At 48.0% G+C, this 215,923-nt stretch overlaps 4 protein-coding genes and 1 non-coding gene across 8 annotated transcripts; 1 reads left to right on the forward strand and 4 right to left on the reverse strand.

Annotated features, from left to right (window-relative positions):
- Positions 1-6,061: 6,061 nt before the first annotated feature.
- PARP6 (poly(ADP-ribose) polymerase family member 6) lies at positions 6,062-61,996 on the reverse strand. 3 transcript variants are annotated; one of them, XM_084816951.1, is made up of 23 exons: positions 61,500-61,996; positions 52,214-52,472; positions 50,488-50,565; positions 49,688-49,782; positions 45,060-45,120; positions 42,968-43,058; positions 42,464-42,530; positions 41,468-41,617; positions 38,525-38,702; positions 37,055-37,108; positions 34,140-34,235; positions 33,887-33,979; positions 32,513-32,638; positions 31,856-31,921; positions 30,520-30,587; positions 29,932-29,980; positions 25,036-25,148; positions 23,065-23,137; positions 21,614-21,683; positions 17,862-17,941; positions 12,927-12,990; positions 7,572-7,656; positions 6,062-6,622 (listed from the first exon to the last, which is right to left on the reverse strand). In XM_084816951.1, exons 2-23 carry the CDS (start codon positions 52,214-52,216, stop codon positions 6,520-6,522), a joined length of 1,863 nt encoding a protein of 620 aa, XP_084673077.1. In that variant the 5' UTR covers positions 52,217-52,472; positions 61,500-61,996; the 3' UTR covers positions 6,062-6,519. The 3 variants fall into 3 exon arrangements, 1 of the variants encoding a protein (XP_084673077.1); XR_014785333.1 differs by lacking the exon at positions 21,614-21,683 and having other exon boundaries at positions 25,036-25,145; XR_014785332.1 differs by lacking the exon at positions 21,614-21,683.
- A 4,094-nt stretch (positions 61,997-66,090) lies between these two features.
- Positions 66,091-82,434, reverse strand: SHF (Src homology 2 domain containing F). 2 transcript variants are annotated; one of them, XM_084816952.1, is made up of 7 exons: positions 82,038-82,434; positions 78,051-78,180; positions 75,288-75,515; positions 74,104-74,310; positions 71,006-71,135; positions 69,166-69,285; positions 66,091-68,183 (listed from the first exon to the last, which is right to left on the reverse strand). In XM_084816952.1, exons 1-7 carry the CDS (start codon positions 82,317-82,319, stop codon positions 67,976-67,978), a joined length of 1,305 nt encoding a protein of 434 aa, XP_084673078.1. In that variant the 5' UTR covers positions 82,320-82,434; the 3' UTR covers positions 66,091-67,975. The 2 variants fall into 2 exon arrangements, with proteins under 2 accessions (XP_084673078.1, XP_084673079.1); XM_084816953.1 differs by lacking the exon at positions 82,038-82,434 and adding an exon at positions 81,472-81,646 and having other exon boundaries at positions 66,098-68,183.
- Positions 82,435-85,646: 3,212 nt separating this feature from the next.
- TRNAH-GUG (transfer RNA histidin (anticodon GUG)) lies at positions 85,647-85,718 on the reverse strand. The gene has a single exon. It is a non-coding gene; the product is annotated as a tRNA-His (tRNA).
- A 16,661-nt stretch (positions 85,719-102,379) lies between these two features.
- On the forward strand, positions 102,380-134,199 carry SLC28A2 (solute carrier family 28 member 2). Its single transcript, XM_084816959.1, has 18 exons — positions 102,380-102,488; positions 103,789-103,899; positions 105,202-105,290; positions 105,744-105,841; positions 107,974-108,163; positions 109,765-109,906; positions 111,104-111,217; positions 111,400-111,477; positions 112,604-112,684; positions 113,479-113,559; positions 114,320-114,445; positions 115,277-115,407; positions 119,813-119,981; positions 122,384-122,581; positions 124,896-124,977; positions 125,278-125,376; positions 126,581-126,695; positions 133,991-134,199. The coding sequence occupies exons 2-18, from the start codon at positions 103,831-103,833 to the stop codon at positions 134,115-134,117; spliced, it is 1,989 nt and encodes a 662-aa protein (XP_084673085.1). The 5' UTR covers positions 102,380-102,488; positions 103,789-103,830; the 3' UTR covers positions 134,118-134,199.
- A 756-nt stretch (positions 134,200-134,955) lies between these two features.
- On the reverse strand, positions 134,956-199,904 carry ALPK3 (alpha kinase 3). The gene is made up of 13 exons (XM_084816954.1): positions 199,597-199,904; positions 188,613-188,734; positions 172,564-172,681; positions 166,069-167,563; positions 153,281-155,123; positions 151,189-151,336; positions 150,110-150,237; positions 147,537-147,572; positions 145,996-146,270; positions 144,161-144,249; positions 142,037-142,257; positions 139,134-139,182; positions 134,956-137,796 (listed from the first exon to the last, which is right to left on the reverse strand). Exons 1-13 carry the CDS (start codon positions 199,758-199,760, stop codon positions 137,466-137,468), a joined length of 5,019 nt encoding a protein of 1,672 aa, XP_084673080.1. The 5' UTR covers positions 199,761-199,904; the 3' UTR covers positions 134,956-137,465.
- Positions 199,905-215,923: the final 16,019 nt, after the last annotated feature.

A 215,923-nucleotide genomic window follows, 5' to 3' on the forward strand; every position in this document is an offset into this window, starting at 1 on the left:
AGCCACAAATAACATTCCTTTCAAGTTTCAAGGACAGAGTATGGATGGGGATGATGGACACTGGGGTCCCTGCAGGGTGCAGTATGGAGGAAGACATCTTGAGCTGCCCAAGACCTGGTTGCTTCCCACTTGCACTACTTAGAGGTGTAAGGTGAGAGAGAAGATGATGGGGCATCTTGCCATCAGCCCTAACCGAACCATGTCCATATCAGGTCTTCCCCAAGGCCCACCATCCCATTGGCTGCTGCTGTCATAGCTACTGCCAGCTCCCATCAAGCACAAATAGCCTACAGCAGCAACTGCCGTCTCTTAAGGGCTACCTTTTTGCTACCATAGTCTGTTGCTACCTTGGAAGGGATGCGTGGGGTGGAGAGACTGTAGGAGTGTTCTGACTGCACCTCTAATGTCAAAGCTGTCTTGCCCTCCCTTCTCACTTGGCCATGCTCCAGTCCTCGCTTCGAAGCTTGCCATCCGTAGTTTCCTGGAATGAAAAATTCTCATGGTGGGTAGGTTTCAAGGAAGAAGTTCTTTGTTTGTGGGGGAGTGTCTCTTTTGTGTATCAGCGCAGCTCCTCTCCTTGGGCATGAGTTTGGGATACCTTTGTTACCCACTGCCTAGTTCCTGGTTGTGATGCTGATTGAGGTGTGTGGGGGGTTAGATTCTTTAAATGGCAGGAAACTTATGTACCCATACAAAATTGTTTTGGAAGTTATGGGGTGGGGGATGTGTCTGATGGGCAATCGTCTTTCATATGAGCCAGACCCCTTCAGTTGCTTCAAAAGGCAGCATTTGGGCTCTGTCTTGGGCTACCAAGACTGTTTGCTCTACACCCAGTGTCAAAAAGAGTGCCTTCCCTTTGCCGCTTACTCACTACAGACATCTGTCACATTTCTGGGGCTTTGGAGCTGATCTCCTGCATCAGAGATTGCCACTCTCCAGAGAACCCTTTCCCTAAATTAGTTACTGGTTGAAACCCAGTTGCCAACTCCTGATGCCTGGTGTTTAAAATAATAAGCATTCTAGGGGCATAGAAAAACAACAACACATGGGGAGTTCTTCTGGCCTGGTGCAGTGGTAGTCTAGCTCTCCATGCTTCTTTTATGGCTTTTCAAAACACACAGGGCTCCAACACAGCTCTGCTACAGATGGGAGAGGAGACCACCTGGCCAAACTGCCCCCAACATCAGAATGGGAAAGAGAGCAACTGACAAATGTCTTTCCATCCTACTGCTCTTGAAGGAACTAGGAGCCATGTCCACATTGAGACCACCATGGGTGATCCATTCTTCATGTTAATCTTTTCACGGTTTCCTCCAGATTCTATCTGGGCAACAAGGAGAAAAATGGGCACTGTGCCCCAGAAAACTGATTCCAGCTGCAGGGGGTCTGTTCTCCAGCCCCTTGGGCTTTGCACTGGCTTTGGGCCTGAAGGATAGGCCAAACATGGCCATAGTCTTTCTTGATAGCCAACGTTACGGTGGGTGTACAAATGATACACACACTGCAAAGAGGGAAAGGTGTTTCTTTTCATGCCTCAGGAATCACAGATGGGTCATCAATGGGTCATCCATCCCAAACGAAGCACCACCAAAAGGCACAAGAAAGAGCCTGATGAGACATGATTCCAATATCCCATGTTCACACAGTGACTTTTCCAAGCCATCACATCCACACACATGGAAAGGTTATGTAGAGGGTCAGTCCTTTGTGGCACTTAATAATTAAAAAACAACAACAATTAAATCAGGTTGCTCTGTTCCATCCCCGCCACAGCCTAAAACTGGTGTTTTGGGCAAGAGGTCAGCAATGACATTTTCCCAAAAATGTTGTACGAGCCTAGCAAAAGCAAAGGGAACAAGACAAATGGGGAAGCTGTTGAGAGGTAAGTATTGCTCAGGAAGACATGGAATATCTAATCAAGAGTTGAGGAGGAAACCCCTTTACACCCCAAATCAAGACCCAAGGCATGTGGAGAAAGGCTATTGGTGACCCTGACTGATGACTCTCCCTTCCTGTTGGCTACTCATCCAAAATCTAAGACCCAAGGAACTCCTTTGCTCTAGAAAGCCCATACTGGCCAGCAAAGCTAGTCAGTCATGTTCATGTAGATTTGGTGTAGAGTGACCCCTTGTGCCCAGCTGAAGGTATTAGGAGGACAAAGATCACTGGCCACTGAGCATTCATTTCCTTTTGCCACCAAGTCCCTATTGGATGGCTATTTGGAGGGGAGCCCTCTCACCAGGCCACCCTCACCCTTCCCAACTGGGCTGTCTGTTTCCATCATTCCAAGAGGAACACCGCCTCCCACGGGTGGGGCGGAGAGCGGTTTTGGCATTCCAGTGGATCACAGTTCTTTTGACTGATCCTTCTTATGATTTCTTGTAGTATAATAAAGACAGGCGAATGGACATTGTTATCTCTGTAGCTCTGTAGTTAATGATATTCTGCTTAGACTGAAATAAAGCACAGTCCAGTGGGGAATTCGCCCAGATTGTTCATGTGTGAGTCTCTTATTCAGAGTCATCCTCCCAACTTCAAGCACTGTTGGGGAGGGGGGGTCACAGAAAATAGCCAGCCCACTTGAATTCTTGCTCTGGTTGTTTATTTTGCTGGGCAAAATGGCAGAGCGAACCCCATAGAGCCTCATTCATGGCTCCACCGTCTCAAAAAAGGGCAGCAGTGCAATGTCAGCCTGTCTATGGCTCAAATCCCATGCACTGCATGTTGAGGCAGCTGTTTGCAGGATCCAGTCCTAAGAATCCTAATGGTGATGCAACAGGCCCCCTTGCGCCTACAGTAGGACTCGTAGGCTGGCACTACTGGACATGTGCTGCTGCTCTGAGCAAACGAAATCGCAGACAGGGCTCCACCTGTTGCATCTGGTTGGGTAGCCCTGCACAACAGCCACAGGGCCCCTTTGCTGGCTTCATGGAAGCGGAGGCTGGTGGTGCCGATTTAGGTAGGGCTGTGATTCCATTCTGGGTTTCAGTCAGAACCATTCAGAACTCTAAAGGAACTATCCAAGGTGCTGCATCCATTTTGGGGGATAGGGTCCAGCACCTTGGATAGCTCCTTTAGAGTTCTGGCTAGTTCTGACTAAAACCCAGAATGAAACCCCAGCCCCACCAAAATTGGAGCCACCAGCCTCCACTGCTTCATGGTACTCTCCTTCTCCACTGCATGACCACTTTTTTATCCCTCTGTGATCATTTGGCTCTGGCATACATGCTGCCAGCCAAACCTCAAAGTAGTGGAGGCAACAGGCATGTCTCAAGAGAGCCCAGAGTCTCTGCTTTGCTTTCTATACATGGATCATAAGAAGCTGCTTTATCCTAATTCAGACCTAGCTCAGTATCGTCTACACCAGGGGTGAGGAACCTCCAGCATGGAGGCCAGCTGTGGCCCAAAGGGATTCCTTTCCAGCTCCCTCCCTGCACAGCAATCGGGCTTGGGAAAAGCCCCCCATTGGAGCCAATGGAAGGCTTTCGAAAAGTCTAATTGCTGCACAAGGTGCAGTTTTGGGTCTGAGGGCTGCAGCAGGGCCTGCCCTACCATTAGGCAGGGTGAAGCAGTCACCTCCGGTGGCAGATGCTGGGAGGCAGCAGCAAGGTGTTCAAGGAGAGAACTCTGTGCCTTGCAGCCTACTCTGCGCCCCCTAAGTTAGCCTGCTGCCTTCAAGTTCAATGGATAAGGCTGCCCCGTAATCAGTGCTGAAGACAGACTCATCTGGCAGTCCAGCCAGCTTTTGGCTGTGGAAAGGGAGGGGGCGCCATCTTGTCCTTTGCCTTACCTGGCAATGCCGGAGATTGAACCCAGGAACTTCTGAACTCAGAGCAAACACTCTTCTACTAAGCTTTGGCCTCTCTCCAATGTTTCTAGTGGAGCGGCTCAAGTCAAGTAGCCGGGCCCCTCTCACTATAGCACCTACCGGCAGACCACTGCAGGCTCTCCAAAGTACACTTCAAGCCAGCTGATTCCAGTTTCAGACTGCCTGGTTTTAAAGCAACTGTTTTTCCTTTGCACAACTTGTCAATCAGTGTTATTATGAGTAATAGTTGTTATTAATAATGGTTAGCATGTATAATTATTAACAATTATATTTATTATCAATAATATTATTACTAATTTTCCACCTCAACTTTAGCCAAAAGATGATTCTGAACTGCCCTGGAGGCAAATACCTGCAAATAAACTGCATATGGTTGGCCTTTGAGAGCTGCTGGGCTTCTGTGTCATGCACGTTGGGAGTGTGCAGGTGAGCAGACGGCACAGTGATGGGAAAGAGGCCCAGCCGGGCTTACTGAATGGGCAAGTCCAGGCTGGTCTCCTGCAGTATCACCCTGTCGTCAGCACAGCCTCCGTGGCAAAGAAAGAGCTGAGACCAAAGCACCAGCTGGTCCTCTTTTCAAAACCACATTGTCCAACTCCAGTCCATTGCGTTCCCTAAACGTGACATGTGGCGTGAGCCCCTGTCGATCAAATAACACTTCAAACCACCCAAAGGTTAATGAATACATCGCAAATGATTCCAGCTCCATTGACTCATGTGCCATTTGCATCAAAGAGAAGGAAGGGCTAGGACCACAGGTGTCCACAGTGGCCTGTGATTTGGAGTGGCCTAGGCATATCAGCTGAGGTCCAGACTGCATGTGATGTAGAACAGGGGGAGGCAACCTGCTGCCTCCAGATGTTTTGGACTACTGCCATCAGCCCCAGAAAGTGGGGCAATGTTCAGTGATGGTGGGAGTTGTAGCCCAAAACATCTGGAGAGCACCAGGTTGCCTATCCCTGATGTAGGAAATCCATGACCAGATCTTCAAGTTGATTTTCTTGTTTTAAGCTTCTAAGGAGCTGTGGTGGTATTGGCTTGGAGTAGCAGTGCTGGGGGATGGGGATTTACCCCTTTCCACACCTGGCCTCACCAGTGTGGCATGGTCAGGCAAATGCCAGGGTCCACGGGGCCTAGGAGGGCCCACCAGGGGTGATGCCAATAGCTGACATCCCCCTTTTCTTTCTTGTTATATTTTTGCTAGGGTAGCAGGTGCACTGTGAAACAGTGCTGCAGTTGAGGCAGGAGTTGCCTGTCACCTTTATTTCTGCAGAAGGCCTTTGCCATTATGCCAGGGCCCAAAGGCATTCTGGGGAGGAGAAGTCAGTGGGCAGCTGCAGCCTTGGGCAGTGCTTTGGTTCACTAGAAAACCAAAGCACTGCCAAGAATAAAACAGAAGAAGGGAGCCCTGCCTGTCGCCACTGGGTAACCTTACTAGGGGAGCACCAGGGGAGTGCTTTGGGGTGGGAGTGGACAAAGGACACCTTGCCCATGGTCCCATCAAACCGAGCACCAGCCCTGCCCCTTTCCCTTCATGCCACTTTCCATCTCTAAGAGAGGGACAGTATCAAAGGAACCTGCCTTCTATTGGATCAGACTATTGGCCCATCTAGACACTCTACAGGGCCTAAGTCAGCACCAGGCATTGTCAAGGGGCTGCCACAATCCACCATTGACAGTGATGCCTCCTGGGTCCTCCACACCAGGCCCCTGGCAGCCAGAGTGGTGGCCACCATTTTGGTTTTCCCAAAATGCAATGCCCCAGAATTTCCATCATTCTCAGCACTTGCTTGCAGACCCCTTGAACTGGAGATGCCAGGGACCGAAATCAGGACCTGCTGCATGCGAAGCTGGTGTTCTACCGCTGAGCTACAGTGGCTCTCTTGCTTTTAACACAGATGACCCCTTTACATATCTGAGGGCATATGTACAAGGACAGGGGGTCTTTCACACAGGCAGCTTGGGAAAGAAGGAGAGTGATTGAGATATAAAATGTGGTCCATCTTAAGTATTGACCCAAAGAGAAGAACTCTCAAGACCCAAAGCTGTGGTCTTCATGAAATTGAGGTTACACCAGAGGTTTGGGAGGGTCAGAGAGTGACTGTGGCACACACAGATAATACACGCATCCCAGGAGAAAGGAGAGCCGCATGGATTGATGTGCCTCCCTCCTGAGCTACACGGAAGAGGGAGGCTTAGCGCCTGCTGCACTCACTCACACACAGAGCCTTTGTGGGCGCATGGGAGCGTCTTCTTTTTTAAAGAGAATTTTAATAAGCTAAAACCATTTGCTCACTCGCACGCTTTTGTTTTTGCCGGGGGGGGGCGGGTGTTGCTCGTTTCCACTGTTAAAAATTTTGTCACTGTAAAGGCGGGAGTGCAAATCCAGCCACCCCAGCTGTTCGCGGGAATTGGTCCTAGTCCACCCCCTCGGAGTGTCTCTGTATACTCTACATCCAGGGGGAGGGGAGAGCTGCTGCCACCCCTCCAGAGGTGCTGTGGGGGCCCTGGCTGGCCAGAAGTGATGCTGGTCGCCCCTTTGCCCCCTCCCCCCATGAGTCTCAGTCTTCAACCAGCCAGGGTGATCATTGCTTCATCTGTAAACCTCCGACGCCTGGCTCCCGTCTGCCCAGGTGGGGGCAGGGGCGGCGCTGGCACGTGCTGAAGGAAGGGGGGGGTCCTCCACCCCCTCAGTTTGTATAGACCTGAGTGCCAATCACACGCATGATCTCCTTCTGGATTTTGGGGTCCTGAGTATTGATGTTGGCATCTCCGACTTGGCCATCTTCATACCTGCAGGGAAAAGAGAAGCCGTGTCAGAGAGAGGGATGCAGGGATTACCTTAAATTCATTCCGTCGGTATTTCGTGGATTGCCAGGCACCTTTCATTCCGTCGTCAGCTCATCTACAGATTCAGATTTTGTTTGCTTCCAGATTTGCGCAAATGCACATTTGCGCAAAATTCACATGTGCGAAAATGCACACATTCTCCCAAAATATGCATTTTCATGCTTTAGCCTATGGGGGAAATGTTAATTTTTCCTGGTTTTTCTAATCTTGTGTATTTTTCTATGACGAACTTTGTGCAAAAATTGGGAAAGTTAGAAAACCAGTCTGCAAGTCCACAGAATTGGCCCAACAGTGGGAAAGCCCAGTGGGAATCCGCTGCAGAATCTGCGGGTTGGATTCATGACAATCCGAACTCATTTGTTTCTGTTGCAGATTTCTCCAACATCCCTAGTCAAATGGCCTCCTTTCTGCATTCCTTTCAAGAAAGGCACCACTCAGGCCTACCCCACTGGGACAGGGATTGACACCAGGGCCAGCATCAAGGGTAGGCATGGGTGGGCAACTGCCAAGGCCCCACACTGCAACAGGGTCCACTGACAAGACTCCCCTGGACCTGCTCCTCCTCTTTACCGTTGCAACCTGCTCACTCGCCAGCCTCTTGCTCTGTCCCAGAAAACGGTGGTGGTGAGAAGGAGGAGCAGTAGATACCAATGCCTGCTTGCTCACTGGCTCTCCATTTGGCAAACAAGCAGGTGATTCATGAGGAAGCGAATAAGGACCAAGAGCAGCTGGTGACAATGGCAAAGAAGGTAGATGCAATGAGAGAGGGAGCCCATTGAGGGAGCCCAAGGGCCCTCATTAAACTGGAGCTGCACTAGTTGGCACTGCACCACTCCGCAGACAGGAGAGCTTTCCCTCCCCCAGTCCATACCCAAGACATGTGGTTACTCACACAAAGAAAAAGCGGGTGCAGACATGGTCCGACACAGGGCAAACCCAGATGTTGCCGTGCTTCTGGAGATCCTTTGACGTGATCACTGCAAGTGAGGAAAGGGTCAGCAACGTTGCAATCAGGACATCACACACACATGCCAGTATCATCCACAAAGCAGGATGGCCAAATGTTTTGGAGCCAGGACCCCAGGATGTGATCCCAGACTTATCCAAGAGATGGATGCCTGCCCTTTAGAAGATGGGAATCTTCCAAAGAACACATCTCACTGAAGAGTTTCACACAGTGCAACTCAGAGTCGGGGATTTTGACCATGATCACCCAGAATGCTTTGCTATCTCAAAGGTTCTCTCTTTCATTGACTGGGCCCTGGCATGGCTATGCCCTCATGACTTTTTGGCAAAGCACAAGGAGCAGTGCCAGCCAAAGATGTTAACTATTTGTTTGAAAGACTGTAGAACTCAGAATCCACAGCCACTCTCAGAACCCTACAGAGCTAGATCCTTGCTTGGACAGTGGCGGGACAGAGGGAAACCTTGCTTCGCAGCAGTACATGTTAAAAGGATCTAGGTGTCTTTGTGGATCACAAGCTGAATATCAGCCAGCAGTGTGATTGTTGTTGTTGTTCAGTCATGTCCGACTCTTCGTGACCCCATGGACCATAGCACGCCAGGCCTTCCTGTCCTGCACTCTCTCCCGCAGCGTGCTCAAGTCCATATTCATTGCATCAGTGATGATATCTAGCCATCTCATCCTCTGCCGTCCCCTTCTCCTTTTGCCTTCAGTCTTTCCCAGCATCAGGGTCTTTTCCAGAGAGTTTTCTCTTCGCATTAGGTGGCCAAAATATTTGAGCTTCAGCTTCAGTATCTGTCCTTCTAATGAGCAGTCAGGGCTGATTTCCTTTAGGATGGACTGATTTGACCTCCTTGCAGTCCAGGGGACTCCTAAGAGTCTTCTCCAGCACCACAGCTCGAAAGCATCAATTCTTCGGCGCTCAGCCTTCCTTATAGCCCAGCTGTCACAGCCATACGTTAATACTGGGAAAACCATAGCTTTGATTATGCGGACCTTTGTCGGCAAGGTGATGTCTCTGCTTCTTACTATGCTGTCTAGGTTTGCCATAGCTTCCCTCCCAAGGAGCAAGCATCTTTTAATTTCATGGCTACAGTCACTGTCTGCGGTGACCTTGGAGCCCAAGAAAATAACATCTGTCACTGCTTCCATTTCTTCCCCTTCCGTATGCCAGGAAGTGATGGGGCCAGATGCCATGATCTTAGTTTTTTTAATGTTGAGTTTCAAACCAGCTTTTGCACTCTCCTCTTTCACCCTCAACAAGAGGCTCTTGAGATCCTCTTCGCTTTCTGCCATTAGGGTGGTATCGTCTGCGTATCTGAGGTTGTTGATAATTCTCCCAGCAATCTTAATTCCGACCTGGGATTCATCCAACCCGGCATTTTTCATGATGTACTCTGCATATAAGTTAAATAAGCAGGGCGACAATATGCAGCCTTGTACTCCTTTCCCAATTTTGAACCACTCGGTTGTTCCATGTCTGGTTCTTACTGTTGCTTCTTGACCCTTGTACAGGTTTCTCAGGAGACAGGTAAGGTGGTCTGGTACTCCCATCTCTTTCAGAATTTGCCACAGTTTGTTGTGATCCACACAATCAAAGGCTTTAGCGTAGTCAATGAAGCAGAAATAGCCGTTTTTCTGGAATTCTCTTGCTTTCTCCATGATCCAGCGAACGTTGGTGATTTGATCTCTAGTTCCTCTGCCTCTTTGAAACCCAGCTTATACTTCCGGTAGTTCTCGGTTCACATACTGCTGAAGCCTAGCTTGTAGGATTTTGAGCATCACCTTGCTGGCATGTGAAATGAGCGCAATTGTACGGTAGTTTGAACACTCTTTGGCGTTGCCCTTCTTTGGAACTGGAATGTAAACTGACCTTTTCCAGTCTTGTGGCCACTGTTGCGTGTTCCAAATTCATTGGCACATTGAGTGCAGCACTTTAACAGCATCATCTTTTAGGATTTTAAATAGCTCAGCTGGAATACTGTCATCTCCGCTAGCTTTGTTGTTACTAATGCTTCCTAAGGCCCACTTGACTTCACTCTCGAGGATGTCCGGCTCAAGTTCAGTGACTGCACTATCATGGCTATCAGGGACATTCTGATCTTTCCTGTATAGTTCTTCTGTGTATTCTTGCCACCTCTTCTTAATCTCATCTGCTTCTATTAGATCCCTGCCTTCTTTGTCCTTTATCATGCCCATCTTTGCACAAAACGTTCCCTTGAGATCTCCAATTTTCTTGAAGAGATCTCTAGTCTTTCCCATTCTGTTGTTTTCCTCGATTTCTTTGCATTGTTCATTTAAGAGGGCCTTCTTGTCTCTCCTTGCTATTCTCTGTAACTCTGCATTCAGTTGGATATATCTTCCCCTTTCTCCCTTGCTTTTCGCTTCCCTTCTTTCCTCAGCTATTTGTAAAGCCTCATCAGACAGCCACTTGGCTTTCTTGCATTTCTTTTTCTTTGGGATGGATTGAGTTGCTGCCTCCTGAACAATGTTACGGACCTCCATCCATAGTTCCTCAGGCACTCTGTCTATCAGGTCTAATCCCTGAAATCTATTCCTCACCTCCACTGTATATTCATAAGGGATATGATTGAAGTCATACCTGAATGGTTTAGTGGTTTTCCCTACGTTCTTCAATTTCAGCCGAAATTTTGCAACAAGAAGCTCATGATCTGAGCCACAGTCAGCTCCAGGTCTTGTTTTGACTGACTGTATAGAGCTTCTCCATCTTTGGCTGCAAAGGACATAATCAATCTGATTTCGATATTGACCATCTGGTGATGTCCATGTGTAGAGTCGCCTCTTGTGCTGTTGGAAAAGAGTGTTTGCTATGATCAGCGTGTTCTCTTGGCAAAACTCTATTAGCCTTTGTCCTGCTTCATTTTGTACACCAAGGCCATGCTTGCCTGTTATCCCGGTTATTTCTTGACTTCCTACTTTACCATTCCAATCCCCTATGATGAAGAGGACATCTTTTTTTGGTGTTAGTTCTAAAAGGTTCATAGAACCAATCAACCTCAGCCTCTTCGGCATCAGTGGTTGGGGCATAGACTTGAATTACTGTGATGTTGAATGGTTTGCCTTGGATTCGTACTGAGATCATTCTATCGTTTTTGAGATTGTACCCCAGTACTTCTTTTCCCACCCTCTTGTTGACTATGAGGGCTACTCCATTTCTTCTAAGGGATTCTTGCCCACAGTAGTAGATATGATGGTCACCTGTATTAAATTCGCCCATGCTTGTCCATTTTAGTTCGCTGATTCCCAAGATGTCGATGTTCAATCTTGCCATCTCATGTTTGACCACCTCCAGCTTACCTTGATTCATTGATCTGACATTCCAGGTTCCTAAACAATATTGTTCTTTACAGCATCGGATTTTCTTTTCACCACCAGACACATCCACAGCTGAGTGTCCTTTCGGCTTTGGCCCAGCCGCTTCACTCTTTCTGGCACTACTTGGAAATTCCCTCTGCTCTTCCCCAGTAGTATATTGTATACTTTCCGACCTAAGGGGCTCATCTTCCGGCGTCATCTCTTTTAGCCTTGAGATACGTTCCATGGGGTTTTCTTGGCAAGAATACTGGAGTGGGTTGCCATTTCCTTCTCCAGTGGACCACATATGTGATAGGGAAGCTTAAAAAGCAAATACTATCTTAGGCTTCATTAACAGAAGCATAGTGTCCACAACATGGGAAGTAATCCTTTCACCCTATTTTGCTTTATCCAGGCTGTATTAGGGTACTGCATCAAGTTTCTGGACATCATATTTTAAGGAGGACATTGACAAATTGGAGCTTGAACAGGGAAGAGCGACCAGGATAGTGAGGGGTCTGGGAACCAAGTCATATGAGGAATGGTCAAAAGAGCTGGGAACGTTTATCCTGGAGAAGAAGATTAAGGGGAGACATGATAGTGCTCTTCAAATATCGGACAGGCTGTCATGCAAAAGATGGAGCAGAGTTGGTCTCTATTCCTCCATAGGGCAATATACTCCAATATGTGGAAGTTGCAGGGAAGCAGATTTTGACGAAGTATTAGGCAAAACTTCCTAACAGCAAGAGCTGTTACGAGTTCTACTTTGCTGGAGGTATTTAAGCAGAGGCTAGATGGGCATCTGTCAGGGATGCTGTAGCTGCAACCTGCACTGCAGAGCCTGCACTGAGCAAGGGGGGTTGGACTAGATGATCTCTGAGGCCCCTTCCAACACTATGATTCGACAGACAACATAGGGCATGTCCAGATGCCTATAATTCCAGAGTGAGGGCTGCTTCTCAGCTTACAGTGGCCAGAATCCAGACTTACATATGAACATAGAAGGCTGCCTCCTACCGTCAGGCCCTTGATCTACCTGGGCAGCCCTCACCCTGGAGAGCCTTTTAACCAGAGATGCCAGGGCTTGAATCTTATACATGCTGACATGTGGCCTGTCACAGAGCTATGGCCCTCACAAGGGAGCTTCAGTTGCTCTGGTCCCAATGGAGGGCAGGCTTCAGTGCTTGATGGATGCGGATGATGCAGCCCACACAAGTTTCCCACCAAAGCGAGTGCTAGAACATGCCAGAATGCAACCTAGGAAGCTGTTTTATACTGAGTCATTGGTCCATCTAGTCCAGTATTGTCAAAACTGACTGGCAGCAGCGCTGCAGGCTTTCAGGCAGGGGTTTTCCCAGCCTTACCAGGAGACGCCAGGGACTAAACCTGGGACCTCCTGCATGCCAAGCATGTGCTTTACCACTGAGCCACGGCCCCTCCATGCAGGGTCGCCCCAATGAAACCAATTGTCAGTGGGTTCAGGACAGACCAGAGGAAGTGTTTCTTCATGCAGTGCATAAATTTAGCCTATTGAATTCACTGCCATAAAATATGAAAGTGGCTACTACATTGGGAGGGCTCCAAGGAAGGATTAAACAAACTCACAGAAGGTGGCTCATAATTAGCCATATTTGCTATATGAAATCTACTACTGAGTATCAGCTGTTGGGGGAAATGGGAAGGCAGCTACTTCCATTTTATCCTGGTTATGATACCCCTAGGGGCATTAAGCTAGCTGTTGTTGGAGATAGACTGCTGGCCTAACTGGGCCTTTGGTTTCATCAGGCAAGGACAACATTATGTTTCAATGACTTCCCCTGGAATACATTCTGTAAACTGGCATTTGCATGGGCGTGGTAGCCAAAATCTGGACCCAGATGGAGTCTAACTGAACAGACCTGGCAAGAAAGGGGGGCTCTGAGGGGGGGAAGAGACACACTGACCTACATGCCCCCCCCCATCACTCACCTTCACAAAGTGCGATGCAGTTCAGGTTGCGACTCTGTAAGAACCTGGACTGGATGGATCGAGTCTGAAAGGAAACCAAAGAACTGGAGTTACGTCCTCTTTCTTTGGGTTAGAGCCGGGCTGAGGTACCTGCGCCCCTCCAGATGTGGTCAGACTCCAACTCCCATTGGCCCCAGCCAGCACAGCCAGTGGTCAGGGAAAATGGGCATTGTAGACCAACAGCATCCGAAGGGCCCCAAGTTCCCCACCCATGGGTTAGAGCATCATTGGATGAATCCATGACAATCAGCTCCATGAGGAACTTATGGGACTGGCCAATCCCAACAAATGTATCTGGACAACAGAGAGAAGAGCTGAGCTCAGAAACCCTTGGCCGATGTCCTCCATGGGCCGCCATACCCTTCTCTCATGACTGCTAGCAGCAGCAGGAGTGGATTGACGTAATTACCCCAAAGCTGCCACAGCCAATCAGTTAATTGCAGGAAACCAGTGTCCCACAGGAGACATCGACCATGTTCCTGCCTCCTTGGATTTCTGATTGTGCACCATACCTAGGAAGCTGCCTGATACCCTTGGTCCATCTAGCCCAGTATTGTTGACACTGACTGGCAGCAGCTCTCCAGGGTTTCTAATGTGGGTCTTTCCCAGCCCAACCTGGAGATGCTGGGAACTGAACCAGGGACCTTCTGAACGTAAAGCAGATGCTCTGCCACTGAGCTACAGCCCTTCTCTTCACCCTGTGAATAAATGTTGTAGATTATCTGCTCCCCGCATGGTCATATGGCTAAGTCGCTACTTCACATACGCAGGTTGCCTGCATTTATCCAGCGTGACACCAAGTGAATTTGGCCCTGGGGAAACAAACTGCTCTTTAAGAGAGACAGTGTGGTGTAGTGGGGACAACCCGGCTTCAAATCCCCACTTGACCATGATGCCCATGTGGTGATGCTGAGCCAGTCACTATCTCTCCGCCTAACCTACCTCACAGGATTGCTGCGAGGATCAAAGGGAGTGGAGGGAAAGAACCATGTATGCCACTGTGAACTTTCTGGAGGAAAGGCAGATGAAAAAGGAAATAAATGTGAAGTAAATGCCTCCTCCAAAATTGCGGCAGGCAGGGGTGAGGGAATTATACAATGAAGAGGATTGGAAAGTGGGGAGGGGGGGAAAGAAACTAATAAATATTGGGTAATATTGGGTAATTCATATTCTGTATTTAAAGAGAGGAATGATCTTCCCCTGCAGTGGCAGGAAGTTCAAATTCCTGCTTATAAGCATAAGGCAAATTCTGCATGTCAATGCAATTGGAAACATTTGTTGTTGTTCAGTCGTTAAGTCGTGTCTGACTCTTTGTGACCCCATGGATCATAGCACACCAGGCCTTCCTGTCCTCCGCTCTCTCCCGGAGTGTGCTCAGGTTCATCTTCATTGCATCGGTGATGCTATCTAGCCATCTCATCCTCTGCCGTCCCCTTCTCCTTTTGCCTTCAATCTTTCCCAGCATCAGGGTCTTTTCCAGGGAGTTTTCTCTTCGCATTAGGTGGCCAAAATATTTGAGCTTCAGCTTCAGTATCTGTCCTTCCAATGAGCACTCAGGGTTGATTGCCTTTAGGATCGACTGATTTGACCTCCTTGCAGTCCAGGGGACTCCTAAGAGTCTTCTCCAGCACCACAGTTCGAAAGCATCGATTCTAAGGCGTTCAGCCTTCCTCATAGTCCAGCTCTCACAGCCATACGTTACTACTGGGAAAACCATAGCTTTGATTATGCAGACCTTTGTCAGCAAGGTGATGTCTCTGCTTCTTACTATGCTGTCTAGGTTTGCCATAGCTTTCCTCCCAAGGAGCAGGCATCTTTTAATTTCATGGCTACAGTCACCGTCTGCGGTGATCATGGAGCCCAAGAAAATAAAATCTGTTACTGCTTCCATTTCTTCCCCTTCTATATGCCAGGAAGTGATGGGGCCAGATGCCATGATCTTCGTTTTTTTAATGTTGAGTTTCAAACCAGCTTTTGCACTCTCCACTTTCACCCTTAACAAGCAGCTCTTGAGATCCTCTTCGCTTTCTGACATTAGGGTGGTATCATCTGCGTATCTGAGGTTGTTGATAATTCTCCCGGCAATCTTAATTCTGACCTGTGATTCATCCAACCCAGTGTTTCTCATGATGTACTCTGCATATAAGTTAAACAAGCAGGGCGACAGTATGCAGGCTTGTCAAAACTGGTTCCCAGTTTTGAACCAATCGGTTGTTCCATGTCTGGTTCTTACTGTTGCTTCTTGACCCTCGTACAGGTTTCTCAGGAGACAGGTAAAGTGGTCTGGTGCTCCCATCTCTTTCAGAATTTGCCACAGTTTGTTGTGATCCACACAATCAAAGGCTTTAGCGTAGTCAATGAAGCAGAAATAGCCGTTTTTCTGGAATTCTCTTGCTTTCTCCATGATCCAGCGAACGTTGGCGATTTGATCTCTAATTCCTCTGCCTCTTCGAAACCTAGCTTGTACTTCCGGTAGTTCTCGGTTCACATACTGCTGAAGCCTAGCTTGTAGGATTTTGAGCATAACCTTGCTGGCATGTGAAATGAGCGCAATTGTACATTGGGATAAGTTATTGACTAGGATGAATCTACCCAATTGGTGCACTGTTAACTAGAAACATCTCAGGATATATGTTTTTGGGGGGTCAGGAGGGCCATTTGGCCTGGGCCTCAAGCTCAAAGTGTGGCTCACATTTATAAACTTCTTAATTTTTCAGCATTTGAGAAGTTTTGCAACTTGTTTTATGCACATCCCGATAGGACCACAATGTGACACTCTCTCAACTTAGAGCTGCAAATTTAAGCAAATAACAGATGGGATTTGGTAAAAGGCATGATTTTTTGTGAATGATTTTGTCATATTAGTTAAGAGTTAAAAATGTTCATAAATATTAATCAAAATATATCGGCTTGGATGGCACAAGAGCTAATTACATAAACAAAACCACTGGTGGGCTGTCGGTTAGTGCAGCAGGGGCTGAGACACTCCTGTGTCCCTGCAACAAAGTCCCAGCTCCCTGCCTGACCTCCAACTGATGCGGTTTTCCCACCTTTTTTTCTGATTACTGCGGCACTCCTGAGTCCACTGACCACTTTAATGCAGAACTCCCTCTTTTATTTTGGAGCAGAGTTGTGCACAAGTGCAAAAGGAGCAGAGCTCTGTGCATGCTCCGGTCTCTGCTCCAAAGGCATCTAGCATCCAGGCAGTCCTTCAGAGAGGGCCTCCCAGCCTGGCTGCCATATTTGGGCATACCAGGTCCTTCCCAGCCAATCAGGGGGACCAAGGATTGAGTGGGGAAATGAGCATCAAAGAGACCGCCTCCAGTCAATCCGAGTGTGCAATTCACAGCTGAAACAGTTTGCCATGCCTACACAGAGGAAGTGATCAGCTGGCTGGCTAAATTGTATTGCTCTCCCTCTTTCCTCCACCACGCAAGCAGGAGTCACTCAGCAGAATCCTTTTTTCTACAGCTAAAGCAAGAGAGAGTAGCTTTTTTGCTTTTTTTCTACTTTGCAATTTGCAGTTGCAGAAGCAACAGTGAGAGTAAGTGTCTGAGACTGTATATGTGGCTGGTGGGTGGATGACTTCAATTAAGTATAAATTCTGTATGGGTGTGTGAGAGGCCTACCAGCTCACTGAATCTACACACCAGAGGAATGAGGAAGGTGGGTTTGACTATTTTAATCTCCTTTGCGAATTGTTTGTTTGTTTTGGATATCTCTCTCTTTCTCTCCCTCCCTCCCTCTCTCTTTAACTGTGTCTGCCAGTCTTCGCAAGTGTGCAGATGCAAAAGTCCACCACTATGAAATTTGCGTAATTTTTCCTTCAGCTTTACTGCCCCGCCATGAAATTTGTGTATATTTACCAATCCCCTTCACTGCTCTGCCTTGAAATTTCGATGTATTTACCTTGACATTTGCAAATATTTACCACTCCCTTTCACTGCTCTGTAACCCACATGCATATCTGACAGCTAACGATGGAGATCAGTGGAGGGAAGCAACAAGTATATGGGCAGCAGCAATCAGTCGGCACCTGCAGGAGAAGGAACTTTTGGGGCAGGAGTAGGTGAAGCAGTCTTTTTAAAAGATGGTATTCGCTAGCAAGGGAAGCGCAGAAGGGGATGACGAAATTGACAAGGACATTGACAGGAGGGGGATATTGGTATGCTGGGCTAAATAGCGGACAGGTGGTCTTGCATAAAACTCCCCCAAAAAACAAAAAATGCAAACACGTTCCCACATTCGTAAGGGCTCAGAAAATTAATTCCATTTGGCGATCTGATGCGGGACACGGGAGAGTTTCCCTCATGAGCTGGCAAGCCCAGCGAACCAATTGCAGGAAGGGTGCTGATGTAGGGACTGAGGAAAGTAGGAGTTCTGCCGCAAAGGCACCTGGATTACTTGCTGGGAACCAGTGGGAGAACTGAGGGAAACTGAGTGGGGGAACAAGCCATGGCAAGCCGCAGAGTCATCTGTCACCTGTCGAGTTAGCAAGCAACCAACCAACCCAGGGTGGCTTATTCTGAGGGTGCCTTTGCATGACAAGTGAACGTGCCCACTAAGCACTCTTTCTGAAGCAGCTCATGTTTTTAGGTTCATCATGGCTCTTTCCCTGGAGTAAGTGGGCAACAACCAAGCAAGGGAATAGGCAACCTGCCCCCCCTCAGATATTTTGGGCTACAACTCCCCTCAGCATGGCCAATGATCAGGGATGATGGGGGTTGTAGTCTAACTCATCTGGAGGGTGCCACATTGCTTACCCCTGGTTTTCAACCATGAAAGATGAACAATCCGGTGCGATACTTGTGAAATTCAGGGGTTGAAGCCTCAGGTTATGCAATGACGTTGAGAGATTTGCAGGACTGCAAATAGCCCCCACACAGACAGAGTTACCTGGGGAATGGTGTTCATTCGGTTATATCTCTGCACCAGCTCATCCTTTGAAGGCATCCGGTGCTGCCCTTTCCCCATCCCTGCATTGAAAATAAAGAGAGTCAGAACAGCAATGACAGCATGCCGGCTGTCAGGAGCACCCTAGCTGCCTCTTACAGTCCCCTCCAATAGCCAACTCAAGACACAGATGCAAAGGATTCTTTCCAAGGCTTTATTCCATTTACAACTTAATGACTCTTTCAGATGCTAATCACCAGCGATTAAGCAAGGAACTGCATTGGGGTAGTTAGCAGAGTAACCTAAGCTCCAGGTAAGGCAGTTGGTCCCTGTTTGAAGGAGGAGGGTGGGAAGACTCTGAACTTAAGGGCTAGGGAGAGATCCTCCCTCTTACCCTTGGGTCCTCGGGACACGACCGTTGTTGTAGCACCAAGCGAGCAGAGCGCCTCCTCTTGGCGCCCTCCATCTGGCGCCGCTCCCTGCATCTGCGCCGAGCGTCCAGCAAGGCCCCCTCCCCCACTCTCTCGCTGCCAGGGTCACTCTCTCTCAGGTATGCAGGCAGGAGGAATCTCTCCCTGCCGCTGTGCCTGTGAGAGATGAGCGAGCTCCTCTCCCACGGGTCATTGCTCTTCCTCAGAATCAGAACTGCTCTGGGGTTCTATGGGCTCAGTTTCCACCCTGACACCGGGCCTTGGTTGGTTCCCTGGCCTGTGAGCAAGGGATGGTTCTACCCATCTGTGGCACAACAGTTTGTGGAGGGTGGGGCAAAGAGAAAACATGATCAATGAGCTCCCAGCAAGAAGCGATGTGTGAAAACAGATGTTTGGGGCAGGACAAAACAGCCGATCAGAGCCAGCGTCAAGGGTAGGAATGGTTGGGCACCTGCTGAGAGCCCACACCCCAGCAGGGTCCCATTGACAAGAGCCCCCTGGAGCTGCTCTTCACCTTCACCTTTGCGACCTGCTTGTTCACCTGCCTCTCGCTCTGGCCCAGACAACAGTGGTGGTGAGGAGGAGGAGCAGGAGATGCCGCTGCCTCCGTGCTCCCTGGCGCTCTGCCTGCCAAGCAAGCAAGTGGTAGCAATGATGAGAAAGAGGAGGAGGTGCAAGAGTGGCTGGTGACGATGGCAACAAGAAAGGAAACACATTGAGGAAGAGGACCCTTTGAGGGTGCCTTGCCCAAAGGCCCTCCAAAACCTGCAGGTGGCACTGCTAGACATAATCTCTCTCTGTGAAGGCTTGGAGGCGATGTGCAACTATGAGCATACACACAAGTTAGGCCCACGGCATGGTCCGAAGACACGCGATGCAGCCACCATGCTGAAGGTGTGTGCCATGCAGTGTCTGGGTGTGGTCTGTGTCTAGATGGGAGAGCACCTGGGGACGCTACCTATGCCACCTTGAGCTCCATCATAGGAGAAAGGAGGAAAATAAAATGTCAAAAATAAATAAAACTGAATAAACAGGCCTTGAGCCTTTTGACACAAACTCTTCCCATCTCTACAGCACACCATTGTATGTTTATGGTAGCTGCACTCCAGTTGGTGAAGGAGGAGAAGTAGTAGTAGTAGTAGCATTGGTGCCTGAGTTTGCTTTTTTCCTCTTCCCTCCCCATCCCTTTTCCCTTTTGTGTCATGTCTATTAGATTCTAAATCTGCAGACAGAGACTGCCTTCTTTTATTGATTGTACGAAAGCTGCTCTGGGAGTCTTTTCAGCTCAAGAGCAGAGTAAAAATAATAACAACAACAACAATGACAACAACAATGACAACAACAGTGACAACAGCAGTTACAACGAATTTTCATTGCCCAGAAGCAAAAACCTCCAGCAAAACTTCAGTGGACTCGCTCAAGAGGCAGCCCAAAATGGACCCTTGACATCTTTCTACCGAACTCCAGCCTCCTCAAATGGGGTATGATCAGTAGAACCTGAAGCTGTCTCATCCTGTTGAGCCTGACCATTAATCTGTCTAGCTCAGTCCTGCCTACTCTGATCGGCAGCAGCTTCCCAAGTTTCTTCCCCCCGCACTCCTATCTAACATCCTTTTTTTAATTGGCGAGCCTGGTGATTGAACCTGGGACCTTCGAAATGCAAAGCACAGGATCTACCACTAAGCTGCCACCCCAGCTCAGATGAAAAGCTCATCAGCATGTCTATTCAGCAGACACGCTCATTTTCAATGAGGCAACGGGAACTGGAGACTGGGGGAGAAGAAAGAAAGCACACTCTGGCTTCGGTCATTAGCCAGGGAACCAAGGGCCATTGGGAGACTGCAGCCCCTGCTTCCCAGGAATAACATCAGGCCAAGGGGGTGACCAACCTGGCTCATCCATCAGCCAGAGAAGGAGTAGTTGCAGGTGGGTTGCTTCCCCCTCCCTGCCAGAAAGAACAGTCAGCTCCAACTGCCTGCAACCCTGAAATGCAGAAGTAAGGGGAAAGGATGCCAAGGTGCTGAACCCTGTCCCCAAAATAGGTCCAGCACCTTGGATAGATCCTTTAGTGTTCTGGCTGGTTCTGACTGAAACCTAGAGTGGATTAACAGCCCCACCACAATCTGAGCCACCAGCCTCTATTGCAAGCAAGGGAAGATCAGCCTGGCTGAAGTGCATTTATAGCTCACCTCCTCGTTCTGGCCTTGAAAAACTGATCTCCCTCGTCTTCCTTTTCCCTCCACTCCTCTTCCCTTGTGTGTCTTGTCTTTTTAATGTGTAAGCCTTAATCTTTTTTTATGCGAGCCGCTTTGGGAGACAATAATTGTCTGAAAAGCGGGATTAAAATACAGCAGATAAATAAATAAACAGGGAATGCAGCCAAAGGATGGAGTCATGGTGGTCTGCCTTCCATCAGAGATGGCAAAAATGGCAGCAGTGTGTGCGCGCGTGCGCTGCTTTAGTCTTACAGCTTTCCATCTCATGTGCAGACACCAGCAATAAACTTGCGTCATCTCTGAGATGATGGACAGCAGAAAACTCTGCATTTCCATGGCCAGACATCAGCAAATCTCCCCTTCTCCCCATGCAGTGGATGGAAATAATTCATGGGGATGGGCAGAACATGGGATGTGCTTGTATCCTGTCAAATGCTGTGAAGAATGCACATGGCTGGCCTGTGCCCCCCCCCCCCACCGAATTTGGATGCAAAGAAGGGAAAGCGAGGCAGATCACCATCACAGTTTTAACCAGCCTGGCTCCGGGCAGTGGCTGGACCTAGCTGAATCCAGACGGTCTGCAGTGCTCTGTGGGTCCACAACAGGGTTCAAAGTAGACAACAGTGGTGTAGTGGGAGCTAGGGCTCACAGGGATGCAGTGCCCGCACTTTTTTATTAGCAGGGCGCTGACATCAGCTGCCACTCCCCCCAGATTTCCTGCTTCCCTCTGAGCTTAGGTGCGGGGGAGATAATATATTGTTCCCTGTTCTAATGCAAAGTATTTTGGGACGGCTTGGTCTGGACTGGGCAAGTAAGAGCCTTTAGCTTTGCCAAAGGTCAGCTGCCTGCATTTTTGGCCTCTCCACAAGGGCGTGGCTATGGGGACTCTCACGATGAGCGTCTACCCTTCCACATTTACCATGACACCACTGGTAAAGACGGATGCCTATAGAAACGGACCTTTCCCTACACCGAAGGTGCGAAATGCCCCAGGAGCACATGGATGCGACACACACAGGGGGAGCGGCTCTTGAATTCAAGGCAAGCATGTCAGCAGGACAAATGGGTGCACTGGCAGATGAAGGGACAAGGACAGAGAGCCGCTTACCTGAATATCCAAACGAAATACTGGAGATGGGGCTCAAATAGATGCCTTTGCCATAGGCTGCTCCATGCAGCTTGCAGAAAAACACCAATGTGAGCCAAAAAAAAAGAAGAAGAACAATCCCCGCCAAAGCACAGGCCAGGGAAGACACAGACCAGCATGGTGGGGGCATCGACAACCCTTGTAGTCTATCATCTGTTCTAACAGTCTGTACTGAATCTTTGGCTTTCCTTTGGCTTGTCTCTCTGGCTAAGACAGGCCGATTCACCTGCCACCAAGATCCACTGAGACCCACCACCTAGACGGATGTGCATAACACCATAACTGTGGGATAAGACTGGGATTTCCTGAAGCAGGAGGCATGCACTGCTAGGATCAAAACGGGGGCGGTGGGATAATGGCTCCTTACATCCCCAGACTCCAGCTTCGGTGGGGAGCCATTGAGGTCATCTGCTCAGAGGAGCTGAAGCAGCAGTCATGGGAGCAGAAACTTGTGCACTGGAGAGAGAACGCCGAAAGAAACATCTGCCCTCTCCCCTCTTTGATGTCGTCACCTTATAGGGGAGGAGAGCTAGGAGCCACATGCTGTCTTTGATACTGGGTGTTTTTAATTTAGCCTTTTAATTCATATAGTATTAATGTTTTTAGCGCTCTTGCTTTTTAAAATTCTTTTGAGGTTTCATTGTTTTAAATGGCTGTACACCACCTTTGATGGCTTTTTAACACATAAGGTGATACATAAGTGTTAATAATAAATATTTCTAGATCTGTTATTACCAGAGCAATATCTTCTCCCTAGAAATGTCTGATGTAGCAGTTCAAGTGTCGGACTAGCAGCGCAGAGATCCAGGTCCAAATCCTCCCTCAGCCATGAAGCTCACTGGTGTGACTTTGGGCCAGCTGCTATCTTCCAGCCTAACCCACCTTGCAGGGTTGTTGTGAGGACAAAATGGGAGGGGGAAGAGAACCATGTATGCCACCTTGAGGAAAGGCGGGATAAACATAAATAAATGAAATCTGGGTTTTAGTAGCCTGAATCGCTTTGAGAGCCACCATGACGGCTGAAAAGTCGTACATACAAATACTATAAAATAAATGCAGAGTTCTGGGATGCGGAGTGGCTCTCCAAAGAGACCCCACTGGGGATGTAATGTGGTTGAGCCATCCTGGGTCACACTGACCCAAAACAAGGAATACCGGCCCTCCAGGGTCACCACATGGGCGCATGCCTGTGTTGTTTACAGCAAGACACCAATGGATCGGGGTAAATGCAGCTGGATGGAAACGGGCTGCAGTCCAATGCGGCCAAGCTGAGTGCGCAAACTCTTCTGAGTGGACCAGGGTATGTGAGTCCTGACTGAGCAGCAGATGTGAGGGAGAAGCCCAGAAAATCCTCCATTGCACAGGACTGATGTGACAAGGGGAGTGGCAGGGGTCTGCATGGGGCCCCTTACCTGCAATTTGGTGTACGATGCATTGACCAGCCCGTTCCGCAGAATGGAGTGCCAGTTCTCAATGTGAGAGCCACTGCAAGGGGAGAGAAAGGTTCAGCTTGCCTGCACTTCTCCCTACCATCGACACGCATGTAAGCATGTGCACACATGCACACACGTACTGTACACACACACCCCAAGCCTGGGAAATGTGAGTAGAGTAGGCTTCCCACTGTAGATATTTGCCCTGCAACTCATAGGGGGCGATGGGGATGGAGACAGTGCACTCACGCTCGCTCTTCCTCCCTCAGCTCTGATTGCGCGGTATATTAGAATGCCTGAGCAGGGCTATAAAACCAGGCTGCTGTAATCAGCCTTGCTATCCCTCATGTTATCTCTCCATGTCCACACTTCATTTCCTAAGACACCACCCACTTGCACACCCCCATCACTTCCACAGTCAGATTCCTGCTTCCCTCTTCTTCCTTTCCCTTCTTCCCCCACCCCTGCTTTGTTTTTATTCTAGCATAGACTACACAACAGCCGTATAGTGATCATCCTTCAAAGCAGAACACATCCTTGTCCCACGTATATTCCCATCATCTGCAAGTTTACCCAAATACCAGTTGATCAGCTACATTTGACAAAACACATACTTTGGATGCAGACCTGCGTTCTTGTCCAATTGAGTTTCATTTCTCATTGGACTCCCACCTTCTTCGTTCTCAATATTTCCTCATAAAACACACTTCCACCTCCTGGAATGGGGATTTTAATTTCCTCTTCCTAAATGCTGAGTTTGCTCAACGCCACCCATAACCAAACCAAATCTGATGCCAAGTTCGAATGCCAAAACAAAAACAAAATAAACCCAAATCAGTGGGATAAATTCACAAAGTGACTTGGTGACCAGGTGCAGAGGTGAAATGGGCAGCGGTCTTGGGACATGGTCCGAGGGCACCCGATGCAGCAACCTTATTGAAGCTAAGCAGGCCTGGTCTGGTCAGTGACTGGATGGGAGATCATGTGGGAACCCCAGGTCCACCACCTTGAGTTCCATGATGAAAGATCGAGATAGTTCATGTAATCCTAGCTCCTAATTGTTATGTAGCCAGAATTGTACCATCCATGAACAGGAGGGAAGTATCAGCAAATGAACAGGAGGGAGGCATCAGCAGGCTTGGAAGAAGCCCACGGCTTACAGAAGTACGAAAACATCTTGGGGTGGGGAGCGAACTAAAAGGAGAAACCACCAGAATCGCCCAGGGAGGACTCAGCATGCTCAATGGCCACAGAAAGCTGCATGTGGAGGGGGGGACATGGAAAACCAGGGGGGAGGGAGAATAAAATTAAGGGGACTACTTACACATTGCCAAAAAAAAAAGAGGAAATAGATAACAGAGGAGGACAAAGATCTGCATAAAGTTTGCATATGCTAACTGGTATATGTAGATGTAAATTTAAAAACAACAGCTGTCATTTTAATAGAAATACTATACATCTCACCACCGTGGGGAAGGCTGTGACCCCGGGACCAACTGCGTACCTGTTCAGTCTGCTGTCCAGGTGCTCACTGCGGATGGGCCACTCCAAGGCCCCTGCTGCTCTCCCTTCTTAGGGTTCTTTACCTTTAAATTGGACTTGGACTGGGCAGCCCTGCAAATAGAGGACTGTCCTCTGACAGCCCTTCAAATAGAGGACTGTCCTCTGTCATGTAGGACATGTGGCCACCCTAAACGGAAAGGCGTATTTCAGAAGAGGGCATGGCTGGCTGGCTGGCTGGCTGGAGCTTTGAACAGGATCACTCCACACCACAACAACTGGTTGGAGGTCACACTTGCGAAGATATTCCCTGTGAAATGGTTCTTTTAAAGCCTCCTGTAGTGACTGATGCAAAGCAGGGCGAAAGCTAGAAAGTACCATTGGAAGGATGGACGCTCTTTTAGCCAGAAGGAAAAGTCAAAAAGACGAAGTGGGGACATCCAGACTTACTGGAAGGCGAAGGTGCTGCCGTACAGCTTCTTGGCCGTTCGGAAGCGTGCCTCCTTGGCGGGAGGGCTGCTCAGCAGGAGGAACTGGTGTGAGGTGTGCATAAATTTCAGCTGCTACCAAGGGAAACAGACCCACATGAAAAGGAAAGGGAAGGGGGGGAGGAACAAGAGGGGAATAAAGGCAGAGAGAGAGAGAGAGAGAGAGAAAGAGGGCCATCATGCAAGGAAGTTGGTCACAGGAAACTTCTGTTTGCCTTTTTCCTGATGATGCTCTTTTCGAAAACAGTCCCATTATTTAGAAAGCTATTCTCATACACTTGTGGTCCACTCATTACGTGGTTCGCACATAATGCTAACCCATGATTTATTTAACCCATGGTTTCTTGCCCTAGCCAGGGTTTGTCTGGCAGACCATGAAACAAACTGTGGTTTGTTTTCTCAATCAGTGGGTTGTTTGTTTCTCTCCTCCTTCACCTGCTCCCTCTCTGTATCCCAAATGCCTTTGCAGTGCTGTAGTACTGGCATGTAGAGTAGCTGGGTTGTTTTTACTGCTCTTGCCTGCCGCCTCTGTAGCCTGTTGAAACAACCCATGAACAAGCCACAATTCTGGGTTCACACATAATGACAACCCATGATTTAAAAAATCCAGAGTTCACAACCCAGCAACAAACCACGGGTTCTCTTTTTGGGTACTTCATGGTTAACAATCCATGGTTTGCTAGTTCGGCCGCATTTACCCACCACAACAACCCCAAATTCAACAATCCATGTCATGGGTTAGTGTTATGCGAGAACCAGGCCAGTGTGAAACAAAGGTTGCATGTATTTGGCATAACAAAAGAAGAGCCCATCTGCTGGATCACACCAAAAGCCCCTCCAGTCCAGCAACCTGCATCCCACTGGATAGCCAGAAGTTTCCAGGATGCTTCCCACAAGTAGGAACAGGAGGGCATGAGCCTCTCCCTGCAGTTCTTCCCCAGCAACTAGTATTCAGAGCAAAGGTATACTGTCTCCAAATGTGGAAGTACCATTTAACAATCATGGCAAATGCCCACCGGTAAAGATTTCCTCCCTGGATGCGTCTGATCCCCTTCGAAAGCCATCTAGGCCAATAACCATCACTACACCACATGGCAGTGAATTCCATGCATTGGTTTTGTATTGAAACCTGAGGTCTTCCATATGTGTTGAACTGCAACTCCCAGCATTCCCAGCCAGCATGGGTGGGAATACTGAGGGTTACAGCCTTACACCTCTGGAGGGGCCCAGGTTGGGGAAGGCTGATGAATTGTGTCAAGTACTTTCTTTTGCCTGCCCATGAAACATTTTCCACCATCAGCTATAACACAAATATCTCCTTGGAAAGTTGTTCTGGCGAGTCTGTTATTTGAGCTCTCAAATGTAGATCATGGAACCAAAACATATTAATGGTTATTTGTTCTCGGCACCATCAAGACAAATGCATGACCTGTATGGTAGCAAAACATGCCGTAGCTGCCCAAGAATTGAGGAATGCTTTGTAATCTGGTGAAATGCCTTCCTGGGAGAGCGATTGGATCTGAACAATGGTCAATATCGAAATCAGATTGATTATGTCCTTTGCAGCCAAAGATGAAGAAGCTCTATACAGTCAGTAAAAACAAGACCTGGAGCTGACTGTGGCTCAGATCATGAGCTTCTTGTTGCAAAATTTCGGCTGAAATTGAAGAACGTAGGGAAAACCACTAAACCATTCAGGTATGACCTAAATCATATCCCTTATGAATATACAGTGCAGGTGAGGAATAGATTTAAGGGATTAGACCTGATAGACAGAGTGCCTGAGGAACTATGGACGGAGGTCCGTAACATTGTTCAGGAGACAGCAACTCAATCCATCCCAAAGAAAAAGAAATGCAAGAAAGCCAAGTGGCTGTCTGATGAGGCTTTACAAGTAGCTGACGAAAGAAGGGAAGCGAAAAGCAAGGGAGAAAGGGGAAGATATATCCAACTGAATGCAGAGTTACAGAGAATCGCAAGGAGAGACAAGAAGGCCTTCTTAAATGAACAATGCAAAGAAATCGAGGAAAACAACAGAATGGGAAAGACGAGAGATCTCTTCAAGAAAATCGGAGATCTCAAGGGAACGTTTTGTGCAAAGACGGGCATGATAAAGGACAAAGAAGACAGGGACCTAACAGAAGCAGATGAGATTAAGAAGAGGTGGAAAGAATACACAGAAGAACTATACAGGAAAGATCGGAATGTCCCTGATAGCCATGATAGTGTGGTCACTGAACTTGAGCCGGACATCCTAGAGAGTGAAGTCAAGTGGGCCTTAGGAAGCATTACTAACAACAAAGCTAGCGGAGATGACAGTCTTCCAGCTGAGCTATTTAAAATCCTAAAAGATGATGCTGTTAAAGTGCTGCACTCAATATGCCAACAAATTTGGAACACTCAACAATGGCCACAACGCTAGAAAAGGTCAGTTTACATTCCAATTCCAAAGAAGGGCAACGCCAAAGAGTGTTCAAGCTACCGCACAATTGCGCTCATTTCACATGCCAGCAAGGTGATGCTCAAAATCCTACAAGCTAGGCTTCAGCAGTATGTGAACCGAGAACTACCGGAAGTACAAGCTGGGTTTCGAAGAGGCAGAGGAACTAGAGATCAAATCGCCAACATTCGCTGGATCATGGAGAAAGCAAGAGAATTCCAGAAAAACGGCTATTTCTGCTTCATTGACTACGCTAAAGCCTTTGATTGTGTGGATCACAACAAACTGTGGCAAATTCTGAAAGAGATGGGAGTACCAGACCACCTTACCTGTCTCCTGAGAAACCTGTACAAGGGTCAAGAAGCAACAGTAAGAACCAGACATAGAACAACCGAGTGGTTCAAAATTGGGAAAGGAGTATGACAAGGCTGCATATTGTCACCCTGCTTATTTAACTTACATGCAGAGTACATCATGAGAAACGCCGGGTTGGATGAATCACAAGTCAGAATTAAGATTGCCGGGAGAATTATCAACAACCTCCGATACGCAGACGATACCACCCTAATGGCAGAAAGCGAAGAGGATCTCAAGAGCCTCTTGTTGAGGGTGAAAGAGGAGAGTGCAAAAGCTGGTTTGAAACTCAACATTAAAAAAATGAAGATCATGGCATCTGGCCCCATCACTTCCTGGCATATAGAAGGGGAAGAAATGGAAGCAGTGACAGATTGTATTTTCTTGGGCTCCATGATCACCAAAGACGGTGACTGTAGCCATGAAATTAAAAGACACTTGTTCCTTGGGAGGAAAGCTATGGCAAACCTAGACAGCATAGTAAGAAGCAGAGACATCACCTTGCCGACAAAGGTCCATCTAATCAAAGCTATGGTTTTCCCAGTAGTATTGTATGGCTGTGAGAGCTGGACTATAAGGAAGGCTGAGCGCCGAAGAATTGATGCTTTCGAACTGCGGTGCTGGAGAAGACTCTTACGAGTCCCCTGGACTGCAAGGAGGTCAAATCAGTCAATCCTAAAGGAAATCAACCCTGAGTGCTCATTGGAAGGACAGATACTGAAGCTGAAGCTCAAATATTTTGGCCACCTAATGCAAAGAGAAAACTCTCTGGAAAAGACCCTGATGCTGGGAAAGACTGAAGGCAAAAGGAGAAGGGGACGGCAGAGGATGAGATGGCTAGATAGCATCACCGATGCAATGAATATGAACTTGAGCACGCTCCAGGAGAGAGCGCAGGACAGGAAGGCCTGGTGTGCTATGGTCCATGGGGTCACGAAGAGTCGGACACAACTGAATGACTGAACAACAACAAAAATCGGTTTTATTCACTAAAATTTAGCGGCACAGAGGCTGCGAGTTTTCTTTGTCATTGTCAAACAGCATGCTGTGCTTTATTTCATTGTATTTTATCAAATATCACTCAAAGGGCCGATGAGTAAACAACAGGCTGCATCAGTAAAAACATGTTTCAGAACCACCCCAATCTACACCCAACAGATCTTGGGAAGACATGCCACTGAATCTGGTGAACCTACACTGCAATCTTAACCATGTTAACTCAGAAAAGCAGGCTTACTCCCAGGTAAATGGGTACAGGATTGCAGCTTAGGTGTACCCAACGTCCCAGCATATAAAATCTATATGTCAGGAGTAGGGATGTCAGATAAATCCGTTTGGAGGGGTGGAGTTCGATGGGTTGCCCTAGGTTCAGCCCCCTGGACTTCGTTCCAGTTTCTGCTGTGGTGCCTGACTCAGTCTGCAGCAAGTCAGGCCAGTTTGCAGATTTTCCAGGCATTTTGCACCTTTTCCTTCTGCAGATTCTGCAAAATGTGCAAAGTTCTGAACTATTCACACAAATTACGGTTGAATGTGCTAATTCAGGCAAATTTGTGCAAATTGCTCAGAAATTTGCACGAATTGCAGACCCTGTGGGGGGGGAGTTCCTGAAGTTCAGGGGGAAGAGCACCCAGCTTGGCTCCCAAACGCAAATCGAGTTGTGCACGCCACGGAACTTGGCCGAGTCAAAAAAGACTTGGGTTTCCCAGTGAGGGACATCCCTACTCAGGAATGGGGAACTGATGGCTTCCCATCAGCCCCAGCCAGCATCCACAGTAGTCAAGGATGATGGAAGCAGCAATATCTGAAGGACCGCAGGTTCCCCACCCCTGCTGTATGTACTCAGAAAGTCACCTTTGGCCAGGTTAGACTGCTGTGCAGCTAGCCCAGTATTGTCTATTCTTGACTGATGGCATTTCTTCAAGGTCTCAAGCTGAGATCTGCTGGAAATGCCAGGGACTGACCCTGGGACTTTCTGCATGAATACGCAGGTGCTCTACCACTGAGCTATTCCCCCCTTCTTAGTGGGACGGCTGTAACTGCGACAAGAAAGGAACGATTGCTTACCCTGCTGAGAGGTAGCTTGACAATGTGAGACCTGTTGCTAGAGATTATCCTAGGAAGGACAGAGAGACAAAGAGTGTTGGAGAAAACATGCTCACTCCACCACTGGTCAATCTGAGGCCTGGCCGAGAAGGCACCAGCCTATGCTATTGGGAGAGCATCCTGACACATGCTGCAGCAGAGCAGAGTACTGGTCGAGCCACAACTGGGGATGTGCAGGGTGTGATCACAACCACGTAGAAAGACCTCCCTTGGCAGGCAGAAATCTGATCGTATCTCAGGGTGGGAAACCATTTAGGAGCTGTGGGAGGTCGCTTGGGGTCAAAATCTCAGAGTGAAGATGAGGGCAACCAACCAGTTCAAAATTTGGTGCCTCCATCCAAACCTCAAAACTCTGAAGTCCAGTCAAAATTTTGTGGGATACACCTCCCTCAAAGAAGGCTTGCTTAGCATCACAGCCACTCGGGACAATGATGTATCCTCACCTGCCCTTCTTATAACTGAGGGGTCTTCTTCTTTTTCCCTCATTGGCACATCCTCACCGAAACCCTCCCAGCAATCCCTGCACAATTATGCCTCCTGCTTCCTTACCATTGCAGCAGAGGATGGGCCAGAGGGTCCAACTTGTCCATTTGTTTCTTGATCTCCAGGTAGGACCCCTGAGGAAAAAGGGGCAGCAGGAGCAGTTACAGCAGCATTAGCAGTACAAAGAAGAAGAAAAGCCTCGTTTGTTTCAGTCCTGCTAGGGACTCACAACAACAATTTATTAAAATGGCCTGATGGGGAGGACAACGGGGCCTCGTTTTCTCCCCCACTCCCCCCTGAAACAGAAGATCTCACTTTAACACTATCTCTGTTCTGTTCTTTGGTAACTCCCTGTCTCTCTTATGCATTTACCATGCCTTAAAACAGACTTCCCCAACCTGGTGCCTTCCAGATGTTTTGAACTTCCACTCCCATCAGCCTCAGCTAGCATGGCCAATGGCCAGGGATAATGGGAGTTGTAGCACAGGTTGTGGAAGATTTCCTTAATATATATGAGGGGTGCAACCATTTTTCATAAGCAAATATGTTGTAGGTCCTAAATTGTCCTCTTGAAAAAGCCCCAAAGCTTACCTTTTTGTGATAGATCACTCTTATCCATTGTCCTTCTTGGTAGCTGCTTTGCTGCCTCTCTCTCTCTCTCTCTGTGTGTGTGTGTGTGTGTGTGTGTGTGTGTGTATTAAAGTGGATTCTTCTTGTTTGCTAAATTATCTAGCCAATGAGGGATCATAGCCAGTGTGATGACATCACAGCATCACACTTTCAATCAGATTTGGCTATGTGTCCATGTCACCAAGGCAAATCAGAGTAAAGGCTATGCTCCCTGCCCTCACTCTGAATGGGTAAACATTAACATGTAATATCACAGAGCAAGAGGGGATTATTTATTTATTTACATCTAAATAGATTCCAGAGCGGTGAACAACAAGAGGTGAAAAGAATGAATAATGATATTAAAATTATTATTTAAAAAACAATGCCAATAAAATGGTGGCTGGTCACCAAGGAAGGTTTCCAGAAAAAGAGCTGTTTTCAGGACATGCTGAAAACAATGCAGTGTTGGCACCTGCCTGACCTCCAGAGGCAGGGAGTTCCATAGGAAGGGAGCCACCACACTGAAGGCTCTTCTCCAGGTGGACTCCAGGTGGGCCATAGGTCCATGTGGAAGAACCAGAAACATGCCCTCTGATGACCTCAGTGATCCAGCAAGTTGGTAAGAGAGAAGGCGCTCTCTCGAGTATCCTGGTCCCAAGATGTTTAGGGCTTTGTACAATGCTATGCATCACTGCTACAGGACGGGTTGAAGCCACCCCAGAAAAAAGTCAGTGGGGGAGGGAACAGACAATGAGAGGGACATGTTTGGAATTAATGTGTTGGTACCTACTTGGGTCATTTCACGGATTGACATTACACTGTCCAGAGCCTTCTGCAACCTTTCATAGTTCTTCTTCTGTGTGTCAAGGGAAAGGGAGAGGATATGCATCAGACACAGAAATACCTCAGTCCTAATTCACTGCACCGTTCCCAGGAAGCCACATGGCCTAAGTGCCATGAAAGTCATAGTGCTCAGAGACACATGCAGGGCCAGCCAGTCTCTTAATATTTTTGGCTGCTGAGTATATTGTGCCTGCAGCTGGAAGCTCAGCTGAGTTGAACAACTTGCATTCACAATGAACCCAGACCAGAAATTGAATTTGGATAAGGATAGAAATAGATATTTTCCCACATCCAGAAAGTGCATACGAAATCAGTGCCAAAATTCATATGCATGTGATTCTGTTCTGCTGGGGAGCCAATGAGGGTCAGGTTGAAGCTTGTGGTGGGGGTTTGTAATGATATGACATCCAATTCCAGCACAGAAATTAACGGGATGTCTCCTGAATCAAAATTTGCCAGAAAATCATCGAAAGGGTAGATGATTTTGTTGCAAATTTTGATTCGGGAGACATCCCTGTCAATTTCCACGCTGGAATTTGAATGTTAAATAGTGACAAAGCCCCCCACAAGCTTCAGAATTTCCCTACTGCTAACTCACACCAACCTTGGGGTTGAAGGCCAGGGTCTTCGGGTCACCAGGGTCCACAACGGAGGGGTAGGGCTCAAAGATGATGCTCTTGCGTGGGGACTCCAAGGCTGCTCGGCACATAGCCACCAGCAGGTCCACTACCTGAAAGAGAGAAGCAACCAATGAGGGGATAGAAAAGGTGATGCCCCATCCCAACACCTCATCTAATCTCCCACCTCCATCCTGGCAGCCCAGCACAGAGGCAACCAAGCATTTATTTTCCATAAAGTAAATTAACTAGAGTCCTGAGGCCCAATAGGACTTGGGGGCATCAATATTAGAATGGATGGATTTCAAGGCCACATTCTCAGGCAGCTGTTCCAATAAGGTTGCTCCTCCCTTCTGAGCATGAGATGGTAAACCCATCTACATATACTTATTATTCCTCTTTCTAAACCAGGGATGTTGAATCTCTTTCAGCTTGAGGACTTCATCCCATTTCGTAGATGCTCTCAGGAGACATACCTCAGCGGGGGGGGGGGGGGAGGCAAAAGGGGCAGAGGCAGAACTACCAAAACAACCAGCATATTTTAGCTTAAAGGTCTTGCTAGGGATGTCATGGGAATCTGGGAAGGGGGTGGAGTCTGGTGGACATCCACCGCTCTGCCCCCCAGTCTCCAGTCCGTGGACACCCACGCTTGCCCGACTTGGCATGTGGCAAGTTGGACCATTTACGTCCGTAGTTTTGCATAAATGGCCACTTTATGGCCGCCATTTGTGGAAATGGGCATTTACAAAAAAGGCCAAGCTGCCATTTTTACACAAAATGGTGGCTCAGTCAGGGTGGGGGTCCAGTGAGCAGCGCACGACCCAGACTAGGGTGAGTTCACCCATCCCTAGCTCTTGCTGCCAGTCACTAAGCCTTAGGAGAGGCATTTCAACCTTTTGGAATGGGGAAAAGATTGCACAAAAGCCAGGAAGCCACCCAATGTTCAGTGGTTGGGGGAAAGGGAATGGGGCAAGGGAAAGGGAAAGGGAAAGGGAGCATGGCCTTCTGGGGAAACTTCCGAGGGCCAGAGTGGGACCCCAGGCAGGTGGGATTTGGCCCCTGGGCCTGGTGTTCTGCACCCCTGTTCTTAACAAACACCCACCTTAGACATCAGCAAGAGTTCACTTTGCATCCTTTGCTGTATTGCACCCAAGTCAAACGTGCACACCCCTAGCAAAAGGTGCAGTCACACTTCATGTGTATGGATAAAGAGTTACACCAGAAGTACTCCAGGCTCTAGAAGTGGAGTTCAAGAATCAGCCCCGGACTACAGACATTCTTGTTTGCATCCCTTGGTCTCATGGTTCTCCTCCCCAGTTTGGGCCCTTGTACATTCCTCCCTCCAGGCTCAGCATGTGTACCTCTGCTCCAGTGGCCACCTCTTCTGCAGCACCAGACATCACACCGAGAGTGTAGAAGGAGAAGACACACAGCTCCCGGGTGCATACAGCTGGCTGGAGGAAGACCAAAACCACACAGCTAGTGAGAGAGGTGCCTGTGCCTCTTGACCTTGGGCACTTATTATCTGTGAAGAAAACCCTTCCCACCAGCCTTTCCCAGTTGTGCTTTCATGCTGATCGACGGAGAGATTGATGCTTAAAAAGGGAGCAGTACCTTCAGCATGGATCCGTTCTGGAAGACGTGCTGTTCATCACACACCACACAGTACTCATTCAGCGTAGGAATTCTCTGCTCTGCGTACTTCATAATCTGAGTGAGAGGGCGAGACCATATCTAGGTCAGAAAAGCCACTTCCTCCTGGTAAGAGCCACAGGTCAGTGGTAGAGCACATGCTTTGCATGCAGAAGGTCTCAGGTTCAATCCCCAGCATTGCCCATTTAAAGGACCTCAGACGGCAGATGTCTTTCCCAGGCATGCTGAGAGCCACCACCGATCAGGTTCAACTAAAGCTGGGCAACTTGCAGTCTCAGCCTAATTTCATGTGGCCTTCAACCTAATTTCAAAAGCTCTCTGTGTGTCATCAGTTCAGTTCTATGGTAAGAGCGAGCTGGGGGGGGGGAGAGAGAGAGAGAGAGAGAGAAGAGTGGCAACATGAGAGAAAAGAGGGTGAAAGAGAGGGGGGTTGGGTGGAAAGAAAAGAGGTACCCCTGCCTGCCCACTTTTAGCACTGGCCCCACCCACTACCATGCGGCCCTCCACAGATTATCCTCAAGGCAGGGATGGGGAATGTGTGGTCCTCCAGATGTTGTTGGACTGCAACTTCCACAACCCTTCACCATTAGCTATGCTAGCTAGGGCTGATGGGAGTTGCAGTTTATCATCATCTAGAGGGAAACATATTCCCTGTATCTGCCCTAAGGGAATGCAGTCCTCAACAGAAAAAAATTTCCCCACCCCGGGCTAAACAATACTGAGCTAAAAGGACCAACTGTCCCACTTTGTATACGGCCACTTCATATGTTCATTTGACATATATCCCTCCACACATCACAACTTTTCATTTACATGTAAATGTAAAGCTCACACCATCAAATGGAGAGCCAGTGTGGTGTAGCGGTTAGAGTGTTGGACTGGGACTCAGGACATCCAGGTTTGAGTCCTCACTTGGCCATGTAGCTCACTGGGTGACTTCGGGCCACTCACTGACTCTCAGCCTACCTTACTTCACACGGTTGTTGGGGGATAAAAATGGAAGAGGAGGAGGACTGTGTAAACCGCCTTGGGTTCCTTACAAGAGGAAAAAAGGCAGGATACAAATGTAATAATTTGTCCATTTCAGGCGGGCTTCAGGCCTGGGCATGGGACAGAAACGGCCTTGGTCGCCTTGGTGGATGATATGAGGAGGGCTCTGGATAGGGGTGAATGCTCCTTCCTTGTTCTCCTCGACCTCCCAGCGGCTTTTGATACCGTTGACCACGGTATCCTCCTGGACCGCCTGGAGGGGTTGGGCATTGGAGACACCATATTGCGGTGGTTCCGGTCCTTCCTCTCCGGCAGGTACCAGAGGGTAGCACTGGGAGAGGAGGTTTCGGACCTGTGGCCACTTACTTGTGGGGTGCCACAGGGTTCCATCCTCTCCCTGATGCTATTTAACATCTATGTGAAGCCGCTGGGGGCTATCATCAGGAGGTTTCATCAATATGCGGATGACACGCAGCTCTACCTCTCATTCAAATCTTCTCCAAGGTTGGCCGTAGAATCCCTGTCCAAATGTTTGGAGACGGTGAGCGGCTGGATGGGGAGGAATAAGCTGAAGCTGAACCCTGACAAGACCGAGGTACTTCTGGTGGGAGACAAGAGGAGGCTGAGGGATGTTGACCTGGTGTTGAATGGGGTACGGCTACCCTTGAAAGACCAGATCCACAGCCTGGGGGTCATGTTGGACTCCCAGCTGTCCATGGAGGCTCAGGTGTCAGCTGTGAGCCGGACAGCGCTGTACCAACTCCATCTGATACGGCGGCTGCACCCCTTCCTTCCCAACCATCTGCTCCCATCGGTACTACATGCCCTCGTCTCCTCTCGTTTAGACTACTGTAATGCGCTCTACATGGGGCTACCCTTGAAGACGGTTCGGAAGCTGCAGCTGGTACAGAACGCGGTGGCTCGCCTAATTAAAGGCAGCCGCTGGCGAGATCACATCACTCCAGTGCTGAAGGAGTTGTACTGGCTTGCAGTTGTTTTCCGGGCTCAAGGTGTTGGTTTTGACCTTTAAAACCCAATATGGTTCCGGCCCAGCCTATCTTAAGGTGCGCCTCCAGCAACACCAGACAGGCCACTTAACAAGATCAGCCTCGGATGGCCTTCTCTCTGTTCCATCAGCCAGGACAGCTAGACTGGTGGGGACGAGGGAGAGGGCCTTCTCTGTGGTGGCCCCCGCTCTGTGGAACTCCCTCCCTAGGGAACTCCGCCATGCCCCCTCTTTAATGAGCTTCCGCCGCACATTAAAAATGTGGTTGTTCAGGCAGGCATTTGGGGTGGGTTAGGGTATTTTTAGAAATATGGTGTTTTTACTGTAGAATTTTATTGTTTTAAACTGTTTTATTACACATTTTGTACATCGCCCAGAGTGGCTGGGTGACTGGCCAGATAGGCGATTAATACATTTAATAAATAAATAAATAAATAATCCGTTGTTTAAGATTTCTTTAATTGGGTGACAGCCTTAACTAACCCCACCTTACAGGGATGTTGTTGTTGTGGGGATTACGACAGAATGTATGTGAAGTGCTTGGAAGAAGAAAGCTCCCAAAATGCGATCAAAATGCAAAGTTATTATTCTGTATGGAGCACCACTGGCTAGTTTGTCCCAGCAACTGCTATGTCAGCTTGCACACCTGTTCTTATCACCCAGCCCACCTTATGCTCAGAGGCACCTTATCTCAGGTACCCTCAACCAAAAAAAAAAAAAAGATTTCACACTAGCTAATGTATCAGTCTTTCACCTCGCTCTAGATCTTCAAGTTGACAGAAGCTGGGCTGAACACAAAGTTACTACAGATCAGTCAAACTACCTTGGTTCACAGATACACTGACTGAAGTAGAACAGATAAGGGGTGAGGGTTACTTACCTGAACGAGAAACCCATATTCCAAGGTGGGAATATTTTTGCAGTGGCCGCCAACCTGCAGAGAGCAGACAAGGGAACAGCCCGGCCACATTACTAGACACCTGTTTGTTCACTGTTTGTAGAACAGATTTCTCCTTTAGATGCATGTATCCAGCAGAAGACCCTGCTGTGCAGACCAGAACTGCCCCCATTACACATCAGAGTAGTCTACAACACGGCGGGCAAAAGGTACATCTCCAGCTATTTTGGTCTTCAGCTCCCAGCATTCCTGACAATTGGCCATGCTGGCAGGGGCTTCTGGGAGTTGAAGTCCACAACATCTGGAGATCTACCTTCTGCCCACCCCTGTACTATGAGAATCTCTCCAAGCAAGACCATTTGGGATTCCTATTCCTTCCAAGATCCTGGCACACAAGACCCTGCTGTTTCTCTAGATCAGGGGTGGGAAACCTGTGGCCCTCCAGTAGGGATGAGGAAGCATTTCATTAGGTTCATTTTTCATAAGAGCCTACCAAAATGTGCACATTTCTCCATAAATGGGATAGCAAGAACTTAAGATTTAAAACAAAGTGTGAGAAAGCGAAACTGACAGATGTGTCTACCCAGGCCAAGGCATTTGAGTGCTTAGCTCTTAAAAGTCCGGGGTTGAATCCTTGTGTGTCCAGCCATGTTTGTGGTGCTGAATTAGGGTTGCCACCTCTCTTTTTCTGACAGGCTCCTCCGCTTTAACAACTACAGGACAGGAAGGGGCAACATGGTCCTCTCCATGCCAGAAAGAGCAGTACCATTTGAATTTGGTCAGTGCCGATGGGGGAGAATTTCATTCAATTCGTTGTTTGCCAAGAACTTATCAAAATGTGTAAATTTCTTCACAAACAGGAGATGTGTTGGAGTACAACTCCCATGATCCGCAGCTGGCATGGCCATTTGTTCTAGAACAAAGAACATTCTTCTCTTTGTTGCACTCTGTTGCTAACGAGAGACCAAAGGTCTTTGATGAACTACAGATGAACGGCAATCCAAATAGATCTGTGTTAAAGCTGAGCTACATGTTCGGCAGCCTCACATGGTGCGGCAATTACTAGATCATTCCCTTTTGGACTACAAATGACAGATCTCATTTGGATGTTGCTGCCAACCAAACACCAAACCAAACACCAGCCTATCTACACACAGAAAACTAGCACGCCAGGCAGAAAGGCTCTATCCCAACGTTCTCCTTGATATGCTAGTTTTCTACTTGCAGGGAGTTTTGTGTTCTGTGTTTTAATACAGAAGACCATTCAAATACGTGATCCTTCCATCTGCAGTCTGAAGTAATACAATGCAACAAAAGCTCCACAGCATGATTCTCCCGATCATCTAGCTCAGCTCTCTAATTTATTGCTAATAGGAAGAAACATGATCAACTGTCCCCAAGAGAAAAACCCACAGCCCAGCCCCAAGGGACAAGGGCAGAGAGGAAACCCACCAGGATGTTGAATGGGGCGACACCTGCCTGGGTGCTGGGGGGGTAGCCAAACACTTCCACTTTAGGGTTCTTCATGGTGCAGGAGATGGAGCGGTTCATGAGGCGATTGACACGCAGCTCTGGGACGCCGAGTTTGCCTTTCAGCATGGAGTCTTGTATGACCGGAAAGCTGGGAGACCTGCAGACACAGACAGACAGATCAGCACCTCATGAAGGCGCTTATCCCTTCTGGACCTGGGAAAGGACAGTCTCAGAACCTTCTCTGGGTGACATTACAGCAGGAGCGGGTTTTTCAAGGTAGGAACAGCCCAGTATGGTGAACTTCCTTGCTCCCATCATCGCTCAGCAAGAATCGCAGAATGCTGGTAAGGGGGAAGCCAAAATCCAGACTTGGGAGCTACTGTCAGGGAGCTCTGGAGAAGCTTGCTAACATTTTCTGTTTATATATATCTACATCTAGATACACGCATATACACACACATATACATCTATACATATTTATACAGGGCCGGTCCTACCATTAGGATGAATGAGACAATGGTTTCAGGCAGCAGATACTGGGGGTGGGGGTGGCAGTGGCAGTCCCCGGCTGTTTCTCCGGATCCCCCGGCCATTGCCCTCTGCTGGAGAAAAGAGCTATGTGTGCCCTAAAGTAGCTGGCTGCCCTTGGGTGCTTTGGGCGGTGGAAGACATTGTCCCGTTGCCAGTGTTGAAGTAACATTCAGCTGCCCAACCAGCTGGCTTCTGCACATGGAATAGGGGAGGCACCATCTTGCCTTTCGCCTCATGCAGCAAAATGCCTTGGGCCAGCCCTGTATTTATTACATTTTTTGCCCCAGCCTTTCTCCAAAGCGGCGTACATGGGCAGTATCCAACAGTAGTCCTGCGTAGGTTAGGCCCATTGACTTCAATGGGTCTACTCTGTGTAGGAGCACCATTGGAGCCCGCCCCATGATTCCTCAGCTTTCCATTTTATCCTCACAACAACCGTGGGAGGTAGGTTAGTTTGAGAACTAGATCAGCCCAAGGTTACACAATACTACCCCTAAGCCCATCTTGGCTGATCAAAACAGATACACTAAATGCACTGTTAATGTAACATATAGTTCAGTAGCAGCGCCCACTTAACTGTCACAAGGCAGATGGAGATATTGGCTAGAAACAGCTGGAAGGCAGCAAGCCACATCTAAACGGGCAGAAAAATGAAGTGTAGAGAGTGAAGCACAAACTTGGGAATGGGGGAAAAGAAAGCAGTTAGCACCCCCAGACCCTATACAGTGGTGTTGAATATCACTCCCTTGACTTCTGATGTTCAGAGGTGAGTGCTGCTGCTTATGTAGCCAAAACCACACCATCCACGCACAAGAGGGAAGTAACAACAGGCTTCAAGGTTTGCAGAAGGACAGAACATCTTTAGAAACAAAACAAAACAAAACAAACGAGTGGGGCAGGGGAGAAACCCAAAGGAGCCCAAGAGGACAGAGCATGCTCAGTGGCTACAGAAGGCTGACTGGCTATTGGGGATTTTTAAAAACGGAAAACCCACCGGAATGGAATGAGGATTTTGGGAGAAGGCATGGCTAACTGGATTGCAGAACGGGAGCACTTCATATTGCAACATTTTGTTGCAGGTCCCCTTGGTAGCATCGGTTAACCGTTGCCTCTCTGCCTGCTGTTCGGATGGATGATTTAGCACACACACACATACAGGACCCTGATCACCATCAGCCTTTTCTGAAGCTACTTTGACCCACAGAGTGGAAGGATGCACAACTCAAAAGGGCCAGCTGACACATGCAGCAGGCTCAAGTAAAAAAAAAGTGTTACCAAGCTGTAGATAGAGGACTGCATGCTGGAATGCAGTCCTGTACAAAAAAAAAAGAAAACTCCCTGCACCTAGAAAAATAGCATGTCATGGAGAGGGCAGTGGACTCTTTTTTATGTAACAGACTAATTTTCTAGGTGTTGGAAGGATTTCTTGTCTGTCTGTCTTTCTTTCGTTTGTACTTGAGGGGCGGCATTTTAAGCAAGCTGAAGTAGCACAGGAAAAGGTTTCCCACTTCAGAACTGGCTTTTACCAAGTTAGACCATTAATCCATCTACCTCAGTATTTCTAGACACTCCACTTTTTCAGATAGGGGCCTTTCCCAGCCCTACCTGCAGCTATTTTGCCCTTGCTTCCCACCTTTATTTATTTGTTTATTTATGATATTTATATACCACTAAATATAATAAAATCCCCCAGCAGTTTACATGTAAATATGAAAATCACATTTAAAATACGGCATTAAAAACAATTCCAAGTACAATCAGATGCAATACAAGGAGCAGTAAGTTGGATTCATTTCATTACAAGCCAGGGAAAGCCTGGGTGAAGGCATGCATTTTCAGGAGACGCTTGAAAGAAGCCACACTTTCTGCCTCCCGAACAGCACGGGGGAGGGTTTTCCAGAGGGTGAGGGCCACTACTGAGAAAACCCACCGTCGAGGTATTACCTGGTGACATTCTGTTAGTTTTGGAACAACCATCAAGATCTCCCCACAATCTTAAAGGCTGGCTGGGTATATATAAGGCAAGGTGGTCTGCTAGATATCCTTTGAGAGCAGTTGCCTCCGTCCATCAAATCTGGGGCCTTCTGCATGCAAAGCATGTGCTCTACCACTGAGCTATCTATGGCCCTATCCCGATGAGAATGGCTCATTTCAGGTCACCTAGTGAGAGAATGGGAGAGGTAGGATTTGAACTCGGGACTTCCCGAGTCATAGCTCAGCCTCTTAGCTGCTACACTACACACCAGGTCTTGATTCCACTGCATGTGTCAACTGGCTCAACAGTTCCACTGTGGGGTGATGCAGCCCCTTTCAAAAGCGGACAGCAAGGGGAAAGGAGACGTGAGGACCAAAACCGCCTTAGGAGGAGATGGGAAAGGAGGGCAACCGTACTTGGGGAGGGGTGAAAAGATGCTGAGACCAGCACGGAATTTCTTGATGGTGCCGCTGGCCTTGAACCAGCTGTGCCGCTTTTCCTGCTGGCTCTTGAGGAAGTCGTTGCTGAGGTGTTTCCATTGCTGGGATGTGAACATTCCCAGGATCCTAGTAGAAAGAGAAAACAAGGACTGGCAGAATCGGATGGCAGGGAAGGCCGCGAGAGAGGCCTTCTGACTCGTCCTGCACCCATTTCCCATCTGGTCCAGCAACATCAGTGGGGAGCAGAAGGAAGGACCAGGAGATCTTGGATCCCGAAGCCCACGAAAGGGCAGTAAACTGAGAAAAGGAAGGGCATCTAAACTCAGAAATTAGTACCTGCCTATCCCTGCAATGAGTTTGTCATTGAGTTTCTTTAACAAAAAAGATCAGTCTCATTGCAAGACATTGAATTTAAATGTGCATACATTTCAATGAATAGCAATGGCCACTATTTCCATCTTGTACAAAATTATATATCTGCCCCACAATGACAGATGCCTGCAGAGCAGGGGTACTGACCCTCTGAGCTCAGGCTGAGAGAGACAAATTCAGTATCAGAGGAGCTCTTGGAAAAGCTGCATTCCAGTGGTGGGTATGGCTGAAGGCAAAGAGGGAGAGGCCAAAAGACAAAAACACACCAATATAGTGTAGCTTAAAGCTCTTACTGCCAGTAAGGAAGCCTTAGGAGATGCATTTCAACCTTTTAGAATGGGGAAGAAATCACACAAAAGCTGGAACACCACCAAACAATTGGTGGTCAGGAAGGAAGCAGGAACCACCTGATGACATGAAGAAGGGGGCATAGCCCTCTGGGAAGCCCCAGAGGGACAGGTGTGGCCCCTAGGCCTGAGTTGTTCTTCACGCAGCACATCAGCCTTCTCCCACCTGGTACCCTCCTGGGACTCTGCATCCCTACTATAGAGCAGTACTACATGGCACCAGATCAAAAAAAAAAAGAGAGGCCTTACTCACTTCTTCAGCTGTAGGCCCAGTCCAAACCCTTCCTTATTGGATGGCTGGAAAACCTCAATAGATGGTTCTGGAGAACAAGACCAGCATAAGTTAGTAATATACACAGAACCCACAGCACACAGCGTGGCCTTCCCCAAATTGGAGGCTTCCTGATGTTTTGGATGACAACTCCCAGCATTCCTGGCAGTTGCTGTGGCTGATGGAAACTGTCCACGTTGGCTGGGGCTGATGGGAGTTAAAGTCCAAAAACCTTGGAAGGGCACAAGGTTGGGGGAAAACTGGCTTAGTGGCTCAGACAAGAGAATCTCTCCAGAGGGCCTAGCCAGGGCAGAAGGAAGGCTCCTGAAAGACGTCTCAGACAGACAGCTTCAGCATTCTGTGCTGTGATAAGCAATCTCAATAAATAAGCTTAATTAGTCTGGCAGCACAAACTGTCTCCCCAGTGGATGTTCACAGCTCTTCCTCCACTCCCCTCCATCACGATCAAGCAAGTGTGCTACTCACCAGGGCCATCCAGGTACTGGGAAAGGGAGAACCGCAGTCGGAGGACAATGGGTTCGGTCCGTAGGACCTTCCAGGCTGTTGCCACCTCCTCCTGCAATGAGAACCGGATCCCCAGAACCCATCAGGGCTGCGCCACAGACATGACAGGGGGCGAGGAGTAGCGAGGGCTAGAAACAGACATTGGTAACATACAGCAGGGGCGGGCAGAAGGTGGCTCAGGATCTACTGGTAAACCTTAGGGTTATTTTTAGTAGATCAGCAAAGGTTATTTGAATAGGGAGACATTTTTCTCCCTCTGCCATAATACTAGAACCCAATGGGTTATCCCATGAAGTTGATTGGTAGGAGATTCAGGAGAGATAAAAGGAAGGACTTCTTCACACAGTGCAGAGTTGAACTATGGAATTCGCTACCACAGGATGTAGTGATGGCCACCAATTTGGATGGCTTTAAAAGGGGGTTGGACAAATTCCTGGAGGAGAAGGCTATCAATGGCTACTAGTCTTGAGGCTATGTGCTACCTCCAATACCAGAGGCAGTGAACCTATGTACATCAGATGCTGGGGAACATGGGCAGGAGGGTGCTGCTGCATTCATGTCTTGCTTGTGAGTTCCTGGACAACAGCTGGTTGGCCACTGTGTGAAGAGAATGCTGGACTAGATGGACCCTTGGTCTGACCCAGCATGGCTCTTCTTATGTTCTTATGTTTCTGACCTTCAATAGTTTAACAGTAGTAAGTAAAAGGGAGAAGATTTTTTCCCATGTTTGACACGGCCTCGCCTTGTGCACATGGTTAGCCTCAGTGTTCCTCACCTGTAAAATGGAATGTTGATTGTTGGCCTTCGACCAGGTCTTTGTGCAGCTCAACTGGCCCCTTGGAGAGTTTTGGGTTAGGCTCCGATCTATAGTAACTCAGGTGTAGATTTGTATTTGCATATACAGTGTATGGCTCTGCTCATGGGGTGCAGTAGTTAATTCTCTCCACCACCCCCTATTTTGCACCAGGCTCTGATTAGTGGACCTTAAAGTTCTAATAAAAAACACAGTTGGTCCCAAAAGCCCAAGGTCTGCCCACGCCTGGCATACAGTCCAACATCACAATGTGCGAGGACCTCAAGCTCCCCCTCCCAAGGAGCCTCCATTTCACCTCTACTACAACTGCCTTAAGGCTTCTCCATACCATAGAGATACAACACCTGAAGTTTCCTTTATGCAAGTTGTTGACTTTGCTCCAGGGCTGGCCTCACCGTGCAGCCGGGTGAAGCGATCTGCTTCAGCCGGCACCACAAAGGGGGTCAGATGAAAGCAAGAACTGGTGTCTGAATGGTGCAGCAAGACTTTTTAAAGTGTTGGCCCTAGCAGAGCAGGGGGGTGGGGGGTGGAGCATATGGACTTCACCTCAGGCAGTTAAGTGTCTGGGGCTGACACTGCTTTGCTCCATACGTATTAGGTGAAAGCACGCAGGAAGGTCCACGCTCCATTATTACTGTGTGAACAAACCCAGAGCAGGAAGGGTCTAGGTGTTCTTGAGTGTGTTTATTAAGAGTCTAATTCTGAGGCTAAATTTTGAGGTTGGGGCTGTAGAATGAACAGTAAGATAGCCACATCATCATCATTGTCATTAATGATAATATTATCATTATTATCATTATTATCATCATTTCTTTTCATCATAGTGCAGAAGAAATGTAAGAGCTTCTTGCTGCTAATCCAAGAGAATGAACATAGGAACATAGGAAGCTGCCTTATACCGAGTCAGACCATTGGCCCATCTAGCCCAGTATTGCTGACACTGACTGGCAGCCGCTCTCCAGGGTTTCAGGCAGGATCCTTTCCTCGCCCTACCTGGAGAAGCTGGGGATCGAACCTGGGACCTTCTGAGTGCAAAGCATGTGCTCTATCACACTGAGCTATGGCCCCTCCCCATGTTAGGAAGGTTCAGAAATGAACCTTCCTAACAGCATCAGAGCTGGAAATCTCTCAGGCTTCTAGGCTTGCAGATATCTGGAAAGAAGGAAACAGGCATACAGGGAGCCCCGTCCCAACCCTCCTCCTCTCATAACAAGCATGCTAATATGTCCTGCAACTTACATCTAGAAAGCCAATGTTGATATGCAGGTCAATATCCACGTCATCGATGGTCCCATATTCCCTGTGAAAGAAAATCAGAGGGTTAGGGAAAGACCTGTGTCAGAAGGAAGAGAAGGAACAAGGGCATAGGGAGGGGGCAGAGGACAGAAGATGTTGCTGGCTAATGGACTGAAAGGATGGCTGATGGCAATGATGCCCCTCTGTTAATTTGCAGAGTCCTCTGGCCCTCCTAACCCTGTTGACGTGGAGTTAAATATGTGGTCAAGTGGTGGCAGCTACTATGAGCATAGCTGCCAAGGTTAACACTGTTATTTCTTTTTATTTTAGCATTTATACCCTGTGCCTCTGTAGGGTCTCCAAGGCAGGTTGGGTTATTCTCCTTGTGCATTAACAGCCACTCCAGGATTGGGTCTGACTCTCTAGAAAGCTGTTTGATCAGCTAGATCAATCCATGGACTGGGACACATACACACACCATCCCTGCTTTTAGGAATATTTCTTTCCCTGGACACTGTTTAGCTTAAAGCAGCAGTGGGAAGAAGGTAGCTCTTCGGGTGACTTGCTATAGATCGGCAGGGATTTCTGATTCCTAATTACTGAACAAGAGCAGCAATGAATTGACTTCCCAATCCTCCCTAAATTATACTGCAGAAATGAAGAAAGCTTAGGGAAGCAGGAGTGGATTTTTGTGCAGAAGGTAGGGAAGGATGAATCTGTCAATTTCAGCTTCTCTCCATTTCTAATTTTTCCAACCTTAAGTTCAATTTGTCCCAAACTCTGAGATTTTTTTTAATTGTATTAAAATTTGTACACATTTTTATCAACATTTCTTCTAATGCATGCATTTTACTCACGTATTTGCTTAATATATATACATTTTTGTGAGCAATTTTCCTAATACACTGCATTTTTAACCTTAGTTTCACTAATATACACATCTTTGTGAGCATTTTCCCCTAACATATTCATTTTTGTGCGTATTTCTTTATTGGAGAACACAATTGAAAAATTTGGAAAAGTGCAAATTTCAAAGGCTGAGTTTCGGTTTGCATATTGGTGCAAAAGTGTGAAATTAGGTAAATTCACAGCAAAATGTGAACTGGGCAGATTTCTTGCCCATCCTTAGTGGAAGGACTGTGAGCGCCATTCAGTTCTGGTACTCAAAACAAATTCCTGGTCTTGGATTCTTTCATTCTTCTAACTGCATATCTTTGGCACCAGGTGCCCATTGGCAGATCTCTGGGTTCTAGTAAAAAAACAAGAAATCCCACAAATCTTAGGTCTGCCCACCACTGGCCTAAAGCACCAACCCAATGCACAGGATCTTCTGCACAAACACAACCCCTGCCATCATTCACTAGTTCTGCCCTCAGCTTCAAGGGGTACGTGCACTACCCAATTCATCTTGGCTTCAGTGCACTGGCTGAAAATCATCTCTGGCTTATCTTTCTGGGCACCGATTTTCTGCTGCTATCATTGATTGCTGTTTCTGCTGCAGAAGCCCGAAGAAGAGATAATTTGCCCCAGGCCACCAGCAGCTCATAAATATATACAGACACACAACTACAGACATGCATACACACGGTCTGTAAAGGACCTCCTGCTCTTTGCAAGAGCAGCTCCAAGCTCCTGAATAGGTTTACATGGCTTTTTCAGTGTAACTATATTTAGATGGAGGAGGCAAGGCGGCAACTCCTGTGAGAGTTTTCTAGGCAGCTTTCCATTAAGTAGCTCGTATGTTTTCCTGAGCGCTCCTATCCCAAAGCAATTCTTGTTCTTTCTGTCTTGATGGGAAGGGATTGTCTGTACAATTGAACAAAGGCAATGGCACAGCATAGAAGCCTGTGCAGCAAGGTATTTTTATGAAGGATGGAGGAAATCTGCAGATACGATCCCTCCCCTCCTGCCACCCCAGGTCCCTATCCTCAGAAAGGCTCGAGGACTGAGACTCTATCTCCAATGCCAGAAGGGAAGCTCACCTTGAAGGATTTGCAGAAAGGAAGGATCATTATATTAATAGTAATATTGTTTATTTATTTGAACATTTCATAGACCCTGTCTTTATCCAAAAGAAGATTTCAGGGTGGTATACAGAAAAATTTGCTACAATCAAAACAGTGTAAAACCTAAACATAAATACAGTAATACTGGGAGGTATAAAAATTATTTCAACAAGCTAAAAAAAATACAAATTTAAATTTAAAATGCTTTGGCAAATGAAAAGGCTGTACCCTGTTCGACCTGGTGTCAGACAGAGTACAAAAGGCTGCAGTGTTTATGGGATGAATAGGTTAGAGTATCTTTTAGGTTAGAGTAAGTTTTTAATTAAGTAAAATGTTCCCAATTCATTGGGGAACAGGTTATGTTAAAATATATATTTTTAAACAGAAGTGCTTATGAAAATGGTAGATGAAAGCACCATCGTAAAAGAGGCATTCCCTCTTCTCTCACACATAGCAGGAAATGCCTCTTCTAAGATGATGGGTGCTACAATATGCATGTGGATCGTCTCAAACAAAGGAAAGACAATGCTTGCTTTAGAAATATTGTTTTTACCTATATCCAAATGTCATTTGGGGACAGGTTATCTGAGAGACCACTTCCCCCTGTATGAACCTGCCCAGAGCCTATGCTCCTTATCTGAGGCCCTGTTATATATCCCATCTCCTGGAGAGGTGAGGCTGGTGGGAAGAAAAGACAGGGTCTCCCAAGGAAGCTAGGTTGGTTCCCTCACTATTGGCCCTTAGATGGCTGGTTTAAAAACAAATCAAAACACCATACCATTCCATGGAGCATTTGCTGAATAATACTGCTCTTTGATGTTAGAAGGTCCCCCGTTTTATTGGCATGTATGAATTTTATTCCTTTTGTGTTTTAGATTTTGTTTTCTTTTGTTTAGAATTACATGTTTTCTTACCCCTACAAAATAGACATATTTCAGAGGGCTAAACACTTATAAAAACAATTAAAGAGAAGAAACCACCATACGAAACAGGATCAAAGCTACAGACAAAAATGCAGAAACATCTGTCAACCTAAAGGCAAGAAAACATCCATTTTACAATTTAACAAGGTCGTTAACAGAGCAATCCTACAGACCCTGCTGGCAGATGCCTCTCTACCCTCTTCTTTGTTGATATTCCACTAGGCGAGTTTTTGAGTCACAGGGACAGGAGCTGGGAGGCTTTAGGAGGCTTTAGGATCCTGTGGATCCTTGGCTCCTCCCCATCCCACCCCCTTCCTCCTCATTTGCACCTTCACACAAGGTCGGAGCTCCGACCTCAGGTGATGAAGCCGCTGTGGTGCTTTCTGTGGTGCTTTCTGTGGTGGCTGCGAAGTCAACAACGTTTTTTTTAAAAATTGCATTCACCCTGCTTCAAAAGCTGTAAACAAACACACACACACAAACTAGGGTGCTAAAATGGTACTGAAAAGCACCCACTTCAAAATATTGGGAGAAGGGAGGAAGACCAAGTCACACTGGGGAAAGGGATGGAGACAACACTGCCCACAGGCTATGACATGTCCACCATGTAATCTCTCTCGTAAGACTAGAATCCGAGTCCATCATGTGAAGCTGATTGGTGGGAGATTCAGGACAGATAAGAGGAAGGACTTCTTCACACAGTGCAGAGTTGAACTATGGAATTTCCTTCCACAGGATGTGGTGATGGCCACCAATTTGGATGGCTTTAAAAGGGGGTTAGATAAATTCCTGGAGGAGAAGGCTGTCAATGGCTACTTATCCTGATGGCTTTATGCTACCTCTTGGATCCAAGGCAGCATGCCTATGTACACCAATTTCTGTGGAACATGACCAAAAGGGTGTTATTGCACTCATGTCCTATTTGTGGGGTTCCCCTTGGGACATCTAGTTGGCCACTGTGTGAACAGAATGCTGGATTATATAGGCCTTTGGTCTGATGTTCTGATGGTAGGTAGCTATGATGAGAAAGAGGATGGGGAGCAATTGCAGGTGGTGACAATGACAGTGAGAAGGTAGATTCACTGAGGGAGGGAGGCCCTTGAGGGTGTCTTGTCCGAGAGCCCTCCAAAACCTGGGACTGCAACCCCTCCCCCACCCTGTGCCTCTATTGCAATGCCAATTTGGATGGCTTTAAAAGGGGATTAGACAAATTCATGGAGAAGGCTACCCATGGCCACTAGTCCTGATGGCTATGTGCTACCTCCAGTACCAGAGGCAGTAGGCCTATGCACACCAGTTGCTGGGGAACATGGGTGGGAAGGTGCTGTTGCACTCGTGTCCTGTTTGTGGGTTTCCTGTGGGCAGCTGGTTGGCCACTGTTTGAACAGAATGCTGGACTAGATGGAGCCTTGGTGTGATCCAGCAGGATTCCCTTATGTTCTTATATATATGGACATAGTGAGATGCCCCCTGCCCCCCAAACAAGCACTAGACATGTGAAATGTGGACAGGCAATTGCAATGCCACTTGTAGCTCACAGCGGATGAACAGCGACTGGTAGCACTTGGAGCCCACCATCTGTAAACACCCACAGACTCCTTAAGAACCCCTTAGATTTCTCATAGCAACACAAAGTCATGAAACCCAACTAGCTTTGGCTCTGAAATCCTAAGTTTGCTCATGTCTAGACCTCAACACTCACCGGACAGACACAGAATTCTCGCTGTACAACTCCTTCACAGCCTCAATGTCTGCATCCAACTGCGGGTGGCGGTACAGGTCCGCCGCACAGGTTCCCTGCAGAATTATTATTATCATTATCATTATTACGCATTGTGTCCCACTATAATAAGCAGACTTGAAGTGACTTATGAACAGAAATACAGAATCCATAATTAATATAACACCAAAATCAGCATAAACCATAATTAGCACAATAATACCAATAAAACAAACCCCATAAAGACATAATCTAAAAACAATACAGTACGAAAAGCGTTCACCCACAATTACATAATCTCCCCACCGCCACCTTTACAGCTTAACATGAACACCATAAGAAAAGCAGCCCAAAATAATTGGGCCATAACTAATGTTCTAACACCTGAACATTGGGGGGGGGGGATATGTCTTTGCCCGGTGCCAAAAGGGTGACAAAATGTACACAGAACTGCTATGGGGATATGCCCAGAGACAGAGAAGGGCTGAATCCTCAGAGGATATTTACTGAGGGCCTCAGCCTGCCCTCACAACAGAACTATATACTACCAAATCTGGTTGGTAGTTTCAATTCAGAAAAGCCCTGTGTTTGAAAGAGCAGTGGAGGTTGGCCTTGGAAAGGTGAAGGGCACATCACAGAATGATAACCCTAACCCCCTGTGCTGTTGCTAATGGACAGGTGCATTCCTACTGCTTGCCCCAAAGCACCACAGGAGATCTAACAGAACCGCACCTGAATGAGCAGTCACTACCACACCATCTTTCCCTCTGGAGGTACCTCACCTGCACTCCGTACAAGAATTCCTCCGACTCATTTTCTCCATCGGAATCATCATCAGTCCAGTACTGGCCTTTGATGTCCTAAAAAGGCAAGAGAAGTGTCAGATGAGGACGTCCCCATGATTGCACAGCTTGATTCGCAGAACTTGATGCTTCACCCAGCATCCCAGGATTCTTTGTTTTCACCCTTTATTTACTTACTTACTTATTTATTATTGTTATAATAATTTATTATTATATTTGTATCCTGCCTTATTGCCTCTTGCAAGGTATCCAAGGCAGCTTACATGATCCTCCTCCTCGTCCCCTCCGTTTTATCCTCACAACAACCCTGTGAGGCAGGTTAGGCTGAGAGCCAGTGACTGGTCCAAAATCACCCAGTGAGCTGAGTGAGGACTAGAACCTGGATCTCCCAAGTCCAGTCTAACACTCTAACCACTACACCACACTAGCTCTCTTTCAGTCTCTGTTGTTTTAAATCTGTTATTGTATTTTAAATCTTTGCATTGCTGCTAGGTTTTATTTTGGTTTTTATTTTTATTTTATACTGTAGTTTTAAATTTTATATTGTCTTTTATCATGTTGTATTTTATGGTTTTAATGGTTGTGAACTGCCTAGAGAGCTTCAGCTATTGGGTGGTATAGAAATGTAATTAATAAATAAGTTGCTAACCCTCAGGGGTGAAGCTAAAAGCTATGTTAAACAATGCTGCTTATCTGTCCTTATGGATGGCATGGGAATGTTAATATGCATTAATAACAGTGCAATCCTATATATGTCCTATTGTGTTCAAAGGAGGTTACTCCCAGGTTAATATGTATAGGGTTGCAGCCTTAATGCATTTCCCCCAAATGTATCCTCCCCTCAAGCTGTTATTCCCCTGTGTTGAATTTTAGACTGTAAGCAACTCAGGGCAGGGACCTGTCTTCTCATTACTCTGTAAAGCACCACTGATGGTGTATAATTATCATACCCTCTATTTCCAAAGATCACTCATGCACAAGAGAGAGGTCCCAGCAGGCTTGAGGGTGCATTGGGGGGGGGGATGGTTTGCAGAAGTACCAAAAAATCATTAGGAAAAGAAACCTAAGGGGAGGACCCAAAATATTCCAATGACGACTGAGTGTGCTCAATGGCTGTAGAATGTGAATTGCTGTTGGGGGTGGAGAGGACAGAAAACTGGTGGGATGGGAAAGGAGTGTCATGGAAAGGGCATGGGTGGCTGGATGGCACCTTGAACAGGAGAGCACTCCACACTGCAACATTTTGTTGCGGGTCAAGTTTGATGATGCTGATAATAACAATAACAATAATAATGCAAGTATTGAACACAGTGGAAGCTGGTGGCTCTGATGTCAGTGGGGCAGTGAATCCGCTCCGGGTTTCAGTCAGAACCAGTCAGAACTCTGGCTCTGCACCTACTGACATCAGAGCCACCAGCCCCAACTGACTGAACTTAGGTGATAGTTATTCAGATTAATTAACCCAAACTAAAGCCATGAGGTGATAGTGCGTGAGCCCTTTATTTCCACATGTCATCCTTCCGCCAAACGTAAGACGGCCACATTTCCAGCTTCCCAGCTCTAACGCCATCTGTGATGTCTGCAGTTTCGACACTTAGCCTGAGCTCCCATCCCACAGCCTCTGTTCCAGTGAAGGTGGCTCAGCCGTCTCCTCTCCAGTAGTCGCTCAGCCGCCCCCGCATCCCATGAGCCTCATCCTGCTCACCATTTGCTTCGTGGTTCACAGGCGCTCCTTCCTCAGGGCTAGGCCTCTCCCCTCCATGCCACCAGCCAGCCTGGAAGCTGCGCGACAGACATCCAGGCAGCGCAAGGCCTTGATGTCAGGGCGGGAGAGTCAGCCTAGGCAGTAGGTTCTTCCGTTGCCCCGGCAACCGAGTCACTGTCCTCAGGAAGGCCGGGAGGAATGGTGGTTGACGTCAGTGCCGTGCAGAGGCCTTCTCATTAACCGCCGGAAACTCTTCCTCCTGAAAAAGGGAAATCCAAGACATTTGGGGTGTTTAAACTAGGGATGGACGAAAGGGACTTACCTGGTCCCGCAGCTTGCTTCGCGGTGGGGGGGAGGCGCTTCGGTTCTCCCCCCGAAGTTCAGGCGAGGGGGGGGAGGCGCCCCGCCTCGCCCGGCCGAAATTCAGGCCGGGGGGGAGGCGCCCCCTCCCTCGCTGCCGAAATTCAGGCCGGGGAGGAGCGCCCCGTCTACCCGGCCGCGAAAAAAAAAAGTAAGTAAAAAAACACACACACACCCCCGTGATAGGCTACGTAATGATTTACGTAGCCTATCACGGCTAGATTTCCAAAGTCAGCCGTGATAGGCTATGTAAATCGTCACGTAGCCTATCATGGGTGACTTTGAAAAAAAAAAAAAGCGCATACGCAAATGCGTATGCTATATAGCAATAGCGTACGCTATTTGCGTTGCCCTTATTTTCGCCGTAGTCTACATAAACCTTTACGTAGACTAGACGTGCCAAACTAAGGAACACAAATGACGGCGCCCATAGGGCGCCGCCATTTGCGTACGCGCTTTTTTTTTTTCAAAGTCACCCGTGATAGGCTACGTGACGATTTACGTAGCCTATCACAGCTGACTTTGGAAATCTAGCCATGATAGGCTACGTAAATCGTTACATAGCCTATCACGGGTGTGGTCTTTTTTTTTACTTTCCTTTTTTATTTTGCAATGGCAGCGGCAGCAGCCGGTCAGAAGACCCGCCAAAATGCCGCTGGGACCCGCCGCCGAGAGGGACATTCGCACGAGGTAAGTCCCATCCTGGGGGGGGGGCGGGGGGCCGGCAGAGAATTTCACCACCAATTTCGGGGGGCCGAATGCATTGGCATTCGGCCTCCCAGAGATTCGTGGAGAAATTCTCCGCCATCCCTAGTTTAAACCGAAACCTATGGTAAATACAGCATACAAGGCGGAGGCACGAGTTCTCCTTCTATGAGAAGCAGCATCGTTCCCTGGCTGTCAATCCAGAAGGAGTTGTTCCTACAGCCCCAACAGCTCCTACTGTTGCTTTCCTCAACCGGGTGCCTTCCACATGTGCTGGACTACAACTCCTATCATCCCCAGCCGCCATGCTTCGATCTCGTGTAGACAAGCATTTATTACAGTAGTAACAATGGAGGGGTGTGTGTGTGTGTGTGTGTGTGTGTGTTTGTAGGGGGTAGGATGTTAACTCCTTTCAGGGTGGGAGATGTTGTCCTCTACTGGCAATTATTAACGTTTTGAGAAGTAACCTGGAAATGTTGAAGGAGAAGGAATGTGGGAGAGAACCATTTTAAATCATATCTATGCTGTGTCCGACTACAACTCCCACCATGCAGAGCCCCAGGTTGGGGAAAGCAGCTCTAAGACACCACCCTTACTAACCTTCTACCGCTTCTCTTACGTTCTCTCTTTGGCCAACCAGTGTGCATATTTTCTAAGAGTTGTGTTTGCACTGGCAATGTATTGCTGCTTTGCTGCTGACATGGCTGCTTGATGTGCCTCTGCTTTTATACTGTTCTCACTTGACCAACAGTGGTTTATTGCCTTATTGCCCTACATGCCTGAAAGAGGAACACAGGAAGCTGCCTTTTACTGAGTCAGACCATTGGCCCATCTATCCCAGTGCTGTTGACACCGACTGGCAGCAGCTTCCCAGGTTTTCAGGCAGGATGTTTTCCAGCCCAACCTGGAGATGCTGGGGACTGAACCAGGGACCTTCTGCATGCAAAGCAGGGGCTCTATCACTGAGCCACAAACCCTCCCTACAAGAACATAAGAAGTGCCCTGCTGGATCACACCAAGGGTCCATCTAGTCCAGCATCCTGTTCACACAGTGGCAACCAGCTGCTCATGAGAAGCCCACAAGCAGGACATGAATAGAACAACACCCTCGTGCCCATGTTCCCCAGCAACAACTGTACATTGGCATACTGTCTCTGATATTGGAGGTAGCATATAGCCATCAGGACTAGTAGCCATTGATAATCTTCTCCTCCAGGAATTTGCCTCACTCCCTTTTAAAGCCACACAAATCAGTGGCCATCACTACGTCTTGTGGTGACGAATTCCATAGTACTACCACAGGGCCGCAACCTATGAGAACATAAGAGCCATGAGGGATCAGGCCAAGGGTCCATCTAGTCCAGCATTCTGTTCACACAGTGGCCAACCAGCTGTCGACCAGGAACCCACATGTCAGGGGGCCCTAGCCGGCCTCTTTCAGTCCACTCCAGTAGCCAACTCCAGACACAGACAAAGGATTCTTTTCAAGGCTTTATTCCATTTACAACTTAATAACTCTATCACCAGCGACTAAGCTATGAACAGCAGAGTAACCTATGCCCCGGGTTGGAAACAGTTGGTCCCCGTTTGAACGAGAATCACTTACAGACCCTGAACTTATGGGCTAGGGAGAGTCCCTCCCCTTTTCCCTTGAGTCCTCTGGACACAACCGTTGCTCGCGCGCCAAACGGGTGCTACGCCTCCTTTCCGCGCCCTCCATAGCTCGTCGCTCTTCGCGTCTGCGTCAAGCATCCAGCCAGCCCTCCTCCCGCGCTCTTTCACTCCCAGGACCGCTATCTATGTCTGGAATGCCGGCAGGAGGAATCTCTGCCAGGTGCAGGGCCTGGGAGGGATGAGCGCGCTCCTCTCCCACGGACGACTGTTCCTCCTCAGATTCAGAACTGCTCTGAGGTTCTATGGGCTCAGTGTCCACTCTGACACCACAAGCAGGACACGAGTGCAACAGCACCCTCCCACTCAAGTTCCCCAGCAACTGGTGTACATAGGCATATTGCCTCTGATACTTGAGGTAGCACACAGCCATCAGGACTAGAAGCTTTGAGAGCCTTATCCTTCATGAATTTGGTTTAACCCCCTTTTAAAGCCATACAAATTGGTAGCCATTACTACATTTTGTGGTAGCGAATTCCATAGTTTAACTATGTGCTGTGCTTAGGACTTCCTTTTATCTGTCCTGAACTTCCCACCGATCAGCTTCATGGGAAGCTGACAACCTGATGTATAGCACAATCCTCTACTCTGAAGTAAGCCCCACTGAGTTCAGCTAAAAGCTGCAACTTTCTCCAACATGGTGGGCCCTCCAGATATTTTGAACTACAACTCCCAACATCCCTAACCATTGGCCATCTTGGCTAGGGCTGATGCGAATTGTAGTCTAAAACATCTGTAGGGCACCAGATTGGGGAAGGCTGCAGGTAGTGTGTATAGAATTGCAGTATCTACAACCAAAGGAAAGTGGTTTTCTATCACCTGGAAAGGGACTTCCATTTTAAAGGTGCCATTCTTTCCAGCCACTAAGCAATACTACACAATTTGACTTCAATTGACCTTTTTGTCTAGTGCCGGAATTAAACTCCAGCCTTGCTAAAATAAAGACTGTCTCTTTCTTTATTGATTTGATTTGTACCCTGCCTTTCTACCAAGAAAATGGCACTCAAGGTGGCTTTCAATCATAGGTAAATAAAAACTTGATTAAAACAGTAATAAAACAAATACATTAAAGCACAATTAAAAACACAACAATAATAGAATTTTTAAAAAGCACCCAACCCAACAGACCTGCTTACATGCCAGAGGTCTGCTTGAATAAAAACGCTGTTGCCTGCCAGCAAAAGGCCAGCAGAGAGAGAGCCAGGCTAGCCTTCCTCGCAGGGAGTTCCATAGCCTGGGAGGCCTGCCCAGAGAGCTTTGGCTATGTGGTGGTATAGAAATATAATAAATGATGAATGAAAGGAGAAGCTACCAAGAAGGCCCTCTCTCATATTGCCACCAAACATGCCTCTAAAGAGGGTATTAATAAAAGCAGGGCCTCTCCCAAAGATCTTAAGACCCGAGCAGGCTCATATGGGAGAAGGCGGCCTTTGAGGTAGCCCAGTTCCAAGCCATACAGGGCGTTATAGATCATAACCAGCGCATTGAATTGTGTCTGGAGACAGACCAGTAGCCAGTAACAAGGGAGTCACGTGCTCCCGATAATCAGCTCCAGTCAACAGTCCGGCTGCAGCATTTTGGAACAGCTGAAGTTTCTGAACAGTTTTCAAGGCAGCCCCACAGAGAGCACATTACAGTAGTCCAAAAGGGAAGTAACTAAGGCACCTGTGACCATGTGTGCGACGTGTGACTTCTGCTCTCTGCCTAGTTAGGAATCTCTGTGTTTCACCCAAAGCAAGAGAAGGATTTATTTATTCATTCATTCATTCATTCATTTCATTTCTAAACCGCCCAATAGCCGAAGCTCTCTGAGCAGTTCACAAACATTAAAACCAAAGAGAACACAATAAAACAATATAAAACATAAAAAACACAGTATAACAATACAACCAGAATAAAACCTAGCAGCAACGCAGAAATTTAAAACACATATTTAAAACAGCAAAGCTAAAAGTCTAAAGAGCTAAAATGCTAAAATGCCTGGGAAAATAAAAAGGTCTTCACCTGGCGCCGAAAGGAATACAATGTAGGTGCCAGGCGAACCTCACTAGGGAGCTCATTCCAGAGCCGGGATGCCACAACAGAAAAGGCCCTCCTCCTAGTAGCCACCCGCCTCACTTCCTTTGGCAGGGGCTCACAGAGAAGGGCTGCTGAGGATGATCTTAAGGTCCGGGCAGGCACATATGGGAGGAGGCAACCCTTCAGATAACCTGGCCCCAAGCTGTAAAGGGCTTTGAATGTTAACACCAGCACTTTGAATCGGGCCCAGAAATGGACTGGCAGCCAGTGCAGCTGGAAAAGTACTGGCATAATATGAGCTCGTTGGCCAATCCCTGTTAACAATCTTGCTGCCCTATTTTGAACCAGCTGAAGTTTCCAGACCATTTTCAAAGGCAGCCCCACGTATAACACATTGCAGTAATCCAGAAGAGAAGTTATCAGAGTATGGACAACTGTAGCTGGGCTATCTCTGTCCAGATAAGGGAGTCGTTGGTATACCAGCCTAAGCTGATAAAAAGTGCTCCATGCCACTGAGATCACCTGTGCCTCAAGTGACAGTTCTGGATCCAAGGGCACCCCCAAACTGCAAACCTGATCCTTTAGGGGGAGTGCAGCCCCCTCCAGAACAGGTTGAATATCACCTAGCCAGGCAGAGGAACCACCAACTAACAGTACTTCCATCTTGTCTGGATTGAGCTTCAGTTTATTGGCCCTCATCCAGTCCATTACCATGCCCAGGCACTGATGCAGAACAGCCACTGCCTCACCTGGGTTTGATGAGAAAGAGAGGTAGAGCTGGGTGTCATCTGCATATTGATGGCACCTCAGCCCACACCTCCAGATAACCTCCCCCAGCGGTTTCATGTAGATGTTAAACAGCATGGGGGATAAAATAGAGCCCTGTGGAACCCCATGGCATAATTGCCACAGCACAGAGCAATAATCCCCCAGCACCACCTTCTGGAGTCGGCCATCCAAGTAGGAGCGGAACCACTGCAGTGCCGTGCCTCCAACTCCCAACCCAGACAACCTATCCAGAAGGCTACCATGGTCAATGGTATTGAAAGCCGCTGACAGCTGGTTAACAGCTGGGCCTTTGCATTTTCAGAAAACAGGGTCATCCATTGCTTCTTTGTGCCAAGATCCTAGGTATAACCTGGTACCTGTAGTACCTAGCAATGACTGATTAATTCAGTCCCCAGTCTCAATCTTGAGACTTGGTCTAAACTGCAAACATCACGGCCACAACACCTGGACTATTTTTAAAAAAAACTTTTGAAAGTTTTTTTTTAATCACCTAGCCTGATGAAGAGTTCTAGAGAACTTGAAAGCTTACACACTCTTTGGCTGCTCCTAAAAAAACCGTTGCCTGACTGTGGATTTTGAAGTTTCTGCTCATAGATCAGCATGGCTATCTTTGTTCTCTATGAGCAGTTGAGTGTTGCTACATCTGTCTTCCCTGGGCAGAAACAGCTGCATAAACTGCCTTTTCTAAACAAGACAACATTCTCCACATTAGGGTGCACTCCTATGCAGCTTTGGACAGAAGAAAGCTCTACAACTCCCAGCATTCCTCAGGAAGCCAAGCTGGCTGGGGAATGCTGGGAGTTGTAGGACTTTTTTCTGTCTAAACATGCACAGGATTGCACCTTTAGACAATGCAGGACAATATGGTAGCCTTTCCCAACCTGGGTCCCTCCCAATGTGTTGGACTACAGCTCCCATTGATAGCTATGTTGGCTGGGGATGATGGGAATTGTGGCCCAAGACTTCTGGAAGTCGCCTGGTTGGGCGAGGCTGCAACATGGGAAATGTCTTTTCCTCTCAGCTTACAGAGAAAGCATGGAGGAGACGCAGCATTTAATCCTCCCGACCCCAACAAAGAAACTGATCTTATTAGCCAGTTCCTATCAAAATAAACGCACTGGGCTTCCTCACACCAGCTCTAATCTAGGAATCCTGTGTACATGGTGGGACAGCAGCAGCAGACTGGAAACTCTGCAAACAGTATTTAGGGAGGTGCAGATGGTGCATCCGCACGGGGTGCACCCCTGACGGTATTGCTTGAAGCAAACCTGCTTAGAGAGGCTTCCCAGGCAGCCTCAATCTTTACCCCAGTTCTGGGGTCCATTCTTGCATAGTTTAGCCCTCAGGCAGGGTTCTTTCCCAATCGTGCCAGGAGATGTCAGAGATCTAACCCGGGACCTTCTGCATGCAAAGCAGGTGCTCTACCAATGAGCTATGGTGTAGTGGGGATGACACAGGTTTTTTTTTATTATTATTATATCTGCATTCTATTCCTCTCCCTGGATTGAGGCACATGTTGGAATGGGCATCCCAGGTTTTCTTTAGCCTCTTGCAACCTGCACAGGAGTCTTCCTCACTATGTGAATTGCTGGTAGAGAGAGAAAACCTTGTGTGCTATTGCCAATGAACTCAGTGAGAAGGAGCAGAGATCTGGAGGTGGGAGGACAGAAACAAAGGTGAAAGAGAGAGAGAGAGAGAGAGAGAGAGACTTAGAGATGAGGGGGGAAAGAGAGCAGACAGCCCTATGGAGCAGAGAGAGAAAGGGGGAGGTAACATGGGCTGGAGAGAGGCCAGTGGGGCTGAGAAACGATGATGCAAACAGAACTATAACATAAAGAGCATGTAAAGAGTGAATACAGGTAACAGAGCTGATAGTACAAAGAGAGAGGAGAGAGTGCTATGGGCCAATGGGGATTGCTGTGATATGTGGGCTGCCTTTGAAGCCCGTTAGAAGTTACAAATAGTGCAGAATGCAGCTGCAAAAATTTTAACTGGGACACATGGTCAAGTTTTAAAAGGGCTTTGCCAGCTTCCTGTCTGCTTCCAAGTCTAACTCAACTCCTTTTATAGTGTTTAACAGCTTGGGGCTCCCCATCTTCTCCCCATCAACCCGCCCATGCCCTTTATAGGTCATCTGCTGTGGCCCTTCACCAAGTGCTGGCAATGACAGGGAAAGTGTTTTTGTCTGCAGGTTCTTATTGTTTTTGTATTGTACTGTTTTTATCTCTTAAGATTTGTAAACCAGCCTGGAACCATTTGAGATGAAGGGCCTGTTTTAAAACATGTTTCAAATAATAAATAAAATAAAAAGGAGGAAAATCGGGAGGGTAAGCTGAGGGGTAAGGGAACAACAACAAAAAAGTGTTGTTCGGAGTAACAGAGATGCAGCTGGAGAGAGAAGGCAGAAAGCAAAGAGAAGGCAGTGTATGCCAGCCAGGTGCCATGCAGATGTGTTGGACAACAACTTCTATCATCCCAGCCAGCATGACCATTGGGTATGCTGCTGGGGATGATGGGATGTGTAGTCCAACATATATGGAGGGCGCCAGATTGGGGAAGACTGTTGTATGCTATATGCGGTACAGAGAGAAACAGAGATGGAGACCAGGTTTGCACAACACAACAAGCCACAGTAAGCCAGGCACCTGCAGGTGCCTGGCATGACACAACAGCCCCCGCGGCTAAATTAAGCCATGGTGGGCTGTCGTGTCATGCCAACCAGCCCAGAGAGAGAGCACCATGGGACACAAAAGAGAGAAAGAAAAGGGCTTAATTGAGAACTGATTATAACAGGGTCGGCCCAAGTCATTTTGTTGTCTGAGGCTGAGCACCAAATGGCACTCCCTACCACACAAATCAAGGTGCACAGCACCAAAAAGCCAGTCAACTTATTTTGGCACCTGAGGCAGAAAAGCTCACACACTCTTCTTCCCTTCCCTGGCAATAATCAATGAAATATCTAACAAGTTGCTGCCCTTACAGGGCACCCTAAACCAGCATCACTGAGGCAAATGCCTCTCTCTGCCTAACACTTGGGCCAGCCCTTTCAACATAAAATGGTCAGGTTAGAATTTTGCAAAACTGCTTTTCTCTGGTTACCATAGTGACCTATGGAAGTAACAGTAGAAAAAAATGTCAAAGTAGCCCTCAGCAGCGATTTGGAGTCATCTACCCAGTGCTGGGCACGATCCATGAGGAGAAGTCGGAGCAGTAAAGGCCCATAAGAGCCACCTGTTGTTGGCTGCCACTGAAAACCTTCTGGTCTCAGTCTCGGCCTTGTTTCTTTGCCATCCTGCAGCTTACCCTCGGGGAAATGCAACAATCCTACGGGGGATCTTGGGGCCTCAAGTAAACAGAAGGTCTCTCCCCTCTCTCTCACGCACACATGCACACACTCACAGAGAGAGCGAGAGAGAGCGAGCGAGCGCACAACTAGGTAGAAGAGGCCCTGAGAAGCTTGCCCGAATATGCTAAACGTATGTGCATGGATATGCATGCAATAGGCACACTCCTTTGTGGAATCTTTACAAAGACAGATTTTGTCCCGAGCCCAATGCAGCTAATCCCAATGCAGCGACCTCTGGGAAGAAAGGGAAGCATCTAGGTGTGTGTTGGGGTGGGGGGGTGTCAGGGTCCTCGCCGCCCTGCTTCTCTTCTCCCACCTTTGCCCGTATGGGTATCCACAACTGCAAGGCGCCTGTCAAATCCATGCAACCCCCCCACCCCCGTTCGTCATACTCACGGCTGCTGCCGCCGCTGCTGCGGAAGGCCCCGTGAGGGTGGGTGGCGGCGCGCTCAAGGGGCAGACGGCGACAGGGAGACAGCGCCGACAGGAGCGGGGAGCCCTGCGCACGAAATCAGCGAGCGGCCCTCGGCTGCGCCAGGAAGCGGACCAAAAAGAGCATCCCACGCAGGCTGGCTGGGAGAAAACAAAAGGCTTGGCGGCTCCGGCGGCTCCTGCTGGCTTTGTTGTTCTCATAAAGGAGCCACTGTGGCCCAGATGCTTGTGCTCATGCTCAGTGCTGCTCCGGGCCGGAGTCATGTGACGCTCCACTGTGGCAAGCAGAGTGGGCTGGCGAGAGGGCTGCCGGGGAAGAGGCAGCCATGCGCGGGGATGCCCGCACGCCGGCGGCGCATGAGTCGCTCGCCGTCCGTCCGGTGAGACCGCAGCCCTTTGGGCGGCCCGGCAATCGCACCCGGCAGCGCAGGCGGCACAGGCGCGCGTCTCCCAGAGAGGAGGGAAACGGGCGTGGCACAGCAGCATGGGTTCCATGCGCACGTGAAAACGGGCCATCGGTTAACTCGGCGTCCTAACCGCTAGCAAACGTTTGGAAGGGCTGCTTCCAAACAGCGCGTGGCGCGCCAAAGCGAGAAACCTCCGAATCCGGTCTTTCGAAAGGACCTGGAAGCTGGGAAGCCTTTGAAAGTGTGGAGAATACATCTCTAAATTGGGGCGACGACAGTCTGTAGTGTAACTACGAGCTCCCTGTCGCTCCCCGTGAACAGAATGTTCTTTGTTGTTGTTCAGTCGTTCAGTCGTGTCCGACTCTTCGTGACCCCATGGACCATCGCACGCCAGGCCTTCCTGTCCTGCGCTCTCTCCCGGAGCGTGCTCAAGTTCATATTCATTGCATCCGTGATGCTATCTAGCCATCTCATCCTCTGCCGTCCCCTTCTCCTTTTGCCTTCAGTCTTTCCCAGCATCAGGGTCTTTTCCAGGGAGTTTTCTCTTCGCATTAGGTGGCCAAAATATTTGAGCTTCAGCTTCAGACATCTGCTTATTCACACGCACGCCAGTTTGAAACTCCCATTCGGTTCTGGACTATTCCTTTGGCTTTTAGGAAATGCTTGTTTCCTAGACCAAAGTGACCTTAATTCAGTCCCTCACCCAGACACCAGTATGTGTCATTCCCAGCTGATGTATTTCATGCAACTAATTCCTACTGAGCAACTAATTCCAGGTATGTTATTCTATTTTATTGTTTTGCAGTCAGTAGGCCCTAAATGAAAGATACTGCTACTATATTCCAAGGTGTCATTTTTATTTTAGGCAAAAACAAAAAGCTTGGAAGCCCAATGCTATGCTTATTGACATTATTCATCCATCCATCCATCGCTTCATTCATTTATTTATACGATGGTGTCAAAGTGCATGGTGCTTTATAGAATAACAAAAAAAGGTCCTTGCCCTGAGGAGCTTACAGTGTAAAAATCAGTACATGGAGCGAAGAGAGGGGAGAATAAACAGGGAAGGAATGTGTATTCATTTCAGTTACACGTACTTAAGCTCAGTTTCCAGGGGGCCCCTTGCAAAGTGGGCCGTTACCAGAACTGCTCCCCGTGTCTTCATTCACATGTTTACACAGACTTACATGTACACAAAGGACACTAAACCAGTAATATCTCTTACAGAGGCAGATTATGCACTGTGGTAGACTAAACTGGGGATATCAACTCAAGAACACTTACACAGCATAAGAGTTAAGAATGCAAGTTTCATTTTACCACAAATATTTATAGAAAGGAGTAATGGATTAGTATCTCATCCCCTCTTAGCGCTGGACTGTAGGATGGCCACTTATGAATAGCCAAAAGGGAGGTTAAAAGAGGATGCTGATTTGCATAGCATTTGCATTTGCATATGCTAATGTATATGTATATCTGCAGATTTAGATATAATTCTTATAATTTAAATAGAAATACAGTGCATCTCACCATAGTGCAGGTGACCAGGTGCCCTGTGTCTGCTGCCCAGGTGCGTACTTCGGATGAGCAACAGTTTTTATGGCTCTTTCTCTTTAAACCAGCACTGGACAGGCCAGCCCTTCAAATAGAGGATAAGGGGATGATCTTCTATAAAAGAAGACACATAGCCACCTGACTGGACCAGCAGACCATTCCTAGTAATGGTGACAGGGTGAAAAAAGGCCAAGGCCGGCAGGCACTGAGGTATGGTTCCCCAAGCAAGGAGTAGAGAGTTTGGGAAATGGTGAGGCAGTCTTTGGAAGCCTGTGTGCAATGGGGAAAACTCAGATTTCAATGGCGCAGTGTGAGCCTCACGAGAGGCAGAATGGGGACACAGAGAGAGGCACACATAGAGAGAGGGGACATAGAGAGAGGCTACCCCCCAAAAAAAACCCCATATGCAGCAGTTTATGCTCTTTGCATTCAGCTGAACAGCTTTACAGAGAGGTTAACTCAGCCAATGAATTGGCTAAGATGTCTTTCATTGGGCAATAGCCACAGTTGTAGCCGAGGCATATTGCAGGGTTCCATGGGAGCAAGGAAGATCCCTGTGCGATTAAGCATTGAGGAACATATTCTTACACAACCAGGGAGGGAGAGAAACTTCGTGTGCCTGTGCCAGCAGCCCCGTGGCCAATGCACAGAATGATTCACTTCTGAAAATGCCCCCACCTCTTTTCGCAAGAAGCAACGGCGGGCTCCCAAACACTTAACAGCTGTTCCTCAGCCCCCACATAGCAGTGGGTAGGCTGCCAAGTCGTGACAGGTACTGGCTGCTGGGCTACACGGGATGTGTCAATGGGAGTTTCCTCCCCAAGCAGAACACCCAGTGCGCCTGCAGAATTGAGGAAGAATTCTGAGCACGTGGGAGCGCTAACATGCCTGCTGCCAGGAACCGGAACGCTCCAAAGGGCGGCATCCCTACCCTGCGTGAGGAATGGCTAAAGCAGCCTTCCCCAATCTGCCCCCCCCCCAGGAGTTGGACTACAAGTGTCATCATTCCTGAGCCATCTGACCCCTTAAAAAAGGCACACACTTGAAGACATGCCTTGAAAGTAAACATAAGAATTACAAATAGAAACGGCAACAAAATGTTGCAGCGTATCCTCGCCACCTAACAGGAGTGCTCTTTTTCAGGGTTCCTGCCTGTCAGCCAAGCCCTCCTTTAGACTACAGGCTGTTAGAGGATCAACCAGGGCATCCTGCTCTTCCTCCACTCCCCACCAAAGTTCTGTTTTTCTTTCCCAATTGGCCATCAGGATACATGGCTACTGAACGTGCTTAGTAGCTTTATTGAGCTGTTTGGGGGTGGGGAGTTGCTGCCTTAAGAGTTTTTTTTTAAAAAATTGGGTACTTCTACAAACCTCAGGGTTCCCTTTACATATGGGTTCCTCCACGCGACACACCCTTGTTTCTCAGTGGCTGGGTTCATACAACATGCTAACCCACACTCAGTGGTTGAGTGTGGGTTGTTGAACCGTGGGTTGTCATGTTGTCTGAATGCAGCGTTGTTTTCTGCAGGGTGGCTTGTTAAGTATGCAGTGTGGCTTGTTAGCCACCCTGAACAATCCAACAACAAACCGTGGGTTCTCAAGGTGGCTTGTTCAAGAAAAATAAGCCACACTGCATGCTTAACAAGCCACCCTGCAGAAAACATGCTGCATTCAGACAACATGATAACCCACAGTAAAACAACCCACAGTTCAACAACAACGCACACTCAACCCCTGAGTGTGGGTTAGTGTGTTGTGTGAACCCAGTCAGTGACTACACTCCTGTTGGCACTTACTACCCAAGTTCGCTATTAGAGGGAATGACTTCCTGGTAGCCAAAGACTGCATTATAATGTGTGCCGAAACCCTGGGAGACCGATGGGCAAGCAGCAGCAATAACCGGTCAGCATATAGGTATGTGTAAAGGCACAGAGGAGGAAGCAGGGCTCAGGCCCAAGCAGGAGATGCTGCCACCCTGTATGTGGCACGCAGCTCAACTTTGAATGTGGCTAGGGTGAAGTCCCATTGTCCACTTGTTCCGCATTTCAGCACATATCTGTAGCGATGCAACCAAGGGTGCAAACAAAACACACTGCCTCACTGGGCTTCTTTGCACAAATCCAGAATGACACGCTTGCCAATTAATCCAGAACAATAACAAAGAATCAGACCTATCTCTTCCCTGCTGCATGTCCCCCCGCCCCCTGATATGGGATGCCGCTGTTTCAGGAATAAAAACTGAATTGTACATCAGTAAGTGAAGGAAAAGACTGTTAATTCACTCTCAACACTACAAAAATAAAACCCAATCTAGCCTGCAATCTTGGAGTTCGGGGGTGGGAGATTGCAAACCTAAACCTCAGAGGTGCATGTTTACTGGCGACACTGAAGAATGTAAGAATATAAGTTGATTTTTCATTGGAATTTGACCCCTGCCAGGTTAAATCGTATTTATGTAACTAATAGGTTCACACGCTGGCAATATACAGCTGGACAGGCTCATTTTCTCCCTATGTGGTGGATATGTTCCATATTGTAACATATTGTAGCCCAGAGATATTGGCTACAAGTGGTTAGTATTATTTCACAGATATTGGGTTTTGATGTGCAGTTGTCACCTTTATTGGTTCTTTTTAATTTAACTTGAATTTACTATAACAACTCTTAAAAAGACATTGATTATAAATTTGTTACTGGCAGCTGAAATAGCATGGGCTAGAAATGGGAAGAAAAATCATCCACCTACAATACAAAAATGATTGATGAAATGCTTGGAAATAGCAGAAATGGATAAGCTATCTGAAAGTATACATAGAAGGATGGGAAATCAACAAATAATTTGTACTGAGGACAAATGGAACAATTGTATTATTTATTTGAACATAGTTGGCAACATAATAGGTTAGGCAGAAATCTTTTTTTTTTTGTCGTAGAACAATTTTGTTTCCTTTCTTTTGTATCACCTTGTGTTAAAAGCATCATTAAAATTAATTAAAAATAAAAATAAAAAATGTAGCAGCAATCAAGGTTTTCCATTTAATGTATTTTGCATTTGTTTGAGGAAATTAGAAACAACAGATGACCCGACTCATACCAAATGTGGGTTTCACAATGCATCCTGGGTAATTTCATAACAAGGGTCCTGACACATGCAAATACTCCCGTCATTGGAACATAGGAAGCTGCCTTATAAGAGGCCAGACTCTTTCTCCATCTGGTCTAGCACTGTCTACTCCAACTGGCAGATCTCAGAGGTCTCCAGACCTCACATCACTTGCTATCTGAACTTTTCGACAAGATGCCAGAGAATGAACCCAGGGCCATCTGCGTGCCTAGCAGGTGCTCTCTACCCCTGAGCTATGGTCTCTCCATCTTTCTTATAACTGTCTCCAATTATTTTTAGCCTTCTTGGTTCACTGAATCTCTGCCTGGATAGCAGCTGATGGGATCCTCCAGGGGTCTTTCGGAAACGTCTGCTTCCCAATTCGCAGCAGCGAGATGATGGGCAGATACTCAGGACAGCTGGCTGCTATGCAGTCCGCTTGCACTCCTCAGGGAGGCTGCCTGGATTTGGCACATGCAGTAAAGCCACGAGAGATGTCACCAACTCCATTCCCACAGTTGAGGGGAAGGGTAGATCCTGCTGTACGGTGGCCCATCAAATCCACCCACCTGTGTGAAGGCGTCAGCCTCAATTAACTCCTGCAGGGTCGCTCAATCCCCTTACAGGAAACTGTCAGGCCCTCTTGGCAGGGTATAAAGTTGCAGCAGATGGAGGTCAAGATAAGAGAGTAAGAAAGAAACTGGAAAAGTAGCTGGATGAGGAAATAACATTCCCCAAGCAAGTTGCGAAACTGAGAGGAGTTTGGCGGTTGGTTTGCATACTTGCATGTTCACTCTCTTGATCTCTCATGCCTTGACGTCTCTCCATGAAATGCATGAATGGTGTCGGTTGAAAAACACCATGTTTGACACGGCATCGGATGACGACGTACAAGTTCAGTCTGGGAAGCCTCAAGTCGCACATGCTGCGATCAACAGACGAAATTTATGTAGGTAGGAACTGGGCCTGAATGAGGCCCTGTCAAGTATGACTAAGCACTCAGGGGTTGGACTCTGCAATGCCCAAGGGGCTGTGTGGTTTTGCAATTCCAAGCCCTCCGAGAACTGATCCCCTCCTCCTTTCGGGGGGCGGGTGTAACTGACACAAACAGGACTCCCTGGAGTCCAACATGCAAAGTAAGGTTGTTCCTGCAAATACAGAGCAGAGGGTAGAACTGTTCTAGGACTTAATGATCCCAGACTCCCTTCCATGTTGACTGCCTACCACTTCCAAGCTCATCAGGCCTCGGACCCCTCCTCTCTTGGTCCGTGCAAGCAACTGCAGTCTGGAGGCCCCAAAATGTTCTGTGCTCGCCTGGCATGCTCATGTGTGCTTCCCAGACCAGCTAGACCTGTCCAGAGTCCCCCCCTCTGAAAGTCACTGCTCAGCCGCAAGGCAATTAGAGGGTTGCGTGGTGACCGGGTAGAGCAAGGACATGTGCTCCGCCCCCTGGATGGGCAGCCTGTGGCTGGCGTAGTGGTGGATGATCTCAGGGACATTGTCAAAGGGTGGGCTGTGCTGGCCCAGGACGAACTTGTGGTCTTCTGTCTGCAGGAGTTTCATGTGGAGGAAACCCTGGCTGCTCCTAAGGGAAGGAAGCGGAGGAAGACAGTGACAAGGATTCCAAGCCCTCCCGCGGAGCAGAGAAGCAACAGAAACTGGCTTGATGTCAGGGTGGAAACTGAGCTGATAGAACCCCAGAGCAGTTCTGATTCTGAGGAGGATCAGCAATCCGTGGGAGAGGACCCACCTCATCCCATACAGGGACAGCAGCTGGCAGAGATTCCTCCTGCCGGCATTCCTGAGATAGATGGTGACCCTGGCAGTGAGAAAGTGCGGGGGGGAGGCTTGCTAGACGCTCGACGCAGCGCAGGGAGCGACACGCGATGGAGGGCGCGGAAAGGAGGCGTAGCGCCCATTTGGCGCGCAAGCAATGGCCACGTCCCGTGGACCCAAGGGAAAGAGGGAGGATCTCTCCCTAGCCCATAAGTTCAGGGTCTGTCCTTCAAAAGGGGACCAACTGCCTACCTGGAGCATAGGCTACTCTGCTGTTCATTGCTTAGTCGCTGGTGATAGCATCTGAGTCATTAAGTTGTAAAAAGGATTAAAGCCTTGAAAATAATCCTTTCGGCTATGTCTTGAGTTGGCTATTGGAGGGGACTGAAAGGGGCCACTAGGGCGCTCCTGACACTTAGCAATCCACAAGTTCTTTATTTAGTTAATAGCCACCGCTTCACACCTAAAGCGACTACAGAGGCTGGGAGTTGCCCTCTGGGCCCAAGTAATAAAATAGAGCTTTTGTGAAGATTGCTACTGAAAGAGGACAGTTGCCTTTCAACTACTGAATGGCTCTTTCACCATGCTCCACAAGCTTCTTCTGGGCTCCTCCCTTCAGGGAAGGTCCCCTTGACTCAACTTCTGACGGGCCACCACTCTGGCGGAACACCTCCCACCTCCTCTCTGCTTCGCCCACTTAACTCGGCGGCGAGCTCTGGCATCTGTCAATGCCAGTCCTTCATCAGCCAAGAATAACATGATGCATACAGAATTGCCTTGTGTTCACTCACTTGAGAGAGAGGGAGAAGGCATCATGGCTGCTCTCACTGTTCCGTACCAGGTAACTGGCTTCTCTACAAAGCCGCAGCAGCCCCTCGGCGTCTACCCGACTCAAGGTCCCATGATACCACCTGTAGACAAGGGAGGAAATAATTCAGTCATACCTCTATAGTACCGCTTCAGCGGCATTCAGCTGGAGAAGCGGGATCTTAATCCAATTAAAATAATAATTAGCCCACGTCTCTATGCACCAAGGCACCCCTTTTCTGCAGACAGCCATGTGTACTATATGCCCCTAAAGGCTTTCAGCCTAGAGTGGGTGTCAACTTTGATGCTTTGCAAAGCTTCCAGGGAAGACTTCGGCATAAATTTGCTGATGTAGAGTTTGTCGGTAAGTTTGATTCGAAGTGTTTAGGACTCAGTTGGAACCAAGGTTCTCTCTCCTTCCATACATGTTAAATCACAGCAAAGCCAAGAAGGTGGTGCAATCACCAATTATTCTTGCTGTATATAATTGTTCTTAGGTTGTATACGTTTGGACTTTGCATAGAAATGTCACATATTATACATCTTGGCTGGCATGGCCTTTTGGCCCGTTTACAGTTTTTTTCTCTCTAGATGAGGAAGGCATTCCAACAGGCTGCAGCAGAAGGAGAGAAAGGACAGAAGGCTATTTCATCAGCACTGCTGAGAGACCAGTTGTCTTTCACTCCGCTTCTCCCTCATCTGTCACTTAGCAGTAGCCATACCATCAGACTCCCTGAACTGTTTCCATCCCAGCTGTTCATGATAAGAACTGTCAGTGTAAGAGGTGGTGCCTGAGTTTGCTTTCTTCCTTCTCCCTCCCCATTCCTTTTTCCTTTTGTGTCGTGTCTTTCAGATTGTAAGCCTGGGGACAGGGACACTTTAAAAAATGATTTTTAACTGCTCTGGGAGTCTTTTTTTGGCTGAAGAGCTAGGTAATAATACTATAAATAAACAAACAAATAAATGTAGTCAACTGATGATTCATGTGTCTGAGGAAAGGGCTACAGTACACCAAAAGCTTATGCCATAATAAATCAATTAGTTTTAGAAGGTGCCACAGGTCTCTACTCTGTGCTGATTTCACTGCAGGAATTCTTGTTGAACCTCAGATGGCCCAAATCCAACCCACTTGGGATCCCAACCTGGCCCTCTAGGGTTGCCAGAAGGCCACATATCCCTTCCCCCTGGCCATGCCCCCTTTCCCCCAACCCCATTTGGTGTTTTCCCAGCTGATTATTATTATTATTTATATCCCACATTTCTTCCATCGTGGAACTCAAGGTGGCTACATGTGGTTCCCAGGTGGTCTCCTCTCCAAGCACTGACCAGACCCAGACCTGCTTAGCTTCAGCAAGGTGGCTGCCTCATGTGCCTTCAGACCATGCCTGGGACCACTGCATATTTTCCCCTATTCTAAAAGGTTAAAATGCCTCTCCGAAGGCTTAGTTACTGGCAGTAATTAAGCTTTAAAATGTTGGCATTTTGATTCCTGCTCTTTTGCCTTTGACCACTGGAATGCAGCCGCCCTCTCCAAAACTGAAGCTGAAGGAGGTTCAACACCCTGGGCTACAGCTATGGCAACCCAGTAGGCCCAAGAAGTGTTTGGGCTGGATACTGAGTTGGTATCCCTCTCAACAAAAGTGGCCAAAGGACAGTACACAAAGTATTCATGTTCTCAGGGACATGTTCCTATGGTGCATAGCTCAGCTCAAGAGGGTGAGTGACATCCATGGTGTGGCGCTGAGGGTGCCCTAGGAAGAGTGCAACTAGGTGTGTGCAGTGGAGGTCACGGACTCTCCCCTCACCCACTCCCGACCTACTCACGCCTGGCTCTCCAGCGGCAACATGGGATTGACGCGTTCGCCGAAAGCAAGCCCATGCTCTGCGCTCAGCCGGCATGGGCCGCTACTCTTCTCCAGGCAAGATGGCAGCTGGTTCTTCACTGCTTCCTTGCCTTGGGGTGGAAACATATGACTGGGCATGAAATGAGGAACATGCAGTGGTGGGCCCAGAGGTGCAGAACCAGAACAACTTCAAAGGCAGAATAATGGACTAGGGAAGGAGTGCAAGAAACTGGGAGCCTCGAATCATAGCAAGGTGAAGAAAGGTCAGCCAGAAACTCTGAGCTGCCAGTTATGTTAGGAACATAATAAGCTGCCTTACACAGTTAAACCAAGGTCCATCTTGCTCAATATTGTCTATACTTATCGGAAGTTGTAACTTTCCAGTTACAAGTTTTTTCCATTTGAAACTATGAAAAAATATAGTTAGTTTGATACCTTGCTGTATAACTTCAAAAGGTTCCATGATACAGCTTTGAAGGTGTTACCATTGGCTTTGCCACACCCAAAAATGTATAGTTTGAAATGAATTGGATGTAGGCACTGTTACGTTTGTGTGTATCATCAATAACTCCTGGACACAGCACAGGAGTAACATCTCTATAAGATATCTTGCTTGCTTTGTCCTGCACTGATATGCACAGAAACAGCAGAAGCTCCATGGAGGTTCAACATGGAACATACCCAATAGACACCACAAAATAGGCACTGAAGGTGGATGGATGGTGGCCATTTTGGAAAATAGCTTCCACAGATTTTCATTTTATTTATTTATTTATTTATTTTTAATTAATTAATTAATTAATTTCCATACTGCCAAAGTTCTCTGGGTGGTTCACACAAATTAAAACCAAAAAACGCAGGATAAAGCAATATAAAATATGAAAACATTAAAACCACAATATAGCAATACAACCAGAATAAAACCTAGCAGCAATGCAGAGATTTAAAATACAGTTTTAAAACACTAAAGTTAAAGACTAGGAAGCTAAAATGCTAAAATACTGGGAGAATAAAAAGTTCTTCACCTGGAGCCAGAAGGAGTTCAACGTAGGTGCCAGGTGAACCTCTCTAGGGAGCTCATTCCACAGCTGGGGTGCCACAGCAGAAAAGGCCCTCTTCCTGGTAGCCACCTGCCTTACTTCCTTCAGCAGGGACTCACCAAGAAGGACCGCTGAGGATGATCTTAGGGTCTGGACAGGTACATATGGGAGGAGGCGATCCTTCAGAGAACCTGGCTCCAAACCGTTAAGGGCTTTGAATGTTAATACCAGCACTTTGAATCGGGCCTGGAAATGGACTGGCAGCCAGTGCAGCTGCAAAAGTACTGGCATAATATCAGCCCGTTGACCAGTCCCTGTTAACAATCTTGCTGCCCTATTTTGGACTAGCTGAAGTTTATGGACCGTTTTCAAAGGCAGCCCCACGTATAATGCATTGCAGTAATCCAGACGAGAGGTTATCAGAGCATGGACAACTGTAGCTGGGCTATCTCTATCCAGATAAGGGCGTGCTTGGTATACCAACCTGGTCATGACCTCTACCCCCTTTTTCCCCATTCCAAACTATGTCTTCTATGTCATCCACATGGAAGTTGCCATTAGTAAAGACTTTCCAGCAGAAGATGTATTACAAGGACTATAGTGACAGGCGGTGCCTCTGCAGGGTTTCAGACATGGCCTTTCACAGCTCTATCAGGAGATACCAGGGAATTGAACCTGGCACCTTTTGCATGGAAAACACGCACCCTTCCCCTGAGTTCAGCTTATTAGTACAATCCAGAGTGGCTGGGTGACCAGTCAGATGGGCGATTAATAAATTTAATAAATAAAATAAAAATAAATAAATCCTATCCAACAGAGGCTGGTGGCTCCGATGTCAGTGTGGTGGTGAATCTGCCCCAGGTTTCAGACAGAACCAGTCAGAACTCTAAAGGAGCTCTCCAAGCACCTGGTTCTGTCTGAAACCCAGAGTGGATTCACCACCCCAGTGACATCGGAGCCACCAGCCTCCACTGCCATCACCTCTCAGGCCTGCTCTCACTGGGAAGGAGCAGAGCGCCCAAGAAGACACACTCCCACAGGAAGTGCTGCAAACAGGCTGCTTCATTACTTCCTGGCATGAACCAGCACTACGTGAAAGGCTTTAATCTTTATGAGGTCGAGCGCAAAATACAACTAGGAAATCTACAACTCTGCACTGGAAAGATCACAGATTCTGCCCTCTCCCCAATGTACCTATTTTTATGCAAGTTATATCTTCTTTTTCTGGTTACAAAATTTAATTTAAAATATGCTGTTCCCCATTTTTTGTCAGCAGTTAGGATTCCTGGAAGATCAGAGCATGGCATAAAAGGACAAAGAAGTGCAGGAGAAAAGTGATAAAGAGAACATAACAGGACTTACCGTGAGTGAACATGCAAAGGACTGTGCTGTTAAACTGCAATCCCACTGAACACAGTGGGATTTACTTCTGAGTAAAGGCCCATAATGCATAGGAGGCTTACTGCATGCAGGAAATTTACCCCTGGATCAATGGAGGCCCCATCCTAACCCTATCTAGTTTCTCTGGGCCAAACTATACATTATGAATTGTTTTCCTGGGGCGGGGGGGCGGTGGTGCATGTTTAACCTCTTCCTTGCCAGTCACTGATCCACTCAAACCCACACATCTTCATAGCTGCTTTTCTTCTGAAGGGGGAGAAGATATGGGGAATCCTGAGCAGACAAAGAGCCGGCAAAGAAAGGGGTAAACAGCCCCTTCCATTGCTCAGCGCACCCATGACTGCTTTCCATTTAAAATAAATCCAGTAAAACAATCACAGAACTGCACATAATGTGTAGCCCTTGGCCTTTGAGCCAGAAATGCCCACATTTTCAGGTTTTCCCATGCAATCATAAGGACTAGAAGCTTAATCTTTGAAAATGAGACTAAAGCAGAGATAACCGGGATCTTATAATGTCTTGCAATTCATGGCATAGTTGCCACACTGCAAATGCCTAGACCCTCTAGTTATATTATCTCAATGGTGGTAATGCCTGTATTCCCATTCCCAAGCCTGTGTGGTCTGAGGATACCCACCACTGACATCCAGGGAACTGGACGTGGGCGTAGAGTCTGGAAGGCTGGTACTGTTGTTCTGGAGGCTTGGTGGAACGCTTGCAGGTAGGCATCTGGCACTGATGCCCTGGGAGGTGAGTGGTCCCTCGGCATCCAAGTGGTTAGCAGAGCTATCAAGCTGTCCAACAGGCGGTGGCCACGGTAGCTCCTTGATCCCTTCAATCTCAACTGGACGAGTCCCCAGGAGAGAAGAGAAAGAATTCTGGAGGGAGGCTGGCCTGATGTTTTCAGAGAATGGCAGCCTTGAGGGCCAAAGGCTGCCACAGAACGGTGGGTGGGATAGGGTTAAACACCTGCTTCCCAAGGGCCACTCAGATCAATTTGTCAGCATCCCCCCCCCACACACACACACACAACAGTTGCATCAGGAGATCCAAATCATATCTTCTGCATAATGTCTCATTTTGCTCTCAGTCCAATGGAAAGAGAAAAATAAAGCAGATTCTTCCCTCCATCTTATCCCTGCCCAGATCTAATCACCACCTCCCTCCAAAAACACACACACACACACAAACAGAGCTGTGCACCGCTTCGTCCTGAAGCCTGAGCTCCGAGTTCAAGCAGGGCACCTCGGGCCACTTCAGGCCACCTCCGAGGCAAAAGGCAAAGGGGGCATGAAGCCGCACAAAGTGGGTTGGGTTGCTCCAAAGTGCTTCGGCACGCTTTGGTACAATCTGGAAGCCCAGCCCAGTCGCATCACCGCCCAGCTCCCAGCTCCTTACCTGGGCCCTCAGGATGGGTGCCGGCAGCTGTCTTGTTGTTCCAGGGGCGGGGGGAGCCATTTTTAAAATGGCAACTCCCTGTATTTCCCAAAATAGATCCTGCAGATCCAAAAATAGATCCAAAAATAGATTTAAAAAATGGTGACTCCCCGTCAGAACAACAAGACGGCTGCTGGCGCGTGTCCAGAGGACCCAGGTAAGGAGCTGGGGGCTGGGCAGCATGTGGGGGTGGGGGTGAAGCAAGATTCAGATGTCCGAATCCTGCTTCAGCTCAGGAGGTTGAAGCAGGTTGGGGGCCCCCACATCACCCTGAAGCAAATCAGACTCACCTCGGACACCCTGAAGCAGCCTCCGAAGCAGATCGGGGGGCCTATGCACATCCCAAACACAAACCTTCTGCTGATACACCCTTTTGCTGCTTACCTGCAAAGACCCTGGAGATCCGCTCCTTTTTCCACTCCCAGGGCTGGTCGTATTCCTCCGGCGGCCGCTCATCGTCTTCAGGCAGCCACGAGTAGCGACAGTGGACTCCGGGTGGGCCCTGGGGCCCTGGGTCTGCTCCTTTCTCAGGCGCTTCATATGGAACATCGTACAAATGCAGAGGCTTTTGAGCAGCAGCTAATCCTTCCTTGGAACCGTTCTTCTGAATCTCTGGTAGCAGAGAAGCAAAGAGTCCACTTTAAAACTCCTGCCTGGGATTTACTGATTGACTGGTTGGATTTGTACCCCGCCTCTCTACCAAGGAAGGGCCGCTCCAGGCAGCTTACAGTCATAGGTAAATAAATACTTGATTAAAACAATAATAAAAACGAATACATTAAAAAACACACAAAAATAACAAGGTAAAAACAGCATCCAACCCAGCAGACCCACTAACAGCCAAAGGCCTGCTTGAATGAAAACGTATTTGCCTGCCAGCAGAAGGACAGCAGAGAGGGAGCCAACCTAGCCTCCTTCGCAGGGAGTTCCATAGCCTGGGAGAAGCCACCAAGAAGGCCCTCTCTCAAGTTGTTACCTCTGAAGGTGGAGAAAAGGGTCTCCCCTGAACATCTTGAAACCTGGGCAGGCTTGTATGGGGGAAGGTCTTTCAAATAGCTCGGTCTCAAGCCATCTAGGGCTTTATAGATCAGAACCACCACTTTGAATTGTGCCTGGAGACAGACAGGTAGCCAGTGAAGCTGTTGTAACAAGGGAGTCACATACTCCCTGTATCTGGCCCTAGTTAACAGTCTGGTTGCAGCATTCTGGACCAGCTGAAGGTTCCAAATAGTTTTCAAAGGCAGCCCCACGTAGAGCACGTTACAGTAGTCCAAACAGGATGTAACGAAGGCACGTGTAACTGTGACTGGATCGGACATCTCTAGGAATGGGAGCAGTTGGCAGACTAGTCTCCGCTGCGTAAACAGACTCCAGCCATGAATTGTTGGGATCTCATGTGTACAATCAGAAACTACCCTGACCTTTAAATCTGGCTTTTTGTCACCTATCTGAAAAACGCCCAGCCACAAATCACTTTTAACTAACTGTGACAGGCAAAGGCAGCAGCGGCCGTATTTTGACTTTGGTATTTGAAGAGACTGTTTAGTTCAGGGGTGCAGAACCTCTTTCAGACTGAGGAGTCCATTCTAGAGAAGCTCTGGGAGCTGCATTCCAGTGGTGGGCGTGGCCAAAGACAAAATGGGTGGGTCCAGAAGACCAGCATATTTTAGCTTAAAGCTCTTACTGCCAGAAACCAAACCTTAGGAGAAGCTTTTTTTTTTTTTTTTTTTTTGGGGGGGGGAGATGGATGCGCAAAAAAAAAGGAAACCACCAAACAATTAGCAGTCAAGATTTATGTACTTCTAGAATAGTCATGTACTTCTAGAATGCTCTATCTATAATGATCTTAGAGCCCAATATATTCACCCGCTGTTAAAATTGTTGAAGGGAGGAAGGTCATCTCTTGTAAAGGTTTGCTTCCTATTGTCTAATGCTGACAAATACATATCCTTCAGAACATCTAAATGTCTTGTCAATTTTTTACAGATGTGTGTTACGAAGCTTGAAGGCTGTAAGGAAAATTATTCAGTTTCTGAGGGTCTATTAGTAGAGTTTTAAATTGTATAATGATCTCTTTTCCCCTGTAGCTGTGTATAATGGCAATTTGCTAAGATACAAGAAACTCTTCTGGTATGGCAGTCAAGGGAATCCCAGGCCAGATTTGGTTCACAGGCCTATAATTCTGCACCACTGATTTAGCTGGTACATTGAGAGGAGTAGGTAGAGGAGGCAGGTCTAAGCTCTTCCCAGAACAGGAGTGCTTCCGCCCATGTTTATTATTTTCTTTAAAAAAGCATATGCCACCTTTCTGCCAAATAACCTTCAAGGTAACCTTCAAAATACCAAAAATGTCAAACATCATGAGAATACAGCACAGCAGTGCAATCAAAGAGCATACCATTACTGTGGCTTTGTACTTCATATTTACATTAATTTATTGCAGGAGTGGGCAGAGGGTAGAACGGTACCTACTGGTAGATCTCCTAGTGATTTGCAGTGGATCAACAAGGCTTTCCGATTCCCAGTTGTCTTAACAACAGCAACAACTATAACATCCCCTTAAAAAAAAATTAGGCTGCTGAAACAAAGAAAGCTTGGGGGATCCAAAAGTGAATTTTCATCCTGGGCTGAGCATGTGCTCAGAGGAAACCTGTCCTTAATTCCTACAGTGCAATCCTATACATGTCTATTCAAGTAAGCAACACTGCACTGAAAGGGATTTACTCCCCGGTATAGGATAGCAGCCTCGGTGTATGTCTGCTCTCTTGAGCCACAATTTTGTACCTTGCTTTGGTTGGTGGATCTCAAAGTTCTAATAAAAAAATTAAAGTAAATGGATCCTGCAAGGCTAAAGTCTGCCCACCCCTGATTTACAGATATGTAAGTGTCCTGGAAACACAACATATTGATGAGTGGGATATAAATGCATTAAATAATCAGACAAACCAAATGAGAAGCATGGGGAAATGCCAGACAATGAAAGAAAATAACTGATGACAAAGAACAAAATTGCAGTAAATTATCAAACAGAAAAATGCTTGGCTGCGTCGTTGTGCTCCATATTTCAAAGCCTTCACTTTCATGCTGGGGAAAAAGCCCTCATTCCAGATCAGAGAGTTCAGTGACAGAGAAGACTGGCTACCTTACCAGCCAACAATTTCTGTGCTTCGTATGGTTCCATGTAGCCTTCACTTTTCACCCTTTCCTGTTTTCCCGTTTCACTATTAGCTTCTTGTGCGGTGTCAAATGGATCAGCATAGTCCTCTAGAACCATCATCTGAAAGGGAGAAGATGTTACTGGATCAGGAGTACAAAGGTGGAGACAAGTATCCACAAAGTTTGTGAAATATGGATTTCGATTTACCCAGGACCATTCAGTTGATCAAGCTGAGAGGTGTGGGATCTTATGAGGCAGCAAATAACATGCACACAACCAACATAGATGAAAGTAAAGGAGATTTATTGAAATAAAAGAAATAAGCAAAAGTAGAACCTACCCAAAGAGCTGCACTCTCTCTGAGGCTTAAGAGGCTGCACACCTCCTAGGTTCAAACTTAATTACAAAGAAACCTCAAAGAGTTGCATGCTCTCTGAAGCTTAAGAGGTTACACACCTCTCAGGTACAAGCTTAACGCAAAACAAGTCTCAAGAAGCTACACACCTCTTGGTCAAAGCTTACCCAAATATGGTGCATTAAATGACTAAATATACAGTTAGTCCCTGTGTGTTGCTCAGCTCCAGATCGGTCTACACTGCTGAGGCAACGGTGATACAGTGTCAGCCAGGCCCAAGCCTGCTGTCTTATATCCAAACCCAAATAGTTAAGTATGACAGAACAAAGATAACTGAGCCTTATCAAAGCCCCGGACAGTAAAATCCTTTCCCTGAATTCTACCCAACACATACTCACCACACGCTATCAAGTACTTGGCCACAGCACTTAATACATGTCCCGTGGATCAAGGGTACTGTTGGTATGTGCACACACAAATGATCCAGATGCAACCACGCCCCTCCTGAACACTGGAGAGCTTGGGAGTTTTATACCATTTTCCTCCGTTGGGCTCATGAGATCAAAGAGGGGTTCAGTATGTTCTTTGTTGATAATATATCATGTTCCCAATTCCCAGGATTGACGTTGTTACTGACAGACTGACATCTCCTTCTGACTCCCCAACATTTCTCAAGGGTGCTTCTGTGGTCATAACGTGCTGTCCTCCTCTTTCATTGGCCCATTTCCATCTTCTGTAACTGATACTTCAGCACATAACAGAACACCCCCATTTGGCTTTCCCAGAATAAAGCCATTTGTTCTCCATTCACACTTCCCCTTCCTGACTTGGGCTAGAATACTTCATATGCACATGACATGGAATGGTTAAAAGTTAACCTTTTCACATTTCATAATGTTCTCAATGGACACTTAAATGTTTTGGGTTACAGGGTACATTCAGGATGTTTACAATTCATGTTACATTCAGGGTCAAACTTCGCATTCGATTTGGTTCACACCACATTTGTTGCATTTCAAAAGAGGATAAGAGTTCATTGTGGCGTCTGAAGTCTACAAGGTTATCTACTAAGAGCAGGGAGAGAAGTTATAGAGGGAAGCAATCTTCATTGACAAAAATCAAGTAAAGGTGGATTTAAGAAGTGAGAGAAATTAATAAAAGTGGTAAGATATTAAAAGTAAGATATAAACTTAAATATTTAAGGGAAATATATGTGGATGTGAGGAGATCTAGGGAAGACAACATGAAAAAATAGGAAAAATAAAATCACACCGTGTCAAGTTCACCTGGGAATAGGCAAAGGTGATGTGGCAATTTTGTTAAAACTAAGCAGGCCAGAGGCTGCAATTGTACATGCACTGACTTGCAAGGAAATCGCATGGAACTGAGTGGAATTGACTTGTGAGTAAATATGCTTAGGATTGTGCCATGGGTCTGGTCAGTACCTGAATGAGAGACCACCTAGGAACCTAGTGTACACTGCTTGGGGTTCCACAATGTAAGAAAGTTGGGGTATAAATAAATGCAGTGATCTGACATGGTACATGCCCAAAGAGTCCAGGTCCAGGAAATCAATGGTCTCATTTGGATGTAACACTAAAACATCGTATGGCACTAAATGAATGAGCCTAGCCTCCTTCCAGGAGCTCCCAGACAGCTTTTGCTTTTAATTAACCACGGTTTGTTGTTTTAACCAACAAACTGTGATCAACATTAAATTCTTAGTTTAAAACAAGCCAACTTCATGACATTTTATTTATTTATTTATTTAATACTACTTTTACACCACTCAGTGTCCTAAGATCTCTAAGCAGTTCACAATACAAACATGTATAAATACAGTATAAAACCAATATACAAACAGTACAGTTAAGGGGGCAATCTAGCCAGCGGCTAGATGGCCATAGTATATGTCGGTTTCCAGGAACCAACCATGGAGCCCATGCTCCGAGGTCGGTTCCCGGACACCTAACCTTCCCCTCTCATGCTGCCTCACAGGCAGCTCGGAAGGGCTCCATGCTGGGAAGAGGAGCACAGAGCGGCGAAAACAGGGCGTTCTGGGGGGCGTTCCGGGGCGGGGAAGGCGGAAATGCTGGTACAACGCATCCTATGCGTCGTCTGGCAGCCGCTTCCCCCACTCTGCCTTCCTGAGGCTAGACAGCTGACATCGGCTGTCTAGCCACAAATGCAGGGCAGCTGAAGTGCGGAGGGGACGATCCCCTCTGTGCTTCTCCTGCCCTGCATTGGATAGGCGGTCACCTCCGAGTTCGGAGGCGGCCGCCTATCCCCATAGGATTGCACCCTCCATTAGTTAACATTAAGGGTGCAATCCTAGGCATGTTTAGACAGAAAAAAAGTCTTACAACTCCCAGCAGTCCCCAGCCAGCCATGCTGGTGAGTGCTGGGAGTTGCAGGACTTTTTTCTGTCTAAACATGCCTAGGATTGTGCCCTTAAAGACTAACAGCTACCGCAGCATAAATAGACTACTTCATCAGATGCACGAAGCCTTCTCTTCAGTTGGAAGAAAGAAAAGATGGGGGGGGGAGTGGAATTGTAAATAGCTGGACCAAAAGGCCGTGAAATGCAAGACGTACAGTCTGTGACATTTCTCTGCAAAGCTCAAATGCTCACATGAAAAACAATTACCATACACAACAGCAATCAATGGAGATATATACCAAACATCTGGAGAAAAGGAATCTAGTCCTCGAGAGCTTGTGCCAAAATAACACAACACAAGCTTATGCATAAGCCCCATTTAAGTGCGATGGAACGTAACTACTCCCAGGTGAGTGTACACAGGATTGCACCTTAACAGCAACAGTTTGCATGCAAACATCTAGGTATGCAAACATAAGAAGAGCCATGCTGGATCAGCCCAAAGGCCTGCCTAGTCCAGCCTGCTGTTCCCACAGCGGTCAACTAGATGCCCACAAATAGGGCCTGAGTGCAACAGCACCCTCCCGCTCCTGTTCCCCAGCGACTGGTATGCATTGGCATTATCTCTGGAACTGGAGATAATACCTAGTCCTCATGACTAATAGCCATTAATCACCTTATCCTCCATGATTAAGTGTGCACGGGATTGCAGCTTTATAGTGCAACGTCTGGCGCAAACGTCCCGCTGCCTCCCTGCTCCAGTACGCATGCGCAGGATTCCAGCTGAGCGCAATCTTCTGCATGTTTACTCCGACGGATGTCCAGCTGCGCCCAATGGGGCTCACTCCTGAGTAAGGGTGCCTGGGGTTGCAGTCTAAACCTTGTTAGTCTTGTAAGGCAGCCTCCTCCAACGTGGCGCCCTCCAGATGTGTCGGACTACAACGCCCAGAATCCCCCAGCTGCCTGGGGGATTCTGGGCGTTGCAGCCCAACACATCTGGGGGGCGCCACGTTAGGGAAGGCTTTTGTAAGGTGCTGTGAACAGATTCTCTACCCCGCCACCTCTGGAAATGACAGCCACGGTGCTTGCTTCCGAGAAAACGGGTCCACGATGAAGTCGCACTCAAGAGGAGCGACATCATCACCCGCAGCGCCGGCCGCGGCTCGAGCAGGCGTGCCCCCCACCCCACCCCACCCCACCCCACCGGCCCCCAGGACCCGCCGAGGAAGGGGGCGCGCCGACCTTGTCTTGCTGGCCCGGGGAGGCGCCGGCCCGGGGAGGCGCGGCGGGCGCCGCCTCAGCCGCCTCGACCCTGATGAGGCGGCGCCTGGGCGATCGGCAGCGGCGGCCGCCGTCGGCGGGGGCGGCGGCGCCCCCCGAGTAGGGGTCCTCGAAGTCCCGCTCCCTCTGCAGCCGGTAGGCGGCCAGCAAGTCCGGCTTCTCGGGCCCCGCCGTGTAATCCGGCTGCGGCGGCGCGGGCTTGGCGCTGCGGAAGAGCAGGCGGTCGCGGAGCCAGCGCGCCATGCTGCGCCCAGCCGGGCGTGGCGCTGCGCGGCGGCCTGGGCCTGGGCCCGGGCGCCGGCGGCCGAGCGGAGGCGGCGGAGCGGCCCGAGCTCCCCCTGGCTCGCCTGCCGGGCTCAGCCGGCCGGCGCGGAGGCGCTGTGCCCGCCCCTCGCCGCGGCCCCCCGCCTCCGCCTCCGCCTCCGCGCGCCCGCCCGGACGCCACCACGGCCCCCTTCGCTTGCTTCCCTGCGAGCCTGGCGCTCGCCTTGGCGCCGCGGTCGCCGTCCCGGGCCAGACGCCGCGGGCACGTGGGCGCCTTCCGGGCGGCCCGCGGCCTCGCTCGCCCTTCTGCTTGGACCCGCCGCCGCATCTGCTCCGCTTACCCCTCCAAAGGCCCGAGCGCGCGTCTCTGGTCAAAAATACTGCCCGTTAAAAAAAAGTATTTTAACACTTGGGCCGCGTTTTACCCTGGGTCTAGCCTAGAGATTAAATGTAGCGCATGTTTTAGTGAATTTATGGCAACACGGCATTTCCTCCCGATAGTGGGGTTTGTTTCGTGGCTGCTAGGCATGATGGCTATATATTACCCCCAGGATCAGAGGCAGGGTGCCTGGCGATATCAGTTGCTGGAGAACACGAGCAGGAAAGGGCGGCTGTGCTCGTGTCCTTGTGGGTTTCACAAACATCTTATGCGGTTGGCCACTATGGGAACAGAACGCTGGACTAGATCAGCCTTTGGTTTGATCCAGGATGTCTCACTTTCTTAAAGGCATTCATATGGACCCAGCATACCAGAACAACAAACACTTCCCTTCCAGCTGTGTAACAAGGCCTAAGAATGTATAACTGCAACAACTGTATATGGCTTCCTCATTTATCCTCGTGTCCCCTTCCTCCGTTGTTTCACCTGTGCTGAAGCTTAGATTGTAACCACCCCATAGTGGAAGCTCTCCGGGCAGTTTACAAAAATTCAAACATTAAAATACAATATACAAAGTTTAAAAGCTATTTACATAAAACACACAGACCATATACACAAAGACAACATATAACTAAAAACAACTTTGAACAGTCAGTCGTACCCAAAGACAGATCCAGGACTGATGTCCTGTGCTGCCAAATGCCTGAGAGAAGAGGAAGGCCCCAACCATGCAAGTACACCATTAAGGCAGCAGTCCTAGACGCATTTACCTGGAAGCAAGTCTCATTGAACTCAATGGCACTTACTTCTGAGTAGACAGACAAAGGATTACACTATAAAACTCCTGAAAACAGTATAAAAATCAAAGAACTGAAAGACAGCATAGCGTTCCTCTTGGGCCACAGGGGAAAGGAGGAACAACCTGAACAAACTAGCTGGCCAAATCAAAAGCCAAATGGAAAAGGATGCGCTTTACAGGTTGCAACCCGTCCAAAACGACAGCATGGTGGAGGGACTGCCCACCTCCTTGGGGATAGATCCACACCCCACAGCAACTGAAAGGCTTTGCTTCTGGCTTGTCAACCGGAGTGGCTAGACAAAGCTGACTAGCTGACTGAAGGTGGCATGAGGCCAGAGATAGCGTCTGCCCTGGGCAAAGCTGATGAAAAGCATTTGGGGGTCACTGCTTCCACCTTGCCATCCAGAAGCAGGCCTGATGTTAGAACTGGGGCAGAGAACCTGTGTCCCTCCAGATGTTCCTGGACTACAATTCCCATCATGGTTCACCATTGGCCACACTATGTGGGGCTGATGTGAGCCGGACTCCAACAACATCTGGAGGGACACAAGTCCCCCACCCCTGATCTATAGGGATTACACCCAAATTTGAACCTGTGCTGCTTCAGGGGGAGTGCAACTCCATCCAGAACAGGTTGAACACCAACCAATTCCTGGCTCAACAGGACCTCACTGGGTCTGAATTGGTTTGTTTTCCCTCTTCCGATCCAAAACAGCCACCAGAGACACTCCTGGGGATCGGAATATGAAAACCAGAGAGAGTGAGAGCCCATGAGCTCCAGGCTTAAATCTCCAGAAGTAACAATGGTCAGCAAGCCACATGCCTGGAAACTGAGATTGCAACAGTGCGGGCTCTATGTTTCTGGGGGCCCTTGGGCAAGATGCCCTCAATGGGCCCCTTCCCTCAGTGAGTCACCTTTGCACCACCACTGTCACCAGCTGCTCTCGCTCCTCATCCTCTCTGTCATCACTGCTACCATTTGCTTGCTTGGCAGGCAGAAAGCCAGGGAGCCAGCAGGCCGTGGCATCTCCTGCTCCTCCTCACCACCACCGTTGTCTGGGCCAGAGCAAGAGGCAGGAGAGCAAACAGGCTGCAACGCTGAAGAGGATGAGCTACTCCAGGGCACTCTTGTCAGTGGGCCCCTGCTGGGGTGTGGGCTCTAGGCAGGTGCCCAACCATTCCTGCCCTTGATGCTGGCCCTGGTAGCCAACTTCCCCCAACTTCCCCTATTGGGACAAATGCAACTCTATCTGATGAAGTCCAGTTAGCAAGCACGGGGAAATGTGAACGAATTCTGCTTTGCCAGGGGCGGAAGGCTGTTTTTATTATTTTATTATTCCTGTATTTATTTTTCTATTTCTATTGCACCTTTCTTAAAAATTAAAAATAAAGAGCCTCACACACAGGATAGGTAACAGCAATGTTAAAACAATAAAACAGCAAGGAAATATAATACATAAACATATGATTAGTAGTAGTAGTAGTAGTATTAATTATATTTATATACCGACCTATAGCCTAAGCTCTCTGGGCGATTTACAAAAGTTAAAACATTAAAATACAGTATACAAAGTCTGAAGACCATTTACATAAAAGCATACAGACAATATACACAGACAACATATATCTAAAAACAACTTTGAACTGAAACAACTTTTTTTAAAAAAAAATCCAACAATAAAACACAGCTTAAAACACCACCACTTAAAAACAGTATAGAAAAGTAAGCTGATAAAAAGCATTTTGGGGTCACTGTTACCACCATCAATGTTACTTGCCCTGGTAAATTGGGATGGGGCATGGCATAAACTGAAACAAATTAATAATAATCTTAAAGCAGCCTAAATTAAGCCCCATCCTACTGCTACTATACATGAGAATGCAGTCTGTGAAACTTCCCAGTGCTTTCCCCCAATCCTCAAGTTCCTCAACACAACACACACACACACACACACTTGTCCAAAAGTTAAATTAGTAACTTCTGGAGTGTATAGTACCATTGTTTCCTTCACGCAGGCGAAGTGTTTTCCTGTATGTCTGAGCCTATCCTGGTGCTGAGCTTTGAATTTTGGAGCGATACTAAGTTTTTAAAAAATTAAACCCTCTTAGAAAAAACTGCGCCTACTCCTGCCGTGACTCGGATTCGAACCGAGGTTGCTGCGGCCACAACGCAGAGTACTAACCACTATACGATCACGGCGAGCTACTCGGGCTCTGGAAAAAAAACCTGGCAGCTACCCTCTTCATTATTACAGTCACTGACGTCACCTCTCTCAAGCTGTAGTAGGTTCCGCCTTCGGTTCATTCTCCCCTCGCCCTTTCCACGCACGCGCCTTACTGGAGGCTTGGCTCCCACAGTGCGCCTGCGCTCTGGGACAGCGTGTGCTTTTAGGGATGGAACCGTCAAGCGCGGCCACGTAGATCGTAACTGAGTTGCTGTAAAGGCAAAGCGCTCTTGCAAATCCCATCTTAGGTCGCTTGCTTGATTTTCATGCATCTTCTGCCGTTCCGCCTTTGCCTCTCCCCCGTTTCCCCAGAACTCCCTCCTACAAGTTATATGCTTGCAGTAAAATCCCATGGTCTACTCAGAAGTAAGCCCCGTTGAGTTCAATGGGGCTTACTCCCAGGTAAGTGTGTATACTACTGCAGCTTTAGCCTTAATGCTGTCCGGAGCAAATAAGATCCTTGGAACGCAGGTTAGATTTTTCCCTACTATAGACCCATTTAGACCCCCACACTGTATCTCCAGCTCCGGTTAGACAGCCTAACTGCCTGTAAATTCTATGGAAGGTACATAGCTACCAGGGAGACAGGAGCTTCCCTTTTCTATCTCATTTCCCAGTTTAAAAAATAACTAAGGGTGCAATCCTGTGCATGTTTAGACGGCAAAAGTCCTACAACTCCCAGCATGCCCCAGCCAGCCATGCTGGCTGGGGAATGCTGGGAGTTGTAGGACTTTTTTTCCCGTCTAAACCTGCATAGGATTGCACCCTAAATAACCTTAAATAAAATTGAAATCAGGAGAGGCAGGGAACCTGATGGGCTGCAAGAGAAGTGTCCGTGACTTAAAGCCTCTGGCTCATTCTTCCCCAAATGGGGAAGCTCTGTAGAGATACCTCTGAAGACAATGTCATTACTTAACTTGAGGAAAGTTGAATTATGGAACTCCTTGCTACAAGGAAATAGCTGTGGCAAAGAATTTATAATTTTTCAAAGAGGGATTAGAGATCAATATAAAATATATAATGATATCAGCAATTGCCAGCAAATGATGCCAGATTCCACCTCCATCTGTCATGATTTTGAAAGATGGAGGTGGAATTTGGCATATTTGTGGGCCTCAGTCATTTTCAGGAGTCTCAAGCTTTCTACCTGGGGGTAGAAAGTTTGGGAGCCCCCGCTTTAGATCCAAGATGGGCCAGCCCAAGACATTTTTCTGCCTGAGGCAAAGGACAAGATGGCACCCCATTCCATTCCATGTACAAAAGATTAATCTGCCTTCAACACTAATGATGGGACAATGTTCTCCACTGAATGTGAAGGTAGCAGCCTAACTTAGGGGGTCCAAAGTAGCCTACAAGGCATGCAGTTCTCTCCTTGAACACCTTGCTGCTGCCTCCCAGCCTCACCGCCAGCCCTGGGTCCAAGGCACATTTGGGAAAGTGAGTGGGGGGGGAATGAAGACAGCATGAGGTTTTATGGAAAATGGGCAGGAGTGGAGTACAAGCCAAAGGGAGTGGTAGGGATGACTCAGATGGCAGGAATTGCAAGGCATTGTTAAGTTGCCCATTGAGTTTATTTGCAAACTTTTTTCTGGCTTCCAGTTGACCTGCTCCTATGTCTTGGTGCCTGTGGCATTCTTGTTAGGGGCAAGCTAGGGGGATGCACCCCAGTAGCTGAACTGCTGGGAATCAAGATATTCTTAAATGAGCTTGTGGCCCGTCAGCAGCTGTCAAGTCTCAAACAGAAGCAATTGGATGTGATGCCAGAATAGTGCAGAGCAACGAAACAATGGATTTCAGCAAGTGCACCAGGAAAGTCCTAGATCGTGAGGAGAGAGGGAAGGAAGAGGAAACACACTGATGCCCCTGATGTGCACAAAAGCTTTTATGTGGAAATGCCCTGAAACTGGACTTGTCTCTGCGGTGCACATAGGTATGGAACAGTGGCACAGCTGCAGAGTCCAGTCTATTGATGTGGCACATGGATATAGCAAGCTCAGGTGCAAGTTATAATTACCATGAGACTGATCACATTGTCTTTCTTGCTACATAGGTGAGATCTGAAATTAAGGGCGCAGTCTGAGTAGTCAGCGGCTAGACGTAGGGAGCGTATCAGCCCTGCCCTCCACACCTGAAGAAGCAGCGTGGAGCAGGGGAAACGGTGTTCCTCAGGGAGGGGCGGTGAGGTTGGAAGTGCCAGTATGACATTTCCTATGTGTTGTCCGGCCTCCCCACCCTGCACTCCAAGGTCCTGTGGCTAGACAGCCGAAATCGGCTGTCTAGCCGCAAAAGCAGGGCGGCAGGAGCGCGGAGGAGTCACAAAATTGACTGTGGAGACACCCCCCTGGTTGATCATTCACTTTGTCTGTTCAAGCTAGGCATTACCAATGCCCTGGTTCCTGCAAAGGACCCAGGTTTTCCCAACCCTAACCTGAGGCTTAACCCTAATCCTCACATCTTCCCATCCACATAGTACGCTCAGAGACAGTAGGCAAGCTGTCCTGGTGGACGAATTGGCCTGTCTGGCCCAGCAAGGCTTTCCCAAGGCCCCTGTTCCCGCACAGGGACCAAGGTTTTACCAGTCCTAACCCTAACCTGAGGCTTAACCTAAACCTCATGTGAAACTCATTTTAACTCATTTTTTTTCATTTTCAAAGTTTGAAAGATTACAATAAAGGTTTGCTTCAATTAAACTAGTTGAAGGCCTTCGATAGGGTCAATCAAGATTATCTGTGGGCAGTGTTAACGCTAAAGGGAATTCCGCTAGAATTTAGAGAATACCTGTGCATCCTGTACAAAAAAAGTCTGTTACACCGCAAATAAACAGCTGGAAGGGATCAGAGGTCAGAATTAAATCCGGATTGAGACAAGGTTATCCTTTAAATCTTTTGTTATATGTATCAGCAATAGACCCACTGTTAGGCTCCATCCAGCAAGACAGTCAAATTCATGGATTTCCATTAGGATTAACAGCAGAGCAGGAGTCAACCAGAAATGTCTTGGGGACAAAAGAAAATCAAACCATTGGTGGTTAAGACCATAGCACATGCAGATGATGTCTGTGGCATGAAAGGAGGAGACTAAACGGGCGGGGGAACATCTCAAAGAGTACGGCAGGGCTTCAGGGGCAGCGGTAAATCAAAATAAAAGCCAGATTTATTATCTGAAGACTAACGAGAGAACCATCAAAGTTATGACATTACAAGAACCACAGATTAAGGAACAGAGAAGGTCACAACAACAAGAAAAGACAGAGGAATCTGATGAAGGCGAAGATGAGATATCTAATGTTAAGATCCTGGCAGTTACGTTTTCTTTGAAAGACTGGCTGGGAAGAAAACTGGAGTCTGTGAGAAAAAAGAGTGGAGGAAAAATTCAAAAAATGGAAGGGATGTGTATAGAAAAGTAAAATACTTTTATAAGTTTGTGTAACAGCTACCAATAGTTTTAATGGTAGTATATCTGCCTCCCAAAAAAGTGATAGAGTGAACACACACCTTTTTTTTAATGGAGAACTAAAAGCTACCCTTTCTTAACCACAGTAGCATATTTGAAAGTAAGCAAAGGAGGACTGGAACTCCCTTTGATCGATCCCCTCTTTATAGCTGCCTTTGTGAGTAACAGCTTTCACAGGGAGGTTTTGCAGGGGGCAGATGGTGATTAGATCTGTGTATGGTGATACATGGAGAAACATGCAGTGGGGGAAGAAATGGTGGGAAGGGGAACAGACGAAGGGGAACAGACAAACTTTAAATTGACCGAAGTGATGAAGGTTACTTTGCCTAAATATCTCAGGGAAGCCGGGCTTCTTATGCACCTCTGGAAAGCCCCATCCACCTGTTTTAAGAAACAGCAAATGAATATAAGGGATGTGAAAAGGACAATATATACAGAAATTTTGGAAAATAAGAGTTGTAGGCCTTTTCTCTGTCTAAACATGCATAGGATTGCGCCCTTAATCTATTAAAATTTGGAAAGAGCACAGTACACATAAAGAACATCTGTCACAATGTTTAAAATCGAATAATGTAGATCAGAGGTTTTTTAAAAAGATAAAAGGGTACCTTACAGTTTATGCCCCTTCATGGATCACTGCCTTGTTGTGGCGAAGGGGCTTGCGTAACTCAGTGAAGCCATAAGCTATGCCGTGCAGGGCCACCCAAGACGGACAGGTCATGGCAGAGAGTTCTGACAAAATGTGGTCCACTGGAGAAGGAAATGGCAACCCACTCCAGTATTCTTGCCAAGAAAACCCCATGGAACGTATCACAAGGCTAAAAGATATGATGCCGGAAGATGAGCCCCTCAGGTCGGAAGGTGTCCAATATGCTACTGGGGAAGAGCAGAGGGTATTTCCAAGTAGCGCCAGAAAGAGTGAAGCGGCTGGGCCAAACCCGAAAGGACACTCAGCTGTGGATGTGTCTGGCGGTGAAAAGAAAGTCCGATGCTGTAAAGAACAATATTGTTTAGGAACCTGGAATGTCAGATCAATGAATCAAGGTAAGCTGGAGGTGGTCAAACATGAGATGGCAAGATTGAACATCGACATCTTGGGAATCAGCATACTCAAATGGACAGGCATGGGCGAATTTAATTCAGGTGACCATCATATCTACTATTGTGGGCAAGAATCCCTTAGAAGAAATGGAGTAGCACTCATAGTCAACAAAAGGGTGGGAAAAGCAGTACTGGGGTACAATCTTAAAAATGATAGAATGATCTCAGTACGAATCCAAGGCAAACCATTCAACATCACAGTAATTCAAGTCTATGCCCCAACCACTGAGGCCGAAGAAGCTGAGGTTGATCGGTTCTATGAAGACCTACAACACCTTCTAGAACTAACACCAAAAAAAGATGTCCTCTTCATCATAGGGGATTGGAATGCTAAAGTAGGAAGTCAAGAAATCACCGGGATAACAGGCAGGCATGGCCTTGGTGTACAAAATGAAGCAGGACAAAAGCTAATAGAGTTTTGCCAAGAGAACACGCTGATCATAGCAAACACTCTTTTCCAACAGCACAAGAGGCGACTCTACACAGGGACGTCACCAGATGGTCAATATCGAAATCAGATTGATTATGTCCTTTGCAGCCAAAGATGGAGAAGCTCCATACAGTCAGTAAAAACAAGGCCTGGAGCTGACTGTGGCTCAGATCTCAGCTGCTTCTTGCAAAATTTCGGCTTAAATTGAAGAACGTAGGGAAAGCCACTAAACCTTTCAGGTATGACCTAAATCATATCCCTGACGAATATACAGTGGAGGTGAGGAATAGATTTCAGGGATTAGACCTGATAGACAGAGTGCCTGAGGAACTATGGACGGAGGTCCGTAACATTGTTCAGGAGGCAGCAACGAAATCCGTCCCAAAGAAAAAGAAATGCAAGAAAGCCAAGTGGCTGTCTGATGAGGCTTTACAAGTAGCTCACGAAAGAAGGGAAGCGAAAAGCGAAGGAGAAAGGGGAAGATATACCCAACTGAATGCAGAGTTCCAGAGAATAGCAAGGAGAGACAAGAAGGCCTTCTTAAATGAACAATGCAAAGAAATCGAGGAAAACAACAGAATGGGAAAGACTAGAGATCTCTTCAAGAAAATTGGAGATCTCAAGGGAACGTTTTGTGCAAAGACGGGCATGATAAAGGACAAAGAAGGCAGGGACCTAACAGAAGCAGATGAGATTAAGAAGAGGTGGCAAGAATACACAGAAGAACTATACAGGAAAGATCTGAATGTCCCTGATAGCCATGATAATGCGGTCACTGAACTTGAGCCGGACATCCTAGAGAGTGAAGTCAAGTGGGCCTTAGGAAGCATTAGTAACAACAAAGCTAGCGGAGATGACAGTATTCCAGCCGAGCTATTTAAAATCCTAAAAGATGATGCTGTTAAAGTGCTGCATTCAATATGCCAACAAATCTGGAACACTCAACAGTGGCCACAAGACTGGAAAAGGTCAGTTTACATTCCAATTCCAAAGAAGGGCAACGCCAAAGAGTGTTCAAACTACCGCACAATTGCGCTCATTTCACATGCCAGCAAGGTGATGCTCAAAATCCTACAAGCTAGGCTTCAGCAGTATGTGAACCGAGAACTACCAGAAGTACAAGCTGGGTTTAGAAGAGGCAGAGGAACTAGAGATCAAATCGCCAACATTTGCTGCATCATGGAGAAAGCAAGAGAATTCCAGAAAAACGTCTATTTCTGCTTCATTGACTACGCTAAAGCCTTTGATTGTGTGGATCACAACAAACTGTGGCAAATTCTTAAAGTGATGGGAGTACCAGACCACCTTACCTGTCTCCTGAGAAACCTGTACGAGGGTCAAGAAGCAACAGTCAGAACCAGACATGGAACAACCGACTGGTTCAAAATTGGGAAAGGAGTACGACAAGGCTGCATATTGTCACCCTGCTTATTTAACTTATATACAGAGTACATCATGAGAAATGCCGGGTTGGATGAATCAGAGGTCGGAATTAAGATTGCTGGGAGAATTATCAACAACCTCCGATATGCAGATGATACCACCCTAATGGCAGAAAGCAAAGAGGATCTCAAGAGCCTCTTGTTGAGGGTGAAAGAGGAGAGTGCAAAAGCTGGTTTGAAACTCAACATTAAAAAAACGAAGATCATGGCATCTGGCCCCATCACTTCCTGGCATATAGAAGGGGAAGAAATGGAAGCAGTGACAGATTTTACTTTCTTGGGCTCCAAGATCACCGCAGACGGTGACTGTAGCCATGAAATTAAAAGACGCTTGTTCCTTGGGAGGAAAGCTATGGCCAACCTAGACAGCATAGTCAGAAGCAGAGACATCACCTTGCCGACAAAGGTCCGTCTAATCAAAGCTATGGTTTTCCCAGTAGTAATGTATGGCTGTGAGAGCTGGACTATAAGGAAGGCTGAGCGCCGAAGAATTGATGCTTTCGAACTGTGGTGCTGGAGAAGACTCTTAGGAGTCCCCTGGACTGCAAGGAGGTCAAATCAGTCGATCCTAAAGGCAATCAACCCTGAGTGCTCATTGGAAGGACAGATACTGAAGCTGAAGCTCAAATATTTTGGCCACCTAATGCGAAGAGAAAACTCCCTGGAAAAGACCCTGATGCTGGGAAAGACTGAAGGCAAAAGGAGAAGGGGACGGCAGAGGATGAGATGGCTAGATAGCATCACGGATGCAATGAATATGAACTTGAGCACGCTCCGGGAGAGAGCGCAGGACAGGAAGGCCTGGCGTGCTATGGTCCATGGGGTCACGAAGAGTCGGACACGACTGAACGACTGAACAACAACAACAGTTTATGAGACCTGAGATGGAAAATGTGCCATCAAGTTTAGAGTATAGGAATAACTAATCCATGGCAAACAGACTAACGTCAAGAATGCAAAAGACCACTTTGTGTAAATAAGATGAGAACGAGGTTAGGAAGTGTTAAAGAAAAAGACAATTTAAAGCATTACATACAAGATTGCCCATTGGCTAATCTAGTTTGGGAAAAGGTGTCAGATTATTTGATGTGGACTTTTTTGAAAAATCAGACATGGAAAATATTCTGTCCAGTATACAGCCTATACAGGGATTTCAGGGCCCAATGAAGAAAATGAATCAAAATAGGGACAGGATAGGAGGAGTAAGGAAAAAGAGTTTTAGAAAGTGCCACAGACTACACTTCATCTGATAAATCTTTTAGTACTTCTGCTTATAGGAATTCAGTGTAACAAGGAGTTAAAAACTGGGAAGGAAGAAAAGGTGGATACTTCTGTTCAATTTGTAATTAATAGGTTAAAGTCAATAGCGAGATACGAAAAGAATGCCAAGCAATAGATGGCAGAAGTGGTGGAAGCGGTTGTCTGACTGAACGCCGCCTATTACGTGATGTACTAATGTAAAAATTTGCATTTTCAGTGTAGTGTAATAATGTAATGATTTGATACTTTGAAAGGGCTTTTATTATTATTTTGACTGTATAATTTTGTGTTGGACTGATGTGATTTCTATAATTTGAATTATTTCTGTTTTGTTTTGTGTAGTATTTTTTAAAAATAAATAAATAAAATATTCCTAAAACAAATTAATTCCTAACCATAACGTTAGGCAAAACCCTAATACTTATGTGCAACAGAAACATCCCCCAGTCCAAACTGTATCCTCAAAGACAGTTGGCAAGCAGTCTGGGTGGCAGTCTGTCTGGCCAAGCTAGGCTTTACTGAGGCCCTGGTTCCTGCCCGGGGATCCAGGTCTCCCCAACCCTAACCTGAGGCTTAACCCTAACCCTCAAGGACAACTGCAACATCCTCCCTTCCCCACTGTATACTCAAAGACAGCTGGCAAGCCGTCTGGGTGGCCCACTCAGCATTTCTGGCCAAGCTAGGCTTTCCCACGCCCCAGTTCCTGCCCATGGAGCTGGGTCTACCAAACCCCACCTTTACCAAGGCCCGGGTTTCTGCCTGGGGATCTGCATCTCGCCAAACCTAATCCTAACCTGTGGTTTAACCCTCACCCTTATGTGCAACTGAAAAAAGCCCACCATCCATATGATATACTCAAACACAGTAAGCAAGCTTTCCCGAGGAGCGATGCTTGAAAAATCCACTGTGGACTCTTTTTATTAACCCAGGGTGCAGCCACATGAAATCCAGTGGATGCACAAAGGCCCCTGGGAAATCGGCAGGACCACAAGCAGCCCGGATTTTCCCATGGTGGACCCCCTGCTCTGGACCGGATGTTGGGGGGGGGGCATTCACCCATCCCTAGTCCTGAGTCTTCCTTCAGAATATTTGTGATGGCCTTGAAAGAAACCTTGGCCTTGGGCGATGCCAAATTACAGGGGTTCCCATTCTCCCCACTCCTCAACAGCCATCCCTTAGTTTCTGCAAGCTTTCTACTGCTTTTCAGTCTGCATTCTTTTTTCCTCTTTTTTGTCATGAACTGGAACTGGTCTTAAGGTTTGAAGACCACTGGGAACCAATGTGTCACTTGGTGCAGGATAAAGTACTGCGGGGACCATGCAGGGCCTGCAGACCAGCACCATGACCCATGAATTGTGGCATAATTGTGGCGGTGAAGGTTGCTTGATACCTTCACTATAGGCAGTTTTCAATTTTTCCTATGGAAAGGATAGTGACCAGCAGATGGCACCCTTTTTCTTTGGAAAAAACATTTATTCTTAGTCTTGACTGGTTTGAAAGTTTCAGCAAACCTATCACTGGTGATTAATTTTCCAAGAAGAAAAACTACATGGCTGTGCAAGCACTGTCTAAAGGATGCCACTGATATGGCTTTCTGGGTAATATTTAGTGTGTGTATGTGGGGGGGATAATTTTTAGAGGTGCTCATTTCTTCCTATACAATGCAGCTGTCTAGAAAATAAGGAGGATGTCAAATAGAGTTCCCAAATTAAAATACTCTTAATGTTGCCCAATTTATTCTGATGGGTGAATTTGCCATTTCTAAAAAGCTAAGCATTGAGGTGGTGGAGGGAAAGGCGGCAGAGACCCAAAATAGTAATACATGGCCAATAATGAGAAAAAGGTTTCAGGCATTATATCCCCTGACCACTGGATATACCACCTGGACCACCTCTCAAATCTGAGTCAATGCCAGGACTCATTTTGTAATAATATTCGATGCGCTGACTGACTGATTGAATGGCCTCCTTAAGTCAGTAGTGAGCAACCTGAGGTTCTCCAGATGTTTTGCCCTACCACTCCCATCAGGCCTAGCCAGCATAGCCTGAGGGATGATGGGAGCAGTAGGCCAAAACAAATGGAAGGCCACAAGGTGGCTACCACTGCCTTAAGCTCATCCATGTCAAGAGAAGTCGAGGCACCGTCATTATCCTTATTACTTCTCCAGGGAAAGGGATCCCATGAGGAGGATCCCGATTCCTGTTGGGATGGGTAGATTCCAAGAAGAATCTTGGATCACACTCCCAGATTTACTATCTCTAGAAGAGTTACACAAACAAGCCTTTCCAAGCTTTTTCTCCCAAAGTATATGAGGTGTCAGTTGTCAGAATAAATGCTGTGTCCCAGGAGGAGAAATCAACATTCCTACAATTACATATTCTTCCCTCTTTCACAAACACCACAGCTGGAGCTGGTGGATCATTTTCTCTCTCCGGCATTTGGAGCAATAACAATCCTACCCTCCTCAGGAGTATCTCAAACAGTGCTGTGGCCACTATAATGATACAGCCTGCAGCAGTCTATAACTGCCAAGGAGTGAGTCAGGGTAGCATGAGAGGGCATCTCACAATGGTCCCGCCCAACTGAATGCAGGAGCTTGTTCCACATCCCAAGGAAATAAAGTAGTTTTTATACTGAAAAACTTTGCCCCCACCCCCACCCCCCACTGCACACGCAGTGCTGCTTTTTGTACACATTTGCTTCACGAGAAAGCCAGTGTTGATTCCAAAGATGTGCTTGTGTGTTATGACAGTATTTATTGAATCACAAGGTTTGTCTAGGTGTGCTGACAGCATTGCAAACTGTCAGGCAGGAGTCGGAATGGAGAGAGAAAGCAGAAAAGCTCAATTACGAGCTGGGGAAAGAGCAAGATCTAAGGCTGTTAATTAGAGAAACTGTTGCAATGAGAGTTCAAGTCTATGAAAAGCCTCACAGTACTTTTCAGGGCAAGTCTTTAACACTAGGAAAAACAGTTTCCTCATGCTCCTACATAAGGTATTGATTCCTGAGACCTCTGTGTGCAGAATCCCCATCTCCCTGCTGCCTGACTCTTTCTATCATCCTTTGTTTTCTTGCCTTACCTCTCCCAGCACTCCTCATCCTAAAATGGCCTTGTGCTCTTTAACCTTTTACCATTGTCAGCTATTTTATTGATTATTGCCATTCTGTGTTTTAAGAACCCTGAAAACCACTCTGTAATTTTTTTTTTTTTAATTGAAGGGTGATATAAAAATGTCTTAAATAAAATTGACTAGCCTTCTGGCAGCCTTATTTCATAGCAGTCCTGAATTCCTGGTGGTCCCTATTCAATACTTCCCCAGGGCTTCCCCATGTGGCTTAAACACCAACTTAAAACTTATGCACAGTTTCTTCAAAATAAAACATTTTTCATATGTGACATCCTTGTGGATAGCCCCAATATAAGAGTTCTGCTGCATTCTTTCTTATCCCCAGCAGGGACAATGCTAGACCTCAGGTCCAAGACCCAAATCTATTTCCCTGATGGATTATCTAGATCCATTTCAATCTGGCTTCAGGCCTGGTTATGGAACAGAGAATGCTTTGGTCACCTTGGTGAACGATCTATGCCAGGAACTGGACAAGGGGAGTGTGTCCCAGTTAGTTCTGCTGGACCTTTCGACTTTTTATACCATCGACCATTGTATTCTTCTGAGGCATCTGTCTGAGGTGGTACTGGGAGGCACTGTTACATAGTGGTTCCCGTCCTTCTTGGAGAGGCGATCTCAGAAGGTGATGCTGGGGAATTCCTCTTCAACATTGTGGCCATTGGCCTGTGGTGTCCCTCTGGGTTCAATCTTATCCCCCATGCTACTCAACATATACATGAAACCACTGGGAAAGATTGCCCAGAGTTTGGGGGTTCGGTGCCACCAGTATGCTGATGACACCAAACTCTATCTCTCCTTTCCATCTAAATCCAAGGAATCTGTTCCAGTTCTAAATCAGTTGCCTGATGTTCGTAATAGACTGCATGTCCCTGTCCAGATGCCAGTGCTTATAGATAATGTATTTAATTCTCTGGGAAACATGGTTACATTCCACAGACCAAAACAATCTGTCAGTCCTTTCCTTTGTTTGGGAATCAAACAGAGACAAACCTAGACAAAGAGATGACGTGTTTCAGAAAACCCCTTTGTGTCAATTCCCTGGTAAATAAATCCACAAATCACGTGAAGTACTAGTTCCCCTTTACTCAGCACTGGTTAGGCCTCATCTTGAGCACTGTGTCCAGTTCTGGGCGCCACACTTTAAGAAGGATGCAGACAAACTGAAGAGGGTTCAGAGGAGGGCAACGAAGATGATCAGGGGACTGGAAACAAGCCCTATGAAGAGAGACTGAAAGAACTGGGCATGTTTAGCCTTGAGAAGAGAAGACTGAGCGGAGATAGGATAGCGCTCTTCAAGTACTTGAAAGGTTGTCACAGAGAGGAAGGCCAGGATCTCTTCTCGATCATCCCAGAATGCAGGACATGGAATAATGGGCTAAAGTTACCAGAAGCCAGATTCTGGCTGGACATCAGGAAAAACTTCCTGACTGTTAGAGCAATACAACAATGGAACCAATTCCTAGGGAGGTGGTGGGCTCTCCCACACTGGAGGCATTCAAGATGAAGCTGGTCAGCCATCTGTCAGGGATGCTTTGACTTGGATTCCTGCATTGAGCAGGGGGTTGGACTCAATGGTCTTATAGGCCCCTTCCAACCCTACTATTCTATGATTCTATGATTCTATGTGTGTTATACATGTGATTGAAGGTCCTGTTTCTTTTGAGATGTAGAAATTGGACACAGGGAAGATTAGTTTTCAGATCCCCAGGATAATTGGTAGAGAAATATAAAATAGAGTTTTTATCAGTGAGTTTGACAAACCCTTTTACACGGATGCTACCATCACTGATATAGACTATAACATCCCAATAAGGAATTTGTTAACAATTCATATGACAAGTACATTTTATGTCCACATCAATTGATCCAGACAAACAAACAAACAAAATGACTTCAGAGGTTTGTGTGAACACAATAAAAATATCATCGATGTACCACCCATAAAATTTGAAGAATTTATTCGTAAGGATTAATGGAGGCATTCAAAACGATAGAGTATTCTAATGCTCTTTTTCACTTTGATGTACTTGTTTTTACTTAAAACGGTTATTCTGACTCTGTCATCACTATGCAAATGTTATCGCAGCTGATCCTGATTTCATTATATAAAGTCATATGATGGTATTCCTTTCTGGACAAGCCACAGACTACCTCCTACATGCTCATTTGTTCTTTCAGGCTGGGTGCAAGGGTTGACCTGGAATATTTGTGGTAAGATTAAAAATGTTTGTATGACATCATGAAGATGTCATATGACTGTAACCAGTCACAAACTTTAACTGTTTCCCCTGTTACTTGCTGTTTCAGGACAACAGGACTATTTCCCCCCTGAACTGGCATAGTTTTTTGGCAAATAGCTTCACTGAAGCACTTCTGTATTTTTTGAACTTTCAGGTAACCAAAGCATCAGATGAATCTCCCTGATCATCACTGGGCTCTCCATCAGATGGGAAGCTAAAAATTCCCTGAAAATGTACCCATCCTATGGGTAGTTGTGGGTTTCAGCCTCAGGTAAATTCTTTAACTCAGGCATTAGCTAAAACAGAAGGCTTTTGGATCCATAAATTACAATCTGTCTCCTGAGGGCTTAAATGATAAATTGGATCTGTCTATTTTTCTGTAAATAATTTCCTTACATTCATTCCAGCTGTATCACTGGGTGTTCCTCATGTCAATTGGACCTTTTTCATCGTTCTCACCAGTTAATGATAAAAGTAATTTCCATGATAGTTGCTTCAGGTTTCTGAGACAAGTTATCCCTTTATTGCCTTCCTGTTTTGTTTTTTAAATGGAGCATTGTAACTGAGAGGATCAAGTCTGGCTGCCAGTTACAACAGATAAAGAAAATGGAACAATCAATTTGTTATTCTGAAGAAGTACAGAACCGAAATCACATTCCAGAGTTTTTGTCTTGCTACTAGAGTATTTGAGTGTATATACACTACACATACGTTTCAAGTAAAAGGCTTCTACTTTCATTTTTGTGTGCATAATTTTGTTCCTTTGTATATGATACCATTTCCCGGGTCCATTGATTTGCTTGCTGAAGGAGGGAGGGAGCGAAGGACGGAGGGAGCATATAACAGAGAAGCTCCAACTATGACCTATAACTGCAAGCATCTTGATGACTGGCCAGTAGACTGGCTTTCAACTGTATTTTTTGCCCACTCCCCCAATCAGCCCCTAGATATATATAAGGCAGGACCAACCTTGCCACAAAGCAGTTGCTTCTAGCCACTGTTCCCAGCTGGAATGCTGTTGTAACTTGTCCTGCCCCCAATCCCTATTTCTGAAAATGAGTTCTAGAGCAGATTAGTGGTGGTTTGATCTTTTGTTTCAGGTGCAAAAATGTTTGATGTCAGTACAGTTCCAAAGTCTGCCAGTGGAGTGTTGCAGGGGTGTGGTGGCAAAAGGCCCAAGTAAAAGAAGCAGCTTTAGTGGGATACCAACACAGGTCACCATGGCATTCGGAGTAGATTTAGCAGCCTTCCCCAAAGCCAGTAACCTCCAGTTGTGTTGAGCTACAATTCCCAACACCTCCATCTGGCATGACTAATGGCCATGCTGGCTGGGGGATAATGGGAGTTGTAGTGCAACATATCTTGGGGAGCACCAGGTTGGAGACGGCTGGGGTATAGGAGCAGGCTCTTAAGTGATTTCCTCTGCAGCTGCTGTGTTTTCTTTTCTAAAGGTAATGTCAAATCATTTGAAATGAATGTGATAACAGAACTGCCCAGTTCAGTATGACTGAGGAGGCTGCTAATTTGTCTGTGCCTTCCAAGGCTGGTGGTAATGCAGTTGGCAAAAGCAGCACTGGACGGGAGTAAAACTCACCCAGGGAGACTTTAGCATATTGCACTTTCCCTAGGTGAACATTGCAAAGATTAAAGTTTATCTTTATGCTTCTGATAGTACATTCATGTTGTTTCTTATTTCATTGAATGCTTTTTGCCACTTGTTAGGATCTTTTGCAGGCTGAGGTGAAACATTTGTAGCTTACTCTTCAGCCTATAACACAAAGCTAGGTAGAAACGTTAATAAAATAGCGGTAATGAATTATATAAATAAACAAATAGAAAGATAAGAACAGGAGTGGCAGAAAACTACAGCCAGCTAAATCATAGACAGACAACTGAATCTAAAAGTTCTGGGTGAAGAAGGTATTTACTGGGCACTGAAAAGAAAATAGAATCAGCAGGTAGGCCTCTGTGTCGGGGAGAAATTTATTTAGTTCATGCAAATTGAAATGTAATAATCCTTAGAAATTCACACTTCTCCAAATTTTGCAATTCAGTTCCGCAATCAAAAATACATACAAAAATATGCATATTAGGGAAACATACAAATAAAATACATATTTTCTTTAAAACACATTATTCAAAGGGAAATGCATTACATTAGGGGAAATTACTTGCAAAAATGGTTATATTAGGAGAAATTTGCACCGAAATGCATATGAACGTTTGTTCGAACTTACACACACACACACACACACACACACACAAACAACTCAAACTGATGTGGAAAAAAGATGAACCGAACTTACGACTGGAAAAATGAGAAACTGAGAGAAACTGAAATTATCAGATTTGTCCATACCTATGCATGCACATCACACACACACACACACACACACACACACAGTACTTTTCTTCCTCTCCTTTGTTGATTTGACCCAGGGCCCACTGGAATTTCTAAATGGTTGCCCATTTAAAATACTCTTCAGAGATTCACATTGAACTTCTGACACTTTACATTCATGTGCTTTATGTGAAGTATTTTACAATAGCTTTGGAACATTTTTAAACCTCCTATGCTTGTGCTGTTTGATGTGTAACTACCACCAAGCAATGAGCCTACATGTTTGTTGTTGAGCCATCAATGTGCATGGCACTTTACAAAGTACAACAGGCCAAGTGCCTGCCCCAATGCGCTTACAATCTAAAGTAACCCTAGAAAACAGGGAGGGAGAGGGAAGCAGAGGCAGACAAGAAAAAAAATGGGTTAGGGTATTTTTAAATAATGTTTTAATGTATAATTTTACTGTTTTAAATTGTACTGTTGTACAGCGCCCAGAGTGGCTGGGTGACCAGCCAGATGGGCGATTAAGAAATTTAATAAATAATAATAAAAATGCATGTATTGCACTTACATGTACTTATAACAAAAACCTATACATTTTAAATCAAACATAAGTCCAACTATATTCAATGTGGCTTACTCCCCAGTAAGTATGTTTAGGATTGCAGCCTTAGGGTGAAGTGGAATTATGAGGACTAGGGGGTGATACCAAAGGTTTCACAGAAAATGTGGGTTTTGAAGAGGGAGGTAAAGGAAGTAAGAGAGGAGGCGTTACGTGGGTGTTCAGGTTTTTAACTCCATTTAGCCCTTCTCCCCTCCTTCACCCAGTGTGAATGCATCTTGGGCTTCTAGTCTTTTCACTTTTCACCTCTGCATTTCAGGAGCAAGAGGGATTTTGTAGCTCACTGCCAGATGTGCTTCAGATTTGAGCTTTCGCAGACCCAGAACACGTTGCGCAGAAGAGGGCTGCTAACTCTCTCTCATGTGCATCTTGATATCGTTCTACAGGTTAGCAAGTTTTAAAGATAATCCCTTTAGCTGCTCGATAAGGGATTCTGACTCAGAGAAGAGCCGGGGCAGGTGCTGCTGACTCCTATCTGGAGAAATCTGCCTTGCTGTTTTGCGGAAAATGAAGGCACTGCAGTTGGCCGAACGGCTGGAACATGAACAATCCCCAGGTGTGTGCGTGTGTGGGGAGGAGCAGGACTTTCCTGAGTTAGGAGTTCTGCCTCCAGTTCTTTGGACTGTGCTGTTAATTGATAACCGATCCATTGCTTCGCTGAGGCAGGAGCAGATATGAAAGGGAAACCTCTGCGACTCTCTCAGAGCTGGACAGAGCTTGGTTCTGCTGTGAGTTCTTCGCAGGTCTCTCTGGGGTTAGAGCGAGCGATAGCCTTTGGAAGGAGAGCGAGGCCCTGCAGAGCTGTGGAGGGGCTGAGGAAAGGGATCAGGACACCTGGACCAGCGGACCAGTGAGCCAAGATCGAGGGCCAGCTAGTACATTCAAAGTTTGCTGCTTTGAAAGCCTTTCTGAGCAAGGAAGCCTGTGAAGCCTGTATGCAGATTGTCAAGATGAGAAGCCTCTTTTCTTGGAGGGGGAGCATTCAGCGGCCCCAACAGATCGCCATCCAGTACACCTGCCTACTACCGGATGGCACAAGACATCTTGCGCTATCCAGGAGGCACCATAGTGTAAGAATGCAGGATAGCGCCTTCTCTGTAGCAGCATCACGCCTGTGGAACTGTCTCTCAAGAGAGTTAGGCTGGCTATCCAGTTTTAGGTGGTCTTAACTTATTTGTTCCGTATAGCTTTTTAGTGTTTTAAGGGTGCAATACTACCGGGATGGCTGCGTCCGAACTCAATGGTGGCCGATTATCCAAGGCAGGGATCCTCTCCTCCGCATTCTGGCCGCCATGCATTTGCAGCTAGATAGCCGATTTTGGCTGTCTAGCTGGGGCCGTTGGAGCGGGGGGGCGGGGCGGATGGCACATAGGAAAGATCGTAATGACGGTTCCACGGTCTCCTCCTATCCCCGCCCCAGGAACTCCCCCTTTTCACCCACTCCGCATTGCGGTTACAAGCGTGGAAACGGGGAAGAACTGTACTGCCTACAAAGTGGTGGGGGAGGGGGAGTGGCTTCTCAGAACCGAACTCGGAGCCCTGGCTCTGAGCTCAGTTCCTAGAAACCGAAAAATCCTATGGCCATCTAAACACTGTCTAGTGGGCATAGGATTGCTCTCTAAATGTATTAGTTCCATACCTCATTTTTAAGATTCTCTCCTGCTCTTAATACTGATGTTTTTAGAGTTTTTAAATAGTCCTTAAAGTTTTAAAATTATTTTAAAGCTTTCAGATTGTCTTAGGTTTTAATTGTAAGTCACCTTGGAGGTCCCATTTGGGCCAAAAGGTAACTCATCACTAATAAATATATTCACATTAATTCATGAACTCGCAGATTCTTTCTCCAGCTCACACCTTTGTGGCCCATTAATGTCTGCACTCAGATTTGGAACTAGGAGAGCAGGACAGGAGAGAAGAATGAGGTGTGTGTACTGTATGTGTGGTTCTCTTGTGGATTCCCTGGGACTGGGAAGGTGCCAAGGACTTCATAATTCCTTCTGCTAGCTCACCATGCCTCATGTCTTCCAGTTCACTTCAGGGTTTGTGGAATAGCGGCAGAGCACCAGGGAGATGGGAGATACCAAGATTTCGCTGGAAGCTGGTGACAGAGGTTTGGAGAACCCTGCGTTAGAGCTCACGGTAAATCCCCCCTTTCTCATGAGGTCTGCGTAGTGCTGTGCTGAAACCTTCCCTTCCCTTTCACAACCTCTTTGTTGCCCTACAAAAGAGGCAGTGAGTTTTCTGCCTGTTTCATTGGGATGTTGAGAATTTTGGAGAAATTTCTCAGGCTGCTGGGCTTCGGTGCTTACCTTACTGTAAGGAGGTGGTTGGGGGGGTGCTCTTTCTTTTACCATTTCCCCCCTCTTGTGTCCTTACAGCCTCTTTGGCTGCTTGAACTTCTTGGAAAGCCCCCCCCCCCGCGTGGACTTCGCCAGGACTTCCTCCCTTGGGGCTTTGCACTGTTGCTGCCTACAGAGTGCCTGAAAGTGGAGAGAGGCATTTTAGGTTTGGCTTTGTTGTTATGAAAAGTCCTTTTAACTACAAGAACAAGACAAAGAACAAGAACAAGACATTTTTCTCCCTCTCTCATAATACTAGAACCCAATGGGATCATCCCATGAAGCTGATTGGTGGGAGATTCAAGACAGATAGAAGGAAGAGCTTCTTCACATAGCGCAGAGTTGAACTACAGAATTCGCTACCACAAGATGGAGTGACCGACACCAATTTGGATGGCTTTAAATGGGGATCGGACAAATTCATGGAGGAGAAGGCTATCAATGGCTACTATTCCTGATTGCTATATGCTACCTCCAGTGTCAGAGGCAGGATGCTGATGTACACCAGTTGCTGGGGAACATGGTCAGGAGGGTGCTGTTGCACTCATGTCTTGCTTGTGGGTTCCTGGTCCACAGCTGGTTGGCCATGGTGTGAACAGAATGGTGGACTAGATGGACCCTTGGTCTCATCCAGCAGGGCTCTTCTTAGGTTCTTATGTTCTAAAGAAGACAATGACAATGATGACAAAGAAAAGGAAGAGGAAGAACAAGAAGTAGAACCCCTCTCTCAGCTTTCAGGCACTCGGCACTGGAAAGCCCCAAGGGAGGAAGTCCTGGCTAAGTCCTCTATGGAACTTTCCAAGAAGGTCAAGCAGCCAGAGAGGTTGCAGGGACAGAACAGGGTGGGGAGTGGGGGGTGGGGATGGTAAAAGAAAGAGCACACACACTCATCGGCCACTTCCTTACAGTAAGGACTGAAGCCTTGCACCCTGAGAAATTTCTCCAAAATTCTCACCCCTTCCCACAATTTCCTGGTGCAATTTCTTTTTGCCATTACAGAGGCAATATACAGAAAATACAGAGATCAAAAAATTTGGCATGGTATTAGCTCTGCATTTTGCCATTTTCTCAAAGACAACACCTATAACTGTGCCGTTGGCAGGAATCAGAAAGAAATCCTAGGACAGCAGTGCCCCGGCGGCCTTCTGAGGTTCGGGAAGAAAACAAAGAACAAAATACTCATTCCAGGAGGTACAGGAAATGTCTTATCAAGGAAGGTGGTGGGAGATAGTCCCCTCTAGATGCCCCTCCCCATGCCACCTTGGATTTGGAGGGAAGAGGGTTGTCCACACTCTCCATACCTGGCCGAGCATTCCTGGCTTGAATGGGAACCAGGGAAGCCTCCTCATCAGCTGCCTCCTCCCACATTTTAAACCAGAGCTGGGCAACTTGTGGCCCTTGAGATGTTTTGGCCTGCAGCCCCCATCAGCCCTTGCCGGCATAGCCAATGGTGACAGAAGATGGGAGTTGTAGGCATGGGAGTTGTAGGACAAAACATCTGGAGAGCCACAAGAAGTTACCTTTAAAGTATGGATGGGGGACTGGCAGCACACAGGCCAGATGCAGCCCATGGGGCCTCCCCACACAGAGACAGTAAAGCTTCCATTAGTGCAAGATTCATTTTCTGGGTGTGATTCTCCTCAGGATCAAGAGTGTGACTCAGCCGTTTTCTAGGGCGAGGGGCTTTTGCAAGGATCATGCCAAGTTAATACGGGGGATCTTCTTGGGCATCTTGTATGCAGGTGAGACTTTTATATGTATTACATACACACACGGATACTTTTGTGGGAGTGGAGGCAGGATTCCAGCATGCCCTACTAGTGGCAGGAAGTGCAGGAACTCAGTGGCCCAGTTCACACAATCACAGAGGGGGAAATAAGCCATGGTGGCTTATTTCCCCCATAATTAAAACATTACTGAAATACAAATTGCCACAAGAGCTTATGCATATATAACAATATCTAAAAACATATAAAACCTTCCTTATTGCTAGGAATAACATAAAAGTTCATACTTTTATGTCACCTTTAGATTGACACAGGAGACAATCTTTTGCTGAAAAGAATTCTGCAGACTTTTTTCTCTAGTAAGCATGCCATGAACTTATATGTTATTCCTAGGAATAAGGCAGGTTTTATATGCTTTTTAATAATGGTTTATTCCCCCCACCATACATCCCGGTCGTGTGTTGGGGGGGGAGTTGCATAATCACCCTCGCTGGTGCAGCTTGCCAGGTCACGTGAACCTGGTTCAGGAGGCTAGTTACCATGGTTAACAAGCCACCCCAGAAAGACTTGTTAACCATGGCAACAAGCCAGCTCACTGGGTTTGCACGACACAGCAAGCCGCACCAGCAAAGGTAATTATGGAAATCCCCCCCCCCCCCGCCCCAGGCACATGAACAGCACATGCGATGGGGGAAATAAGCCACCATGGCTTATTTCCCCCTCGCTGATCATGCAAACAGACCCACTGTGATAGCTTCTGCATCCACACACATCCATGAGAACAGAACACAGTGCAGTACACAATATATTGGGATCAGCACGACTCCTATCCAATGCACGGTTACTTGGCACCGTTCTGACTGCACAGCTTCAACCTGTCAAGCATGTGGTGCTTTAAGAAAAGACCTTCTGCCAGCTGAAATGCGACCTTTGCCTTTTAATTACAAACGTCAACTATCTTGTAAAGCAATGTTCCCATTTAAGCCACTAGCAGGACATAGGAAACCCATCAAAGGAAAGGAAAGAAGCATATGGCTTCTGCTTGATTCTTTTCCTCCTCCTCTGACTTTCCGCTATCTGTCACAAACAATAGTAAAACTTGAAAGCCTCATTATCACTTCATTCAACTGCAAGAGCAAGGAGGGTTCTGTGCACTACCCTGGTATTCCAGCAGACAACATCACTGCTCCTGCTCTGAAAATGTCTTGGAGCTATGCTCCCCCGAGTTCCCCTTCCACGTTACATCATGTGAGGCGGCAAGCAGAGATGCCTAAGAAGGTGTGATTCTCCCTCTTTCTGCAAATCCCTAGAAATGGCCACATGCCTGTAGATGGAGCATTCAGAGGAATGTTTTGACTAGCCCAATCTTCCCCAAACCAGCACCCTCCAGGGGGCCTGCGAATCCCACCATCCCCAGCTGTTGGCTGGAGTGGTGGGAGTTGTAGTCCAACACATCTGGAGAGTGGAGGGTGGAGGAAGGCTGGGCTAGAGGCACTGCAGAATTATATTTCTCCTCCACATAACCCCTCCAGAAGTCCCCATAGCTGTTCGCCATTGTCCATGTGACTGCAGCTAAATCCTGGATGTGATGGAGTGAGGTTTGGACATTACAGTCTTTTGCCTCAGTGCAAGAGGCTGCAGAGAATAGCGATGGGTATATGAGAATTTTGTTTCTGTTCGCAAATCATGTGAACATGTCCTGTTTGCGCTCCTGAATGCGAATGCGAGCAGAAGCACTTTTTTCTGAGAAATGTTCACAAATTCCCTCATTTGCAATAGGGTTCGAAAAAATGCCCATTTTTAAAAAATGTGGACTTTGAAATGCGCACTTTGAATTTTTTAAAAAATGTATTTTCACGCTTTAGTCAACAGGGGGAAAGTGCACACTTTGGAAAAATAAGCACAGAAATGTGCACTTTTCTATTTGAATGAGCCGAAAACAGGTCGAAAACAGGAGTGAGCCAACACGAGCTTCAAAGTGATTTCCATAGAATTTAGGCAAGCTCAAAAATGGCAGCTTCTCCCATCCATAAGAATGATGTCTCGATAATGGAAGGGAGAAAGGGAAAACCTGCCCTGTGCTGTGGACAATGGACTAGATCCACCAATGCAATTCATGGCCTTGTCTGTCTCCCCTCTCTTTCTAGGCTACGTGGCATACTTCATTGCAGCCTGTTGGCTGAACTTTGACCGAGCCTTAGCTTTGGTTGTTTTAACTGGCCTGGCACTCTGTTTTGTGGCCTATAGCTTGATAAAGAAATGGTGGGGGGCCAAGATTGTCCAGATGCTGAGCCCTTGTGGGGCATGCTGCCGGAGAGCCTGGCCATGGCTGAAATGGTGAGTCTGCTGCACAGACAGGATCTGGCATGCGGATTTGAAGGCCACGTGCATGCAGCTAATATGAATGGTCTCCACCCTGCTGCTGGGTGAGGAGTTGGCTACGGGGAGACAAAAGTTCCTCCCAAACCCACATGGGTTTCTATATGTCTGACTGGGTCAGCAAGTGCCATGCCCATTCTGGCCCCTTTCCCCCCAAAGGAGGCTGGTTGTCTCCCCTACCCCCGTTTGACTCAATTCCAACATCACAGCCAACCATGTTTTGTGCTAACCATAACTGAAAACCCAGACTATGGTTTGAACTTCCAAACACACAGACCAGCCATGGTCTGGACCTGCTTTTCTGCTTTCATCTCCCATCTGCTCAGCACTCCCTTCTCTGGGTACAGTGACCTTTGAAGGCAAAGTGACAGTTATATCTTTGTCAACTGGGACATCATGCCAAACCATTGTTAGCACAAACCATGGTTTGTGAGCCCACTTCAAACCATGGTTTCTGATTCTGGATTGTCAGCCAAGGAAAAACCAGGGTTTGTCAAGTCAAACATTACACTACACCAGGGCTACAGAACCTGATGCCCTGGGATCAAATCCAGTCCTCCTAGAGTCCGAATCTGGCTTCTTTGGGTCCACCAGATGGCTACGCCCCCTTTTCCCCAGACCATCAATTGTTTGACAATTTTCCAGCTGGGGCAGATGGAAGTTGTAGTCCAGAACATTTGGAGGGCACCAGGTCACCTACCCCTGCACTAGACTATAGCTGTAGCTCTCTGTACCCAATTTATCTGCCCTGGAGTTTAATTCCAGAAGAGAGAAAAATCTCCTGTCTGTAGAAGCCTCAAAGCACTTTACAGTCCTACCACAATCTAGCAGTGGAGGCTGGTGGCTCCGATGTCAGTGGGGCAATGAATCCGCTCCAGATTTCAGTCAGAACCAGTCATAACCCATCAGAACTTCATACCTTGAACAGCTCCTTTAGAGTTCTGACTGGTTCTGATTGAAACCTGGAGCAGATTCACCACCCCACTGACATCGGAGCCACCAGCCTCTACTGCATTGTAATGGAGACCAATTCATTCATCCTGTGGCTTCTTCTTCTTCTGCTTCTTCTTCTTCTTCTTCCTCCTCTTCCTCCTCCTCCTCCTCCTCCTCTTCCTCTTCCTCTTCCTCTTCCTCTTCCTCTTCCTCTTCCTTAACTGGAATTAACCTGAGCTTGAGTTCAATGGATGACTGTTCCTCCCTCTTTCATTCAAGTGGGAATATTGTCAATGAGACACTTCTGAGCATCCCTGTGATGTGATTCGCCCTTTGGGGTATTCCTGTGATTCACCTTCCAGCGTTCCTTTAATGCAGCCCTCCCCAAATTGGTGCCCTCCAGATGCTTTGGACAACAACTGCCATCAGCCCCAGCCAGCATGGCCAATCGTCAGGAATGTTTGGAGTGGTTGCCCGCCCCGTTGTCCATATCCCAACCATTGTGCCTTGGCCCCCATCAGGAACCAGAGGAGGAGAGCCTCCCCAACGGACCTCAGGTGCACCTAGCCGAGCGTCTGTGTAGGTTGGTGCCTCTCCGCTATAATGCCAATCTGCTTCCTTCCTAGGGTGTTCTGTGCAATCATTCTGGTTGGCCTGATCACATGGCTGGTTCTCGACATGTCCCAGAGGCGAGAGCAGTTGGTGTCACTGGCTGGCTTCGTTGTGCTGGTGCTGCTGCTCTTTGCCTGCTCCAAACACCATGGGGCTGTAAGTCGCAGTATTTCCTTTGTCTGGACCTTGAGACACGAGAAGAATTAGAAGCACCAGTCTACATCTTCCTCTGCTGCTGCTGTCACCTTGCCCCCCTCTATACCCAATCTATAAAGGCTACAGTCCCACATTGAACCCATTCCATTCCTTCGGAGTAAACGTGCATAGGATTGGGCTGAAATTCTGCTAGAACTCAAGTACTGGGTTTTAAGTCAAACATGCAGAGAGATTGAGGAAGATATGATAGGAACGTTCGGAGAGCCCTTCTGGATCAGACCAAAGGTCTATCTAGTCTCTGTTCCCACAGTGGCCAGCCAGATGCCCATGGGAAGCCAACTTTGGGACATGAGCCCAAGAGCCTCCTCCCACTCATCTTTCCCAGCAACTGGCATACAGATGCATACTGCCTCCGATACTGGAGATAATATAACGCCATCATGAGTGATTGATTATATTTTATATAATGTATTGTAATGGTTTTTAATTTTTGCGAACTGCTCAGAGAGCCTTGGCTGTGGGGTGGTATAAAAATATAATAAATGAATGAATGAAATGAAATGAAATGAAATGAAATGAAATGAAATGAATGATAGCCTTCTCCTCCAGGATGTTGGGCTTAAGATGAATGTATTTGCTCACTTAAGAAATGGACTCTTTCCCTGAGGCCCATTGTATCCTGTCGTATCAGCAGAATTTGAGCTGACTTAAAAAACAAAAACAAAAGAACCCACCAAGTATCTCTTCACAGCCCTATTCATACAGCTGACCACTACTGCCTCCTTGTGAGTTCCAGGGATCAGTGGGCCAGGGCCAGTCCTACCACTAGGCAGGATGAAACAATCGTATCAAGCAGCAGTTGCTGGGAGGCAGCAGGAAAGTGTTGGAGGAGAAACCTGCATGCTATGCAGCCTGCTCTGTGCCTCCTAGGCTACCCTGCTGCCTTCAGGTCCCACCATTAGTACTGAAGACAGATTCCTCTGCCAGTCCAGCTGGCTTTTGTACCTGGAATAGGAAAGGGCACCATTTTGTCCTTTGCCTCAAGCAGCAAAAGGTCTGGGGGAGGGGGGCTGCAATGGGCTATGTTAACCCTGACGTTTCTGCCTCTCCAACCCTGGGCTATTGCTGGCTCTTATGGAATGGCCCTGACTATCTGTACTCACAAAATTGCCTCTGGTGCATGTGCTGGATCTGCAGGTGTCCTGGAGAGCTGTGTTCTGGGGGCTTGGCCTGCAGTTTGTCCTCGGAGTCTTTATCATCCGGACGGAACCTGGATTTCAGGCTTTCGAATGGCTTGGCACACAGATCCAGGTATGGGAGCTTCTTTGATGGCAGAGTGCATGCTTTGCATGCAGAAAGAACTTGAGATTTTGAGATAAAAAAAATGGGATGTGGAAGAAAGCTTTGCCCATCCCTATGTACAGGATCTTGTTCAATACGATCAGGCAAAACCCCGTCCAAACTCATTCTCTCCACCGACTTTTCCCTTGCAGACATTCCTGAGCTACACCACCGCTGGTTCCAGCTTCGTCTTTGGGGACAAATTGATCCAAGAGGCATTCGCCTTCCAGGTCAGCCTTAAGAGGGTGTTTGACCAAAGCATTTCTCTTTGGCCCCATCTTCCTCTTGGTCACCTGTGCCACGGGGCTCTTAAAATGAAAGGCTGACTTTCCATGACATGATTGGAGTAGGATAAGACTCACTTGAGCCACGGCCAGTGGTCTGGGCAAAAGGCCCAGTGACAGCAGCCGGCATGGTAGGGCAAATGCCAGGGCCCGTGGGCCCCAGAGGGCCTACCGTGGCTGATGTGGGCCTCCTGTTTATGTTTTAAAATATTTATGGCCTGGTGCTGTGAAAAGAAGCACCGGGCGAGGCCGCTACAGATGCCATCTTCATTCTCCCCAATACCTCTGCACTCCACCCCCAATGTAGCTGAGCATCAGTGGAAACTAAATCTTGCCTCGATTCTTTTCACAGCACTGGGCCGAGAGAATACTGGGCAGTTGTAGATGCTGTATTTTCAGTGCCACTGCCTGTCTCCACTGCCCTCTGTCCCCTCTACCCTCTGGTAAGCTTTGGGGGCACCTCAAACTGGTGCTGGCCCTGCTAGGCAAGTAACTTGCACTGGATCCAACCCACAGTGGGCCAGAACAGGCCAAGTGGTGGGTAGGGATGTCAAAGATATCCGCAAGGGATTCCAATGAATTCGGATTTCTATTGATCTGATCTGTGGATTTGGCAGCAGAGCGGCTTTTTCCAAGTCATGTGAATTCTGCTGACTTGCGGACTGGTTATTCGCTAGGGGGCGGATTTGCGCCAATGTGCATTAGCACAAATAGAATGAAATTCTGGTTTTAAAACATCCAGTTCTATCAATGAGCAGACAATGGAATGAAAGACACCTGACAATCAGTGAAACACAGATGGAACGGATTTAACAAAACCCATACATCCATACTGGTGGGTACCTAGTCATTGTCTTAACTGCATAGAAGCCCGGGAATATGAAGTCTGTTTCACTTTAACAGCGTTGGCCCCTGGTTACCTCGCAGTGCCCTAAGTTCTCTAACAATCTACATCCTACAATTTACTCTGACATTCTGGGTTGTGCTTCGTGGGCAGCAGCAGCAATATTGGCCCTGTTCTGGCCCCAGACTTGGCTGGCGTTTGCTGCAGACTGTTCTTTTCTGTCTCCAGGCATTGCCCATTATTGTCTTCTTCAGCTGTGTGATGTCTATTCTCTACTACCTGGGTGTCATGCAGTTCGTAATCTTGAAGGTAAAGCTGAGCATGAGGCTCTGGGCACTGGGGGAGATGCTTGTGGGGCCCCGCTGTGCAGCTGAGCGGTGTCATGATCACTGATCTGTTACCATGCAGCTGATCATAAAAGACCTCTGACGAACCATGGGCTCCGAAGCAGAGCTTTTTGGAACAGATGTGTATGGCATTTGGGATGTTTGGGGAAGCCTGGACAGGGCACCCAGAGAGGGCAATGGCTGCGCTTGCTAGTGGGGAGGTGGCAATACTCGGGAAGGGATGAGGCAGTGCAATGGAAATAGTGTTGCTTGGAGGGAGGAGAAGCTGGTATGTGGATGGCAGAGACTGCAGAGGAGGGAGAACCAAGGCTATTGCTGTCATGAAATGCAGCGGGGCTGGGACTGTGGCAGGAAGGCGACATCGGGAGGTGGAGCACGTGGGATGCATTGACCGAGGCTGCTAGGCTGTCTGCTGAAAAGGAAGGCCACAGGAAGCTGCCAAGTCCATCTATTGGTCCATCTAGCTCAGTATTGTCTACAACATGGGTGGGCAACCTCTGGCCCACGAGCCTAATCCAGCCCATGTAGCTTGCCCATCTAGCCCTCAGAGACTTGGGCTCCTTTCTGTGGGACCTTTGGCATGCAAAGCATGGCTCACGATTAAGCTACAGCCCCTGTGGCAGGTTTGGGGTATGGCCGCGTTGCAAGGCTGGCACATGGGTGAGCAGGAGACAAAAATAATTGCCATCTTGCAGGCTGCATGCATGGTGGGGCAGCAAAGGCCTCTGGCTGACAGTCGCTAATTCCTTCCGACAGTTGTCCTGGCTCCTGCAAATCACCATGGGCACAGCGGCCACAGAATCTCTGAGCGTGGTGGGGAATGTATTTGTGGGGATGGTAAGCAGGTATTTTGTGTTGATTTTCCACCAAGCATCCCTGGCGATCCCAACCCTCCCCAGTTTGAGCAAAGACTGACTCTGTTCTTCCTTGGGCATGTTTTTCCAGGGCTATGGTGGGAGATTCAGGAGAGATGAAAGGAAGTCCTTCTTCACAGAGCACATAGTTAAACTATGGAACTCACTACTGCAGGATGTAGTGATGGCCACCAATTTGGATGGGTGTAAAAGAGGGTTGGATGAATTCCTGGAGAAGGCTCTCAATGGCTACTAGTCCTGATGACCATGTGCTACCTCCAATACCGGAGGCAGTGAACCTTTGTACACCAGTTTCTGGGGAACATGGGCGGGAGGGTGCTGTTGCCATGTCCTGCTTGTGGGTTCCTGGTCAACAGCTGGTTGGCCACTGTGTGAACAGAATGCTGGACTAGATGGACCCTTGGTCTGACCCAGCAGGGCTCTTCTTATGTTCCTATGTTCTTCTGTTCTTACGCATTTGTGCTGCACTGGTCAGGGAAGCAAAATCATTCCATGCCCGTCTTTCCCAGCCTGGCGCCCTCCAGATCTTTTAGACTACAACTCCCAGCATTCCTGACCATTGGCCATGCTGGCTGGAGCTCCCGGGAGTTGAAGTCCAAAACATCTGGGCGGCACCAGGCTAGGGAAGGCTGTTTTGTACCCATTTTGCTGGCTATTTCTGGGGGCTGTAAACATGTTGGCAAAACTCTGAAGACAGTTTGACCCTTCCTTTTGCCCTCCAGACAGAAGCGCCACTGCTCATCCGTCCCTACCTGCAGGAGATGACACGGTCAGAGGTTCACGCTGTGATGACCGGCGGTTTCGCCACCATTGCCGGCAGTGTGATGGGAGCTTACATTTCATTTGGGGTGAGTGTTCCATGCAGAGAAAAGAAAACTATCCCATGCAGAGGGGGGAGAGAGAATGAGAGAGAGTCTTCCGGAGGGTAGCATCTTCTCTTGCACACATGATATGGAACTCTCAGTAGCCTGCTGTTCCTTATTTGCAGCATGCTTTCCCAATAAAATAGCTTGCATCCGTCTTGACCAGGATGCCATATTGGCTTTTTCTTCTGTACTGGAACATCCCCCCAGCTTCTGTTAGATGCAGTTGCTCGGATGAATCCCATTTAATCAAAGATGCCAATGAAGTTCTTGGAGCAGTCCAATTCCACAGCATGCCCTTGTGATCCTTGCCCATCTTAGATGGCAATAGGTAATGGAGGAAGTCTAGCTGGTTCACTCAGCTTAGCAGGCAATTTATGGTTGATGGAGAGGCACGTAATGCTTTGAAAGCCAGGCAAAAGCACCACACTAAAGCTAAAACACACTAAAACCTGGGTTGAAGAGAACGTTCCCTTTTCTAGCAAGGAGGCATATACTATGGGTTATGTCCCCCCCCCACTCCGCCCACCCAGTGCAAGGCAGGGAACACATGACCAGGCTTTTAACCTAGTCCCTTCGCAGGCCTTCCTGGGGAAAGTGTTTCAGAACCAGGGTGCCATCAACGAAAAGGCCCTGTCTCTAATCACCACCCATCTCACTTCAGACGGCAAAGGAACCCTGCAGTATTAAATATGCGGCATTTTTAATTATTTGGGGACATAGAATATGCCCACCTTCCCATCATTCCACTATGGTACAATTGAGAGATATAGTTCCAAGTTTGCCCTCCAAACATTACCCTGTATCCTACTGCAGATTGATGCCTCATCCTTGATTGCCGCTTCAGTGATGGCGGCACCTTGCGCCTTGGCCATGGCTAAACTCGTCTACCCAGAAGTGGAAGAGTCCAAGTTCCGGAGCCAGGAGGGTGTGAAAATAGCCTGTGGGTGAGACATGAGATTCATAAGATACCTAAAAGGATCCTGGAAGGGATGCAGGATTAAGTGGGAAGAGATATACTGGAGTATAGAGTGAGTCCTGAGCGAGATGCAGAAGTGGAGGTGGGAGCAACTTTTGAGAAGCCTGGGATCAGAAAGGTCTCACCATAGCTTCCCAAGAACAGACAGAACAGAAACAGAATAAGCTGTGGAAAACAAGTAAATATGAAACAGAGAAAAACAGTGTGGTATAGTGGACAGCATGTTGGATGCAGTGGAGGCTGGAGGCCCCGATGTCAGTGGGCCAGTGAATCCACTCCAGGTTTCAGTCAGAACCAGACAGAACTCTAAAGGAGCTATCCAAGGTGCTGAACCCAATCTCCAATATAGGTTCAGCACCTTGGATAGCTCCTTTAGAGTTCTGGATGGTTCTGACTGAAACCCGGAGCAGATTCACCACCCCACCGACATCAGAGCCACCATCTTCCACTGGTTGGATGGAGACAGAGAAGGCTTGTGTTCAAATCCCTATCCAGCCTAACTTACCTTGTAGGCTTGTTGTGAGGATCTGAGTTTTAGCAGAGCAGAGTATGCACACCCTTGTTTGCAATGCCAACAGTCATCTGTCATGGAACCGCCATGCTCAGAGGCAGTATATCTCTGCATGCCAGATGCTGCAGACGTAGAACAAGGGAGGACTGTTCCTTTTGTGCTTGTAAGCATCCCAGAAGCATTTGGCTGTCCACTGTTGGAAACAAGATATTAGGCTAGATGGTCTGATCCAGCAGAACTCTGCTTATGCCCTTATATCTTTTGGCTGGGCAAGCTTTGCAGCTGCAATGTTCATTTTTTCCTTCTGCTCTAGCACAATCTTCCAGGCTCTGGGAGGCATTTGATCATGATAATCAGAAATCAAGCAGTAAAATCTTGTTTACGGGAGGTCTGGGAGCAAAAGGTTTTGCAAGGGTGCAAGGTCCAACTTGGGTGGGGAGTGGCGGGGGATATTAGTCTATCTTGAGTGTATTAATCAACCACATAAATACAGCTCCACCTTTTTCAGAATTGTGTAGAACGTGGCAGCAGGCCTTAAAAGCAATGTAACGAAACACACCAAAAAGGTATCACAACAGAATAGGAGAGAAATGAAATCCAACAAGTACAGGAGACAAATATATTGATCCTGACAGATTTTGAGCAAATAGTTCTTCATTAGGGCTTGCTCCCAAAGGAGCTATTTACTCTGTTGCAGGAGTTAGTAGATTAATAGCTCCTTTCGGAGCCAATAACTAAAAGTTATAATAGATGCCAGCAATCCCTGTTTCTTTTGACAGCCCCAGATGAAAAGCTATTTTCTTCAGATGTGTTGGGATTAATACAACTAGTATCAAATATCAATACATTTGTCTCCGACACTAGTCAGGTTTCCATTTTATCCTTATGTGGTGGTGTAAAAAACAAATAGGTTGGGTTCTATTTAGTGGTAACAAGGAAATGAATTTCTTCTGCGTTTTTGTTATCTCTATATCTTTAACATTCCTTAGGTCCTGGAAGCTCACAGAACAGTTGTTTTTGTTCTTTACCCTTGTATTTACAAGCTTATATACTTCTGTGTACCAGGGAGCCCCAAGTATGTGGAAATCACTACATTATTTTTGTTTGGCCCTATTTCACCTCCAAGCTGATAGGCACTTAGCCACCCGGGTTTGCGATTATGAAGAATCCCCAGTTTGAAGTGTTATAGGGGGCTCTTTTAACCCAACACAATCACTTTAGAGAAAACAATGTATTAAAAAATTAAAACTTTTACTCTGAAATAACCTAATAAATGGATTTAAGTTAGATTGATAATAAGCAAATTAACACATATAATTACTTTTAAAAATGAAACAACACACTATTACACTCAACCCACTTGTCGCAGTGAGAAATTCCAGGGGTGCAGCACTTACCTGGGTTTGGTTTCACTGGAGGCTTATTGGCATTTTGTAATATTGGCATTTATTGGCAATGCACAATTTAAGGAGATCTACAGGGTGCAGTGGGTGGAGTGGGCTGGGGTGGGCTGGGGGTCCAGAGCAGGCTAACAGGGTCATCTCTGAGGCAGAGACACAAGTTAAACATTCCAACAGATAGCCACATCAGATTTCATGAAAGAGACAGCCAGTTGTCAAGGGCTCCTTGGAGGCCTCTCTCAGTCTAATCCAGTAGCCAAGTCCAGACACAGACAAATGGATTCTTTTCAAAGCTTTATTCCTCTTTTACAACTTAACAACTGTACCGTTAGCAACTAGATATGAGCAGCAGAGTACCTATGCCCTACGTTGGAACAGTTGGTCCCCGTTTGAAAGGAATCACTGGCAGACCCCTGAACTTAAGGGCTAGGGAGAGTCCCTCCCCTTTTCCCTTGGATCCTCTGGGCGCAGCCATTGTTTGCGCGCCAACCGGGCACTACGCCTCCTTTCCGCACCCTCCGTTTGGCGTCGCTCTCTGCGTCGGCGTCACACGTTCATCAAGTCTGCTTCCCGCGCTCTGTCACTCTCAGGACTGCTATCTAAGCTAGGAATGCTGGTGGGAGGAATCTCCGTCAGCTGTTGGCCCTGGGAAGGATGAGTGCGCTCCTCTCCCAGGAGCGACTGCTCTTCCTCAGAATCAGAACTACTCTGGGATTCTATGGGCTCAGTGTCCACCCTGACACCAGCATCCTAAATGCCATCAGCTTACAGAGCACAAATTTCAGTGCTCTCTGTGTGCCTTTCTTTGTCTCTGTCTGACTCAGATTGAAGTCTCTATTGTTCTTTTCACATGCAGACACCTAGATTACAACATCATTAGCCAGGAGTAGAGGGGAGAAATGCATGCGGCCCCCTTTTTATGTATTTCCTAGCTATTCCAAAGACATAAAGAAAATGGTATGACAATTGGTTCCCATGGAAACACATCACATAGCTGGGCTATTAACACACTTCTGTCAGTTCCAAAGCTCTGGCAAGGTATTTCCTCAAAGCAACCCACACCATGGTCCTATTCACAAAACTCTGATAGGAGACCTATAACACTCCTATGACTTTAAATTATAATGTTTACAAATGACCCTTGAAACATGAATGAGAAGAATCCACAGTTCAGTGGGAATTATAAGAACACTCCAGATCTCCTTCTGCACTATTGATTCCTCAAGCAATAGAAGTAAAAAGTATAGGTTTATAACCCCTCTGTTGTATGAGCTAACAATGGTGATGCTATTTCCAGAGGGGTAGAAGATTCACAGTGTCAGGTATAAAGAAATCATTCCTCCTCAGAGATTAAGCCCTCTCTGGATCCATCCCACCCTCAGGTAGACTCTTCCATGATCCCTTCCCAACTGTTGCTTCATCAACATTCCACAATCTTAGCAGCTGCTCATATTATCTGAGATTGTTTAGCTTAGGAAAAAAGGCAAGTAAGGGAGTAGATATAGATTTCAGAGATTTTATAGAATCATAGGGCTGGAAGGGGCCTACAAGACCATTGAGTCCAACCCCCTGCTCAGTGCAGGAAGCCTGATTCCCAGGCAATCTCCCATCCAAGTACTAACCAGGCTTCTGAGATCAGATGAGATCAGGCGCATCCAGCCCTTTGCTCGAATATGATAGAGGTGTACAAAATTATGTGTTGTGTGGAGGAAGTAGATAGGGAGACATGGGGTCATCCCAGGAAGCTGATTGGTGGGAGATCCAGGACAGACAAAAGGAAGTTTTTCTTCATACAGCGCATAAACTATGGAATTTGCTGCTTCAAGATGTAGTGATGGCCACGAATCTGGATGGTGTTACAAGGGGATTGAACAAATTCCTGTAGGAGAAGGCTATCAATGGCTACTAGTCCTGATAGCTATATACTACCTCCAGTATACGAGGCAGTATGCCACTGTATGCCAGTTGCTGGGGAACATGGGTGGGAGGATGCTGTTGCACTCATGTCCTGCCTGTGGGTTTTCCTCAGGCAGCTGGTTGGCTACTGTGGAAAGAGAATGCTGGACTAAATAAGCATTGGATCTGATCCAGCAGGGCTCTTCTTATGTTCATATGTTCTAATGTTTCTACTGCCTTACACTTAAACCCAGACAGACTGTGTTATCCAATCTTCTTGGTTTAGGCCACATCAGTTCTTTGTATTATTATATTGTAGGAAGTTTTTGTAAATATTAAATTACAACAAAATGGGTTTTATCACATAATAGTGAGACTTGCGAGGATTCAGGGGTTGGTAAAGTGCGTGCGGCAGGCGGCATGTGCGTATGTGTGTATGTTTTCAAGTGAATATTGGATGGTGGAGTTTAGAAGGACCCAGAGGAGAGGTTAAGCAGCTGCCCCCTTGCCTAGGAAGGTCATCTCTGGGCCTCTTCACTTCCTTCTCGTTTGGTGTGTTGGCACAGGGAGGAGAAGAATGTTCTGGAAGCAGCTGGCAATGGAGCGGCAGTCTCTGTGGGACTAGTGGCTAACATCGTAGCCAACCTCATCGCCTTCCTGGCTGTGCTCGAGTTCATCAATGCCGCGCTCGCTTGGCTGGGAGGCATGGTCAACCTGCCAGAACTCTCCTTCCAGGTATCACCTGCAAAGCAGCCACCCTGATCGTGCGAGTACACTAGGGTGGTTAAAAGATGCTAAGAGGCAGTGAACTGTGTTACTGGATGACCTGTTCAGAGTATACCCTGCTTAGAGACTTCCAGAGCCTGAAGTGGTTTGGGACCCAATTACTTGAAGGACTCCCTTCACCCATATCAGCCTGCCTGCACTTTTAAGAACAGCAGCGGAGGCCCTTCTCAGTTGCCCACCTTTGAAGGCAGTCAGGTGGGCAAGGACATGAGAGAGGGCCTTTTCCACAGTGGCCCCACACCTCTGGAATGGGTTGCCATCAGGCCACAACATTGCAGGCTTTTAGGAAAGCCCTGAAACCCTTGTTTATTCTGGCCTTGCCCTGACTGTCTCTCTGTGTGTTTATTGTTGTTTCTTAGAAAGCTGGGTTTTTTTTATGAAATTGTAGCTATTTTATTGTTGTACGTCATCTTGGGGCAGCTTCTGCTTTGAAAGATGGCTAAGATGGCTAATAATAATAATAATAATAATGTAATAATAATGTAATAATAATGTAATAGTAATGTAATGTAATAATGATAATAATAATAATAATAATAATGCAATTTAATGTAATAATGATAATAATTTAATTTAATTATAATAATGTGATGATGATCGTGGTGGGGCCCCATTCCAGATGCTCCACCGATCCCTATTTGGCAAGCACAATCCCAATTTTTGTCCCTGTATTTCAGCAATGTTACCTTTTAAAACTTTTGCAAGTGTGCCACATATGCACTGGAGTTCTTCAGGTGTCAGCTTCCCTCCCAATACAAGTAGCAGCTGCAGGTGGGAGGGACTGGGACCATGGTGGGACAAATAATGGAAGTCTCCCTCAGCCCCATGCCATGGTCCATATTGGAATCAGGGGGCCCAAGGCGGCTATTTACTTCTTCTTCTTCTAAGCATTCATGCCACTAATTGCTTGAATAACAACACCAGGTGTAGGTTGTCTCAGACATAGGTGAGTCCACTGCGGATCCACAGTCGCCCAGTGTCATTAGTTCCATTGTGAGATAATTTTTCATATATTTATTTACAGCATTTCTACCCCACCCTTTAGCCAAAAGGCCCCTCAGAGTGGCTTACCAAAGAGGTAGCGTGCCGGGCCCTGCCCTCAGGCTGACAATCTAAACTAAAGACCTGACACACAAGGTCGGGAAGCAGGCGGTGGGGGCTGGTGCCTCCGATGTCAGTGGGGCGGCGAATCTGTTCCAGGTTTCAGTCAGAACCAGTCAGAACTCTAAAGCATCTATCCAAGGCGTGGTTCTGACTGAAGTTCTGACTGGTTCTGACTGAAACCCAGAACAGATTCGCCACCCCACTGACATTGGAGCCCCCAGGAGGCAGGAGAATAAATATAATTACGTTTGTAAAATAAATACAAAAATAAGGCTGTTTGAAATGATGGCGATGGTGCGAGTTTACTGCCTCTCCTGCTCAGGGAACCATTGTTTGTAACAGCCTCTGTGAGGGGAGGAGGGGCCCTGTCCCCGCAGGATGAAGCAGCAGCAGATATAGAAGGTGGAGATGGCACTCGATGGAATAGCCTTTCATTAAAAAATGGCAACCTCTCTTACAGCCCGTTTGCTCACACCCCGTTTCAGTAGCTAGTACAGAAGAAGAGATTGCAAAACAAAAACAAAAACCATGGGGCAGAATCCAACAGAACACTTATGCTCCCTCTGATTCTCTTCCGCCCTGCCGATTCCCTTCCACAGGTGGGTCCCGCCAATTCCATTGCACAAGCAGGACCCCCCGCTCACACAAGGAAGATTTAGCACTTCCTAGAGGAAGCCCTGAAACAAGCAGAAACGCTCATTTCTGGAAGGAGGCAAACCGGTGGAGCTCCGCCAACCTGCCTCCTTCCAGAAATGAGCATCCCCGTTTGTTTCAGGTCACCCTGGAAGCACTACACCACCTTTATGCAGGTGTGGGGGGGGCATTGCACAATGCAATTGGTGGGGCGTAAGACAACCAATGGGGGCGTAAGCGCCCTGTTGGATTCTGCCCATGGATACCGTGTACATCAGATCACATTGGCACAGATTACAATCCCACAGTGTGCAATGAGGGGAACGACACACAACAGAGTGTGTCTGCTTCCATCCATCCAAAGCTCCCTGCCCCCTTTCTCCTGATATTAGTGTGGAGGATTTACTCCAGATCCCTGACAGACTTGGGAAACAGAGCGGGGCCAGAGTAGAGATGACAAGCAAGTTTGTGCAGAAGAAGCAGAGGTGCTCGTGGATGCTATGCATGCCAGTGAGGGTGGGCGGGCAAGGTGGCATGGGAAGGCAGGAGTTGCATTGTGGCTAGTTAGTTGACCACTGGCTTTATTTACAAGCTGTTTTTGTTCTGGCTTCCAGCTGATCTGCTCCTATGTCCTGGTGCCTTTGGCATTCTTGTTAGGGGCAAGCTGGGAGGATGCGCCCCTGGTGGCCGAGCTGCTGGGAATCAAGATCTTCCTCAACGAGTTCGTGGCCTATCAACAACTGTCAACCTACAAACAGATGCGATTGGATGGAAAGCCTGAATGGGTTGGGACACACAAGCAGTGGATTTCGGCAAGTGCACCAGTCGTGAGGAGGAGGAATCACACGGATGCAACTGAGACACGTGTGCACGCGCACAGGCGCACGCACCATCTATTGTGTAGATGCATCCTGACCCCTGTTAAAGCTCCCCCATTGCAACACCGCATGCCTGTTGTGCAGAGAGGTGTGGGACACGGAACAACAAAATGGAAAGTGGTTGTGCGTCAGCATGATTCCTGCGTGCAACAGACCCACGCAATTGCCCTAACACAGCCTTTGGAAACCTTCAGCAGGAAGTGATGAAGCCCTTGCATGGAGAACCAAATGTATGAAAGCCTTGCATCTCCTCAGACCTTTGGCTGCCTCCCAAATCAGGGGTGGGCAATCAGGAAAACCGCAACTACTTTCCCCTGCTATTAGCAACGCCAGGACAGGGATCCTATTCAAGCTTGCTGGGGTGGGGGAGAGGCTTTAGCCTCCCCCTTCCCCAGCAATCCCATCCTGTGTGTACATCTGTCCGTGCACTGCATGCAGCCCTCAGATTTGACAAGGCTGTCCACCCGTTCTGAATGGTCACCAGAACTCCTGATTACCCAGGTCCAAACGGTCTTTATTCCTCAATCAGTAATTGCTTGATCTCAACTTGTCCAAATCTTATTTTCCCCAAGTTTAAAGGAAGATGCCTTATAGCAAGTGAGACTATTTGTCCATCTATCTTGGGATTGTCCACTCTGACTGGTCGCTACTCTCCAGAGCTTCTGGTCTCTTCCCATCACCCATTACCTGCTCCTTCTAACTGGAGGGACCAAGGGTTGAACCTGGGATCTTCTACATGCCAAGTGGGTGCTCTACCGCTGAGTGACGGCCCCTCCCCATAATCACAAGCAGCTCTGTTGCTTCTCAATTCTGGCCTGAGAGCCCCATTAGAGCTCACTTGGGCATTGGCTGCTGCCCATCTCATGTCCCCCTTGGCCCTTCACAGTCTGCTCCATCACCACGTTGTACAGATCCATTCACTCCATCAAGTCAATGCACTGGGAGTTCTCCATTCCACACTCCTTTCCACCACACGTTACTCTTGAGTCCAATGTATAGTAAAACAAGCATGACTTTTATTCAGGAATAAAATAATATCGGTTGGGTGAGGTTTGAGAGGAACCAGGAAGGGCTGTACAGAAACAAACACACACAAATTAGGAAGCCATTTCCATGAAAGCACTTACTTTTCTATTTAAATTCTCACACTGAAGAACTGGCAACCTGTTTGAAGGGTGCCATTTTGCCCAATATTTAGAGATTCCTTGCCATCCTTCCGGGGGTCGTGGAGTGGGAGGGGAGGCCATTTATGAGCCATCTGCAGTACACAGGCACAGGGTCTGTTGCAAAGAGCAAGTGCTGAGCCATGAAATGGATCCAACCTTCAGCAACCCTTACATTTCCATCTGTACAGAAATGCCTTCATATTTCCTGGGAAATCACAGGGCTGTCCCCTCCCCACCCCCACCCCACAAGAGGTTCTGACCAATGGCATCCCCCCTATTTCAAGAATATCCATCCTGCCATTAGGACAGGAATAGGAAATGTGTGGTCCTCCAGATGTTGTTGGACTACAATGCCCCCCATCCCCAACCATTGGCTATGCTGGCTGGGACAGATGATAATTGTAGTCCAACACCATCTGGAGGACCACATGTTTCCCACCCCTGCATTAGGAGGTAGCTAAGCTGTCTGAGTGAAGCAATTAAGGGTGCAATGCTATGTATGTTTAGACGGGAAAAGTCCTGCAATTCCCATGCTGGCTGGGGAATGCTGTGAGTTATAGGGCTTTTTTCTGTCTAAACATGCATAGCATTGCACCCTAAAATGGACAGTTTTGCTAGACTTACTAGAAGCACGGTAGAAGCCTGCCATGTGCAATGCGCTGCTTGCCGGACCGAGGTGAGCTGGCCCTAGCAGCGCCCAAGAACATGACCAGCAAATCAAGATGGAAGATGACTCTTTTCATAAAAGAACTGGGCTGATGGACTTTGGATCACTGTGCATGTGGCATGACAGATCTCAGAAATAAGGTCCAAGACCTTTGATTAGCTAGTGCTGAGTCAGGCCAGCAACTAAGCAGGCCTCACATAGAGCCCAGACTGGTGATATGACACATGGATGTGGCATGTTCATTTGCAACTGGACGCTTATTCTTCTCCCCACCCCTACTCTGTGCAGAATGCCCATGCTTTGTACAAAGCAGTTGCAGCAAGGCAAGGAGAGAAGTCAGATGTCATCTGTGACAAGACTGGGCTGTTTGTACTGTTACCATGGCACTGACTGCATTTTCTCTCTTGTTCCCCAGGTGAGAGCCGAAATCATCACGACCTTTGCTCTGTGTGGATTTGCCAATCTGAGCTCCATCGGGATCATGCTGGGCGGCTTGAGTGAGTTGGCAGGACAAGGAGGCATACAAAGGTTTAGAGGCTGGGAGGAGAGATGAGCTCAGAGGAGATCCCACCATCTCCCCACCATGTCTTGCAAAATAACCTGCCTAGGCAATGGCTGTTCCCCATGCTGCCTTAGCTTCCCAGCTCTGCCTGCCATAGGCCTAGCTATCCCTAACTAGGGCACTGCAGATGCGTGGAGGCTTTGGCCTGATGAGAACATGCCAGGAAAAGCCTGATGCGTCCACTTGATCCATGCCATCCTGCTCACCCAGCTCTATCCTTCTTTTTGGGGTTCAGCGTCCATGGTGCCACAGCGCAAGAGTGAATTTTCCAGCATCGTCCTGCGGGCTTTGTTCACCGGAGCCTGTGTCTCCCTGATCAATGCGTGCCTTGCAGGTACCATCTAAGTGTTTGGGGGTGGGGGGCAGCAAGGGCCACAAGGGCTTGGCTGATCAAGACTGGGAGCCGTAGTAGAGGGGAGTCCTGGGAAAAGAAACAGAGGGGAAGGGGAAACCAACCTATGATGGGGAAGAACGTATCAAAGGGAAGGGAGAAAATAGCTAGATCAGCCTTCCCCAACCCGGTGCCCTCCAGATGTATTAGACTACAACTCCCATCATCCACAGCTGCCCAACCAGTGCTGTTGGGGATGATCGGCACTGTTTTGAGGTGACAAGTACAGTGCCTGTCTAGCATTCCTGTCTGTGAGTATATTTCATTGCACTATAGTTTTAAATGTTGCCAACTTGCCACCAAACCACAAAGATCTTGTTATTTTCACCCAGGTGTTTTGTCTTCATGCATGGCCTTTTATGATGAGTACAGATTTGTATGCATGGCTATGTAAAATGAAAAAAACTAATGGGTGTAAGGGGTGTCAGTCCACCCAGCAAACATGTTTTTGCTGTAGAAAGGTTTCATCCCTTTCTGTAGAGTCTACTCAGTGGTCAGAGCGATAAGCAAAAGCCCTATGAATGCCCCCCTGTTGACCTGACACGGTGGACATTCACTGGGCTCACACAACACAACAAGCCAGAGTACGAGTTGAGCATGGATGTCATTGGTGGCTTGGTGTTGAAATGTGGGTTGTTGTGTTGTGTGAACCCAGATGCACTAACAAACCATGGTTTGTTAGCCATGAACTCACAAAGCAAACCCATGGTTTGTTGTTGGGTTGTGATCTGCGGGTTGTTCGTGGTTAACAAACCATGGTTTGTTAGCACAGCTGGATTCACACAACACAACAACCCATGGTTCAACAACCACCCATGGTTCAACGACAATCCATACTCAACCCACACTCAACTCATACTCAACCTGTTCTCTGGCTTGTTGTGTTGTGTGAACCAGGTCAGTCGCACAGAAAAAGGGGAGGGGAAGGATTCATTCAACATCAAAGAAACTGGATGCCAGATCGATTTGCCATGCAAACAACTCAGCCAGTGGGAGGAGTTACCCCTTCAGTAACAGCATAGCTCCTATATGAGCACCAACCCGAAGACAAGTAACCAGGTGTAACCAGTCCTACATAGCAATCCTTCACCTCCTAGCCTTCAAGAGAGAGTGTCAACCTCTCTCATGACCTCTGCATCCCCCACAGGTATCCTCTATGTACCCCGAGGAGAAGTGACTGATTGTCTGGGCTTCTTCAGCACAACAAACCTCAACTCTACCAGCTATTCTGTCTATGTTTGCTGCAAAGACTTGTTCACCAGGTGAGCATTCCCTGTACAGCTCTTGCAATGCTAATGCTAGCGAAGGGTGTTGCCACCTCTGGCTGGTGGGGGAGTGTGAGCTTTAAAGGACGCCACAGAGCAGAGCTGCTGGAGATGTGCATAGAGGCCTGTGGTGTGTATCGCATCTGGGTCTGTGCTTTTGTATGTTGGAGGAGACAAATATGTCGGGTAGTGCTGTGTTCCTGTGTTTTCATCTCAATGGCCACTTGTCCAGTGTTAGTAGGGGATGCATTACTGTGTAAAATTCACTCCGTCTGTGTTTCATGGATTGTCAGGCGCCTTTTGTTCCGTCGTCCGTTCACAGACGGATGCGATTTTTTTTTTCATTGTGTGGGAAAATGCACAGATAATTTCCTAAGAGATTTCATAACAATTTGCATAATTTACCTTAGTCCGTAACATTTAGCATATTGTCCCCCATTCCATTTAACTTTTCTTCAGCAGAAACTTGTAAATTTTCCTATGAAGAAATAGATGTAAATTCTGGGAAAGAAAGTCCACAGACTCCGTGCAACCTGAAGGGGTCGCTCTGCAGCAGATTCTGCAGGTTGGATTCTCTTAGACATCCAAGTTCATTTTAGTCCATCTCAAATTTCTCCAGCATCCCTAATGACTACTGGACCAATTTGTTAGTATTTAAAAGGGTCAATCTGAATGGATCATTTAAAATGTACATACATACATCTAAATCAGCCTTTCACAACCTCCAGGTGTTTTGAGGTACAACTCCCATAAGCCCCCACCACCATGGTCAATGGTCAGAGATGATGGGAGATGTAGTCCAAAATATCCCTGGGGAGAGCCTGTTTCCATGTGAACACCTCCCAGACTTGGTCTCAACAGTGTTCTCCACTTACTACAACTTTTGTGGCAGGCCTCGCTTTGCCAAACCTCTCCCTTTACAACTTAAGAAAGTGGCAGTGTAATATAGCAGGCCTGAATCCGCCTGCACCTCTGGTTTTCCTTGGCAGCAACCTCAGGTCTGGCCCAAGACATTTTGCTTCCTGAGGAGAACAAGATGGCGCCCACTCCCCTTCCATGTACAAAAGCCAACTGGACTAGCAGATGAATCTTACTTCAATACTGGGGATGGAACATCTTTCTCAACTGCTTCTGAAGGCAGCTGGATAGCTTAAGGGGTGCACAGCAAGCCATGAGGCCCATAGTTCTCTCCCCTAACACTTTCCTGCCACCTCCCAGCATCTGTTGCCTCACTCTGCCTAATGGTAGGGCTGGCCCTGAGCCACCTAGCTAAGCAACAGAGCCTACAGAAGACAGAGTTCAAGCTGTACACAGAGCTGACCATGCAATAAGATGACCACACCAGGAAGGTAAAGCTTTAGTTTTGTCTCAAAGGGGAACAGAGCAGAGAAGCATGCACCATTCTAAGGCTGAACATAGATTCTATGCTGACAGCAGTTCTGGGAGCCCCTTCAACACACACACATGAAGCACAACTGTAAAGAGACACATTTGTTTCACCAGACAGAAGTCAGAAGGGGAAAGTATTATTAGCGCTTGTGTCACTGCCTGCCTTGCACAGAATAGCACCCTGCTTGCAGTTTTGGAGACTTAACAGATTATTTAGTTAGAGACAGGACAGTCTGCAGCATTTGGGACAATTCCCTGTGAAAGCAGGTGCTCTGAGAAGGTTATCGCACATGAGAAAGATGCTTAGACATGGACAATGCAGCACAAGTGCCATGAGAGAACGTGAAAGCCCAGGGAGCAATTCCATCTTCTGCAGTGAGACAAGCATGGAATAAAACCCAGTTTTGCATACATTCGGTGAGATGTATTTGCTTTGAGAGAGTCAAGGAGAAGTGTCTGGCACTAGGGCTGTGCAACTGAGAATGCAGCAGTCTCAATCACTCCAGCAGTATGTGTAAAAGCAAAAGCAAGCCCGCTAGAAACACAGGAAGCTGCCTTAGACTGAGTCAGATCTCTGGTCCATCTAGCCCAGTACTGTTGACACTGACTGGGGGAGGATCTCCAGCGTTTCAGGTAGGGATGTACTGCTTGTGCAAAATCCATTCTGTCTGTGTTTTATGGGATGTTGGGAGCCTTTTGTTCCATCATCCACCCATCAAGAGAATTGGAATTTTTTTGTTTCCAAATTTGCACAAATTCACATTTGCACAAATGTACAATCGTGCACAGGTGGCAATGCACCGATTCCCCCCAAATGTGCATTTTCACACTTTAGCATGTGGGGGAAACGTACATTTTTGGCCATTTTTTTTTTTAAAAATGCATATTTTTCTATGATGAAAGTTGTGCAAAATTCAGGAAAGTTAGAAAATCAGTCCACAAGTCCATGGAATCCACCTGACAGGGGAAAAGCCAGTCCGCTGCAGAATCCATGGGTCAGATTCATGAAAATCCAAACTCCTTCGGTTCCATTGCAGATTTCTCCAACATCCCTAGTTTCAGGCAGGAGTTTTTCCAACCATACTTGGAGATCCCAGGGATCGAACCTGGGACATTCTGCATGCAAAGCAAGTGCTCTACCACACTGAACTACTGCCCCTCTCCAGGGCTCACTAGAGGCCATCAAACTTGTACTGAAAGAAGCAACACTATTGTACATGAGACAGTAGTGATAACGTTGTGGCCGTTTCCCTCAGTCCACAGAAATGGTAGGTGCAGGCTGTGGAATGGGAATCACAGACCAAAGAACAGCATTGCATCACCTGCAGTCTGTGCAACAAAGCTGGTGAGATGACACAAATGCATTTCCAGCTAGAGACCGGGGCCTCCCACTGTGTGATCCCATAAAGTGAATTGTAACCCAATGCTCCTATCAGAAAGACATGGCATACACTGGACACATACCAATCTCAGAGGGATTGGAAGAAGAGCCTCACAAGATGGAAGCCATCTGAGACAAGCCAGCTCCGGTAGACGGGAAAGAGTAGCAATGTGTTATTGGAATGTTGAATTTTCTGGCCAAGTTCTGTCCCCATTTGGGCAGTTACAGAATCAATGTCACAATCTACCAGGCAAGGGGAAGTTGAGCCCCACAGGGAGGTCCACAGCAGCAAACTTTTAGTTTAGTAAAACAAACGATGACTAATGCCCTCATCTTATACTACTATCAGCCAGAACAATGATGGATACTCCAGTGTGAGGTATCTTAGAGAAGCCCTGATGCAGCCCTTTTACAGGATCACCCAACTGCTTGTGGTGAGTAGAGCCCTATCTGAGACTGAACAGGGTTATGCCCAGATACAGACCTCCTGGCCACAGTTTGTGGAGTGTAGCAATTCCATCAACAAGGTCATGAGGCCCAACTGCTATCAGAGCACAACAGACCTCTTGAGACAATAACAACAAAGCCATTTCTGGTTGTTCCAAAGAGATTGCCACTGCTGCTAATGTGGCTACAACACTATGGTGTAGAGATCAAATATCGTCCAGGCTGATGACTGGTGTCAGCAGACATCCTTAGCTGAGCATACACACCCAACAGCAACAAATATGGTGAAGGCGGGAAAGACATTGAATCCATCGATACGTTGTGCTATCTCCCAGTTTCAGCCACCAAGCTCTGCAAAATTGAGGAGGATACTGAAAAAGACATCCAGCTACAGGCAGTCAAGGAAGCAATAGGGAAAGGATGGGCTGAGGGCAAAAGTGAGCACCATCAGGAGCAACCACAACCACATTTCCTCATCCAAGATGAGCTTGGCATGCAGAATGGAATTGTGTTTCCCAGGCAGAGAGCAGTTGTTCCAGCTTCCTTGCATAAGGAAGTCATGCAAAAACAAGAAACATCACACCTGAAACGGTGCGTCCTGGCCAAGTCCTAGCACCCAAGATGCATGAAGTGGTTACACAAGGCAGGCAAGTGATCCGTAGAAACAGAAAACATAATCCGCCAGACACCATACTCAGGGTCATCCCATGGATGAGCAGATAACATCAAGGACAGAAGAAAACAAGACACCCTTGGAAGCTAATTCTAAAGAGAAAGAAGAGGATCCACAGAGGAGAAGGGAGAACTACACACTGAAACCAAGAGTGGGGACTCCCAGTGTGGATGCTTTTAGAGAAGGCCAGAGTACCTCAAAGACTAAGGGTGCAATCCTATGCAGGTTTAGACAGAAAAAAGTCATAAGAACATAAGAAGAACCCTGCTGGATCAGACCAAGGGTCCATCTAGTCCAGCATTCTGTGGCCAACCAGCTGTTGACCAGGAACCCACAAGCAGGGCACAAGCACAACAGCACCTTCCCAGCCATGTTCCCCAGCAACTGGTGTACACAGGCTCACTGCCTCTGGTACTGGCAGTAGCACAAGACTAGTAGCCATTGATAGCCTTTTCTAGCTATGCTGGCTGGGGCATGCTGGGTGTTATAGGACATTTTCCTGTCTAAACCTGCATAGGACTGCACACTAAATCACCTTGCAAGTTTAAAGCCTCCAGTATGGCTCAGTTTTAGGAAATTTGGGGGGGGGGGCGGGTTGGCTGCTTAAAATATTTGAACGTCAGGGTGATGTAACATCTTTCATGCAATGTAAGGCGAAAGTGGATTCCACAGGTGGGGTGGGATTGTCTATGATGTGGACTGACCATCTTTCCAGAATCTGAGGCAGAAAAGGCTCATTTCCATCGCTGGCTGCAGGATCTTTTTAACTAGATATGCCAGAGACTGAACCTAGGATCTTCAGCATGAAAAGCAAGTGCTCTCCCATGGAGGAATAGGCCCTCTGGTTGAAGTATTTCAGCTTAATGCAACGGAATTGCCACCACTGGGAACTGCACAAGCAAGTTGCAGAGGTGTGGGGAATCCTTTGGCTACTGGGCAGTATAGAAATGTAATAAATAAAGAAATAAAAAAAATCCTTGCCTGTACCCATCCAGTTCAAGATCAAGGCATTTTTTAAAATTACAGTTTCAAGTGTTTCAGGGCTCTCCCCTTGGTACTGAAAGCAGGCTCCAGGCTGGACTGAACCCTGATAAAGCCTATTCTCATGGCCAGGCCACAGAAAGTCTCTGCATTTGTTAGCAATGAGCAGAGTTCATCAAATACCTGCAAGGTGCTGTAGGATTCTGTGTTTTGACACTGCAATCTACCATTTGCAGCACTAACAGTAGAACCATGGAAATTGCTAGACACCTTCGCTATAGCATATTTTTTAAATTTCTCTGAAGTTCTTCCCTGTGGAGATGAGCCTGGCCAGCAGAGGGCAATCATGTTCCTTGAAAACCCTTTACTGGGACTCCTCAACTTGGCAATCGGTGACTGGTTTGAGGGATTCAACAAACCTAGAGCTGACGATCCATTTTCCATGATGAAACATTCCACCGGTGGAGGCTGGTGGCTCCGACGTCAGTTGGGTGGCGAATCCACTCCGGGTTTCAGTCTGAACTCTAAAGGAGCTCTCCAAGATACCGAACCCTAGCCCCAAACAGGTCAGTCCAAAATGGATAGCTCCAGGCAGATTCACTGCCCCACCGATGTTGAAGCCACCAGCCTCCACTGCATTCCACGGTTACCTGCCAGGCTCTTTATAAAAAGTGCCACCAACAAGGGCTTTCTAAACAAATTTCTGGTCTTCTTCTTCAGCATTTCACTGGACAATCTGTGTTGTAGGATTTTCTGCTTATTCTGGAGATTCTGTTCCTTCCTTTCTTCCAGTATCATAAACGCCATCCCAGGAATATGGGAGGCCTCAGACAGAGTTTGCAAGTGAAATCATCGTACAAACGGAACAATTTATTTGAGCTGAAGACTTTGGAGTTGATAAAAAGCAGTTGAGGGAGTAGAGGGAACAGATGCAGGGTCATAATGAAGCCAGAACAAAAATGCAGGAAGCCATCTTAAACCAAGCCAGACTGCAGGTCCATTTAGCTCAGAATTGTCTAACACTGAGTAATACCAGCTCTCCAGGGTTTCAGGCAGGAGTCTTTTGTAGATGTAGCTGGAGTGATCAGAGAATGAACCTGAGGACATTCTGCATGCAAAACGTGTGCTCTACCTCTGAGCTACGGCCTCTCCCCCAAATTCCCTTCCTCTTGACTACTGGAAGTGCCATCTGGACCACCCCTAGCTTCTGATCCAACATCAAGAGCAGTTTTATCATTATAACTGATGCTTAGCAGATGACTGGCTGATTGAAGTGGTCTCCTTAAGCGCATCAGTCTGGAAAAGTCAAGGCACTGTTAATCTTGTAAACACTTTGTCCGTTACAAGGATCCCATAAGCAGGGTTCTAAATTCCCGTTCTGACTATACCCATCAGTAGCTTTTAAAGGGAATGTAGAATTGTGCTCACAAGGTTACTCCCCCTGGGAAGGTTACACACACAATCATATATTATATGTTCTCACAGGGATGGCTTTATTTTTAATGTTGGAATCAGCACACTTTTTAAAAGGGGGAAAAAATGAGTTTATTAAGATTCTAGGAGAAGGACACTAAGGCTACAATCCTATACAAATTTACCTGGGAGTAAATCTCTTTTAAATTCAGTGGGACTTACTTCCAAGGAGACATGTATAGGATTGGCTACACAGGTACCAGAATTCATACTGAGGTCAGATGGTGCATGGCACCATAATGACCATGGGTTTTTCTACACAAGGCATTTATTGTGCACTCATCATTCCCTACTCACTGTTGTTCATGCATTCTTTCAAAGACATTGTAACCCTCCAGTTTTGCTCCTGTGTCCAACAAGCACTTTCAGGAAGTTTTTTAGAGCATTTGTGAAAGCGAAAGAATCCACTTTTCACTTGTGTATTTGTGCTATTCCACTATACCACAGCACCACCTAGAGGTTATGTAGCAGAAAATCAGGAAAGGGAACACTCTTCATGTAATGCTCAGATCTCAAACTGTGCCGATGCAACAGATTAACAGCCTTGTGTAGGAAAACTCCATGTAGGTTTCCAGTCCCTCTGACAGCAGGGTTGTGCAAGATCTCTCATACAACTATATTGGTCCTTATTCCAGCACTCCTTATTTAGAACAGCACAATGGACTTCCTGATTCCAGTGTGCAGAATAAGGGTGTTCCTTATTAAAGCTTTCCCTAGGAAAAGCAGGCAAACAGCAGTTGTGCGCATGCAGGAAAACCAGCAGACATGTCTGTGTAACTGGGTGTGTGGATAGGCCAAGGATGCAAAACAGCCACATTGTCAGGTGCCCTTTGTTGGGACAAAGGCTGTGTGCCAGTTTTGTCCCCAAGGAATAGAGGGCCACGCTGATACCAGGAAGAGACAGCAACGTTGCTGCTATCACTTTCTCATGTTTTCTCTCTTTCACAGTACAACCAGCATCAATGGATTGCTTAGTTTTTCTGGAGTTTGGGAAAGTGTGGATTTCAACACTTCAGCCACGTATCTCCTACAGTGCTGTGGCCACTACAATGCCACGGTCTGTGCCAAGCTGTAACTACCAAGGAATCAAGTTGGTGCAACGCAGGATGGGCTCTCACATGAATAATGGAGAAGCAATAAAGTGATTTTTATACTGGAAAAAATGTGCATAGGGATGACTTTACATGTAAAAAAAAAAATTGCAACGAGGATCCTAGGTTGTGGGGCAAAATCTCACCTCCAAACATAAGAGCAAAGGGGAGAAGGCCAGGCCTTTCTGAAGAATGCCAGGGGAGGGGGTCTAAGGGTGCATAATGCCTGCATACAAACCTCCTGGTGTATTTTCAAGCTGCATTGCCCAGGATCACACCCAATGTGACCAGGAGGAGATTCCTTTCTGGGAAGGTAATTTTAACAGCTGGTGTTCACTCATCTCAGTTTTGTGACATAAGAAGAGTGAGAGGGCAGGAAGAGTTTGCTGGCGAGAAGTTCACAGGGGCTTTAGAAGGTGGACTGTCTGGCACTTCAATGTCCTTGCTGAAAGACTCTTCAGTCAAAAATCCTTTTTGCTCTTGGATCTACCAGAAGGGCATGCATTTATTTTCATGGCTTTGTCCACTTTGGTCTCCATGCATTAACTTGTGCTTTCTCTTCCATTAGTGACATGCATCTTAATCATATGTTTACTCAGAGGCAAGTCCCACTGAATTCACTGGGGCGTACTAGCAGGTAAGTGGGTATAGGATTACAGCCTTCGAGTGCAATCCTATCCATGCTTCTCTGGGAATAATAAGCCACAGCGAATTCAGTGGAACTTACTTCCAAGTAAACACACACAGGCTCGCACTAAAAATAAACTAGTGCGCTCATCCATGTTTTTCCAGGGAAGATGCATGCTCTCAGGCTTAGTTTCTGCAGTTTTACTTGGAAATCCATCAGATCTCAAAAAGACATACGCGTGCACACCCAGAAATATAAAAAGCCGTTCTCGGCTGCATCCACAGGTGAAGGACCTCCCTGTTTCCTCTATTTTTAATTCAGCATTTCTTGGGCCACAAAACTAAGTTGCCCCCTTCTTTCTGGTTCCAGAAGATACATCCATCTCTCTCCAGAGAATCCACTATCCTTCTATGCCAGTGTCAGGCAGGAGGGCTCCCCAGCTCCTGCGCAGGAAGGAACCTTGTCTCCAGGATTTGACCCTTCCGTGCCAAGACCACTGCATCAGCAGCAGCTCTGAAGAAGGTTCTATACTCTTGTCACATGGCTCCTGCAACTGTCAAGTGTGAATACAGAGCAGGAATATTTGTGCCGAATTGTCATCAAAACTCTGGAGATGCACAACATGCCAAGTGGCAAAGGAAACCCTGCAAGCTGGAAGGGAAATCAACTGCTGCATCTTTGCTAACTCTGCCCGTTATCGTATCACCCCAGGGCAGGGGGTAGGCAAAACAGTGCCCTCCAGATATTTTGGACCACAGCCCCCATAATCCCCAACCACTGCCTATGCTGGCTGGGGTTAATGGGAATTATAGTCCCAAACACCCGGAAGGCACCAGGCTGCTTTTCCGCTGCCACGAGGCTTCCTCCTTGCTCCTAAACAGATCTCAGACTGCAGTTATGATGATGAAGGGAAAGCAAAGGTATTCTTGACTACGGTGGCAGTTTGAGTAAAGAGCCAGGGCCTAGCGCCTGCCCAGCTCCATGCAGCTCTCCCCAGATTTCAGCCTACGGCAAAAGCCGGCCTTTAGCACCTACATTCTCAGTACTGCTCTGCGGCACCCGTCCTCCACTGCCCCCCTCCATCAAGATCTCCCTGTCCTGGTCACGGAACGCCACGCTACAGGGGAGTCCCAGTCGCAGGCTGCGAGGACACACCACGGGTGTGCGATGCAGGGGAGTTCGGGGAGCAGGCAAGCTATTATGTGTAGGGCAGGGGCGTGTGTGGGGCGGGTGTATTTCAACAGAAAGCAGGGTTCAGTGCCAGCTCCAGGTCTGGGGGGCCCTTGGGCAAGCCACCCTCAGCGTGCCCCTGCCTCAGTGAGTCTACCTGCTCAACACCATCCTCGCCAGCAGCTCTTGCTGATCCCCCTCCTCGTCCTCATCATTGCCACCACCTGCTTGATGGACAGGCAGAGGATGCGGGCAGCGGCCTCTCCTGCTTCTCCCTCTCACCCCCATCGCTGTCTGGGCTGCAGGGAGAGGGGGCAGAGCAAGCAGGCAGCAATGGTGCAGGAGGAGAGGCGCTCTGGGGGGTCTTGTCAGTGGGCCCCTGACCGGGCGTGGGCCCTCAGCAGGTGCCTGGCCGTGCCTGCCCTTCCATGCTTCAGGAGAGGAGTTCTATCCAAGAGGCGGACTGATGGCGGATGCAGCATGACAGCAGAGCAGGGTGTCGCCGTCCAAGCCTCTGAGGGAGGTTACGAACACACGAGACTGAACGATCCATTGGGCCCAGTCCTGTGACTGCTGGCAGCTCCCAGGAACTCCGGCGGGGGTGTTCCCTGGCGCCTGCTCTCCGAACCCTTTCAGCTGGAGGCAACAGGCACCGGGACCTTTTGCCTGCAAAGCTAGTGCTCTACCGCCATGCGACACTGGCGGGAGGGGAAGATGACGACATCTCGCCCCTTGGGGCGCTCAACAACCCCAGCCTTTTTCCAGACGCCTTCCAAACTCATCGGCCATGGAACCACTTGACACTTTAACTGCCCCGAGCGCAGACGAAAGGCAGGCAGCACCACACCCACCCTCCGACGCGCCCCGTCACGAAAGCCGTTTCCCACCAAGCCAGGGGTGCGCGGGGCGGGGGGAGAGTCATCAACTCTTTTCTGCCATGCATTCTCTGGGGTATCAGTAGGGTGAGCGGACTAAAGGGCTAAAGGGGTCTTTGGGGCCGCGACCCACACCGTTAGGGGCAAAGCAGCGCGGGATGGGTCTTTGGTGAGGAACTGCCAAGCCCTGGGAGTCACGTGCGCAAGGCCTTGCGTTGGAGCCAGGCGGAGAGCCGGCCCGCTCGTCCCTCCCGGCATCTGGCCCCCGCCTCCAGCCTCCTTCTGCGGGGAGCGACAGCAGCTGCCCGTGGCACAAGCAGAGCTCCTTCGATCAGCCGCACACGGAGGAGGTGCCACCAAGCCGCACGAGAAGGGCCCAAGCTCTGGCCCCATGTGGACATGCAGCTACCTCTCCTCCACGCGGGGCCGGCCGGGACTGAACCGCTGCTTCCGCACAGTCTTTTGTTCTCCTGATCCCTCCTGGAGCCCCCCAGGGAGCAGCGCACAAGCGCGGCCCTCCGAATCCCGGCTCCCTCAAGCACCACACACAGGCCTCACACGTCGAAGGGGAGGAGCCACGGGAGGCATGGCAGGGGCAGCCGTGTCCCCGCCTCCCCCCGGCACATGCAATGCACATTGGCGAAGGCTCCCTGCGCCCGTTACTGCAGCGGGCCGGCCTTGCCGCTGTCCCCTCCTTTGGGCCTTGACTCGGCCGCATTGTCGGGGCACTTCCGGGCACTCTTGGGGCTCACGGAACCTTTCCTGGAAGCCTGGGGGCTAGTCAGGCCTTTCTTCTGGAGCTGGGGGCTGGACTGGGCCGAGGGGGCCTTCCTGCCCATGTTGGGGCTCCGAGAGCCCTTGCCTTTCGGGGCAGGCTGAGGGATTTCAAGGCTCTTCAGGGCCAGGAGTTCGCAGTATTGGTTACACTGGTGAGAGGTGGCGAATTGGTCTAGCAGGTTGGGGCAACAGCTCTTCTTCAGCCCTTGGTACCTGGGAGGAGAAAGAAGAGGACCGGTCACCAGGGTAATCTCTCCCCTGCCCCACCCTGATTATACATACACCCAGGGCCGGTCCTACCACTGGGCAGAGTGAGGCAGTTGCCTCAGGCGGCAGATGCTGGGAGGTGGCGGCAAGGTGTCGGAGGCGGGAGCTGAGCGCCAAGGGAGGAGAGAGCTTAGCACCCTGTCCCCACTGCTGCCTTCAGGTGCAGTAGAGGACACGGTTCCATTGTCAGTGTTAAAGAAATAGTCCAGCCAGCTTTTGTACATGGAATGGGAGTGGGCACCATTTTGTTCTTCGCCTCAGGCAGCAAAAGTCTTGGGCTGGCCCTGCGTATTCCACCTGCCGAAGCTCCCTCCTACCCTTTCCCCACCTAGTCCCGCATACACCCAAGTCAGGGGAGGAGTACCTCAGGCCTGTGGGCCCAGTCTGGCCCTCTGGGGTTCCCCATTTGGCCATGACCCCTTCCTCGGCCACACCCTCTTTCCTTCCATCACCAATCGTTCGGGGTTTCCCAGCATTTGTGCAGCTTTCCCCCATTCTAAAAGGTTGAAACGTCTCTCCTGAGGCCTAGTTACTGGCAGTAAGGGTGTTCAGCTAAAATATGTTGGTCTTCTGGTGCTGCCCACCACTGGAATGCAGCCCCAAAAAGCTTCTCTGCAACTGAATTCAACCTTTGGGCTGAAAGACGTTCAATGCCCCTAGCCTACATACATAAAGCAAGTGTGTCCCCAGCCTGGATAACGGAGCAGGTCAGCAGAGCACTGGGCTTTCGCCAGCAGACGCTGCTGGCTCCAATGTCAGTGGGTTGGTGGATCTGTTCCTAGTTTCCACCAGAACCAGTCGGAACTCTAAAGGAGCTGTCCAAGGTGCAAAGCCTCCACTGGTCGTTACTGTTGTTTGTCGAGCAGCTGTGGCCAAAGGCTCCACAGCATCTCAATTCCAGGCCCACCCGCATCCAGGTCTTCTACCACAGGCCTCAGATTCCTGAGAGACAGGGAGCAAGTCCCCCACTCCATCGATCGGGAAGCAACCGCAGAAATTAAGAGGCCACGAGGCCCTCTGGGAGCACAAATGTCATCATTGAGCTGCCCCTTGGCAATGGGAGAAGCTGCTGTTGGCAGCACCGGCAGGCGCCCTCTTGGGACAAAGAGCAGCAGGGAGGCAGGGGGGTTTCTTGGGCCTATGGCATGAAGGACAGGGTGAAACCCCCTTCCCTGCACACCACAGTCCTGGTCCTCATTGCCTCAGTTGGCCCTGGCGTGCAGCATCAGGGCCCAGATGGACCCCCCCCCGCCAAGCACGCTTCTTGCGGGATGGTCACTCACCCCTTCGTTTTGGTAGCAATCCTCACGTTGGTGACCTTCCACCCAACACCTGCAAAAAAGGAGCTTGGATGAGGTCACAGAGCAGGTCAGAAATGAGCTAGGCCAGGGGCAACAGGCCACCTTTTTTGGCTGTGGGCCCTTTTGGCAATTTGAGAAACTGTCCTGGGCACCACCACAAAATGGCTGCCATGGGAGGTGTGGCAAAGGACAAGGAACCTGCCCCAAAGGCTGAGCCCAAGGCACAGGTGGGGTCTGAGCCCCAACACACTAAAGAACTCCTGTGAACCCACACTGTTCAGCACCAACAGGACCTTTTTTCACAGCAATCCCAGGTGCCTGTAAGAAAATGTGTTAATTTGAAAAAAAGTGGGAGGGGTAGGGCACCTTGGTGGGCAGAAAGAGAGGTGTTGGGGAGTGGGTACTATGGTGCCTTGTCTACCCCTAAGCTTGGCTGCACCTGCCATTTATTGAGCAAATACGCCAAAGTCCAGGTTCATCACCCTAAACCCATTCTCGACCAATAGCGCTACCGGACCCTTCCCGCATTTGGCTCCTTGTGTAGACCAAGCACATGAAAGGGCAGTGGGACTGCACCAGCCAGCCTTGCCCCTGCCCACTGCACCTTCAGGAGCAGGCGAGAATGCGGCCTACACATGCACAGCCATCAGCGCATAGGAACTGTATGCGCGAACAGGAACTATACTCACACCAAAGTTCCTGGTCAGAAGTACAGGGCCCCATGCATGTCCAGTTGTGCACACACCGAGCCCGTTCTCACCTTTGGCCCGAAGCATGGAGATCAACAGGCAGGCCAGCTAGCACACATGCCCTCCGCGGGCTCATACTATGTGTGGCACTGAGCGCAAGAGGAAAGTTGGAGAGTTCTCATTCCACAGCAAAGACAAGGAAGCCCTAGTGCACAGGATGCAGAGCCACACTGGTGAACGGTTGTACCACCCAGTGGTGCGGCTTGGGGCCAAAGTCCAGGGGGCGGGAATGACCACCCAGACAGTGGCAGGTGATCGGGGCAGCAGAAGCAAACGCCATTTTATTCCTGTAATCATGATGGTGCTATGATTTCACTGAGTTGAAAATGCAACGCTTTTCTGTGAACCACCCAAAGAGCTTCGGGTATGGGGCAGTGTAGAAATACAATAAATGAAATGCCATACGTGAAATGCTCAGAACGTTATTTTTAAAAAATCAGGCTCGGCGAAGAGTTTTGTTGCTGTTCTGACATATTGAGAATGCGGGAGCCGTTGTAGAGCATGGAATGGTGGTTGGGGGCAAAGAAAATGTTAGCTGTGTGCTTCACTGCCCCCCTCGCCCCACCCCCAAAAGGCCATTTAAGTCCAGCGTCTAAAATTACCTAGCTGCACCACTGATTACATACGGGGGCAACGCTGGGAAATCCAAATGTAGCAGTTGAGACCATGTTCCATATGGACTCACCCAGCAGCTGAGATCTTTCTCTCAGGCCCTTTTCCAGTTGCCCTGGCCTCTTCGGAGGCTAGGCGGGTGGGTACCACAGAGAGAATCTTTCTGTGAGTGTGCCCAGGTTAACAAACTCTCTCCCTAGACAGATTCAGCTGGCAACAACTTTATTACCTTTCAGACACCAGGCTGAGGCTCTCCTATTGGCCAGAGCTTTCAACAGAAATTAATCTACTGTAACCACTGCTATTTCTTGTTCATCTTGCAGCTTGGTTTAATTTGTTTTTATGCAGTTATTTTCGTTATTTTACTTTTGCTATTCTTTAGTGTTTTTAACAGAATTTCTGAGCTTACTTAAAGGCTGCACCTTTAAGTAAGGTGGGATAGGAAGGTGGGATAATTAAAACAGTAGGAAGGTGGGATAATTAAAAAACAGTAACGATCACACTTTAAGAAGGATTCAGATAAACTGGGAGTTCAGAGAAGGGCAACAAAGATGATCAGGGGATTAGAAACAAAGCCCTACCAGGAAAGACTGAAGGAACTTTAGAGGAGAAGGCTGAGGGGACATGATAGGCCTTTTCAAGTACCTAAAGCATTGTCATACAGAAGAAGGCCACAGCCTCTTCTCTATCCTCCAAGACTGTACGGCACGAAAGCTGTTTAAGTTACAGGAAGGCAGATTTCTGTAGGAATAACTACCTAACGGTCAGAGCAGTCAGACAGTGGAACCACCTGCCCAGGGAGGTGGTGGGCTCTCCGTCGCTGGAGGGATTCAAGCAGAGACTGGGCAGCCATCTGCCAGGGATGCTTTAAACTGGATTCCTGCACTGAGCAGGGGGTCGGACTCGATGGCCTAAATGGCCTCTTCCAACTCTGTGACTCTATGAATCAGTGTCTCATTCCAGCCTTGGCTACATTCGTCTCGGGATGGCTGATAAGAGACAGAACAGGCCAAGCCTACCCAGCGAAGATGAAGAGCATGTCTGGAAAAGGAAAGTACAGGCCCTTTTATGGGCCAGAGGCAGCGAGCCTATGTGCACCAGTTGCTGGGGAACATGGGTGGGAGGGTGCTGTTGCACTCATGCCCTGCTTGTGGGTCCCTGGTCGACAGCTGGTTGGCCACGGAGTGAACAGAGTGCTGGACTAGATGGACCCTTGGTCTGATCCTACATGGCTCTTCTTATGATTCTGGGGCCACAACCCGATCATCAGACTAGTGAAGCCCTAGTTTCCAAAATTAAATCCTCAGCAGGGTTAACACAGGGCGGCCACCTGAGAGCTGGCCAGCCTCCATATGTGTCGGACTACAACTCCCATCACCCCCAGAAATGGGGATGATAGAAGCTGTCATCCGACACATCTGGGGGGGCGCCAAGTTGAGGAAAGCTGACATAAATAATCCCTCCCCCCTCCCCTGCTACTGGGCTGTCCCAGAAAGTTCAGGGACTGGGGGCAGAGAGCCTCACCTTCCAAGTCTGTCACAAGGATGTTGCCATTCGTCCACTGGTACAGCCAGTGCTGGAAGGTGCAGCATTTCTGCCCAACCTCAGAGTTGCTGGCTGGAGACAAGCTGTTGCCATCTCGCTCTCGCCCGCAGTAGCGCTCAAACCGTCCAGGCAGGTCCTCCTCCATGGTGGCGTAGGGAATATTGTTTGCCGGGCGGTAGATCAGGTAAAGAGGGATTACTCTGTGCGGAAGGAGATGTCCATGCAGTTAGCACAGCGTGGATCGATTCCAAAAGAGATGCTTCGTAAAGGACTATTTTTCCAGCACAAGCGATACGACAGAGCTTACACAGCCGGCCGAGTGCTTGCATGTCTCTCCACGGCTGGTGCCAGGGGTCGGCGTGGCTCACACCCCAGCCGGGGGCCACTGCTGAGCGCCAGCGCAACCGGGCCCTGTGCCTCTTCTATGCTGCTGCCCATTCGCCTCCCTCTCCGAGCACAACAAAAGAAAGGAGAAGGAGCAGCAAATGCCACTTGCCGCGCCCTCTCCTCCTGGGGCGGTGGTGCGGATTGGGCCCAGAGTGAGAGAGAAGGCGAATGGGCAGTAGTGACAGTGGAAGGCGGTAGGCCATTTCCAGAAGGGGGGCATCTTGCCCGTGCCCCCCCACAATCTGGAATCAAAGCTGCACCTCTAGTTTATCATGATCTACAAATTGGGGTGCTGCTTCCAGCGGTGCTTTGCTGATACGCATGCGTGTGGAAGAAGCGAGGACATCTTCATGTCATGGAGTACTTGACCGTGCAGGATTTCCCCCTACACTCAAACCCAGGTAAAAAAATATATCGTGTGTGGATCAGACCTCAGTTTGCTGCTTCTTCCAGAGGGGCAGATGGACAACAACGAATGGCAGGGGGCTGGGGGGTGGCAGGAGTGAAGCCCTGGTTTTAATGCAAGAATCCCTCTTCCTTTAGTCTCAGTGGAGGCTGGTGGCCCCAATGTCCCCGCGGCCGTGAATCCGCTCTGGGTTTCAGTCAGAACCAGTCGCACCTTGGATAGCTCCCTCAGAGTTCTGACTGAAACCCAGAGCAGATTCACCAGCCCACAAACATCGGAGCCACCAGCCTCCACTGTTAGTCCACTGGGGCTGCTGGGGATCTAAAGAAGCCAGCCACATAAACAGACTTTATGACAGCCTTCTGCAACCTGGAGTCCTACAGAGGGGCTGGACTACAATACCCAACATCCCCAGCCAGCACAGCCATATAGCAGATGATGGGGGTTGTAGTCCATCACCTCTGGAAGACCCCAGTTTAGAGAAGGCTGGTGTATGTCAATACCCCAGTGGCCATGCTTCTACCTCTGTGCTATAAGACTGTTTGGATATTTGGTGTGTTCTTACTGAAGTTTAATATAATTCTGTTTTTATTTTTCTCTTTTTTTCTCTTCCTTCTTTTGCTACCCTCCCTTTTTTCTTTTTCTTAGAATACTGTGATGTTGGAAACTGAAGATTCTGATTCTATTGTTGGTTGTGTTTATTTCATTTATAAATAAAAATAAAAATAGTTTAAAAAAACAATACCCCAGTGGCCACTGGATTCCCAGTTAGGAAGCATTAGGTGTGGTACAGGCAGAAGGAGCTTCCTCCAGGGAGACAGGAGATATTCACACTCTGCTCTCCTTCCCTGTCAGGGTGTTGGGGCAGGCTGGCAGGGCTGGCTCCAAGGTTGCAGGGGGCGGCCAGGCAAAATGCACTATGCTAGACTCCTTCTTGTATTGGGGGACCATGATGGGCTTCCCCAGCAGATGGCGGGCAGCAGGGCTCCGAGCACGATTTCCCACAATGCCCCAGTGCAATGCTACACTGGGGGCATTGTGGGAAGTTAAAATGGCAGCTACTGCTTGCCCAAGGATGCCAGATGTTGGCGCCCGCCCTGCAGGTGTACACCACCCTAGGAGCCCTCCCACGTGACAAGGAGAAAGTCCTGTAAGTAGAGGCGGGAACCCTATCTCTGCCTCCTAAGAGATGACTGGTTTGCGAGACTCCTCCCCACCGCCGCCCCCTGCGCTAAGGGCTTGAGAAGACTCAAAGCAGGAGCCCCTCTCCCCCGGAACGTTGTCACCTGAGGTGGAGAGCTGCAACTTACTCAGGCACCAGCCCAAAGGCAGGGATGGCTCGGGCCTCCGCAGCAAAGATCTTGCAGTATTCCCGACTCGAATTCTGGATCTTACACTCCTGCAAGGGACAAACAATCCTCCTTGAACCTGCCTAGCCTGGCAGGTGCAGCAGAGGAGTGGTGCACGAACGTGGCATGGCCATGCACAAAAATATAATGGGGCGGCCAACCTGGGCAGATACAGAGGATGGGTAAGCAAAGGGACCAAGGATGGAACTTCTATTTTACTCGTGGGTAGGGATGTCAGAGAAATCCATTTCCGGGGTGGAGTTTGATGAGTTTTCCTAGGTTTGGCCATCTGGAATTTGTTTTGGTTCCTGCTGTGGTGCCCGAGGTGATCTGCAGCGAGTCGGGCCTGTCTGGGGATTTTTCAGGCATTTTGTGCATTTTTTTTTTTTTGCAGGTGCCACAATTTGCTCAAATTTCAGAGCAATTTGCAAAAATTTGGCCTTAATTTGCACAAACTGATCTGAAATTTGCGCAAATTGTCAGACCTGCAGGGAAAAAATGGGCAACAAAAGGTTCCCGGAATTCAGGGAAAAGTCCAAAGCTCGGGTCACAAACACAAATCGAGCCGTACACACCAAGGAACTCCATCGAATCAAAAAAGAACTGGATTTGCCAACGATGAACATCCCCCCTACCTGTGGGCCATGAAGTCACCACCTAATGCTATTTTTCTACAAGGGGAAGCAAGGCCATGGCAACCTCGCTGGCTTCTGTCCCAACACCCACCCACCACTGCCCATATGGATGCTGCCACATTTCCCACCCCAGACTGGAAAATCAGCACTCCACATTATGAGAATGGTTCTGATGGGTCATTCCAACGAGAGACAGACAGTGTCCTGGAGATGTTGTGCAGAGAACATGAGTGTATCAGTCGGATTACTGGTCCACCTAGGCCAGGACTGTTTACTCCAGGGAGTGGGCAAGTCGTGGCTCCAGGTGACCTCATTTCATAAGCCATCAGTTCAGTTCCCCAGCAAGAGCAATCTGTCCCTCCCCTGGCAGCCCCCTGAGCGAGGAGGAACAAGGAGAAAAAGAAAGAGAGAAGGGAGTGTTAGAAAGAGAGAGAAAAGAGGTGGCAGAAAGAGGGGGGAGGGGTGACCCCATCTAGGAACATAGGAGGCTGCCTTATGCAGTAGAGGCTGCTGGCTCTGACTTCAGTGGGGTTGTGAATCCATTCCAGGTTTCAGTGAGAACCAGGCAGAACCCTAAAGGAGCTATCCAAGGTGCTGAACCCATTTTGGGGCTAGGAGTCAGCACCTTGGATAGCTCCTTTAGAGTTCTGGCTGAAACCTGGAATGGATTCACAGCCCCACCGACATCGGAGCCACCAGCCTCCAATGTTACTGACTCAGACCCTTGGTCCATCTAGCCCAGTATCGTCAACACTGCCTGGCAGCAAAGGCTCTCCAGGGTTTCAGGCAGGAGATTTACCTGCCCCACCTGGAGATGCCAGGGATCAAACCTGGGTCTTTCTGCATGCAAAGCAGCTGCCCTACCACTGAGCCACACCCTACTTTTGACTCTGGCCCCGCCCACCCTTGGCTATGGACCCGCCCAGCACCACCATGTGGCCCCCAAGAGATTACCACTGAAGGAACGCGGCCCTTGCCAGAAAGGAGTTTCCCCAGCCCTGGTCTAGCTTCACTGGTAGCTGCTCAGGACCTCAGGCGAAGGCTGTTTCTGAAATCTGCAGCCTGGTCCATTTTACCTGGAGACGGAATGGGGGACCTTTGGCACCCTAGGCACACCCTCTGCTACATGCCCTTGCAGCAGCCACCTCTCCTTCCACCCACCTGGATGGTGATGTCATAGTTCCTCTCCACCAGCGTGCTCTCGCTGCGCCCACCAAAGGCAATGAGGTTGCGGATCTTGATGATGCCAGTCAGCCCAGACTCAAAGACCGGCTCAAGGCCGTAGATGGCCCGGGCACGGCACGCCTTGCGCAGGAAGCCGGTGCCCACCGCCAGGTCCTCCACCATGATCCGGCCAAAGAGCTTGTCCCCCCAGAAGCCGGAATCTGCCAGGCCTTTGGCAAACACCATGGGCGTCATCTCAATCTCCTCCCCAGCTGCAAGAGAGAGGGAAAAGGCATGGGGGAGAGGGCAAGCTCAAGCAGTGGGAAAAGGCTGAGCAAGGGGGAAGGACACATAACCTTATGGGGTTCCATTCTTGTGGTGGAGACAGGAAGAGAAGAAAGGGCGGGGGGGGGGCAGAAGTAGATCTCCAGAGGTTTGGGAAGTCAACTCCTGCCCCTCAGTTGTAGAATGACCTTCCACTTGAAATGCGCCTGCTGACCTCTTTGAAGGTTTTAAAGCAGGAATTAAAGACTCTATTATTCCAGCAAGCCTTCCCTTTTCAGAAATCTTGTTCCTTTTGCTGACTCTTGTATACCCTTTTTAAGCTGTGTTGTTTTTAAGCTGTGTTGTTTTTATTGTTGGACTTTTTGTTAAATTGTTTTTAGTTCAAAGTTGTCTTTAGTTATATGTTCTTTGTGTATATTGTCTGTGTGCTTTCATGTCAATGGCTTTTAAACTTTGTATATTGCATTTTAATGTTTTAACTTGTGCAAACCGCCCAGAGAGCATCGCTATGGCGTGGTATAGAAATGTAATAAATAAATAAATAAACTGCCCATCTTCTGGACCACTGGCAATGCTGGCAGGGAGCAGCTTCTGGAAGATGGAGACTAAAACATCTGGAGATCTCCCTTTTGCTCGCCCTGGACTTAAGGGGCATGACTTTTGCTGCAGCAACAGAAGGGCGGAGTCGGGGGGGATTCTCTCCCTGGTACACCACCCCAGGTTGGAATTCAGGACAGAACTGGTCCACCTAGTTATTTTGAAGCAGGGGTGGGCATCTTGCAGCCCTCCAGATATTGTTGGACTGCAACTCCCAGCATCCCTCACCACTGGCTATACTGGCTAAGGCTGATGGGAGTTGCAGTCCAGCAACATCTGGATTACCACAAGTGGCCCATCACCCCCATTTTAAAGGGAGGCAACCTAAGTAGTTATTATTATCTTGTGGTCTCTTTTGCTCTCTCTATATACACATACACACTAAAGAAAAGTCACTTGGAGAAAGAGAGCGTAAGGAAGACAGAGGGCCCGAAGCGCCACGTAAAACGGAAATCGACAAAGTGTCTTCCTCCCAGAGTCCTGGCCTCAGCGTGAAAGAGAAGCCCACCTCACTGGCCTCTGCAACCCTCTTTGTGCCAGGCTTTGCATGAGACATCAACCATGCAGGAAGAGCATGTGGGGCTCAGGTGCAGGATGGGGGCCACATTACCTGGAGGGGCACAGACTCACCACGCCATGTCCTGGGCACACTTTACCTTCTATTTCTTCTTTGGAGATAAATCCCGAAAGCACTGAGAAGAGAGAGAGAGACACACATATCACAGATACAGGCTTCCACTTACTGAAAAGAGGATCAGGAATAAGGATGTGCAAATCAGCAAAACTGGAGCACAGCAGGGTTCTCCGAATTCCACCTCAAAGCATGTGCAGATCGCAAGCTTTGTTGTTTTTTCCCCACACAAAAATCAATGCGCATTTTTGTATGCATTTTCCCAAATGTAAGCATCAATTGTGCCCAATTTTTAAAAACTGTACACAATTTTCTCCCACTGCTTAAAGCATTTTTGTGCTCACTTTTCAAAAGTACGCATTTTCCTAAAACATTTTTGTTGTTGTGGCTCTGTGCATCACATCACAAGCTTGGAAATGTATGGACTTCAACCACAGAACGTGATCGGCTCTGGGACGTGTGAACTGGGTAAATTCTGATCAACAACAACAACAAGCATTTTTATACTGTTTTTACTCTTGTATTTCTGTTTACCATTTTTACTGTATTTTATCTTACTATTTTTATGGTATTCCATTTTAGCTTATTGTCCTATTTGTATTTTATTTTATATATATCAAGTTGTGATTGAGCTTATCACTTTTAGCAATAAAGATAATTCCATTCATTGCAAACTGAAATGGATTCCTCATACATCCTTAGTCAGGAAAGAGAAGAACCCTCCATCCAACTTGATCCAAACTTTGCCCATGGGCATGCTCCTTTTTCATGCTGGAAGATCCCCATGCAAGCTAGGGATGTATGAAAGTCACTTACATTTTCACAGGTGTGATTCGTGGGGGGGGGGAGGCGTTTCGTCCCTCCCCCCAGAACCCTCCCTGGCCGGCTCCGCTCCACGGCAGCTCCACAGAGCCGCCGGCCAGGGCTGTCTGCAGCCGGAGTTCCGTCCACAGCCGGGCTGCTGCGGATGCAAATGGCGGCCGCCATAGCGGCCGCCATTTGCGTCCTGCCAGGCTGCTGTGATAGGCTATGTAAGTATTTATGTAGCCTATCATGGTAAAGGCAGCCACGCAAATGGCATAGTGGCCGCCATTTGCGTCCTGCCAAGCTGCCGTGATAGGCTACATAAATACTTACGTAGCCTATCACGGAAAGAGCAGCGGCGCAAACGGCATAGCAGCCACTGTTTGTGTCCCTGCTCTTTGCCGTGATAGGCTATGTAAATACTTACGTCGCCTATCACGGCAGCTTGGCAAGACGCAAATGGCGGCCACAGTAGCCGGCCAAAAGACCAGCCGCCGCTGCCAGAGCCGCCACTGCCAGAGCCCCAGGTAAGTTTCGTTCCGGGGGGATTCTGTGGGGTGGCGGGGGGTGGGAGGCCGTTCCGCCACAGGTTTCGGGGGGCTGAATGTCAGTGCATTCAGCCTCGCTGAAATCCATGGCGGAATTCTCCGCCATCCCTAATGCAAGCCCAGTTTCTTCTCTGCCCCATTTCTGACAAGCTTCTCCGCCAGCCACCTCTGAAGCACATCTGCCTGTGCCCCCGCCAGGCAGGGCTGCGTAGCAAGCAGAGATGTTGTATGCTGCACTCCGTTGCTAAGTTCATGCTCAACGCCCATTCTCCTGTGGCTCTTTTGCAATGCATGGCCACATGGGGAAGTAATGCTCACTTGCACACGTGTATGTGCATGCACCTAACATGTTCCCCACTCTTTGCATTGAATTTTCACACCCTTTGTGAGCAACGTTCCCCACAGAACGGCTGGCTGTTATCAAGCAAGTGCAAAACCACAAGCGCAGGGGTGTCGAACCTCTTTCAGCCCAAGGGCCGAATCCCTCAGCCAGGACAGCTAGACTGGTGGGGATGAGGGAGAGGGCCTTCTCTGTGGTGGCCCCCACTCTGTGGAACTCCCTCCCTAGGGAACTCCACCATGCCCCCTCTTTGATGAGCTTCTGCCCCACACTGAAAACTTGGTAATTCAGGTAGGCATTTGGGGTGGGTTAGGGTATTTTTACATAATGTCTAATGTGTAATTTTACTGTTTTAAATTGTACTGTTGTTCATCGCCCAGAGTGGTGGGGTGACCGGCCAGACGGGTAATAAATTTAATAAATAAATAAAATCCAATTTTGGAAAAGCTCTTGGGGGTTGACTGTGGTGCTGAGATTCTAGTGGTGGGCAAAGGCAAAGGGGTGATTTCCAAAAACACCAGAAGTACTCAAAATACCAACATATTTTAGCTTAAAGCTCTTCCTGCCTTAGGAGAGGCATTTCAACCTTTGAGAATGAGGGGGGGGGAATGCACAAAAGCTGGGAAGCCACCCAAGGATTGGCTGTCTGGGGAAAGGGGGTGGGGCCTGGTGAATGGGGGGTGGCCCCCTGGGTAACTTCGGAGGGCCAGATTTGGCCTGTGAGCCTGAGCGTTTGCACCCCTGCTTTAGCACATGTCAGGAAAAGCGGCCTGACCACACCGACACTACAGTGCATCACGGGCTGAAACCTGGTGCAGACAGAGCCCGGTCCAAGACAGACGGCATCCCCTCTGCTGCACAGGCCTCACGGGTTAAGTGCACCTTCAAGGAGCGGCCGGGTCTCACCTTCAGCACTCAGCAGGAAGTCAGTGGAGTCGGTGCCGTATTCGTTCTGGATGGTGCACTGGTAGACGCCGCTGTCCTTCAGGGAGACTTGCACGATGGCCAGGGCAGCCTGCCCTTCGTCCCCAGAGCTGGAAGAGAGCCCACGAGGAGGTGAGACCAGGGCATGCTACTGGCGTTGCAGGCTGATGGCTCTGATTTCAGTGGGGCTGTGAATCCATTCAGGGTTTCAGTCAGACCAGCCAGAACTCTAAAGGAGCTATCCAAGGTGCTTTCAGCAGGAGCACCTAAAGGAGCACCCTGGGATAGACTTCTGGCTGGTTCTGACTGAAACCCGGGATGAATTCACAGCCCCACCGAAATCAGAGCCACCAGCCTGCACTGACTGATGGGCAAACTGTGCACTTGCCTTCGCGCTCCCAGGGCAGGGAAAGAAGGAGCGGGGCCTGCTCCAGACTGGGGGGGCACACATCTAAACACAGACAAGAGGCTTCTATCCCGGGCTCTTTAATCCTTTACTTCAGTGGGTCATACAGATGCTAATTGTCAGTAACTCACAGTCTACAAAGGAAAAGCCTTCAGGGAGTTCAAGGGGAAGCTACCAAGGCTGAAATCTGCCCACTGTTTGAGAAGAGGCAGGCACGCTATCCTGACTTAAGGGGGACGGAATCTCCCTCCATCTCGCGAGGTCTCTAGGCGCAGCTGTTCCTGCCAGGCCAATCGGGCAGATCGACGCTGTGTCACCAGACTGAGCCAGCAACAGCGGGACTTTCTTGGCTCCCTCCACTCCAGGCCTTGGGTTTCTTAAGACAAGAAGGAATGCAGAACCACACAGGGTAAAGAAGCCCTTTCTCTGGTCGCTGAAAGAGACAGGAACCCAGGAAGCTGCTTTCTATGGAATCAGGCCATTGGTGATGCTGGCTGGCAGCAGCAGGAATATTTCAGCACTACCTGGAGATGCTGGGGATTGAACCTGGGACCTTCGGCGTGCGAAGCCGGCACGCAAACCACGGAGCCACAGCCTCTCCTTCCACTGAGCTACAGCTGCTCCCCACCATACAGGCAGTTTGTGTGCAACTAACCTCCTTTTGGCCTCTGCCACAGGGACCTCATCCTTGCACCAGGTCAGCTTTGAGTCGCTCAAAATATTGAAGAACTGGCACCAGAGCTTCAGGTTTCCGGAGGCATCTGAGAATTGCTCGGCGCGGATCTTGCGGATCACCTGCGGGGCTACAGAAAGGAAGCGGTCGGTGTGGCAGCCGATTCGGGATTCTGCACACCAGCGTGATATGGTGGTTTGGAAGCTGCGGGACCTCAGCCTGCTGTCCTCTGAAATGGGCACACTGTGCATTCTGGGAGGTGAGAGCTGAACTGACAGTAGGGATGCGCAAGGATTTTGTTCAGTCCACATTTTGATGCAAACTAGGAAGCACAGGAACACATGAAGCTGCCTCATACCGAGTCAGACCCTTGGTCCTTCTCATCCAGTACGGTCAACACTGACTGGCAGCAGCTCCCCAGGATTTCAGGCAGGATTGTTTCCTTGCCCTACCAGGAGAAGCTGGGGATCAAACCTGGGACCCTCCACATGCAAAGCAAGTGCTCTGCTACTGAGCCACCGACCGTCCCTTGAACTGGTCTGCAGCTCCCAGACCAAGGCACGGATGGGAAGGCGGCTATCCTTTGGGTTTGGCACTTGGTCAGTTCATCCAATGCAGTTCTCAGCTCAAGCAGTGTACTGACATGCGTATATTAGTATAAACTATGTTGAGAAATGTGTAGTTTGAGCAAAAATACATTTAAAACATTCCATTTAAATACGTTGTGAGAAGCCATGTAGGCGTGAACGTTTGGCCAGCCTCGTCGCCCCACTTGAACATAATTCCAGCACTCCCAAAGGAGGTGGGAGCTGGCTGCCAGGTGCAACTCCTGAGACGGAGCAACAATGGGGAAGATATAAGAACAAGGGAAAGACCCAGGGAGGGAGGAGGAGATAGCAAAGAGCCCTCTTTGTGAAGCCAGACACCATACAGGCAGGTTTTCTGTTGGGGACAGCCATCGAGACAGGAAATATCTTTGAGAAAACCCTAGCCTCTATGACGAGCCAGCTATCTTTTGTGTAGTGCCCAGCTGGGAAAAAATATTTCGCTTTCCCAAAGAACTGAGAGGAACTAAACATCTGAGAGGCATTATTGTCAGCAGCTTATGACATATGTATTTAGATGCAGCTTGGGGTGGATTTTTTTAAACTGCAGATGCACACAGAGATGGGATGGGAATGGGATGGATCTAGGAACAAACGCATGCAAAACTGACATGGGCAGGAAACAGACTAGCCTGCCCATCTCTAACTGGCAGGAAGCTTCACTGGCGGATCAATGAGAGTGCCCTATCCGGCCCCCACTCCTTCCTGTAGCATGGGAAAGCAGGGCAGAAGGGAGAGGGAGCACCACTTTGGCAAAGCCAGCTCCTCCCCCCGGGCCCAGGACAGGGATCCGGAACCCCAAGGAGTGTGCTGGTGAGTCGTCTTTCAGCACCACTGCCTGCCTGCTACTGCCAGTGCCTCTGCCCCCACTGGGGACCCACTCCTGCCCCTAGGAGCAGGGGTAGGCAGTGTGGGGCCTGCACCCCCGGACACCTTTCTTGGTGCCCGCCAAGGTGCCCAAACCCTCCCACTTAAAAAAAAATTAACAATCGGTTTCTTTTGGAGCAGAAAACTGTGGGTTTAAATAGCGTGTTGGGGCCAAGATCTCACCTCTGCCTTGTATTTAGTCTTTGGGGCATGTGACTTGCCCCTTGTGATTTGCCAGGCCTCCTATGGCAGCCATTTTCTGCTGGAGTCCAACACAGCTCTTCAAATTGCCAAATGTGCCCACGGGCCCAAACAGGTTGGCCCACCCCTGCCTTGGCGGCTCTTTCTCCAGTGCCCACCCCCTCCTGGCTCTGACTGGAGAATGCTGTGAGGAGAGGAAAAGGGTGAGGTTGCGCCTAAAGGAAAGGATCAGGCCCTCCCACTTGAGGCAGGGAAACACTGAGGAGACACTGTCAACTTCTCCAGTGGCAGATCCGCTCTGGGAACTCTTCCTCCCCCAGATCCGACTCTCCCTCCCAACCCCTGAGAGGAAAGGCATCTTCAGAGCTTAGGGAAACGCCTGCCTGACCCCTCCTTCTCACCTTTAAATGGGTCATTTGCTTTCCGGGATTCTGCGGCTTCTGGCGCAGCCTCTTCAGGGCTCTCCGGCACCGCCAGGGAACCCTTGGCCATGCTCTGGCTTTCTTCCGCAGGCTCCTCGTACATCTTGGGCACTTCTAACGTTGCCATCTTCCTGACAAGGGTCGGGGAGCGACTCTCCGCGGGAGGAGAAGCTGGGGCTGGGGTCTGCAAGAGAGTGGTGCTCCTGCGGCCTTGCTGTGGGGACACGCTGGGGCTGTCCCTCTTGGCCCACGCCTGGCCGTCCGGGGCCACCCCTTCTGCCTCGTCAGCCTGTTTGGCTTTCGGCAGGAAGATTTTGCGCCGTGCCCCAGACGCCAACTCTTGCGGGGTGGCGCTAGGCAGCGCTGCTGGTGCCTCGCCGGAAATCTCTGGGGACGGATCCGGGTGCCCCACCGGCTCGCCAGAGACTCTTCCCACCACGATGGAGGGCACGCAGGGCAACGGCGTTGCCTCCGGTTCGGCCACCAGGCTCTCTTGGCAAGCCAGCAGCTCCTGGTGGATCATTCCCGTGAGCCTCCTGGAAGTCTTGGGAGTCAGCTGTAGGCTCTCTGCACTTTGGAAGAGTTGGTTGGTTTCGACCCGCTCAAAGATCTTCCTCGACGTCCTGGGGGTCAACCCAGCAATGCCCACCTCGGGCAGGTGCCTCGGAATGGCGGTCAGCAGGCTGCACTCCTCCACAGCTTTTCCTTCCCGCTTGGTGCTGCCTTTGCTTTTCTCCGGTTCTGTGGTCATCTTCAAGAGCAGAAGCAAATAATTCTTCAGGGAGGAGACGAGGTTTTTGTGCTGGGCTGGGTCCACCCCTTGTTCCTCCTCCATGGCGGTCTCAGGCTGGGCCGAGTGCTGGATTAAAGAAGGCTCAGAGGCCATTCTCTCCCTTTCCTTAGCCCTGACCTCTGGCTTCTTGTCAAGAGGGAAAGCCTCCTCCTCCTCCTTTTCCTTGCCCCCTGGAGGAGCTGGGGACTCTTCGCTGACGCAGACCTCCTCGACAGCAGCGCTGGTGACCCGTCGCTTGGGCTCTGAAGGCGCTGACTGAGCTTCCGGACAGGTTTCTATTTCTCTTTTAACATCCCTCAGCAAATGGGCCACAGACTGGTTCCTCTCCATGAGGCCACCTTCGTCTGAAGTAAACAGAGCTGTTTCTTGGGATTTGTGGAGTGCTGGAGGCTCCTCTGAAACACTTTGGTAGGGGACCGGGGCTTCTACAGTGACTTCTGGGAGCAGTAATGGTCTGGCTGTCACAACCAGGGGCCTCTCACCCTCAAGCTCCAAATCCATTTTTAGACCAGGCCTCTTGTCCACCAAGAGCTCAAATGTTTCTTCTTGCTTTCCTGGGCTCACTGCTTCCATCTGAGGGGCAAGTCGATCCAAATGGCCTTTAGATCTAACTTCAAGATTGGCATCCTGAGATGGTGGTCTGGGAGCAGCTAGCTTTTTCCTCCGAGGAGTTGGAACAGGGATGGGTTGGATTTCTTCACCGTCAACACTTCGGGAAGGCTCCCTTGCATCTTCTTTCAAAATCAGGTGTTCCTTCCCAATTGGCGATGTGAGAACAAAGGTTGGAGGATTCTGGGAAGTCAGTGAGGTGTCCTGGTTGTCTTCCTGGCTTAGTACCCCCACGCTTTGCTCTCGGGTCTCTGGGCTGGAACCAGCCCGCTCCTCAGACCGTTGGGTCTCTGTTTCTTCAGGGGCACCTTTCCTTAACACCAAGTAGCCAGCTTCCTCGTTTGTTTCTTCTCTAAGACTTGAATCTGGAGTTTGCAGGTTATAAGTAGCAGGAGAGGCCGGCGTTATGTTTTCCGGAGCCTGGGAACAAATAATACAGGGTTATTGGACAGTTATTAGGAGTGATGAGCCAACTCCCCTCAGCTCAATTCAGAACCAGCTCAGTATTTATGAGCTTCTTCAGAGGACCCTTCAAAAATCCCTTCTCCCCCACCCCCAGGAGTTCTCCCTTGGCTCATAATCTTGGCACACTCTTTTGCTTTTATCTTTCATTAAAAGCAATCTTTTTTTATAAGTGAGTTGTTGTTTTTCCAGCTGTTTCCTCAAAATGTCATCCATATTTTTCATTCATATCCTTGACACAAATCACAGCTCGGGCAAAGCTGGGCTCAGAAACAGCTCAATTCTTAATGCATTCAAACATCACTAATTGGGCAATTTGTATTTTGAACCAGAAACAACAAACAGTCAAAGATTCTCCCTCTTGAAGTGGGGTCTCCCCCACTCCCCACAGAGGTCTTCTCCCTGGAGATGAAAGTGCTCATAGACTAAAGGTGTTCCAAGATGGCGTAGGAATCCTAAAAATTCTGTTTTCTCTGCAACCAAGGCCACTGGGCCCACTAGTGAGTGCCCCGAGCTAGATGTGTGTTAATTTCATTTCATTTCATTTATTGTATTTCTAAACCGCCCCAAAGGCAAAGCTCTCTGGAAGGTTCACAGAAATTAAAAACCATTAAAAATACATTATGCAAGTACAAAACCATTTACATAAAAACATATAAATAGACAGCACACACACAGACAACATGCATCTAAAGCCAATTTGTAAACCATCAATCATAAGACAAATCCAGGGCCTGATTAAAAACTCATGATATGCTACCAAATGCCTGAGAGAAGAGGGCAGATTTAACCTGACACCAAAAACATAACGATATTGGCACCAGGCAGGCCTCATCAGGGAGATCATTCCATAGTTGGGGGGTCCACCACCAAGAAGGCCCTCTCCCTTGTTGCCTAGTAATTTAGCTAGGTTTTGTCAGGATTCCTTTTGACCCCACTGAACCTCAAACGCCGAATCAAACACAGACAAGAGGCTTCAGTCTGCAGCTTTTAATCCATACTTCAAAGGGTCATACAGATGCAAATTCTCAGTGTCTCTCAGCCTACAAGAAAATGCCTTCAGGGGGTTCAAAAGGTAGCTAAGAAAGTTGCCCGCCATTTGAAAGGAAGGCGGCCTCACTAGCCTAACTTAAAGGGTGAGGTGAGGTCTATGTCTCTCTCGTGAGGTTTCTAGGCGCAGCTGTTCACGCAAGGCCAATCAGGTAGACTGCCTAAGTTCCGCCCCAGCCTTCTCCCTCTTTGCTCTGCGCCTGGCATCTATTAATTCAGATTCCTCCAACCCTGCCTCTCCCTGTTCGCTATCTCTCACAGTGGGGGAGTGAAGAAGGACCCTCCTCCAGCAGCTGGACCTTTGAAACCTGAGGAGCCAGCCTAGCCATGTCTGGACTAGCCTGGGAATATACCTCCCCCATGTCTGGTGGTTCTTCTTCAGAATCTGAACTACTATCCCACTCCCTGTGCTCAGAAACACTCCTGACAGGTTTCCTTTTTTGAATGTTTTTACTTTTATTCTTATTTATTTCTATATCACCCAACAGCTGAAGCTTTCTGAGTCAATACATTTCTGATTCCCTTAACGCCAACACATTTCTGATTGGCATTTAACTGGTGCCCTCCAGAAATGTTGGACTTCGACTTCCATCATCCCCCGGCCAGCATGGGAGTTGTCACTGGGGTCCAATGTATTGCACCCAGCCGGGAAAGGCTGCTCTACAGTCAAGGGCCAATTGCATGTCCCTTCCCCTCTCTCTTAATCCCCACACCCAGTTCATAGTTCTCAGCTTCTGCTCTTAACTGCAGTCTCCAACCTGCTTCCTCCCCCCATATTCAAAAAACGTTGAACTAATTGAGAATAAATTACACAAATTAGAATGAATTATGTAAACTGAGAGCCAAGGTAAGGCAGTAAATTGAGCGTCAGTGTGGTGTAGTGGTTACAGTGTCAGACTGGGACTCGGGAGATCCAGTTTCTAGTCCTCACTTGGCCATGAAGCTCGCTGGGTGACTTTGGGCCAGTCACAGACTCTTAGCCTAACCTACCTCCCAGGGTTGTTGTGAGGATAATGTGGAAAGGAAGGGGACCAGGTAAGCTGCCTTGGGTTCCTTGAAGGAGGAAAAAAGGTGGGATATCAATCTAAATAAATAAATAAATAAGGCCCATGATTAATTCCTGGTTGCAGAATATAGACCTTTTTGGTTTTTAAAAAACATAACCTGAATGAAACAGGGCCAGCTTTCCATGTGCAAAGCAAGGCTGTCACTCGAAATCGGAGGCCTCGGACTACCAGGGTGTGTCCTGCAAGTGACAAAAGGCAACCCCTTTGGTTCAAAGGCTAGTGTAATTGCACCAGGAATAGCAGCATGGGCAGCTTCCAAGCAATGCGGACAGGCTGAAGGAAGCATCGAGATCAGGTGGCTGGAAGGACTGACGTCTGGAGAAGATTAAAAGAGCTATATCTGTCCAGCTGGGCAAAGCCAGGGCTGTGGGGAAGGGGAGGGGTCCAGAGACTTGTGGATGTGTGGCAGAGAGACAGTCGTGAAAGCAGAGTCATGTCATCGGTAAGGAAGAAAGAATTAAGGGGAGAAGATAAGAAGGATGTTTGCCCAAGCTCTATGCATCTGAGACCCAGCTAAGTGAGCTCTGGCCAAGAATGAGTGAAGAGATACCACTGCAAAACAGAGCTTCATAGTAGGAATGTTGGAGAAATCTGCAACTCATTCAAATTACTTCAAATTTCTCTAAATCTGACTTGTCGATTCCACAGTTGACAGGATTTTTGTGAGTCATCTGGATTCCATGGACTTGTGAACCAATTTTTCAAAGGATTTATGCTAATTCGCATTAGCACATTTGCACAAGTGCGCATTTACGCTAATACAAATCAGCACAACTGGAACAAAATTCTGGTTAAAAAAAAATCCAGTTCCATCAATGAGCAGAAGACAGAACAAAAGGTGTCTGATAATCCACGAAACACAGACGGAACAGATTTAACTAAATCCATACGTCCCTGCTTGGGGAGCTGCCTTATACCAGGGCAGACTATGAATCCATGCAGCCCAGTGACACCTCCTCCAGCTGTCCCAGTTCCAGAACACTCCAGATGTGTTGGATTCACCTCCCAATAGCAATGCCCTGAAAGGCAGCCTAGAAATATTTCAAATAAAAATAAATAAAATATGCTGGCTAGGGACAATAGGAGTTGTAGTCTGATACATCTAGAGGGCATTAAGTTGGGGAAGGCTGGTCTATAATGGCTGCCAGCAGCTTCCCAGGTTCTTGGGCAGAGAAAAACCTTTCTCATAACCTGTTACCTGACCCTGTGGACTGGAGATGGCTGTCACGCTCTTTCACAATCAACACACTCCAGGAAACAAAGCTTCAGGCCAACACTACTTTATTAGTAGTGTTTCTAGTTTCTTTACAAATGCAGATTCTAGGAAACTCTCAGACTGCAATGAAACAGCTAATCCACACATCTATGAATATCAACAGAGGAGATGAAGTGGAAGTTAGAGAAGTTGCCAGCAGTCTCTGCATGAACTTCTCCGCCAGACTAGCTTTGCAGGGATGCCCCTCCCTTAGGGCGGCTCCTTCCTACATTGGCTTCCACGAGCGGCCAACTTGGCAGAGCATCTGAGCCCTGCCCCTGACTTTTCCCTTTTCACTCTGCGACGGACCCGAGCATCCCTCAAGTCATGCCCCTCACCCTCCTCCTCCAAAACTTGAGTTCTCATGGTGGAGGAATGGGGGAGCAGTTCAGCCTGGGCCATCTGTGTGTCAAGGTCTTGGGAAGAAAGTCTCAACATATCTGGGCTCACTAGGGAACTGCTCTGGCTGTTCCCATTCTGATTCTGAATCTGAGCTGCCAGACATCTCCACATGCTCAGATTCATTCCTGACAATGCCAGGCATTGAACTGGAGACCTTCTGCTTGCACATGCGCTCTGTCACAGACCAACGCCCCTTTCGTCCTTAACATCTCCAGCTAAAAGAAGCAGGCAGCCAAAGAGGGGAAAGGCCCCTGCCCAAGATACCGGAGAGGCACGGCCAGTCAGGGTCAATCAGGGGTGCTGAACCTCTCCCAGCCTGAGGGCCGCATTCCATTTCAGAGAAGCTCTCAGGGGCCGCATTTCAGTGGTGGGTGGGGCCAAAGGCAAAGGGGCAGGCCAGAAGTGCCACTATAGCTGAAAGCTCTTAATCCCAGTAACTCTTCATTTCAAGCCCTTTTAGAATGGGGGAAAACAGTACAAAACCTGGAAAGCCACCCAATGATCAGTGGTTGGTGGAAAGGGGAGTGAGGCCAGGGGAAGGGCACATGGCCATCTGGGGAGCCCCGGAGAGCTTGACAGGGGCTCCAGGAGAGCCAGATGTGGCCCCCAGCCAGAGGATCTGCGCCCCTTTAGTAGAGTTTTCAGCTATGTGTAGTAAAAACATTAAACATTCCCCTAAGCTCAGTGATCCCTCCCTTCATACTTAACAGGAAGAGTCACGGGGCACACAGAGTCCCAGATCAGCCTTCCCGAGCCTGGTGCCCTCCGGATGTTTTGGACTACAACAGCCCCAGACAGCATGGCCAATGGTTAGGAATTCTGGAAGCTGCCGTCTAAAACATCTGGAGGGATTCTGGAAGCTGCTGTCTGAAACATCCGGGGGAATCATGGGAGCTGCTGTCTGAAACATCTGGAAAGGCTGCCCTGGATCACTGTGCATAAGGCACACTGGTGTTCCTATGAGCCACTTCTATGGGGGTCAGGCATTACAGAAAGGAAAAAGACTGCTTCTTCAAGGGTTCTTGCCAAGCCATCGTCATGCGTATCTGTTGCTACACAACACCCCACTCCACCCCCCGCCTTGCTGGAATCTCATAAAACCAGAGAGCAGCTGAACAACCATTCTTTCTGGGACAGTTGTTTGGTCACCCCATTGCTCAAGCCCTCCTGTGAAAGGCGAGGACATGCGGCTGGTCGCATTTTTGTAGTTCTATGAAAGGCCTGACCAACTGGGGGAAAATACAGCTGAAAAGTAAAGCACACCACCTGTGATTCCACCACATCTACCACTTAGTCCTCCCTTGCCTTACTTCAGTGGTGTAGCAGAGCTGGGGCTCACAGGGACGCTGATGTCACCTGCCACCCGCTCTCTGGGGTCCCTCTTCCCTCCGAGCTTAGCTGCAATACTCACAGCAGCTGAAAGGGAAATGCATTTTCCCAGCAACAATATATTGCTCCATGTCGTAGTGCAAAGTGTTTTGTGGGGTCTTGGTCTTGAATGGGCCATTAAGAGCCATCAGCTTCACACACAAAACTGCTCCTGGTGGAGATGAGAACTGCTAGAGCTGCTGTCGTTGGCATGGATCAACGCAGCTGCCTGTGTATTTGGACCCGCCTTGCAGGGGTGTGTGTGCTACGGGGACCATCACGATAAGCACCTGCACTTCCAAATTCACCACTGTATCCCTGCCTTCCTTTTGTCCAGTTTTCAGAATACGATTATTTCATCATGGGCTCATTCTACATAATTCTGGGAAGAATTTAAGCGGTCTAATCTGAGTTGGGCGATACGGGACCACAGGTCCTACTCAATGGCAAGCGGTTGTACTTTGACCGTTCTTTGGTGTCTTTCGGCTCTCTTACTCCATTACTCTGCTGTTCGGTGTGAACTGCAGTCACCGGGGAACACTGCCAGCTTCTCTGGGGTTCTTCTCCCAACATGGATTCATGCTGAAAACGGCGATCCGTGGAAATGATGGCAATCATGCGGCTGCCGGGCTTTGCGCGGATAGCAGCTCTTGCGCCGTGGGGTCAAGCCACAACGCAGCTACGCAGCTGTTCCAGGCTGCTGCAGTCGGAAGCAACAAAGCATCCCGAAGGAGGATCAGATGCGGCTTTGGAGGAGCAGTTTGGGACTCCAACAGTCTGTCGCCCAGCCTTCCCCATCCTGATGCCCTCCAGCTATGTTGGCTGGGGGATGCTGGGAGTTGTTGTCCATCACATCTGGGGAATACCAGGTTGGGGAAGGTTGCCGCAATTAGGTCAGCGACTGCCATCAGCTAATGCACAGTATGCTGCAAAGCGCTAAGCTTGGGGGTCTCCGACATGGTTCCCGTAGGTACCGATGTGTGTATGGGTACTTCTCTTAGCAGCCACCAGGCTTCTCTGCCCCTCCTGATTTTTATTTTATTCAAGAATTTTAAAAAATAAATAAATAATTGGGAGGCTGGCATACTGCAAAGTGAAGTTCTGCCCTCTAGCACTGTCTTTATTTCGGTTCAAAAAAACTTGCTTTCTAGCTCAGGCTCAGACACCAGGGCATCAACAGGCATGCCTGTTCCCGTGATTATCTGAGAGAGCCTCTTCCTTGTCTGAGGCCGAGATGGTTTTGCATCTCCTAAAATGGCGACACACCAAGCAAATTCCAAAAGGACTGCGGTGCCACCCAAGCGCTGAAAGCCACTTCAAGCAGGACTGATAAGTCCCTTCAAAGGGAAGGAAGTCAGTCAGCATGTCCCTGAGCAGAAACAGAGGCTCCCTTTCTAGCCCTGGTCTGCTCTACAAGGCATTGCCAGAAATGCCCAGGCAACAATATATCAATGTGTACAGTTCTCAGGAAAGGGAACGCTGGAAAGTCTTTAGACCAGGGGTGTGGAACCTCAGGTCCATGGGCCAAATCTGTCCTTCCTGGGGCCCCAATATGGCCGTGTCTGCTTTCCCCAGACTACCGATTGTTTGGTGGTTTCCTGTCTTCTGTGCAGACTTTTCCCCATTCGAAAAGGTTGAAAAGCCTCTCCTAAAGCTTAGTTCCTAGCAGTAAGAGTTTTAGTATTTTGGCCCTGCCCCATTTGCCTTTGGCCCTGCCCTCCTCTGCATTCAGCCCCATCCACCACTGGAATGTGCCCCCCCCCCCCCCCGCCCAAGCTTTCCTAAATTGAATTCAGTCCTTGGGCTGAAAGAGGTTTGACACCCATGCATTACACCAACTCCACTGCAGGGCAAAACAGGTATGTCTGACCTTTCACTTACAGAAGACAGCTGAAATTTCAAAAGCTGTTTTTGTTCTGTTTTACACAGGACTATGAATATGCTCAAACAACAGCTGCTTCCACACTAGGGCCCTTTAGCACTGTAGAGGCATTGCTTGTCTGCAACCAGCTGGAAGTACAATTAAAATGATTTTACTCCATGTCATTGCATTATCCAGCAATGGCCATTCCCATGGGCAAGATCACTCTAGAACATTTATTCAGAACTAAGGTCCCCTGCAACTTTGATTGGACACTTCCCCCTGGTGGTTTCTGCCTCTGCTATTGCTTCTTGTTCAGCAGGGATATAGCATTAGTAAATTGCTCTTTAATGGCTCTAAGTTACTATGCACACTGTGGGGAGGGACTTGAATGACTGATTTCCTCTCACTGATTGTTTCCCTCTCCTTTTGTAGCTGTTTTTGCAAAACTGCTTTTCCACAAAAGGAAACCAGTATTAACTCCCTCCCTTGCAGGGAACAAAAGTTGAATAAAGGGCAACTCGATAATGTCAGGTCCCTGCTGAAAAGAAGCAGTTACAAGAGCAGAAGCTACAAGAAGGAAGTTTCTGATTAAAAGCACAGTAACCCTGAAAAGCCTCAAAAGCACTTTGCCACAAATTGCCAAAAGTCAGAGCTGAAAACAATTGAGGGAGGACAATACTGAAAACATTTTACTGCAATGATTTAGCAATGAGGTCAACTGGATTCTCCATAAATAGTGACAGAACAAAGGATGGCAATTCCAGACTAAAGAGCCAATATGAAAAGACAGTCCTGGAGATCAGCTATACCAAATGTTCCTTAGTAGAATACTGTGGGAGGTAGGCTGAAGGAGTGTTATGCTACTCTCTAGAAAATGGTTTAACATTCATCCCAATGCCAACATTTCCAGTAGGTCATTTTAGACCAGGGTTGGGGAACGTGGGGCCCTCCAGATGTTGTTGGACTGCAACTCCCATCAGCCCTACTCAGCATAGCCATGGGGGTTGCTGTCCAACAACATCTGAAGGGCCAGAAAGTCCCCATTCCTGTTTTAGACTGTTGTATACTTTAGATATACTTTTCCTTGGGAGGAAAGCTATGGCAAACCTAGACAGCATAGTCAGAAGCAGAGACATCACCTTGCCGACAAAGGTCCGTCTAATCAAAGCTATGGTTTTCCCAGTAGTAACGTATGGCTGTGAGAGCTGGACTATAAGGAAGGCTGAGCGCCGAAGAATTGATGCTTTCAAACTGTGGTGCTGGAGAAGACTCTTACGAGTCCCCTGGACTGCAAGGAGGTCAAATCAGTCCATCCTAAAGGAAATCAACCCTGACTGCCCATTGGAAGGATAGATACTGAAGCTGAAGCTCAAATATTTTGGCCACCTAATGCGAAGAGAAAACTCTCTGGAAAAGACCCTGATGCTGGGAAAGACTGAAGGCAAAAGGAGAAGGGGATGGCAGAGGATGAGATGGCTAGATAGCATCACTGATGCAATGAATATGGACTTGAGCACGCTCCGGGAGAGAGTGCAGGACAGGAAGGCCTGGCATGCTATGGTCCATGGGGTCACAAAGAGTCAGACACGACTGAACAACTGAACAACAACAATACTTTAGAGCCTCATGTGGCACAGAGTGGTAGGCGGCAGTACTGCAACCGAAACTCTCCCCACGACCTGAGTTCGATCCCAGCGGAAGCCGGGCCTCGGATAGCCAGCTCAGGTCGACTCAGCCCTCCATCCTTCCGAGGTCGGTAAAATGAGTACCCAGCTTGCTGGGGGAAAGGTAGTCACGACTGGGGAAGGCAGTGGCAAACCGCCCCGCTACAGTCTGCCATGAAAATGCCAGCGCAAGCGGCGTCCCTCTAAGGGTCAGTAATGACCTGGTGCCTGCACAGGAGGAACCTTTCCTTTCCTCTTTAAAATGGTGATGTGTGTTCCTTCACTTACTTCAAAATGTGGGGAAAAATCAACCCTGCTGCATTTGAGGGCCCTTCTGCTCATTTACATCTGCCCTAGAGTCCTACCCTAATGGTGCCACTGAACATCTGTTGGATAAATCAGTTTTTTAAACCTCCTTTAAAGATGTGCTAAGCATCACCAGTCAAAGGGTTTCATGGCCAAACTAGATGTGAAGTGGGGCAAATCATACAAATACCTGCAAGTCTCATCTTAAGCAGACAAATAGCAGCTTGCTGGGCAGGGGTGGGAGTTGATTTCAACTAAGGAAGTGGCTTAAACCCCAGTGCCACAGTCCCAATCTGAATTGGGCTGGGGTGGGGAGTGGCATGCCTCCTCTTAACATCTAAAAACAAACAGACATAAAGATCCTATCCACAGATCTCTTGCATCATAGCCAATTTGAAGCTGAAGCGAGGCCATGGAAAACCTTCCTGAGACCTTGGATAGCAGCTACCAGTCAGAGTAGACTAGGGTTGGGAGGACAGAAACCAGAGCTGGATTTCTAGGTGAACTGCAGTGGATCAGGCAAGGGTTGCTGACTTGCTATTGTTAAACAATTGCAACAAAAACACTCCTCGCCCCCCCTCCGCCCACACACACACACACACACACACCCTATATTAGGCTGCTGAAATGAAGAGAGCCTTGGGAAAATTCAGGAGTGGATTTTTGGCATGAAAAGGACTGTGCATTCAGTTCTGGTGCTGAAAACACATTCCTTGCTGAGTGTGTGCTCTGAGGCACCCTGTCCCTCAGTTCTAAATGCGTGTCAGCCAGTGGCATAGCGGAGCCAGGGCTCGCAGGGACCCAGCACTGGCACTTTTTGATCAGTGGGGATGCTGACATCACCTGCCACCCATTCTCAGGCTTCCCTGTTCCCTTTGAGCTTAGCTGCAATGCTCACAGTAGCTGAAAGGGAAATACATCTTCCCAGCAACAATCTATCCCTCCCGGTCATAATATGGATCGATGCAGCTGCCTGAATATTTGGACTCTCCTTGGGAATTCTTATTTTGCACCTGGCTCCATCTGGCAGGCCGGGGGTGGGGGGCTTCCAGTAAAAACTGAAAGTAGATCCCCGCAAGCTTGAAGCCTGTCCATCCCTGGAGTCGATGATATTGGTCTAGATGGGCCAGCGGTCTAACTCAGTATAAGAGAGCCAGCTTTGTATGTTCACATTTCCGCATCAGCCTCCCACTGGGCTCTGGAGTTCTCAGGTGAGGCAGACCTGCATCCTCCGGAAACATGAGCTGGGATCCATCGCCAGCTGCTTGGGCTGGGCGGCCGGCTCTCGGGCCCACTAGAGCCTTATGCTAAGAGAGACCCACCTACGCATACCCACGCGCCCCCGCCCCATGCCTTGGCAAGGATTGTTCGGATGCCAATGCCGTGAGGAGTCCTCGTCAAGCACAAGACCCTCTGTTAGGAAACCCAGCTGAAAGGAGGCAGCTGGCCCCTTTCCTAATGCTGAATTACACGGGAAACGCTCCAGAACAAGCCGTGGAAACAGACACCGACCAAACCGGAGCAGTGAGTGTCAGGAGCAGCTGTGGCCGGGACTGCAGGGGCAACGCGATCACACCTGTGGCAGAGCAGCAGTGGTGCCAACGTAACAGGCCCAGGGACTGACCCCATGCTGCCCCATGAACAAACCCACAGGCTTACTCGCCACCACTTGCCCAACGCACATAGCCCACTTGCATTGCCGGCCACAAACAAAACAAAACAGGTCCAGCTAATACAACAATATGAAGCCAGGGGTCAGCGTTAGCCTGGAACGAGAACACACACCCATGACCCATCCCATTTATTGCTGGTCATGCACATCCTGGCTATAAATAGCAAGCGCAGAGCTTTGGCAGTTGCTGCTTAACTGATTTGGAAACATTTTTGCATGAGGTCAGCCTAACCAAAAAAATAGAGCTTACAGTACCTCGCAAGGCCCCCGGGTGTGCAGCTGCTCTCCCAAGGAGGCCCCCGGCAAATCTCGCCTTGCTTCCTGCCAGTGCCGGGATGTGTTCGCACTCCCAGTCTCCTGGGAAAGGCTCTGGGACTGCCGGGCTGGCTCAGTTTCAGCAGGGAAAGAGTCCAGCAAGTCCGCTTCATGGATTTGCCTGTCAGTCACCCGCCATCCATCATCCTTCGGAAACAGAGGCTGCGGGCCGACGCCAGACTCCAAGGCTCGGCCGGGATGTTGAAAATCCATTTCTATGGCACTTTCATCAGGTGTCTCTGCCATGTTTCCCAACTGTAGGGGAGGCCGCACCTCTGCCACAGGCTCTGAGGCCCACTTAGGATACTGGAATAATGTTGCGTTTGAGTCCCCGGCCGTGTCGATGGTGGCTGTTTTGGCATCTTTTGTCTTGATGGGCTTCTTTTCTGGGGCTTTCTGCTCCACATAGGATTCCTTTTTCCCTTGCTGTGGTTTAGCCCTTCTCAAAGCGAGACCAGTCGCTGGAAGAGTATCTACTGGAACGGAAGCATCTGCGCGTGGCTGGTTCATGTCAGCTCTACCTGCCTTTGCTTCCAGTCCCTTCTGTTCAGTTTCAGGTTTCGCTCCAATATCAAAATACATATCTTTCAGAGAAAAGTACACGTCTGCTTTGGAAGGTGTCGAACGCGGCAGGGACGTGGGGCTTTTGGTAACCTGACTTGGAAGTTTCCTGGGCTCTGCTTCCATGAGTTCCCCATTTGTCGCTATCGGTGATACATTTTTAGATGAAGTGATGGGTCTGGCATCTTTCTGTGCCGAGACATTTCTCCTATGCTGCATCCCATCCTCTTGTCGGGACATATCCCTGCTTGCATTTGGCAGGGCGGTAGCGTTCTCCTCTTTCTTCTTCTTCTTCTTCGCGGAAAACTCCTTGGCTGTGGGCTTGGATTTCATAATCTCCACAGTCTCATAGATATAGGAGAGAAAGCCATTGGTGTCTTCTTCCCCGTTTTCCTCCCCGCTCTGGAGACAAGAGTCCCCATTGGCGGTCACATCCTCCTCCAGCCGTCTTGTTATGAAGTTATTCGAGAACAGGGCGGGGTTGGCGTTTAGCGAAGGTTCTTTGCTCTTGGCCTTCTCGTCCTCACCAAAGCGTGGCTTCCCACCCGGGACGCGCACCTTGGCCGCCTCCTCCTCGTCCCAGAGGGAGGTGCCCGAGTGCAGGCCCACCTCCCCCGTCAGCCGGCGCTTCCGCTGAAACCTGTCCGGGCTCACTCTCCTCAGCAGCTCCATCTCCACGTTCTCCTTCCCTCGCTTCCGGCTCTGCTCGATCTCCCGCAGCTTGGCTTCCGCAGTCCGCTTGAGCTTGGCAAACCACCGCTGGTGGATCCTGTACTCCGTCATGGTTCCGACCTCCAGCACGCCAGAACAGGACACAATGCCCTTGCTGTTTCTGGCCGAGGCCTGGTAAATGGCCGCGTCTTCCTCTTTGCACCTGCGGGCAAAGGGCAACAAAACTGTGAGGAAGCGGGCCGGGGGAGAAGAGTTACCCTGACTTCACTGTTGGTACACAGGAGGCGGGTGAGGAACCTGCAGTCCTCCAGATGCTGTTGGACTGCAGATCCCATCAGCCCCACCCAGCATGGCCACTGCTCAGGAAGTTCTAGTCCAGCAACATCTGGAGGGCCTCAGATTCCCCACCTCTGGTATACACGATTCCTTGCTGAAGTGAAACTGACAAGATCCCCCACCTTGGTGTATAAGATTCTTTGCACAAGTGAAACTGACCAGGGGCTTATCCCCCATTGCCTCCAGATTAGCCAGTTTCAGCTCTTCCTGCCCAGTTCCCTCTTCGCAAGCTGAGCACCACCACCACCCCATTCTCCTGCACATGGGTGCACATCACATAGGATTAAATGTGCAGCCTGTTTACTGATACACTTCTGGCCATAGTTACTAGAGATAATACTCAATACACCTTCAGCTGATTTTATTATACATACACACACACGCATCATGGGTATTGAACCTTGTTCAGCATGAGGGCTGAATACCATTTTGAAGAACCTCTCAGGGGCCACATTCCAGCGGTGGGCAGAGCCAAAGGCAAAAAGGGGTGTGGCAAAAATAGCAGCACATTTTAGCTTAAAACCTCTTACTGCCAGTAACTAAGCCTTTGGGGAGCCATTTAAGACATTTTAGAATGAGGGGGAAATTGCACAAAAGCTAGAAACCACCAAATAACTGGTCATTGGGAGAAAGGGGTATGGCCTTCTGGGAAACTCCAGGAGGGGCTGATTTGAGGTTCTGCACCCCTGACATATATACACATGCTAAGGATCAGCAACTGGGGGGGATTTATTTATTTATTTGATTTATACCCTGACATTCTACCGAAAAATGACACAAAAGGGGGCTTACAAAAACAATTTAAAATAGATTAAAATAAAGCACATTAAACTACAATAAAACATAACAATTACAGAATGTTTATTTATTTACGTTGCCACCTTACCACCTCTCCCTTCACCCCACTCTGTTGGCAAAGTCAAAAGAGGGGTGTAACTGGAGGGGTATTTTCAGCAACAGTTTTGGAGCCTGGGCTCTCTACCCCTCACTTCCAGGAACATAAGAACATAAGAAGAGCGGTGCTGGATCAGACCAAGGGTCCATCTAGTCCAGAATTCTGTTCCCATGGAGGCCACCAACCCACAGGAAACGCACAAGCAAGACATGAGGAAGCTTCCCGGAAATGAAATTCTGCCCTCGGGTTCTGCACCCCCTGCTATACCAGCTCTCGTAATTATCCTGTATTATTATTGCCAGAATTCCATAGCATAAAAAGTAATCAAAAACTGATACACTTTCCAACTTGGGAGTGGGGAAGGCATTTAGCACACCATCATCCAGCCTTTTAAAAATGGAAAACAGTAGAAGAGCTAACCGCACGCCACCCCCATGCACACAATTATATATGAAATTCATGCAGTGCCATTGCCTATAAATGAAGACTTGCTGGATTATCTCATGAAAGCTAATAAAATGAGGCTGGCATGTGGATAAGCCTTAAAATGCTTCCCCCACACTGTCAGTCCCCATCTGCACATTCTTGGAAAGCACCGTGTATAGAAGGCCCCAGGATCATGAGCCTAGAGGGAGGCATTAAATAAACACCAAACCAAGAACCATTTGCTTGTCAGCAGCGCAACTGTGAGGAACCAAACCTTCCCCACCCTCTCTCTCTCTCACATTCTCTCTCTCTCTCTCTCTCTCTCACACACACACACACACTCATCTTCCTAGAAATATCTTTGAACAAAGAACATGGCCAGCCTAGACACCCAAATGTTCATCTCTATACATTCCAGGCTGACTCTCTAGCTTTTTCTGCCCCATAACTCAGCTTCTGGAAAAGAAGTACTGTAGAGATCACCTGGAGGATGCATGGTCAGGTCTTCCCAGGCTAGAGGTGGGTCAGTTTGCATTTCCCTCCCAAGAACCTGCCAGACCCCATAGAAATTATTTGGCTCTGAGATTTTCCTGTCTTCACATGGAAAGTAAAGAGGCAACAGCAGCCTAGCTATGCCAGGAAGTCCCAGGTGTGGGCCTTATCCCATCCCCACCCCACCCCAGCCCCCTGTAAACAGCTTTGGTGAGTTACTCTTAGGATTCTGATAAGCAAGTTTTAATGAGCTAGTCTGAGGTTTCATTTTTATTTTAAAAATTTCTCAAAAGAAATTATTGACTATTTCTCAACCTCACCCTGCTTGGTTCTTTAATAAATATACTGGATTAGAAACTGGAGTTGATTTCATTCACTTACGTAGCCTGGATGCTGGGCCTTACCCATGTGCCAGAATGCTTGGCAAACATGCTAATGAGGTTGTTAAAGCAGTTAAAGAGAGCCACCGTGGCGTAGTGGTTAGAGTGTTGGACTGGGATTGGGTAGGCCCAGGTTCTAGTCCCTGTTCGGCCATGAAGCTCATTGGGTGACTTTGGGCCAGTCACTGACTCTCAGCCTAACCTACTTCACAGGGTTGTTGTGAGGATAAAATGGAGATGAGGGGGAGGATCATGCATGCTGCCTTGGGCTCCTTGGAGGAAAGGCAGGATATAAAAGTAACTAACTAACTAACCAACTAACTAACCAACTAACGAAAGCTTTGAAAAAGCTTCTCCATGTATCAAAGCCTGTGGGGAGCATAAGGAATGTTAAACACATACACACACACACACACACACGGCTGGTGGTGGTGCTATCTCTAAGGAAGAGAGACAAAAAAAGGTGTCTTTCAGTCTGTCCTACCTCGCAGGGTGGAAGTGCAGACAGATGGGCTTGTCACAGCAATTCAAAAGTGAACGCAGCAGCACCCTCTTCTGAGCCTCCAGGGCACTCCTGTGCAGAAGCACTCTCTAAGGACCAAACCAGACCTGAGGGATGCAGTTTACTTCCATGGTTTTTGTCCTGTAAATAGCACTCACCAGAAAGCATGAGCATTCTCAGGACCATGGAGTGGGGTGTGGGGAGGGGAGGGGAAATTTAACTCCTCCTCTCCCTGTCACAGCCCTGACCAAAAATGCCTCTCTGAAGCTGCGATCTGCATTTCTAGGGCAGCCTCTATGGCTGACACTGGTGGCTTCCTTTGAAATGTAAACAGAAGCTTCAGAGATTTTTGTTGGGACCCTGTGAAGGGAGAGAGAAAGTTACGCTTCCCCTTCTGGGCCCCCAGAGTCCTGAGGCCGCTGTTTACATGACCCAAAAAACCATGCATGGTAACTGCATCCAAGCAATTAACCTTAAGTCTGGTGTGGCCCTCAGTATTTGTGTACTGACACGTTGTGGTCACAGAATGAAGGAGCTGCTGCCAGAGCTGCCTTCTGTCCTGCACGGGCAAGGGAAACAGAAGCTTCTCACACCCTTTTTTCAGTAACACGCAGAGCCACACAAAATGTGAAATGGGATGGAGGGGAAGCTGGAAGAAGCCAGAGGGGAGACTTCGGTCAGATGCGGGGGCATAGCTTAGGGGCAGAGCCCCTGCTTTGCATGCAGATGGTCCCAGGTTCGATCTCCGGCATCTCCCGGTAGGGCTGAAAAAACTCCTCCCTAAAACCCTAGAAAGCTGCTGCCAGTCAGTGTCAACAATACTGGGTTAGGTGGACCAGGTCAGACTAAGTATAAGGCAGCTTCCTGTGTTCCTATGAGATGACAGCAAACCAGGTTCTATTCTAAAGGCCTTCCTAGATGATAGGCAAACCCCAATACTTTTTTCTTAGCACTATCCATATCAATGGCACAGTGTCCTATGCAACTGGAGGACAGTGGGGGACAAGACCCAAATAGCCTTGTGGCAGGTGAGGGATCTTCTTGATTTTTATTCGTATAGAAGGAATGTGCATTTTTATTAACTCATTCATTCATTACGGGGTTTTGCTTCATTCATTCATTCATTCACTCATGCATGTATTTATTTATTTATTTATTATTAAATTTATTAATCGCCCATCTGGCTGGTCACCCAGCCACTCTGGGCGATGTACAACATACAATAAAAACAGTTTAAAACAATAAAATTCTACAATAAAAACATTTTCTAAAATACCCTAACCCACCCCAAATGCCTGCCTGAACAGCCACGTTTTTAATGCATGACGGAAGCTCATTAAAGATGAGCTTTATGAATATTTATTCTAAGGTAACTTATATCCTGCCTTTCCACTAATCTATTGATCTATCTGCCATGCTCCAGGCAGCTAACTTCAAGTTGTTGATACAGAGAGGGAACACACAGCCTCTGAACGTTACCCGCCATAAAAACAAAACGCGAAAGACATAACACAACAGCGAGGCATCGCTGTGGGGGAGAGGGAGAGAACAGCCTTGCATGAGCGTGTGCATGTATGTGTAGGAGAGAGAACCTATATCAGCCTTCCTCAACCTGATGCCCTCCAAATGTTTTGGACTACAACTCCCAGCATTCCTGACTCTTAACCATCCTAAATCAAGCTGCTGAAATCAAGAAGGCTAGGAGGGTGGGGAGAAAGAAGAGTCAATTTGTGCATGAAAGGATTTGTGTGCAATCTGGTTCTGGTACTGAAAACAAATCCCTGGGCTGAGAATGTGCACAGAGATACCTTGTTCTGCAGTTTTGTGTCTGCCTGCCTGAGCCACTGTTTTGAACCTGGATCCAAAGTTGGTGGACTTTGGGGTTCTAGCAAAAACGCAGTAAATCACCCAAGGCCGCAGTCTGCCCACTTGTGGACTAGGCTACCAAATTGCAGCCATGATGTGGGTCTGGGAATCTGCACTAGAGCCTTTCCTATGGTGGCTGGAATCACATGTAAGAGTTCCCAGTGGGAGAGGTTTGGAGAGACTGCATATTCCAGGAAGCTAGTATCCCAGGCTCAGCTGAACCATATGTGGACTTCCTCTCCATTCAGACCAACAGCAGTTAGACAACAGGTATCCCCAAGACACACACACCCCTCTTTCCTTACTTGTACAACTGCAGTGTGTGTCGGTTCCCATGACGTAAGATCTCATACTTTGGCAAGCCGCAGTATCTGTCCATCTCTTCGTCGTCTTTGTACCAGGTCACTTCTGGCTGTGGGTAGCCTGATTAGGACATGACACGTTAGTAGTCATTGGGGCACGGGTTTCAATGGAGACATCATTCCGAAGAGCACACAGAAAACCCACCATTCTGCAATTGGCACTGTTTCAGACAAGGCTGCCCTATTCTGCACAATTGTCCTGGTTGCAAAAAAAAAAAGAGGGGGGTGATCTGGGTTGCAGAATTTTTGGAACACTGTTGGACCAACGGACTGACCCATGGTAAGCCAGCTTCTTCTGATACAAGGGGGGGCTAGGGTAGAATGGGTGGGGTGCAAGAAGCAATGTGCGACTGCATAGGATAAGAAGGAAAGGTTCCGAAGGCAAACTAGGAACAGGGCTGAATGCACATGCTCTGTATCCCACCCCAGACCTTTTGAGGATGCTGGCAAGAGCCTCTAGAACATCTGTCACCAATCTGGCACCATCCAGTTGTGCTGGACTACAACTCCCATCTGCCCCAGACAGCATGGCCAATGGGAATTATGGGAGTTGTGGTCCTTTCGTTTAATACAGTTCTCCACTGCCTAATAGCCAAAGCTCTCTGGGCAGTTTAGAAAGATTAAAACTGTAAGAATACAATACAGAAACGTAATATAAAAACCATTTACATACTATAATATATACACATACACACACACACACACACAATTTTAACAATCAACAATAAGAAATCCCAGGATCCACTATAAACCCTATCCTACGTTGTCCAATGCCTGGGAGTAGAGGAAGGTCTTAACCTGGTACCAAAAGGATAACAATGTTGCCTCCAGGTGGACCTCACTGGGGAGAGCATTCCATAAACAGGGGCCACCACCGAGAAATCTGTCCTTTGTTGCTGTCCTCCAAACCTCCCTCGGAGGAGGCTATGACAATCATAGTGTGCAGGCAGGTTCAGTGCTCCGTCAGCCAGAGTGGTCCTGAGCCGTGTAAGACATTATAGGTCAAAGCCAGCACTTTGAACTGGGTTTGGAAACATACAGGAAGCTAGCGCAGGCGGGCCAGGATTGGTGTTATCTCTTCAGACCTTCCAACACATCTGGAGGGACCAGGTTGGGGAAAGCTGACCATGAATCAGAAAGAAATCTCCTCCATCTGCCAAACATCTAAAAATCTGATTCACGCAACTGAATTTTATGGGCCCTGTCAGATGTAACATTCCCCCAGCTTGCCAAAACATAGTGCTGCAGCCAGCAACAAGCACCTGGCCTGCACAGTCTCTCCTTAGCCCCTCCCTTCGCACACCAAGTCTGGCACAGATCCTGGTTACCATAAACCAGGCTTTCCCAACCTGGTGCCCTCCAGATGTTTTGGACTTTAACTCCCACTGGCAGAGCAAACAACTGGAAGGTGCCGGGTTGGGGAAGGCTGGTATATGGGTTAGTTAGGTCTCTGTCCCGAGGAGCTTACAATCTAAAATTCAACACAGGACAGCAGAGGAAGGGGCAGGAAAAGCAGGCAGGGGAAGAATATTTCAGTTACAAGCAGTGGAGGCTGGTGGCTCCGATGTCCGTGGGGCAGTGACTTTCCTCCGGGTTTCAGTCAGAACCCTAAAGGAGCTATCCAAGGTGCACCTTGGCTAGCTCCTTTAGAGTTCTGACTGGTTCCGACTGAAAACTGCAGCGGATTCACCGCCCCACTGACATCGGAGCCACGAGTCTCCACTGGCTACAAGAGTTTACAGTTGGGTATGTTGACCTCGACCTGGTCTGCAGATTGCAACTTAACCTTAAATATCTTCCAAAAGTGGGTCAAACCAGGACATGACACATTGCAATCTAGGCGCCTCCAAACAAAATTCCAAAACCCGATTCATCCCGAGAGCAGCACGCCCTGCAAAAGCCAACTCGTGTTGGGACTTAAATGCCTTTTTGGTTTGTTTTCTGTTTAAAGAAAACAACCTACGGTATGTATTATTATCCTTAACTGAAACTGGAAGGAGAAGTTGGCCATTTTGCACCAGGTGGGGACAGCGGGGCGGGGGGGGGGGGACACAGAAGTGTTTGCAAGCACAGCTTTGGTAGAGTGGTGTGGATCAGGTGATCTTTGCTAGTCACATTTGACATAGACAGGAGATGAGAACATCCTGGCTGTTCTAGGAAGTGACTGTGCTTTGGTGGAGTGAAGCCTAAGGTTAAAAAACAGACACTTCACCCAGGGCCAAGTGCTCCATGGAGAACAGAGCATCACAGCCTGTAAACCGAACCCAAAGTTTCCATTGGGCACAAGCAACAGCGATTGCATCACAGGATGCTTGTGGCTTACAAATGCCATCGGACAGCAGATGCCGCCGGCCTTTTCAGTCCACTGACATCAGGATCCATGTGTGACTGGCTGCTTCTGAGCCAAACGGACAATATTCTTGCTAGGATCAGCTATGCGCGTACAGAATTGAGGTGCAGGGCGGGGGCGGAATTGCCAACCACTCTCCAAAGCTGACCCCCAGGCGAACAAAAGTGACTGCCTTGCCTTATAAAGCAGCGTCCACCAGTCTTAATGCTCACGTGTTATAATTCATGTAAAATAGGGGTGCTGAAGGCTGAATTGTAGGCCCCTTCCAACCCTACTATTCTATGAATTCCGCTTCAGAGAAGCTCTCAGGGGCCACATTGTAGTGTGGGTGTGGCCAAAGATAAAATGGGTAAGGCCAAAAATACAGCGTATTTTAGCTTCCAGCTCTCACTGCCAGTAACGAAACCTTACAAGAGGCATTTCAGCCTTTTAGAAGGGGGGAAATGGCACAAAAGCCAAGAAACCACCAAATGATTGGTGGCTGGCAGAACGGGATAGGGCCAGCGGAAGGGGCATGGCCACCTGGAGAATCTGGGGTAGTATCCAAACTTAGTCCTACTTACAGTAGACCTACTAAAATGAACGGGGCCGCGGTGGCTTAGTGGTTAAGATGCTGAACTGCAGACTGGAAGGTCGGCAGGTCAGCAGTTCGAGACCCGAGTGCCGCGTGACGGAGTGAGCTCCCGTCTTCAGTCCCAGCTCCTGCCAACCTAGCCGTTCGAAAGCAAGAAACTGCAAGTAGATAAATAGGTACTGCCTCGGCGGGAAAGGTAACAGCGTTCCGTGCACCTCAGTGTTCAGTCATGCCGGCCACATGACCACGGAAGCGTCTTCGGACAGCGCTAGCTCCTCGGCTTAGAAACGGGGATGAGCACCGCACCCTAGAGTCGGACACGACTGGTTGGGGACACCTTTACCTTTTTACTAAAATGAATAGGACTTTAGTTAATCACAGCTAACTTAAGTCCCATTCATTTCAATCTGTCTACTCTACGTAGGACTAACATGGGATACTGACCCTGGATTGGGACCCCAGGAGAGCTAGATTTGTCCCCCCGACCTGAGGTTCTGCACCCCTCATCTAAAGCAATCCCAATCCTCCTGCCACCACTGCCAAAAGACGTACTTTATACAATTTGAATGAATGAATGATTTTTATTGCTAAAAGCGATAAGTCATCACAATTTTATATATTTAAAATAGAATAAAATACAAACAGGACACTAAGCCAAAATGGAATACCATAAAAATAGTAAGATAAAATGCAGTAAAAATGATAAACAGAAATACAAGAGTAAAAAGAGTATAAAAAATGCAAAAACACATTGACATGGCTCAAAAGCTCCCCCACGGGATACTAGGCCGACACGTATAACGGAGAACGAAATTTATATGGGCTCCATGCTGGAATGCATTATGGGTGGTTTTGGTGCCTAGCTCTTAACTGACTTGCAGCCAGGGCAAATTTTGCAACCAGAGCAGTAATATATACATTATTATCAGCCAACAAAATACAAATTTGATCAAGGGGAGGTCGATGAGATAAAGACCGGAGGATTTTATACAAGTTATACATAAATGTACCCACTTGCCATTATTTATTTCAGGTAGGTTTTTCTCTAACCCCAAAATCCCAGAGCCTTTACAGGACAGCACTCAGAGGTAACCAGAGCCCAAGACAGCCCAGTCCTTGGTCACAAAGGCCCAGTGAGAGCCAGGTTTTGCGGTAGAGAGGGGGCTCAGGATTGGGTCGAAGTCTCCACCCAGCCATGAAGGCCAACAGGGGACTCTGTAAATCCTCTCTGCCTTGCCCTCTCCAGAGGGCCATCCTCTCCTCCCCATTTCTAAAACCAGCCGCTCACAACAGCCTCCCCTCCCGTCTTTGGCTGCAGCCAAGGTCACCTCCAGCCTCTGCCCTCCCCTGCTTAGATCTCTGCACTTGGGTGCAGTTCAAAAGCTTAGTCAGCTCCCAAGCTCCCAAGCACCCAACACCTTGCAGCAGCAGCAGCCAACACCTGGCCTCACCTCTCCCCATCTCTTCACACACACACCCCGGCTTGTCCAGCTTCTCTTAGGCAGCTCCCAGGGCTAAATGACATGCCACGCTAAATATGCATGCATTTATTTATTACATTTCTGTACTGCCCAGTAGCCAAAGCTCTCTAGGTGGTTCACAGCAATTAAAGCCATAAAATACAACATAATGAAATATAATATGAAGGTTTAAACGTTTAAAACTACAGTAGACAATAAAAAAATAAAAACCAAAATAAAACCTAGCAGCAGCGCAAAGGTTTAAAATACAGTAACAGATTTAAAACATCAGAAACTAAAACACTCAAATGCCTGGGAAAATAAGGTTTTCATCTGGCGTTCGAAAGAGCAAAACATAAGTGCCAAGCGAGCCTCTCTGGGGAGCTCATTCCACAAGCAGGGTGCCACAACAGAAAAGGTCCTCGTCTCAGTAGCCACCCACATAGCATGCAGCTGATCCTCCCATTTTGTTTTCCTTGGTGTAAGCTTGCAGGGGGGCTGATCCGGATTACAACCACTGCAGACATGTATGGGAGGTTTAGACCCTCCTACACAGCTATTTTTCCCCCTAAAAAATCAGCCTGCCCCATATGGGGGCTAAAAAAAGAGAAAAATCCATTGGCCCCAATGAAGTTTTTTTTAATATTTTTTTTAGTTCCTGTGGTGGTGGTGGTGGTGGTGATGGTGGTTGCAGATAGGAATTGGCAGGGGGGGGGGGAGTGGCTGGATAGGAAATTTTAAACCTCCCTTACCTGCATATACTGATCCTGATCGGGATCAGGCCCCCACATGCTTACACTAAGGTAAACCAAACAGAGAGGATCAGTTGCATGCTATGTAAATAAGGTAGCATGTAGTTTAGCCCCCAAACTCCTTTCATCCAGCTAACATTTACTCGGTCCCTTTCAGTCCAAGCCTTGGCCGGAACAGACGCGGTGTTCGGGAGGTTGCTGTAGCCATGGCTCAGTGGCAAAGCACAGCCTTGCAAAGAGAAGGTCCAAGGGACTCAACCTCTGGGGTTTCCAGTTAAACAGGAACATGGGGAGCAGGTCTCTATCCCACCGCCCAGGAGAGCATGTTCCCTGGGCAAGGCGGCTCTCGAGAGCTGGAGCTGCCAGACCTTTGACCTTTTGTCACATGTGCCTCGCACAACAGGAAGACATGGGAGATAAGCTGCAGGCAGTGCACCAAATATTGAACGAAGCCGCGTGAGGGTTGGGGGTGTCTGCAACTGACAGCTCCAAGAAGAAATCCAGCCCTCTGCCTGATAATCATGCATCTTTCCTTCCTGAAAGGAAGGAAAAAGACAGAAATGAATAACAAGCAAGAGACAGAGAGAGTCAGAGGGAGAGAGAAGAGGGTCTCATGAAGGTACTCCTGTCTCCCGTCTTCCGGAGCTGATTCCTGGCTCAGGGATGTGAAAGGGGTACGGCCATTATCTTGGCTGTGTGCTCTGCCCGCAGTCTCAAATCTGTTTCTGGGAGCCCCGAAGGGAAGACACAGATATTGGGCTAATCAGCAAGTCATTCCAATGGTTCTCAGTCCTCATTTATCCGCATATTCCAGACACTTTCAGAATGGCCTGCTTGCAGGGGGGCAGGGGGGGTAGTTCCCTACGTCAGTGCTCTTGATCATGAGGCTGAAGAGCCTCAAGGCAGGGAAAGCAATTTGTCTAGACCTCACCAGAAATAATACCTCCACTCAGGAGACCATGGTGACTTTGCTTGCTGCATTCATAGAGCATACATTATAAGGTGGCACCCATTTCACCTGGCTGCCACAGCGGGAGAAATAGCAAGAAGGACCGAGAGGCCAACTGCTCTTCTCCTGATCTTCACAAACTGTTTCCATTCCAGCCGGAACAGAACTACTCTTTATAAGAACAGCCACGGAACTTTAAGAGCTGATGCTCGAATTTGCTTGTTTTCCTCTTCCCTCCTCAGGCCCTTTTCCTTCTGTGTCGTTGATTGCAAGCCTGCTGTTAGGGATTGTCTTGCTGTCATTGATCATATGCAAGCTGCTTGAGGAACCTTTTTAGCTGAAGAGTGGGGAATGCTATAAATCAATAACTACTGGTCTATCTATCACAGAGTCTACTCTCACTCATCAGAAACTGTTGTCTTACCAACTGTCAAAACCTTGAGCCATCCTTGGGGAAAGTTCCAAGTTGGATCCTACGTTAAAACCATTCTCAAAGAGAGCAACCCGGGCAACTTGCCTTGCCACCGGCCAGTGAGACCACTGACTGGTCCATTAGGACACAGGGGCTACTGAATGCAGCGAAGAGGCCAGAATGCAGGGAAGTGCCGGCAGGTCACAGGGGCTATTGAATGCAGCAAAGAGGCCAGAATGCAGGGAAGTGCCGGCCAGGTCACTCTCCCTGCCCCTTCAGCAGTTATTCTGGCCAAGGATCTCAGGAGTGATGTGGCTGGAGAGGTGGTAACAGGAGCTTCCCCCTCCCCTCTCACTCTCTTTCTCTCATCTTGCCCCCAGCAGCATGGAGAGCAACCGTCCAAGAACTTGGTTGGCCCCTTTCCCTCCCTGGTCTCCAGTTACACTTCTCAGACACATCACCATTAGTCACAGGCGTTGCTCAGCGGGAGCTGGGAGTTGCTAGGACTGAAGGTATCTTGTGCTGCCGAGGCAATACCACCACCACCACCACGCACACATACATACACATATCCCACGGAGATCCCACAGAATCCTGAGCACCTCAGCATTCTTATTTTCATTTTTCTTAAAGCAACATTTTAGCTGCCCTGGCTGCAGAAAACAGCCTGATAACATGCAGGTTCCAGCGGAGGCTGATGGCTCTGGTGACAGTGGGGCGATGAATCCGCTCCGGGTTTCAGCCAGAACCAGTCAGAACTGGTCAGTCAGGAGCTCTCCAAAGAGTGAAGCAAATTGGGTGTCATCAGCATACTGGTGGCACCGAACCCCCAAACTCCAGACAATCTTTCCCAGTGGTTTCATGTATATGTTAAATAGCATGGGGGCTAAGATGGGACCCCGAGGGACACCACAGACCAACAGCACAATATCGAACAAGAATCCCCCCAGCATATGCACAGAAATGCGCACCTTCAGGACTTTTTGGATTACGAAATATTTATTTTAAAATGATGAATAAAATATTTAACGTAAGATGCTCTTATATTACTCTCCTATCTATACTCCCCCCAAATGATTTCTAAAAATTATATTTAACATATACACGAAACCACAGGGAAAGATTGTCTAGAGTTTGGGGGTTCAATGCTACCAGTATGCTGACAACATCCAATTTGCTTTGCACCATTAGAGATAGCTCCTTTGGAGTTCCGACTGGTTCTGACTGAAACCTGGAGCGGATTCACCACCCCACTGACACTGGAGCCACCAGCCTCCACTGGCAGGGTCCTTTCTGTTAAACACTTCGATACTAAGCGGTGTCCAGGTAGAAGATTCTATGGAGCCAAATGGAGGAAGTCTGCATTCTCTGTAGATTTATATTGCCCCAATAACCTACACAATTCAGAACAACCTCTCACCACCTGGCACTCTCCAGGTGGGTTGGACTACAACCGCATCATCCCCAGCACTGGCCATGCTGGCTGAGGATGATGGGTGCTATGATCCAAAGACATCAGCAGGGCACCAGGTTGGTGAAGGCTGTTCTAGAAGAAAGAATGCAAGGATTTTTGTGGGACTTGTGCATATGCCTATATGGCAAGTGTGCTTATGATGATGACCCAGGAGATGGAACTGCTTGATTTTTTTAAAAGTCCAGATCCTTTAAAGAAAGTTCCCATTTTTAAAACAGGGCCTGCAATTGCAGATCACTTGAGGAGTTTATTGCACTTAGCAAAAAGTGCATCATCTTAGGCCTTCTTCCAAGTTCCAAGGGATGCTCAGAAGGCAGTAACAAGGGAGAGGGCCTTCTCAGTGGTGGCTCCCCAATTATGGAATGATCTTCCCACGAGGCCTATCTGGCACCAAAATTGTTATATTTTCAGCACCAGGTTAAGACCATCCTCTCCTCTCAGGTATTTGGCAGCAAATGATGAGGTTTCAATCAGGTCCTGGATTTGTTTTATTGTTGATTGTTTAAACTTGTCAAAATATGAGTGTGTGCATGTGCACACGCTGTCTGTTCATATGTTGGTATGTAAATTGTTTTTTATTTAATCTTTATAAACTACCCAGAGAGCTTCAGCTATTGGGCAGTATAGAAATGTAATAAATGAAAATGAAATGAATCCTGGTATAAGAGTGGCAACGCAATTTAATTTCAAAGCTCTGCTGATGCTCACAAACTGAGGCCAGGAGGGTGCAATTTCCAGCAGAAAAGTGACAGAGAAGAAGAGCAGGAGCAGATTAACTCTTCATTTTCCTGCTGCTTTTCCCCTCAAATCCTCTCCCCACTCCCTGTGTTTCAGGAGTTCCTCCTGAACTCCAGGTCTGTGTTTGAATTTGCAAACCCAGGTCTGGAACCTGAGCAAAGGCAGGGGGGTTGTTTGTTTGTTTGTTTTTAGTTACAAAGATTTCTATCCCATCTTCCTACAAGAGAAGTCCTCACATCGACATCTGCTGCATAAATCCAAATCCAAACCAGATAAAAATAAAACAGCTATGCCAATGTATAAAACCAAGCACACATGATAAAAGCAACAGAATAAACCCCATTTAAAGAACAACAACACTGATGTCAGTAAAACGTCTGTGGGCATCTGACATTCTTAGCCTGGTGTCTAAATGAGAACAAGGAAGTAGACTAGCAAGCCTCCACAGAGAGCAAATTCTAATGATATGGTTGCCACTACAGCAGAGATGGGCAGTGTGTGTGCCCTTCCCATGGACACTGGAGTCGGGGGCTGTCATTGAGAATTTGCCATGGTGGCTGCAACCCCTCCCCCCACAACTCTGCGGGAGAACTTGTCTTGTTTGCTTGCAAAATCGCTAGATTTTGGGCTGCTGCTACAGCAAATTCATCAGGAATTGTAGCAACTGTGGATGCAGGCGGCAGCCCTCTGGGGGCTCTGGGGGGGGGGGCTATGAACCCCCCCACCACCACCAGAAGTTGCCCATCCCTGTGCTACAGAGAAGGAGCCCTTGCTTGAGAAAACACCCACCTTGCTTCTGAAGGCAGGGGTGTCCAGAAAGCAGCAGGAGGGAGGGAGGGAGAGTTGGGGGGTGAAACACAAAGAAAACAGAGAGGTGAGCATCCAAAATAGATCACAAACAAAAGAAATGGGTTTTCAGGTTGCAAAAATAAATGTATTGTTGGAAGCCCAATGCGTTTTGGCCTTTTTTCTTATTTTTAGGCCTTCTTCAGGAGGTAAAGAAAAAGGTCTGCTGCAGTTACTAGTAGACTGACACATGAGACAATCTTTTGCTGAAAAAAATTCTGCAGACAATTGTCTTTACCCCCTGAAGGAGGTGAAACACAGCAGTCAAAGGAAGGATTAAAAACCATCTGCCTGCATACTGGTTCTCCCCTGAAAATCAGCTCCACTTTGCAAAGGAGAAGTCAGCAAGCAGCCTTTGAAGACACACAGCAGAAGCAGAACAGGTAAAATGGTTAACACTGCATCTGAGCTGACATTTCTCAGCAGGTATTTTTCTGAGATTTTTCTGGCATCGCAATGCATGCCAAGTACCCACCAACCAGAAGACAAGGATGAAACTTTTGAAAAGCAAATAGCCAATGTTTTAAGGAAGCATGATGTGGTAGTCATGGGGGACTTCAATTTCCCCGATATTTGTTGGGAGACAAATTCTGCAAAACATGGCCCCTCCAGGAAATTCCTGACTGGTGTGGCGGATAACTTCCTCCTACAGAAAGTAGAGGAAGGAACTAGAGGATCGGCTATCCTTGACTTGATCCTAACCAACAGACATGACTTAGTGGATAAAGTAACAGTTACAGGAACTCTGGGGGAAAGCGACCATGTTGTACTTGAGTTATTGGTTCTAAGGGAAGCAAAAGCCGAGTGTAGTCAAACGCCTACCCTGGATTTTAGGAACGGTGATTTTAATAAACTCAGAACAATGATCAGTAAGGTCCCATGGCAAGTGACGCTAATGAGAAAAGGAGTCCAAGATGGGTGGGAGCTTTTAAAAAAGGAAATTCTCAAGGCACAATCACAAACAATTCCAACAAGAAGAAAAGGTGGAAGACAACAGAAGAAGCCAATGTGGCTTCACAAAAAGCTTAGGGATGACCTGAAAACAAAAAAGGACACATATAGGAAGTGGAAAGAAGGCCAAGTAACAAAGGAAGAGTACAGGCAGGTAGCACAGAATTGCAAGGATGGCGTCAGGAAGGCTAAAGCTGAGAATGAGCTGAGGTTAGCAAGGGATGCTAAAAACAACAAAAAGGCTTTCTTCAACTACATGCATAGTAAAAGGCAGAGGAAAGAAATGGTGGTTCAGCTATTAAATAAGGATGGCAAAATGATAACAGATGACAAAGAAAAGGCAGAGGTGCTCAATTCCAACTTTGGCTCAGTCTTCTCCCAAAAGAGGGTCTATGACCCCCCTGGCAAAGGCAAAGTACAGGCTGAAGGGGCAGGATTGCAGCTTGAGATCGATAGGCATACGGTCAAGGAACACCTAATTACTTTGAATGAGTTCAAATCTCCAGGGCCAGATGAACTGCATCCTAGAGTAATAAAGGAACTGGCAGAAGAACTCTCAGAACCGCTGTCTATTCTCTTTGAGAAATCATGGAGGACGGGGGAAGTGCCAGATGACTGGAGGAGGGCTAATCTTGTCCCTATCTTCAAAAAGGGTAAAAAGGAGGAACCTGGGAACTACAGACCAGTCAGTCTGACATCAATCCCTGGGAAAATTCTGGAGCAGATGATAAAGCAATCCATCTGTAAGCACCTTGAAAACAATGCCGTGATTACTCGAAACCAACGTGGATTTGTCAAGAACAAGTCCTGCCAGACTAATCTGATCTCATTTTTTAATCAAGTAACCTCCCTTGTGGACCATGGCAATGCTGTAGACATCATATACCTCGACTTCAGCAAAGCTTTCGACAAAGTGCCCCATGATATCCTGATGAGCAAACTAGCTCAAAGTGGGCTAGATGAAACAATGATCCGGGGGATCCACAGTTGGCTACAGAATCGGACTCAAAAGAGTGCTTATCAATGGGACCTTCTCAAACTGGGGAGAGGTAATGAGTGGGGTACCGCAGGGCTCAGTCCTGGGCCCAGTGCTCTTCAACATTTGTATTAATGACTTGGAGGAGGAGGTGCAGGGAATGCTGATCAAATTTGCAAGCAGGATAGCTAATACTTTGGAAGACAGAAACAAAATTCAAAGTGATCTGGATAGACCGGAGCACTGGGCAGAAAACAACAGAATGACATTGAATAGGGATAAATGCCAAGTTCTGCACCAAGGAAAAAGAAACCAAATGCACAGTTACCAGATGGGGGATATGTGGCTCAGCAACACTACAAGTGAGAAGGATCTTGGAATTGTTGTCGATCACAAGCTGAATATGAGCCAACAATGTGATGTGGCTGCAAAAAAGGCAAATGCTATTTTGGGCTGCATTCATAGAAGCATCGCTTCCAAATCCCGGGAAGTACTAGTTCCCCTCTACTCAGCACTGGTTAGGCCTCATCTGGAGTACTGTGTCCAGTTCTGGGCACCACACTTTAAGAAGGATGCAGACAAACTGGAGAGGGTTCAGAGGAGGGCAACAAAGATGATCAGGGACTGGAAACAAAGCCCTATGAAGAGAGGCTGAAAGAACTGGGCATGTTTAGCCTTGAGAAGAGAAGACTGAGGGGAGAGATGATAGTGCTGTTCAAGTACTTGAAAGGTTGTCACAGAGAGGAAGGCCAGGATCTCTTCTAGATCATCCCAGATTGCAGGACACGGAATCATGGGCCCAAGTGATAGGAAGCCAGATTCCGGCTGAACATCAGGAAAAACTTCCTGACCGTTAGAGCAATACGACAATGGAACCAATGACTTAGGGAGGTAGTGGGCTCTCCCACACTGGAGGCATACAAGACGAGGCTGGACAGCCATCTGTCAGGGATGCTCTGACTTGGATTCCTGCATTGAGCAGGGGGTTGGACTCGATGGCCTTGTAGACCCCTTCCAACCCTACTACTCTATGATTCTATGAACATACAGCAGGACGGGTAAATGATGCCCAGCCTTATGCTGAAAAGAGGCTTGAGGAAAAAGAAGAATTGAGAGAGACTGCATGCTTCTTCATGTTGTTTTTGTGGATGCTTAAACTTCAGCACACTTCTCTGTTTTCCATGTCTCTTTGGGTAGAAGAGGCAAACAATCAAGATTCTGGTCCTCATGTTTTTATCATCCTGCCCTGCCTAACCTCCCTCCAGTTGAGCGGAGTTTATTTGTTCCTGGTCGCTGCAGAGTATGATACAAGCAGTTCCTGAACTGTGGGGGCAACTCCTGTGTTGCCCTCAAACCATGGAATGCGCTCCTTCAAGAACTACAATGGACCCCCATTCTCTTATCCTTTAGAAACGGTTCCAAAACACGTTTTCAAATTAGCCTTTTAAAATGTGTATTCTTTTTACATTTTAATGTTTTTACAGTTCTTATTTTTATTGTTGCCAGGTTTTATTGTTTTAAATGGCTGTACACCACCTATATGGCTTTTTAGCAGATAAGGCAGTATATTAATGTCAATAATAAATAAATAATAACTCCCAAACAGGACTGCCCTGCCTCTAAAAGAAAGGAAATGCTTTGAATGGGAAAGCGGTGCAGAGACTATAAATGGCTAGAATATATGGGAAAGGCCAGGCATGCATGTAGAAGATGCTATTTTTACTTGGCTTTAGGGATCATTAGGAGCTTGAAATAACAAGCCGTTGGTCAAGGAATGAAAGCAACCAGGGTGGAGACAGTCAGAGGGAGAATCCCTGCAGCCGTGGTAGCAGACAAGGGGGTCCCAGCACAGCGGTAGGGCAAAGAAGGCACCGATGGGAGCCCTATGCAAAAGGGTTGCATCAGGAGCTTCCACAGTCCAGAGATGGTTTGTAGTAAAGTCAAATTACAGAAGGGGCAATTCAACTCAGCGCCACAAGAACTAAAATAAACAACACAACTCAGTGCCAAGGCAACCCCAATGCCGCGGACAGAATAAATGATGCCAATACATCCCTTTGGGAAGGATCCAATGGTGCCTGTGCACTAGCGCTGCTGACGTTGCGATAGGAGAAACCAACTCTGGAGCAGCATCAATAGCTCTTGCTAGCATGAGACCCGTCACACTGGCAAGCGCTATCAATGCTGCACAAACGGTGGTTTCCACTACTGCAACATCAATAGCGCTACCGCACAGGCACCATTGGATCTGTCCCTGAGCCAAATGGAGAAAATGTACACCATTTTCAAGAGTAAGAGTTTCAAAGCATATTATTATTATTATTATTATTATTATTATTATTATTATTATTATTATTATTATTATTACACACACACACACACACTAGAGAGAGAGAGAAGAGAGGGAGAAAGATTTTTTTCTTTCCTGGAGACTATGCTAGAAAAGGGACCAGAGGAAGCAGAAGAACACTGTGATTGATGCTGGAAAGAGAGCAGGAGAAAAGCGCGGTCACAATGTCATAAGCAGAGGTCATTTTCATTTGGGGGCTAGGCACGGAAACTGTGGTTTAAGCACCAGACTTAAGAAGTCAGTCTGAAGGGTTAACTGGCAAAGGAAGGGGGGGGGACCCCTTGTGAATTATTCCCAGCCATGAAAGAGGCTGTCACAAGTATACACAGCTCCAAGTTGTTATCAGAAGAACAGCTCCAACCTGCAGCCATTTATCTCGGTCTGTCAAGAGAAAACAGAAACACCTCAAAGGACTATTTTGTCTAGATGTTTGGGAGACTGGAAACAGTTTTAAATTGAGAGAATTGGCTATTCGCGAGCTGTCCCTGCAGCAGAATTAGGAAACAGAGTGTAATTGGGTATTAGCATACACTCTAAAGGGAAGAGATCACAGAAAGGACACAAACCTTGCCGGAGGGCCAAGCTAGATATGGTGCTGGCAGGCAGGTTTCTTTGAGTGTGTGTGCCTCACTCACATAAAGTATAGGGTGAGGGGACTTACCTCTGCCACCCATTGAGAGGAACTGAATCTTCCTCAATCATGTGCCTTATGTCTAGGGCCTGCCCTACCATGAGGCAGAGTGAGGCAGTTGCCTAAAGTGGAGGATGTTGGAAGGCACAGGGCAGTGGCAAGGTATTGGAGTGGCCTGCCCAGCACCCCTTCAAGTAGCCTGCTGCCCTCCAATCAGTGCTCTCCTGAGGCCAGCACTGAAGTGAAGTGACAGTCCAATCTACATCTGTATGTGAAACGGCATGTGTATGTGCGCGTGGGGGGAAGAGGTATCTTTTCCCTTGGCGCAGGCAGCAAAATGTCTTGGGCCTGCCCTGCTTACATCCAGTGGTATAAGGTAATTTGGGAACCCAGATTTATTGGTCTTATGGAATCCCCCTTTAGACCAGCCATATGTATTACTTCAGTTGAGAAACACACAGCTAACATTTCTGTTCTCTCCCCGCCTCCGCCCTCCCATTCCATGCTTTCCAACTGCTTCTACATTACCGATACGTTAGAACAACAGAAGTGGCACCCACCACTCTGCTACCAAAATTAGACCTCACACACCTGACTTGGTACACCAATGAGGCAGACGTGTTCAAACATGGCTGCTGTCATGCTGTTTAATCTGACCTTCAGTGAACGAAGTCCAGCTCTACCCTAGTGCTTTATTGGCAGCCCTACCTATCCATACACAATGTTCATCATCTAATGGCGCTCTCCAAGTACTTGAAAGGTTGTCACAGAGGAGAAGGCCAGGCTCTCTTCTCGATCATCCCAGAGTGCAGGACACGGAACAATGGGCTCAAGTTAAAGGAAGCCAGATTCCGGCTGAACATCAGGAAAAACATCCTGATTGTTAGAGCAATGCAGCAATGGAACCAATTACCTAGAGAGGTAGTGGGCGGTCCCACCCTGGAGGCACTCAAGATGAAGCTGGACAGCCATCTGTCAGGGATGCTCTGACTTGGATTCCTGCATTGAGCAGGGGGTTGGACTCGATGGTCTTATAGGCCCCTTCCAACCCTACTATTCTATGATTCTATGATCTAAGGCTCTCCTCCAGGTGCCTCCTCTGAGGGAGGCCCAGAAGGCGGCAACAAGGGAGAGGGCCTTCTCGGTGGTGCCCCCCGCATTATGGAACTATCTTCCCAACGAGGCCCGCCTGGTGCCAACACTGATATCTCTTCAGTGCCGGGTTAAGAACTCCCTCTTCTCGCAGGCATTTGGCATCATATGACACGGTTTTAATCAGCTCCTGGATTTTTCTTATTGTTTAAAAATTGTTTACCTATATGTGTGTCTGGGTGTGTGCTGTCTGTTTATATGTTTGTATGTAAATGGGTTTTTTGTACTATGTATAATGTATTTTAATGGTTTTTAATCTTTGTAAACTGCCCAGAAAGCTTCTGCTATTGGGCTGTATAGAAACATAATGAATGAATGAATGAATCCCTGAGTTTGCTGCTGGCCGCATACCAAAGTCTCCCATGTTGCTAACTTACCTGTTACAATGCATGTGAATTTGGCATCCGCATTCTCAGACACAGCGTACGATTTGAGAGTGGTTTCAAAGAGGGGTTGAGTCTCTTCAGTCAGCTGAGCAATGATGGCACAGAAGGTGCTCCTAAAAAAATACGCAGCCTCGTTAGAATTCAGGCACTATGGCTCACAAAACGGGAAAGCAGCCTCCTCCCTCTTGCTACTCACAAGGATCCAGCGTACACGACAGGCTGATATCCCAGCTTAGCTCCTGTCATTGGGAAACTGCTGGATGAGTTAAGAGGCAGAGCTCTGCAATAAACTGTTCATGCGGTAACGCTGTGACTGCTCTCATGGGTAACAGACAATTCCTGGACTTATCACATGAATGGTATAACATGAACTCATCCTTGGTATCAAAGTGGGTCAGAGCTCTGCCTAGGGGGACACGGCCGATGTAACTTTTTTTGGCAAAGTTCATCCCCATGGAAAGAGGCAGCGCAGATGGAACAAACCGTCGCTGCTTTCCATGGCTGTTTGTATTCAGACTTGCCCTGCAGGACATTTGACGGAATCTGTGCACTCATCCAAGCCACATCCATGCCTCTGTGATTCACACCCACAACTCTTTCATGCCAGCTTTCAATCCACTTTGTCGTCTCAGAGGATCAAAAGGGCATGCACATGTTTCCACTGCTAAATATCAGACAAAACACCTCATGTGGAGGCATCTCCAATTTGACTTGGAGAACGGTTCACATGGTTGACAAAGACCCATGGATGCACTTCAAACCATAAATCTGGATGCTGCTTGTGAATTTTTATTCGGTCCAGTGAAAAGGGCTGTGCAGTGGAATCTTACGTATCAGGGCTGTTAAACTTCAGGCCTGTGGGCAAAAACCAGCCCACCAGGGGTTCCAACCCAGTTGTCTGGGACCTCCCAGAGGGCCCCGCCCCCTTCTGCTGGCCCTGCCCCCTTCCTCCATATGCCAATCATTTGGTGTTTTCTAGGCTTTTGTGCTGTTTTTGTCCCTTTAAAGCCTCCATGGTGGTTTGCTGCCGAAACCATTGATTTTTCTGCCTTTGCTGCTGCCGAATTTCAGTGGCATGGCAGGAGTGCAGCCCATGAGGGAGTCCAGGATGTGGAAAAGGGCTGTCATAATGAGGGCCCACACTTCAAAAATTTTACCGCTACACCACTGCTTCCATACCACTTTTTATGCCATTGTCCTACCATCTTCCTGATCTTGACCTCACCTTCCCCCTTCTGGATGGATGCCCGTTTTCTTTAAGCTTGACTCTGCTAAACCTTGCCATCTGCAGAGGCACTCAGATTTTTTTCTCCTGCATCTCATCCTTCTCAATATCACTTCTCCCTTGTTCTATTTAATGCTGCTATGTATTCTTCTCTTCAAGATAGGGATCTTGGGCATTTTCTACTTTTCTCCAAAGAGAAACCAGCACACACATAAACACCCATAACCACTTCTCACATTTTGTGCCAAACCCAAATGCACATCGATACACATAGTAAAAGTGTGTTTGTTGCATAGTAGAAACATGCTCAAGTTTGCTTTATCCTGAACTCAGTATTTGAGATTATCTGATCGGGGATGTGGCAGTGAGATGGCCAGAAAAGAGATGCAAGGAAATTAAGTGGCAAGGGGCCTGTAGAAAGAAGAAAACCCAGTTTGCATTCAGAAGGAAAAGACAGGCACCCATGCAGGCCACAGGCACTCTGCTTTGTGAACCAATAAGACATTTACAACCATGGCTGCAAAAATCCACAGCCCCTAGAAACTTGATGCTAGCGGCTAGGAATTTGAAAGTTTCTGAATGGCAATCTTGAGAACTAAGAGTTTGCTTTAAGTGGAAAAGAGAAGCCAAGATTCTCAGTGATCCACATTCTTCACCCAGTATCAGATTCCCATACCATTTGGTATGCACAGAATTGCAGATATGAACAGCATTGCCAACGGAGAAATGCGTTTTGGAGGGCATCCATACCAGCACTCTGAATACATTCCACTTTGTTTTGTTTTTGTCCCCTCACTTTCCTGGTCCTCAGCCATGCATTTCTCCCCTACATTTTCATTTGGGGTAAATAACCTTGTAGCGCATGACTGCTTTAGTGCGCTTATGTACACACCCCAATCAGTCTGCTGGAAAACAGCAAGGGGAAGGAGCTTGAGGTGGGATCTTGGAGTGGCAGGCTTAGCCTGTGCCAAAATAAAATTAGCAAGGCATCTACATAAACTGGCACATGGATGGGATGGTGCAAATAATTCGCCACAGGTAGGCAGGCTAAATAACAAGAAGCAGCACAGCATAAGGCTCCTGTCCAGATGAACTGTGCAAAAATGTATACCACTTTAACAGGTTACAGGATTTTGTGCAAACACACACGCACACACAAGTGGAGTGCAAACAGTGACACATCAGGTGATGCAAGGGTGGGCAACCTGGTGCCCTCCAGATATTTGGGTCCACAACTCCCACAAACCCTGACCAGTGCAGGCTCCAGGTCTTCGGGGGGCCTTGGGAAAGACAACATTAATGAGCCCCTTCTCTCAGTGAGTCCTACCTTTTCACCACCATTGTCACCAGCTGCTGCTGGGGCTCCCCCTCTTCTTCCTCATTATTGCTATCATCCGCCAGACAGAGAGCCAGTGAGCAAGGAGGCAGCTGCATTTACTGTTCCACCTTCTCACCACCACTGCTGTCTGGGCCACAGCAAGAGGCAGGTGAACCTCTCGGCCACAGCAAGTGGCAGGTTGCAACAGCGAAGAGGAATGACTCTTGTCACTGTGCCCCCTGCTGGTTTGTGGGACCTCAGCAAGTGCCCAATTGTGCTGCCCCTTGACACCGGTCCTGTCCCTGACCATTGGGCATGTTGACTGTGGTTCAGGGGAACTGTAGTCTGAACATCTGGAGGGCACCAGTTCGCCTGCCCCTGAGATGCAGTGTGGACTGCTGAAGTTCATTTTTGTGCAAGACACTGCATAAAGACCTTCCCACCCAGGTGGAGCCCAAGAGCCAAAATGTAATATTAGCCATCAGGTAGTTTCTTCTACTTTGTAAAGCCCTCTTTAGGAGGGGGGCTGAAGCTCAGTGGCAGAACACATGCTTTGCACGCAGAGGGTCCCAGGTTCAATTCCCAGCATCTCCAGTCAAAAGGATCGATCAGGTAACGGAAAAGACCCTTCCCTATCTGAGACCCTGGAGATGCAGCCAGTGCCAGGTGGAGTTTGTGCAGCAGTGCAGACTCAGGGCCTGGGCACCTTGAAAAGGGGTGGTGGGCTGCTGCAGGGGTTCCTACCAGAGTGAGAGGGGATGGTGCTAACCTCTGGGCCACACAATTCAGACAAGCAAAAGAAGTCGTACGAGGCAACCCAGGGCTAGATGGATCAGTAGTTGGACGTAGTATATAAGGCAGCTTCCAGGAGGGAGGATGTGCTTAGCATTTCCTTGCCAGCCATTTTCCACCCTGAATCTCACCCCCACCATGCTGCTACCCACAATCTTGCAGGTCCCCAGACTCATGCTTATCTTGCAAACACTGGTCAGGAACCCCATAGTTGGGTGGGGCAGGGAGATTTGGGGAAGAAGGACTGGCAGGAAAAGGGTGAAGCATCCCCTGCCCTCCTTCTCCACTACAAATGCCACCCACCCACCCTCCTCCAGGTGCCTTGTAAAGGAGAAGCAGCCACCATCACGCTAACCGCACACACATGAAGCTGTGCTGTGCAGCTCTTACTTAGTGGTGCCAACTCACCTCTCCTGTCCCTGTGAGGATGGAAAATAATCTGGAGGAGATGAGGCGATGGGTTATGCACAGACAGGCCTGCTGAATAAAAAAGCAGCTCCCTGCCCTAAAAGATTAAACTCTTTCCCATTCGATTCCTCCCTTCTTCCATGCCAGAAGCCCCAGAAGATCTGGCACAGCCTTCCTTCAGATGGGTTGGATTGCAACTGCCATAATTCCCAGCCAGCATGGCCATAATTAGCCATGCTGGCTGCAGTTGCAGTCCACCCCATGTGAAGGGTGCTAGGTTGTGAAAAGGTGGATCTAGTACTTGGCCCTCAACAGGAGACAGATCTAGCAAGACACAAAGCAGATTTTGTTTTTATTTTTTTGTCAAGCGTACACAGTTTCGTGTGGCAAGGACATCATCTTAAAGTGGACCACCAATAGATTATGGAGTGTCCAGACAGCATTTTGGGCTCCTTCACACTGAGCTTTTATCCTGAGATTGAGATGGCTCCTTCACGGAAGTTTGCAGGCTCTTTACATGACACCATGATCATTCAAGGCGTCTCCTGCATGAAATGCCCTTTGTGCCGTTTTTAAATAGATTGCAGATACTGAGCTATCAAATTACCCTGTTGTGTTCCACTTGAGTTTCCTCCGTGAAAAGAGAAAAAGCGGCAAGAAGAAAAGCGAGATCAATGAAAGATAATGGAAGACTCAGATACAGGAAGAAGGAGGGGAAAGGGGGTGGGGGGGAAGGAAGCACGTGAAAATGGGAGTTGTGATCCTGCATTTAAAACAGAAGCAGAAAGCCCCGTTTTAAATGCAGGATTTTAGGCTGGTGTAGAGATGCCCTTCTTTGTCCTTAAGCAGCAACACTGCGTATTCCACACACTTTTTTTTCTTTTTTCTTTAAAGACAGCAAGGAAAATACAACACAAGCAAGTATGAACATGCAATGTCACTGTAGCATCGTCAGTGCAGTTAGTACTCCTGAACGGGCAGGCGAGTTGTACAGAAGTCTCGACCATGGTGATGTGCAAGTCAGACAAGACTTAATACAATATGATTTACCTTCCAAGGCTGGAGGGAGATAATCGGTTGGTTGGTAAGCTAAGCAGAGACAGCAAACAAAATCATTAGGATGTTTTAAATTGTAAAAAAAAAAAGCATAGAAAGGAGCTTGAACGACAGCAATTAGGATGCATTACATAAATTCGCTCACACAGATCAGAGATTCTATTAATATTATTCAGCTGCTTTTGACAGCCTGCCAGTATAAGCGAGCGACGCTGCAAACTGTAGCTAAAGGCTGTGGATGAAAACATTTGTTAACAACAGGGAATAAACGTCAGGAGGGCGCATGGGGCTACATTTCTCCCAAACCATGACTTGACCTGTAAAGCGCACATTTTGCAGTGGGCGCGAAGCAACTAGCTGGCATTCTGCCCCCTTTTTCACAGCAAGGCTGGGATTGATTCACCCAGGGATGTTTTTTTTCCACCAGTGCTGGTCGCCATTTCCTTGGCACTGCAATAGAGGCACAGGGTGGGGGAGGGGCTGCAAGCAGTCCCAGGTTTTGGAGGGCTCTCAGACAAGACACCCTCAAGGCCCCCCCTCCCTCAGTGACTCTACCTTCCCCCTGTCATTGTCACCACCTGCAATTTCTCCCCATCCTCTTTCTCATCATTGCTACCATCAGAACATCAGACCAAAGGCCTATATAATGCAGCATTCTGTTCATACAGTGGCCAACTAGATGCCCCAAGGGGAACCCCACAAGTAGGACATGAGTGCAATAACACCCTTCTGGTCATGTTCCCCAAAAACTGGTGTATACAGGTATGCTGCCTCTCATACTGGAGGGAGCATACAGCCATCCAGACGAGTAGCCATTGATAGGTTCATCCAGGAATTTGTCCAACCCCCTTTTAAAGCCATCCAAATTGGTGGCCATCACCACATCCTGTGGTAGCAAATTCCATAGTTTAACCATGCGTGGTGTGAAGAAGTCCTTCCTTTTATCTGTCCTGGATCTCCCACCAATCAGCTTCATGGGATGACCCCAGGTTCTAGTATTATAAGAAAGGGAGAAAAATGTCTCCCTATCCACTTTCTCCACACCATGCATCATTTTGTACACCTCTGTTGTGTCTCCCCTTACTCACCCTTTCTCCTAAGCTAAACAGCCCCAGACATTATAACCTTCCCTCATAGGGGAGTTGCTTGTTGGACAGGTAGAGAGAGTCAGTGAGCAAGTCAGCGGTGGGACCTATGGCTCCTCCTTCTCACCATCACTGTTGCCTGGGCCCAGAGCAAGAGGAAGGTGAACAAGCAGGTTGCAGCAGTGAGGAGGAGAAGAAATACCAGGAGACTCCTGTTGGTGGGCCCCTGCTGGGGTTTGGGCCCTCAGCAGGTGCCCAATCATGCTCACCCATGACGCTGATTGGGGTAGTGGTATTACTGCACAAGAGAGCCACCAGGAGTCATTATATGCCAGCTGGGACTTGTGACCTTGGCACTAATCAATCCATAGGTGTCAACATACCTCCTGGAGAAACCAGAGAGCTCTTTGAGCAGGATCTGGTCAGAACTCTGTTGGGGCACAGCATTCCGGACAGCAGAGCTATAAATAGCCTATGTGGCTCTTTCGTAGCTAGCAACCGTTCACCTCTCTTCCTCTTCACAGCTCAACTTATGAGCCTTTTCAAGGCAATAATTCTGCCATCCCCAAGCTGGTGCCCCCCAGATGTGTTGGACTGGCTGGGGGATGCTGGGAGTTGTAGTCCAACACATCTAGGGGGAGACAAGCTGGGGAAAGGCACCCTAAAACTAGATGCATATTAGCATGTCTAGTTAGTTGCAGATCTGCACAGCTGGAAAGCGGATGGGAGGCCATTTAAAGTGGAGAAGTGGCCAGTGTGTGAGTGGCTCCTTAACCTTTCCACCACCAGCCACTCTCCCCATCCCCAATCTTGTTGTGTGAGCCCCCCCCCAAGGATTTTGTTACAGGGCGGCCCACAAATCCTGTAGGTAGCTAGATAGATAAATAAATACCACCACCACCACCCCAAGCTAGCTTTTTCCTGACCAAGCTCCAAGCCCAGTCTAGAAGAAATGGGCCTGAGAAGAGGTGGTTTCAGGATCAAAGGCAGAGTGAGGGCAGGGGGAAGTGTACAGGGCCCTTCCCCACCAATCATGCCTCCACTTTAAATTGTGCCACGCAGCACCCATGATGTTACTGCTGTGCTGCAGCATGGCCCATGTCCTTCGAAGATGCTGTTCCCGCTATTTTCACACCCAGTTACGGCTTCTGGTTATTAAAGCTGTCTCTGTAATCTTTTCAGAGAGGACCACTTGGTGGGCAAGCCACCGCATGCACCGTTCCCAGCCTTCCAAGACAGACCAGCCAGAGACAGAGTCTCCAACAGCAGCCTCGGGGAAGGAGGGAGGGAGGCAGGGCTGCGAGCCAGGGGGTTGACGCAAGAGAAATTCTGCACAACCCTGGAGCGTCACCCGTCGCACATGACGGAGCTTAAAGAGGGTCTCCGTCAATCAGTTTGTAATGCAAATGTAAAAAAAAAACCTAAGCTGGCCAGAACATTCACCTCCATGACAAACGCCTCTCTTCCACATTAAGAATTATTACTCAGAGAGAGAGAGTAGGAAAGAGACTCAAAGGTGTTTTAGGCCTCGTGCCTGGAAAATGCTCCTGGACGATGGGCAACTGCTTTGGTCTGCAGCTGAGCCATGACGTGGCTGCTAATACGTTACCACAGCCTAACCCAATCCAGCACCTTCCAGGGGGGATGGACAACAATCCCCCATCATCCTGAGCTAGCATGGCTGGGAATGATGGAAGTTGTGATGCAACACATCTGGAGGGCACCGGGTTGAGGGGAGACCACATTACATAAGCGACAGGAATGTGTTTTCACAGGGCAGCTCTTTTCCATAACATTTGAGGAACAGGATTCAAATCCTAGGCTCAAATATCATTGAAGAATGCAAAACACATGGGAATCATTGTGTGACCAGGGGCTGCCATTGGCAGAAGCTCCGAGTGCAAGTCTTTGCGCGCACACGTCTCCACTTCAGAACAATACAGAAAAGACATCAAATGCCTTATAGGGAGAGAGACCACTGATCCGTATAACTGAGAATGCCCAAAACATCTTTAGGACAAGCTTCTCCAACCTGATGCCCTCCAGATGAGTTGGACTGCAGCTCCTACCATGGCCAGCCAGGAAGAGGTTCTCCCAGGCCTGGTACTACAGAGACATGAAGGCCTGCCTTTTCTGTGTAGCAACACCAAACCCAGCCCTTTCCACACCGAAGTTACTCTATTCCCAACAGCTTCTTCAGATGTATAAGAAAACTTCAACAGAAGGAATAGCTCCATGTTGGAATTAACATCAGATCTGTGCCTTTTATCCTGCACTTCCTCCAATTAGCTCAGGGTAGCATACATACCAGTTTCCTTCCTGCCTCCTCTCCCACTTTTATCCTCTCCACAACCCTGTGAGATAGGCTAGGCTGAGATATATTACCTGTCCCAAGGTCTGTGGCTCAGTGGTGGAGCACAAGCTCTGCATGCCAAAGGTCCCCAGTTCAATCCCCAGCATCTCTAAGTAGGGCTGGAAAAATTCCTGCCTGCAACCCTGGAGAGCTGCTGCCAGTCAGTGTTGACAATACAGGGCAAGATGGACCCATGGTCTGACTCAGTATAAGGCAGCTTCCTATGTCCCTGTGTCATCCAGTGAGCTTCATGGTTAAGTGGGGAAAACCTTTAAGCTTTCTATGTATTTATTTTCCTTTCTGCTCACTATATCCCGCTGGATTGTCACACATGACAGTCAACTTGTACAATGCACATTATCCACTGCACAGGAAACACCTTCAGGCAAGAATGTGATCTCTTGATCCATGTATATCTTAGTCCTGTGAATGGCTCAACACAGGCCTGGAGAACGGGTCAGAACAAGTCCACATTCTGGACTCAAGGGTGCCTACATCCTGAACTTGTCCATCGATGTTTGCTGCAAAGTAGAATTAAGATTGCCAGGAGAATCATCAACAACCTCAGATACGCAGATGATTCCACCCTAATGGCAGAAAGCGAAGAGGATCTAAACAGCCTCTTGCTGAGGGTGAAAGTGGAGAGCGCAAAAGCTGGTTTGAAACTCAACATTAAAAAAACGAAGATCATGGCATCTGGCCCCATCACTTCCTGGCATATAGAAGGGGAAGAAATGGAAGCAGTGACAGATTTTACTTTCTTGGGCTCCAAGATCACCGCAGACAGTGACTGTAGCCATGAAATTAAAAGACGCTTGCTCCTTGGGAGGAAAGCTATGGCAAACCTAGACAGCACAGTAAGAAGCAGAGACATCACCTTGCCGACAAAGATTCGTCTAATCAAAGCTATGGTTTTCCCCGTAGCAATGTATGCCTGTGAGAGCTGGACTGTAAGGAAGGCTGAGCGCCGAAGAATTGATGCCTTCGAACTGTGGTGCTGGAGAAGACTCTTACAAGTCCCCTGGACTGCAAGGAGGTCAAATCAGTCCATCCTAAAGGAAATCAACCCTGAGTGCTCATTGGAAGGACAGATACTGAAGCTCCAATATTTTGGCCACCTAATGCGAAGAGAAAACTCGCCTTCACTCCAGCACCCAAGACCCTCCCATGCTGCCCAAAATCTAATGTACGCAAGGCAGCTGGGACAATGCCAGTTCAGAGCTGAAGACAAGATCATTGTATCTGTGTCTGCAAGCCTCAGCTTGACAGGGCCTCCAGACAGCATAAATAATTTCCTCCTCTTCCTGGAAACCCTCAAGACCAGCCACAGAGTGCCAGATACAAACCTGTCTCCTCCTTGCAAACCATAACTTTCTTCCCAGCCGGAGGAAGGAGCAGACCTCTCTAGGAAACCACCATAACCAACTACTGTGTCCTCCTTGCTTCGGTCCAACAGGCCAAGTTCACCTCTCCAGATATAAGCTCAAGAAAGGGCCTTGTCTCACCCATCCCTGGGCTCTTCCCAAAGCTCCACTCTGCTCCGCTCAGCTGAGCAGAGCCAGCGCTCACTTGCCTGGGGCCCCCATGAGCTCTAAACCGTTCTCCTTCACACTCACACCCCGCAAAATCACAGTTTCATGCAGGGTCATGTCACCGCTGCTCAAGAATGAAAAGCCAAGGCATTTGGCACACGGCCCAAAGTAATCCTGTTCCTTTAGGCCAGTCTTCTCCAACCTTGTGCCCACCGGATGAGCTTGGACTACACTTCCCACCATCCCCAGCCAGCACAGGGCTAAGGATGATGGGATTCATAGTCCAAGCACATCTGGAGGGTGCCAGGTTGGGGAAGGTGGCTTTAGGAATACTTCCTATGTTCAGGGCCAAGAGCTAGCCCTGAAATTTATAAGTAGATATTTAATTTTATACATCAAACTTGCTTAAAACCAATTCCAAGGAAAAGGCTTACTAGAGCTAAATAGCTCAGTGGCAGCCCTGCAGTCAAGAGCTTCTTAAGAAGATAAAAACGTGACCCCTACTGGATCAGAACTTTGGATTGTATCTAATATTGGCCCTACTTAGAGTAGACCCATTGAAATGGATGGGGCTTAAGTTGGTCATGACTCACTTAAGTCCCATTTATTTGAATGGGTCTACTCTAGGTAAGACTAACACGGGAGACGACCCTAAGTTCTACCTAGTTCAGCATTGTCTTTGTAGCAGCGGCGAGCCAGAGGTGGCTGGGAGGCCTAGGGCGGAAGGGAAACCGCCCTCCACAGTTTTATGCCCCCAGAGCTGGGTACTCTTAAGGCAAACTGCCTCTGAAGATGGAGGTTCCATTTTACGCCCGGTGGCTGTTCACAAGCCTCTCCTCCTGCACTTTGCCTCATCCTCTTTTAGAGCCCTCGAACTAAGCCCTCCTCGCCACCTGATCAGGGGGCCCAGCCCTGCCTCGCTCGAAGAAGTCCTCGCTTCAGCCTGCCAATCAAGGAGCTCCCCAAATCCCAAACACCCGACGACCCGGGCAGGTGGAGAAAAGCGGCCGGAGACAGGCGCGCCACGAAGGGGCGGCCGCCTCTTAAGATTAACGGTGGACCCCGGAGGTGGCTAGGGAAGATCGGGGCGAGCCCTCGGGGCGGACTAACTGCTGCCCCGTTCCAATCCCCCAGCCCCCCTCCCCCGCCTGGGACTCCCAGCGGGCCCCCGCCTGCCTTTTGCGCCCGCTCTTCGACGGCGCCTACCTGTTCTCCGGGCGCACGCTAAGGAAGTAGCTGCGCCTGTCGGGCCGGTTCTCCACCAGGGGCCCGTTGTCCTCGCCGTCGCTGCCCTGCCCGGGGCTGTACGCCGAGTGAGGTCCGTTGCCCGAGTAGGAGCGGCCCAGAGGCCTCCGCCTGGAGCCCATCATCTGCCCGGCAGCGCAGAAGCGGCGCGCTTGGATCTCCCGGCCCGGGAAAGTCGGGGGAGCTGGCGGAGCGCGGAGGTCCCGGGCGGCTCCCAGTCGGTCCGTCGGTCCGCCTGCTTCGAGGAAGCTCGCTCGGCGCGGCAGCCGTCAATCACCCAAGGCGGCCGCGACCCCCGCTATTTATAGTCGGCTGCACCTGGGGCTGTCAGTCAGGGAGAGCGGGCGGGCCCGTGCCGGCGCTCTCCCGGCCCGGCCGTCGGGGGGCTCCCGCAAGACAGCGCGCCCCGCCGCGCCGGGATGAGGAGGAGGAGCTCGGTAGGCGCGGACGCCGGTGCCAGGCGCAGCAGGGAGGCGGCAGTCCCTCACGTGCCTCAGGACGCAGGGCGCCCCCTCGAGGATGTGCATATAAGAAAGGGGCCGCCAGACCAAAGTTCCGTCTAGGCCAGGAGTGGGCGGAAAGTAGGTTTCCAGAAGTTTTGGACTTCATCTCCCAGCATTCCTGACCATTGACCATGCTGGCAGGGGCTTCTGGGAGCCGAAGTCCAAAACATCTGGAGATCTACTTCCTGCCCACCCCAATGTAGGCCAGCTTTCCCCAACCAGGGGGGCCCTTCCAGATGTGTTGGACTGCAACTCCCATCACCTTCAGCCAACATGTGGATGATGAGGTTGCGGCCCTACACATCTGGAAGGCCCTGGGTTGGTGCTTTCTAGCCAGGATCTCATTTGCCCACGGTGGCCGCCCAGGTGCCTTGGAGAAGGCCACAACCGTCCTTTGCTGATGCCTCGTCAAACTCCCGGCATCCAGTTGCTACACTGCCCCTGAGCACAGAGGTTCCATTGAGTCATCATCATTGCTCATATATCCCACCATGGACTTATCTTAGTCCCCTGTTGGAACTGTGTAAGCCGGTGGCCTTCACCAATCTTGCAGTAGCGGATTCTGTAGGTTAACTTTGTGCTGCATGAATCTGCATTGAATCTCCTGCCTAAGTTTCCTCAGGTGACCCCAAATTCCAGTGTTTGGGGAGATGGAAGAATCCACCTTGCTCACTTTCTCCACCTCATGACCTGGATGGGAAGGCTTTAACCCTTTCCCCCTTGCTGTAGTCCTGATCCAGATCATGGGGCAGGGGGGAGTTCACAATTTGCATTGCAAAAAAAAAAAAGGTCCAGTTCAAATGGAAGCTTTTTGCAGGGGCAATGTAAGTTGGAGGCATTGGGGGGGGGGGGGCTGATCTGGATTGGACCTCAGTGGGGAGCAAAGGCTTAAAGCCCCCAACCTCCATGCAAAGGTCCCAATCTGGATCATGGGTCCATGGTGATAATTGGGGCGGGGGGAGAGACCTGTACTCAAAAGCAGGAAGTAACATATAGTTTGGCCTTTGTTTTGTTTTGCCTTTCTAACACACACACACACAAACAGCCAAGGGGTCAGGATCCCAGCATATGGAAATAGGAGGCTTAAGCTTCCCCCACCACTGCCATGGTCCTGATGAAAATCACACACAAACACCCAAAGCCACTAATAGCCAAAGGATGGAAGCCAGCAACACTGTCTCCACTAACTCTCTCCTACAAGCTCTGAAACATGGGCAAAGATCCTGCTTCCCAGAGCGAACAATAGCAGAGAGGCTTTGTCAAGAATCTGCCCACCCCACTTATAATCAGTTGCTCACTCCCACTTCCCTATGTAGTTTTGCACATGGAAGTGAGTGATTGGCATGCATTAGGGCAGTGGCACCATCAATGTCGGACTACAGGGCAGACGTCCAGGGGCCCAGCCAGCAGAATGAGCAGGAGGGGGCCCAAATGCAACAGGGCCAGCTCACCACATTTTGAAGTAAGTGAAGTAATACATGTTACCATCTAAACAGCAGCCCCCGCCCGCACCCAATCACCCAGTCCAAATAAGATTGTTACGTCCAGCACCAAAAGTTACTTAACGGGACCACTGCAATCTCCAACAGAGCTATCCACATGGATTTGGGGTGGGAAATGTAAAGAGTCCTTTGGGACCGTGTGTTTTAGCTCGTGCAGGAGAAAACACCCGAGGTGCATAATAAGAGGGCGGCCTTGAAAGGGGACAATGCGGAAGATTTAGGGGATCTGCCTGGAGTTATTTATTATAACTCAGATGAAAGAATTAGCTGGTACTATCCTCTGGTGGCAGTTGTGGGAATGACAACAGCTCTCACACTGCTGTAGGTACTATACCTCTCCCCAAAGGAGCAATCCTCCCAGACTGCTGGGAATTTGAGATGCACCCATAATTTGCCACATTGTGTATTTCATGTGATAGTTCATATCATTCAAATGTGTACATTAGGATGCTGCAGGAAGAGGGGGGCACAGTACCTTGGTGGTAGCAGCAGCACCTCCTTTGCATGTAGACGTCTCGGGTTCAATCCCCAGCATCTCCAGGTAAAATGATCAGGGGGTAATGGGGAAAGCTTTCTCTGCCCAAGACCTGGAAAGTTACTCCCCACTAGAGGAGGAAGCCATATTAGACTGGATGGACAAGCAGCCCAGCCTGTGATAAGGCAACTTCCTATCATCTGGATACAAATTTGCTAGTCACCTTGAAATGCACCCAGGAGTCACTTAAGCAGGTGCTCTAGGGCAGGGGTGTTGAACCTCTTTCAACCCAAGGGCCAAATTCCATTTCAGAGAAGTTCTCAGGGGCCGCATTCCAGGATTGGCCAGGGCCAAAAATACCAGCCTATCATTGCTTAAATCTCTTACTGCCAGTAGCTAAGCCTTAGGAGAGGCATTTCAACCTTTTTGAATGGGGGAGGGGAGAAACTGCACAAAAGCTGGGAAACCACCAAATGATCAGTGGTCAGAGGAAGCCAGTGGATCCATGGGAGGGGGTGTGGCCATCTAGGGAAGCCCGGAAGGCCAGTTTTGGCCACCAGGCCTGAGATTCTACACCCTTGCTCTAGGGTCCACACTGGGTTTTGGATTGGAATGGAAACTCATCTCTGTTGCAGTTACTTTTTAACACGCATGATCTCCTATCAGATAGGTGGGGGAAAGGCTGAGGGCACTTCTGCCCTTCATTTCTCAAGTTACCCATTAGGGATGTGTGAATCAGTAAAACTTGAGCTCAGCAAAGTTCTCTGAATTCCATCTTGAAGGTTGCTCCGACTCAAAACTATATCAGATCGCGAGCTTTGTTTTTGTTTTTCTGCATGAAAATCCATGTGTATTTTCATGTATATTTTTACAAATGTGTGCATCCATTGTGCACATCTTTGATATGTATGCATTCTTCTCCCATTGATTAAAGCCTATTTGTGTGCATTTTTCAAATGTACACATGCTGTCGAACACTTTTTTTTTGATCCACAAATTACCTTGCAAGCTCAGAAATGTATGGACTTTGTCTGCAGATTGATTCCAAGTCCATGTTCAGAAGGTGCAAACTGGGTAAATCCTGATCAAAAATGAACTGAAACTAATTTCTCATACATCCCTATTGTCCACAGGCTACAGTTGCGGGGCAAGGAGCATCAGCTTCTGTAACCATCATCACAAGGCCTTTCTGCTCTCGTGATGCCATTACAGCTGACAGGTGAGGTGACCATCCTTTGTAAAAGAACTGATTGCCAATGATTGTTCAATGCGTCCTCAAGGAGATAATGACTAGATATGTTCTCCTGGAATACTACCTTGCATCAAGGCATATTTATTGTGGCAAAGGTCATGAATGATTATCAGCTTTCCAGAGGCTGAGCCCCCAGCAACTAGAGAAATGTTTATACAGGCAGCCATGAGATTTCATCCCAGTTACCAAATGTCAGGTCTGTGGAGAAAATCTTGACAATTTTATATGCTAACAAAAAACAAACTTGTCTTCTGAGGCAGAGGAAGAACTGGAGGCAGAGGAAGGCAAGTCCAGAAACACAGGGCTCTGTAGAACAAAACCCAAACTGTCAGGAATTCTTCCATATTATGATATGGCGACTCTGTTCACATGTTGGGAAACTGAACATGACTTAGAACATCCCAAAAATATTTTATCAGTAAAAGATACATTGGATCAATAATTTTAATGAGAAATGGAAGGAATAGGTATGCTGAGAATCTTACAGAGAGGATCAAAAAAACATTTTTCCCCATGGCTTCATTATTTCCAGACATTTTACATCTCTAGTCTTTCTATAAAAGTCTTATTACATAGTTTTTAGAAGTCATTTGTGGGGGAGGGGAGTAAAGGATTGGTAACAATATATAAACATTTTGTCTTAAATTCTAAAAGAAAATATTTCATAATCCAAAGCTGTTCAATTTTTCCAATTTGGGGGGAGGGGGAAACAAAAACAGTCCTTGAGGGGAAAAACACACACAGAAAAAACTAGTTTTTTTCTTAATTTTTCCAGGTTTTTTCCAGGCCTTCACATCTCTAGTTGTGAGTGATAACTCCTAACTGCCAGAACATGTAGGGAACACAAAGAAGAGAAGAATAGTCGCTGCTGCTGATCCTAAATTGAAGCCTGAACTTGTCTTTCAGCTGATCTAGCAGCCTGCTTTGATGTTTGGCAAGTGTTTTATCATCCATCCCAACACTGATGGAACAGACATTTTTGTGTGTGCTATGGCACTGCCTTCATCTTGATACTACTAGAGCAGTAATGCTGGGAAAGTCTGGAGATGGTGAATTTGTGCATGGACCAGGTGAGATCCTGAGACTTGTTCAGCTATCCTGGATATTGTCCTGTCTAGCTCAGCTCAAGGTTTCCAGAGGTGTCAATCAGAAGTAGCTGCACTCACAAGAAAGGTGAGGCAGAGTCAAGCCCAGCTATGCAGGTCAGGCCTTTCAGGACCCTGGACAGATCTATGCTAGCTGGAACTCACTCAGGAAGAGCTGTTGTCTCAGCAACATGCAGAGGCCTTCTGAAGACTAGCAGGTCTGGAACTGCTGTTAACTCCACCCCCTCTGAGGATCTGCCTACATCTTAAAGAGCCATTGTCCAATTCTACAGCCAGGAGCTCCTACAGCACAGAAATGGTGAGGACTGTATCAGAGGGGTGTGCTTTGGTAAAGCCCTATCCACCAGCCTTGACTGTCCTGGAGTAGCAGATGATGGGTTACTGGATTAAACCTTCTCCCCCTCTGAGTGAGTTGTCCTCTGAACCAGAGGGCGGAATTAAGGTGTTCATGACACCTCAAGGCCAGAGAACATGAAACCTCATCCTCATATTCATTTTTTGTTGTAACTACAGGCCACACACCATAAGAACTGGGAGAAAAGTTGTAAAATCTGCTTGCAAAGAAAACATCATCAAAGTAAACAGACACAGTACAAAGTACAGATTAATAAGGTGGATCTTGACCAGGCTCCATGTTTAACTACTCATATTTCCTGTGAATGCCAATTATCTCCATTACCACTGGCCACATTTTTACAACCAATTTTTATGACAAATTCTTTGCAAACCTTGATGTTGCAACTGAAGAAAAAGCCAATTTTGTGGTTATTTTTTTTATGTCTGGGTCTGTGCATGACAATTTGGTCAGATAGAGATATTTACATTGTGGACTCTAACAGTACAATCCTATGCATGTTTACTCAGAAGAAGCCCCACTGAACGCAGTGGAGATTACTCCCAAGTGTACAGAACAGCAGCCTAAATCACAGGGGATCTAGAACTGCCTTTCTAATATCAGCATACAGAAGACAATTTCATAGGTGACCTACTCTGCAGACACAAAACATGAAAACATCATTCATGCATTATCTCAGCATACTCCTCTGTAGAGACCATGAGCTGTAAAGACTGAAAATCATGTAGTATAAGCTACTAACTTATAAAGCCCTAAACAGCTTAGGGCCAGGGTTTCCATTTGAGCCTGCCTGAAATTTGCACTTCTCATTTGTAGCCCTATTGCAGGTCCCACCTTCTGGAGGGGTGTGGTTCATAAGCACTCATAACGGGGCATTCCTTATTTATTAAATTTATATCCCACCTTTTTTTCCTGCAAAGAACCCAGGGTGGCTAACATAATCTTCCTTCTCTCCATTTTATCCTCACAAGCCTGTGGGGTAGGTTAGGCTGAGAGTCAGTGACTGGCCCAAAGTCCCCCGGTGACCTTCACAGCCAAGTAGGGACTTGAACCTGGGTCTCCTCAGGCCCAGTCCAACGCTCTAACCACTATGCCACACTGGCTCTCCTTAGTGTCCTTCAGATGGCTAGTGAGGAACTATTGTTCTGCTGAGCTTTTCACAGTTAATGCCACTCTCTGTCTTTACCATCAATCCCCAGTTTTAAAATATGTTTGTTTTTGTATTTTTATGTAGTTTAATCTTTGTATTTTTATGGCATATCACCTCGAACACTCATTGAGTGGAGGGATGATCTGAAAATATTCTAAACAAAAAAAATAATTAAATGTTCAGGCTTCCAGTTGGTTTAATAACTGTCATGCCTGCTGTTCTGTACATATAAGTCAGGCTATTGGTCTGGCTCAGCGGCTCCCCATGCGCACCTCCACTGGTGCCCAAAAATGGGTCCCCAACTTGATGCCAGGGAGCACACAAAAATATTATTTATTTATTTATTTCCATTTTGTCTATATACATACATGGGTTAGTATGAAATGCATACCATTCTAGCAATTATACATGGGCTGCAACACAAGTAGACCAAATATCTAAAGCAGTATCCATTTGAAGGTGGTGTCTATATGCTACCTTTTCAAATACTGAAAGTGTTGTGAGGTCCTCAATCCGTTGCATTACAGGTGGTGTGTGTTTATCCATCCAGTGTTGTAATATCAGTCTTTTTGCTGTCAAGAGAGTGCAGAGAATCCATTTACGCCGACCATTTGTTAATTTCCATGAAGCAGGTAAATAATTTTACTGGCATCCATGGCCCTGTGGGGAAGAAGAAGGAGCGAGGGAGCAGGCAAAGGGAATATCAGGGCCTGTTCCAATTGGGCTGCCCCTCCTTTGGGAGATGAGAGGGGGGAACAGGGCCATCCCACCAGCCTTGCTGACAGTCTACCTAAATCTTTTTTCTCCCCTCCCCATTGCCTTTTCCTTGTGTGTTGTGTCTTTTTTAGATTGTAAGCCTGCGGGCAGGGACTGTCTTCTTTGTTCATTGATTGTAAGCTGCTCTGGGAGCCTTTTTTGGCTGAGGAGCAGGATAAAAACACAGAAATAAATAAATAAATAAAGTGTGTACATCAGTGAATATTAAAGACTGTTCCAGCACAAAATGTATCTGTGTCGTAATCTCTCCCCCCCCCCCCCACGACCCCAAAAAGAAGCAACTACTGGACACTGCCAAAACATATGTTTAAAAGAAGCATTAGTTGTATTGCATTGCCAGCTATTAGCTGAATTAGATAATCCCTTAATAAAGAGACATTGTGGTGTCCAATTGACATGAAGCAAATGTTTTTGCTGAATAAGGTGCAGCCAAAGATCGATAGATGCAACAGGTAGATGCCACAGTGGCGATCCACTGATTAGGTATTTTGTGGTGGTGCCCACAGCAGTTTCGCAAATTCCCAAATATACCCATAGGTCCAACAACGTTGAGGACCCCTGGTCTAGCTAGTCCAGTATGGTCTGTTCTGACTGGCAGCCACTCTCCAGGCTCTCCAGCAGAAAAGGTTCTTTTCCATCACTTGGTGCCTGATCTTTTTTCTTTTCTTTTTTAACTGGAGATACTGGGGATTGAACCTGGGATGTTCTGCATTCAAAGCAGTTACTCAACCCCTATAGTTCCTCTCCAGCAAATAATTTGGGCTAAGCCACTTGTCGGTACCATTCAGTCTGTACCAAGCCAGATTCTGGCTGAACATCAGGGAAAACGTCCTGTTAGAGCAATACGACAATGGAACCAATGACCTAGGGAGGTAGTGGGCCTCCTACACTGGTGGCATTCAAGATGAGGCTGGACAGCCATCCGTCAGGGATGCTCTGACTTGGATTCCTGCATTGAGCAGGGGGTTGGACTCAATAGTCTTATAGGCCACTTCCAACCCTATGATTCTATGATTTACAGATGTCCTTTAACCTGGCAAATACTTATTAAGCTCAAGTATGCCTCTGAAAAACTATGTGCATGAACAAGGTTGGTTATCTTGTGGAGCGGCGAATGTTTAAAAAAAGAAATATCTTTTTTGTGGGGCTGACAGAGGCCGTACTAAGGTTTAAGAGTGTTGATGCATAGCCAGAGGGAAGAAGAGAGCCAGTGTAGTGTAGTGGTGAGAGTGATGGACTGGGAGCCGGGAGATCCGGGTTCTAGTCCCCACTTGGCCATGGAAGCTCACTGGGTGACTTTGGGCCAGTCACAGACTCTCAGCCCAACCTACCTCACAGGGTTGTTATTGTGAGGATACAACGGTGAGGAGGAGGATAATGTAAGCCGCCTTGAGTTCCTTGCGAGAGGGAGAAAGGCGGGGTATAAATGCAATAAATAAATAAATAAATAAACTGAGCTCCCAGAGGCCTTCAGCTGTTATCCTGCATTAATAAGCAGGGCTGCCCTCCTCCATACTTCCTTCCCTGCTGCCCCAGTCTTATGCCACCACTCCCCCTGCCATTTGGAATTAATACAATTTCTCTCAAATATTAGGCTCTCTGAACCACTGGCTCACCTTGGAAGCGTCACAATTCCACACTTGCGTTAGCACCGACGTCTTCAGATTTAAGGAGATTTCACATCTCCACAAGGAGCCAAAGAATCTTCTGAAGTTATTGACCAAGCTTTGCACAAACACAAGCACAGATCTGAGATCACCGATGGCCAATTAAACAAAACTGAAACTCCCTTTGATTGTTCTGGCTTCATTGAGATGCCTTTTTGTGTGTGCCTTTGTGTCAGACTGATGAAACAGACAAGTGATTAAATCTTACAATAAACAGAGATGGTATACATATGCAAGAGATGTGTGCTAGGACATTCTACTACTTATATCTGTTTCTAATGACTTCCATTTCCAACTTAGAAAGAAAAAAATAGTGGCGAAGTCTTTATACAACTGCTGTGTCCCTGTGAAACTGTCTGCAATATGCAGAGGTATTTCGCAGTGGAAGCTGGTGGCTCTGATATCAGTGGGGCTTCCACACATTTGGATAGCTCCTTTAGAGTTCTGACTGGTTCTGACTAAAACTCGGAGAGGATTCACCACCCCAGTGACATCAGAGCCACCAGCCTCCACTTCATGGAATTCCCAAATCTTTACTATGGGCCAAACTACATGGGGCTTAATTCTGAGTAAACTTGCATAGAACATTATTGATCAGAATAGGCTCTACTACTGGGGTGCAGGACTTGAGGCCTGGGGTCCCACAATGTCCGCAGCCCCTTGCCTTGGCCTCACCCCATTTCCCCCAACCACTGATCATTTGGTAGTTTCCCAACTTTTTCAGTTTTTTCCCTGTTCTAAAAGGTCAAAATGCCCCTCTTCAGGCTTAGTGGCTGGCAGCAAGAGCTTTAAGATAAAACTTGCTGGTATTTGGGGCTCCTCCCCTTTGCCTTTGGCCCCTCCCACCACTGGAACGAGGCCCCCTGAAAGCTTCTCTGAAATTGCATTCAGTTCTTGGGTTGAAAAAGGTTCAACATACCTGGATTAGGCACTATTAGGTGCTATGCAGGTTTCAGGTTGTACCTGAAATATAAATGTGCATATACAAAGCTGATGTACAAAACAGGCCTGAGCTTTCCAGCTCAGCAGCAATAGCCCCATAGAAGAGTCGTATCAGTTCTTCTGCACCATCTTTCCATTTAGGCTAGATCTACACTAGTGCTTTTTATTGGTATTGAAGTGCATTGATTACTGTTGGGGCACATTACGCATTCCATATACCGCTTTTCTAGTGTTATTTCACTATTTATTTCGTATTAGCCAAAATACCACAACAGATATCATCATGTGCACTATGTGGTATAAATCCGCAAGAGGGATATAGCGTCACTATAATGGGATCGTATCGATAGGACACGAAGTGAATATCTGGCCTTTGTCTTGCCGTCTGTACCAACAGGATTGATAAAAGATGGGTGATCCAGAAAACAAAAACTTTCTCCACTGGGGGAGTGTTTGCCAGCCACACTCATTACATTGATTTCTCAAAAAGTACTTGATAAGTTAGGGAAATGCTTGAAGTTAAGAGGCTTCAGCCTTGCCAAGCAGGGATATAAGACCTGAGGTTCCTGGAGATAAAATAAGTCATTAACGAGGCACAAACAAAGGGCATCACAATTGTGTCAATGTGCCTCTCGGCTGAAACAAATGAAATAACCTTTACACAATCCCATTAGCATTTTCCGTGAAAATGATGGCATTTGAGCTGATGGTTAAAGGAATACTTTTTCTTTCACTGCAGAAAGGCCAGAGGTATTTAATCTGATTTTATATTTTAGAATTGATATGAAACAATAGAGAGTCAGCTGTGGACTAGCCAGCGTTGGCAAGGTGGCTCGACCGTAAAGAGATATAACGTGCAACGTCCCTGCAGGAGAGAAAATGGTTCATTTCACTTCAGAGTCCATCAGAACGTCTGTTGCACCGTGTGGTTCTGCCAAAATGTAACTGCATATAGAGCAGCAGCCTGTTGTGCTTGTCTATCTCAGCCCTCCCCTTTTAGCATGATGATGATAATGGTAATTCCCTCTAATAGCAAACTCAGGTGATGGAGTGCCAACAGGACTGGAGCCAAAACAGAGGGTACTGAGAAACAAGAAGGAGGTATCAGCACACTTCAGGTATGCAGAAGTCTACCTCAAATGTGCTGATACCTCCCTCTTGTTTCTCAGTACCCTCCATTTTGGCTCCAGTCCTGTTGGCACTCCATCACCTGAGTTTGCTATTAGAGGGAATTATCATTATCAATATATGGGAAAACCCCTCCAAAAAATAGCCCAATGTGAACTGATAATGCTCACAGTCCTCCAGGAGCCAAGCAATACTGAGTGTCAGCTGGAAAAGAAACATGGAAAACCAGAGGGAAGGCAGACAGTGAATTGACCCTTGCAGCTGCTACTATCCTAGAAGCGGGAAAGGCTGGCTAGAACTCCTGTTAGAGGATGGGGGTACACTGCAACATTTTGTTGCAGGTCCCACTAATTCTTTTTATTATTAATGATGATGGAGATGTACAATATTTGTAGAGAACTTTACTTAAGTGCTCAAATCACTTCATATACTTCAGTTCAGTACTCCTCACAACAACCCTATAAGGTAGGACAGTATTATTATCTCTATATTACAGACTAGGGAGAAAAGGGTGCTGAGGCTTGGCGGAAGTAGTTTGACTAATTGACCAAATTCAATTTCAAAGAAGCTCTTGAGGGCCACTTTCCAGTGCCAAAGGGGCAAAACCAAAGTCTAAAGGCATGAGGCCAAACATATCACCCCCCCTCCCGCAGCATATATTAGCTTAATGCTCTTACTGCCAGTAAGGAAGAGGCATTTCAACCTTTTAGAATGGAGGAAAAAACTGCACAAAAGCTGGGAAGCCACCCAACAATAGAGGAAAACGGATTAGAGTTGGAGGAAGAGTGCATGGCCTTCTGGGAAGACCAAAGGGATGGACTGGGACCCCAGGAGAGCCAGCTTTGGCCCCCAAGGCCTGAGGTCCCCTTCCTCTCCTGTAGAAGTAAAGCCTGATTACACTGAGGAGGCTAGTGGGCTCCTGCCCTCCCACCCAACCCCCCAGGCCACTTCCCCAACACTCATTTTAAACAAAACTGCTTTTGTAGCTGTCATGGATGTAGGAGAAAGCATAAAAGGAGACCAATATAGAAGATAGAACATCCTCTCTCTCTCTCTCTCTCTCTCTCTCTCTCTCATGTTCCACCTTTGTAAGTTTCTCTTCCTGACTGTCCAGCTTCCCCAGAACTGCTATACAAACCTGGGCAGAAGGGGTACTGTCAGAAAGCTCCGAGGGAAAAGGAGGTCAAATACCTGGTATGGTATTCCCTCCCCACCCCACCCCCCAGCCCCAAATGCCTGTTCCCATATGAACTACAACCACAATGATTCAGCCTGTGTAGGCAAGCTTCGGTGCCTTGGGACACTCACACCCGTTCCCCTACCTCTTCTTTCCCCATTTACAAACCCCAGCTGTGCCTGGCCAGTGGCTGCTGTGCATTCCATGCTGCTCTTTCCAAAGACTGCCCCCAAACAGACCAGCTCAGATCATGACACCCATATGGGCAGTGGCCTTTGGCCATTTCTCCAGCATTCAGAGAACCATGTGCCATGCCTGGCTGATATTTGGAAAGACATGGGGGTTGTTGTTTTTTTACTCCAATGCAGTGTAGTAAAATAAATGATCACTAATCATTGTACTGGAAGGTCAGGGAGAAAGAAAGAAAGAAAGAAAGAAAGAAAGAAAGAAAGAAAGAAAGGGGAGGGGAGGGGAGGGGAGGGGAGGGGAGGGGAGGGGAGGGGAGGGGAGGGGAGGGGAGAATCTACGCTTGAAGGGGGCCCCTGGGCAATGATTGCCATGTGTAAGAAATGAGTCTGGAAACAAATGATGAGGCAGAAATGCAGAGGTAAGCAACAGTCAGCACAGTTACCGCCTGCCTACACAACTGAATGACAGTGGCGGATCTGGAGGAAGAGGGTCAAATTCTCCAGTGTTTAGGGCCAAATGGTGAAACAGACAAACAAGTCCTGCTTGTTATGCAAGGACCCACCTATCTCAACGTGATGTTTCCGTATGCATTCCCTCCTTTTGCTGGGTGTCTTCCTATTTTATTTTATTTAAAACTAGTGAGCGTACCTGGCTTCGCCTGGGTTCGAGTAGCCCTTAGTTTGACACAGCAAAGTCGTTGAGCAAATTTACACAGCTGTCAGAGTGCCCACCCTGTCTGAGTGAAGCTATGCCCACTGGCATCCTTAGGCATGGCCCCTGCCACGGTGCACCCCTCCCCCTGAGGGAGAGATCTATCCACTCCATCCTCCTGAAGGGGGGAGGGCTGCCCCACAGCAGTGAGGAGGGAGCAGGTGTATAACTCTGCTTCTCGGCCTACTAATCTCCCCTGGCTTCAGACTGTATGGACTGCAAAGCTATGTGCTGGTTAGAGAAGTCTACCTTTAGTGGCTGAAGACGTTACTGCAGGCTTCAACCACATGGACACATTTAAATTAAATTAATGTAGGGATGTATGAAACTCACCTTTTCGTGAATTTTGTTCGCGGTGGGGGGGGAGGCGCTCCGTCCCTCCCCCTGGAATCCTTGACAGGTGGGAGGCGATCCTTTCCCCCCCGCTGTTTTAGCCTACGTAAGCTAAAACGGTGGGGGGGAAAGAACGCAAATAGCGCTCACTACGCTATTTGCATTCCCTTTTTTTTGCCGTAATAGCCTACGTAAATATTTACGTAGACTAAAACGGCGAAAAATAGGGAACGCAAATGGCGGCCGCCGTAGCCGCCACCATTTGCTTACGTCGTTGTTGGTTTTTTTGCGTGGCTTACCGTGATAGGCTACGTAAAGACTTACGTAGCCTATCATAGCAAAGACCTGGATGTAAATGGTGGCCGCGGCAGCTGGTCAAAAGACCAGCCGCCGCCACCAGAGCCACCGCCATCCGGAACATCCGCCCCAGGTAAGCCTCGTCCCGGGGGGAATCGGTGGGGGGGGGCAGGTCATTCCGCCACGGATTTTGGGGGGCCGAATGCCAGTGCATTCGGCCTCGCTGAAATCCGTGGCAGAACTCTCCGCCATCCCTAAATTAATGCACTTTTACAACAAAATAACCCCAAGTTATATATCCATAAGGTCTCCTTAGTATGCATGCTAAGTTTTAGGTGTCTAGGTTTCACGGTCTTGGCCTTGACAGACAGACAGACATCTTCTTTTATTATTATAGATTCTTTCTTTCTTCCAGCTTGGCTTCCAACATGAAAAATCATCAGAACAACGATAAATAAATAAACTAGCAGTATCACTAGTGAGCTACAGCCCATCCTGGATAACAATAACACTTCCCTCTCACAGGCTTTGAGTGGTAGGCTTGCACTTAAGAACATAAGAAGAGCCATGCTGGATCAGACCAAGGGTCCATCTAGTCCAGCATTCTGTTCACACAGTGGCCAACCAGCTGGCTATGGGTGCTCACAAGCAGGACATGAGAGCAACAGCACCCTCCCATCCCTGTTCCACATCAACTGGTGTACATAGGCATACTGCCTCTGATACTGGAGGAAGCATATAGCGATCAGGTCTAGTAGCCATTGATAGCCTCATCCTCCATGAATTTGTCTAATCCCCTTTTAAAGCCATCCAAATTGGTGTCCATCACTACATCTTGTGCTAGCAAATCCCATAGTTTAACTATGCACTATGCGAAGAAGGACTTGAGCACAGGGACCAGAAAAAAGGTAGTCATTGGTATGAAATTTGATATGAAAGGATTATGTAGATTTTGCAAAGTACTGAGGTTCCAATCCTATACACTGTAATTCAGGATTAAGCCCCAGTGAAATCAATTAGATTTGCTTCTGAGTAGGCATGCATGGGATTGCAGTGTAAATACATTTAAAACTAATCAATTTTAAATTGATTAATCATATGAGGTGGGGGGCTCACAAAGTGATATTTGATATGAGAACAGGGACATTACATGCATGTCCCAATTTTTGTCTGCAAAGAATTGGAGTTTACGCAGTTTTCTTGATCTGAAAGAGTGAAACTTTCATGTGTACGCCTGTCAATAATCACTTCCAATTCTGCTCTGCTATGCAGCTTTACTTGGAGGGTTGCCATCATAATCTCTTGCTTAGTCCAACCTTTTGGTAGCTTTACATGAGGCAAAAGAAAAGGATACTAGTTGTCTGGTCACCAGTGTTAGCTTTCTGTTCCTGTCTGGTCCTCCCTTTCCTAGCTACTTACTTTGGACTACTTTGCCTGGACTTTGGCTTCTTTCTGGACCTTGATTTGGATTGATTTCACCTTCTTATGAAACTTTTTTGGGGGGCAACAGCCTGTTTTGTTAAATCTGACCTTTGGCATGCCTTGACTCACCTCCTGGTCTGTGTCAGTGTATTTGGAGTCTCATTAGTTCAGGCACAAATCTTACAAGAAAGCAAGGGATTTCTTGTAATGGTGAGAATACATATTTAAGCTGCTTTTAAAACTACAAACCCTATGATATACTACAACAGTGAGCAAAGTATACATGCTCAGAAACATCTGGGAGGGCTTCATTTAGAATCAATTATCACAACTGATCACACATTCACATGTAACTGATCCTGCTGGAATTTGAATTGGCAATGGAATTTCCCATGAGGACCTGCTGTTTAAGACCAGGGAACTGAATAGAAAGCCAAACGTCCTGCAGCATGTTCCACATATGTGTGAGAATACTGCGTGCATATGAAGTCACCACTGCTTATTAGATCTCTCTTCCAGATACTAACTCACTTTGACTCAATCAAAGATAGCGGATTAACCACTTTCAGACTTGGTTCCATTTTTTAAAGCAAAATCACACGTTCCCTTATGGCAGCTAGTTTCTTCAGCTAACCATAATTTAATGAATAACCCTTAAGAATACAACAATATCTATAAATACTTTTAAAATATCATCCAGATCATAGTGTGTTATGGCAAACAAGGTTCTTCATGTGACTGATGCTGGCACAATTCAAAACATGGTTTAGTAAGTAAGCATCCCAAAGAAGGAATAACTTCTACTGGAACTTCTTGTAACAGTTCTTAAGACCTTTGTTGCCAGATGATTGGATTATCAGATACCACCCACCTGGCTGAAATCTCAGGAGATTCCTGTGCTGTTGGAGCTACTGATATAAATGGTTCTGGGACAGCTCATCCAAACAATAAGGGAATTTAGACCCTGGCAACAATTTAGCATTTGCAAAATAATCTAGCAGATCCAATACAAAAACATGGTAGTATCCAGTCCACATGTAATGCACAGGCAGCAGGATACTGCTATTTAGCCCTTTTAAAAATATCAGGGTAGATGTGTGTTCCACCTGGAGAGGGGTAGTGCACGGTTTTCAAAAGAGTAAATAACCAGAAGAGCCAAGCAAAAGATTTACAAGACGCTTGCCCCTTTTTAAATAAAAATATGGCTATTGCTTTTTCACACTTACAGACCACCTCTTAACAAATGGTCTTGAGACAGTTCACAATAAAATCCATGATAAAAATGCTACAACCATCAGAGTA

Source organism: Heloderma suspectum, chromosome 11, assembly GCF_057233095.1.
Source record: "Heloderma suspectum isolate Gila_16-S chromosome 11, 16-S_ref, whole genome shotgun sequence".
Classification (NCBI taxonomy): Eukaryota; Metazoa; Chordata; class Lepidosauria; order Squamata; family Helodermatidae; genus Heloderma; species Heloderma suspectum.

Bases quoted from the DNA above. Each gene is read 5' to 3' on its own strand.
- ALPK3 (XM_084816954.1), bottom strand. From the start codon at position 199,760: ATGATGGGCTCCAGGCGGAGGCCTCTGGGCCGCTCCTACTCGGGCAAC. The intron at 167,564-172,563 runs GTAAGGAAAGAG...CTTTGCCCGCAG, and splicing joins CACACACTGCAGTTGTACAA to GTGCAAAGAGGAAGACGCGG. The intron at 137,797-139,133 runs GTGAGTGACCAT...TTCTCCTCCCAG, and splicing joins ATTGCTACCAAAACGAAGGG to GTACCAAGGGCTGAAGAAGA.
- SLC28A2 (XM_084816959.1), top strand. From the start codon at position 103,831: ATGGGAGATACCAAGATTTCGCTGGAAGCTGGTGACAGAGGTTTGGAG. The intron at 111,218-111,399 runs GTATGGGAGCTT...TTTCCCTTGCAG, and splicing joins GGCTTGGCACACAGATCCAG to ACATTCCTGAGCTACACCAC. The intron at 124,978-125,277 runs GTGAGTTGGCAG...TTTGGGGTTCAG, and splicing joins GATCATGCTGGGCGGCTTGA to CGTCCATGGTGCCACAGCGC.
- PARP6 (XM_084816951.1), bottom strand. The intron at 41,618-42,463 runs GTGAGTAAGGCC...TCTTTCTACTAG, and splicing joins CTGGGCCTACAGCTGAAGAA to GATCCTGGGAATGTTCACAT. The intron at 21,684-23,064 runs GTAAGGGGCCCC...TTTTTCTGCAAG, and splicing joins CATCGTACACCAAATTGCAG to CTGCATGGAGCAGCCTATGG.
- SHF (XM_084816952.1), bottom strand. From the start codon at position 82,319: ATGGCGCGCTGGCTCCGCGACCGCCTGCTCTTCCGCAGCGCCAAGCCC. The intron at 71,136-74,103 runs GTGGGTATCCTC...TTCCACCCCAAG, and splicing joins CAGTTCCCTGGATGTCAGTG to GCAAGGAAGCAGTGAAGAAC. The intron at 69,286-71,005 runs GTGAGTAGGTCG...CCTTGTCTACAG, and splicing joins TTGCCGCTGGAGAGCCAGGC to GTGGTATCATGGGACCTTGA.